Consider the following 288,358-nt stretch of genomic DNA (forward strand, 5'->3'; position numbering starts at 1 on the left):
ATGAGCCCGGCAGCAATAACCTCAAACAAGCGCTTCCGGTAGCTGCAGATCAGACCTTCAGGAGGAATTTTGAACCTTTCATCCTTACAGAACTGCTTACAGAAAGCCCAGTGGTATTCCTAGGATGTCTGGTGTAAACGGCTCTCATGAGGTCATTCCCTGCATCTCTAATGGTCTCTTTACTTTGATGTTTAGGGTCATTGTCCTGCTGCATTACACAGCTTCTACTGAGCTTCAGCCACCCTGACATCCTATATGATACCTTGATAAAATTGGGAATTCATTGCCCCCTCGATGATGCAACCTGTCCAGACCCGGAGACCACAAAGCAGCCCCAAATCAGGACGCTCTCTCCACCATACTTCACCATTAGAATGAGGTTTTCATGTTGGCACGCGGTGCCCTTTTTACACCGCACGTATAGCTGAGTTTTCTTCCTGAACAATTCAAGCTTAGTTTCATCAGCCCACAAAACATTTTCCTGGTAACATTGTGAAGCATCAAGGTGTTCTCTGGCAAAACAGAGGAACCCAGCAATGGTTTTTTTTGGAGAGCTGCCAAGAGAGGAGGTTCTATAAAATAAAAGATACCTTCACAAAGGATTTTTTTTTTTTTTAGAATAACAGAACAAACAGCGCTATAAATGATAGATTACAAGATTCATATTTTAGAACACCTTAATCTATGAAGAAATCTGAATGCTCTTTGGAGTCTAGAGTGATTGTTCTCCCCTAAGTGGTAACATTTAAAAAAAAAATGGTTTTTGCCTTCTTTTGGATCATCTTTGTACTTTACTATGAGTGTGTTTTGTCTAATGGGCTTAGATATAGGTGTTGATTAAACAGGGCCCAGGCACTTTAAAAACATCTCACCTCAAGCCCAGACAAGGGAAACAATTGCTTTAGTAGCATTGCCGCAGTGAACCGGCTCAGTGTGTGTTAGACGGTCAGTACTGAAGTCTGATGCATCATCCCTCATGGAACTGATAACCTCTAACTCGGTAGTCCCTAAAAATACGAGTGTTGGAGGGAGTAAAGTACCAGAAACACCTCCCTAATGCTTCTTGCTACTAACGCCTCTAGCACCCTGCTTGCCTTTCTATTCCGAAGTCCTTTTCTTCTGTTATTGCTGAAATAACGGTAACCTCAATGCTATATATTCTGCCTTTTGGATTTTTACATCCCAAGTGCATTATTTTGCATTTGCCAACATTAAACTGCAGCTGTCCTATTCACAGCTATCCTATTGATTTACTTTATATCATTAGGTTTGTTTCACAGGGAATGTGAATTATCTTTGTATTATCTGCAAAAAGACATACCCTACTTTTGAGATCTTTTGTAAAGATATTAAAAAGTATAGGTCCAAGTACTGATCCCTGAGGTACCCTACTATTAACAAGTCCTTTCCTTTGAATATACGCCATTACAAACCTCTGTCTCCTGTCACTCAACCATTACCTTATCCATTTCTGTAAAAGTTCTCATTACCTTGAAAAGTCATTAAAGAAAAACTCAAAAAAAAAAAAAAACTTTTAAATGTTCGTAAACTCGCATAATATAGTATTTTGGATTTGCCAAACAAAGCAATATAGAAACAACCTGAATTTAATAAGTTAAAAGCCACACAAAAGGTCGTAGTTTATACTTTTATTAAAAATACTTCCACAAAACAACTTTGATAAGAACCAACCTTATTGCGAGGTGACAAGGTTTAAAATAAATCGAAACTCGGAAAAGGTCTATGAGTTTATTATATACAAAAAGGGAAATATAAACCAAGATGAACGCCAAGATCAGCCTCTCACTCGTTTCCTCTTCTGCTTTTTTTATGGCTTTTCTTTGACCTAAAAAAAATTATGAAAATACATTTGAGCCAAGTTGATTAGTTATAGTTAGCTTTGACAAGCAGTAGTGAAATGATCACCTTAACCGATTATTTTACTTAATACTACACGAGTAAAAGGGCTGGTTATCAAAATAACATTTCTCAATTGTTTCATACGGGTTACAGGAAATTACATATTCCTATGCTGTTACAACCAAGTACGAAACATGAATCCATTCCTTTTCAGACTTGAAATTCTGCAAATATAGATGTCACGCTTTGGCAATAACTGACATGCGTTGGTGCATACCCAACCACCAGCCCCTGATAAATTCGAGAACATCCCCTTATGGAATGCAGGCATTGAGCCAGCTCAGATAAAACATGCAGCATCCAGGGAAACTTCTTTAAGAATGTAAACTGCATTCAGTATGAATACCTTTGCATTCCAAGGTATTGACTAGAAACCACAAAATAACTTGTTAGTTTTTATTTCAATCTTAACTAACATTTGTCAATTACAGCTGCTTCTAGATAATTCCAGAATAACACCCTGCACACAAACATACTAAATGCTACGCTGTCACTTATGAAGAAAAAAAAAAAAGTTAAAAGAAATACGTAGCAGAAAAAACAGAAGAACTCAAAACGCACACATCAGCTTTTATACTCTTACCGTTCAGGTGACTTAGAGTGGCTTCTATGTCTGTGACTGCGATGGTGTCCTGTTTGGAAGGTGGAAGATAAAGACATGCAGTTTAGGGTCCTTGCACTTAGTTGCAGTGGAAAGACATGCATATCACTGATTTACAAACACCATGTTACTAAGCATCCATCCATGTAAAGTGGAAAATGGAACGTATGAGCAGTACCTGGAGACTTGGATTTGGATCTGTGCCTCCTCTCCCTGGATCGGCTGCGGTGCCTTCTTGGACTTTTGCTTCTGTGTCTTTCACGACGAGGCGGAGAAGGACTGCATGCAGAGAGATAAATTAGAGGGGGAAAAAATGCCAACTGCAGAAAATTCTACGTTAAAATAGTTTAAAGGAAAATGGATATAGCCATGTTCATGCAAGAGATGATGTCCTTAGGTGATACCTTTTCATCAGGCCAACACAGAAAAATATGCCACATAAGCTTTTAGAAACTCAGAGGTCCTTGCTCCAGATGGACTACTCCCCTGAGGAAGTGACTTCTGAGGACCCAGCAGGTTGTGTGACTTTACAAGTTTTTTGCTTATCCAATGAAAGGTATCACCTTTGAATAGACAAGTTTAATTGTGCAATGCTTGCGTAAGGGGCTTCACCCAGAAAAAAAAAAAAATTAACTTTACCAACATTTGTTTACAATGTGTAGAAGCAATATTTAAAAAAAATAAAATAAAAGTTAAAAGCATTGTAGTGCTAAAAGAATACCCTACCTCCTCCTCTTTGGAGATCGGCTGCGCCTGAAATAAAACATATTGCACCAGGATTAACACTGTTCTTTATTTAGCATATATATAGTTTTGATATTGAATCCCAGATTTTATATAAAATATTTATCACCAAATTAGTATAATGTCCTGCACTAGGCTGGTGTTACCTTCTGGGTGAGCGGCTGCGGCTTCTCCGGTAACGTGGAGAGGGTGACCTACGTGGCCTGTCCAGGTCTCTGTAGCTTCTTCGGTGATGCTCTGGGGAAGGTTCTCTACCCTATGGAAAGAAACAAAAAATTACACAAAGTGTTCCTGACACACACATCGAAGGAGAATTAGAGCCACATTGTATTACATATGAGCACCCTCTGCCATGCCAGTGGATAACACAGGAGTGGGGGCAAACAAAGGGTCTTTATAGCAATCACATATACCTTATCATCATCTTCTTCTTCCTCCTCACTAGACTCCACATCATCCATATCTTCCTCCAGTGCACTTACACGTGGATCAAGCTGCTCTGTCTCTTCCAGAACATATCTTTTCTAACATTGAGACAAAACCAAGTGATACATCGTTAGTAATAAAATGTATCGAGATCAAATCAAACTGAGATGCTCCAACTTTATAAGGCTGCTGGCTATTATTTATTTGTCCCTTCTTGAGATATATGGATAAATAATGGCAACGCTTGTCACTTATGAGACAAAAAGTTAAAGAAAAAAAAGGAACTAGTGAATGTCTTCTTCACAAGTAACGGAAACAGTGAAGGTGGGTAGGGTCTTTAATGGGCTTCACTGAAATTCATTAAAAGCCTGCAACACTAGAACACTGCGGTACACACGCATAAACAATACACTTTATTCAGTATGCACAAGTCTTCTTGGCTTTATCATAAGATGTCGATGCTAAGTTTATATGACAAGTCCACATAGCTATAAACATTATAGCACGACAGAAAGCTTCAAAACGGACGAGCGATAGCTTTAACTTGAAAGACTTTTTATCATCAATTAAAGCCATGAAATACTGTTTACACCAACATATGCAAAAAGGTTAGGATGAATAAAAAAAGTGAAAGTATACCTGTAACCGTGGCAATATGATATCACAGACACGTTCACTGTGAAGAAGCTGATCAATAAATTCATCTACATGCATAAGTTCAAAGTCTGTTAAAAAAATAAAATATATACGAGTTATACGTTTTAAAACGTACAGACACAGTAACCCACACAGATCCACATAAACTTTGTGTCACAGATGACTTTACCTCCATCCCTGTTTTGGACTTTGACTTTCCGGTAATCGTTATATAATGGCTCCAAATACTTGTAGCAATCACTGGCGGTCCCTGTAAGTCGCATGTACAGAGCTCCCAACGCACGCACGTACCTAATGAGAAGAGAGGTCCTGTTTAAAACCGTATTTCTCCATGGAGACCCTTCAACATCTTATTATATTACAAAACACAGAGAATTGAGAAAGAGAAAATTCTCACTTGAAATCTTCATTCTTTATGAACTCCACAATGATGTCCTTTTCTGGTTGAATCTGCAGCATCTTCAGAGACAGACAGAGGAATGGAGTGGGTTTTATGTTACCGCCAAAAACACCACCAATGAACTTCAACTCCATGGCTTTATCCACCACAAGTTCAGCTGGCAAATAAAGAAATCATTTTAACCTTCACGCTGACAGTGCTGAGGAACTCAAAACGAATAAAGGGTTAATGGTGAACTTAATAAAGCCTGGAGCTTTCTTACTGGATGCATTACACCGTATACTAAGAAAATGAATGCCCAAAAGATGTGTAATAGCTTCAAGAACAAACAAACAAAAAAAAAGCAGTGCCGGGAAACGTGCCACGTATTTGAAATTTTCTAATACAATCAATAAGATGGTTAAGATTAATAACCAACTGCCTAAATTCAGTATAATATAGCACAGAGCATATATATATATATATATATATATATATATATATATATATATATATATACATACATACATAGGTCACACAGTTATCAATAGTTCTAACTGTACTCTATGAACACTTAAGATTGCTTCATTGATTTATTGCGTGTCTATATTGAGTATGAGGCCTAGTACGTGTCCACAGAGCCCTGCATTGAGAAACACTAGTCTATGCCACCTCACCCGTCAGCCCGAAGCATTCTTCCTTCCAGTATTTGGACTCATAGATCCTTGTGCGAATGATTTTTTCCACCAGGTACTGTGGGTTTGTTCCATGCACACTATGGGCATCTTTCACCGTCCGGTTGGCCATTTTCCCTGAATTCGGTCTCCGAGCGACTTCCGGCGCGTTGTTCCTACGTAGGGAAAAGCGCAAGTGTGGTCTTTGAAGCCACTTCCGGGTCGGGCGGCTGACGTTTGGGTTGGTGACGCTGCTGGCGGGAAACTAGGATCAGCCTTGCTGGGGCATTGAGAGGGGGGCTGGTGGTAACTTCTTGGAGGGATACGGTGGCAGTGGGGCGCAAGAGGCACGGCTGGCTGAGGAGTTATTACATTCTGTGTGGGTAATGAATGTTTTGTAGTGAACTCTGAGGGCACATATAGGATATATCACCTCCCCTGTAAATGCTTGCAGCGTGGCGAGTGTCATGTGTGTGTTTACTTCAACTCCCACATGTCTCAGCCAGGAACTTGCTGTGTGTGATGTGAGTGGCACTCCACAATAGTTAGGCAGAGGTTGCCTGTCGCTGCTTTCTGGTAGCATGTGTGGCTGGATGTTTGGGGTTAGGTAATTAAGTATAATGCATACATTGGTGGAAGTTCTCTCCTGGTATTATAGTAAAACATTAACCTAACAAAGCTCTTGCATACACTTTGTTTAATAGCAAATACCTTCTTTAGATGCATATACTCTGGATCTACGGTCTTGGTGACTACTTTAATATCACATAGGTTGGGTAGCGCACCGACACGGATTTGGGTTTTCTAGCCACATATTGGAAATTGTTTGTCATTGTGAGAAATGTTCTTTCGAGTCTTATAGTGTTTGGTTCTTTTGTTATTTGTGTGCACAGAGGTCATGACAAGGTACTTCACACGAGTTAAACGTCGCCGACAGTACATCTGGAATGGAAAACCCTTAAGCAAGGACAGAAGAGTGCAGAATCTTCATTATGGGTAACCTGCTTCTTCTTTATACGAGGTTAACTTTGATATTCTGTGTCAGATCAGAAGATTCCAGCTTAGTGATTCCAGCGGCGGAACAAAAGCGGTTTGAAGCCCTTAACATGTTAAATCCTTTTCGGAACGCATCAAGTGCTCGTGTTATGAAGCAGATAACCGTGATGTCATTTGACTTGCACATGTCTGATAATAGCAGTTGGCAATCCTGTGCATTGCAAGAATCTACATTATAATTGATTGCTTGCTCCATAACCTGCATATTGTGTATATTGTTTGCTTACCAAAAGATAACCTGTTCTTATATGATCCGAGGAATATTTGTTTATTGTAATAAGTATCTCTGAAAGTTGAATGCATTTTCCTTTAATTCAAAATAATGTCCTTTTTTTTATTTATATAAAAATGCTCCAGCAAATACATTGTACCAAGGAGCACTATCGTTATGTTTGTGTTTTACTGATTTATTTTGTATTTAGAGGGCTCCTTATCAAATCGGAAAGTAATGAAATCACTGTATGCCCAGGAAACTATGTTCTGATAGAAGGAGAGGATGAAGAGAGGCCTTTTGTTGCAAGGCTTAAAGAGCTGTATGATGATGGTGAGAAGGAATTTCCTAATTTTAACACGATCGATGATAAATACTTAAAAAGGGAAATGTATAAGTGTTCTGACATGTTGGATATAAAATGTATGCAAAACAACAGGTAGTTCTGAGGCAATCGTGATACAAAGTTGTGTGAGTGTGTATAACGCATACACAGCGCATACATAAAAAACATCCTGTTGTGTGATATCTAGATCTTTGGTAATTGTTATATTTCCTAATTTTTGTTTTTTAGGCACCGATAAGGGTGCCAACAAGCATGCCACTGTTCAGTGGTTTTTACGCTATGAAGAGGTTCCTTACAAGAAGAGAAAGCTGCTGGGAAGAGATCCCGACCCTCAGGAGATTTTCCTTTATGATGTTGCTGCGTGTGAGAATGATATTGATGCAGAGACCATTATTGGAGCTGTTCAGGTTACACCAATTTGCTTCCGTTTGTTACTACTTAAGGGTTTGGGCTCTGTACCATTATTGTATCCAGACACTTATCAATGACAGAATGGGAGAAAAAGTGCGAATCCAGAATGACCATATCTGTTTTATAGATCTTTAAGGGGCTGTGTTTGTAGTAACATTCCCTAAAATACACCACTTACTTACCACTATACGCAAGTGAATAAATTAAATAAACTGGCTACAGTTAAAATTTCAATAGGAGATCAGGGTAGAAAACTACCACTTTGGAAAATTCCATTCTAGCATTATATAAGCTTTTTGAAAACCAGATTTATTCCTCGTTTACCTGGTATCCGTTCATCACAGCTGAATTACTTTTTTAGGTTTTACAGTTAAATCTGGAAGACCCTTTTCCTACGCAAAACAACCTTGGAGCTATACTCTATGTGAAGTTGTCGTGGGATGGCAAAAATTTCAAACCCTTAACATCTTCCATCTGTCAGGATGATGAAAACACAGACGAGACTAATGGTCCCGTGGTTGTCAAATCTCCCCCAAAACCTCTCTTCCCTCTGGAAGGGGACACTGCTGAAATACAACAGATGCCCCGCAGTGCTTCCAGGTCAAAGAAGAATGAGACAGAAATTGAATCCAGACATTCAGCCTCTAAGAGCTCCCATTCAAAGGAGAGGAGAGCTCAGAGGGTGCCTAGTGTGTCCAGCACCCCCGGGGCAAGGAAGAAGCTGCAGCTCAATAGTATGTTTTATTTGCCTTTTAAAAAAAGTACTTCACTAATATCGCTGTCAAAATAGCGATATTAGTGACTTATTTACATATTCTGGTTCCTATGGGTAAACCCATGATAAGAATAAGAATATATTACTGTCTGTTACATCTTTCACTCTCATAATATAGCACACTTTATTTTAGTCCAAGCAACTGCAATCCGCAGATAAGTAGAAGGCAACAGTTTTTGGCCCTTCACTGCTAAATAAAGGGTGAGCCCTATTCTGGTAATTTTTTTGTGTTTTCCATGACGTGTTGTAGTAGTGTATACTGTTTTCTAGAGTAGGCTAGATAAACAAAAAATTGCGAACGTGCATTTAGATAATTATATTCCATGATTTCAAATAATAAAACTTCCTATACATTTACATAGCTACTGTATATTTTTAATTGTATCCTTGCTTATTTCGGATTGCATGCTTTAACATGGCTTAAGAATTGTTCTTGTTTTTTTTCCTTAGGCCCATCAAAGTCTTCAATCAAAAAGGACATCCAGCACGATATTTTGGCAGATGATGATTTCAAGGCTCTCGAGTCTGTTGCCACCAAGCGAAAGGTTGCATTTAGTGGACTGCGCGACTCCCCTCCCAAAAAAGCTATGGAAGAAGAAGAGTTGGCCTGGAGTATCACGCCACTGAAATCTGCCAAGGATAGCCAAAGATTAAAACTCAACTTGAAACTTACCCCTTTAAGGCCTGTGCCGCAGTCTGCTAATTTGACAAGTGAACAAGGGTCTAAGAAGTAAGTATAGATTTTAGAATTGATCCGAAAGGGACACTCTAGCCCTCATATGCACTTTAATGCATATGGTAGCTCGGTAGTCACAGAGGAATGGGGCTTGTACAGAGTACTGGCAAAGTACTTTAATGTGCAATCTTCTTTAGTAGGGGCTCCGCCATTTGCATGTGGACCTAGAAATATTAACTTAGTTCTGATTCTCAATTCTCATTGCTTAGTTCTGTGTATAAAAACAAAAGCTTCATAGCCTTTTTTGCTCTGTGGTTATTCTGGAGCATATACAGACATGCCTTCTACTTGGCCTTCTTACTCTTTAATGTCTTTAGATGTGCAGATGAGAGTGAAAATAGCAGGATTACCAGGTCTAAAACACCACAAAAGGAATCTGCAAAGAAAAACTTGTCTCGGCCTTCCAAGAGGTAATGCATAAGTCTTTATGGGGACCTTGGTCAAGCTTCATTGCACATCCCACACTGGGCAGTGCACGGTAAAAATGACATAGAAATAGTTTTCCGGTGTTTGGCTTCAAAGTGCTCTTTTTTTTCCCACAAAGAGGGAGACCCCAGAATTTCTCTAGCATATTCAGGAACTCTGGGTTTGCTGACAAGTAATGCGGTGTCCGCATCACTATACAAATCCGAATAGAGATGCATACGTACAGACTAATTCAGGGTTGTATTCTTATTGTGTGTGTGTGTGTATTTACATATTTGTCTTGTATTAAAGGTTAGAAGAAGAGCAGGAGAAAACGGCGCCGCAGACTCCTCGCTCTCGCAGAAAATCTGCTCGGGAAAGTGCCAGTAGAGTCCGAAAGCAGCTAAAGTAAGAGACGCACTATGAAAAAATAATGCAGATAAAGTGCCATAACTTATAGAAATCTGCTTGTCTGCATAAACTAAAACTTTCCAAACTTCATTTTTGAACAGCCTTCTATAGCTCAATAGTTTGTGCTGTTTTATTTACGTTTAAATGGTGTTATATTTTGAATAGTGTTTACAGACTTTACTACACAATGAGTACATGCATATAAACTTTGTGAAATGGATTCTTTATTGTATCTCCTGCAGAATATTAAATGAACTATAAGCACAGACCTGTCATACAGTGGGTAGATCTGAGACTTTTTTTAATTACTGTATTCAGACGTTATCGTTTCTGCATGATTGTTTGCCGACAAATGCACATTAAGAGTGTTTTGGTAAACTGGATTAAAGTGACAGAACACATGGAAATCACTGACACCTTATCATACAGACTTGTGAATAACAATAAAACAGCTCCCAGACATCTGCCTAATGAAAGTCAATGGAGGAACCACAGAAAATCAGTACGGTGTTTCAGCAGGGAAAGGGTTTTTGTTAATGCCAACCCACATTATTGTATACAGCACTGTGTTTTATGTTCAGTGAGGTTCTTTTTCCTATTTTTTTGTGACAGAAATGTCCGTCCATAGTTTTAATAACCCATTTTTTAGATGACGTGGCAAACCTGCCAGACTATTAATGTTTCTATCGGTGTATCATTTTGAAATTGGTTGACGTTTTACAATAATGTGTTTAGGAGTTTAGCAGAGAGTGATGAAGATGTTGATGATGACGATAAGGACTTTGTCCCTGCCAAGGAGAACCATGTGTTTGTTAGCAGTGATGAGGAGAAAGAGGAAGAGGTGACTTCTCCAAAGAGATCCAGGAAGAAAAGTACAACGCCCAGAACTCCAACTTCATCCAGAAAATCTTCATCAAGAACTCCAAGCAAAACTGTGAGTTTTAAGTAGAAGCTGATGCATCTTATTGAGCCAACCTGGAAAAAGAAGTAATGTTACAGCTTTCAGTTCTTTCTTCCAACTTTACTGCTTTCTCTATGTTGGCCCAATAAAAAGTATCAGCTAAAGACTCAGTATATTCACCCAAGAATAAAATTATCTCACTTCATGAGCATTTCTGCAACACACACCTGTGCTCTAGGCATGGTCATGATTGGCCGCTGTTGCTGCATCAGTTGCACGAGGATGTAAATGCGTTATTTTAAATGAATGCTCTGTAATTACCATATTACAGTCTGGTATGGTCTTGTAAAAGATATCCCAAGATATACACCACCCTCACTATGAAGTATTTTGTGTTTGTTCTTGTATTTTATTTTAAAATTAATTTTGTGCTTTCACAATCAGCCAGTGTCAAGGACACCCCGTGCTGCAACCCCAAGAATTCCAGAGAGGAACCAGCCTGTCCGAACACCTGCCAATGTATTGGAGGAGGCCAGGATTAGGTGAGAAAATGAGGACGGTGTCTATAATTAATTATTATAGTCTTTACTGGTTCTGATAGACCCAACGTACTGTGTGTCTATGGTATTTAATGTTGGGGAGTTTGAGGACATCATCATGGCTCCTTCATCAAAAAGCGATTTTCCGTCATACAGAAAGTGCTTCTTTCCACCGGTTTTCCCATATAAGTGTAAATTGACTGGAAATGATGACAGACCTTTTGGTCTGTGTCTCTAGTGGTTTAATCATTAAATAATGGTTTAATGAGGTCAGGAGAGTGGAAACATTTCCGTCAAACCTTAGTAAGTACTCTATATGGTAAAATGAACCAAGTAGACCTTGCATAATTAATCTTGTGAGATTTGTTTAAAACTGCAAACGGTAATGAAGAATAGAAACACAGTGAAAAAGAAAAGCGGGCTAAAAGTGCACACAAACTTGAAAAGGGCATTGTAAATGTGCGGCAGAGTACCAGTGGTAAATAATCTTTACTTCGGTATAAAGGGGCTATTGTTATGTTGACCAATGTCTGGTAATCCCTTATCTCTGTACAGGCTGCATGTCTCTGCTGTGCCTGAGTCGTTGCCCTGCAGGGAGCAGGAGTACCAGGATGTGTATAACTTTGTGGAAAGCAAGCTTCTGGATGGCACTGGAGGGTGAGTGTACGGTTAACTCTTCTTCTTCAAGGTCCTTATGTTGTATTACAAAAAAATGATACAGAGTAACTTTTGGGATTTGAGATTCTTTTCCTTTGACTGTAGTGCCTGGCAATCTGATAAAGTGGTTCTGCAACCACAATGTTAAATACGCCTTGTAAGAAAGTAGTAACCCGGCCTGTTTTGCACCCACTACCAAGGATTGATTGTAAGGATCACAGTTACTAAAATAGTTTAACTAAGTTATTGGACATCTCACTGCTGCAGTGATGAATGGAGTGCATAGTGCTAAGAAAATAATGCCAATACATCCTCCTGCTTCTGATATCATTTTGGAAGGAATTGGAACTGCCCCTTTAGCTGATTTTACCCCCTGGTGTTCTATACACGCTGGGTCTCTCACTAATCAGGATATATGTACCTCTCCATGTAGGTGCATGTATATATCTGGTGTTCCAGGTACAGGGAAGACTGCGACCGTGCACGAGGTAATCCGCTGTCTGCAGCAAGCTGTAGAGGAGGAGGACGTGCTGCCACCTTTCCAATATATCGAAATTAACGGCATGAAACTAACGGATCCTCACCAGGCATACGTGCAGATCCTGAAGGTGAAGATTATCAAAAAAGCTGAAGCCAAGTGATACTAAATTACTCAAAACCGTACACGTGAAAGCTTCTCTTATAGTGAGGAGAAAGTGGAAAGGTGTAAAGCAGACTTTTCACGTTTAACAAGCTCAAATCGTCGGGCTGTGTCCCACTTTCTTATGGTTTTCTTTTTAGAGCACCTACCAACCTGGGTGAGTGACTTATGTCGCAGCTCATTTAATGTTATCGCGTCTGTGATTCCTTTCAGCTCCTCACAGGAGAGAAGGCCACAGCAGACCACGCTGCCGCTCTGCTCGAGAAACGGTTCAGCACTCCAGCCTCCAAAAGAGAGACAACGGTACTTCTGGTAGATGAGGTGAGAGGAGTTTTGGGATAGTGATGCTTTATGTTGTTTGAGAATTGTCGTTGCTCACATTCCCGGGACATCAGGACATCGGTATGAGAGTGAATTTGTCACAAACAGTGACTATACTTTAAAGCTTTGTCGACTGGTTGAGCTTGGGAACAGTGGTAGGCCATAAACTATTACAAGAGGTTTATTTAACTCATTTGAATTTCTACACATAACACACTATTAACATTATATTTTTGGTGCTCTTTGTCATTGCAGCAGACAGCTTGCTGTACACTTTCTCTCCAACCACCCTTTCTATTAGATTTATTTAGGGACCTTAAGTGTACTTGCTGTCGTGTCTGATCTACAGTTGTGTTCTCTTAGTTGGACCTGTTATGGACCAGAAAGCAGAATGTCATGTACAGTTTATTTGACTGGCCAACACGGAAACACGCCAAGTTGATTGTTCTTGCAATCGCCAACACCATGGATCTTCCAGAGAGAATAATGATGAACCGTGTGGCCAGCAGGCTGGTAAGAGCTATTGGCAAGCATGGGGTGATGCATAAAAAGCGACCCTGGTACAACATTTGAGAATAGTGGTTTTTATCACCAAAGGTTTCGTTGTATTGGTCCAGCCATCAAGGAACATTTAGTTGTTTTTACAGGTGGTGGTCTCTATATACATAACTCTAATCTCGTTGTTTGCAGTTCAATGTACTTTTAGACTGTTATCTAATACTCCCAGTACAAAATGTCAAGTTTTTAATTTCTCTGTTTAGGGCTTGACAAGAATGTCCTTCCAGCCATACACACACAAACAGCTGCAGCAGATTATCACATCTCGGCTGAATCACGTCAAGGCGTTCGATGATGATGCTATCCAACTCGTCTCCAGAAAGGTGGGTGCCAGTTACCCCGGTGAAAACCACACAGCGCCACGTTTTCTTTACCTTCCTACCGTCTTCTGTTTAGGTGGCTGCCTTATCTGGTGATGCACGCCGCTGCCTGGACATTTGCCGCAGAGCCACAGAAATCTGTGAATTTTCTTCCAAAAAGGATGAATCCTCCTTGGTGAAGATGCCCCATGTGATAGAGGCCCTGGAGGAGATGTTTTCCTCACCCTATGTTATAGCAATCAAGTAGGTAGTGACTGAGCTGTCTCTCAAATACTAAAACGTGCCGCTGACAAATGTATGTGTCCGTACAGACATGCGGTGCGGGGAAAGGCGCTCCCTGAACAGATAATCCCTGCCCTGACTTTGGCTGTAACGGCTCACGTGTTTTATTTACCTGTCTTGAGAAGGAGATAGACTTGTCGTGTATACAATAATTGCAGCCCTTTTGTGCACAATATTTAAACTGTAAATGTCATAAAATTGGAGATCCCTTTCATATTTCTCAATATACTTGTGCAGGAATGCATCTGTGATGGAGCAGACGTTTCTAAGAGCTGTGATTGCAGAGTTCCGGAGGTCTGGACTTGAGGAGGCCACTCTTCAAAAGGTACACCTTTATTGTTGGTCTTATTTTAGATGGTGTTTGTTAATAAATGAATGAGCCTATACAGAGGCGACTTCTTGTCTGGCATCATGATTCCCTCTTTATCGGTTTTCACGAGTAGGCTTTGTTTACACTCACAACAGTCCTGTTCTTGTGGGATAGTCTCATCTTTCATAGAAACATAGAATTTGAAGAATCCTTCAGCCACTCTTCCACGCAGCTGCCTTGCCGCCCCATTTTATACCATGGAGGGTTGGAGCATGGCCCTGTTAGGAAGTCCTCTTAGCTCCCATTTTCTCCTGGAGTCGCAAAGTGGCTATTTAATTAAGGCAGACGGACCTGCCTCCTATCCAACCCACTTATAGGGTTGGCCGCCTCCAAAAAATGTCAAGGTTTGGACATCTAAAATGTTGGTGAGATTTCTTTACGCACAGGGATGTGTCATGTATGATGAAATCATGTGATTGAAGTATGTTGGTTGTGCGTTCAGGTGTTCCAGCAGCATGTGGCATTGTGCAGGATCGAGGGTATGCAGCCTCCTTCCATGTCTGAGACCATGGCGGTGTGCCTGAGGCTCGGAGCCTCCCGTCTTCTCCTGGTGGAGTCCAGCAGGAACGACTTGCACATGAGAGTGCGGATAAACGTTAGTCAGGACGACATCATGTATGCTTTGAAGGATGAATAATGTGCAGAAATCATGTTCAAGGACCTTTGCATCAACAACTTGCTGCAGATCGTGTATATAATGGTTCTGTTCATATGGACTTTTAATTAATTTATAATAAAGTTGTTCTGTATATTTTAATGTATCAGGTTTATTTGGGGGGAAGAAACCCAAAATGTATTTTAATGTTTACATAAAGACTTCCAACAATTTCAGCTTTTTGTGTAGACTCCTATTTTTACTAAAATAAAATACCTTGCAGGATTTCTGTAGTGGAGTGCACACTCAGCACACTAACATGATCCATCCTCCCTGGCTGGGTTAAGCACGGACGGTTTTCTGTTGGTAATAAACATCAGTAACTGGCCTGTGACATTGTTACTCTTCCCTGTTTCTTTTCAGAATATCATCCTAGTCCTCCCCAGTATGGCCCTGAAAGACGTACCAGATCTCCTTGTTTCTTGGGGACATTTTCCCAGCTGAGACTTACCTCTCGTGGTCCCCGGAACCACAAAATGAACAAAATATTTTGTTTTAATCGCAATGCCGGATCAATAGCATAAAATCCAACATAGCGTATTAAACGGCACACAACTGCTAAAAGTAATCAAAATTGAAAGAAAAAAAAATTTCTTATTAATGATTTCTTACTAATCGGAGCATTTAGACCAAGAAGACTTTCATTTACGCAGTTTACTTTCTTGCTGTTACTATACACAATATTGCGGCTTCTATGGCAGCAGAACACTCTGAGCGCCTTGGAAAAGTGGGTCAGAGGGACTGTCCTTACTTATGAGGGGCACTTGGGAGGTATGTTCCATCCAGGGGTACAACCGAAATAAATATGACGCCAACAGAACTGCATCGCCGCGCATCATATAACGCGCCCGGGAACACGTTACACGGTCTCTGCCACCGACAGGCTTTACCCGAGACCGCCTGTCACCCCCACCCCACTGCCACGTGCTAACGTGTCCTATTTATGGAGCAGCTGCAGATCCCATCACCCTCAGCCAGTCCGGAGAGGTTTGAGATGATGGGGATTGTAGTCTGAGGCGCAACACGCATTCCAACCTCTCTATGGTGACAGGGACACCGGAGCCAACTGGTCACATGACTCATGACTCACGCATGTGCATGACGTACCATCACGTGCTTTCTGTCAGCCGTTCTACGCTTCCGGGAGCTCTCCGCAAGCACCCACTGACAAGGCAGGTACCCCGCCCCTCACCGGGCCCCCTCCCCTGGCACCCTCCGGTACTGAGCCTCTCCCCGACCCCCACCTGACCCCCTCTGGTCTTTCCATTCCAGTACCTGAGGGGTCTGTGACAGGTGCTGACATCTGCCCCTTCTTGGCACGACCCCCAGACACATTCTGGTACAGACACCCATACCTCCCGGTCCTCTCCCAGCCCCTTTCCAGTATAGAAGATCCCCCACAATAACACCTCCCAGTATAGAAGATCCCCTCACAGTAACACCTCCCAGTATAGAAGATCCCCTCACAGTAACACCTCCCAGTATACAGATCCCCCCACAGTAACACCTCCCAGTATACAGATCCAGCCCCCCGGGGAAACACCTCCCAGTATACAGATCCCCCCCACAGTAACACCTCCCAGTATAGAAGATCCCCTCACAATAACACTTCCCAGTATACAGATCCCCCACAATAACACCTCCCAGTATAGTAGATCTCCTCACAGTAACACCTCCTAGTATACGGATCCCCTTACAATAACACTTCCCAGTATACAGATCCCCCACAATAACACCTCCCAGTATAGAAGGTCTTGTGACAAAATACGTTTCCAGCATAGGGCGCCCTCACAAACACCCTCCAGTAGAGTCACCCGTGTTACCGGAGATCTCTTGGTGCTGCTCTCCCTCCGGTATCCCGGTACAGAACAACTCGCCAGCTCGAGCTGAGACGCGGAATCCCAGACCGGTAAGTTACGCCGGATGCCGATTTCATGACTTTTTTGGGGTGATTTACTAATATTTTGTAAATATTCAGATACATCAGGCAGATAACTATTTTCCGCGTGATACCACAGCAAACCAAAAGCGGATTGCACCATATTGTGAGCGACTGTATATTCCTTATATTGCCAGAAACGTGTAAAAATTTCCTGGTATTGGTGCTTGGGGGCTATCTGATGTATGATTCTTAACAGGAAATATTATTTTATGAAAAAATGCACACTGTTAGAATATAAATGACATCGTTACCTGCGCTTAGATATACTCTACATATATACTGGTAATCGGTTGTATCCCGGGTGTAAACAAGTAACACGGATCCTATGATCTGTTTTTATACACGTTACTATCTATTTACAAACATATTTGTAAAGTAATAGATACACGCGATGTAGTTAGTTGGAGGCAGAGAATGTTGCTGGAGAATTCATGGATAAATTGCAGGTTTTACACATATTAAATATTAAACTATTGGGTAACTCTTAGAACCCCAGTGGCAGCTTCCCCTTTTGCTGTGTAGCCCCCCGGCTCCCCCACGCTGTCCCAAGTATAAACCGATCTGATTATATTGAGAAAGACGTCCTAAGTTGTCCAAGGCAAATGAACTCTTGGAAGCCACTGGTTTCTAGTCTGTGGGAGACTCTAGTTGGTTACCCTGCACCTCGGGTAAACCTTTTTGGTCTGGTGGTAAAAATAGTTGTTTTTTTTCTGTTTATAGGAAATATTCTGTAGAGAAGCCGGTTTGGGCAGATTGAGATCTCGCACCCCTTTAGACATATTCCGGGGCAGATCCAAGTATACCGCTACTTACAAATAACCGCACTAAGTCTTATAGACGACTGTAGCCTGTAGGATTTCAGTATTCCGGGACAAAGCAGCTAATCGGGCAACACACCTTTCAGAAATTCAAGGTTTTTATGCTGACGCGATATCTTACGCATATATCTTATTTCCGACCTGCATTTCTCCTTTCGTTTTAGGAGTATAGAGATATTCAAAAGTCTCGGTTGGCGTCCATGATCCGCAATGTTGGGGAGAAGAGCCGGGAAAAAAAATGCCCAAGCCAAGGGCAGAGGAGCTGCAGCAGCAAAGGAGGTAAAATATATAGCTTTCTTACCTTTGTTAACCCAAAACTCCATGATTGTCAGGCAGCGTATACATGGATGGCAGGAGATGCCGCTCAGCATTTATGGGATACCCCTGATATATAGAAAAAAACCCCCAGTAATTTAAGGGCATCAATGGCTTCTTCCTTTGTTGTATTTCTGGTAGCATCAAATTTTAGATCATAATAAAATATAACGCAAATATTAAGTATTATACTGAAATTAACCTGTTTGATTGCAATTACTGGTGGTCACATATGATGCGTCACAATATGGGAAGAAACTCCAGGAGCTATGAAGACTTAAGTTGACAGTCTAAGCCGTGAATGTCCCCAGTAGCCTGCTCTATGCCACATTGTTACATCTCTAACTAAATGCTGTTTACACATTTTTTTTATTGCAGTTGTGTCCTTATTTGTGTTGCCGTTATCTGCATATGACAGGTGATGGCCACGTGAATAAAACTAATGTGTGCATTCCAACTTACGAGCAGTTCTCTTCAATAATACAATATGTTATTTGCGCATAGTCAGGCTTTGGGACAGATTGCCACAAGCTGTGGAATCCTGGTCAGGTTATTCACTTACATTTTACCTTTTTAGCAACGACAGAATGTGCTTCTTTTGGTTCCAGATGGGACTGTTTATGGAGTTCAACCCTGAAGAGATGATGCTAGGAATTCCAGATGACCCAGATGATGGGGATCTGGAAGCTGAACTTGCAGCCCTGACTGGGGCAAAGCCAACGCCAAAGGCAAAACCCAAAGGGAGAGGTGAGTGATTGTCAAGGAGGAGAACCTTTAAAGGGCAACTGGGCATAGCTAATTCATCTGCATCCAACAGCTCCTCTCCCGATGGATCACATAGAGAAGATGGCTCAAGAATGCATGAGGGACTCGGATGGTGAAGATGATGAAGATGAGGACTTGGAAAAAGATGAGGATTTACTGGTAAATAGAGTTGGCTTCATTAACCTTTTAGAGTTATGCAGGGTAAAGACAGATTGGGAAATGTTAATTGGCACTTGAAGAATCTTGTAACACTTCATTTTCCTAGCAGATAGCTGTTGTCTGTATGATGACGATATGCTTGCTTAAGGCTAGAAAGTGTCGGTCAGGTCTATCAAAGCATTGAACTGTGTCCTCAGTAGTGCTGCTGCCTACTACTACTCCTCGCTTTCTCTCTCACACTTGTGGTCTGTCCAGGTCTCAGTAAAGCTGAGTGTTCAGATATGATGTCATGTCCAGCGCTCACTTTTCTCAGACCTGCAGAAACCACGAGTATCAGGGAGTGCAGGAACCCTACCTGCCAATTCCCGAAGGTAAAGGATCCACATCGATCCTTCTTGACCCAGGACCCCACAAGCCCCGAGGGCAGCGCTGCATGTAGCACAGCTTAATATGTGTATATAATAATATAACTGAAATGTTCGTGACGTGTTTGAGTTGTTGTTGTGAGTTTTCTGTATCTCGCGGCTCTCCCCGCAGGCTGAGCTACAGGAAGTGGTGGGAGAAGAAGAAATGGAGGTGGAGCGGCCACATCCTGACTCTCTGGCTTCAGGGCTATCTTCACCTGATCTGGAGGAACCTGCTGAGCTAGCGAAGGAGACTTCATCCCCAGAAGTGGACAAAAAGCAATTTTCACAGGTAAGGTTTGAATGGCTGGTGCTGCCTGCTGTGGTATTAACCCTTTAAATGCCAGATTGGGCATAGAAGCAAAATGCTGTCTGTCAAATATGTTGTATAAACGTTAAATGTCTCATCGTCAATTTTCCTGGACTGTGTAAGGGAAATCAAAACATTTGATGCAGCCCAGAAAACGTATTCTGTCCGTACGCCTTATCAGAAACACACAGCGGGAGAAAGCGTGACAGGCCGGCGCATGTTCATTTGCCAGATATGTTTATTGTGTTTTTGATTTAGATACCGGAACTTGGAACAGACTTTAGCCGGCCGTTATCTTTTCAGTCAACAATTCTCGTGGTGCTTGGCAACCCATAGGCACAGTCTTTTTTTTTCCTCTTGCTCCAGGCACAGCGTAATTGGAGTTGTTTGCACGATACCTCTATGGCTACTTGCTAGAGATCCCTACAGCTTTCATTAAATAGCTAGAAGAAATAAGTGAAATGTGGTTTAATGATGCGTACAGTGTGTATATTTTGCAAACCCTCTTTAAAAGTTGGCAAAAGTTTTTACATTCCCAGACTGCTGAGTGTCTGCTCAGCGGGAATCTTTCCTAATCATGCTACATGTATGGAGTTTTGGCTCTGACTGTGGGTTGAATTAGCTCCACACCACCTTCCTGACTTTAGAGCGAATACACTCAGTTTATTCCAGTATTTAGTGTCGCTGTTTGTTCTTAATCCGATCTGACACATTACTTTGTCATGTTGAAAGTCTTGCTTTTATGTCTCTGTTTTTTGTGATTAAGTTTGGAACTCGTATCTCCTGCCTCTCCCACTGGGCATTTTACCTGTTTGCCCAACAGGTGGTGGAACTTGCCTGGCTACATAATAGCATTTCTTACATTATTAGAACCACAAAACTTTAATGTCTGATACGCAGAGGGCATAGATCAACTAATGTGGCGTATCCCAGCATTTATATTCTCCTTTTCACTGGACTCCATGACGCTTTCACACAGATTTTACACATTTTTTGTAATTGTGTATAAAAGGTAGGTTTTAAAATGCAAAACACTGTTTCTATATGAAGTATCTTAATATGACGAGTCTTGTAACTTCCTGAGATCACTGTCGTGGGGGTCTGGTTAAAACTCGTAACAAACGAAAAGCAGATCACTCTGGCCCTGAAGTTCTTAACGATGAGAAGCATCATGCTGGAGAATCCTTTAGAAGTCAGTGGTTTAAGGCTGTGTGTATATTTAAAACGTCAGATTTACTTTCAAATATGTGAAGGGAAACATCGCTGCAAGATCCACAGGTCCAGTAGATGTAATACTAACTCGGGAACACACCCTTGAGCCGAACACAGGGCGCTCTGTTCTCCCGCCGGCCCCCCTCCCAGGTTCAGCTTTTACAGCGGTTTCTTTCCATTAAAGTCATCTTTTTTTCTGAAAGTTTTCTCCAGTCTCAGTGAAGACGAAACAGCTATGAAAACTTAACTGAACTCGGAATAAGATATATATATATATAATATATAGATGTATCCGCTGTCATTGCTGGATATTGCCCTTGAGATTTGCAAATGATCCAACCATTGTGGTATTTTTCTTGAAGTTTAGCTGAAGATAGGATCTGCCGGACTGTGTGGCCGTTGTTGGAGCGATAGATCATGTATGAGATTGACAAGGTACCTTCATCGCTATCTTCATACATCAGCAGCTGCCTTGAGCCGCGTATTACCGCGTGTGACTGGGTTTATCGCAGAGAGAAGGGGTGTATTTATCTGAGTCCATTAAGTAGGAAATGTTCCTGTTTCTGATTCATGGTTTAATTAGTGGATTATGTGTTGTTTTTGCATTGCGAGGCTTGCTGTATACATGCAGAGGTGCGTAGCGTTGACAAGTCTCTAGGTCAGGACTGGACGCATATAATGTCTGCTTTTTCTGATAGTACCAAATGTTTTCTGCCGCTTTATATTACTCTTAATGGATTCGTGCCTTCCAGGACTCTTTAAAAAATGAAGTTTGGTTCTCAAATTCTACACAGAGTCCTCCAGCCGTGTTCTGGGTTGAGGACTTGTCTCGTAAACAGCTTTGTGGCTGCCTGTATTACTCGTGTTATTAGAGTCGTTTGGTAAAGTCGCCCGGGGTGAAGGTATGCCCAGCATTTACATGACACACCGGATGTGGTCTGCCAGTATACTCTCGTTGTCCTTTGTTGTTGTTATGCATTGTAATTTATGGTAAAGGGGAAATTCCATCTAAGTTAAAAAAAAAAAAAAAAAAAAGAAAAAACTTGGTTTTGTGTACATCAAAATATAGTCTTTGATATTTCCTGGACAGAATACATATGGGTTTGATATGACAAATGCCAAATACTGTTTAAAGCTGCTAGAGTATGTTTGGCACATTATATAGAAGCCTTGGTCAGAGATTACTGAGACAAAGTACGCTTCAGATGCGGCCAGGTATTTGAAAAGACAAAAAGGTCAGGATCGGTTATGATTAAGATTTACTCTGGTGATGCTTTGCTTATAACTGTGAACTTTGAATATATTTACAAACTTAGAGAAAATACTCTTAACTTTCTAGCAGATCTTCTAAGGGTTTGTGATTACTTTTTACAGGCTGCAGGAATCGGTTTGGAGCACGGAAATTAAATACAAGTCCAGTTCAGATAAATTGCAAGGTTTTACTTCATAAAAAAAAAATCTACTCATTTCCAATGTATTTTGGAACAAATATTTATCCGCTTCCGTTTCCAGACCAGTGGTGAGGGGCTGCTGCAAACCTTAGAGGAGAGGATCAATAACTACAAAACGGCAATAAGCAATGCCAAGCAAGCCAAGGAGAACACCAAAGCCAGACGTTATGAACGGGGCCTGAAGGTCAGTCTGACATCCCGGTATTTATTGTTACATGTCGTCACATGACATTCAGATTTCATTTCAAAGCCCATGTATATTTTTTTTGTTTAACAACTTTTTCCTCATTCTTCATACTTAGAAAGTTTATAGTCAACATTTCCTCCTCTTGCAGACACTGGAGTCAATGCTAAATTCTGCCAGACAAGGAAGGGCTGTGAATGAAGCAGAGATGCCTCCCCCGGTAGCTACTGGAAAACCTGAAGCAAGTCCTGTGCCTTCGGTCACTAGAACAGAGGAAAAGCAGTCAGAGGACACAAGCCCCTCTCCCGCAGATGGCACAGAAGCTATGGCGCATCTGGGATCCTCAGAGGACACTGGAGGTACACGGACAGGCAGTGTTACATCTGTGGTTCAATCTGACACCGATGTACATAAAGTGTACTAAGTTTTTCACACATGGCTTCTCCATTTTGACTTTATTTTCGCTGAATAAATCATAACATGGTTTATGTAGCGTATGTTTGTGATAGGATTCATTCATTTTGTAGACTCAAAGACTCTGTTGCTCACGAGGCAGAGAGAGTACAAGCTGGCAGCACTGAGAGCCAAACAGAGTGGAAATGTGGAGAAGGCAAAGGAGTACATGAAAATTAGCAAGGTAAGAGGGGAAATCACGGGAGGAGTTTGTGCAATTTCATGGTGATCATGTTTACTCCTTTGTGACAGTTGATATGCCAGGCATGTCACGGAAAAACATAACGTTAATGACAGTTGAGTTGTGTGGCACGTCATGCGATGAAATGAGCTTAGGAAGTGATCAACAATCTCTACCTTCTCTCAGAGAATCCCGCTGAAGGTCCTTGATATCAAGGCATTCAGTAACACCAAGAAAAAGTATTCCAAGGCACAGTATGCTCGCTCTCCAGAGCGATCACATTCACCACTCATACTTCCTTGATTTGTGGAGGTAAATGGGATGTCTTCTAAAATTAGTGTAACTCATTCAGGTCTATTAAGTGGTCCCCATTACTCTCAGGTGCTATCAGTCCAAGTCATTACATCACAGATGGACAGTTTAATTGTACAAATGAATACCATTAAATTGCAGAAATAATTGGCATCTCCAAGTGGCATCTATCTAATAGAAAACAGAATTATTCCTTTTCAATTAGTTCACTTACATTTTAAGTAAATTTACCAATATAGCCTGTACTTGATTCAGATTTCAAACTCGGATCCAATTGTATGCTTTTATATTGCATATTATAGTAGTGTATAGTGAGTGTTGAGTTGTATATATTTTATTATATATATTCTTACTGTGTTAAAGCTTCCTATATGTGTGTCTGCATTTAAACAGGGTCATTAAGTTAACCAAGCAGTTTACAGTTCACATATTTGAATATTATTAATTTCCCTTTTTTGTGTATGGCAGAAATTTAGCAATGTGGTGGAAGCTTTGGAGAGTGGTCAGCCTGTGGATCTTAGCAACATGCCGCCATCTCCTGAGGGTTAGTGTTACAACTGAAAGCATTGTTTGTTCTTTAAGGAACACCATAAGTTTAATTCCAATTTACTCCCCCCCCCCCAGAATATGATATAAAGGTGACGGAAGTGAAGCCCCCAGTGCAGACAGAACCCGTGCCAAATGATCAAAGCCCTACCAGCACTCAAGGTGAGAAGCATCTACGAATACTATTTAAAAATGACCCTTCTTTTATCGGAACTAGCACTCCTGAGCACATATAACGCTGTTTCTAATTTTAAATTCAGGCGAGTAGGTGGGACAGCCTCTTTAAATTCAAGGCAGCGCAGAGCATTCACCCCGCAAGTATTAAAAAATGTATGTTAAGTAGGTTGTTTTGTGCTCTGCAGGAACTTCGGCTATGTCCCTGTCACAAGCGCTGCAGCAGAGGATGGAGAAGTACAAATCTGCAGCACAACAGGCCAAGGCTAACGGCGATGAGCGGAAGGCCCGGATGCACGAGAGAATCGCCAAGGTGTGTAGAGGAAACACCGACAGGTTAAACGCAAACGTGCGGGCAATAGTGGGGGGGCAGGAGGGGGAAGAGGGTTAATTGTGGAGTCTATCCATAAAGCCTCAACCTTTCTTCTGTGAAGTAAACGGCTTAAGGGAGCGAACGTAACGTTTACGTAACGTAAAGAATTGTTTGGGGGAAGTGGGTGCTGCTGCTTTATGAAAAAAAAAATTACTTTATGAACCCGAGGTGAACTTTAAAGATTGTGTATAAATCTCATTTAGATCTCGGTTTGACTGTGGTTCTATCATCTTAGTAAAACAATTAATGGTTCAATTAGTATGTTGGTGAGCAAAGTAGCCAAAAAGAGCAATTGGTTTCCATGTTGTTTCTATGGTTTGTCTGTTTCCTGTGTTTATGGATATTATCTTTCTGTTTAGCAATATCAAGATACGATCCGTGCTCACAAGGCAGGGAGACAGGTGAATCTGGCTGAGCTTCCAGTTCCTCCTGGTACGTTTGTTCCTCTGAAACCTTAAACTTCTCAGGATCTTCTCTTTAGTAGACTGATGCAGGTAATCATTACTTTGCTGGTGTGCTTACTGCTGTGCCGCTTACAGGTTTCCCACCGCTTCCCGGCATGGAGAACACGGAGGGGGAAGGGAGCATGGAGAAAGTACTAGAAGCAGCCCAAAAACTGGCAAATACCGAAGAAGCAGAGGTGGAGGACGAGGTTAGTAAATATTTTTGTCTGGCTTCACCCAAAGTCGATTCGCATACATTTTTGGTCTTCAAGTAAATAAAGTGTGTGGTTATTTTGATAATAATAACACATATATAGGTAATCTGAGATGGTTTTATGTAACACAAAAATGAAATTGATTTTATGGAAGTGATGTTTGTATTTTGCATATAAGATGTGCCTTAAGGGTTTAATGTAGAGTCTCCAGTGATAAATCTTGTTTCCTCTAGGACCAGCATACAGAAAAGCCGCCCGTTCACCATAAACCCACCCAGCTTGTAAAACCACTACTGGTGCCAAGCATACCATACAATGACGAGACCTCCCTTCATGCCAAATCACCCACAAGTACAGAAGGAGTGGAGGCCACGGAATTGCTGTCTTCTGAAGGTATTGGAAAATCCAAACATCGGTGCAACCTCTTTCCCCGAGGTAAATCCCCGCTAATAGAGATTTTCTCCCAGCACGGGATCAGCTGGAGTTCCTGGAGAACCGGAAGATGCTGTACAGGAAAGCGGCTCTGCAGGCCAAGCAGCAGAATGACCTGGAGAAGGCCAAGCAGCACATGAGAGTCTCCCATACCCTGCAGGCCTACATTGACCAAGTGAAAAGTGGGAAACTAGTAGACATTTCTAAGGTCAGGATGAAACCTTGTTAACAAAGTAACAGTACACACCCCTGTCGGATCAACTAATGTTAATCCATATAGTCATATATGTTCCTCTTATGAAATGTCACATTACCAATCTGTGATTTGACATTCCAGATACCCTCTCTTCCAATGGATGAGGACAATGATTTTGTTGTAATTGAAGCTGAAGACACCCGACCGCCTCAGAATACAGATGAAGCCTACGCTCATCTACTGAAAATGCTTCAGGAGCAAACCGAGGTGTGGAGCAAGTAGCATCATCACCCTACAGCTTGTTGACCGGCCTCCATGTACCATGATTTTTTTGGACAAAAATACTAAATTTTAAGTCCAAATTATGTAAATATGAATGTTTCATTTGCTGTTTAGTGACTGTGCTTGCAATCTTTTCTTTATTATTTTGTAGAAATGCATGCGCTACTCCAAACAGTTTACACAAATGGGCAATGTTGCTGAAACCACGCGGTAAGTCCTCTCCTTTTACTCTTTTTATTCTCGGATAATGTGGACCAGCCCCCCCCAAAACGTACCCTTTTTAGTAGAAAGGCAAACTCTTAGATCCCGTTGTAGTTGATGCTTAAAAGATCGATCCTTCTCTGCCATAGGCATCTCTACACCCAAGAACTATTTTTTCTGCAGGTTTGAGAAGATGGCCGAGGACTGCAAAAAGAATAGTGAAATTCTGCAGCTGTCCCAAGCTCAGGGCCTTGAGCCTCCTCCCTACCACTTTGAGGACAAAACCCTGAAGATTGTCAGGTAGCAGACCTTCTGTTTTGGTTCTTGGAAACCTAGATAAGGCATTGGTATGGTACGCGTGGCTTAGCTGAACACATTTTTATTGGTATTTAATGCAAGAGCCTTTTTGTACCCCAGTTTGTCCTGACTTAAACTTTTTTGGGGGATGAGAATGCATGTGTTGCACATATGGGAAGGGTTACATTACAGAAGTAAAATAAACCCTATAGAGCTGACCGTGTTACAACAAATTAACTTTGTATGTAAGGGATTGGTTGCTTGGAATGGTACATCGGACATTAAAGTCCAGTAATAGTAAATGATTTTATATATAGGTAATGTATAGGCAATATCTAGGCCAGGAGAAGAGAACCTGGCTTTCCAGCTGTATATTAATAGCAGCTTTTTGCCATCTGTCTCCTATTGAATCATGGGAGGTGTAGTTCAGTGACCGCTGGTGAGCACAATTAGCTTGAGACGATCTGTGCCTCGTTACCATTTCTATTTTTTTTTATTCCAGAATTTTCCCGGAGCTCAGCAGTACAGAAATGTTACTCATGATTGTCCGAGGCATTAACCTGCCAGCGCCGTCAGGTGAGTCTCCCTGCGATGTTTAGTCTGTATTCTGGAATATGCCGGCATGTCTCCTCTCTCTGCACTTTAACCCTCGTGTTTTTTGTTTTCCGTCCCCCCGCAGGGGTAGCACCGAATGATTTAGATGCATTTGTGAAGTTTGAATTCCCATATCCAAGTACGGTAAGATTCTTTTTAGATTAGGGCCTTGATGTTGATCTGTTGGTGTTTTGGAGTGTCCTGTTTTGTGGTGCATTATAGATTATTTTTCTCATTGAGCCCGTCTCCCCGAGTCGGCCACTTTTGTCCAGTTTTTGGCAATAAAACGTCCTTCTGTTTGGTTTTCAGGAGCAGCCTCAGAAAAATAAAACCTCGGTTATTAAGAACACCAATTCCCCAGGTATGTGCAGCAGCCCATGCATTGGTTAAAGTCCAAATTAGTTTATACGACTGGGCCACACAAACCCACTATTAATAGGACGCATTTCTGGCCTTTTTAACTGTATTCATGTATTTTTTTGCATGTAGACTTTCTGTGATAACATCATTTTCCATTTTGTCAGAATACGAGCAATCGTTTAAACTAAACATTAACCGAAACCATCGAGGTTTTAAACGAGTCGTACAGGCAAAAGGCATCAAGCTGGAAATATTCCACAAAGGGTAAGCATTGTGTGTGGGGAATAAATACAGAAAAAGAGGAGCGCAACCTAAAAAGACTCACCGTAACTGGTACTTTGACATAGTGGCCGGCCAAATAGTGTGACGGAATCCCCAATATTTATGCCTCAGGTGCTTTTTAAATAGTATTCGATTGGATTGCGCTGTTTTTTGTACATATGGGTCATTATTTAAGCAGTAACCTGGGAATCTGAATGTTTGTCTTTTATGTACTTTAGGTTGCGTTCCCTTTTCTGTATATTTTCTTTTGTTGTCCTTTTTATGCCTTTTTCTATTTCTTTTGTATGCACAAGGTGTTCTCAAATAAATGTGAATTGTTTATCATTTTTTTTTTAAAATAAAAAAATAAGAAATTTAAGTGTCAAAATTTAAACACTCTTGTTAGGAACTATATTAAAGTTCCAGGCGACGTTTTCCATGTTCACAAAACATGTGTCAATCATATTATTAAATGTTTCTTAGCGTTCTGTTCTGTTCTGTTCTTTTCCCATTCACTCGCTTCACGGTGGATGGACCATTGAAGTAATCTTTCTGTCTCCATCACAGGGTGTTTTTACTGAGGAGCGATAAGCAGATCGGCACAGCAAATCTGAAACTAGACAAGCTGGAAACACAGTGTGAGATCCGAGAGATTGTAGAGGTAATCATTTATTCCAGCTCCCCGTGAGATTATATATATTTCATTATTATATATAAACATAGCATTTATGCTATTTTTGTGACAAGGGATATTAATAGTATGTAAAGTCCGAACCATTAGAAAACCAAAACGTTTTATTTCAGGTGTTTGATGGCCGGAAGCCTACAGGGGGTAAGTTGGAGGTTAAAGTCCGACTGAGGGAGCCCCTCAATGGTCAGGATCATCAGACAGTAACAGAAAAGTGGCTGGTAATGGACCAGGTTCCTCGCAAGGTAATCAATATACAATTTATTTATTCTGTAATCTATGAATATCTTTGGCTACTTGCGTCAGATTAGAGCCTGTCAGCCAAGCTGTTCTCTAACCGATAGAATAGAAATCCTATGACCTGGAGCCAATAATTTCACGGACTCTGAAAGCTGAGATATGAGAGCGCATACTTTTGCCAGTTTTCCCATGTTATGGTTACATGTATAAAACATTTAAATAGTTCATAACACTACCAATGTATTTAATAATGTCTGCCCCTGCTTTGTCGTCGTATCACAGAGAATCATTCATTAGGATTTTTGTTCCCAACACAGTCCTTGATGCAGGAGAAGCTCACCCACCATTTAATATGCGTTGGGCAGCCAGGAAGATGAAACTTCTAGTTTAGTAAATACGGCTGTAAACATCTGGCCTTGTTTCCAGCAGCCTTAGACCCTTCCCCATTCTGAAACGTGCTGCATTTAATAAGTGGGTGCAAGGCTACGTACAGTCACTACCACTTGATCTTCTGCTAAGAGTTCATCTGAAATGCTGAAGTAGCCACTAATCAAGGTTTGAGAATGAGAGCTTTCTCTCGCAGCTCATTCATACGCACTTTTTCTTTTCCTTCCAGTAAGACACAGAAAAAGGGGCAAAGCGAGAGGGTGTCCTACGTATGAAGACATTGCCTTTTTACTCTTTAAACCCTGAAGAGCCAGCTGAGTGTTATATGACGCTTTGATCTGCGGGCCAGTATATGGGTTTATATACCAAAGACTGAAGAATATCTGTCTAATCTTTAGGATATCCTACAGCAACAAAGCACGTGGAAAAAAAGGCAGTTAAGCAACTCAATTAATAGTAAACTTTCCATAGCAATGCAGACCACAACCCTGCACTGATCATGAAAACCTTACTAACCCATACAGCCGCAGAGCTTTTTTGCACAGGATGGCGATGTGCACACAATGGCTTATGTCGTCTTGAATGTACATGAAGATCCATTGGATCCTTAGTGACTGATGCACAACATGAGGATTCAGAATGTCTGTTTGCTGCTACTTATTTGTCGGAGGGGCAGGTTACTGGGCTTTCAGACCCTTGGCAAGTAAGGAAGGTAACGAGTGGCAAACGCAGGCAGCAACCCTCTCGGGGAAATCCGATGATTGTGAAATCACTGCTGCTGTTCTGGTGCTGAAATCTGCGCTGCAGTTTATGTCCTTTTTCTGCTCAACAATCAGGGTCCCTTCCATCAACACGATAACAAACATCTCCTATTCATAGTAATTGCTGTTTCTAGAAGCTCCATTAAAAAGGTCTCTTACATGAATGTCAAATAACTTGAAATAAACCTCTGCTTAGTTGGCACCTGCTGTGTCATCACACGGCTCATAAACCATTAAATGTGCAGTTCTACTTTTAACCGCACAGAAACCCTAAAATTGGCCAGTTTGGGTGTTTATTTCTTCAGAGGGTTTAATGCGTAGCAACGCAAATCAACGTTCAAACAACAGTTAAGCGTTCCCTGCAACATCATGAATGGGGAGAATTTTACCTGGTTAAACAGATTCTGCCCGGGCGTGTGTCTCGTGCTGGTATGAGTAGAGTGTTTCATGGCGCCTTTCAATAATCTAACATCAAACCGAGCTCGCAGCCTCCACGAAGAGCTAACAACTTGATCCAACCCTGTGCGATGCCCTCTTCATTCTCAATGCCCTCGTTCTTTTAACCAGTTCCTGGCTGCATCGCTCACCTTGAAGTCAACATTACAGAACAACCAGGGGGGGCTGCATCTTATCACCGCCCGGCAGGGAATGTTTTAATTCTCCCGCTGTTATATGGCTGCCCCCCATGACACTCAATTAATATTTTTTTCTTTTTTTTGGCCAAGCAGAGCTCCACCGGAGCCCACAAAGTTTCACTGTAAGTGCCTTTAATCACATTAGTCTGGTTTTGTCCAGTAAGTCATCCGCTAGAGCTTCGTCCATTCGGTGTGCCTTTTCTTTTAAGCAGGCTGTAATCGTAGTAGTAAAGTAAGTCTTACGCAAAGGAACCCCTTCAGCGGCAGGAATACCTGCATTTCAATGTGTGCAGGCCTCTCGCTGCAAGGGGCGGGGGGTTAATACCTTTAATTTATTCATAGTTGAGGGTAAAGATGTTTGTGCCATGCGTGAATCATTGTTCAGACTGTTAGAGAAAGCCATCTTTATTTATTGTCGGTACATGCAAATGTTTTATGTATATGGTATTAAATCTAAATGGTGCACCTTTTCATGTGTTGCTTTTTTCCTTCCCCGGGGGGTTCTCAATTCAAGGGGGAAAATAACAGCAAATTTACATTGAGAAACGCTGCTTGGGTTCGGCGTATGAAGTCAACAAGGGACCCTCGACATACCTTACAGCATCTGAAATAGCCAAAGAGGGGCACTTTTTTAGGGGGAGCAGTTTTAATGAGGACTGAAACATGCTGAGCGCCTTGAAAAGAGGGACGTTGGGGGAAGCTACGGCCATTGGGATTTTATTCGGAACACGGGCCACTTGGGATGCATGCTTTAGACATAATGCTCATAATGCTTAAGAATCACGTTTGTGTTTATGGACCCGTCTTCTGTGCCAAGGTCGGAGAGGGGACGTGATGTTTCCATACAAAGAAAATGAGGTTTATTCACTAAAGGGAGGGTTTCAGGAGAGTTGTGGTTTCCTGCTTCACTATTCATTATGGGCCAACAATGGCAATTTTCTCTGTTCTGTATCATGCATGACGCTGCGTGTAAGAAATATCACTAATATAACTATACATTGTACAGGGCCAGCCACGCTCTTCCTTCAGGATAAGTTCACTATGTGAACTTATGGACCCTTATGTATAGTGACGTCAATGAGATGAAACAACTCTCTCTGCTAAATAAAGTAACAATGTAACTAAATAGGGCTGTTCCATTAGCAGAACCAGGATAACCTTATTAGAATGTGATAGAAAATACAACGTTACTTATTACATTACAAAATAAAATAGATTTTTATTAAAGGAAAATACATTTTATAGTGAAAACAAAAATTCACGTAACAGTGATTGCATCATTCCACCGATGCAAGCAAATGGTTAGCAAATGAATTCTGCTTTGCATTATAAGAAGTGAGGTATAAGGATTCGCAGGGATGTTTTCCCCAGATACTGGGCAGCCGTGCCATGTATTAACTCACATGCCGGTTTCCTCTCACACTGAACTACAGCTGAGGCAAACTTCAAATCGGACGGGAGAAGAAACGATGATATGTATACCAATGACCTTATGTAAGTCTGTCTTCAAAATGTGTTTGTATTATCGCACCACAAGCCGGTCCTTTTTCCTTTAAATGTTATTCCAGCCATACAAAAACATTGATTAGGTGAATTTGCTCAGCGGGTTATTGCATGCACCAAGCAAGATACCTTAACCCCTGCCAAGCCATGCACTAAGACCCATCAGGTGACCCATCACACCCAATAGGCTGCTAGACTCATTTGCCACCTTGTAGAAAGTGCAGTTTCACCAACATATACCCAGGAGCAGAGTATACAAAAATCGCAAAGGAAAGTATGGCCAAGAGTTAGACAATTTCTGCTTCTCTTGTTGCTCTTGGCTGCAGTTTCCTCAACACACAGCTGGAGCATCTTGACACCTGGAGAGGTCAGTGGTTACCCGCTGTAACCAAAACGTAGTCAGGACGCACACACATGCATACATATACATATATATATATATATATATATATATATATATATATATATATATATATATATATATACACACAAGCTGTAAATTGTTCTATATGAAGAGAACCCTTTAAATACTCCCCAGCAGAGGAGAAAGCTTTCTGCGGGGATTACAGTCGCATTTGACTAGCAACACGTCAGGAACATGGGAATTACAGATATAGTTTAACACACAACACAGGGGGAGACACGTACCTTCAAATGTTGCAAATGAATGAAGGGGTTAATGTGACAATTTGGATAAATCCCTACACACAGGATGCACAAGAGGGGATATTACGAAGAATATAAAAACAGGACAAATGGTGAACAATAGAACAGCTTAGAACCTTTTCACTTCCCGTTCGTTGTTGGACCAGCAGAACGTCTGGTCAGATTTCTCCACTCACGCAGTAAGATGTGAAACGGTCTAAGAACTTAAAAGAATATTTTATTCCCAAGTTCTTACGACAGGGCACGTACTGAAAAACACCACACACAGAAGTAACAGTATTCAGGACACACAAGACAGATGGGTATGTTTAATCGTCCAAGTGACATCATAGTTACAAAGGCATGTAGGAAATAACAGCGGAGGCGCGTACGGTCCCGACCTCCGAGGCGCATGGAACCGCATTGATACAAATTGCGATTGTATTTAAACATTGCTTTCGTCATTCTAACATCAGATAATCTGTGGCCGAGAACATGGGAAGCAAATACTTGTCTCTGCTAGTGGGGCAACTTGACCTGCCCATGGAAACAGAGATTTACAATTTCTAGAACATATTTCAGACTATTAAATAATTACAGTTTATGGTCAGACTACATGCCAGAATCCCACATATCCCAAAATCAGGCAACATGTAAATACATTTCTCAACAGACATGACGTATGCCTGTTTTCACGCACACCCCCCTAACAGGATTGGATGGATCCATTATGGTGCAGCCCATACCGGACCATGGCGTTATAATACAGTAACGTCATTGTATATAGGATGGGTAACAATGTTAGTCTGAAGTCATGGCTTTATCTTACTAAACATGCTGGCTTATGACATCTGATTATTTTTTTTACATTATTATAAAGAGTGTCTAGATAAAAACAAAAAATAGAAACTTTAATGGACGTAGATCACATGTAGCTTAATATGTGGTCTGCAACTTCAGCCTCTACAAGAGCTGCCGGGGGCTAAAAACGATTTAATACTGAATCCAACAGAACATCCTCATATCTGTAATGCTTGTGGGGCATATGAGTAACAACACAGTGTCTGTGCGTCGAGGGGGGGGGGGCACAAGGAATCATTTGTATAGAAGGAATCTTATATTGACTGAACATAGAAAAATATTTAAAATCCGTTGACGTGCTAGTACAGAGTACAGGTGTCTTCTCATAAGAACAGATCAGTCGGCCGATATTTCATTTATGGACTTTTCATTAAACTCAAGGTCCCTTTAAATTAACAAATAGCACAATGTAGACTACAAATGAGAAACCGCGGCAGTCCTGGGAACATATGGGAAGTAAGTGTATTTTTTTTTGTCAGATGATAGAAATATACGTACAAACTTGTCTACAAAATGGGATTGTGGTATAAAGTTCAAAATGCGGCCTGATCACCATAGCTGGGAGCTTTCTAACCGAGCCGACTGAGACTCTTGAAATATTATACCTATAATAACCCATTGGGAAGATTCTCACCAAACGTGTTGCCCAAATGGCTCTAATACCGGCCTCATGGAAGGCTTAAGTTGTCATTATTTAAAGATGCACTTAATTGAATCATCTGCATTCAAACAGAGATCTCGACCGTAACATACAGGTAGCAACACCACCAGTCGGGAGTCTTAGATGTGATTACAGGAGTCAGCGCCTTCACCCTGAGGTTGGGGCAAAAATCCTGAGATTCTGGGTCAAATCGTGTAGTCCCTACGCATGCTTATCACTCTAGCAACCAATGGAACAGCCCAGGCAACAAGGTTTATCGCTCTGGTGATAAGAACTCTTTTTATTGTAAACTTTGCACCAGAATCCCTTTTTGTAGATACTCTGCTCATACTTCTTCATGTGCATCTTCTAGATCAGTAATGCAGAAAAACACTTTCCGGGCAGCTTTTAAATCTTTAAAACTTGTGTCCGGGGGTAAAACGTGAATTCGCAAGAAATCAGAGCGGATCTACCTCTCCGTAAGGACACTGAAAATCCCATAGCGCTATATGTACTAACGTAACCATTTATTAACAGCTTCCCAAATAATAACTGCAAAAGTGATCTTGCATTATAAATAACTCAGAAAGTCAAACTAGGAGATGAAGACACTCTGCCTGACATAAGAACCAAGATAAAAACATCTAAGTTTAACCTTCTTCAGCTGTAAACTTGGATTTGGTTAACAATACAAGCCCAACACTTCTATAAATGGCATATGGCAGCTGAATTGTGCCAACATAATAAATAAAATTAAATTAAAACTGTTGAAGAGTGTTAAATATTCAATAGAAATAGCAAAGAAAAGTAACAGTAGAATTATGGGTGATGGTACTGGGTGTAGTGTTATATTCCTCCCCATGTAAACATCTTTGGCAGAGCACATGATAAATCTCTTAAGAAAGTGTAAGCTGGTTTTGATTTATGTCACAACTATTAACAACAACACAAGAGATGCAGTTGTATTCATCAGACTTCCATGCCTCGGCAAACACGTACTATGATCATTTCTCTCCCGGGAAACGCTCCGTTATTCCATGTGATGACGACGTGGACAAAAGTTTTGTGCGCTTCAGAAGACATACTGGTCGCCGGCTGGATTCGTGTACATGGGGCTGGGAGCCGAGCAGGTTTATTTCATTCTCAGGGTGGTCTCGCTGTCATGCAGATGACACAAATAAAACAGGACAGGAGGCTCGGGCGGCTCTAGAGAATGTAAACTCCGGTAAAACAGAACATAAGAAGGCAAGCAGGAAAAGTTTGCAGCAATGGTTTAAATGAGGTCAGAGTGAGATTCCTGATTGTATATGGGGTCTTCTTTGTTTCGTGCTGACATTGTGGGTCAGTCTCCCCATTTTTGCTTCAACCCTGCACCAGGGCCAACGGTTCTCACCACTTAGGGCTCTCCATTCAATTACTAAGCGCAGTTAGCTGGCGCCAGAGCGACACTCTGCCCTGACTATGCATAGAAGATTTAAAAGGTTTCTGGTGTCCACCCCTTGCACACCCTAACCCAATTCTGGTGCAGCAAAAGAAAATAAAGATGAATCTTCCATGATTAAAGTGCAAATGACCAGGTCAGTGGCAGTTCATGAAAAGACGCCCAATGTCTTCCCTATGAGATGTTCTCTAGGATATAAAAGATGAGCTCCATGGAGACGGGCCCCTCGCTGAGCTGACACAGGCCCCCGTGTATCACCGGTACCAAGGCACTGTCCAAGTCATTGGTGTATCGAGCGGGTAGCGGCTGCCCGTTGCTTCCTGCTTGGTATCCCACCTGTGACAGACACAAAATAGCCAATAATTTATCAAATTAATCACATCGTCTGTAGGGATCCGAAAACATACAACAGCTGCATTTTAAGCACAGATGGGACTTTTGTTGATAATTATTGTCAAGCGTTTTCATAGATATTCTTGCTTGGATACCCTGGGGGCATTATGACCTAGCCTTTAACAGAAACCGAAGGATCCACTGCTGGAACACAAGGCTTAAAACCAGTATTTGTGATTAACGCATCTGTACAGTACGTGAAACCCCTCACCTGGTCTGCATCAAGACTGACCCGCAGACCCAGCTTGGTCATTCCGTCTTCCTTCAGCAACTTGAGGTGCGGGCACAGAGCCAGACAGAACGCTTTGGCCACATTTTCGGTCAGTCTGCTGTGGTCCGCAGGGTCGCTCAGGACGCTTTGCTGCTCCTCGCTGTCCAGGAAGAACACCTGTAACAAGCGTTATAACAATCACAATAAGAAACAATCAAAAATAACAGAATTAGGGGCAAGGGAGGTGTTATAAACAATACATTTTTCAAAAGAAAGATCTCAAGATCTGATCCAAGAGGCAACACATACATAGCAGGACACTGTCCGTGTGAACGGCACAAAAACTGAAATCCTGACAGTAAGGATATTGCACAATTATGGTATAAAATCTGATCATTTAGTCACACAAACTTCACATACATTTTTGGCTAATCTAAGGGATAAATGCATTCTTAGCATCCAGCATCTGCCAAAACGGCCTTACCTCTGCCCAGCGGATGATCTTTCCGTTAGCTTTGTACTCGGAGCCATGGAAAATTTTGACACTGGTCACAGACTCCAACGATTTTCCATCAATAGGACTAGAAACGCTGCAGCAGAATGAACGAAAGTAAAGAGTATATCTCATGGCGACATCACATGGAAAACAGACACGGCTGTACATTTAAATGCAAAGTACAAAGCAAGACATTAGAACAGTTAGATTTCAGTTGTTGCTGGCCAGCGGCGTCAGATGTTAAAATAAATATTTTTTATTTAATTCTGGATTCATCTACAAAGTATTAGTGAAGAAAAAGAATAGCGGCGGTGAAACATTCTCATTCTCACCAAAACATTTTAAATAACTGTTTGCCTTCGGAGGTATTTTGACCAAGAAATACGGAGCCCAGGCATTCAGCTCACCCCTTGTTAAAGTTCTTGTCGTCCTCCACCCACTGTATGTAGACGTGTTCCTGCATCTCTTCCGCGTCTGCTTTACCACAGGTGATGGTGAAATCCTTCATCTCTCGCAGAGCTTGCCTTAGTGCATCCATGCTCTCGGCTGTGATCTGTACCATCACCCCATCTGCTCAATAAACGGAGAACATTCCAGAAGCGCAAATATTTAAAGTCAGGATCCAGCAAAGAACAGAATATTCGAAGGAACACAGCATTGGTTGCTATGGTGAAAAGATCTTAAAAGTGAAAGTTTCAGTTACTATGCCCTATTCCCGCGGTTCTTAACAGCCTTCATATTTTCTTTTATTTCCCTAAACAGAAACAAACCTTCCTTTTTTTTTAAACACTTCAATGCACAAACTGTCCATACGCCGGGATTCAGTAGCGGGGTTACAGAGAATTTCATAAACGCTTGTTAAGAAAACATTCTCCAGGGTTTGTTGGCTGTTGATAATACCTTCCACAATGCTGGACTTGGCCAAGTATCCCGAAGAGGTCTTCAGCGCTCCACTGAAGACGAAGAAACTGGCACCAGTCACTGAAACGAAAGCACAGCAGAGTCGCGCGATCACTTTCCGGGGTTCAAGGTCTTGGGGGTTAAAATATAACATTTCTATTAAGCTGCTCTACTCTGAAGTATTTCCAGGGCTTACCTTTGGCTTGGGAATCAAAGTGAAAACTTCATATTAGCATAGAAAAAAATAGCTAACTAGGTGTTACGTTTAAAAAGTAGACAAAAAGGCAATCATGTATTTATTTGAATCACTGAAACAGCATATGTTATAAAGGATGTTATGCCAAACGCCATTATTGTGCATCCACAATTAAAATAAGGAACTGGTTAACTTAATGCAGAAAACTAACATAGGCACTGTTCCGAAAATGGAGTACGCACTGGAGTACGGAGTGAGATAAGTGTCTGAGCGGCTTGATTATTACATTTTATTTTGTGAATGCGGTTTATAAGATATGGTCCTTTTAGAACAATTAGTGAAATGTTAAGCATATGAATGAACAGATAAGCAAGTTGCTGTCTCTTAAGATCACCTTTTTTATTTATACACATTTGTTTAATGTGATCTCTGGTTCTGGAATAATTCTTATCCATAAACAAGCGGTTTGTACAATAGGAATAGCATATAGGGGATATTATGACATGATATTCCAGCACAAAAACCATGTGAATCTACGTGTTTTAGTCTGCTGGCCCAATAAAAGGTTTTTCCTGCTAAAGAATCGATCTGTTTATAAAAGGAAAGTTGAGTTTCTGCTTCTGATATTCTTAAACAATGTACAATTTCAGAAGATATTCAGTGCACCTACACATGCTTTCTGACAGCCTACTGACATCATTTAAGGTGTTATATCTGAACATCCCACAACGAATGAATGAAGCAGCAGTCTGGCCGAATGAATGTGCCGGACGGGGCTCACCTTTGCGTGGTTGCTTGTGAATGCTGATGGCCTGAGTCTGGTAATTCCCATCGTCGTTCTGAACACATACTAGGTGAGAGTCAGCCTTCTGATTGAAACACGCACCCCCAGCCAAAACATGTTCATTAGATTTGTTCATGGCTTTCATCATCTGTCAGAAATCCAGAGGAAGGAATTAGTTACAGGTAAACACAGAAATAACCAGTGCTGCTATTACCAGTTGTGTATAACCAACTATTATGGGGCATAAAAGCAAATTCAATTTTAATTCTCCTGTTCATGACTGGTCTGTGGATTAATATAGTCCGGTGGCAAATAAACCGGGGTACGCGTGGCGGCGTGTATTCAGCCAGTAGCTGCACACTACAAGATGTCATCTGCCAGGTGAGTGGCAATAAAGGTGGACAATGGGGCACATGCTTCCCAGGCATTTGTCTAGTTTTTCCAACGACCAGTCTGGGACTGATTTAATTAAAAAATCTGCATTCTTTTGTTGAATAAAATATAACACAGCTTGTGTTCTTGCTTTGTTTGCAGTGACTATTCTAAAAAGATCACCAAGTCCATGTTGCTGTTTAAGTACAGTAAGCATACCTCGTTGTATCGGTTGCTGGGAATTTTAATGCTGGTTTTGCGAACTTCCATATCTACCACCAACCCTGGCACCACTGGCAGCGTATACTGGTAGTTTCGGAAATCCTAGTAAAACAAAAAGTTACAAAGATGAGTCTTTCCAGCTTAGAAAGGTTAATATGACACTGAGGTTTATCGACTAAACCAATGTTTGTAGGACAGCTGCATAACTAAACCAGTAAGAAGTTATACAAAGTTTTATAGTACCACATGCCGCTTGCCATTGTTTCCTGCTGTAAAGACCTCAAGCCTTATTTGGCCCTTGGGTCTGTCTCATATTCAGGACAAACATGCATGGAATAGACATATGGCTAAGTTCCCTCCCTGTATTAACTTCCGCTGGAAGGCTGTTCCATTTATCTACCACTATTAAAACTTCCTTACATCTAAGCCCTTGACCATCTTAATTTAAGAATCTACAATCTACAACTCTCTGAATATTTTCCCTTGTTGTTCTTTGTTGAGCCCTTTCATGCATTTTAATATTTCGTACTCTCTTTCTTACTCCAATCTATACATATTAAGATCATTTAATAATATTAAAAAAAAAACCACTATTAAGCAGGGTCAGCTCAGCAAGTCTGCTATAACGCAGTGAGACTGGTGAACTAAACCATTTAAAATATGGGGATTTATATATAAAATCTAGTAATATCAACACTTACTGCAAGGACGTTGATGATTGTGTGGCCTGTTTCCCCAAAAAGAGGTTTCCTGAACCTGACGCTGAAGAGCGGGCACGGGTACACTAAAGGATTTAAAAAAAATAATTTTAGACAGCAGATGAAAATATACAGCTAGCTTAACATTTAGCCATTAGACTTCATAGGTGCGCTCTCTCAATAACCTCTTTATTTTGCTTGCCAAAGGACGGCACAGAAATGTAATAATAACGTATATTAACAGCAAACTTTTCATTGGAGTTTAATTAGAAGACTCTAGGAATCCAAAGACTGCCTGCAACAAAAGCAATCTGACCAGGAAGACTAAACAAGTATTACATTATTGTGTTCATATTATTCATTGTTATCATATATCATACTCTCTCACCTAATAGGCTAAAAACATTTCTTGATGTCTTATCTTTTAGGTGAGACCCAGTAAAAGGTACATTTTATTTTACTCCAACAGCGAGGCTTTTATTTATCATGCGTGTTTAGGGGCTCTACTTACACCTGTATTCTGCCCCTAATCGCAGCATAAGCCGTATCGGGAAGACTTTGGCCCAAGGGGTCTCCCACTTCTGAATGAGAATCCCAAACAGGTACGGCTGCGCAGGCAGAACCAAGTCCTGCAGGGACTGGTAGGTCGGGGAGACGTACAGAAAGCCTCCATGTTCTTTACTTCCCAGGAAATTCTTGCTGAGGAAAGAGTGGCCGAGGTTCCCCACCACATTCCCTGCGGTATACAAAAATAACTTGTCACGCATAATGTAATGTCATCATCGTATGACAACCGGTACCATAAAGCAGGACATTTTAAAACGCTTACAGAAAACAAATGGCATAATTTTATAAATGTCTAAGTAATTAAAACGCTATTTTCATGTGCATCTGTTAAAGCTACGTTTTCTTTTTCTCAATAGTGGCGAGTCTGCAATGAGCCGTACCCATCAAACTCCAGGCCTCTGCTAAGCTACTTCACAACCTAGTTTCCATGATGCTCTTCTAGTGAAGCAAACATCTAGTTTCTGTTGTCCAGATCCCTGTTCCCTTTATTTCTTTCACCCACCTGCTAAAGCTTCCCGATAAAGTTCCACAAAGTGGCTGAATAAATCCCGCGGCACGCACTTCTCATCCGGTTGACACTGCAGCAAGATGACGATTTCAGCCTGGCCCACGGCGTGCATTCCCTTTGTAGTAAAACACCAACACCTCCTGTTAACATCTACAAGAGAAAGGGGTACAAACCATTTAATATATATATATATATATATATATATATACACAATGAGTTGTTATCACTACTTATTTTCCAGGTTGCAGACTCAAAAAAACATTGATTCAGACATATTTGATTACCTAAGCCTTTACATAATGTAACTAAGCTAAATGTTTAGCTAGATAAAAATCATCAGCTCGGTGTTCTCATCATTGCTTATTATAACCAAATGTAAAACGATTAGCACAGCTGCTTGCAAGGTCAGAGAAGACAGATTCTCTTTCAGTTGCTCATTTTGGTAATCTGACCCATACAGCGGGATTAAACCTCTGTACTGTTTTATTTAATAGACATTTCCTGGAAAAAAAAATATTCTTTGGATCTGTATTTAAAAAGAAAGAAGGTTAGAAAGGACGACTAGTCACAATAACGGACTCTGCAATAAACATCCAGCTGCAGGAATCTCCCAAAACACGGACTGCGATGTATTCCACAAGCAAAGAGGTGGAAAGGGGGTCTAAGCGGGACTTTAGCATGGATATGCAGCCTTAGCAATAACTAGGAAAACAGCAAAGTGAGCCAGGAATTGTGTTTGTTGTTGCAGAATTATTTGTTAGCAGAATAATTAACCAAAACTGGTTTCTCAAGTCCTTTAAAAGAGAGATTGACTGATTAACGCGGCCTTCTGCATTCTTCAAGCAAAGGCCTGGCTCACGCGGCACAATCTGACACGTACAGTTCACAATCTTCACCATTGCCAATAGGTTTGCGTTGAGAACGAAGACCAGTGGGTCAGGCCCACCGTCCTCCAGCTGCTGCATGACCGACATCTGGGATGGACGTTCCTCCACAGCATAGTCTGCGGAAAGAGAAAGAGGAGTTGGTGTCTTATCTTTCTTCATCGGTATATGTTGGGGCTTTCATCAAGTGGTAAGAAACAACAAAGAACATACATGTTAAAGAAGGCATAGGGGCTTGTGGGCACGGGTGATTGTAGCTCCCCGGTGGTTGTTCGACTGCAAATACCATAACTATCCTCAATCTAAAGAGCCTGGATAACGATATCCCTAACCAGATACCACAAAAAATAAAAAAAAAGACCCAACCGTCCGCATATTAATCACATTTTACTTACCTCCTTTGACCCCGGTAGAGATCAGGATAGGAGGAAGCCCGTCTTCGGGGATGAGATTCATCGCACTGCCAACCTGAGTCAAACTGCCACAGAATCCAGATGTGTTTTCAGTCTGGAAAGAGGACAGATACACGCTCAGACCTTCCTTCCCCAGATCATAAGAGGATACATCCAACAGACAATTAGATATTCCATTCCAAATGTCAGCTACGCACAGAAACACACAACGAAAAAGGTTTTCTGCAAAAACATGCAATGTAATGTAATAGACTGATTAAAAGTCTTCATTGGCAAGGAAAAAAACGAGATCGGTAATTAATTAAATTATATCCGGAGTACACAGATCCGGCTTCGCTGCCTCAAATGGCCTTTTCTGCCAACATCACTTTCCCTGCTAGAAGAACCATCTGTCGTAACATATAATCACTTAAGAGTTTGCCACAGAGTATCGCTAGTCATGCTTATAACAAGGGATATTATTCCGGAATGGGAATAATGGAGAAAGCGATGGGACGGCACACTTTTCTTTTTACCTCTGAGGTTGGCGAGTTGCTTGGCGTGGGCTTGTTGGCATCGTGCGCCACCGTTAGAGCCCCCACCGCCGGGGTCGCGTTCCCTGTCTCGGGATCAGCAGCTTCCCCGTTGGGCAAGATCCCATCTGCAAACCATACCCTACGCTGCTCCTTGGCCTGAGACGCTGTTATACACAGAAAAGGAAGCAAAGGGGAAACACAACGCTGCATCACTCCGTACGTCACGGACACAGAGTACATAAAGTCAGTCTCTTCCACACAAAACAAAGAAGAAAAAACACTGTTCCCTTATTGTAAGTGTTGTGTAGCGTTTGTGTGCATCTTGTCACACTGTAGCATCGTACATTATAATGGATCTGTAACGGTGCGTCGTTCGGTCGAAAGGCTTATTATCTAGACATATATTAAATAGACAACTTGATTCTGATCCCCGACAAACTACGCTCCTGAACTGCATCAACCAAACCCAACGGAGAATGACTAGTTTGACAGACTAAGCATCTGTTTGTTTTATTAGAGTTTTAATTCATTAAGATCTGGAGGGCAGCAGACCTTGGGGAAAAAGAAGAAATATTTTCTAACCACGAAACTACTTCTTTCCTGATATGCTCGATACATTGCTTTTCCCGGTTATCCCATGTGTTTTTGTTGGTGCTGCGTTTTCATGCGCGGTGCATCCTACGACGCGGGGTATAATTATTGAAAGGCATCCCGTTTAAGGGCTGTTAATCCGCAGTGGAAATGGCTAAAATGAGAATGTATGCAAACCAGGAGTCCACGGGGAGAATGGAATTAACAGGAAGGAAAAGCGACACACCTAGGGGTGAAGCCGGAATCAATGGAATGGTAGGAATTTTAACCTGTTCCCAACCAGAACACAACTAATAACCGGTCAGATGTTACCATCAGGTGACAGATCCACAGTCATTGTATACTATATACTATTTAAGAAGTATAAGGAAATAACACATGCCATAAGCAGATTGCGTCTTATTATTCAGCAGTCCCTGTAAGCTTCAGCAAAATAACTCTGCAGATATCTATTATATACATTTAAAACTTTTTGGTGCTTTTAAGTTATATGAAATGAACAACGTCTGCTTAACTGCTGAAGAGCTCAAGAAAGTCCGGACGGCCTGATATGATGTAATCAGCCAATTAAGAGGAGGAGCTAGTAAAAATTGGTTCTTAAAAATACAGAATTTTGGCCCTTTTTTTTTTGTTTTTTTTTTACTGCCGTAAAGACTCAGACCTTAAATCAGTCATTGGTCTTGTCTTAGATACAGGATAGCGTTATGTCCATCTAATGCATTTTTAAACTGGCCTACTGTATTAACCTCTACCACTTCTGCTGGGAGGCTGTAAAATGCCCCTACTTCTAAATATCTTCTATTCTATGCTCTTTGGTTCAGTGTAACTTTTCAGATGGAACTGACTCTCTTCAATTAACCTCCCTACTGAATGAGACGGGAATGGAATTGGATTTAATGTTGTAGGCGTTCCTGGAAGAACGCAGGTAACGATGCACCAGTCCCGGTATAATGTTTGAATTGCTGTGTTCACTTTACATGGTAAACAGTCATAGCCTCTGCTGGGTTATTAAGGTAACTTATTATATGCCTTACCTTCAGTTCCTGGGTGCTTTAAGACTCCAACAGGCACCATGACAGTAGGAGGGGGCGAGCTGAGCGCCCCCGAGGCCTGTGCTTGCTGCATTGGGGGGATCGTGGAGCAGTATTCAGCGGGATTGTTGGGGTTTGGGCTTTGGACCGACGCACTCAGCATGTTTTCCCAAGCTTGAGCTAAAATATGGACAATGGGAATAAACCAATGGGACCCGTGTATGGCGTATCACAGTCCGCATTCACAGCTTCGCCAGCTCAGATGATAAACCAAATCGGTTTTCACAAGTATTAGACACGCTTTAATACTTTGCACGATATTAGTGATATTAGTGTAGAGCTCTGCTAGAATTCAGACTGTTGTGTATGACGCCAACACCCCTCCGTGTTTTACCTTGCCAAACAGGTAAGTCTACAAATATAATTTAATAATAATACAGAAAGAGCTCAGGGTTGTGTTTCAGCAGGGAATGCCCCCCAAATATCACACGACTGCCCATGACGGCGGCCTCCAGGTGCAGATTAACCACGTTTTATTCCATGCTAAACCTACAGTACTCTATACAGCCCTCTAACGCTCAAAGAAAAACATTTTATCATGAAATGCACAAAATAAGGAACGCGGGTTTATACTGAAGCTTTATGCATAAAGTATCTGTACATACATTGTGGTTAGTTACACTAGGAAACATTTTAAAAGAACCCTAGCAGTGAGGCAAGAGGAAAAATTAAAGCCTACTTAATTACAAAAAAACATTATATTTAGCCGTCTGCTGCTAGACTTGTGAGATTAGAGACACGTGGCGTTGCCGGCGCTAAGCATAGGCACAGTTATAAAGCGGAGTCCCGCACTCACCATTGATGAGAACCGAGTGACAGATGACACACACTCGCGCCTCCTTCTTGTCCATGTAGAGGAGTTTGCATTTGAGGCTACAGCAGGCGGCACAGAAAACCTACGGGAAGATTATATTTATGTATTTTCAATGCCTACATTTGTATTAGAAATGAAGGGACAGCAAACGTTTCACTGATCCCTGAAAAAGCGCTACAATTGTCCCTCGGAGATGTGATACAGTACCGCGCTACGGAATATGATGGCACTATATAAAACAATTCCCAGACACACGGAAATATTTAGCGAGGTACGCAAAGACCCTTTTAAGCAAGAAAAAAATTGATATAAATGTAAAGATAAACGGACAAATAGTTTTTAACCTACCTTCCCGCATGCTCTGCAGTGGTGCCTCCTTTTGGTAAACGTAAACCTGGCCTCACACTTCATGCAGTTTGGTGCTTGGGAGTCTGGGACCCAGACTGGTGCCACCTCCCCAAGGGTGGTAAATGGCTTGGCAACAGGTACCCCAAATTGCCCAGCAAGGAGATCATTATCCGGGCTCTCTGGGGACACGGCAAGGCATGGGCTGCAAGAGCCCCTGTAATCTCCTGGAAGATCGCCATTTGCATCGCTCGTGGGGCTACGCAGCGCTGCGTCCTCGTGTGGGGCTCCTGAAGCCACGTTATCAGCTTGGTTTGATTTGTTTAACACATCATTTTTGTTTTTGTGGCTGCAGCCCGCGTTAGGAGGAACAAGGTCGCTCTGTAGCATTTCAGACAATGGCTTTGGGATCTGTAACTTCAAGTGGGTTGGCTGCTTGGGGCGAGCTCCGCCATAGGGGACACTGAGGGGTTGCAAGCTGCTGGCCTTTGGTGAGGTTGGCCCATGCATTGTTGGAGCCGGTCCGCAGAGGTTGTGCAAGTGATTTTTTGTTTGGTCACCTTTGAGGTTTAACACCAGTCCAGTCCCCTCCGTGATCTCGTCATCTCTCTGCTGTTCGTAAACATTGGAATAATATTCCGATTTGCATTCCTCGATTTCCTTCTCTTCTGTCACAGAATCTTCTTTCGACGGTAAACTCTTTGGGTTGTGAGCTACGCTGGGGTTCTGTATTCCATAGGAATCACACCCATTGTACAGAGACATGAAAAGATCAGCTCCATCACCTTTAGAGATGATCGCTCCCTCCGTTTCTTCCATGAAGACATTTGCCTTTATGATTTCTTCGTGAACGCCATGGGAGAGACCGCCGCCATTCTTTTCATGGATCTCTTTATAATTGGTATTGTGGTAGTTACCATTAACGGTGCAGGAGTCAGATAAACCCTCCAGGGCACAGAGTGAGGAACTACCCTGATGGAGATCCTGGTTTCTGGTGACCCCTTCATCAGTGTCAGCAAGAAAAAGTTCTCTTGTAAAGTCCTTTACAGACTTTTTGTCTGCACTTAAAGGAGGAGAAAACCTCAATTGCTGCCCAACACACATTTCGTCTATTATCTGCTCACAGATTTGATTTATATTGTCTAAATACGGCTCCTCAGTGTCCTTCTCTGTACTCGGGGAAGAGGTCTTGCCTGACGAGCTCTCCGGTGCCTCGGACGTCATGGTTTCAGAATTCGGTGACGTGACAATAAGCTCTTTAATACTGGAATCTTTAGGCATAGGGTTTATATTTGTGTTAATACTATTCTCGCTCTTGCTAGCTGGACAAGCAATGGTGTTTGTGTCAGCCGATAAATTAATATAAGCAGTGCACTTTGATGGGTTCGCCTGTGTTACAGGCGGCTGACAGTTGTCCTTCACACTTGATTGATTGGGAGTAGTGTTTACATGGTCCAGCGGAAAGGCAGGGGAGTCGGCGAAAGGCTGGCAAGTAGAAAATCCCAGTTGTGAACTCTTGCTACATTCAACATTATGTTTAACATCAGCCTGACCAGACTCCAATTGGCCATATACAGCATGGGTGCTCGATACAACTTTGGGCATTCCACTTTGGTTATCCAGCTGCTCGTCGGCCATACTGGTGTTCTCAGTTATCATGGTCGGCATTTCTGATACTACACATACAAACTTCCCATTGGCACATGGGGACCTTGGAGGAGTTATCACACCGGGTGACTGGACACTGAGGTGGGCCTCGATGGTAATGATTGATTTACTAACATTGTCTAGCACTGGGTTCTCCGTTTGTCTGGGAGAAGGTGGATTAAGGATCTGATTCCATTTCGACTCCAACAATCTTGGAGCAATACTCTCATCTGAAAAGCACAAAACGTCATTATTGAATTTCGCAATTATCAGTAACAATTAACAATAGACAAAATGATTTTACGTACGTTTCCCAAATCTACCAACCAAAAGATTGCAAAACACTTAAGGATGCCGTTTCTTGGTTGTACATTAAAAGTTGTTTTATTGGCACCAATTTTACCACAAATAAAAAATGCACATTTCCCAATACCTGCTAAACAGAACATCCATTGTTTGTAAAGAGCACTAAATATTTTAGGCAACGGCATAGCTTGGCTTGGTTAGGAGACAAAATAAGCACCTCGAGGTTAGGAATGGTTTTCATTTCCATTTGAGCACCGCAGCCAAACCAAGAGAAGTATCAGGGTCAGTCAAGAGGAATATAAAGGTTGTTATATATCTATGCAGCTACACAGATAAAGGATAACATATTATGTAGCCCAGTATCGAGGTTACTTATCTCAAAAGACCTGAAATTCAGCAATAAAACCAGTTCTGCAAAACAAACTTTATGTCCAACACAAGTCTGTCACGAGAAAAGAATATAAAAAAGCGGATTCTCACTGACCGCATTCATCTCATGTTTGTTTAGTAACATTATTTAGGCGGTGGGGTTTTTTTTTTTTTTTATTAAGTCACACGGCTCTCACAAATTCTACATGACTACCTAATGCAAATAAAAGATATTTCTAAGGACCCACTGCAGTGCCTGCTAGATAAAAGTCTAGAGGACATTGCGTCAAGTGAAGGAGAACATAGAGGTGATCAGTGATTTTAGTAGACGGCAGAACTCCGTCAACAAAGTTAGAGGCAATAGCAAACCACAGTAATTATTGGCAGTAGCGTGCATTGTGGGTTTCTACGAAGAGACTCGTTGTGTGCTTGGAAAGAACGGACATAGAGCTGCAGGGCATTATGTTTCATAATTAACAGAGCAGTTTGGTAAACATCTTGTAGACCCCAGAAGATGGAGGAGACTCGATGGCTGGTGAGAAGAGAAGGGTAAGAAGGATGAGGCTTGTTTTGGTAGCAGACTGCGGTTTAAAAGACGGACACCGGAAAATTCTAGCAAATATCAATACAAAACAGGGGAAAATAAAGAAAGACCTTGAAGAAATGACCATTGTTGGCTTGAGGAATAAGTAATTATTTTTAAGATAACGGGAAGTTTGGGAAAGGTCAGTTGCAGTGTTAGAGCGCAATGTTTTCATATAGATTAATACACATTCTGCATATCATACCTTGGTTCTTCTCAAACTCATCTAATACTTTATCCAGGTTGCATGACTCTTCCTCAAAATAGTTCTCCATTTGTTAGGAACCCTTCAGGCTTCCTTCTTGGCCTAAAAAAATAAGAACATGACTGATGCGTAACATCATTTTTATGATTTGCCATTGAATATAAATACCCCCCCCCTATATCTGGACTCAGGCAGTAGACTTGTCTATTTAGGAGCCCATAAATAACGATGCAGAGAGGTGGCTTTGAGGTGTAACAGCTAGGTATACAGTCCAGGTACATGCTTTGTAACTAAGGACACTCAAAACTGCCAAGATCTTCAATAATCAACAGAAACTTTGAAAATCAGAAGTTTTTTTTAAACCTTGCAGCGCCGCTCACTCCTCGTTAAAGGGAAAAACTCATTAAAAATACTCCAAATTCCCAACAATGTCAAATAAATTAAAACTGGTCTATTAAAGCGGAAGTTAAGCCATAACTTATTCATAGAAATCCAAAAGCTTTTTAGTGTAAGTTTCTGATTTTATAGCATTCATTTTTATAGGCTTTTCCTTCATATAACGTCGTCTGCCAACAAGCATTATATGGATTTCGGCTGACGTCAGCGGGAAGCCAAACAGAACTCAACCTTGATTTCCTTCAAGTGTTTTTCTGCCACAAGAGCCTCTTCATCTTATATAAAAGAGTATTCTTAAGGCAAGAAAAGACTTAACAGTCCCGCTTTTCGCACACGTCGCTCAGAGCGTTATCTGTGAAATCTGCGTATTAAGATATTACTAAACCTTAAAGCATTCTTCGCCGTGGCAGGAGCTTCCATGTTCAAGAACTTCCCTTATCCATTCACGCTCCCTTTACAAAGCCACCGGCTGCCGGCGAGAACAAACACTCGCACAGAGCTTCCTCAGAGAGGTTTAAAAAGAAATCAATTAAAAAAAAACCGACGTATTATTAAAGGCTTTAGTCCTACACTTCACAACTATTTGGGGAAAAAAAAGACAAACTACACTTTGCAAAGGAAAAACCTTTTTCCATGATGGAGAATTAGGATTTGTACCATTTCAGTAAGGAAAGCGTAAGAAATAGGTTTCTGGGACATAGATATTGATATGTCTCGCCATTTCTTTCTTTCTTCCACGGATGGGATGTCATTATTCGGTTCTTTGTGCGATTCCATGACCTCTCTCTAAAGTTATCAGCTAAAAAATAAAACGAATTGGTTTTTAAGGACACTGGCTAAAATTAAACTATAGCCCCATTTCCAATTCACTAAGGAAATTACATATAGCATGGAAAATTCAATCAACCCGGCGGGAAACGCAGAAAACGGATGCAATTTTATGCTGGCTGAGCACAAACACGGCAGCAGGCGAGCAGTTCTCGGATCTGGGTGCCGCAGAGTAACAGCCGCGGCATTGCCTGGTAATAACCGATTAACCATTTAGTGCGTATCGCGGGAACTCGTTCATAAACGTGCCCTTCCAGACGGACAGCACAAACGTGCGCGCATGTCCGAGGTAAAGCTCAAAGTAGAGAGGAGTATGAGCCCGTGTGCGTCCCATGGAGGATTCCTCAAGCATACATAACCTTCAAAGCATCCGAGCACAAATACCGGTAGTGTTTATAAGCCGACACGTATTTTTGGCAGCGAGACAAGAGATACACCCACGGAGCTCTACCCAGAACACTTAAACAAGTTAAAACACCAGGGGCAACATTCGGAGGAGCCTCGGGTCCAGGGCTGTGGGGTCCGTCATGTCCTGATTACTACAGTAAGAAACCAAAGAAGAGCAACAAGCGAGAGCTACACAAACACAGAAGGTGCTGCGCACAGCATATCGCAGGCGAAGGCCGACTCCGCCGTCACATTCTCTGGGGGAAGCAGTCTAGGAATCCACCGAGGGTTTCCCTGGGTATTCCACAAACACACAAAGCAATCATACTACAGTATTTGGGCCTGCAAATTACCACTAAACCATTAATACATACAGAGATGATAAATAATCCCCTCCCCCAAACTTCCTCACAAGTCATTAGTATGTTTTGGTTGTTTTAGGTAATTTTTATGAATAGATTCATAACAGCAGCAGATCTTACAGTTTTTCCATGAAAATACTACATTTTAAAGTTCAAAAAACGCAAACAAAAAAATAGGCATCCATCTTTCAGTTCCCAGGATACCAAAGTTTTTTCCTTCTCATTAAGTTTTCTGCCCCATTTTGTTAAATAACACTGCAGCCATCATACGTACCTGAGTGCATACAACAGGTGAGGGGTCTCTTTAATTTTTCTTGGCAACCCCCTTGCAAATGCATGGGGAAACTTTGAAGACCCCCCCATTAATTTGCCCCTTCTCCCCGCCCCAGCTATTTTCGTGCAGGAGATCTGTTCGGGTGATGTCTTTGCTTCAAGCAGCCAATCAGTGGCAAGAAACAGACCACAGAGAAGGGGGCAGCTTCCACTTCAAGTCAATGCCATTTTTTTCTCCCCCTCCATTCTTCTTCACTGTCAAGGACATTAAACTGCCCCTTTTAGTTGCTGAATAAATTTGATAAAGAAGTTAAATTGTGTTAAGCGCTAAGAAGGTGACAGCGCATCATATGTACTCAGTAAAAATCTTCTAAAAACATGCAAAATCAGATATACCAAGTCATTAGGAAGAAGGGCACAAAGCGCTACACAAAGACGACATTCGGAACGCAGACGAATACCGACACATCAGCAAAACCCTCCAGCATCTGGAGAGGACTCCAACCTCCATTAATGAAATATCGGATTACCCCCCATAGACATCTCCCTTTCGATTGTGGTTAGAAACGTCTAATGCTTGTCACTGTAACTGCTCTATTCTCGTGGCATTTATGTCTCTGCCTTTTACATGAAAATCTAATTATAACAAAAATGACAAAGATAAAAACACAAAGAAGAACACAAAGCTAAAGATATCACTCGCCTGAACAGCGTGGCTAGCTACACTCGTTAGTTATTGGAGCTACTTTGAAACATACTGCGGGTTCTTTTATTTTCTCTCCATTTTAATAGAAATCTTTGGCTTCAGAGTGAAAATGTTATAGCCAATTACCGCTGCACATACTGTGCCATTTATATATATATGCGACATACAACACTTCAGAGCGTTCCCAGCGACCTCCGGGTGACGCCATCCCCAACATCTCAAAGTCATCGCTTTCTTCTCGTTGCCATGCACCGGCTTCCAACGATTAGAAAGTCAAAGGACGCCCGGCCGTAACACCCTCTCGGGTCCCACAATGCCAGGGGAAGACCCGGAAAAAACCCTGTTAATAGACTGAATCCCAGCTAAATGACTTGTAGAGTAAGGATTGGGATTCACGTACATTTTCATAACTCCCGTCCATTTATTTAGCTCGCAGTGCTGCAGTCCAAAGATAACTGATATATTGTTTTATCTGAGGACCTTCTATTCCCACAAGAGAAATAAAATAACCCGGAATATACACACCAAGGTAACCATTCATTTAAGATAATGGTTAATATTTTGGAGCGCTGGCTTCAGTTCCAAAACAGGTCCGACGGGCTTACGTTATATCGGTGAGAAAAGTTTATCCCTAACCCAGCAGCCGCAGGGCAAAGGAGTGATGTCTGTGGGTCACCGTCGCCCACTTCTACCAAACGACACTTTATGGAATACAAAAGAACGAAAAGCGGAGAAGACAAGGGCTTTCTTTGCTAATCCGTGAAAAACTGCGGTTTTAATTCTTAATCCGGTTATCCCGCTTCCCAGGAAAGCTTTCTCTCGTTACTGTGTTGGTGTCAGATGGCATCGGGAAGCACAGAATTAAACCCTGCTACATTTACAACGCGTCGTTGCAGCACCCGAACACGAGACGATATTGCTGAATGTTTTTGGCTCGGTATTCTATGTTCCGAGGGCTAGTCAGAGCCTGCCCCACACGCTAACAACAAAGAGGGAGCGTGAATGAGAGAATAACTGGGAATATGTCAGGTTATTGTGTGGGTTCACAGCAGCACAACAGCCTCGCAACACACGGTGTAGTGTCAACAGAGAGCGGCGCAGACTTTACACCCCAATTAATGCCAGGGTCATCTTCTTTGGCTAATGCCATGGATGTGATGCCTTGATCTGCACCCCAGCAGAATGCAACATGCCAAACACAAACGGTTAAAGAACACAAAGGGAGATAAAATACGGGAAACAGACGCCATGTTTTTATTCTCACGAAACAAATTCATGGGTCCACATGTTGACGTGTTTCACGAATCTTTGCTTTCTCCATGACTTCACCTCTGAGGACAAAGACATTGTTTTTCTACTGCCCTGGAAAAAAAATGCTTCGCACTACCCAAAAATATACACCCTTTAACTCGTACAAAGCCTAGTATTGTGTACGTCCTGATTTTGAAGGTTGTCCTGGGCCGCTCACTCGTGTATTTCTGTCCAGAGTAGGCTTTAAATTGCTTGAGAGTCTCTGTGGGTTAATGGACTCAATTGACTAGACATAGGGGGCATATATATATTATATTATATATATATATATACACACACACACACACACACACACACACACACATTCTGTCGGGGTGCTTTGATGTAGAGGCGCAATAGATATATACTGTATTTGCTCGATTATAAGACGACCCCCCAAAATCTGAATATTAATTTATGAAAAAAAAAAAGAAAAAGCCTGAATATAAGACGACCCTATAGGAAAAAAGGTTTTACCAGTAAATGTTAATTCATGTAAACTATGTGAACAATTGTTTGTTAATAAAAGCTATGATTGAGAAAAATATTTTGTTTTTATTTCCTTTTTTTTTTTCAACCTGCCCCCCAGTTATGCACATCTGCCCGAGAAATTCCTTATACCCCTTATATGCCACTGTGCCCCATGATATGCTTTTTAACCCTCTAAATGCCACTGTGCCCCATGATATGCCTTTTGGCCCCCTTCTACACGCTGCCCGGACTAACCAGTTGGGGGGGGGAGACAGGAGGATCCAGGTCCCCTGCATCGCTGCGGGGGATCTGGATCTTAGTCTCATAGTCAGACCTATTTGAGCTCTAATTATAAGACGAGGGGTATTTTTCAGATCATTTGCTCTGGAAAAAACCTTGTCTTATAATCGAGCAAATACGGTATATATATAGCTGGGTATGCACTGAATTCTTACTTTGTTTTGTGTATTTTTTAGGGTGTGCTCCCCATTGGATAAGGGAAGAAAATGCAATATTTTGTTGAAATACATAATAGACAGCACACACCGACTTGTAAAGAAAGCAGAGACGTTTTCTGCAGAGCTTGAGTAACAGATCTGCCATCACAACAACATAATAAACAGCACAGCAGCTGCTCACGAGAAGAGTCACATGTGCCAAAGTGTTTACTAATAAATGTAAATGAAACTTTCATACATATTCCGTATACAGCCAGTTCTGACCTGCGTTAACCCCCTACATCCCAGACATATTGTAAAGTGTAGGGTTCTTTTTAATGTATTTCTAGGCATATTTCCCAGCATAGTAAACAAACACGATTATTAATGATAAGCCGCATTTAAAGCCATGCCATAAATATGTATATTGCTTGTTCTTATGTGTAAAGGAACGGACTCTGATCATATAGATCGGTACTAAAACAGGCAAAGGGCAGAAATATATCCATTAAGTTATAGGACGATCGTGGTGAAACTGTCCTCCCGCACCAGTGATCACCATGGGATCCAAGGAAGTGATCTGACGGGATAAAGCGGAAGCATGTATACCACCTCATTCAAGCAGGTCACTGCGGAATCATTCATAAAAGCAGGTTATTACTTGGGGTTGTTGGGGCCGATCAACACAAGAAATAAAAACCAGCAACACAATGGTTAAAACCAAGCGAATCGGGGCATCCTGCACACAGGAGCTTACATTTTTCTGGCGTGCGGAAGATGTGTATCTGTATCCGTGCGCTCATCACAATACAATGACGTGTTGTTTCCCACCAAGTCATGCAGACACACAGGCAGCTCTGAAAGGACCACCCATGTAATGACACACGCCGAGGAGAGATGATCTCATGCTTAACAATGACCTACAAAAGGTTGTCATCCGTGTGTGATTGAGCCCGGCGTGCCAGCGCAGCAGCCGTGTGACCTTGAGACAAACTATTTAACATCCACGCCTGAAATCTGTATAATATATGTACAAATACTAGTGATTGGCAGCAAACATTCTACGTATTCATATGGAAATCACCTACGTAGCAACACTTTGCTTCTCATATTCTAGAATAATTTAAGCAGTAATAAGCCCAAGAAAATGTATATAAATCCAGCAGCGGCGGGTCAAATGAATTGTAAGCTCTTCGGGGCCCTCTTCTCCTTCGGTACCAGTGTTTTTAATGTATGTTAATGATATTTAAATTCTTATTTGTTTTCACTCTAGCGTAAAGGCGCTACGGAATCTGCTGGCGCTATACAACTGGAACGGAGTGCAAAATTATCATTCGCATGCTGTACGTCCAACACAAACATGGGAGTCTTCAAAGACGATAGCTTTTATCAGGTCAACAGAGAAAAAGATGTAACGTTACGTGAGCTTTGGGGACCTCGGAGGTCTTTTCTTCACAAATACAAAGTCAAAGTACACAATTCGTTTTAACAGAGCAGTGCAATCAATTAAAGCTTACAGAACTACGTATGTGATCAGTATGGGGGTTATTCATTGTGTGTATCAATATATACCTGTTCAGTTTTGTATATTCTCTGTAACTAAAATCTCAATAAATTGATTATATCAAAATTATACGGGGGATGGGGGCCTCAGCAGTAAATGTATCATACATACAGCAATAATAGGTAATCCTATAGTATAGGATATATTGCTCTGTGAGAAAGGATCTAAACATAAAATATTTGTACTTTTTATTTAATAAATATTTTTCAGACGAGTATAAATAAATGATTTAAGCGTTACATTTCCTGCCATAAAGAGTTCTCTGATTTTGTAGATTTTTGCTGACAATAAGAGATTTGATATTATATAAAGGTAGCTTATTTTTTAAATGGTAGATCAATATGTTCTTCCAAAAGTTTTGGGACCTATGGTCAATTTCATAGCAAATTTATAGCAATTTTATTTTTCTTTTTAATGGCTAAATTGGTAATTTTTGGATTTGCAGGTTAACTAAATAATACCAATAGGACCTCAATAGAATACATTAATATTAGTAGCAGAGCGGTTTTCTGTGTCATTTCTCCAAATGGAGGATTAGCACCACTGAGCCCAGACAATACATTGCACTAAAATAGAATTTTACTGCAGAAATGGTTAAAAAAAAATTATTTAATCCCTCTCAATTACAGCACCATTTTATGCAGATTTATACAGGTTTTGATAAAAATCCTCGAGAGGAAAGGGGGGAAATTTAAATATTGCTGTAATTTGGGATAGCAGAAAATGAATTCGAAAATTCCAGACTGCAAGAATATACGATCACCTAGCAATGTATGTATATAATATATACATATAAGATATATTTTTATATAATTATGTGTATGTATATATATATATATACACACATATTTTTTTTTACATAGTTATGTGTTTATATATATACACACATATATAATATATATATATATATATATACACATACAAAATATATTTTTATATAATTATGTGTATGTGCATATATATATATATATATATATATATATATATATATATATATATACTGTAAGTTTGAGCAGGGCCCTACTCACCTTGTTACTGTAAGTCAAATTGTTATGTTCTGTCTACCCATTGTACAGCAATACGAATACAATGCCACTACATAAAACAATAATAATAGATATTGATATAAAATAATCCAAACTGTGATTATTCTTCATCAAAATTGGTACATCTATAAAAAAGCTGAATTTGATTAAATTAAAGAAATCACAGCTACTTTTGGCCTTAAATATATACTATAGTAGGGCAGATTGGCATACATACATTAATGCATATTATACAATATGTGTATTATAAAATTAAAACAAATGTCATTACTCCATATATTAAATAGTTAAAAGCAAGGTTATTACGGACACAGCACTGGGCTGATACAATGGGTGCTAACCCTATGAGCTTGCACTTACCCATGGGCTCCTCATGCCAGGCGGGCGGCACAGTCTCCGCTTCTGAGCAGCACGGTTGCCCTGGGATACCTGTATCTGGATAGACCGTTGTCTGTGGTGTAGAGCTAGGCCTCAATCCGCCTCCTCAAGCCTCTGCTGGGACAGGATAGTATCCCCCGTCGTCCGGTTCCTGAGCGCTGCGAGGCCCGGCTCGGTAACCCTCCAGCTCCGCTGTCACTGCCATGTCCGGCCCGACGAGAGGAGAGGAGGAGATAGAGAAGAGGCCTAAGCCGAGCCGAGGTACGACAGCGCCCCCTGCCTGCTAGGAGAGCGCACTGCTGCGGCCTTGCACAGGAAGGTGACTGCCTCACAAAATGAATGTGTGGCCATAATAATAATAATAATAATAATAATAATGAGCACAATTCGAATTATACATATAGTGAATTCTAGAGAATATCTTTAAATGTGAAGCATATGCTGTGGAAATTAATGAACAGTTTCTACTTTTCATTTTTACCATTTTATACTTTTTTTTTTTTTTCAAAAAATACTGGCAGGGGCATCATTTTGCTTCGGTTATTATTGTTGAAGGCCTGCTAGCAAAACCTAGGTGTAAAAAAACCAAAACCTTAACGAATCCTCATGATTGAAGGACACCGACCCCGATAAACATCAATCTTATTATCTTATTATTCATCCAGTTAGCAATGTATAATATATATTTCATTTATATAGCACCAACAATCTCCACAGCGCTTCTTACAGTCCATACATTCAAAGGATCTGTCCAAACGAGAATTGACAGAACAAACCGGTATATTATATATATATATATACGATATATATATATATATACCGTATACATATATATATATATATATTAATGGAGATATCGCATTAGTTCTGATTATTTTAACTGTGATTAAATATTGCAGAATATCCCTAAAATGTAGCTTAGAGGGAAGGTGTTAAATTGATCACTACTAGAAACGCATCACTCAGATGATGTCAGAGAATGAATCCCGCAGTCAGCATGTTGGAGCTCTGCAGGAGCGGAGGTGGGAGATACAGCAGCCTCTGCCGTCAGTACCCGGATGAAACCGAAGCCTTCAGCTCCGAGCTGTGTTTGTGCTGTTTCTTAATATCCTGGTTACGGGGAGAGTAATGGGGTTCGGGGAAATAGCTGCTTTACCGACCCCGTATTTAATGGGTAATAGGTGTATATAGCAGACTTTTAGCAAGTCTACCTTAAAAAGGATGCGTGAAAGGCAGACCTTATAAGCCCCCAGCCTTGTCAATGCATTTCTCATATACTGTGTATGAATATAAATCCAAACCAGGCTCGCTTAAACTTGGGGTCGGGACCCAGTAATGGGCTATGCGCATACCGGGGAACTTTTAGGCTCCGGCTACCCAGACCCCTTCCAGACTCCTTTAATTTGTGTGTGAGTGAAATAAGGAGGAGAGCGAGTGTGCATAAACGCCAGTCCTTCAACCCGGAGGTTTAGCGTCACGACCCAGAAGAATGAAGAAGCAGAGCTTTAACCGAAGGAGATGAATGTGTGTGAGAAAGGATAAAGGAGTGAAGGAGATGATAAGGGAGTTAGAGTATGTAACCATGCATGTATGTTACAGTGGATGTGTTAGCATGAGTGTATATGTGTGTGTGAGCATTAGCGTGTGTTTGCATGAGTGGGTAAATGTGTGTCACAGTGTGTCTTGCGGGGGGGGGGGGCAGTTGGCCAATAGGGCCATTTGGCTTCTCCTGCCCCCTGGGCCAAAAGGTGCCAGCCCTTCCCTGGTAGGTGCTGTGTAGATGTGCTCTTGTGCTGTAATAACAGTACTGAAAACAAACTGCAGACATTCATTCACATAGACCCCAGCTGTAGTGGAGGACTGGAGGTACGAAACAAATCATTCCTGGGCTATCAGATTCCCCAGATTGGCTACTAACTTCCAAATGTGTGTTTGCATCACTCTATTACTGCACCACTTGGCTGGGCCTGTCCTGTGGGCCAAAAGTAAATTGCCCTCCCCTTAAAGCACACAAATAGGGTAGTAAGCGTATGTAACATTACTGCACCGGGACACGGGGCCAAGGTTTGAAGAGCACTGAGCTAAGCAATGTTGAGCTTTATGGGGAATCTGAACGCTGGGAGGTCATATTTTCTTTTTTAATAAAGTCCATTTCTAAAACCTGGGTCTCTTTGCTACGGATACGGAAACATTTTCTAAATAAAAACCCTCCTGGTCAGTCTTTCGATATGTAAGAAGACTGCATGCAGATGGGATGAGGGTGCTTAAACCAAAAAAAGCCACAAATAATAATAATTACATCATAATATGAAAGCTTTGAGGTTACTTGAATATCTGGCAAAAAGATTTAAAACACACCAAAAAAATACAAAACTAGTTTACTGCATAGTTACTAAATCACGATGACAATGCAAGTTTCAATTATTTAAAGCGTTAAACAATTAGACAATATTAATAAAATTACATGCATTTTTTATATATGGAAATTGTAAACAATGAAGTTGGCTGCAAACGAATTTGAATTTTTTTTAGAACGTTGAATGTCTCTGAAATTTCGATTTTTCTCAATTCTGAATATTGTTTTGATACCTATCTGTATTTCCTTTTTTTAAGTGCACTTAAGTATTTTTTTTAAATTTTTTTTAGATATTATATTCCTACTTGGTTCTCCCATTGCTGCTGCAGCTCCTTGCCAAGTCAACTCTATACATTTGGTCTTTCCTCTCACACCCTACCTCGGTCCATGAACACATCTCTTCATTGGCAGCGCACGCACGGAGATACCCACCTTCCAGGGGGTCCAGACCCCCCGAGCACAAGAGCTTTTCATGCGCCCGTTAATTGCAATGGGGGTTGTGTTCCGGCCGAATGGGGGTTACACTGCAGCAAGTACTGCAATAAGCATTCACAGTTGGTGGTGCCGTTCGTGGCAGCGGACGGTGCATTTAATATTATTAGCAGCCGAGCCATGATTGTACGTTTTATCCAGCCTTTATACATCGGCAGCTACTGGGAGAGCTGTCATGCGCATAGATACATTGACAGAGTGACAGCCACACATTTGATTTTAAATTAGAAAATACAAAATTTAATTTAGTCAACAACAAACGTTTCTTTGTGCGTTTAGGCATCCTGTTAGCCATGACAAGCAGAATGCCGTCAGCCCGCTGCCGGAGAATGTTAAATCTCTGCTTTTACATCTGTACCATATGTTCGGAGTTTGTTAGAACACAATCTGATGCGCTCGAGTACGACATCTTATTAGCAGGCGTAGGAAATCACACACCCTGACAGGCGAGGATGACATATCAAACAAGATTAATTGCAAAAAACTCAAAAGGGGGAAGCTTCACGGAACTGCATCTCGACAGCGTCACAGAAGCTACGCGAAGCTACTGTCCGAAACGCTGACAGCGCGAAACACACGGCGCAAACAGAGAAGCCAGTTTTTTTTTTTTTTTTTATAGGCATCGGTGACGTCAAAGATTTTGCATGTTGCTGATCTATACATGTGAAGAGATCCCGCCGCATATTGCGAGATATGTAAATGCACAGAATTGAAGTATAGGCGTCCGGTCTGGGCCAGGATATTTTTACTGCTCCTTACATTATTTTGAATTGAGTATGCCATTTAAATTCTTGCAATCGTTACACTTGTGGTTTTCATTTTATTTGGGAGTAAACGGGATGAACAGAATCCACGATAACATCCAGCTCCCAGGTGCATTGCCAGATTTCCTCAAATCCTGAGGTCTATGTCATTCAAAAGAAAAGTATTGTAACACCATGGTAACATGTTCATTTACACTTCTCGGGATCTGCATAATTAACCCTTTACACTAACTCTACCCTTCAACAGCAAATGGTTCTGATAGACTTGGGAGAGGTAATTGCTGCCTGTGGTGGATTTAGTCAAACATTGTCCAAACGACTGAAGGGCCCACCTCTGCCCTGTAGCCTATAAAACATGGGGTAAGAGTACTGGACAGAAACATGCAAGTGCTACGTGGCCCTTTTGGTGCAAATCTATCTCCATAAAAAATAAACTTTATGTTTATGTAAATTAAACCTTAAGGATGTGCAACACTAACTTCAGGGACTTGTTTCAGAAGTGAATTCAATTGATCCAGCTGATGAAGAGAAAAAAAAACGAATATTCAAACAAAAGCCGTGTAAAGATATCAGACAGTATCCAAATCTCTTTCCACGCACACAAAGAAATTCAAATCGGGGGAAAGTAATTGATTTCATTTGCCTTTTTGGGCAGCTATGTAGTTAAATGATGTTAAGAATTGTGAACAATGCTATAAAATAAATAGAACAAACTGTAAAGAAGTGTTTTATTTCTACATACGGGGCAAGAAATAAAGTGTTATCCGAAACTTCTGCTCTGAAGGCGGCTCTTCAGAGCAGACACAAAAATGTTACCAGTAATAATTTTTTATTTTTTTTTTACCATTTCCAAAAAGGCCAGTCCCAGGGAAGTGCAAAACGCAAAATAAACAGCAAAGAAAAAAAATGCTGCAAGAGCATCATTAAAATACAAAATATTTATATTATGGAACTATTAACACATGATGTTTGCTTGTAAAACTTTGGAACCGCACAGCTGATTTTTCTCATTTTGCTAAAATCAAGTCCATGTCATCTTCCAAGTATCTCCAATATTTTCAATTTGCTTCATCCTTAGAGGCTTCATCAAAGTTCTCTACAAGTTCTGTTGAGAAACAAAGAAAAAGATTAATTTTAAGGTTTTACGTTGGTTGTGTCATAGATGACAAGGCAGGATTGAGTATGGCAATCCACGGAGTCTACAATGTATTATAAAAGGGACAATACCAGAAAGCTTCTCAGGTTCTGCATAACATGAATTTAAAGGGGCATTCTACCGTCGCAATCAGCCTACAAAGGAATTCACATTAGGAAGCGCGGGGATCTTATTGCAACCCCGGGAAATCTTCCAATAGTAAGCTCAGAGCTGGCTGGCGGGGAGTCATTCATGCCGCACAGCATAAGGTGCAAATCGCTCTCATATGGAGACAAAAAAAGCACCAACATCCATTTTTACAGATGAATGCAAATGAATCACGCCCTCGAGAACTCTTGTCCAAACAGTGTTGCCGTTTTAAACAGGGTTCACTACTTTGTCGCTAAAGGAACTTTGATTTCAATTGCAAAAAGTAAACAATATTAACTTTCTACAAGTCGAACTATAAGCTCCTTAAGGCCTTTTAAGGAAAGCATTCAGAGCAGAATGAATACTCACCAGGAACATCGTCTTCCTCCTCCTCTATGTCCTCTGGTTTGGAAGTTTTACTATCCAACACTGAAAAGAGAAACGCCAATGATAGTCAGGAAGATAAGCACACTAACAACCAGATTTGTGATTAAGTGATATATTTCACAAGGTTTAAGACATTTCAAGATCCCATTCAAGCCACAAAGATGGAACATTTGCTTCGATAACCTTATATGAATGCAGATCTGCTTTTTTGTTACAGGTCAATGCTATTTATTCTAAATTGTACTGCAGTTATGTCAAACCATGGCATAAATACATGAATGCCAGACTAACGTAAGACTTTGAGCAGTACCAACATGTCCAAGAACTCAAATGAGCAATTAAACGTGCAATAAAATCTCAGGTTACGACTGTGTTTACCTCCCGTCCCTAATAGTGCGTCTGAGAGACAAACAAAAATGTTCTTGGGTTACGTAAAGCCGAAATAATTAACTTGCAAAATTTTACACACTGGAATTCAGTCTGGAGTAAAGCATCTCTCCCGACAAAGATTAAAATACCCATAAAAATAACAATGAGCTCAGACTGCGCTTTTATTACAGTTACATAAAACCTGAACGGCATGTTAGGCTAGCCCATCTGGTCTCGAGTTTTCTGGGTGTGTAAACGGCGAGCGTGTAACGTGCTGACTCAGCAGCGCCCATGTACTCACCCTGCCTTGGGAACTGTTCAGCTAACTTGCGGAGACTTGTGAGACTGTCAGCCCCCAGTTGGCTTAAGATCCCTGGGAGCATTTCTGTGATCTGTTTAACTTCTGCGTGACCGGTGATCGCAAACGTGTTGGCAGAGAGAGATGCCTGGACCTTGGGATTGTTGAAGTGGATAACCGTGCCGTCATCTTTAATCATATTCACCTACAGAGAAAAACATTTTAAACAGGGATTTGACACCTAGAACTGTATACAAGCAAACTTCAGACTGCTCAACCTCTTCATGACACATTGCATTGTTTTGAATGGGTTTAAGGACAACCCATTGTACATAAGGGGTTAATGCTGTTAGAGCATGAGATGAAACACGTCCACATGTATCCCTTCTGGTTCATGTATGTCCAGGAGATGCTCCAAAAGTATTATATACATGACACAAGAAACTCATGTACGTTAGATGAATGCGAACCACTCATCATTGTGTATGGAAACTACATGATCCGTGTGAATTTTCTGACCATGGTAACAAATTGCGATAATATCTCCAAACTCAGGACTTTAACCGCAGGAAACACCACTACTAAAATGACATCTAACTACCTTAAATATTTATATACTGTTATTTGAGGTTAGCAGGTCTTTTTATTTCTATATGGTCTGTTTTTGACCCACAAGGCACAAGGATGAGAAAAAAAAACGTAAAGATGCAGACCAGTGAACCTTTTTAATGCAGCAACTGCGGTGGAATAGGATAGAAAAAGCAATAAATAGTAACTTATTCTGCAAGACTAACTGCTCATTTCTCCAAAACGCAAATGTCTTCTTTTAGCTGACGGGGAGAATGTTTTCAGGGTTTATTACATGGTCATTTTCCAAGGGAACAAAACCGTACCTCCTCGATGCCAGCAATATTATTTACTGCCAGTTTTTTGAGAGAGCTCTGAAGTTTTTTGTCATCAGCGGTAGCAGTTCTGTGTACAACCTTCTTCTTTCTGCGGGCTGTACCCTAATGGAAGAAGAAAACAAAAATAAAAACATGTTCCGACCCTATAAAACCCACCTGCACCCTGCTTGGCTTCACACAGTACGGTAACACTAAAGTAAAGCTCTAAATGATGAGCACTAGAAATACAAAGTTACATACAATAAAAAAAAGCACATGTAGTAACCGTCAAACAGGCAACAAAAGGACATAAAAAGGACATAAAAGCCAAGAAAAACACTTGAGGACTGACCTTGCCTCCTATCCGCACTTGTGCCTGAAGCTTTGCAAGTTTTTCTTGATTCATATTGAAACTGAAAGAGTTAAAGAGCAGCATTAAATAACTAAAACCACATTCAGTGAGAAGCAGAACGCAAAGGGAATATATTACATATATTAAAGAGAAGATATGATAAGAACAATATATAAATATAGTGAGCATTTTGGGATCATCAGCAACATATACACACATCGTAGAGGTTATTTTAAACGAGGCAAATCTGATTCACATTGTTAAATATAGCACAATCAGCAGAAACCTTGTATTGAGTGAGCAACACTTGTTTTTCTTTTTGTCTCCAGGGGTGAACATCTATATTCCCCCGGGGCAAACAGATTAAAGCTACTAAGAAATGCACATCGACGAAACAGGATAATTAATTTCCATAACGAAATTTGGCAAAGCAAAAAATAGGATTGCTACTTTTCCTTAGTTTCTTCATTCCCAGGTTGCTAAGGACCACGTATCAAACTTTTATCACTTCCGAGCACAGCAAAATGTATTGCGGCTCATTATTAGCCCAAAACTTGGGGAATTAGACATTTAGACAATCCCGAGGCAAAGCCCAAAACAGGGTCTTATCGCTATAACACCCAAAGGAACCCACTGACTGCACCAGGCACCTGACGCCATAGCGACAAGAACGGCTCTTTATTCCATTATTTTCCTAATCACATGACCACCTTAAGTAAACAGGGCGAGGAGTCGCACAAAGGCAGAAAAGTCTAAGCTATGGGCAAATCTCCCAACTATATAAGAAAAGGCAGCTGCATATCTACCCCCGGATCTGTGACTAGATTGTAAACTCACAAGAGCAGGGACCCTCTTATTTTGTACCAGTTTGCGATTTTAATTTATTTTACCTACTCTGTTGTAGCAGCGCTACAGAATCTGCTGTCGCTATATAAATGTAACATACACAATGATTCTGAGACGTTATACAGAATTAATCAAATGGATTAAGGGTGTCATAAATGTTCTTCCTGTTTGCGCAAGATGTCATTTATATGTAAGACTATAAGGCCTAACTGTAGCCTTTGCAAATGTGCACAGAGTATGCTGTATACGAGACCCAGCACAGCCATACAAGGTCACGAACGTGAGGTGCCATGTTGGGGGCTCTAAATAGATCTCCCCCCGAGAAAGGCGCACACAGTGGATATAACCCCGTGCAAGCAGCCGCTGAAGCCTAAGGCTTCGCTAAGGATTCATATATCTTGTCTCCAGTACGCGCAGAATCCAACACGCTGGGCGTATAAACACTAGTGGAGAAATGACAGCCATACTAACCTAACCCACACTAAATACGGGCCTCTGTCTAGAGATGCGGCTGCTCTTGTGCTTGGAGCTCGGGATCCCTTCCGGTTTGTGTGCAGACACCAGAGAAAATCTCACTTCCTACACTTGGCCTCCTCAAATCTAACGGGAAAAGCTTAGGCGAGCTCCTGAACGCAGCCACCGGGAGGAACTCACCTTACCGTAGAGCTCCGCAGCAGCACGAGGTAATCAAGATGGCGCCGACGGTAGAAGGGAGGGACGCAGCGTCTCGACGTACCAAGTAGGCGGGGCCCACAAGGGTCGCGATGACGTAACTGGCGCTGCGCTAATAGGGTAATGCGCGCAGGCCAAGGTGGTGTTAGACGAATTAGGCCTTCTCGGCGGCTGTATATTTGACAATGTGCTGCGTCTGCTATAAATAAACCCCTTGGCCTGTCACATAGTGATTTACAGGCTTATGTTAAAGGGCCGCTTTCATGCATATGATAGCCAAGAGGTCCCATTAAATTGACATGGTGTCCCTATTGGAAATGCATGGAAACGCGTGTAAAGGGGGATACGGGGTGGGGAGCTGCAGATTTGCAACCGGAGTTTCTCTGTGGGGCAGTGCATTTGGAAGTATTTAAAATTCCTCCCAGCGTTTTATGGAGAATGCTGGTTTCATTGTTTCTTCAGCAGGGACTGAAAATAGAATTTCTTCAGTAATACGCAATAAGTTACACGACATTGCAACACAATCCTCTACTTCCAAAGTGTGCATATAAGCACTGAATATTAATTTTTACTGTATATTGTATCACAACAATAAATCCTATTGCCTTCCATTGGTCTAGAATTTCTTACGCTGTTTTTACAAGAGATTACAGAAAAAAGGTTCCAGGCGAGGTAAAGGGGTGGGTAAGGGAGGCAGTGTGTGTTAAAACGAGTGTGTGTTAGCATGAATGTGTGTGTATAATAATGCATGTTAGTTAGCAGGTGTGGGACCGATAGGGCCACTTGGCTTTAGCTATCCCTCTCAGGCCAGAGGGTGCCAGCCCTCCCCTGACTATGAAGCTGGTATTTCTTTTAGATGATAGTACTTATGAGGTTAACACAAGGAATTCCGTTAATACCTGAATTCTATCCCTGTATGCCGTATAACACATACACCGTTCTGATTAGCTTCTGTTTCTTTAACCATGTAAATAGCAAATGAAAATAAAATGCTAAATGAAATAAAAGCAGGTTTTTGTTTACCTGCATTACTGTTACCACTTAATGTTATACTCAAGGAGAAAAATTATGACATTTCTCTGGGATCCTCCCTACATCCAAAGCGCAAAGCCCTCTGGCCTACAATTGCTCTGCCTGAGATTGATGAGCGTTGCAATCCACCAGGACAGACACATCTGCTTCCTGCAGGGATCCTGCTGTGATCTCTCCTTGACCTCTATGGCTTTTCTCACACGTTCGGTGAGCAGAGCGCCCCCTGTCTGCAGAATGATACACAAGCAGTCAGGCCGGGGCCCTCCTCAGGCTCCGCCCCCTGTCTGCAGAATGAAACACAAGCAGTCAGGCCGGGGTCCTCCTCCGGCTCCGCCCCCTGCATCCGCTCACATCACTTCCCCGAGTGCTGCACGTCTCTATATCCCGCTCCCTGCTCTGGATATGCGGCCCTCCGGTACCCGGGACTCGGCAGCGCTGTGCGCAGGCCTCCTACTACTGCTCGGGGCCCTCCTGGTGTCTGCAGAGGAAGGCCTGGGCCGGGGTAATTATCCTTCTATCAGGAGGGGGTTTTAGGGGCTGACAGAGGGGTATAATGTGGGTGACACACCCTGGGGGGCCGTGGGTAATTGGGGTGCCCCTTGGTTAGTCTACCTTTGGGCCCCCAGTTGTGCTGCAGAGGGTTTGGGGCAGTAAATAGGGGAATTCCCACTATACTATTCAATGGCTTCGCTATCATTCTATGGTTTCAATGAGTATGTGTGTGATATTTGTGTAAGTAGTTTGTTGTGAAAATAAATTGCATCATTTGTAACCTTATCACTTATTCCCCTGTCACCTGTGAGTTCTCTCCCACCTGTGGTCCTCGGCCATCTGCTGCTGACCTGGAAGCCGCTTCAGAACACGGCAGGGATTGTGTCGCAGGGCGCAGTTTGATCGCCTCAATATTTATTAAAAGCCCTCTTAGGTGCTCTTTGATTGCGTCTGTCAATCCGTTATTATAATGTCAGTGGCTTTGGGGGTTCTCTTTCTTCCGGGTATTTAATGTGTTAATTTTTTGCCAGCTCTTTTTATTTAATATGTAGTGAGTTTGTATCAAAATATGTTATCTGAATTTAGGATTTGGAGATCATATCAACTGGAGGACTCTAGAAGATGCAAAAAAGGAGGCGGCTGCCAGGTAACGTCTGTCCAGGACCCAGCATTTTGCGGGTTCTTGAGACAAGTCTGGCTGGTGTATTATAAAATACTGGTTCCTGGGTGGTGAAAGAAAGTATATTATAAGATACTGGTTCCTTTGCATTTTCGTGGTGAGCCCTATGTAGATACAGGGTGTCATTCTGCTGAATGCACCCATATGCATTTGCCCCTTTGCCTGCCCTGGCTCCTTTCTGTGTGTTAATATACATTCTTCTTTAGTGGGGCTGTCATGGTAAATGGTCTCTTTAATGGGAAAAACACCCTTTTAAGAACTGTTTAAATGATAAAGTAACAAGGTGTTGTCTAATAGAGGGATTTAAAGCCCTGCTGAGTTGTGCAGGATATGGTCTAATAAGTTTGCATACATTTGGGCTGCTAAACTTGTGTTTGTGTTTGCAGCGGGCTACCGATAATGCTTGTGATCCATAAAACCTGGTGCGGAGCCTGCAAAGGTAATTTAAATGACATCATCTACTTAGCTATAGGTCCTTATGTATTGGTTCTTCAGCAAATCTACATCTCTCTCTCTCTCTCTCTCTCTCTCTCTCTCTCTCTCTCTCTCTCTCTCTCTCTCTCTCTCTCTCTCTCTCTCTCTCTCTCTCTCTCTCTCTCTCTCTCTCTCTCTCTCTCTCTCTCTCTCTCTCTCTCTCTCTCTCTCTCTCTCTCTCTCTCTCTCTCTCTCTCTCTCTATGTATGTGTAGATGTGAAAACTGGACCTTTAAATGTATACTATGGGGGAGGAATAATTATGTAGATTCTATCACCACCCTGCCTGAACCTTGGCTTATGTCCCCATATATAATAGTGATATTCTATTTGTTTTGTAGCATTGAAGCCAAAATTTGCAGAGTCCAAGGAACTTTCAGAATTGTCGCATAACTTTGTGATGGTCAATGTCGAGGTGAGGGAATAAAGCCTACTTCTCAACGGCAGACTTTGTGTCTGAAAGTATTTTGTTACAAACTGGTTTAAGCGTGGCCTTGTCACATTGTCTTGCTGTCTCTAGGATGAAGAGGAGCCAAAAGATGAAGCTTTTAGCCCTGATGGTGGATACATTCCTCGAATTCTTTTCCTGGGTCAGTGTGATTTATAGGACTGGTTTTGGCTCGTACTATGAACAAGCGACTATGATGGCTCTATAGCCGCATTTATTTATTCTTTGCTTCGTTCTTTGTTTCCCTGACCGTACGTTCAAGTTTAGTTAGCAAATGGTACGTTAATTTTGTTTTTGGTCCTAACTTAGAATATTAATGTTGCAGATCCCAGCGGTAAAGTTCGTCCTGAGATTATAAATTCCAGAGGGAACCCAAGTTACAAGTATTTCTACAACACAGCTGAACAAGGTATGTAATGTGACATACGCTGCCCGCATACTTAAGGATTTGTCTGTCCCAACAGGCAAGGTGTTTTAAACAATTCACAGGTAAAACCGGCTAGTTTCTGTTAATTTGATGGGTCAATATAAATGCATAGAATGTCAGCTTGTGCCTTTATTCCGTTGAGGAATAACCGGCACTGCATCCATTTGGGTTGTAAGCAGGTTACTTGGCAGTGCCGTAAGGATACGTCCGGTACCTGGATTGGATTTCGCCTTCTACCCATTTTTAGTTACCAAGTCCTTGGCAAAACCTTGTATCTGTAACTTCCTACTTATTCTTTATTTCCAGTCATTGAAGGAATGAAGGAAGCCCAGGAGATATTAACAGGGGATGTCTTCAGAAAGCAGATGGATGAGTTGTAACCCCGCATCAGGAGCTGTGCACCAACTGTGGAGTGTAAATGGTCATCTTCCTAACAAAAACTAAAAATATATATATATATATTTTTTTTTTTTGGAAACCTTCATAAAACTAGTAAATCTTTTTTTTTTTCTTTCACAATTTCTTAAATTGAGCTTGTGTTTTCATGGTTCCTTTTAGTCCATAGCACATGTATTTTAATTATTAAATGTATTGTTCTATTTAGGGATAGATGGTTACAGATTTCATGGTCGTTCCTCTGGAATTCAGACTTTAGCGTGAGCACAGAGAGACCACCGATCCAGGAGACGAAATGGCTCTAGGTAGATTTAATTGAAATTTGTACCTGGAAAATATGCCCGTGTAATCTTGGTCCCCAGAGAGATCAACCTCGGTTTATACCAACGATGTATGGAAATAACACACCGGATACTCCCGGCCTGTGACATTGTTAATATCTCTATATTGTATAGTGATGTCACTCTGGCAGCTATGACCTCATTAAAGTTTCATAAAGTATAGAACGACAGGCTGCTTCAGTGGTTCCAGGATTTGTGCATTAAACAAGCTCTACATTTGTACACAGAACACTAGATATAGGATATATTTGTTTTTGTTTTTTGATGTTTCAACCATGTCGGCATTTAACAAAAACAAAAAAAAAAAAACCCAGCAGAATGAACAGCCCATTGATAGGCGAGTGCATGCCGTCCTTAATATGAAACTATTACCAGCATCTTAATTACTTTATTTAAAAAAATGTTATCCATAATACATGTATTTATATTCCTTACATATATGCCCACCACCACCACCTTAGCCGACAGCCCAGGCTTTACAACATCTTCCTTTTCGGCTTTGATCGTTTGTTTAAATGCAAATATGTGATATGTAGGTGGCATCTTCTTTTTTTTTTTTTTTTTTTTTTTTTTTCTTTTTTCATTTGGCTGTAATTTGTTAAAAAAAACTGTTTAAATATCTGTCCTTACTGCTGCAAAGAGCAAACATTAATTTAAGTGGTTCTTGGTACATTTAAAACTGTTTCTTTTAAAGGAAAGGCTTTTTATTGTTATTAGAAATGCTTTTTGTTGGGGTCTTGCTCTTTTGTTAACAGATTACGGGTAACATCTATTGATGTTATGTTTGTTTAAAACATAGTTTTACAAAAAAAAAAAAAATCCCCCCCCCCGGCTGCTTCATAGTCAAATATCAGTAGCTTTCATGCATTTCACAACTATGAAAGTGTAACTAAATCTCACATCCAGCAATGGGGGGCATCACCATCCCATATTACAACTTTGAAGATAGGGCAATCCCTACACAAGTTTATCTCGGTCAAACTGAGATTAACAATAGACTTGTGCCCAGTGGCATATCCTGGCCTAGGGCTGCAAAACTGGGTGGCAGATTGCCCTCTTGGGTGATCAGCGGGCCGCGTACAAGAGATATATCTGACCGCCCCCCCGTACCCACTTATGCTATAGAGGGCTGTGCCAAGCTGGCAAAGCCTCCATCATATGCAGCAAAATAAATGCCCGGCTCATACTATCTAAAGGGCGAAAGGGAACGTTAGCGTATCACTGCCGCTAGCAATCGACTCGTCCCTAAACTACGGTACGGCTGCATGAAGAAGGCCCTGATATCCTCGCTCCGCATGGTTCTCCTGCCCAGAACACAGTTCTGTGAGATATTTGATGGTGAACGCTGCATTGCTGTGCCAAGCGTTTATAAATGTTTTAACGTGTAAACATTTTAGTAGTATTTTGTACATTTTTGACACAAAAACAGCTATATATTCTTGTATACACATTAATGCCAAGGGTTAATAGGTTAAGGCCATAATCCCGAAGATGTTTTAGCTCTGATTTTCAGTACCAAGATGTCTCTCGCCTTTAAAACTACTTTTAAGTCCAAAAAATACCAATAAGGGATATAATGGGAAACCAGTAAAAAAAATTTTTTATGGAATGGTACAGCTGCTCATGCTAATAGTGGAAAACTAACATATATATATAACTTCTACACGTATATATATCTCTACACACATTGTTTAGGTGAGATTTCTGGCATTATATATAATGAGCTATATACTTTTAATTTCTTTTGCTATATGTAATATGTTTAAGGTATTGATTTTTGCTACACATTTATACGGCCGAGTGCGATCGTGCATTTTAAAATATGTTTTAAGTAAATAAAAACTTAATGTAGAACTTGAAAACATATTTTAGTAACTTGACCGTCTCTAATTCAGGAATGTTTATCTGTCCACAAGGGCCACTATCCTGCCAGAGCTTTATGATGTGTTAATTAATGTAGTACATCGCTGTACAAGGTGCTATGTGTTGTCTTGAAGTCCCTTTGTGGTTGAAGCTGTGATCCTCTTGTGCTAATCTTTGCATCCATCCTTCCCCACCAAGCATGCAAATAATACTATTTTTGCATCTGTTCAATTCCTGAAGAAATAAGTTGGAATTTTGTAAACCTCAAGGAAATAAAGTTTTGTTAAAAAAATTGGTTGATACATTTTTTTTTTCTCTGACGTTAGCGAAAACTTTTTGAAAAAGCCTTTGCAATTCCCTCATTAGACATTTAATGAATTGCAGGGCCAGACTGGAGAGGTGGTTTTTTTTTTAATATGAGAGAAAGAAGAGGTTATGGTGGTAGAAGAGAGACACGAGTTGTAAGAGGAACAAAGAGGGTGGTTAGGGGTGTACTTGGGTAAGAGTGTAGGGATGTGGGGGGGGTGCAGCATTTATTAGGGCTCTGTAGGTCTGGGTCAGAAGTTTGAATTTGGTTCTGAAGGGTTAAAGAGCCATTGGCACAATGGAGCAGTGGATGAGGAACGGTGGGAAGGGAAGATTGGCTTTGCTGCCATATTGAAGATGCTTGGTGGAAGAGGGGGAGACCAATTAGTAGGGAGTTGTTATAATCCAGACGGGAAAGAACGAGGGAGTGGATTAATATTTTAGTCGTTTCTTATGTGAGGAAAAGGTGAATTCAGGTTTTTCAGGTGAAGGGAGCAGGATTTGGTGAGTGGCTGATGTGAGGTATGAAGTAGAGAGCAGAGTCGAGCGTGACACCAAGGCAGCAAACTTGGTCTCTTGGTTGGCCAGTGGATTTCAACAGTAATACAGCTGAGTGGGGTACGCCACAACACCGCTCCCACAAACCGGACTTTCCCCGCGACGACACACAGAGAGTTCCCCGGTGTACACAAAACAGCAAAAACTATAACGTTTCCAGGGGTGCCATAAAGTGCTATTACCGCATGGGGATGGGGGGTGGTAGATGGAATATGGGGTGGGGGCAGGTCAGTTAGATCTGGGGTTAGTCTTCCTTCTCAAGACCGTCCGGTGGAGCAGTCTTTGAACAAGTTGAAGGTCCCGCCTTCAGACTCCCACCTTAGTGACTTACTCCCAATACTCTATTTTATATACTTCAAAAGTTTATTTAAAAAAAAAAAATCCCCATTCCTAATAAAATTACATCCAATAAACTCATCACCTGTTTTTCCCCATCAGATCCTCTTCCGACACAAGAATATATGAATTAATCAATGTCTGCAGGGAGCAGTTGCTTAGAAACCTGTTTTAAATGTGTGCAGCTTTTGTACAAAAGGTCACAGGTAAGAGGCTTTTCTTGGTAAATCTTTTTATAGTTTTGTTTGCCAGTCACTGTCACCATTTCTTGGGTCACAACCGCTTACAAGATGATACATTGAAAGGACCGTGGTTTAACCCCTTGGCTTCCAATAGGCTTCGTTTCATCAATTCAAATTAAAAATTAAGATCTATCCATCATACATCTATACATCGTTGTACCCAAAATTAACCCACTTCTTACGCCACAGATTTTGCTTGGATTTGCTTGGTTGCTTTTAATAACAGAACACCTAAAATTCTGGTTGGGAAATTAAGTTGTGTCTCTCCATCCTAAAATCGGCTACCGATCTCCTCTGGTCCACCTTGTACTCCGTGTTCTCCTAGGCGCATGGGTCTTTTTTTATTACACAAATATTTAAAGCTTCATTTTAGTGCCGACCTAAACATTTTTTAAGATTTACAGAAATCATTCTGAGCACAAGAGGGCACTGTCAGGCCATATAGGTTTAACTGAGTGCTACGTCTGAGAGCTTGGCATTTTTTGTGAAAAAATATATATTTTTATGTGTACAATAACGTAATGTAACAAAAAGCATTGGTGGTAAAACTATTAAAAAAAAAAAGCAACAGTAACACTTAAAAGAATATCGAAATTCTCAATTTGCCTTAATTCATTATGTAGAATAAAGGTCCATGCCTGGCAGAGATTTCTACAGGAAGGGCTGAACTGGCCCTGCCATTTGCATAGCTCAATCTGTGAGCTCGCTGGGGTTCGTTCTTCATGATGTTAAAGTTATGTCAGTGAGATGAAACTACAGCTCTCCTGTAAAGTCTCCTGCCAACTACCTCTTTAGTATTAAACCGCCATAGAAGGAACAGAAAGCCGAAGGGAACACTGGTGAGTGTGGTGTTGAAGAAATGGGAAGTCCTGTTGAAGAAATGGGCGCTCTTACTACAGGGGCCAACACATTTAGTTTGGATCTAGAAGTCAAAAAAGTTAGGAGCCAGCTTTTTTTCCCCTTCATGTTTTTATTTTCATATATTAGGTGATCTGGGGTTTGTCGAGCCTTGCCATGCACTAACATACATTTACACACTAACACCATACAGTAACAGACACACAAACTTCTTATGCACACAGACTTGCTTGAGCACTATATACATATACACACTGACTCGAGCTATATACACACTGATTCTGATACTACAATATACATATACTGACTCGAGCACGATACATATACACACGGACTCTGACACTACAATATACATACACTGGCAGTACAGTATACACACACACACTGACTACAGCACAATACATATACACACAAACACACTGACTCCAGCACTATGCATATACACACAAATACACTGACTCCAGCACTATGCATATTAACACACACACACACACACACTGACTCCAACACTATGCATATACACACAAACACACTGACTCCAGCACTATGCATATACACACACTCACATACACTACTTCCCATTTCACCTTGTCGAGACCCGCCACGCCACCACCATAGTGAATCCGGCACCCTATGATTTCCCGTGGGGCATGGTGAAACGCATGCCGCGAGGCTCCCGGCGGGGTCACTACACAGATTCATGATGGCAGCCCTGCAAAACCCTGGGAGCCGGGAAGTCGTCTCTAGTTGCCATGGCGACCTGGTACCAGGGGTTTGTCAAGCCCTGTCATAATATTTGTTAGACGTGGGACAGTTGGAGGGAAGTTGGGAGGGAGATTAGTTATTATTATGCGATATTGCAGTCATTGGTCCGCGTCTATACCATCTGTGTCTTCTATGAACTCATACTATCTTAATATGACATCACATCTGAGTAAAGGGTCTCGGGAGCAACCTTTAATCTGCATGTGGTAGAGGAGTAAGGAACAATATCTCAGATGCTTTCCAAATTATTATTTTTTTTTATTTACTGAGGCCTCTCATTTTCAAATAAATCTGCCTTTTGCTTTTAATAGCAAACTTTTCAAACATGTCATTTGGCACCAGAAAGAAAAAGAGTTGGGGTTAATTGTAATCCGTAAAATGGCGTAGACTCTCAACTCTTGGCATGACTGGCCTTTCTTAGAGACCGGAGTAAATTATCCAGAGCGCAATCCATCGGATAATTTCTATGTGCATTGCTACATAAATTGATTTTATGATCTCAATGCAGAACTCTTGGTTGCCACGATTTCTTTTTTACGGGGTGTAGTTACAGGTGTGGCCAGGGCAGTGGTATATTTTGGTTTGGTAAAGCCCTTGGTATGGCCCAGGAACACATCTTAAGCCATCCCCATGGCTTGCTGGCCATCTGACAAACCGGGCCTGGTGGGCTGCTGGCCAAGAGATCTCCATACACGCTGGGTACATGTAGCTCTGGATAAGGATACTTTGACCAACATAGTTTAATTACAAGGAAGATTTCTGATCCCCAAAACTTGCCCTTTGTCCAGCAGCCCACTGAGGAGCCCGATCACCCAAATCTCCCTGGTTTTGTGACAGGGGGCCACTGCCCCCATACCTACTGCCCTAAGCCTAGGCCACACTATGCTACTTGGTGACAGGTAGGGCTTTATCCAGAATATTAATGCGACTTTGTGAACCGCGATACCTGTTTGTGTAGCCGGGGTCATCAGAAGACCAAGACCGTATTTAACACATTTGCTTATGTCGACATACACATATATTTCGCTTTTAGGAGCTGAATATTCAGAGCTCAATGAAAAGAGGGGCTTCATACAAGGAAAAGGGGGTCTCAAAAGGACACTGTCCTTCCTAAAATGGGAGACTAAAAAGGGAGACTTATAAAAAAAAAAAAAAAACATACTTCCTAATAGGAAGCAAAAATGAACATGCATGAAAGTTTCTTCCTAGAGAAAAAAGCACTTGGATGATGAAGGCACAGAGCTGTGGGTTCTTTATGTAACTTTAGTTTCCCAATTGGCTGCCGTCACTCCATTAAATCTGCCTGGAACCTGCAGCAGCTCAAGGGTTAATAACCATCTCGCTCTCCTCGGGGATGCAGAGCTGGCGCCTTGGACACACCCATTTGACGTCACTGCCCCAAAGCCACGCCCCTCAGGAATCGGTTCCCTTAGAATCTGATTATTTGTAGGGGGATTTAAACAGAGAGAATGGAAAGTTGGGAGAAGTGACATCTGAGAGTGAAAAGAGAGAGGCAGGGGAGGGAAGAGACTACACTGCACGTTCCTTCCACCTTTGATTTAGACAGGTGAGAGGTTCAGACTGACAGTAATCTGCACTTTGGAGGAGAGGGATTAGTTTATTTTAAGTATAAAAAGGCAGAATCTGCAGCTGGTCAGGGTGCTGAAAGGGAGGGGATCTGAGAGCAAAAGAGATTAGGGATTAAGGTGCAGGGATTGAGTGATTTGAGAGTAAACAGAGACGGAGGAGTCTGGGAGCAGAACGATCCGAGTGCTGAGACATCGGTGCAGTGAGATACCTGCGATCTACAGCCAGCGGTGAGTACACTGTTGGCAGATCACCTGCCTCTTAGTCTTTGGTGTGGAATTGCTCTCCAAAAACTTCATTAACACAATAATGTGTCCAGGATTCAATTTCCCCCAAACTGTCACTTTCAGGCATTAACCCTTACAGTCCCAGTACAGTCATTGGTGATTTTTTTACAACGTGCAATATAATTTATATATACAAATGCTACTTTGTTTTGTTTAAAAATAACATCTCCTTAGTACTATTCATTCATTGTCTTAACCAGGACCATCTGTTTAATAAAATCTTGGTAAAATCTGTGGTTGGTACAGATAACAATATCTAGTCCCCCCCTCCACCTCTACTGTCTTTTATTCTAAAAGCCATGTCTGATAACTAAGTACAGTTAAAGTAGCTTGCATAAAGGGTTAAATACATTGTAGGTCTACCATACCCACCGGTGATTTATAAAATGCTTCTTTCGGTTGAAAATGAATTTAAATCAGTTTATTACTTGGATAACTTATCACTGTTGTAATATTAGGGCTAGCGGATGACCCATACTTATTTAGTGAACATGGGAATATTTATAGAACAAAAGAATGTATACAGTGAATACAAGGCAGACATACCAGGTGTTAGCTGGAAAAAAAACAGTCCTGTTTACCTCTTATACGGGAAGAAGGGATTAATCACCAATCCTCTTGTATCCAGTCTACAGCGTATGTGTGATGTGTATATACTTTCTGTCATGTGAGAATAATAGGGGTTAAAAACATTTATATCTTTAAAAATGCATGTACTGTATCTATTGAGAGAATTTCAATGCGCACGCAGAATACAAAACAGAAATACAGACAGAAAATAGTTTAACATTTAACTAAACGTCTCAATGCAGCACAGCCAGCATGATCTGATCAGTCTCCGGTCCCGAACAACAATCAGAAACCTAGCGATAGAGATATCTTCACGGGAAAGAATAATTATCCATGCCATGGGAACAGGATGTTAAAACTCTCCGTGCCGGATTAAGACCCTCCGAGGCCCCTAGGCACACGCACTACCGCGCACATACACGCTGCTGCACTTGCAGTCTTGGGTCATGTAACGCTAACGGACCCTGCACACTGCCGCTATGCAGCTGGTGACCCTTGCGGATTATCTATTAGAGAACAGCGGCCCCCGAAGTCAGCGTGGACTACATTTTTATGCATTCATAGCATGCAGCTGGGTGCCAATGGCCAGCGGCCCACTGGCAGGGGCAGGCTTCCTGGGGGGAATGGGAGCATGTATGTATGCTGGAGTGTATACGTGTTAGCATGAGTGTGTATGTGTAAGTTTGTGTGTAAGCATGAGTGTATGTGTTTTTAGAGTTAGTACCATGTTAGGTGTAGGAACACAGGAGACAAATGCAGTCAGGTTGATACCTTTATTGGCTACTTAAGTAGATTCGAAATGCCAAATGTGTTCGTGCACGTGTGTTAGTATCCATGTGTGTAGCATGGATGTGTGTCAGCTTGTGTTAGTGTGAGAATATGTGTAAATATGTGTGCCAGTGTGTATGTTTCTGCCCCTGGGGAATACCAAGGGGCCAATGGGGCCCCTAGGCCAGAAGGTGCCAGCCTTCCCGTTGCCACCAGACACTCGTCTGGGGTGACAGATTGCCAGCCTTGGCCTGTATGGAAGCATAACATTTACAATGTACCCAACATTCAATACCAGTGTAATGTAAAATCAACAAGGTTACTTTTTCATAGATAATCTTTGAAAGAGAACCTTCAGTACTTCCTGAATCTTTTCATCATATTTACAGACCCTTCCAACTCTAGCAGATCCCCACATTATACACCCACAGCCGCCACCTTTTCACATTTTCACCTTTTTTGCACAAACCTCATTAATTTTCATAATCCGAACCAACTTTCTGAAGCGTTGGAAGTCGTCCTTGTCCGTCTCGTATGTTCTTTGAGTGTTTTCCAAAGTCAACCTAACTTTTTTGCACCCGAGGGGAAACAAATGAACCTGTCTGAGTGCTCCTAGTTAATAAAATCCCAGCGAAGACACTGTTTCTAATTAACGGTTATCAGACACCATTTTATGTACCGCTGTAATGCCGATAAAAACGTCACGTTCCACGATTGTAGGCTAAAAATGTTTCTGGAAAACATGCCTGCAGCCTAAAATTCTTATTGTATTCAGAATCATATGTGGATATACCGTATGATAACCAGCCCTTTTCCCATAATAATTACACTTTAAAACCTTCCATCCTCACACGGATGGTTGTGGCTGATCAGGGTTGTAGTCAAAAAACATGTAGAGTTATAATTTGTCCGTAAGGTGACCATAAAGGAGTTCAGGAGAGTCTCCAGGAGTTGTGTTTCAATTCCTTGACTCCCCTATACATTATGAAGGTCCAATACCAATGAGCTTCTGCTTGATGAAGAGCTTGGCTGGCCCTGTATACTGTATAGTTAAATAAGTGTGATTTCCTATGTCTCCTCGGCCACCGAAGTGTGCTTTATGCAGGGCCAGCTAAGCCATTTGTACTGGAGAAACCTGACAGTGTTGGCCCTTCATAATGATAGTAAACGTAAGGAGTTGAAACCACAACTCTCCGGTAAACTGTCTCTTTAGTGAATAGACTCTAAACAGTGGGATCTGGCAGCAAGTCAGGGCTGTAAGCATGTGTGGGAGCTAAACAGTTAAAAGGGAGATGGGGGGCAATGGCACCAGCATGGTGACGAGGCTAAAATTCCAGTTTTTTATTCGGTAATGGGGTGTCCTCGAGGAAGCTAGTGGTGGGAATTAACCTTGTATAAAGCCAGGTAACACACCTGGGCATGCCTCTCACCACCTCATTATTAATCGTTTTATTCTATTGTCGTGGTCTTTTGTTAGGTATCGCCAGGTGGATAGGGATTTGTTGATCTAGGGGGTCCTGGCCATATGGCGATTTCTATAAAGTATATATTTTTGTGTTCCTCTGGGCTTGGGCAACAGTAAGGTTTAAAATAAAGTAAAAGTAAAAGTTTCTCAAGGTTCCGACATCATACTGTCCGCCACACACCTGACCCTCTCTGGGTTCCTGGAACAATATCAGAAATTAAAAAAATCTCATCCTGCTTTACTACATTTAGTTTTCTGGACAAAAAAGTCGCTTTTTTGATGTCATTATAAATTGTCATGCAGAATTTGTGTTTTAGTGCAGACAATCATGCAAATTCTAGAAAATTATTTGACAATAATTAATTAATTCCATTTTTGGAAATGTGGGGCAATAGGAAACACTGACATCACAGGCTGGCTCTTGTGTACTTTCTCATTACTGAATGACAGGATATTATGAAAAGTACAAATTGCAAAACTTAACATATTTAGTAACTCCCAGGCTTATTTGTCAACTTCAACCACTGTTCATTTGAATAGTGGACATGCGCTGCATCACACATTAGGTGTCCGATGGATGTTAAGAAAGGGTTAATTTATGTTTTCTCTCTCCTAGATGGATGTCTGTTTGTTCTTACTGAATGTCACTGGCAGTCACAGGGTTAAAAGAACGACTGTGAACAACAGCAGATGTGTGTGCCATTGGTATGACAACAGATACACACGATCTAATTAGGTTCAGATGAGTGACCTTTGCCGTACGGCTATGAAAAGGTTAAAGTCCAAAAATAGAAAATAATTTAGAAATACACAAAGAGCAAACAAGTATTTTTTCTCCCCATTCTTCCTTTCTTTTATTAAAATATTCTAAGAAAGGCAGAGCTGAAAAGATCAGAGTATATCACTCGTGTTACTGGTTGAGTCTTTCACCTTTATGCAACGTCTCTTCTGCTATTGGATCGAGGAAGAACGTGTAATATGTAAACAATTGTTTTTACCGCCAACAAGCGGTTTTTTTATAGCATTTTCAAGCTTTTCATAATAATATGTAACATGGTATTCAGTTCTATAAATTTTCTATGAATATTGGAGGTCCGTGGTGTCGTCAGGTGCCGTCACATGCTTTAACACATCTTCGACGATTGCTTGGCTTCTACGTGTGCACAGAATTATGGCTCGTATTGTAGAACCTTCTTCAGTCGCTTGGCACGTGGATTGGCACTGAGGTATCACAGGTGACATTTCTTGCTTCTGTGTCCTTTTAACTCAAGCGCCAACCACCCTCTTGCCCATGTAGTTGGTTATCTTTGTGTGCGCTTTTTTGCTCTCTCTGGTTCTTGATTCCGCGACTCCTTCGACATCGATGGTTAGCTGCCCGTACTGACTCTTTGGCCTGTTTTTTTGACTTTTAAGTTTTAGCCCTAGGTTCTGTTGAGAGAAGCAGCTAAGTGCTGGAGGTCATGGTTTCTGGAGGTTCAGCTGAAGAGGAATGTGACTGTTACAGGACTAAAACCTTATCTCCTAGTTTATCCTTAGGGTAAGCCACAGACGTAGTTTTATTACAATGAGTGGTTGGTACAGATAAATTGCAAAATAGAATGATCTTGACCTTTGGGGTGTTCAAGTGAAACATTTAGGAGCTTATTCTTGAACACAGCTCTGCAGAGAAGATGGAATTTTGACAAGACTGTTTCTGTAATTGAGGAAGAATTTGGTAGAACATATACACTATATGGACAAACGTATTGTGACACCTAACCATTACACCAACAGGGACTTTGATGACATCACATTGTAAATGCAGAATAATAATATGTAGTTGGTTGGCCCTTTTCTATTCCAGCATGACTGAGCCCCAGTGCACACAGCAAGGTCCATAAAGACATGGTTGGATGAGTTTGGTGTGAAAAAGTTTGACCGGTCGCACAGACCCCTGACCATGTCTTTATGGACCTTGCTTTGTGAAAGTAGTAAAGGGCCAACAATGTCTATGTATTTAGAATGTGATGTCACAAAAGTCCTTGTTGGTGTAATGATCAGGTGTCCCAATACTTTTGTCCATATAGTCTAGTTGTTGCCTTTGTACCACGGATAGTTTATAGCTTCTTTCTGACACTTGGGGATAGATAGAGATCTACCTAAAGCAAATTAGACAAACAAAATAGCAGATCATTATCCTATAAACCCAGTGCTGGCTCTGTAGCCCAAAACTTCTGATTCCATGGTCAAAACTTTGCAGTCAGCTAAGTGAATTGTAGTGGGAAGACCTCAATGGAAGTGATCGCAAACTGCTCGAAAGATGTCTTATCTAATGTAAATATTTTTGTGTAAGGTTTTGGGTTGAAAGTGTTAAAGCAGACCTATTTCCCCTTTATTAAAACCAACTGTCTGACAACTTGTTTGTTCATTGCTAGGGTTCCAAGGATATTAACTCTGTTCGTGACCCTGCAAGGCAGAGATATCATTTAGCCTTCGCTTTATAAATAGAATTGCTTTTTTTTCCACCTTGCCAGGCCTTGAGCGTTAACGTCCGGAAGAATTTTTGCTATTTCCAAACAATTTCAAAAATACCAAGCACGATAAAAGCACCGGAGAGCGGGCTAATGGAACAGATGATCTTCTCCCGTAAGCGTTAATGTCCACAGGCAGTAGAAAAACACCAGGCATTGTAGATTTAGAGCTGTCCAAAGATTTGGGTGTCTCACGTGAACAGTGACTTGGTTCCTTGTCCCCAGCAGCAGATGTCACAGAAATCGGTGGAGGTCACTGCTCCACAGAGATATGGAGTGGCACCAAGACCTGTCGCTGTCACGAAAAAGGTCTGCCTTGACACGGGAGATCTGTTAATTTAAGAGCTAACAATGTTCAACGTGCAACATGGCCATCAAAACCCCCGCCAGCCTGCTGACACTGCTCTGTGTGCATTAAGTGTGTTATGTGTGCACACGCTTGGGTTTGATGTTAGGGTTTGATGGATGTTAGGGTTTGATGGATGTTCTCAGTACATTATGGTTCACCGAGGATGTTAAAAGTTGTTTCCTTGAAAATCAAATAAATTGGATGTTGATGAGGGCAGGAAACTCGGAGGAGATCATGAATATCGTTAGCTTTATAATCACAATCTTAGGAAGCTCATTAATGGAAATGCCACTTTTATTAAATGGCAAGAAAATTGGTACTTTAAGGTGTTAACCTCTTCAGTTGATCATCAACCGGATATTCTCTTAATTGGAAAGCAATGAATGGTGGCTAATGTGTCTAGGAAAAGGGTGTAATAACGGGGATAATTTTTAATCACTGTGTATAGTGGGGGCCTCAGTGCCCTGCATTCTGTGTTATACAATATGGCAGGTGTGATGTCACTGGTGTCTCATGCATGCTCCATGCTTCATCATTGGTGTCTCATGCGTGCTCTATGCTTCGTCACTGGTGTCTCATGCATGCTCCATGCTTCGTCACTGGTGTCTCATGCGTGCTCCATGCTTCGTCACTGGTGTCTCATGCATGCTCCATGCTTCCTCACTGGTGTCTCAGGCATGCTCCATGCTTCGTCATTGGTGTCTCATGCATGCTCCATGCTTCGTCACTGGTGTCGCATGCATGCTCCATGCTTTGTCACTGGTGTCGCATGCATGTTCCATGCTTTGTCATTGGTCACTCAAACTCTATTCACGCAAACTAAAAAGTGCTGGGTCATCAACCTAATGTGACTGCTGAAAACAAGTTATTCTATAAATTATTTTTTTATTAGCATTTGTGAATCATACACATAATAATACAAATAAACATTATTAAATGTTTGCAAAAAAAAAAATATAGTGAACATGCACAACCATTCTGCGTATCAACGTGCATAAGCCTTTGTTGTGGCCGGTTAATAAAATATAATCCAGCGCAGATTGGTCACCAGACAGGATTAGCTCTGATCTGGAGGATTACAGCGTTACAGAGGCAGGAGAAAGAAACACCTGTGTATGAGGTCGTGTCTTCTGCAGATACGTTCCACGGCCACTGATTAACATGAAGCAAACCTACGTTATTCCGATAAGCAACCCAATGCATTGAGATATCAAGCAGTTAGTTCTATGCGTGATACTGCTGCTCGTGTATGTATGTGATATTTCCAAAGAAGGCAATCGCTTAATTAATACCGATTGCCTCATCGGAGATTTCCATCATAATTAATTAGTTGAGATGCTATTCATTATATTCCTAGGGCAGATTTACAATATTCTTGCCTGAAGCAAATGAAAGTAATATGTGTCAAAAAAGGTTAAGGGGGGAACCATGGAACTAATAATTATTCTTATCATTATAAATCAACAATATGGAAAAAATAAATATATATATAATATATACCACTGCGTTATTCATTTTAAATGAGTGCAAGGTTTACATTTCTGTATTGTATTTTTCAGATGGCCTCTGCTACAGATGCAAGGTATGGACACAAGGATGCCTCTGACCAGAACTTTGATTACATGTTTAAATTGCTGATCATCGGGAACAGCAGCGTTGGGAAGACGTCTTTCCTTTTCCGATATGCGGATGACACCTTCACGTCGGCTTTCGTCAGCACTGTGGGAATCGACTTCAAAGTTAAGACGGTTTATCGGAATGACAAGCGCGTGAAGCTGCAAATTTGGGTGAGTGTAAACTTGGAGAAACCAGTCTTGCTGGGTTCAAATCACCTTGCTGACCAGCAATTAAAATATTTCATTAAAATTGGTGTGTTTACTAGTCTTGATGCTTGTGGGACTTTGCAGGAGAATTTAACGTGTCGTGTGTTGTGGATGGTGCATTGGTATATATTGCTACCATACACAAATACTAGCATTAAAAATGATTTATTGGCTCTGAAGTGGGGCAATAGACGCCACGGACTGGGGGGAGTTACTACAAGCCAAAAAAATTGAGCTCTCGTGAAATGACCATTCTGCTTTAAAAAGGTATTTGGCCCTGGTAATAATTGCTTGTATGGATGACAATGATCTCTTTGAATTTTAATATTAACCCTTTGGCATAAAGACTTTTTTATAACCTAAGGACCCCAATTTTTTCGTGTGTCATTTTTACCATACGTTTGTTAAACCATGATTTAATATTCATTCTTACATAGTGTCGGCACCAAGGAGATTAAACTCTCCCTTTAACTCCCATTGCGCTGGGTTGCAGAATAGGATGGTGCTAAATAAATCGATAAATAATAATGAACTAAGTACTACAGTCAGATAAACTGATTTCACAAACCTCAATTATTTTGCCTTATGGGGGAAGCATAGACAGATTATTACCAGGGGTGGGGGTGTTGGTAAAGGAAGGGATCCGACAGAGTCACCCCCATATGCATTTAAACCTTTCTCCAGCCCACAGCTATTTGATGTGTTCAGCCAATCATATAATAGACTTTAATGTTAAGTTGTACCTATGCTAAACGTCGGGTACATTAATGAAGTGTTAATTTAAATGCAGTTTCTCCTTGATTATATTATCCCCCCACCCCACCTCCCCGCTCCATTAATGTTCATGTGCGTTTAGTACAGCAAGAACACCATGCGCATGTTTACAGAGGGAAGAACATCCCACGGAGCCTGTTTTATATCTAAAAGTGGCATGTTGTAGTTGGCTTGCAGCGGAGAACACTCCTGTCTGACCTTATATAGCGTAGAAAAGCCAAAACACAGAGTATGTTACATTATCTGTTAGAATGATGCATATGATTAATATAATGAAAATATAGCTTGGCGTGTGCATGTAATACTCGCGGCATGTACGGCATAAATTGCTGCCAAAAGCCCACTTTGTTTGCTTTTCCCCTTTGTACATAGACACTCTCCGTGTGATCCGCATCGGTTACGTTTCTTTTTAAATGTTGGCTCATTCTATGGCTTTTATCCATGACCCTTTCCTGGAGTGTACTTACATGCAGAACGTGTTTCTACTATTAATATAGTATTATAGGCACAATGTGAACAATGTTTCTTTAGTAGGTTTAAAGTGATAAAGAGAATAAATAAACAGTTAATATCACATTCTGTTTAGCAGCACATAGGGTTTTAGGGAGTCAGGAGCTGGCGCTGCTGACCCACAGAGCTTACACTTCGTTGCACACGGTGGGTCAGTTTGGATTGTTTTGTTAGTACTTTCATATGCATTGGTTAAAGTAAAAAAAGCTTAGGTAGAAGCTGCATCGTGGTTCGACGTTTTGCACCACTGACTAATCGGTGGCAAATTAATGGGATCTCTTCCTGCAGATGGGCACAGGGGGTCTCGTTAGACCCCTGCCTGGAGCATTCACTGAGCACTGGATCTGATCGGTGGTAAGTACTGTATATCACGTGTCATGATATGTGTTCAGCCGAACATATCTCATGCACAGAAAATAGCTGGGTAGCAGGCAGAGGGGCATATGCATATACAAGGGGGGCACCATGTAAATGCATATGATGGCTGGGGGGTCCTTTAATACACACCAGTCCATTGAAGTCATGTTTGCCCTATGCAGATGAAATATAGACACCAAGTCCTGCTGGGTCTTTGCTGTGTTTCCCATTTCTCACCTGATTATTTGTGAAATGAATTGAGGATGTGAAAAAAGCACACTTTTTTCATGCAAAATACTGCCTTTTTTGCACGACCCCTGTAAGAGGATGATTCATGTTAAAAAAGCAACTTGTTGTAGACAGAGTAATAATGTAAAGTACTTTGCAGCTATATCTTCATCATAATAAAATGTCAGATTTAATTAAATCCTGGTGATGGAAGCAGAGTTATAAATGGAACAAAATGCATTGTACGTGGCCCCGACAATAATCCCAAAATAACACATGGATTCCGAAATAGTCTCTGCTTTTCGTACGTATCAATTAGATTTCTTGATTGAAGCATGGATCACGGTTTAAATTGGCTTGTTGTAATTATGCACCCATTTGAGGCAGAATCTTTCTGAACAAGCCGATAGGAGTTGTGGATTTTGTGGATTTGGCCAGTGGCTCCCTTCCGATAAAAATAAAACATTCCGCTAACAACCAAGAGTCGGACGTTTTTGACTCAAGGAAGTTGCTTGAATAATAGTCTAAAAGCCAAGGTGGGCAGGAGAAGAGATGGAATAAAACCATTTAATGCTTTCGATATACTGGCCATACTTTTAATGAATTATCGGCAAAGCCAATGAGTCAGATAAAGATGGTGTTCGTTTTTCTCCTTTTCATATTGTGCGTTAAGCGAGCCCCTTTTTTTGGTAGGCGCGATCCCCTTCAAAACTTACCCCACACGTTGTCAATCATTGCATTATAGTTTAGGTTCTGTTTCATTCATTTCTTTTTACATGACGTCTGGTAAGGTACTTTTTGGTGGGTTAATGGCGCGCATGTACAGCCTGCCAGCATTTAGCACCGTGGACAGCATTGATACTTGTCCTAGGCGATCAGTCAACTAATGGTGTCCATAATGTCCTACGTCAGTGCTTCTGGTGTTCTTTTGGTACCTTGTTACCACTTTTGAAATGTACTGGACCCAAAGTAAAAAAGTAATTAGTTGTGTTTCTTATTCCCAATTTCTTTACTGTATCATGCTGGAGACCACCATGAAATGTATATTTGTTGACCAGAGACCCCTGTTTAAAGAATAACTATTCTAGTTAAACATTTTCCTTCAATGAATGGTCACTGAATACTATTTCTTATCATCAATGTTGATTTATGTAGGTTATGGTTAATATTGGATGCAGGTGACTCAGTTAAGAGTATCTTTAAAAAGTCAAGGTTTCCATGAGGACCGGTGTTAGAACCATTTGGTTAGAATATTTGGCGAGTGGCTACATAGAATCTCCACGGTGGGCTATTAAAGAGTTCATATTTCAAGATTCTCAGGGTCGGCTCATTAAGAAAGTCCTCAGGTGTGCTGATGACCTAGACGTGGCTGACAGCTGGATATGGACGCCATATTTTTTTGCTCACGTAGCATGTGGCCAGGCATATCCACCTATAACGTGAGTATGGGGCGCTGTAATGGCCAGCGGCCCATTCGGCATTTGCCCTGAGTGCCAGGTGGCCGGTCTGTGCCTAATCCGTCTCGTTCTTCTCTAGGTAGCACGGCATGTGATTTGTTGCTGCTATTTAATGCACATTATAATGAGTTGAGATAATAGGTATATAGCCAGCCAGCCAGCCAGCAAAGAATACGTTTTATTTGGCAGGACTAGTATGTTAAGCAAATAAAACCTTAGCACTTCTGTAATTTTATTAAGGTTTAATTGCATAAAAAGAACACACGCTTTTCAGTTTCCATGGCGACAACACGTAAGTACCTGCTTTTTTGCCATATGACATGTGTTCCCGGCAAAAATATGAATAAGGCAAAATTTTACTTAATGAAATAATGATTTCCGGGAAGGGTTTGTGCATTCAACGGTAACGGGAACGACGTTTCTAATGCTGCCTTTATTTATAAAGATATTTAATTCAGCAGAGCAGGTGGAACAACATCTTTAAATAAGTCAATCAATTTAAAATCTACCTTCGCATCTTTATTCCGTTTATTAGAGTTACATTATTTTGTGCTGCCCTTTTCAGTCTTTAATGAGGATATGTTCTTCTTGCGTATAATGAGCACCTTCAGCAGCTAAAATGTCAACAGGAGGCTCGACTTTGCCCCCACTAATGTTTCACATGGGGGGTAAATTAGGTGTGAGGGGGCGTCTGCCGTATCATTAAAATCTCTCAACAATTTCCTGTCTCTGGTTATTTCTGTTTCTGACGGTCTCCTTGTGCGCCACGTGAACTTTAGACAATTAACACTTTACAACAAGAAAGAACCGCTATTCTGTCAAATATCATCTATTCCTCCAAGACGCCGCGATGCCTTCTCAACACAAAGACACGTACTGCCAGAATTATCAAGGTAACGGGAAAAGTTGTGGAGGAAAGGCGAATATTTCAAAGAAACAACTATCCTTTTTTTTTCTCCATTCATCTGTACTTAGCAATTTATACAAAAGGGGTATGCGTTTTAGAAATCAGCCCTTTTTGACCAGCCTAGATCGTCTGGCTACTTAGGAGTAGGAGTTTTTAGGTTCCCGCACTGCTAGAATTTCCCCTAAGGTTAGATGTGTAATTATTATTATTATTAATATTATTATTAATAATAATATTTAGGCTGCCGGCAGGGAAGAGTGTGAAAGTTAAATACTCCATGTTACACGAGGGGACTTTAAACAGAAAGTTGCAAATTTCAGGCAAAAGGACTCCCCAGGAGCTGTCTATGGTGCTGATTGATGGGCGCTGACGGTCCTGTCCTTGGTACTGAAGAATAAAACACTTTGCCCCGTCACCTACGCCAGGGGTGATCTTTAAGGGCAACAAACCGACCAGGAAATCTGATTGAGTAAAAGTAATTTATTAAATCCCAGTTGTTGTGACTAAGCTGCCTGTTGTGGAATACCCAGACATCTTGCGTCTGGTGTCTACTCCAGCATATCCTTCTCTTTGTTCTATTAAATGATATCGTCTCCTCTGTTTCAGGTCTGCAAATCATATAATCCAGGGGTTTGTGAAAATGATCACAAGTGATTCTAACAGCGTCTCTGAATCAGTAACTTTGAGTGATTTAACTATGTGGCTCCTTGAAACTCCACCCTTGAGTCCTGGTGCTCCATGTTTAACCCGTACTGTCTCCTTGTTCATCGACGTGCCTGGGTCAGTTTACATTCTTATTGGACTCTACTCAGAATCTATTCTTTTTGCCACGAACATTTTGAAATAATTGTTACGGCATCAACATATAATACGAATTTGACTGTAATATTTTTTTACGATTACAGACAGTATTCTACCTGAGAATGGGATTTCTGGCCAGACGCCGTGATACAGATGGCTATAATGTTTATGTCTGTGATGCTGTAGGCGCATCAGAAGGAGTGCTTTGAGATTTCAAAGGCAGATCCATCACTTTAATGTTCGATATGACTCACTTCTCAACGCGACGTGTTTGCTCACCCCCATTAGACTTTCCATTAGGTTTTATAAAATACACCCAGGGACCGTGTCTTGTAGATAAGACCCTGCAGCGGTTCTAAAGATAGCTGAGGTCCTCTGCCAAATATCACAACATTACAATGGTGAATGGTTTGCAGGGTAAAAAATATCAGGAACGACCAAGGGAGCTCAACATGTACGGCTCGGAGGAAAGAAGAGATGGGGGAGATATAATAGAGACGTTTAAATACATAAACAGATTCAACAAAGTACAGGAGGGATGTTTATTTCAAAGGAGGAGAAACATTGGAAGAAGAAGTCATAGTCTAAAACCAGAGGGCCAGAGGCTTAGATGTAAGGTAACGTAAGGAAGATTGCAATGGGTGTTGCAGTGTGTGGCCAGTGGCTGGATATGACTGTATGTGAGCCCAGCGCTCGTCCGAGAGTTTACATCAGAAAAAAGACTAGACGGGATACGTTTTCTCACCGGCTGTCAAAGTCTATGTTTACATTTGCTTAGTGAACCCATTGTGCTCCGCAAGCGAAAACAGAAAGGGTTTCATGATAACATTTATCTTGGAGGAGGATTCATAATTTACAGGAATCTGGGGTGTAAAATACACAGCTTGTATACTTTTTACATGACCTAAGGTATCGTTAACTTAGCAACCAAATACTAATTTAGTACAGTTAATCGTTTAGTTAGTTCTTATGAATTTAGGGGTTAATTTTTGCCATTTCAATCCTCCTTAGTGGTTTACGTGCTGGGGAACATGCGCGTGCTTATCTCGTAAGTCATCATCTGTTCCCGGAACATTCAATTAGCCCCGGCTATAGACATTGTAGGGGATTGAAAGCAGAGCCTTTAACTCGCAAATATTAATGAACGTTTCAGTCCAGAAATTGGTTTGTGCGGAAAGTGTTGACTTTGTGTTTAAACTGCCGTACTCTGTTGAAATTAGACAAGAGCACTTGTGACCAAATTAGCAACCGTTACATACGTTGAATTTCCCCGTGGACTCTTCCAATGCTGGTTTGAAATGAGCAAAGTATTGGCCAATAAAAGTTAGAAAAAAACTCTCCTGATTTAAAACACATCTCTCCTCAGAAAAAAATATATTGCCACGTTCAATATATATATATATATATATATATATTATAAATTCTGTAACACATTATCATTTGCTTTGTTGTTTTTGTTAGGGTAGGGGAAGCCATTTGCCTTTGCACTTGTTGCAAACGTTCACTTCCTGTGACTAAGGATCCAACAAATATTAAATAGCAATTGTAATAATCACAATAGTGTATTAATCTTAATTTCAGTAGGTTGAATATATGCCATGTGATATTTTAATATTCCTACATTTTATAATAATATACAGAATATTAAGGTTATACAGTTTTAAATAACAAAGCAGGAATTAAGCGCATACCCAGTGAATACCATTCACAAAACACCTGAGGCGTAAATATTGGGGATTCGGTCACACTATATGGCCATAATTGCTTCACCCTGCGCTACCTCAAAGTACCCCAAGTTTGGCGAGTCCTATCTAATTTTGCACTGCATTTTAACCCAAAAGACACTCTCAAGCAATTTAAAGCCCTCAACCCTGTAAATATGCACAGCAGAAAAATATACAAAATGGTGGAGCGCACAACCTAGTTGCGCTCCCCTATTTTGTATATGTTTTTGTAGAATTTTCAATGCAAACCTACCTAATATACAGCAGGAAATGTATTCCTCCAAAAACACAACACCGCAAACCATGTAAGCATATGTAAGCTTTACATGTGTGTTCCAGTTTATATTATCATATATAGTTTTCATTTATAACCCATCTGTATCAGAGGCACCTGAGGACATGAATTCTCTGAGTGCGCTACATAATATGTCCCTGCGCGTCTCTTCACCTGAGATGAAGCTACGTCATCTAACAAGCCTTCTCCCAAGATACAGGTAACCAGGTGACAACATGCGTGTGTAATACGAGGTACATGTCCTGACGGTGACATTTTTCTGCCCTTTTCTGTCCTGTCTGTTTTCTTCAAAACCAAAGCTTGTTTTCCCTTCTTCAATCACCTTCTAAGTAAAATCTCTCTGGCACATTAACGAGTGAAGGGCTATGGAGGCTATATCACAGTAATAACGATGATTATTAGACAGGGCGATAACACAATAGACAACCTCTAGTGCTCCAGCTGTTGGCTAACTCCCACCATTCCCAGGCATACCCTGACGAGTATGTGTCTATCCAGAGTAGGGCAGCCAACTTACCATGAGGGCAAGTCCAGAATAGTGACCCAGTGATAAGCCTGATACTCGATGTACACTATACAGTCCGGTCCAAAATATATTAACAGAAGGGCCACAGACAGAATCCTGATACCTTCGTAAAGTCCTTGCCCTGGGGGCTCTACGTGGAATTGCAAGGACGGCTCGCACAAAGGCACGGCCCAACAGCTTACAATCAGAGCAGCATTTGGAAAAAAATGCCTTCTCTGCCCTATTTTCCAGTCCGTCCCCGTGTCCCCCAAAAACAGATGGCAGGGGAAAGGATGTTTAAACAAAGGCTTTAGTTACACAGGTGCTGGGGTTTTTACATGACGAGAGACGGGGATATTGGCGCAGAGATAACATCTCGTATGCAAGCTGCTGTGTAATAATCTGCGGTGCTAAGTAGTTAAACCAGGCCTGCTCCTTGTTTTAAATCCTGCTACCGGCCTGTAAATTAAAACCCTTCAAAGCGAGGGAACAGTGTGTTCCATAGGGCGGGCGTATAGGCAATAAACAAAGGTACATTTCCGCTGGTCCCCAAATGTTTGAACGGTTATATTTAGAGACCTTGTTGAAAGTCCTGACATGTGAATATTATAACGGCTAATATCGTGTATAATGGTGGATGAAAAGGAAATAATATTGATAACAGTTTTAGAGAACATTATGTTGTGTTTCTGCGGCACAAAATCTGGTCATAGTCTGCAAAAAACACCTGTATATATGTTTAATGGATATAAGGGTACATATATAATTACAGCTAAAAGTACTGTATTTTCTGGAACATATAATTGGATGAAATGTTTCTTACTAGCTCCTGATGTATGCAGTGCGTTGTACTTGTATGCTGTTAAAAGGCCCTAAAACCTACCCCCCCCCAGCTCCTCATTTTCTTTACCTTGTATTTACCGGCCAATCAGTGGCAGGAAAACTCTCCCATTGAAATCAGTGGGAACGCGTTCTGTGCATGTGCACGGGAGTCACCTTGCCCCTACCACCCCCAAACTCTTGAGTAAAGACCTCTTGTCCCCTAAAATGAACATATTCTGCCCTAAGCCGAGTTGGCCTAGGTTGGCAGGTCAATGGGGGCCGCAAAACTGGGGGACATAATGCCCTGTTGGTTTATCTACTCCTGTGCTGTGCCGTTACCCAAAGGACCGGTTACAAGGGCCCAACCAACCCCTCTTCACTATGGAGGCTGTACATCATACTTACCCTTATTAAGTTTTAAAATGTGTTTTAAGCCAGGGTGTTAAATGGGGTTCAGAACTGAGACCGCTGGTTCTGGACAACAGTCGACATTAAGCCCTGTGAAGATGGAGAAATCTTTGCTCTTCTGTAATGTCTATTGGTATATAATGCCAAATAATGGAGCAAAACAGTGCTTACAAAGTTAAACGCAAAGTACAAAAAAGCATATTACGGTGTACATAAAAATAAGGTTTTATATATCTATAAAATAAGTACCTTTTTTATATAGCTCTTTGCGTTGCTATAACATTTACGGCACTTGGTTAGGATGTGGAGTGCTGTCGACTGCCTTGGCTCAGAGTTTAGAGCGCTTCGGAATTATGAGAGTTAATGGAATCAGCATGTAACGTTCTTCCCTGACGTGGTTCATGGTCAATGACCTGTATCCGTTGCGTTGCTCACCTGTCTCCCGGAGCCTGCTGCTGATGTGATAACCAGCTCAGCCAAGTGGAACTTCATTTAATTTGTGGGAGCCGCTGCCTGGATACCTTAGCACAGTAATAATATACGCTCGGGTTCTGGCTGTATCTTCCCTCACCGATGATACTAATCCCACCGGAGCCACGTGTAAGATATTGGGGGCCTGTAGTTGGGAAGACAGGAATAGCTGCAGTTTAGCCTAACTTTGGCATGGAACACAAGTGTGCACTCACTTTAAATCAACTGAAATAATGCGTGGATACATACTAAACCTTATAGATTCTTAGAGTCTGATAAGAAAGGAAATCTAGAATGTTCTACTGATTGTTCTACCTTGTCAATTATGTTAGGTATGCAATAGTACGTTAATATGTAGGCACCTTGCATGTAAATCCAGCCATACTCGGTAAGTTTTAACACTTTAACTTTTAATAGGTGGTCTACCTTAAATATTTGCAAGGGGGCACCAAACAATACCAGGGATGGTTTATGGATCGGCTGACATTTGCTAAATAATAGCAGGAAACGTTGGCTTGCCACGTAGTTTGCAAGGGGTTAACCCGACAAACAAGGTGTTTGCTGGGCATGTTCTTAAACAAATAGCTTGGGGTTATTTTTATCTTTGCCAGCTGCTCCGGCCTCGCCGAGATCGGTGTGCGGGTGAGCAGGAAGATTAGCTGTGACTCAAAGCCCATACATCATATTAAACGGGCGATGAGCGCTGATAGCACATGTTGCAGTCACAATCACTGGGCTGACGTCAAAGCTCCTTATCAGTATCGTGGAATCAGCAGCTCCTGATAAAGCCATATAGACTCCAAGCGACACACGCTTCTGTTTCCATAACAACTGCACTGATGCATCAGCTAAGAATCCACGAATAACTCTAGCAACCTGACGAGTTAACCGATCACTTGGGTTTCGGTTGCTACTTCTTGTTGAGTAAGCCTCCGATCCCTGCTTGCTGTCACTGGTAATAAGATGTATGATGATGTCTCATGTACCATCAACACTTAAGGCAGATGTACTATAGTTCTCGACTTCACAACTAACACTCATTCCTGACACTTCCTGCAGAATTTTCCTAGAGCCTCTCAATAGGACAGCTAGTTGGTTGACTGCTAGGTTAGTCTTTTATTCTTTGGGGAGGCAGCATTTGGATCTGTCCACTCTCTGCCCTATACCAACCATTATTCTAATTATCGCATTTTAGACTGAGGCCATATGCCACTGTTTGCGAACCATCCCTAATCTTTCCTCAGTTGGCTTGGCCGTTCGCTGGTGGCTTTCTTATGCTGCCACCTGCCTTACTTTCCATGTGTGATGAAAAAGTGGGGCAGCAACTATGGAAAGTGACGGGTCTTACGTTGTCAACAACTGCCCTTGGGGAGTCAAAGCCAGCAGTGAATGCATCAATAGTCATTAATGGATAGGGAAACTGGGTAGAATTGTGGTGGACCTAGGTGTTGGAACTTCACGCCATTCCCTTGACAAGGAGACCAATTGCATTAGATTCCCAGCAATCACCTGATAGATCTTTGGGGCAAACGCTTTGATCTACCACAAATTTCCAGTTATGTTTATGGCCCTTGATTAAAATTGCCAATAATAGAGAAAAAGCTCAATTATGAGTCTGCTCCATCCAATCAAGAACTTTTGTTGACCCTACGTAGCCAGTAACCAGCGTCCAGCTATATGCACCTCTTTTTGTTTGTCTGGATATGTGCTAAAAGAAAAGGACTAGCAGCAAATGTTTCTAACTTTTTATTTTCCTCCCTGTGTCTTAAGTCTTTGTCTGTCTCGTTCATTAGTATTCTGTGAATTCCGTGCTCCGTGCTAAGCATCTCCCAAGGGCGCTGTCATTTTGCAGCTATTTATATGTAGAATTTTAGAAATGCAGGGAGGATCTGCATTGATTTATTTTTTGTATCTGACAAGATCAGAAGAGACGTGTATTGAGCCACCAGACACCATGGGGTCATTGTTAAACAGACCCGTGTTGAGATTGCTGAATCAGTCAAAGCCAGATATCTGGATACTAAATTAATCACATGCCAAACTCTCGGGTTCCAGAATGACTTTGGATGTGCAAAACAGGGCAGGGGAGACCACCGCGGATGTGTTTATCCCAGACTGCAATTCTAGATGGTCAGGTAATGTGGTACCTTCCGAAATAATGCACAACATCTATCAGCGTCCATTAAGTCGTTGCCATACCTCTTCCCTGCCTATAGGAGGCAATAGGTCAAGTCAGATTGACAGGGTTAATGAATTAGGGCGTGTGTGAGTGAGTGTGTGAATGTGTGTTAGTGTGGGTATGTGTAAGTACGTGTGTGTTGCTATGAGTGTGTAAGTTTGTATAGATTTGAGAGTGTGTGTGAATATGTGTGCCAGTGCAGATGTTAGTTACTGGGGAGGGGTGCAAGGGGCAAATGACGTTACCTGCCCCCCCTCCCAGGCCATAAGGTGACAGCCCTCCCCTGCGCTATAGGAACCAACAGGGAACAAATGGCAGCTTTTTGAAAAACAGAGCTGTATACCAAAGACACGGCCTGTGACCATTAGTAGATCTACAGGTTAAAAAACAAAAGAATTTGCCCCAAACTGAAGACTTTTCGTGTGTCTTCCTGCTGAACATTCTAACACTGCACTGATCTGCATCACGGCTCATAGGAATTAGCATACATAATAATGCATAAAAATGCAAGATTTGACTAGAAATATAACCAGCGGTTTTATACCTTTTTACTTGTGTGTCATTTGCAGGAATTTGGGTGATAATCAGGACCCCGATGTGTGACTCAGAGAATGAAACACCATCTATTTTTGTCCTAGAAATACTTGTGTAATAAACTTTGTATGTGATGTTATTCTGCATATGCTAAACAGCTATACAAAGGTAAAGATCCTTTTCAAATGGTCAAAGAAGGACACTTTTAGAGGAATTTTTAAACATTTTCTATTGTTCGAATTCAAAATTATTAAGGCCTTAGGGTTATAGAAAAAAGAGACATCGGGGGAGGCCACATGGATCTGTGTCTCTAAAGAGGGACTGTACCTCCAAGACAAGGACATTTGGGAGGTATGGTCTTGGATCCATTGTAACAAACAATTAGATTTATTTTAACTTATTTTTCATATTCTGCTGTCATTAGCAGCCTCCCAAAAAAGAATGCACACTTATGTAATGTAATACTTCCCATGCATGTGACTGGGGGGTCTTTTTGGACCCCTTCCCCTTTAATACTTGCGGAGCCAACGCTGGAGATGACTGGAACATCTCCAGCGTTGACCCCTCACCGGTCATATGCATTAAAGTGTATATGATGGCTGGAGTATCCCTTTAATACACTAGAGAAATATAAATATGAATAACAAAACATCAAATAAAAAATAAATATATAAAAATAATTTCCTACATTTTAAAAATATTTTTCAGTGCTGGATTTAGTTCTGGTTTTCTTTTAGATGTAGCCGCCCCCCTTTAAGGGGTTAATGTTTTAGTTGGCCGCGTTAAAAATGTCCGTGCCAGAGTTATCTTTTGTAATCGTTCTTATTTTAACTCAATTTAAACCCATAAATAGGAGTTGGTGATACGGCTCTTATCAGTGACAGCACAAGGAGGTGAATCTGCTCCAAAACCTGCGTCTAAGAGATAAGACCCCGATCGCTACGAGTTCTTCGTGGTCGGGGACAGTGTCTGGACTTTTTATTATCTAGCAGGTACACACTTTCATACGCTGTTCCTTTGGAGACGCGTGCCAAGGAATCTTAAGCAGCTACTTTTTGGGGAAGGCAACCATGTTGCTGTTTAAACTACCATTCCCAGCATCCCCCGGTGGCATGATGCAAGTGGAGCTGTATTGGAGTTGCGGTTTGACAACAGTGGGTGAGGAAAAAGGATTGACAGCCCCGCTGTAAGAATTTTAAAACCGTTTAATTTTAATCATATTTTATATTATTATTATTATACTGTCAATAATTTCGCAGTTTTTACAGTCCATACATTCAAAGGGTTAAAACAAAACTAGATCTGAGAGATTAAGACTATGAAGGCCCTGCTCACACGTTTACAATCTAGAGGAGAGGGGTTGTAGAAAGACGCAAGGAACACACCAGATTTGAAAGAGGACAAGAAGGATTTGGATCCCAATGATGTGCCTTCCAACAAGGAAGGGTCACTTGGGAGGCGTATGGCATGGGTCTGTAAATGGTCGTTTTCATGCAGATAATCCATTACTTCATTGTATGATCTGCACTTTGGTAAACTGGTCACCCCATTTTCAAAAATGTTATGTATCAAAAGCTATCTGAAATGTACACTTTGAGTCCAGTTGAATACATACTAAAATCCACAGCACACCATTATTAGTTTGACCTGCATATCGAGTGGATAAGGAGACTCCTCAATCTCCACTTTCCGAGGCAGCTCCCATCCAAGGAAGTATATGCTTACTTTAGACATAGAGACAAAACTATTTCTATCAGTCCTTTAGAATAAGCTTTCCCATAACAGCGGTCCCACCGACAGAGAGAGGTCCTGTGTGCCGGTGGAGGTTTCTTTGCATTGCAGACAAAACTCGAAATGCTCACCAAGAATGGGCAGCCGCTTCTTAGCCTGTCCTACAGTGCTTGGGAGCATCTCAAGTCTTAGCTCCCATGTCCCAATGGACAGGCTATGAAGTGGTTATTGGTGATCATTCCATATTTAGTTTTGTATGGTATTTCACCCTTCAAGTTACCGCAGACGACACATCTCCATCAACATATCAGTCTGATTCTGTACTGCAAATGCCACGGTGGAGCGTAATCTCTGAAGACTTCTTTGTGGAGGAATTGGGGGTAGTCTTTTTGGTTGATATCTTCTTTAGAAGATATGAGAGGTGTCCTTCTTTAGGAAGACCTAGAAGTTGCAGCCTTCCTGCTGGCCCTTCAGTCATGGAGGGAAGAAAATGGGCCAAACATGCTTCAGAGGTGTTAGTCCATGACCATGAACATAGGGACATAGTGTTTTACTCTGTTTCTTGTTTTAACAATAGTTTTGCACAGGACTTCTCCCTCGCACATTTTAATTTTTTTGACACTGAAACCACATAAGTGGCTGGTTGGTGGTCTCATTTAAGGTATGACGTATGTCTGAAGCAAAATCAGTAAAGGCTCACCTTGAAGATCTCATAGCTGTTTGATAAATTGTTAATTTACTTAGTGCGTCTAATCCAAAGGTTTCCAGAATTTTAGATTAGCCATAAATTATAGGCGAGTGAATGATGCTCAGACTTGTAGTTTAATCCACTTTCTTTGCACTTATAATGCATCGCTCCTTCTTCTTCATTCTGTAAGATATTTGCAGCCCACCCCGGGGGCTAATATGATGCCATGCTTAAATTTCCACAAAAAGTCTTTAACCTTCAGAAGAAGAATGCTCATTTTACGGAGACAGTTAATTGCGCCGCATAATCACCGGATCCGTCGAATCACTTCTCGCAAACCCATCAGGCCATTAGCAGAATGACTTGTCAAGAAGAAGTGCTCTGACCCGCTGAACAATTTGCAGGGACCTTTACTCCATCTGAAAAGGACAGAACTGTTTTTGTGGAGCTGTTGTGTTGGGAAATTGAAAGGCAGATCATTAAATCCTCTTTCTAGATCTCATATAGAGATAAACATTTTTTTGATTTTGACTTTGTTTCCACCAAGACCATATATATATATGTCTGAGTGACACAATCATGATACGGATGACAGTATGGCACGGACGGGGTATTACTGCGGCTGTCATCATAATGTCAGGCTTGGCAGGGTTTAATACCAGATTTTAAGGTTTTACTATATGGAGACAGCTACCGCGACAATCATTATTATTATTATCTTTTATTTATATAGCGCCAACAGTTTACGCAGCGCTTAATACAATACATAAATTCAAGGGGTCTGACAAGACAAGAATTGACAGACTAAGACAAACCGATACATTCGGTGGAGAGAGCCATCATTGACTATAGACTTGGTCTGTTAATGGGGTACGCACTGAGATTTATTTTTCTATGTACCACTGATAATGTTTTTTTCAGGTTCAACATCCATAAGACTTATTCACTAACATGTAGCCTTTTGCTATTTAGTTATATGAACCATTGTGAATGGAAGCCACCTTTTTAGCCATGACACATTCTTCGGTGACGTTTCATTGATAATCAGTAAAATGTGGCTTAGGACACCATTTTTGGGGAACCATAAGAGGGCGGATAATTAATGGTACCTCGGAGCGTCTCTGTTTCATACCACCCAGGAGTTCAAATGGCCAATGGAGGGTACTTTTACTGTTGGGGGTGTGGTTAGAGGTGTGTCTTTAACAAGACTTTTTATTAGACCTTATGCCTTATTGATAATTATTTATGTAATTTGTTAAGGCATTTAGAGCGAGGATACTGTATATTATTTACATGATTTCGTTGCTGTTCATATGCATATTATTGTGACTTTTAAGGCCGTATAACACTGCGATACACTGACCTAGGCCGACTACTACTAGGCCCAGGGCGGCAAGCCCAAGGGGGCAGCAATCAGGCTTCCTGTAATGCCGCTAGTCAATGAGCCGGTTAAAAGAGAGATCATTGAGTGGGCGCAGTTCTCCGTAGTTTGTGTCCATGCCATGCTGCCATTAAAAGCGGAGCGCAGTGATATGATGAGGGGGTGCCAGGCGGTACTGAAGGCATAGGAACAATCCACCGCTGGATACCCTCATACCCCGCAAACACTCTGTGATCCTTAAAAACAGGGACATCAGACGATAAAAGTCAGAGAGCACAAAGGGAGACTGTCCTCAAAAAGGACCTCGGAGGTCTCCATGCCTGTGGCCTGGAATGTGACTCCTACTCTGGGTGTCTACAAACTTAATAGCTGGATTTACACACGCTTCTTCCTGGCACACTACGCAGTTTATTTTCTAAAAAGTACGTTGTTCAGAGGTAAAACTCTAATATCTTCACCCAATCTTTTTTTCCAGGACACGGCTGGGCAGGAGAGGTACAGAACTATCACCACTGCCTATTACCGAGGGGCGATGGGTTTCATTCTTATGTACGATATCACCAACGAGGAATCCTATAATGCAGTCCAAGACTGGTATGTAGATTCTATTCTTCTTTCTTGCTATGGAGCCACACAAATAGTCTTAAACACTTAAAGCTATTCAATCCTTGGTTTAATTCCATGTCCGAACATAGAGTATTGATGTATCTGACACAAAGGAAGCCCATCAGCATGTTGCAAACACTTTGTTGCCATGGCATGATAAAAAGCTTCTTCATTGCTTTATTTAAGTATTTAAAAGGCAATTTAAAATGAATAACTTATTGTGCTAGAGCTGAACGCAATGGAAACCCAAGCGAGATGTTAGTGGGTTTCACTCATGATCAGTGGGACACCCCAATACTGTCCAGTATTCTCACAGCATCCTACACACCATGTATATTTTTACAGGGATTTCAAGTTATCATTTAGATGATCATTTAATGTTCCATATTTTCACTGCTTAAAATATGAAATACTTTTTTTTTAATATCAAACAGACGTTTAATTGCAGAAAATGACCCTTGAAGGTTATTTGGCAGCTCCCTACATCAGATGGAAGAGTTGCTGCAAATTATAGAACCTCGCAGGTTATTTACACAAAAAAAAAAACAACATTTTCCGGGACTCTCTGCAAAAAGGAGTCGTTTAAGATGCGATCAGAATTGCATAATTAGCGCAGTTAATCTTCGAATGAAAAGGTTCTCAGCATGCGCTGCCAAAATGATGCTTTATAATTAATTTCATGTATTAATGGAAAAGACGAGTATGTAGAGAAAGCAGAATAGTTTCCTGCTACAGTAAAGCGTCTTTGGGCTGATGAGCGGCTTTTAGCGAGTTGGTGCGGATTTGGTATAATGCTTCCATCTATGGATGAAGAAAGTGGGCTCGTTGCCTGGGACCCCAAATGCTGTGCCAGGAATAGTGTGTAATACTGTATAGAAGTAGCATTGAGATCGCTTTGATCGCTTGTTTGTTAGTTGATTAAGCCAAAAGCATTATGTGCTATTTTCGTCACTGGATTGTCACTTGATTGGCTTAGTGTACATCATACTTACCAAATGTCCCGATTCATATTTTGCGACATCATGTGACATTCGTGTATGTGTACATGTATGTAGGGTGACAGTCCTATAACCAGGTACAATGTTAATTTCCACGTTTTTACCCATGTGTGTTTCCGGGGGAAAAGGAACTCTTCATATTACATACATAACATGTAGCGAGTCCCATACCACGTACTCCATGTCTAGTTGTGTCTGACAGATATACTTTACTATGTTCTGCTCCAGTGGGAAATAAGCAATGATTGAAAGAAGGTGATTAATCTGATGTGTTAATGACTCCGAGACAATGTTTATTTCCCGTGAGCATTATTTATAAGTCTCTTTATTCTCTTTTCATCAGGGCCACCCAAATTAAGACATACTCGTGGGACAACGCACAGGTCATTCTGGTGGGAAACAAATGTGACATGGAAGATGATCGAGTGATTGCCCCAGAGAAGGGAAGGCACCTGGCAGATCAGCTTGGTATGTTTTATACAGTTGTGCCCCCTGGTGGTGGCCACAGGTCCTGCAGGCATCTCTACTTTAGTCTAAAGGTCTTGCTATGGTCAGTCCATGCATTGCTTGAGAGATTCTAATTAATGTAAGTGAATAGACCTCGTTATATATATTCCGAACCCCTGTAGGCTATATCTGCACTCGTACCTAAAGTACACAATGCCAGGGGATTGTTGTTAAAGGTGACTGCAAATAATATGGAAAATAATAATAATATGAAATAAATGACAAAAAATCATGACATGCTTGTAGGGTTGCTTGACATTACTTAACATAAAATACAACAATAAAGTTCTCCCAAAATAGTTTTCTTTTCATGCATTTTATTCGTAACATATTTACAACTATATAAACTCAGGATTAGAGTTTTGTGTTTGAACTTTAAGCGATCACTTGAAGAACAAAAATCCTCAAAAGCATCTAATTAGAGTAATTTTGAAGCTTCAGAATTAGAGTTTCATACATCTTTTCCTCCATTCCCCACGATCACATGGCAGATATTACATTGGAAGAGGTTATAACCGTGCTTGGTGTTTTAATTGCTTGTTTTAGCCGGCTGCGCATGAGCCTCTATTGCGAGGGATTCTTTTTAGCATTCTTCTGTAAGGCTAAAATAACAGATATCAAGTAGGGCATATGTTTAAAGCATGATCCAGCAGAAAGAATGTAGCTCTTACATTGAGCGCAACAAAAAATAATAGATAATTTTTATGCTAGTATTACGTAATAGAAGCAATTGCCCCCCCCCCCCCGGCACAATTCTTCAATCAGGGCTGGAGCTATTAAAAGTGCTCCGTGCGAGGTAAGGGAGTGAGGTGTGATGATACAATGAGGATGTGTGTGTATGTGAATGTGTAAGTGTGTGAGAGTGAATGTGTGTGTAGGTTAGCGTGTGTATGTGTGTGAGTCTGTCTGTGCTGGTGCATTTATTAGTTACCAAGAAGAGAGGGGCCGGTAGAGCCCTCCACAGAACAGAAACAGTAAAAAGGAAAAGATGCATGTAATATATTGTACATGTGTGTATTCTGGAGAATCTGCCATGTGCCAGTTCCCCTTTAAGTGGCTGTCTCTGTTTAGTACTGGAATCATATAGAATGAGGGGCGAGTTTTAATATCCATGATACAGGTCATTGCATTTTCTCCATCCTCCTGTAGCTCGGATCAGCAATAGATAACAATGGCAGCTGATAGATTTGTAAAGAAGACAAAAAGTTCTTTGTCAGCTGAAACATTGGCTCCTCTTTGTTCTCTTCCACGCTGATTGTATGCATTGTGCCCGAGCTCTATAGAAGATCCCGAGTCATCAGTCCTCATTGTAACTCCCCAGAGTGGAGCGTAGCCTCAGCGGGACAGCTTTACCTTTCAGATGAAGGATGTACATCAGGAATATAAACCCTGGGAAAAGTAGATTGATACATTAACGGACATTTCCTCCATTGAAAATAGAATACTAATATTTAAAACTTTGAAAGCATGGTTTGGAACAGAATGCCGCTGAGTATTCTTAATATAATTACTTACAATATATTTATTTTTTATTTATTATGGTAAAGACGACCTTTGTCCAGATGCGTTTCCTCCGAAAGTTTTTATCTGAATGTAGTTTGCTTCCCAGCTGTAAAGTGTTGTGACAGTAGGACAGACCTGCTCAACATGTGGTCCTCAGGCTGTTGTTCTACTACATTTCCCATGATGCCCGGCCACTTCACTAGTCATTAGACAAAATAGCTAAGCGAAGCTAAGAGGTCCACAAAGTGCTATGTGGCAATGAATCCGACACGGAGTCCAACCCATACACTTCCCAGGTAGATGATATGTTAATAAAGGTGAATCCCCTAAATGGGGACTTGTAGGTCAGGCAATCATTCTCACCTGAGCCGGTCTATTTGAACGTCTCTTCTCTCTTTGACAGTCTCTATGGGTTCTCCCTAAGAATACAGATGGGTCCAGATGTGGACCTTCTTCTTTACTTCCTTGTTCCCTTCTGCAGATGACATTTTCTTACATTCTGGAAAAGATGGTCCCTGAGGGTCAGCGTAGCTAGAGGTGTGATAGCACCTGAGAGCTTGAGACTCATTGTAAGGTTAAGCATTTAATGTGCGATAAGGGTGGGATCAGGTCACTAAGTGTGAAGGGCCCCTGTGGTCCGGAACCCCCCCCCCATTCCTAACTAAGTTTATAAAGTGAAATAAACACGGTGGCAGAAGTAAAATTGTCTGGATCTTCCCCATCAAGACTCGGATACTTCGCCAAGAATTAATCCACTAGAAGATTTCCCAGCCTGCCATCCAGCACCGTTTTTATGTTTTATGCTCCTTTGCACGCCATCTAGAACACTACGGGTTATTGTAAATATTCATTAACCTTTATTTGCCCTAAAGTGGTGGATGTGCGCATTGAATGGTTAATCTGAGAAACACTGAATCTATTTACGTTTATGCCTTTTGACTTTTATCTCCATTGATAGGAAGAGCCCTGCGGTATTACAGGCTTTAGATGTAAATGACATGATTTTTAATTGCCAATATAATGTGGAAGCTGTCTACGTCACAAGACTTAATTAAAGTAATATAATTTACCCTGGGTGTTTATAATTAAATTCCTTATTTAGCATATCCTATCGGCTCTACGAGAAGCCTGTAGAACATGGATTTATTATTATACCGTTAGTGTGGAACGGCTTTGTGTGCTCCGTAAATGCAGACTCTATGGCTGGGCGTTTGATTTTATACACCTGTGGTCATGGATCTGATTGAAACACCTTAATTCAGTAATTAACACGATATAACTGTTAATCATTATATGGGATCGTTTAGTGTACTGTAAAATACGGAATATTAGAAAAGTAGCGGATCCAGATAAAAGTAGACTTTTTTTTTTTGAATGAATCTTTCACAGCGATGTTGAGAAATATGACTTTATAAACTCCGCTGTGTGTTTCTCTTGTAGGTTTTGAGTTTTTTGAGGCCAGTGCCAAGGAGAATATTCAGGTGAAGCAGGTGTTTGAGCGTCTGGTGGATATAATATGTGACAAGATGTCCGAGAGCCTGGACGCTGAGAACGCCGCAGCAAGTGGCACCAAAAACATGCGCTTCACGGATACCAGCCCTCCTATGCAGCAGAAATGTTCCTGCTGATTTTCCCAGTTGGGGGGCGTCTGCTACCAGTTACTATCGAGCTACTTTATCATGTTCTTGGCTGACTTTTTCTTGTATATCTATGTCTTTTTTTAAAATGTCGTAATCTGGCAATAATTGGCTGATCATTTAATGGTTGTAGGTGATTTAGAACTGTTAATATTCTGCAGTGTATTTCGGCTGACCCAGGACAGCACCCCAGCTGCCCTCTCTTCTGAGCACCAGGATATGGCGTCCACCTCTTTGGGCTACATGGTTCTGATACCAGGCTAGGTGCAGACCACCACAGTGTAACGGGATGGCTACAAGGCAGATCTCTGATCCCCACTGGGTGACCCATTAAGATCACCAAGTGGGGTGATCATCCAACTTTTTGCCGCAGAGGGGCTGCCGCCACTTGGAGCTGCCGTCCTAATAACACCACTGCCAGTGCTCGCTGTTACAAACCTTTGTCCAGTTGTAAGGATTGTATTTTGTACACAAGTGAAGCTTGTCCATTCAGAGCCTTATCTGGTAATAAATGTTAAAGTGAGATTACTGTGACCTTCCCTCCTGTGGGTTACATTGTGTTACGTGTTTGTAATACGGGATTAGTCTTGTGAATTTGAATATTATAATCAGGTCATACACTGTGTCTTCATATTTTTCTAAATGTCATAGTAGGACTGTAAATATATAAATATTGTTGCATTAACATTAATAAAAGTGTTTGTTAGTTATTACTGTGTCTTTTAATATCTTCAAAAACACGGAATAATTTATACTGTGCCAGTCCTAATCTCTGACATCATGATATATCTTGTTCTGGAGTGTCAGCGTATGATGTCATATTCTATCAGCCTGAATCAGGCTGTGTATAAGGAAAAGAAGCTCATTGTTGAATGGAAAAAGCCTACAGATTTGGGTATATATTTACTAAATTGAGAGTTTGCAGGGAAGAGATTGCGTCTACTGTGTACACAGCATGGTTAGCCCAATATAAAACATGGGTTATATATATTGAACTATGCATTATAGAGGCCCGTTAGGGGTTCTTGCAGCCTATCTTAATAAATACTTTATCGAATGAACCCCTTTGAATTTTCACAGAAGACCACCAGGTCACTCCGATTTTCTTGTTAGAGGGGAGTCTCAGACTTATTATTATTGGGGAACAGAAGGAGAGATAGTGGAGACTAGACACTAGAAAGCTGAGGGGATAGGAAACGAGAAGAGGAAAACCATATGAAGAAATTAAGCCACCATACAAGTAAGTGGGGGCCCTGGGAAAAACTAAAACAGATAATCCATAATAAAGCATCCTGTATGAGCTAAAACCGTCCCAGAACCGTCCACAGCCTAACAGGACCGTCTTGACAGTTGGGTTGAAGGATTTGAAGTCCGTGGCGCCTGGGCTCTTGTCTAATCGTGGCTGATAAATCGCTTTGTAATCTTTGAAGAGTCGCTAATCTGCTCACCTTCAGCCTCTCAATCTGCCCCTCAGCTTCAAACACTATTTTTATCGTTACCATGGTTAAGCTTTCCGGGTTCCATAGAGATCGGCACGTTATCACCGTGATGACAATTGATTTTTTACCCTTGGAGGAAAGCCTTTAGCCGAGCCAGGCATTATCCTGACTGAGAGTAGGTAAAGCTTTATACCTCGGGCCATGGAAAGTCCCCACATGGCAGAACCTCGTGATTTTTCATACATAGGTGTATCTATAATGCCGTGCAAAAGGGGCAGCTATCCCAGATCCAATTATTTACATTCATTATATTATGTGGGAAACTCATCCCTTGCTTGTATGAGCTCTATAATATAACCCCACATAACTCATTGACGTCCTACAGTCCTGTCCAAACAGAAATAAGTGATACACTCCATCTCTATGTACAATGCTATATTAACCAATAATTAACATTCTCATGTCTGTTACTGCAATATCTGCTAAATAGAAATATACGATTTTGACGTGGTTACATTAAATAGAACCCGTGTTAGAGCTGCAGGTAAGCGCTTCCAATCTGCAGAACGTTTAACGGTATAACTAAACATACAAACGTGTTCACCGTGTATGAGATACATACCCACCAACCATTCTATTTTGCGCGGGACATTCATTATTTTCCAGAGGTCACATTTTTGTAAGGAATTTGGACACAGGATGGTTTGGGGGGAGATCAGAGGATTTCTCCGGCCCGCCGATCTGTAGAAAAAAAATCAGTGCAGACCCCAATCACAGCTTCCACCAAACCACCTCACAAGCTATTAAAGCGTAACATGAAGATATACGTATCCCAGATGTCTTCTTTAATAGGTTGCAAGGTGGAAGGAAAAACAAAGCTTCCATGCCCCACACTTCAGCTGCCACCGATGTTTCATAATCCGTCTCGTGTTCTTGCTCTGGTCTCTCTTTGCTGAAAGCGGGAAACACAGAAAAGTATCAGCCAATAGCCCTTATACGAGAAGAATTCATATTTTGGATTCAAGTTGGAAAACATCTGAATGAAGTATTTAGTCCCCACAAGAACAACATACACTAAAAGCCAATTTCCCCAGATAGTAACAAAGAGATACTGGGAGTAACAACAGAGTAACCGAATATCGGTGTTTGTCCATGTGTCCATAGTGTGTAATTTTATATATGTATAATGCTGTATATGTCACGGTATGGCATAGTGTTAGAGTGTGTGTATAAGTGTATGGTGTTAGCATGTGTATACATGTGTAGAATATGTTACTGTATGCTGTTAGTGTGTGAATGTATGTTAGTGTATGAAAAGGCTCGACAAACCCCAGGCGCTAGGTCGGGTAATATATGAAAATAAAAACATGATTGGGAAGGAAAAAAGGTGGCCCCTAACTTTTTTGGCTTGCTTCTAAATCAAAACCAAGTTTCCCGACCCCTGGGTTATACCTAAAGACATCTCGAAATGGGCAAAATCTGCAGCTGGAGTTTCACAAAAATATGAACAAATGAAATGACCGATGAGGACGTGAAGACTGCCAAGTAAACAAAGTCTATATTTTTCTTTTAAGGCAATTTAGTAAAATCTTTAAGTCTTGTTTCCAGTTTGTTAACATTCAGTGTACGCATCGCCTGTCTATATACACCGAGCTGTCACTGTCTGTCACCCCGTCATCTGACTTAACCAATCGATATTCATTTATCAGGCTCGCTCCCGAGGGTTTCCATGTCAGATCCCTGATCGATCCATCCGCGCATGTCCAGACACAAAGCGGCAAGACTTTGCATGATAAAAAGACTCAAGCTGTGACTTCATTGCATATTTAACTCATTTCGTGTAAAAGCTCCAGGAAAATATTGTCATTTTATTTTTAAACAAACAAATCAACAATTTTAACCATATATATATTAATTTTAATTAATGCTATGGACTGTGGATAGTGTTTCTTTGCAGAAGATTATTGCGCATTGTTTACTATATGAAAAAGGGAATAACCAGCCCTTTAAGAAGTATTATTGGCGAGATATTACCGTACAGCTACGTACCTGCATATTAAATACAATACCAGGGACATACTGCCATGAAGTTCCAAGGTGATGGATATACGTTGAGGCATGTCACTAGGCAGGACACACCACACGCTACATGTTTAGCGATCAGTGACTTCAAAATTCAACAGAAGAAAGAGACTTGGAAAGACTTCAGATTCTTTATTGAAATAAAATGACGAGGTGCTCGGGTGTAGCTTGGAGGAGAGAAGGCGTGATAGAAACGTTTCAATACATAAAGGGATTCAGTAAAATATAAATACATTTTCAAGGAAAAGAACTCTTAGGACAAGGCGTCACTTTCTAAAACGCGATGGTCGGAGGTTTATTTGTAACGCAAAGGAATTCTACTGCGCTGGGGATGTGGTAGATAAGTGGAACAGATTCCCAGTATAAGCGGCAGAGGGAACATGCGTGGGGTAGGCATGTGGCTATCCTGAATATAAGACAAGACCAAGGACTTAAGGTTTCTGCATGAGGAATGCATGGAGGGACATTAGAGAATCCAAAGGGTTCTTATCTACCGTCACATTCACAGCGTTAGAAGGCGTTGCAGCACGACAATGTTTGTCTCACGTACTCGTGTCGCTCCATGCGCTTCGTTGTATTCTTACACGTCCACCCGGGAACTGAGTGGGATGCAAATTAGGCCCTGAAACTTTACAGCCAGTAGCCCATAAATCACAGGGATGCGGCCGTATGTTAAACTTTTACTTCAGCAGAGATGACGATGAAATGTCAGCCAAGCGGCCTTATACTGGATTGCTACAAGACACACGCTGCCGACCAACACGCACAGTATCAATTACTCGTTTATACATCCTACAGGGTACTGGCCCATAACACGTAAATAGAAACTATACATATAAATATAAAAGGGAAGGCAGGGAAGCTACTTGTGATTGTGAATTCCCACTGTGCTTTTATGGTCAGTATTTAATTGTAAATATTATAAATGATCTCTTTTTTTACTACAAATCTATATTTTTTGTCAAAAGTCTCAAATAGTAACCATTATTGATTTTTAGGTTTCTCACAAGTGCTGACCTAGCCATGACCCAAGCACCTGAAGGTCAGAACATGACATCACACGTGACGCAACATGCAACGTAATCACGGAAACATTTAGGCCACCAGTGCCTATAACCGGCACGTCTGACATCACCTCGGGCTAGTTCACCAAACCCTGAGTGCACTGCAGGTAAATCCCGCCGGGAACCGAGGGACACCCTGCAAAACTACATGGAACTTTCCCTTCTCTCCTACTTCAATTAACCCGACTTAGTGGACAATGCCCGGTATCCTACTGACAGTATGAACAAGGCACCGACAGACCCTTCCCCCCTGATTATAATAACGGTGATTATCCTCAGTATCCGGTCACCGCTCTCTGTAAACCCCCCCTGAGCTGAGCTGAGCTGAGCTGAGCTGAGCTGAGCTGAGCCGAGCTGAGCTGAGCTGAGCCGAGCCGAGCCGAGCCGTTCCCCGCACCCCCACGTGCTGTGACTTCCTGGACACACATTTTACGACGCTGCGGTAAAACAGCTTCTGATAAGCCAGTCAGGGATGGCTCCGCCCCTCCAGCGCACGGCTGCTCACTATTGGTTCTAAATCAGCCATGGGGTCTAACCGCTTCACCCAATTGGCTGAGCCCTGGGATCCGTGGCTGTGAGAGGCCTGTAACGCCGGTGAACTGAGTTCCCTATCCCCGAGTCAGCGCTTAGACATGCCGGCCAGAAATCCACGCAAAGCCGCCTGCCCGTGTCCTCCCTCCCGGGGCGATAACAGCGGCAGCCGGGAGGAACTGGAGCCTGCAGACAGCGGCGAGGACACCGGCATCAGCAAGTCCCCAAGTGACCCCAAGAAGTACCGGTCAGTACTGACACCCAGCCCAGCCACCCGGGCATTTACTCCCGTTATTACCTCTGAGCGCCTGGGGCAAGTTGGAAGCCGGTTTCTTAAAGCCATACGCACTGTTATGTCTTGAGAAAGCTCTGTGTGTTTGGTACCCCCCATGGCCTGACGTCATATCCACACATGCAATATATTGGCCCACGTATTCCCTCTTGTGTCATCATTTTGTTTGGGAACACTTTATTCCTTAATGTGACGTCACATTTTGTGAGCACTACCCCTCCTCCCATTACATCACATATGTGCAATGTCTGTTACCCTCTTTTACCCCGTGACCTCATCACCATTCTTTTTGTATTGACACTTTTTTTAATAGTTCTCTATGACATCTATGCTTCCTCAGACCCGGTATCGATATTTATTGATTTATTGTCGCGCATTTCATAGTGAAGTAACGTATTGACTGGCATATTGTATTTTGGAACACTGGATCAGCACATTTTTAAAGTCATTTAATTAACAAAAAAGACCACCATAAGTGCTATGAGCTCTGGATAGTGTTTTACGACCCCCTCTCTGTGCAACATTTATTATTATTATTAAAATAGTTTTTTCTTCTCCCTTTAAGGCATTTTTTCTTGTGTGTATATGTATGTATGTATAATATGTGTGTTACAACCTCTGTAATGCTTTAGAACTTAGGACATTGTATCAACTCGGTGATTCACAATAAAGACATTGGAATTTATCCAAATATTTATTTAAAAATCCACATCTAATCAGAAACTTCTGTTCTGATAAACTTTCTAGAGCATTTATATAGAGGGTTGGGTGTTTTTTTTTTTTATTGTTTTTTGGTAGATTCGGGTTGTTAGGGTTGTCGCTCTCCCAGGAGGATACATGTCGTTAGATCTGATAAGATTGTGTAAAACTGGTATTTGATCAGTAAATTTAATATTCAGAATTAAAGGTTCTGTTAAAACAAATGGTGCATGATTTTTGTTGTTGTAAATTCAGCAGCTGGACTCGTTATAAAGATGGTGAGTTTTGCGATATACAAAACCCCGCGTGGTTACTCATAAAGCAGACGAAATGTATTATTGTTCATTATTATATATATTATTCAAGCGCGCTTAATGTGGATCTGCCATTTCACAAATTCAGGGAAGGCAGGTTCAGGCACAGTGTGCGACATAATGTATACTTTATACCAGCAAATGTATATCCCAAAAAAGTATTCCATGAGCGGCAACATGGAGGGCAGAGGTTTGACACCCAATATTTGTGCATTTCTCTAAACTGCTTTTCACATTCTCCCCCCCCCCCCATCGCTTATTCTAACTTTAGGTTTATCGAACTTGAGAATGGTCTGCGGGCTCTCCTTATTTCTGATCTGGCTTCTGCGGGTCAGGGCCACCCTGAGTCCTCAGATGAAGAGGCTGATGATGATGATGATGATGACGAAGATGATGATGATGAAGAAGACTGGGACTCGGAGGATGAAAGTGAAGAAGATGATGACGAGGACGATGAAGATGACGATGAAAATGCAGAGGAGGAGACAGACAGTTTACACCCCAGCAACAAGAAAAGCTGCACAGAGAAGCTGGTAAGCGAGATGTTGAGAGATGTAGAATTTAGGAGCCAGATTGACCAATTTAAGAGCCATACCTTTAGTTTTGAGAGGTCTGTCGCTGGCAGACTTGCCCGTATGCCTTTCTCCTGCGTTGTACGCACTCTCTGCATCTCTCCTCTCTGTAGTCCGCGGCTGCCCTGTGCATCGGGATAGGAAGTTTCAGCGATCCTGAGGACCTCCCGGGATTAGCGCACTTCTTGGAGCACAGTAAGATCCCATGAATCTTTAGCTGTTTGTTTACTTTCTTTAGTACTGGCCCTTCTTATGGATCAATGCGTTGTATTTTATGTTCGTTTGGTTGCATGCAACTAAGTTTCTGCCTCTCTTTATTTGAATTCATTATTTTGTTAACGGTTCTAATGGGTACCATGACACTAGTCTTCTGCGCTGACAATGAGCGCGCTCTGCATTGGTCCGTCTTGACGGGTGCTGCATGCTTTATCCCTCTCTTCTTCACAGTGGTGTTTATGGGGAGTGAGAAATACCCCGACGAGAATGGCTTTGATGCTTTCCTCAAGAAACATGGCGGCAGCGACAATGCTTCCACAGACTGTGAGCGCACCATATTCCAGTTTGATGTACAACGGAAGCATTTCAAGGAGGCTTTGGACAGGTAGCTAGACTGGTTAACGTTCATTTGCTTTGGCATAAGGTTTAAGAATGCGTTCGGTACCCACTAGTGTCCGTGTGTTTCTGTAGGTGGGCGCAGTTCTTTATCTCGCCGCTGATGGTCGGCGATGCTGTTGACAGAGAGGTGGAAGCCGTGGACAGCGGTAACAATTGCACTTATGTATTCCGGATTATAGGAATGTTCCGTTGCTTTTGAACGCCGTGTAACCGGCCCTTTCCAACATTTCAGAGTTTCAGCTTGCCAGGCCGTCTGATTCTAATCGCAAAGAGATGTTGTTTGGAAGTCTGGCTAAGCCTGGACACCCTATGAGCAAGTTTTTTTGGGGTAAGTATTTGCCAATTACTGTGTTTAATTTAAAATAGTTTATAAATGGATTATTACTTGTAGCAAAGAATTCCACCAGATAATTAGGAGTTTTCATCTAATGTGTGGGTTTGCAGGCGAGATGCAGTTAGAACTTGCTGACCTCTTTATACTTTACGGAGGGTAAACCCTGACTGTTTTCTCCTTCAAGAATGCCTGAACCGGCCCTGCGGAATGGATAGCTTAGTCAGTGGGGCAGCAGCTCCCTGCAAACTCCTGCCTTCTTGAAAAATGCCCAAAGTTTTAAGATAACGCGGGCTTTCCCTGCAGACGCTCTAAGTAGTTTGATTTATGGGTTATACCTAATGCATGTTATGGGTTTAACCCCTTAAGGACAATGGGCGGTCCCTAAACCCATTGAAAACAATGCATTTTGAGCCTGCTTTGTCATTTAAGGGTTTAATGATGTACTGTACATATTGTACTTGTAATTGCTGCCAAAGTCTTATCTGATGACACTCAATGAGATAAAAGATGCTCTACAATCCTGTTTTTGTATACAAACATCACATCGACCTTTCTCCTAAGAAGTGTTGTTGGCAAAAAGTCCCCGGGGGTCTTACCGTGTGGCAATGAAACTCAACGTCCCGTTCTGTCCAAGATTCATCATGTTCTGCCCCTTACAGGGAATGCCCAAACTCTGAAGCATGATCCCAAGGACAAGAATATAGACACCCATGTCCGACTGCGAGAGTTCTACAGAATGTACTACTCTGCCCATTACATGACCCTCGCGGTCCAGTCTAGAGGTAAGCGGGGAGGCTGGAGTGGATTCTTACAAGTAATTCAAAGTCTTGAACGTAGATAAATAACATTTTTGTTTGCTCTCTACAGAAACTCTGGATACGTTGGAGGAGTGGGTGAGGGAGATTTTCTCCAAGGTCCCAAATAAGTAAGTTTGCCCCCAAAATGATTATCTAATTGCTTTGAATCTGCACCGGATTCCTTTTTAAAAGCAAAGCTCAAATCACTTTAAGATAAATGTATCATGCAGCCCAGTAATGTGTATTACTAATTTCCACCCCATTGCTTCATTTTTATTTCCCCTTCCTCCTAGTGATTTGCAAAAACCTGATTTTAGCCACCTTCGTGAACCCTTCGATACTCCCGGATTTAATGCTCTGTACAGAGGTATGAACTTTCCTCATTTAATATAAAATAACTGATTTATCAAAATGAATGGCAAAGTGAAAAATAAGTGAATTTAAGTTAATTTAATTGTTTTCTGCTGTTAGACTTTTTCTTATTGTTATAGTTTTTAACACAATGAAGTGCTTCACGCAGTATGTTATATCACAAATTTAAATAGACAAAATAGTTTGCATTTGTTGTAACGCAGCAACTGCATCTAAATTGTGAAAAGCTAACCACTTATATTCATTCATATAAACATCATCACTTTTTCTCTTTAATAAATCTTTTTTTCTTTTTACTTTTTGTTTCTTTATTTTAGTGATACCTATTAAGAAGGTCCATGCTTTGACTATAACCTGGGCTCTCCCACCTCAAGAGAAGTTTTACAAGTAAGGGTTTTTTTTTTTTTTTAAAACAAATTTTGTACCTGCTTGTGATATTTCCTAATTAGTTCTGCCAAAGGGAGTCAACTTACATTAAAAAAAATGCTAATAAATCCTTTCCTGTTTTTAGGGTGAAGCCACTTCATTACATCTCGTGGTTAATAGGACACGAGGGTAAAGGCAGCATCCTCTCCCTTCTGCGTAAGAAGTAAGTGATGTTAGATGCTGGTTTTCCGACCCACCAATAGTTCTAGGCGTTGGAAGGTGGATTGGATGAATGGTGAAAAGCGTGATTTTATTTTTTTAGTTTCTTTTTTTTCATAGATATCTGAACATGCTCTGTCTGTTGTTGTGAAAGTTTTACCTTTCCGCAGGTGTTGGGCTCTGGCACTGTTTGGGGGTAACAGCGAGACCGGTTTTGAACAGAACACAACATACTCAGTTTTCAGCATTTCCATCACTTTAACCGATGCGGGATATGAGCATTTCTATGAGGTATGCGCAGCGACTTTTGGGATGATGTATCCGCCGATTAGAGATCACTTTTACTGTCCCCTATTCCACAACCCACATCCTCTTTATCTACATGTGTTTATCAGAGCATCCTGGGAATGTATAGTGCTTTGTATCGATGCACGGACTCTTTATTTTCAAGGCATGCCCCTTACTTTTGTACTGTGTTGCTCTGTCATCGTGTAATTATCTCCAACCTGATGTCTAATGCCCTGCGCTGATTCAATCTTTATATATCCCTGTAGGTCACGCACATTGTCTTCCAGTATTTAAAAATGTTACAGCAGCAGGGACCGCAAGAAAGGTATGATTTTACCCTAAAATTACATTGGTTTCTTTGTAATCACAGCTAAGGTTAAGTATAACTTTTTTTTTTTTTTTTTTTTTTTTTTTTAAGGATCTTCCGTGAAATTCAGAAAATTGAAGCTAATGAGTTTCAATATCAGGAGCAGGTATAACTTTTAAATGTGTTTTTGAAGGAATAATTAATTTTCGAAATAAATATAATTATGAATAGAATCTCCCACTCGCATCTTTCGATGTTGATGTTCTGTTTTCGAACCTTGCGCAGCCAATGGGAGTCAAGCAGGTTACAATGTCTTCTCCCATTGGCCAGTAACTGTAACAAGCATACTGTGCACATCAGAAGGTGTTACAGACAGAGATACCTTTTTGTTTTCCAAATATTATTTCAATCCATCCGCCAAGGCGTCGGATCTAGTGATTTGGCCACTTTATAGTTGTAAAGCTAAATATTTACAGTCCCACAACTTTCTATTACTGAGATGTATGCACTGATCTGCTTTAAACAGCTTGTATAAATAAAACCCCATTCCTTGTTTCTTCTTCTCTTAGACGGACCCTATTGAGAACGTGGAGAATATCTGTGAAAATATGCAACTGTTTCCAAAGGAAGACTTTCTGACTGGAGATCAGCTGCTCTTCGAATACGTCCCTGACGTGAGTGCCACTTTTTCTAGACTCTATCAGAAATTCTATGAGTAATATCATAATGGATACAAAAATGTATCATCCTCTGAATATTTGTTTAAAGCATGTTTTATATTCTGATGTGCAGGGACGTTGATAGTTGGAAATAATTAAATGGAGATAAGAAATTGTGTAACTTTTCTGCATCTGTAGGTCATCTCGGAGGCCTTGAATGATCTTACTCCTCAGAAGGCAAATCTTCTTTTGCTCTCTCCTGCCAATGAAGGAAAGTGTGACCAGAAGGAGAAATGGTTCGGTACCCAGTACAGCGCAGACGGTAAGATAGAACCTTGGGTGAGAGGCGACGGTGAAGGATCTCTGGATAAATCCTGCATGTGACATGCAGCTCCCTTCTCTGTCCACGGTACAGTCTTGTCTTATCCGCAGATATCGAGCCAAAGTGGAAAGAGCTCTGGGCCACCGACTTTGCTTTGAACTCAGACCTGCATCTCCCGGCAGAAAACAAGTTCATTGGTAAGCGATGTACAGACATTGACCCCAGAGATAAAAGGTATCTTTAGATCTGGCGGGGGGGGATACAAAGTATCTCTTGGTTTTATGGAATCCAGGAATTATCACCACCTGATAGTTTTCTTAACTTCAAAACAAGTGTAATTGGTCTGGGATTACCATGCTGTATCTGAAGCTACGTTCCAAAGACTCATTTCAGCTTTGCGATCTCTCACGCAGCCACTGACTTTACGCTGAAGACCTCGGACTGTCCAGACACAGAATATCCAGAAAAAATAGTGGACACCAAGCAGGGCTGCCTATGGTATAGGAAAGACGATAAATTCAAGATTCCAAAGGGTAAGAGGCTGTCGGAAATGTGTTCTAATTACTTGGTAAAGTGAATAGCGTGGTACCATTCTACTGCGTAACGTGGAAGGCTGCTTGTAATATATCATGAAACAATCTCTCCTCTTGCAGCTTACATTCGATTCCACCTGATCTCCCCCATCATCCAGCAGTCGCCTGAAAAGTGAGTATAATGTGTAATTCCACAAATCACGTACACATTGGGGAAAAGGTTACTGTATGTTCTTACAGAGAAGTGTGGATCACATAAGCGACCACCATTCACTGCAGGTGCTTCTACAATTAACGGAGGAAACAATAACATCATGTCTATCCCTTCTAATTATGTGTTTTATACTTGTGTATCAATAACATAGCACTATACTTGATTATAAATCAGGAATGACCGTGGAGCTCCGATTCCCCACACTTCACATTCAGCTCTGATTCATTCAATTTTTTTATTTTTTTATTATTTTTTTTAGCCTGGTTCTGTTTGACATCTTTGTCAATATCCTGGCTCACACGTTGGCTGAGCCGGCTTACGAGGCAGACGTGGCTCAGCTGGAATACAAGCTGGTTGCAGGAGAACACGGACTAGTCATTAAAGTGAAAGGGTTCAACCATAAACTACCTGTGAGTATGACGACACAAAGCCTTTGTGTTTGGGAAGTAATAATAATAATAATAGAAATGTGCAGTATACCCACGATATTCGTGTCCACGCTCCGTGTAGCTTCTCTTCGAGCTCATCATTGACCACCTGGCCGAGTTCACTGCCTCTCCTGATGTGTTTGGGATGATCACAGAACAGCTGAAGAAAACCTACTTCAACATTCTCATCAGACCAGAAAAACTGGGGAAGTGAGTTCTGCAATTTTCTATCTTTTAAGTCTTGGTTTATTGAAGCATTAACGGGAAATTATATATGTGAGAACTTCCGGACCGTCTACTGCAAGCTGCCAGGTCTCCAGACTCCCTCGAGGCTCCAGTATATTGTACAGAGGATACAGCTTTTGGATCCCATTACTCATATTCTTCGATCATTCCTCTTATTTTATGCTATGCAGTTAGATGGAAATACTTTGTGAATGGTAGGAAGCCGCAGACTTTGGAACTTATTTTACCTCCTTCTTCCAGGGACGTGCGTCTTCTGATCCTAGAACATAAACGTTGGTCCATGATTGAAAAGTACCAGTCTCTGCTCCAGGGAGTGAGCTTGGACAGTCTGCTGTCCTTCGTCAGTCAGTTCAAGTCTCGCCTCTACGTGGAGGGATTGGTACAGGGAAACTTCACCAGCAAGGTGGGTGTGCGGCTTCTCGTGCAAACTGAGGAACGCCAGGGTGACTGTTACTTTTGTGCGACTGTGAAGATGATTGTTACTTTAGTGCGACTGTGAAGCTGATTGTTACTTTTGTGTGACTGTGAAGCTGATTGTTACTTTTGTGTGACTGGATCAAGCCAAAGATACTGAGGTCTCTTCTAAGTTCAGATTTCAATAGGGCTGCAGGAACACACTTTTGATATACATATAGAAGTTGTATGGAGGAATGTATATTGTATACCACAATTCTTTCAGATTTAGAAATCTTACATCTGTTTTTTTTTTTTTTTTTGTTTTTTTGTTTTTTCCCTGTTTTTAGGAGTCTGCCAACTTCCTCCACTATGTCACCAGGTGAGTGACTTTTCTTTCTGCCTCTGTGATTATTCTTTCGCGATATGATGCGCTCTCCAAAATAGGGTCACTCCGCACGTTCTCTGGATAGTCAGGTTACTCTTCGCAGCTGATGGTTAGCTGAGCGTGTCAGTTTATTGATAAGCCTGATTTGAATGCAGACTATATGTTCCTGATCTTAATAATAATAAATGGCGGGTTTTGAAGTTTTGTATAATCTAATCTTTTGAGTTAATGCACTTTGCTTTCTAAGAGTAGAGGCATAGACCCGTGCCTTGTCTTCTATTCAGTATAGCCTTATGGCTATTGCTTAAATAACCTGATTTAGGGGTTTTTGGGTAACTTCTATCACTGTTACAGTAATTCCGCTTTGCACCACCCTCTAATAATATCCTTACTTTTAACGTTTACCTCTAGTTATTAACTATAAAATGTTAAATCTGCAACTTTTGGCTTAGTTTTAAACTTGTCTTGCAATATCAATTGTGATTCCAGGGGTGTTATCCTCTACGTATGTAGAATGCATTATAACTTATTGCGTACTGGTGTGATAGGTTCACACCTTTCCTCCCATGTAATGTCTTAAAAAGAGGTTATTCTCCACCCTAAGTGATAAGTTACCAAATTTCAATTTTATACATGTGGATAGGTCTCACATTCAATAGATGAAATCGTGAGCACAATTATAAGAAAGGACTGAGAATTCAAAATAGTAATTATTTATTTAAAAATAATAAAAATTACAGAAATCCAAAATTAAAACAGAGTATAACATAGAATGCCTGTTAAAACTTATATGCATAAAAAATAAAAATAAACATACCAGTCAGTCTCGATATGAAGTCTCGCTTCAGTCTCTCGGTCTGCCCCAGAGTATAAACAAAGGTCTACATATATATAAGATTTTGTAACTAGACCTGCGTATCGCTACCTCAAAAAGAGTACTAACGGTCATAAAAAACTCAGGAGAGAATCAGGAGAGGAAAATCACCAAGGCCGAGCTGTTGATCATTTTTACAGAATAGCCAAAACATTCTAATCTTAAAACATTAAAAAAATCTTATGTAACAGAAACTACTAGTACTGCGTAGTTAAATCCTTAACCTTAACTTCTACTGAGACCTGTAACAGTCATTAACCTTAACTTCTACTGAGGCCTGTAACAGTCCCTCTCCATTAGCTGGGCAGAAGAATCGTGATTACTCGGTCCAGCTAATAACATTAACTTAAATTAATCAACAAGATTAGAATCACCACATTCTAAATCTATTGGTGAAAAAGAAAAAGAAAGGTGTTTCTGCGATTTCGTGAAAAACAAAACATTTACAATGTGAACACCATACATGATCACAAGTTATATTTTCATGAGAACTCTGCAATTGATAAAAATCACCCAACTGAAATGCATAAGACTCTGTATACAGATGCAACAAAGTATTTCTCCATATCCCACCAAAACAAGTCTCATGAGGAGGTCCATTGCAAGCAAGCAAGACTGTGCAACCAAAAGTTCCATGGCTTACAATATTAAGAAGTCCTTCTTGTTTAGTTTGTAATATCAATTGGAAAATTTGTTTGTCTTTATTGACACATTCAAAGAACGATGGATTAGAAAAATTCCTCGAACCCATGAGCTGCCAAAAAATGTAATTGGTCTTGAGATTCCCTTCGGTGTCAGAATCAACAACGGACTCACTGATTGTAATGGGAGGTGATATAGAAAATCTTTCATATTCACTGGAGTCTGTATCTTGTTCACCGCTGGAGACAGCTGGAGATATGAGTACTGTGCTGTCTCCTGAACCTTGAGATTCCGTCTCCGTGGGACTCTGTGGGAGGCTTTGCAATTCCGTTTGTTGTGAGGATGTATCATTGCAATGGCTATAATGATTCCAAAGAATGTCCCAATATCTCTGTGATATCATGGGAAGTACGACTAATCCTACAAGATCATCAAACACATAAGGATTATTAACGTCACTTATTTTGGTGTTACATATCTCGCAACGGTAAGACAGGTCATACGTTACTACATCTTGATTCTTTCTAACTTCCACACCCAACAGGAAGTGTGTCCACAAATCCACTAGTATCCTGGAAGTTAAAACAGGTGTATTAAAAATGTTTCTTATGAGCCTGTCAAAAGCTGCAGCATTCATCTTCTTCGAACTTGTTTACCTTTAGGCAAAAGAGAAAATAATCGCCATATAACACCAAATAGAAATAATCCAAATATTAGCAGTAACAGTGGTTTTAAGTACCCAAAAATACTCAATATGTTACCAATGCTACCAAAAATACCATTTCCCAATTTTCCTAATCCTTCTCCTACAGAAGAAATAGCTTTTCCCATTCCAGGCCATAATGATTTTAAAGCTTTACCAAGGTTCTGCATCCATTGAGGAAAATCTCCTTCATGAATATCTATACGTAATAACTCAGAATGTATCTTTTGCGTTAATACATCTATAGCATCATGGGTGGTACCTATGATTATTTTCATAGATTTCAAATGAGCCAAAAATGCAGTCATATATGGCAGCTGCAAAACAAAATGTGGAACATCAAATCGCAGTATTTGTAAAACTGTCTGGGTCTGCAATGGCGGGGTGAAGATTATATTAAAACACTCAATAGAGGTATTTACTGTAATAATTGATGGTTGCATAGAAGGAATATTACATTCACTTGTACTGCTTAAAACCAGATAAGAACCATTAGATAATGACTCAATTCGAGTATAGGGAGCAATTACCGGATGCACAGTAATTTCACAATCAGATCCCTTACCATCAGCTCCACAAGGCAAAACACTATAAATTTCACCACATACAAGATATCCTATCTCTGTACATTTCTCAACTTTAAGATAAAAATGTTCTCCACATTTATAGGAAATGTAATCATATGGCTGTTTAATTTGCATTAAAGCTAAATCATCAGCAGTTTCAATCAAATGTCCAAAATTATCAAGTTCCCAGTTAGTAGTATAAACATCACCAGGGATAATCAATTCATAGTACAAAAACAATTCCCACTGACTATCATCAGGATTTCTCATTTGTCTATGCTTAAGTTCGTTAATATCATAAACCCTGAGTTTCGATACATGAGTTAAAACTTCAGTTTGTCTTTCACTCAAGCCTAATTGTTTTTGAATCCATGTCACATTTAATAATGTGGTATCAATTTGTTCCCCTTGAAGGGTTAATCTCATAGCTGTTAACTTATTAAGTACCATTAAAGCTCTTAATTCTTCTGCTAAAACAGTAAAATCTGACATCGCAGCAGATATAAAAATTATTAAATGATCTTTTAACAACAAAACTTTCTTTTTTAACTCTTCATCATTAGCATCGGAGACGTAGCTAATAATAGAAACAGCATCACTTAGCAAATGACCAGTTGTTATTGAAACTTCTGCATTATTTAGCAACCGTCGTCTCGTTAACAAAACATTTTCACATTCATCACTTTCTTGTGTAATGTTGTTTTGATAATGTATATTTTCAAATGTGTTATTTGTTCCCCACGTTGGGCGCCAATTGTGATAGGTTCACACCTTTCCTCCCATGTAATGTCTTAAAAAGAGGTTATTCTCCACCCTAAGTGATAAGTTACCAAATTTCAATTTTATACATGTGGATAGGTCTCACATTCAATAGATGAAATCGTGAGCACAATTATAAGAAAGGACTGAGAATTCAAAATAGTAATTATTTATTTAAAAATAATAAAAATTACAGAAATCCAAAATTAAAACAGAGTATAACATAGAATGCCTGTTAAAACTTATATGCATAAAAAATAAAAATAAACATACCAGTCAGTCTCGATATGAAGTCTCGCTTCAGTCTCTCGGTCTGCCCCAGAGTATAAACAAAGGTCTACATATATATAAGATTTTGTAACTAGACCTGCGTATCGCTACCTCAAAAAGAGTACTAACGGTCATAAAAAACTCAGGAGAGAATCAGGAGAGGAAAATCACCAAGGCCGAGCTGTTGATCATTTTTACAGAATAGCCAAAACATTCTAATCTTAAAACATTAAAAAAATCTTATGTAACAGAAACTACTAGTACTGCGTAGTTAAATCCTTAACCTTAACTTCTACTGAGACCTGTAACAGTCATTAACCTTAACTTCTACTGAGGCCTGTAACACTGGTAACGAAAAAAAACTGGAGAAGCCTCTGTTTACTTCTCACTGTTGATTAAATGCTTGTAGAACACTGTTTTTGGTTTTATGCCCACCGTTCACACGGTGATCACAATGCTAGTGACTGCAGCAGTTTAATGTAATCTAACTTACCGTCCCTGCAGAAAGCTTCAGTTCCAGCCGCTGGAGGTGCCTGTCCCGGTGCAGTTCCAGGTGGTTGAATTACCGAGCGCTCATCACCTCTGCAAAGTAAAGGCTCTCAACAAAGAAGATGCCAATTCTGAAGTTACTGTTTATTACCAGGTAAGATCACAGCTGTAACTGGGACACAAAAAAACACTTTCAACTGCTTCTCTAATGAAGTCAGTAAATAAAGTCAACTTAAGACTCTGTTTCCTCTGCTACAGCTACAACCATTATTCCTATTTCTCTTGCCTTCTAAAAAATAAAAATCTTTACTACTAATACCGCTTACACGGCAATACCAAATAAACAAACACATTTGCGATGCGCATCAGCCTTTTGCAACATGATGATATGAAGATAAATGTTACCATATAACCAATCCCCCACGTATAAATAAGACAAACAATTCTAAACAAACCGTTTGAGCTCAGGTTAGTCCATCCAGTGTCTGGTAAGATCCCCAAATGTCATTCCTGCAACTTGGTTTCGAAATCGCTCTATATCTGATGGCAGCTGCAAAGATTGGTCCTGGGGGTACTGCTCTGGGTCAGGCCTGGTGCAGCTTGCAGCGTAAATACCCCCCCTTCATTTAAAAGGCAATGTTATAAATTGTGAAAATTGAAGTGCATTGCGTGTGCTTTTAATGCGTGTGCTTTAATGTTGGCCCATCTTGGAAGCAAATAGTTAAATGTGGATGTCTTATAAACTCAGTTTTATAAATTATGAGAACTGTTTTAGAGAGTACCTTGCAGACATTGTGATCCTCTTTCTCAATTAATAAACACCAACACTTCTTATAGTTAAGCTCTTCTTCTTAATTTGTTTATCTTTGTTTTGCAGTCCGGAGCAAAGAATTTACGCGACTACACATTAATGGAGCTGCTGGTTGTAAGTATTTGGGTCCAACATCCCTTAGATGTGTGGATGAAGGATTACCGCCTGTAAAAAGCTCCGTATGTGATGGCTACAGAAAGGTCATCTGGTTCTTAACTTTGCAGTTACAAAACATTATTACTTATTGTTTTATATAGCGCCATCATATTCCGTAGCGCATGCATCTCTCTCTGGCTATAACAGTGTTGCTCTAGAATCAAAGAAGCGGTTCACAGGATGATCACCATACGCTTTCCATAGAATAACCTTGATGTCTTTTGCAGATGCACATGGAAGAGCCGTGCTTCGATTTCCTGAGGACCAAGCAAACTCTGGGGTAAGCGAGCGCAGAAATATCTTGCCTTGTGTAATTTTTTTCTTATTTCCCTAGACTACTAAATAATCGTCAGCCTCTGTTATGCTTGATTGTGCTAATACCAGAAAGCTTTGCCTCTACGTGTAAATATTATACACCTTTAAACCATCACATGCTTCCGTTGCGTATAGATGACCCAGCTAGTAATCGGGAAGGCTGTTCCTGTCTGAATGTATTACGAGTTCCCGTCATCTCTGAGAGGTTATATAGTGTCTTGGCTGGCTGAGCTTTAAGTGATGGATACGATTCAAATCATGTTAAACTCGCTGTATGAGCTGAACTAGAAACATTACTGCCTTGTTTAATGCCAGCAAATGAGTCTATTGTTTATATGTAATATAATCGTACACCTTTAAACGTTACTGGGGGGGGGGGTTAACGGGGAACATGTAAACATTGTCTTTTTTCCCTTCTATGCTGCAGGTATCATGTGTACCCAGTCTGTAGAAACACATCTGGGATTTTGGGGTTTTCTGTCACTGTCGAAACCCAAGCAACTAAATTCAAGTGAGTGATCCAAGTACTGAGATAAATATTACATTAAAAGTGAAGGATGGCCAGAATATATGTAACGCTACGGTGCGGTTACAATGCACGAGATTACAGGACATCTCCCAGTCTATTAACGAAAGTTATAGCTCCGTGTAATGCGAGCTGGTCAGGTTTACAGAGGTAAAAAAACATCTAAAATAATGCATTGTGTAAAAAAAAAAAATACAATCTAACAGAGAAATGGGGGGCGCTGCAATGTTGAACAGCATTACCTGCTTGTATTATTATTTTTGTACGTAAGGTTTCTGTCTGGATGCTAAGTCCAGCTTCCACTAACTGTATTGATCTGACGATCTGTTTTAATGGCTTGCAAAGGCGTTTGGGGTCAGCAGATGGATATGATAAAGATATGGGAAGGCAAACACGTCCAGTGCAGGAAGAATCCAATTTATTCTGAAACAGAATTGGTCATATTTATAAAAAAAAAAAAAAAAAATCTATTCTGGGTACATTGTGGAGCGATCGTTTATTGCTCAACAATTACAACTTTGCCAAAATAATTGCTTTTGTGATCTATTGAGCTCAACGTCTTAATATTTTAATTTTAATTACCAGCTCGGATGTAGTAGACCAGAAGATAGAGGAATTTCTTACCTGTTTTGGTGAAAAAATTGCCAGTTTGACAGACGAAGCCTTTAAAACACAGGTACGGGTCATGTTGTTTTAATCTTAAATTGCCTGACACTGGGGAAAACACGATTTGAATAAACAATAGCGTTTAACCATTTGTTTTCTGCTTGGAAATGGTTAGAAATACAAAGTGAAGCTGAGAATTATCTTATCGTGTAAAAGGGGCTGAAGAGGAATAAGGGTGTGAGTTTGATTAAATGTGCTATTCAACCTACTCTGCTGAATGGTATTTTATAACTGAACGGAGTGGTAGAAATATCATTCCTAGTACAGAAATCACTCTTTAATCCTATGAAATGAGGCATTATTTTTGTGGGTAGCACTTGTGACACAAATGATAGAACGGTAAGGTTGTTGCAATATGAATTGGGGGGGAGTGATTAAATCTTGAAAGGAAGGAATAAAGTGACAGATCTGTTAAAGTTTATTTACTTGGCATACTGTAAACCTGAGTTTAAAGTAGTGAGGAGAGATGGTGGAAACCCAGCTTGCGATATGATCCAAGGAGGTAATTTAAACGTACGAGACACACATTTGGGTATGACCATCTTAGAAACCGTGACTTAAAAGACAGAATGAATAAAGTAACCCACGAAGGAGCTACACAGAACATTGGAGACCTGCGAAGTGGTCCTTGGAGAATAACAAGAGTGGAGATGATGTCTGTCAGCATTTTAAACAATATTTTTTTCATGGCAGGTCAAAGCTTTAATAAAACTGAAGGAATGTGAAGATACTCACCTGGGAGAAGAAGTGGACAGAAACTGGAATGAGGTCCTCACCCAGCAGTATCTCTTCGACCGTTTGGAACATGAGGTAGAGTATAAAACTAGGCAATTACAGGCTGCTTCTGGGCATAGAAATTGGGGTGGAGAGATCTGCGTTCCTGTCCCTCTCTCGAATTCATCCGTCTCCCTTGGGCCAAAGCCTAATAGTGCTCGGGTATCATTTAAACTTATGTAGCTCGATTTAACGTCTCCATGGAGTGGGGTTTTTTTTCTTTTTTCCCCCCTCTTCAAACTCATTGCAAGTAATCCTCTCATGTAATTCAATAGATTGACGCCCTGAAGACCTTCAGTAAAACAGACATGGTTACCTGGTTCCAGGATCACCGAGGCTGTGACAGGAGGGTTCTCAGCGTCCATGTATGTATTTCTCTGTAGCACAGATCTACTTGTTTAGGTTGCAGAACATACCTGTTCTCTTCTATGACTGCAGCATCTGTAGAGTTACGTTTTACTATTTATTATAGTAACACGTTTAGACTTGAATCTGTGATTTCTTATAGGTGGTTGGATTTGGGCAGAAAGAGCCGGATAATGTGACGCCACCACCTTTGCCAGGAGCTCCAGACTCTAACAGCGGTATCGGTGGTCTGACTTTCCTGCCCCCATCACCCCTCATGGAAAACTGTGTTCAGGTTAAAGACATCCGAGGCTTCACCTCCACCTTGAAACTTCTCCCATACCACAAAATAATTGAATGAATTAGCTGCACACGGGCCGCTAGGGGGACAGGCACTGCAGTTAATACATACTTACGGTCCTGTGCCCTGTCTAAGGACTTTTAGTTTGTTTGGGTGGGTGCTTTTTAAACAGACTGTTTTTGCCTTCGTAAAGTCATTACTTCCATTAAAAAAACAACCAAAAAAGTGGAAAACTTTCTAAAAGCAAACAGGACTTTTACCATATGGTTTGCTGGTGGAGCAGTAAAAGGCTCTTCATGAGCGGATTACAATTTTAAAGGGCTTCACACCTAAATATCAAATATTATGGTTGGCACTGTTTTTATGTCTTGCATTTTATTTAATAGGATCTTGTTAACCTATACAGACTTTTTAAAATATAGTTACATAAATATTGCTGCAAATGAAGGCTGATATTCTATTTGGGATGCCGTGGACTGCCGACGCTGCTTCTTTTTGGGTTACGGTAGAAAAACTACATCCCAAATCTATTTGATTGTGTGCGTCGGCTGCTATTTATTTCTATAATAATGGCTAAGAGTATATCTGAACCTAACTCTAAAGACGGATACATTGTGACATTTGGATTCTCTTAACACGCATGCTGTGCCACCGGTAATGATAAAATCCTGATTATGTGAAGTGTTAAGAGCTCTTTTATGTATCGATACAATCCCCTACTTTTATTTGAAACGATACATACTGTGTAGTCTGTGTTTTTCCACTGATTTCAGTTCGCCGGGAGAGCCCATGTTGAGTAATTGGGAAGTGTGTATTGAGGTCTGATATCGTAAAGGACTCTGGCAAGTTTCATTCCCGCAATTGCCCTGATGAACTCATTCAACGAATTGGTGGTGAGATTAGAACATTACTTGTATTTCAATTTTAGAGCAGCATCCCGCAAGCTTTTCTTTCAACTGGAAAAGTATATTTTTCTATGCAAAATAATTAATTTCCCCTGAAATACAAAGTTGGTGGTACATGGAACATAAGTGATCTGGAACACAAAAGTTTAACAGCTACACAAAGAACCATGAATATATATAGTATGACATGCAATAAAGAATTTTCTTTCACTCGTTTGCTTTTTTTTTTTTTCTTCTTCTCTGAGGAATATGCGGATACAGAGCAAAATATTACATTTTAATGCTACGCGGTTTGCTTTTAAGTAGCAGCAGGTTCTGCTATGAAAACTCTGCTGCTGCCATGAAAGCCAAATCTGCTACCTTGGTTTACTTCTGATGGCCAGCTGTTTCAGCTTCAGTTACACCTAGAATTGGCTTAATCTATACATCCAACCACAATCAATGTAAAAGTTCTGAATGCATTGTTTACCTCTTTCTAGTAATCAAAAGGTTAATACCCTTTAGGTTGATGTGATTACAGGTTTTAGAGTAATGGTAAAGGCCACATTTGGCCATGCTCATTCAGAATCAATTTACTAAAGAGCAAGTTCCCTGACTCAGTTCCTGGCTCAGAGAAACGCATTTCTCAGACACTGCAGTGATTTTCGGGCACCCTCCCTGCATTATATGAGCAATAGGCCAAGCTCGAGCGGGAGCTTCTTGGCGGGGGGTGACCCTTCATAATGCATAACATTAGCAAGAAGCTAAAATGTTCCACTTCCCTGCAGACACTAACAGAGAATAAATGTTCCCTATGGAAATGAAGGTATATGGCAACTCTTAAACAGTCCACTGAGCCCAGTAGGATCTAAAGAGACCCATACCCCATCCCCCCCCGAGCAATGATTGTCAGACTGTGACCCGCCCACATCAGCTATGTTTCCAGGACACACAGTTTTTACATATTGCCAACAAGCCCAGATAAAGATAAATGTATATCTGACTAATTGGTTCCTTTCCATCAGTTATACATCCCACATACTGCAGGGCCGTACTTGTGCTGGTCAGCGATATGAAAAACATATACAGGTCCTGCTAAACATGGCTGCTGTAGTCACCCTAGGTGGCGCCAAGGGTGCTACAACAACGTTAAATAGATACAGTAGTAAAAGTTGGCTCTGCACGAAAATAGGAATCTTAGGAAATTGTTTGAACCATCATCAGCCTCCTATTAACTTTTCTTAATTTCCCCACCTCGATTTAAATGTTTAGTACATCTGTATGTGAACTGATTGACTAAGGTGGCAAAGCATATAGCACCTAACATTTCTATGACGGTCTGTACCAAATACTATCATGGATCCAGGTCAGAGTGGGGTGCTTTGCCTCACTGATAGCACATCTTAAATAGGAGAAGAAAACACCCCGACAAGCCAAGCGGACTGTAAAGCATACAGGGTGGGTAGAGAGATGGGAGGACTCCATCACCGCTCATTAATAACAGATAAAATAACACACGATTTTTCTGAAGATATAATTTAATGCAAATCATAAATGCAAATCTAGTAAAATAATTTGCTCTAACTTTATTAGGAAATAAATACAAATGCAAGAGTGGTTTAGGAAAAAAATATGGATGAATATATATATATCGTGGGGGTAAGATTTATTGGATAGTTGGGGGATCTAAAGCCTATTGAAGGGGCAGAGAACTCAAAAAAAAGTGTTTTACATTTTACAGAATTACATTGTCCTGTATGCTTTATTACAATTCCAGATTGATATCGTACATACAGGGACTTGACATTGTTTTGATACAGAATTGTGATTATAAGTCCTTTAACTGTTAAAGGCTACAATGTGGAAAGAGAGGCTCCGTGTTCTCAGTTCTTGTTAAAGGGAACCAATAACCATTGTACATACCCAAGAATTTCATCATGGTTTAGGGGATGGATAGGGCTATTAAAGCATATGGTGTGATACAGGAACAGAGCCCTGTTTGAATTGTCCATCTGTAGAAGTCCAGTATCCCTGAGTTAGGAACCGCTGCAGTGTAAAGGGGGCTCTCAGCACCACAGGGAGGATCTGTTCATCCGGTGCCTCGCCGATACCTTCATTTCTTGGCATTGGACAAGAACTATTCACTTACAATGCTCCTTAATATTTGAGGGAAGGTTGTCGTTTCAGCAAAGGCTCGTCGTACACCCAGCACTCGCCATCTTCATGGAACAGCTACAGACGAAACAGATGGGGCAGAGTAAGACAGGTACAAGAAATCGAGGCAAAAACAGCGCACTTTTCAGTAGATTGCTCAGTAAAATATTTATAGGCTTCTACTACATTGAAATCTAGAACTCTGACTGCATGGACATCACAGTATAAAAACATAAAACAGATTTAGTAGAACAAGTGATTTTAGAGCTGATTCTTTATCATTTTTATATTATGATATTTAGGACATATAATTAAGACACTGTACCATTAAGGTTTATCAATTTATTTTTGCCTTTAAAGTAGAACTATATGGAAACACGTAGATGAAGTACCATATTATATCAGCGTTTGCATAGAGTCGATGTGCTCTGCTCACAAGATAACCAATTTTAATGCAGTGACCCGTTATCGTCTCATACAAAGGACATCATCCCACTTTATATGGAGTTTTTTTCATGGTTTGAGAATCTGCATTTAGTAGTTAAAAACCTTCTGGGTTCCCTGTTATGAGATATCTAGATGATCAGAAAATGCTCATATTTAACATGCCTTTGCCAATTCCTAACATTGAATTGTCTGCATGGATTTCTCAGCAATGCTTTGGGAACTTTAACCCCTTCATGATAAAGCCCGTACAAAATGCATTGTCAATAATGGGTTTAAGGGCAACCCGTTGTCCTTAAGGAGTAAATATCAGAACGCTTGGGCAGATGTGTGGATGATGAGATTGTATGGCGTCCCGGCCCTCCCCTTACCCTCGTTTCCCACTGAATCTCCTTCTCTTTGCGCTCCCGCGCCTCGGCCCGCTGTCTTTCTTCCAAGCGATGCTTTGCTTCTGTTGCTGCATCAATATCTCGGATTTTCAAATTGCACGTGACATCTTTCCACAACCTAGTGAATGCAATAAAATATCATGATTTCTATACAAAAATATCAAAGTGGAAGAATCAGTATAAAACTGCAACAAATGTGTTTATATGTGGCATGATAACGTAGCATTCATCAAAGTATTTCAGTGCCTTTAGGATTAGTTTCTACTTTCTGCTGTGCTGTGCAAACTCAAGCCCCATGATGCTATACATATCTAAAGAACTGTGTGATACCCAGGCCTCAACTCATTAAAGCAGACAGTATTGACCCTGTGGAGATCCGGGTTCTGTTATAACAAATAGAAACAGCAACCTTACCTTCGAGATTCATAATCCACCTGATCTTCCAACTTCCTGACCTTTTTCTTCACTATAGGCATCTTCTTGGTATCTATAAAAACTGCATTCTCCTGTGTGAATCATATATGAAAATTCAATAAAGAATAAAAGAATAAAGCATGCCAAGTAAGGAACAAGAACTTAAATTCATTTTGCTGTTAAGATCAGATTAGTGATCTTCCTGACACTAATATGTTCATCAAAATGTTGTCATTCATATATTGTGCTTTCTGGGAAATAAAACACTAAAGTATAGATCATGTGGCTGGGAAGATTTTCTTGGCCCCTGGGCAAGTAGAGGTTAACATCAATATATAAATGAGGCAGTGCAATGCAGCCTTTCCGCTGCCACTATGCCTGCACTTAGTATTGTTATATTAAGTAATTAATGATCCATTACCCCGTTTAAATACTTTGCATACATGACGCCATTCCACTCTCCTTCTACCGAGCAGAAAGATTTCTTGTCATTTGGAGAACTGCATGAAACAGAAGAAAATGATTTACCAATTTATACTTAGCAGCCCAATCTTTACATAAAACTGCCTGCGGAATGAACATCAAGAAATTCCCCCCCAAAACAGGAAAACTAAGAAAATCCAACACATCTCCCCTCTCCCCATTATACTATAGAAGTGTGCATTATCTTTGATGGCAGCCAACACCTCGTTTAAGGAGTCCCAAGTATATTTGTGATTATATGTGAAACTCACTAGATTTCTGCTGTTACTCTGTGCTTCTTCCCGCCGTAGAAAGGCTTGGTGTGGAACGTGATGGTGGCGCTGTAGCCTGTTTTGGAACAGTTAATGGTGCATTCGCCGCCAAGTTCCACCCAAGGCACAGTCAGGATGGATCTGAATTACAAAAAGAAAAAAAAATATTTGGGGGTCTGATCAGTAAGGCAGATCTTATATAAACAACGCAGAGCAGAACGGTATCAATGTTTTCTGATTAATTATCATAATTATGGGTTTTCAGACACATTTTGCATTTATTGCTTCCTTGCTCAGTTTTCCGTGTTGGTGAACAGCAAACAAGATAGCTTCCGATAATCCCAAATAGATATGGGAAGAAAACACAAATACTGGAACGTAATATGTTCAGAAATGTACAAAGAACAAAAGGTCATCCACTGAGACCGGAAGAGCGAAGACTTCCTACACAACAAAGGATTCTTTACAATAAGGGCAATAAAGGCCAGATCTTTCTTCAACCTGAACTGCTATGTTACTATGCTGAGCCTCTAGTTTGTTAGCACAATAAAAATGTGTAACTCACCTCCCATATCCGTTGGGGAAGGTTAAAATGTAGTGTTCATCATAGTCCAAACATGACACGCAACCTGTAACAAGATGCAGATGAGGTGCACGATAAGAAAAAAAAAGCCACCTCTTATTACTAGATGTAATGCAGACAATACACATGGCTTTATTTCCAGTGATCATTGATTTGCTGACCAAGCAGGAGAAAATTATGTTAAATAAGCATGTGGGTGAAGACTGCAGTATTTCTCATATATACAGACTTCTACTGCATTGTTTGCCAATTACACAGTGGTTACTAGCTGAAAACCGGCCTGGTTAAATACATCGATTTCACTAGATGTGTATATCCACAAATCTAAAGGGAAAATATACTTAAAAATTACTGTACACCCATCAATGCGTCAGACTTTATTGCAGGAGCCGCCTCTAAAACCTATTGCAGCGTCACCTTACTGCACCCACACGGGTAAAGCCTTTACCTTGCCCAATATTATGGACGCCGATTGACATCCCCAAAAATTTTGACTTTGTCCAGATATGAGCATTGAACTGGATCCTCTTATTGTAGCATTCTGCATAAAAGGCTGAAACTATAACAAAAAAAAAGAAAAACAAATGTAAGTAGAAGACTGGTTATAAAGCAAGAGCTCTAGAATACCGTTCTGTAAGCAAATATTAGCATTTAATTATAAAAAAAACCTGTCTTTGCCAGATAACAAAAAGTAGGTTATACTGTTTATATAAAATTAAAGAAACTCGGTAATTACTGACACCAAATTAACCGTATCACTGCTTTGCTATGAGTAATGCTGAAACAAAAGGACCCCAAGCCTACAACTATGTCCATTTGGAGAAAAAAAATTCAAACGGACTCTGCAACGCAATTTTTTTAAACTAGTTTTTCAAAGACTGGTCAGCAAAAAAAATAATGCATCCAGTCATAAAGAATGCACTTTAAGGAGAAAGGCCGCTGCAATAATACTTCTAGCTGACAAGGAGAAGGCATGTTAAGCCAGTAGAGACAATTATCATGATGCAAAATAAAGTAGTGTATGAATTCATCAGCACAACCAGCCCTGGTGTTCTGTTAATAACCCATAAGCAGTTGTGGAATACAACAGCATCACACAAGGACTATAAGGAACCTGTCCCCCTTGGCACAGCACAGACATGGCTGTACGGCATTCACTCCAACAATACAACAATGTGACAAGCTTTCCAATCTAGAGTTCCTCAAACACCCGAACATTTTTCTACGGCGTGAAAGAATCATATGAAACCATCAGAGCCCTTCGGCTCAACCATTCCATCCATTAAAGTGGGAGCATCTTTTTTCAGCATCTATTGTTGGCACAGTATGTTATTCTTGGAACCCAAACATGTGTAACACATTTCTATTTTTCTAATAATAAAAGAAAAAATAACTCCAAAACAAAACTCCAAACACTTACTTGGTGGGTGATGAGACACCTGCTCAGACACAAAGGTAACGTTGTTTTTGGAAGCCCAAGGTACAGGTCCTTCAGATACGGGCTCCTGAAAAGCAAGTGAAATATTTTTCATATGCACAAAACGTGATGTTAAGATAATCTGGCCAGGGAACACTTGGAACGTGGCACACTAAGGATACTCACAGGAGTTTCATCATTTTCATGTCCTGGCAAATCCCAGTGACACTGAAACACTTCTCCCAGGATGGGGTTGTACGGCTTTTTGGCAACAGATCCTTTTCTGCCCGCGTGAAAGGCAGACAGGTACCATTTAACCACGTGGACCATGCGGTCTTTGGGATCCTTCTGTTCACCAATGCTATAGAAATTAAAATGTATTCCCAATATAAATATATGAGCAGAATATAGGCTTATGTGCATCTCAGTGCCAACACAAAACATGGTGACTTATTTGAAAGAACACAGCCATTACGAACGATTTATATTCCTTTTGGAAACAGCAATTTTAAGAATACATCGTTAACCCTTTTCACCCCATCCAGCTTCCTGTAACCCAAGAAGCTGATGTTCTAGACAATCACATGTATATGGTCACATATGAGAAGTATGTACTGTAGGTTTGTTTGCTTTTAGCTCCCCATTGATATGAATCACACAGTTCATACCTTACAAATAAGTCTGGATGTGCAAAGAAGTCGGCATACATTTCCAGAAGAGATCTTCTTTCAAGAATAAAGGTGGGAAGCACAACCTAAATGCAGATGTAAAAACAGAAGCCAATACATATGTATGTATAAAAAAAATATACACCCCATATATAAAAATTACACACACAAATCTTTAAAATCACCAAAAAAAAAACCACAATAAAATGGTTTGCAGATCCAAATGTTCTGGCGTTTTATATCTGTTGTCCTGCATGCACTGAGCAGGGAAATCCAAATAAATTCAAAGGTGCTGTTCAATGCAGACAGCAGTGGAAGCTTTTAAGAACACAATCTACAGTAACAAAGACTTTTAGTCTATCATTGCCGTTTTTGCACAACTAATGGCTACAGTTAAGCATTTCCTGGTAAGTACATAATTAATGGTCAGAGATGGACAATAAAAGGAATGCTGCCTCCATTGTTTATATTTAGTCATAAAAGTGTTATTCAGCAGAACATGTGCAATAGTACCTTATAGCAGCAAGGAAACAGGAAGAAAATAAAACTGTGGGATCTCCTTGCTTACAATATGTATATCCCCACCTGCTGGATTAAGGGACGGTACCATTCCATATACTTAAGAAACAGGACAAAATATAATGTGAAAGAGATAATAAAGACAAATATATTTTTGCTTTCCTTACCTTTGTGAGATCCATTCCCAGCCGAACCTGAGAGAGGAGATGCATGATGACGCTTTTATGCTCCTCCACAGACTCCCCATCTCCATCATCATGGTCTTCATGAGTATCAAACTGATCTACCGGAGAAAGGAAAACAAGCACATTTCATTATTGTGATGTCTCTAAAAGGAGTTGATCTTAAGACTTAAGACTTCTAACTCAAACATAATACAAAAAACAAATGCATATTGTTAAGGATATTGATGGCCACCAGACATTACTGATAATGTTCCAATATCAGAGCAAAACTTTCACAGGCCATAAACTATAAGCTACTAAGCTACTGGCACAGCGTGCAAACGCCTGCAAGCTTAACAGATCAAGTGAAGAAAAGAATAAGCAAAACAAAGGGCATACTGTGTTTAACGTAGTGCTAAGGAATAAATAGCCACATCACATGATGAAATCCCCAATAGTTATGCTTAAGATAACCATTTTTTAAATAGCAACTGGAGCGTGTATTTGCAGCAACAGAAGAAACTCAAACATGAATATGGAAGTACCAATGCAACAAACACCATAAAAACAAAACACAACTTAAATATGCTTCTGATCTTGTATAGCAGTTCACCAAAAGCTGTTTAAAATATTCTATTTGAGCCGTAGGCGGTGGGTTCTCCAGGACCTACCTGCATCGTTAGTTCCATTGGACATTGAGGAGTTCAGCGATTCCGTAGTGTCTGGTCTCTTTAAACTGGTGCCTGTGCTGCTACGGGTCATGGCTGCTGCAGACTCCGACGAGCTATGCAATATACAAAAAGCAAATCAAGTAACTCCATGTGGGACTCACGCAGGCAAGAGCTCCACGTTGTTCAATACGGAAAGAAAATCTATCCTGAAGGACAATGTTGTGTGCATAAAGATTTCATCATTAACAAGACAAGTAAAGACTAAACGGCACAATAACCAAAGAAGCTTCAGAAAATGCTTGGAGTCAGGCACATTCTGCAAATCGGTCTATGGATGTTCAGGAAACAGGAAGATTACTCAGACCCGTCTGCTCCGCTGATAACACCGATACCAACCACAACACACCCATTCCCACATCTTAAAATGGAATTTTCGATTCACTGAATAGGAAGAAAGGTCTTCCCGTTTGTTAATTGAACGTATGTTTTTGCTGAATTACTGTAAAGACTGTCCTCTTTTCCTTAACCAACAAAACTATTGTGACTCCAGATGCTCTCATACAAACTAACGAAGGATACAAGATACAAAATAGTGGTTTCAACTCCTTGAATTCACGGTGCTGGCAAATGTCTCCACAAGATGGGCTGAGCTGCCCCAGCATACGGCACGACTTTCAAGGAATCTCGCCTAGTTAAATACCCAGGGTCACCATAGCTATGGTTGGAGAAGAATGTAATCGGGGCTAACCCTTCTTAACATAAAATTAAGTCCGTAAGATGAAGCTTTCCTGCCAACCTCACTGTCTGACATGGATGGACATATTGATTAAGACATGTGATATTTAAAGCCTCAAAAGTAGGTTCGTTTATAAATGTCATTCCTCTAGGTCCTTACATCAAAGCTGTCTGAGATGATATAGATTTAGTTTGATGCTACTACTGAATTTTTTACATCTAAGTAGAGGTCACGCAGTGAAAATTATGCATGTTTACAAAGAGCCAACCCCATCAGCTGTCATGATTCAACTAAACATTATACAGGGCCATGTGGGTCCTTTCTGCAGGAGAAATTTACTCTGGCTCTTCATTATATGTATTTAGATACATGAATTTCACATGGTTAACCTGCAACGGGTAGAAGCTCACTCATCCTGGCGTGGGTAGGAGCGGCGGTATGTCTAAACGCATCAGACCGTCTAATCTTTGCAATTTGCTTTATTAAAGTGTCGGTAAACCCCACTGTGGTTTTTGTAACTATAATGACCCCAAGATATCTGGCTCACATTTGAATAACTAGTGAAAAACATTACAAAAGTCAACCATGTCTGGCAGAGCTGCATCGGAACCCCACTGTGCTGCGGCTGAGTGAGTTTTTACACCTTAAAACGCCACTTCTGACTTCTACATAAATAATGCAGCATTGCTGAGCCTTCTACCCACATCGCAGAGGGGTAATTGGGTTTAAAGATCATGCAACATTCATTCTCATTTCACATTCAATATGCAATATTTAGTTCGCTCCTGTGCACTACCTGCTAAATGCAAGCAACATTTTTGTTTACGCTGCTTTATTAGTTGTAAACTCATGGCACGGCCTATGTGCGTGATCTAGAGTACTGAAAACATGAACTCATTTGTGTGTCTTTGGTCACAGAACAGGTACAAGACCGGCACTTACTCCATGCAGCGTTTTGGAGAGGAGCTGCTCTGATAGAATTCATCTGCATCGTAGAATTCGTCTTCACTGCTGGAGTAGGAGAAATCTGGGACTGTGTTCGGCGACAGGTTAATGTGACTGGGGGAGGTCAGGCTGCTGCTGGGGACCGACTGACCGCTTCCTGTAACGACACAAAGCACTTTGGTCAGATAATGTCTGGGCAAACAGCCAGAAAGAAATACAACCGCACATGGCCTACTGAAATCCTGAACAGGGTAAAAATGCAGTCCATTCCAGGAGTACCTGCACTGTAAGCACAACGCTGGAATGGCCCAATGGAAGTCTTTGTAAAGAGCTTTACCTTTTTGGCACGCATATGTAGAGAACTAGGTAAATCTAGAGAGGCTACACATTTTACATAACAAAGGACAAGGACACAATGTTTTTAATTCACACAAAACTAAAAGAAAAAAATATGGCACCAGAAGCCTTTCGGTAAAATCTTTTTCCTCCAAACTTATGGATAGGCCTGAAAGGGCTACTAATTCATACTGGTGCAGTGACATTGCTTGTGGAACTATTCTTCTTTACCACCTTCAGAGGGCACTATTCCTAAACTATTCGTATAGTAAGGAGCAAAGCTGTGATAATGCCGACTCTGGCCAGCAAGCGGCTCTGCAGAGCTCTTCCCTTTACTGTAATAAAGCTTTCCGTATAGAGAAGAGCACATTAAAAAATATGGACTGAAGACCAGAAACAGATGTTTAGTAACAATTAAACTGAACTTTTAATAGTTCATACTAGGTGAATTTAAAAAGATCAAGAAGCTCAGGTTACATTCTAAAAACAATTCAAATAAATTTCAACAGAAATCGTTCTCATTGTCTCCTTCGTTAGATATCATGTACTGAAAACCGAACTGTGCATGAAAACTTTATATTGTTAACTTGGAGCTGGAGCCTCTTTACATGATGTATTTTATTCATAATTCCCTTTGAATATATGTACTTTAGAAAGCGCTGCGTAATTTGTTAGCGCTACATAAATAATAACGAACAAGAAGGTTCTTGTGCCATTTTATTTATGAGCCTGACAAGAGCTACAAGCTCAGTTTTCTATAGCTGGTGGCTCAGTCTAGTAGCGGCTGCCATTATAACTGAGCAAACCCCTCAATCAATGGGCGAGAATAGGCTTTAACATCTACTAAATGCTGCTTCCACAGAGATGGGAGAGCCAGCATCTGGTTAAACAAATGGAATGATCTCCGATATATTGGGATCCATTTTATTTGTTCACACAAAGTCAATGGCTGCACCTGTACTGTTGGGAGTTGGGGTCTGGTGAGTTCCTAGGGTGGTCACTACAGGTCCAACAGCTAGGGAGGAAGGACGCTGCTCACCTTTACCTGATTCTGAAAACAAAATATGTCATTAGCAGAAGCAACTCAAAACTGAACAATATAAAACACATTATTATTATCGGCTCCAGGACACATCTCAAACGTTATTTTTACAGCTAAGCATTTTAAAATTGCATTTTATTTACCTGGCATTGGAACAGTTTGTGTTGGCATTGCAGATATCAAGGTGGGCTCCAAAGGTCTGGGCTGGAAGATGGAGTCAACTGGATTTATGGTGCTCTGAATAAGGGACAAAAACAAATTGTAAGTTGTTGGAGGTGAGCACTAAACTTCATTAGGATCTGCTTCATCAAACTCCATGGGGTCTTCCACCTATACAACAAGAAGATTCACCACGGGCAAAAGTCAATCACCACAGAGCACATCTAACACGTGGCCCACTGGGTGTTCTACGAGCTTGCTGTTGATATTAAATACAAGCACAAGAAGGATCACCAATACATACATCATATAGAGACCAATATAACTTTTTAATTGTGTAAAAAACAGATTGGCATAACTTTCTATATTTCATTTAAAATGGACACTCTTAACTGTTTAGTAGTAAAAGTCACCCAATGACCCAGGCAAAGAGAAATTCAGGACCAGTCGGGATTATGATCATAGGGAGAAGTCTGCCAAGTTCTTGCTCTGGCTCCAGTGATTAGAAACAAGTTTAATCTCCCTAATGCCCGAACAGTTCATTTAATACAATGAAGGTACAATTAAGCGAACCTCCTTCACCCTGCTGCCTCGGTTTAGTGAGTAGATACCCAATGTGTTTTCAGGGCTGCTGCATGATATCAAGTATTGGATGTATCATGAAAGCCTGTAAAACCGGAGACAGAGCGTATCTACGCTCCATGCAACCCATTTCAGAGAAAGACCGGACAGAATACTGTCAGATGGTCTTCAGAAGTTTGATATAGAAAAAGGCTTAATTTTTCCTAAAATAAAGAATTGGGTGGACTGTCCAAAGTAATAACACTTAATAAAAACAAACACAGGAATTTTTCTCCCCTGCTCTCTTTTCACATTAATATACAACTTACACCCACTATAATATACAGCATCATGCCCTGTGACTATGCACTAGAGCACTGTATTCACATATAACCCAGGCACTGATCATAACGCCATTTGATAGAGATGGTACAGGAAGAAGGAAGAGAAAGTCGTAAGGATGTATTAAATATAAAAGTTTCACAGAACAGGATTTCAAATGAGAAAAGCTGAAAATCTATAACTGAATACTGGTCCGCTGCAGCAATGCCGTCTGTCATTAAGGGATCAACGGTCAGCACTCAGCAGAGTAGAAACTGGGCTGCTTCTGTATGCTTTCCGGTCAGTGGAGCTCCCCCTGCTTGGTAAATGAGCCATCAGGCACCATACGCATATTGCTTATATATGCACTTATTCCCGTTACTTGTGTGTCATTCCCGTTACTTGTGTGTCATAGGACGTTCCGATAAACCCTTAGAAATGTTAGCGGGTGCTCTTACTCCATTGTTTTGTTTCCTAATGCAAATACAAATCGCTGTCCCGATCCCGGGCAATGCGTAGCACATTATCCGGATACACAGTTCGAATATAAGTGAATTAGGTAAATACTACAAATCTGGCAGAATGTTGATTTTTTTTGTGGACAGTAATCACACGTGCCCTTACTAGCCATGAACAATGTGCGGCTCCCCCTGTGTGAATTTGGAGAGATAGGAGGTCTGGAGAGATAGAAAAGGTGAAGGGGTCTAAATCAGCAGGAGGGGGAAGAAGATCAGTATGATTCGGAGTTCAGGTGGGTTCACGCTAACGTTCTGCAGGAACAAAGGAGGAGTAAAACATTAGGAGGAAACTTACTATCAGTCCATCTGCGTGCTTGTCCTCGTTAGTCTGATCCTTAAGAAAACAAACGTTAAGAAGGTGAACATGCAGCAAGAACCTGGGGAGCCAGGAAGAAAAGTCGGCAGCCGCAGCCGATACAGATACGGTAAAGGCTAAAAAACGAACACAGCAATCGAGAGAGAAGCACTCCACCCAGGACTCTGTCTACTAAATGGTGCTCTACGCCTTAACAACACCTCTCTGACGAACAGTACAATAATCTGAAAATGCATGGTTTATACATTTATTGATATTATAATTTCATATAAGATTATAAAAAAGCACTGGTCTCCCTATTAAGCAGAGAATTAAGTATTTAAAGTTTACTCAGTACGGTGATAAACCAGACATAACATGAGAGGAAGAAAGGTCATGTTAAAAAGATTTCAAAACCCCCCCAAAAGACCCTACCATCATTGTACAATATCCAAAACAATCATTATCTGACAACCTTCCCAATCAGAACGATCAATAATTATATTATAATATATAATTCCTGTGAATGTAGATTCCCGAATTCATGTACAATTCGCATTGGATAAAGGTTTCTCTTCGAATAAGCATTGAGGGAGAAGAAATTATGGAACCCGTGTGGTTTATGCACCTTGTCTGCTGCGGGTAACATGTCACTGCGTCCGGGGCTGGCAGATTAGCACAAGCTCCCCGAGACGGAAAGCGTAGCCCCTCTCAGTCACACCAATAATATAAATAAGTGAACCTCGTTTCATGCGTGTAGAGTGCATGAGGGCCTCACACGCGACTCCTAGCATGGAATCGGCTGGCGCTCTATGAATAAAACGCAATGAGAACAATGAAGCCTGGTCTTAAATATTATTTCAGAGCGACATCTCTTCCCCTTCCTTCTCTGCTATGGATGCCCCTAGAAGCACCTGCAGGTCCGACAGAGTGGAGCGTAAGCGGACGTTACTCTGGGTCTGCTTCTATATCGTTTTATACCAGTTGGAGTCATTATACTACACAGTATCCACAGTACATGGTGTCTTAAAGCCAGTGCTTCGGGTTCTATACCCGGTTCTGTCTTGTGATTGATTGATAGGTTGATATAATATATATATATATATATATATATATATATATATATATATATATATATATATATATATATATATATATATATATATATATCAATCTGTTTTCCCTCTTCTAGCTGCATAAAGTTAGTCCAGCTCTGCATGTTTATTTCACAGATTCTAGATAAAATCTTGTCAGTAAATCAGTGAAATGTAAGCTGTGGATCATTTGATGCACTTTTAATGGCTTCTGTGATGAGGAAAGAAAAGACAGCCGTCTCAATAACGGACAGAGAACAGATGTCCCAGCACTGAAGAGCTGGCAGACACAGAGGTAACACGTTACTTAGTATTTTACCGGGTGATGGGGGGGGGGGGGTTGCGTGGTTCTAAATACTAAGTGGAAATTGTGACATTTCCACAGAAAACCATCTTACGCAATTCTGAAAGCAAAAAAGGAACACACATAAGTGTTTGCATATGGCTCAACAATCATAAATTGTAAAAATATGACTGATGAAGTGTTACACTGTGTTGGTTTCCTTTTGTTGCAATAAACTTCCTTTGTCGATTCTTTATGGCAATGCTAATAAACCAGCACAGACTTCGTTAGTCAGAGGTTCCCACTCAGTGAGGAAGACTGAGAACACAATATGTGATGAGGACACAATATTAAAAAACAATGGTAGAAATAATTCTCAATGTTACCCGGAGGTTTCAAGCAGCATAAAAATCTCTAACGGTACTGAAGCAAAACACTTTCACTGAGCGTCAGGAATGAAATATCTTAGAATCCTAATTATGTCGAGAAAGCAAAGTTAATTAGTGGAGGATTTTTTTCCTTCAGAGACAGGTGCCAGCTTACATCAGCATCTGTGTTCTTGATAAATGAGTTCTTGGCATGGAGTTCTTGGTTTAATAACACGGCTATTTCCATTGCTTGCAAATTGCAGCGATATATAGAGATATAACAGAGTCACCGCTGTAAACAGCAGGGAGGAAAGACATCGCAAGGAGATCTAATCGGTGAATGAAAGCGCCGTGTAGCTGCGACATAAAAGCGGTCTTAGAAACAAGAGCCTCTGAATGATGTGTTTCCAAACACTGGAAAATATTTCATCCTCACCATTCCGGGTCATGGGTTTCTACAATGTTTCTGTGTGTTTTTGGACACTATGTTTATCATTACAGGGACCAGAAAGATCAGCCAACATATTGAACCCTTTAAAACCTAATAATCAACGAATGCTTACCTATAATGCATCCCAATTAGAACAGCATTATATATAAAGCATATATACCAGTGAACTGCATACAGCCAATTGGAGCACACACACGATATTAATATATATCAAATATCAATATGACCAATACCAGTGATCATTGTTAACAGACTTATCAACAAATTGGCCAACATGTGAAACATGAGCTGGCTTTACCCTTTATAACGGTAGGTACCAGTAACTCGTTCCAACGCAATTCTAATCAATGTTCTAAATCTACATGTGTCATACATGACATACAGACATTTTAAAGAGATCATGCCCCATTCCCAATTATTTCTAAACCTAACTTTTACAAGAGGTTTTTTTTTTTTTAAGTATCTGTAAAAATAATAAATAAAAAAGATTCTAAAGTGTCCTCTTCCACATCTCTAAATTGAGGATCTGCTGTCAGATTCATCCAATAAACTTTACCGATCAGCATCCTTTAAAACTGGAGGTGCATGTGAAGCAACTCACACGGAGCTAATGAATCCTCTTAACATCTCCTGCTGGGGCTTTTCACCTTTTCTAACAATTACTGAGATTGCAATGGAAGAGGAAGCATTTTGCCACAAAAAAGGGACTGCTGTGCGTCACCAACATATCACAAAACAGAGAACACGTTTACAGGTGACTTACCTTTGCGATTTGCAGCAACACTATGCAGTGTTTGATTGATTCTACCATGCTCTAGAAAACAGACAGTAACGTTACAAAGCAAAATATAGCAATGATTCCTTAACTCATATCGCTAGTGTGCCCATTGTCTGTAACTACCAAGGGCCAAGGGTTTATTCACTAAACTAGGAGTTTGCAGGTAGAAGCATTTTAGCTCAAAACTTTCACTATGAAGAGTGGACATTTATATTAAGTGTCAGGGCTGGCCCGGGTCGCAGCCAGACTTCTCTTTTTAAGGCAGAATATGTCACATAGAACAGATACTTCTATGCCACAGGGGCACAAACTGCAGCAATCGCTATAAATAGAGAAATTACTTTGGCCTTGAAACAAAATGATTGACAGATGATGATCCCCAACATTTAACGGGCTATTCCCTGGAACAGGAGATTAACCGCCTGGGGAGCGAGGTGTTCTTGGTGCATAAAAAAACATTTTACAGGCAAAACTCAGACGCTGTTCTGCTTCTGAATAAAAGTGTGCCCTAAACAAATGCCTGAATACAGCTTCTACAATATTTCTCAAACACTGAACTCGCTACTCGGTCAACAAAAGGAGATCTTTGAAGACCCTAAATATGCAAATGTTTGTCTTTTTCCATGCTGAGCCATTAAAAAGGTATTAACCTTGACCAAAGACTCCGCAGTCTATATCCATTTTCCTGATTAACCCAGGGACATTCCCTGCTTGGATATAAAATACTTCTCTTCTGAACGCTTATTTCAATGACCTCAGAACAAGTTCTCCCAGAGATTTAACATCCAAAACGCCTTTACACGCCAATATAAACAATTGCCACATTTTACACCCTCAAGGGCTGGATATAGACGGCATTATGTTAAAAGCTCAGTGCAAACTAAGGTCATGGGAACAAAAATTACAACACACAGTTTAGCTCATTTTATCAATAAAGAAGCAAAGATAAACTTACACACGTGGTATCCTTAAGATTTTCAATTTTCTATGGGGCAGAAAAAAATGCAATAATTATACACAGACACTCTTTAAATAGAACACAAATGATATGTCCCTCCTATTTCTGTTACATTTACACCCAGATATCTGCATCATATATACCGACTATTACTTGTGCCCCTTTGGCAGTGTGGCTGGCATTGGTAAGATGCCATTAAAGGCACCAGAAGAACATATGGGCTACAGTCAGATACTAAACCCCATTCCCATTTTTTGTTTTTTCAAATTTGGATTTTCCTCTATTCTGTCTCTGTGCATGCGCATCTACTGTTTGGGATACGAAACAAAATATGGGCATCATATCAATCATTGCAAGGTACTTGAAGCAACAGTAATTGGAATTGTGATTAAAATGCAATAACGGGATATTTTAGTGAAGCTCGTGTACACAACAAACCAAACCACCAGAGTCTCCGGCTGGCCCTTTCAGATGCGCAGAATTCATTTAATTGTGACTGAACTCATAAGGGAATCACGGCATGTAAAGCACATCTGCCGATCTTTCACAAGGAGATCTCAAGGCAAAGAGCGCTCTGTCTCATTTCAAGACTGGAGAAGAATTATCTTAAATTTTAACACCTATATAAAATGCTCGTATTGAATAATAATAAAAAAACAAAAACACAGCCCAGAAGCAAGACCTGGGAATTAAAGGAAACGAGGGGACGGCAGGTACTTACCTTCCTCTGTTCATCATCTTTGCAGTTTTTGATTTTGTCATCAAACAACTAAAAAAAGGGAGAAAAAAAAATATGCATAAAATGACATGTCAGCAGCGATGTCAGAGACGTCTCGTTCATTCCACCTACAGCGTATCGGGATTTGAAAAGCAGACGGCTAAAAGAACCCAGTCGCTTCGCGGCGCGTTGGACGTACCTTTATTTGATCTATCAGAATCTGCAGGTAAGCATCCGACTCGGCAAGCTTCTTATCAAAATCCTGAACGCTCGGAACAAATCCAGAATCCACACCCTGTCAAACAGAAGCCACACGATGGGGTTATGGTCCGCGTGTACACAAATTATCACGCAGTGTAAACGGCAAGTTATTTTATATATTTTATACAGTCATTACATTATTATATTTCTAACCAGCTTGTGTTCTCCTGAATTCTTTAGCAGAAACCGCTTGGAGCTCTGTTTTTTTTCGCCTTTATAAAGAGTGCCTAACTTTCCAATAATTTGGTATATTAGGTAAGCGATACGGTAAAGCAATGTCCAAAAAATATTATACATCATAAAAATATTAGATCTCAAAAGGAATAGCGAGAAACAGTCAAGTAATACAACTCCTAGAAACTAATAAACTTTACATATATGATGTATATTACAGATACCAACATTCTAATTTAATAAATATATACACATTATCAAGAGAAATCGTCACTTGCCACTTACGTACAAAGCTAGAAGAGAGTTGGGATTCTAGCATGTGGCCTACAGAAGGATTCTTAAATATTTGTACATAAAACGCATCACCAGCTGCGTTACTTTCTGTCGCTATTGTGAGGGGTGAAGTATAAGAAGTGATTTTTGTACAAATTTCTCAAAAGTGGTCTTTGCCACAGCAGCCACTGGGATGCCGCAGCCGGAGCGATCCATCGGATGCAGTGATATCGTGACCAAGTATGGGTTACGTCTCGACGCGTAACACGAGAGCCAAAACTAAGAAGAGCCAGTGGAGCACAAATGAGCATCCAGATTTAGCATTTCATAATCCCTATGACATATTCCACCATAAAGCCAAAATGGAGAAGCCGTGTGTGAGAAATGAAGTACACGATTACTGCTGCCATAGGGATTAGATGCTATGTAGCAGAGATTCATTGATCATCAGTGTGACCACTTTGATGAAAGCCAATGTTTTATCAGTTTGCTGGTCTGGAGCAGTCAGGTTTGTGTTAACACAATGCCAAGGAGGAAAGACATCAGCAACGATCTTAAAGAGGCAATTGTTGCTGCCCATCAATCTGGGAAGGGTTATAAGGCCGTTTCCAAACAGTTTAAAGTCCATCATTTTACAACGGGAAAGATTATTAAAAAGTGGAAAACATTCAAGAAAGTTGCCAATCTTCCCAGGAGGGGACGTCGCAGCAAATCCACCCCAACGTCAGACCGTGCAATGCTCAGAGAAACTGCAAAAAAGCCAAGAGTTACATCTCAGACTCTACAGGTCTCAGTTAGTAGATTTAAGCATGGTGGAGGGGGGTGATGATTTGGGCTTGTTAGCAGCCACAGGACCTGATTGAGTCGACCATGAACTCCTCTGTATAAAGTACAAAGTATTCTAAAGTCACATGTGAGGCCATCTGTACGGCAACTAAAGCTCGGCTGAAACCGGGTCATGTAACAGGACGATGATCCTGAGCACGCCGGCAAATATACAACGTAATGGTGAAAAACAAAAGAATCAGGTGTTGCAACGGCCCAGTCACACTCCAGACCTCAACCCGATTGAAATGCTGCGGCGGGACCTTAAGAGAACGGCATATAAACAAATGGCCGCAAACCTCAATGAACGGAAGCAACGCTGTGAAGCAGAGCGAGCCAGTATTCCTCCACAACGATGCCAGAGACGGATCATACGGAAAACGATTACTTCCAATTATTGCTGCTAAGGGTGTAGTACCCATTATTATGTCCAGATATGTATATACACACACATACACCGATCAGCCATAACATTATAACCACTGACAGGTGAATCAAAAGTGGTCCAAGGAAGGAAAATCAGTAAACCGGCGACAGGGTCATGGGCGGTCATTGATGCATGTGGGGGGGCAATGTTGGAAAAGGCAACAACACTATATCCAGAGTCAGTTCTGATCCAGTTATATCATGGTTCTGAAAAGCCTGTGGTAAGCAGAGAGGAATACAGTCTCTGCTGGGCGAGAGGTCTGATCCCCGCAGTAATGACTCCATGCGTCTGCAGCAGCTGCCAAGTACTTGGTTTTAAAAGCTTTACAATTCCACATCTGCAGTAAGTGGAATGAGAAATGATGGGTCACATGAACAAGCATATCCATCACAAAAGTAATTATTTCCAAGCAAATGCCAAGATTTGCCTCCCAGTAACCATGTTGTTGACGATGCGCTTTCGGCATCTACTTTCCCTACAAGGCTTTAATCTTCATAGCAGCTCAAAAACAAAAAGGCGCACTACAGCCAGCACCGTATTGCATATAATAGAGTACCCTCTCGGAAATAACACACAAAGAAGGGGTTAATCAGAAAGGTCGGCGATACATTTTATACCAGCCACCAGCCTGCTCCAGGGGGTCCAATGAGGCACCAAAAGGAGCTCCCAATGATTTCAAAGGGGCTGCTTTCCTGCTTCTACCGGTTTAACAAGGTAAGCAACTTTTATTTTCTTACAGGTAAAGAATGCGTAATAAAGTGCAACAGTAACAAAGTCTTTAAACAAGAAAAAAACAACAACCTTGTTCCAGAAAAAAAAAAAAAAAACATTGATGTGGTTTTCTGATTTGTCTCTCAAAAATCAGAAAAAGATCCTTCTTGAGCACTGTATTAGGCGCGTTCTCAGCAAGCGGGGCAGTAGTGTATTTGGTGAGTCTGATCGGGACTAAATCTACTGGAAGGTGGGAAGCTTTCCACAAAAATATATATTATTCACAATGCGTTCAGACATTTTTGGGTGATAATGTAACTCACACGGCCACTGGTGAACAAATATCTCTCGGGCTTCAGCGTGTAAACGTGTACAGCAAAAACGGTAAGCGTCCCGCCCATTAAACAAACATGACGTCACAGAGTAAATAAACAGGAAAAACAAATCCGCAGTCTGAAGGAGCTCGTGTCTCTTTTACCTTTTCCACATACATATTATGAGCATCGCTGGCGCAATCTGTTTACACACAAGTCTATCAGAAGCTGCTGAAGAATAGTCCTGTGGCCCCTGATCCAAAGGGCCCAGCACACGAATGCACGCTAACAGAGGACCTGTCGCTTGGAGCCTAAATCTGACACGTGCGCAAACAGTACATCTTACCACCCAAAGCGCTCCATTAAGAAAAGGTAGATTCTATGCATAGGGTAGATAAACACAATTAATATTTGCTAGCAATTTAAAACTTTAAAGGAGCGCTTCAGCCATCATTTGAACTTTATTGCACCACAGCTACGTGGTCCTGGTTACATTTTTTGTGGTGTGCCTCCACCCCAGCCTTTTTTCTGTGCCGGAGATCTATTTGGCCGAACCCACCTCTATGAACGGAATATACTTACTGCCAGGAAAGAGCTCCACTGATTTTAATATGAGAACTTTCCGGCCGCTGATTGGTTCCTCAAAGCAGCCAACCAGTGGCAAGAATCATCGCCCAAGGAAGGGAGGAGGTCAGTTGCAGATTCAACTCCAAGCAAGTACGCCGTCGGGGATAACAAACTGCCCCTTTAATGAACTGCTTTCCAGGAGGACTGCACACAAGTAACAGTACTATACGAAATAAGCCTTCCTTACAACGTTACGCAATAACCAAATGTTATATAGGGACAAAAGTCCAACAAAACAAGTTAAATATAGATACATTGTGTATAAAACACTGCGTGCCTCACAAGTCTGATCATCAATAATAAATGATGCAATCAGCTGTATGTACAACACATTCACAGATGAGAAGTGGCATTAGTTATCCCCATCTTCTCATACCCTAAACTGCTAGAAGTAATACCAAATCTGCAGTAATCAGAAGTAACCACAGCCCCCTAACTACTTCACCAAATAAAGGGACAGAGGGGCATCCCGGCCTAAGCTGAATACACCTGACTACAGGGCAACGAATCCCGGGGGGTGATGGCCCTTGTTCTGCATTAGCAGGGGCAGATTGTCCAGGTCTCACCTGTAACTGCTCCATTTACACTACGGGGTGCGTGCCGCTGGCATGACTGCTGTAGTGTTTACCTGTGGCAGGTGAGGGCCAGGATGGGCTATACAGTATGGAGGATGCAAAGCGCCAAGAAGTGGAGCCCCCGCTGCATGTAGGTTGTGGGGCACCACATCTATTGGCTGTCAAAATGCGCGCGGCGCTGTGGGATACACCGAGCTACCATCCAGCGAGGGATTATACAGCCGGCAAGCTTGTGCAGCCAGTCTTTACTCTCACTACAGCCCGTTTACCGACCCGTCATCCTTTAAATGGCCAAAACCTCCATGCTGCCTTAACATTTCCATACACGCCGCTCAGGTCTAAGAGCACATTATACGCTAACCATCACCACCTTACGAGCAAACCGGTGACCGGCCGCTTGCGTAAACAGCCATGAGCAGCAGCATATATGTCAACATATATATCTTTCCACGTAAAAGTCACTGATCAACGTCACCTATGTCTGACACTGAAATGTTTGCTGGATGCCCCCCTCCTCGCTCTACAGAGCGCTGCATACGTAAAGACCGAAAACAATACAATATATATCATATGACTTCTACTGGCTGCATGAAGTTATTAATCATTGCTCACTTCCCATTTCTCAGCGGTGTGGTAACGGGACGCTCCCGGCAGGCAGATTACTCAGCCGACAAGCTTCTGGTGCAATAAAAAAAACATATAGCCACCACAAAGCCCGAAAGCTCCGGCATCGATGGTACCTCATTTCTAGGCTGTCTGAATGACATACAAACATACATGTGTTTCCCATAGAGAAAATATTACTATATGCATGGCTTTGGGACATGAAAGTTTTATGGTTATCCCATGCATGTTTAAAATCCCTGCCACTTCTGCTGGGAGGCTGTTCTACTTATTTACCACCCTATCAGTAAAGTAAAGCTTCCAGTTCCTTACATTCACAAGTAAATAAGCAGATTGCAACAGCATTCATAGAATATTACAGCAAAAGCGACATGGTGCCTCCTACACACTTCCGTCTTTCTTTAAACCCTTTCCCTGCCAGAGTGCTGACCAACGTGCCCTTTCCCTATGGTATGGAAAGTGTTAAGGTCCACATGCATCAGCTCACGTGCATTACTGTGATGATCAACTTGTACAGATTCCTAAAACCATGAACTATATTCCCACTCGTGTGAAAGAAAGGGTTAATCCATACACCACTTCCGTTGGGTTATCGGTGCCGCAGTTACCTTATTGTGGCCGTCAGAAGACTTCCAGACCTCCGACAGACACAGTCTGCTCGTCAATGACCTGACAAAGCACTGGGAGCGCCGCTCACCTGGCCGCTTCCAAGAAGGTGAACCCGTCAGCGAAATGTGTAAACAGCACTACGTACCAGGAAATCACATCCTGTGTTTACTAAATGCCAGAGGCGATAAATCACATCTCATTAACATACTACCTGCAGCAAACCGAAGAATGCGTCCGTCTCCCAGCCTATCATTTATAGTCCATAGAAGAAAGGACGTTATTGCGCAAGCAGGACTCCATCAGCATTGCCATAAAGAATCCGCTCCGTGCGGTGTTTGAAAAGGTAACACCGCGCAGAACATAACATTCATTTTCATGACTGAAAACCAACGCCAGCCGCCACACCAGAAGCTCTCTCTTTAAATCAGAAAAACACAAACTCTGCTAGGGTGCAATAGGACACCTTTAAGTTACAGACTTCGCACACAACCGGTTTCGCCAGGAACATCTGACATCGCAGGCGTTTCCACCCAGATTACTGCAAAATATTTCCACAACCCCAGGAGCATAAATGCGAGACTTTACAGCAAGTGTGCGGCGCGGCCTCGGCTAATCCCCACACAGCTTCCCAACATACTGTATATACTATACACATTTACACACACAGATTAGCAGAACGCTTCTTTTATGCTTTGAATTACAAAACAGTGCTTTGCACACATCTCTAGCACCAAAAAGCAGTAAAAAAATATACATACATTATATATATATAAAAAGCAGGGTCACATTTGAATTAACCTGTTAAACACGGCTTTCTCTGGCGTAAGTCTCTTATCTCTCAATACCCCAGACACAGTCTAATCGGATCATCCTGGATCATTTTACCCCAAATCCTGGGCACACGATCTTCTGACAGCACATAAAACCCTTCAGCCCGTCTCGTCAGCTAATAGCCCGGATGTAGAGACTCAAAACCTTAATCAGTCCTCTGTCTCATCTTACATTCAGGATCGCTTTCTGTCTATTCCACGCATGTTTAAATTCCCTCGCTGTATTAGCCTCTACTTGTTTCTCTTTGGTAAACAAACAGAACCTCTACGTGGGTACCGGTGTCCTCCATTTCACCCCCTCCAATGTCATAACACCTACCCGCTAAAGCGCTTGCAGGCAGTTGGACCTTGTTACTTACTTCCACGGCCATCCTGGTTACAGAGCCCTGCCCTTGGAAATGAAAAAAGCCTTTGTATACCCCATGCTTGGCTTTAACTTACAGACTGCAAACCTCCAGCTACTTCCTCTGCTCTCGGCTGATCGGCAGCTGCCGCTTCCTCCTGCCGGGGGATTGGCCGGCGAGAGCGAGCGTCTCTAAGAGCCCTGCGCACATTAGTCTGCTGAAAGTCACGTGATGCCACGCACTGTTTAGCAATGCCCCGGGGAACATGCCAGATCTGATTCACGCCACGCTACGTTTGTAACTAATCTGGTGCTGCCATCTGATACAAAAGCCAACAAGTTAACCTCTTGTGTGCTACGCAGCTTTGTAACACGGCTCACCATGCTGTTCCCATTAACTGTGACAGTATCAGTAGAACAAAGAGAAAAGAAAACATGCGCACAATGTATAAAGAAACGCAAGAGTAGGTCATACATTCTTAAAGCGACGGGAGGAACATTTAAACATCTCATAAGTCATAAAGAGAGAGTCCTGGGAACTACAAATATGTATTACCAGGAAAGCGAAGAAGTTCTTTTACGTTCCAAACCAAGAAGAAGCTGCGGCTTTTAATTGATTTTGCTAATGATAGCTGCTGTTTTTAAGAGCCATGTAACGTCACAAAACCAGCGGTAAAGAGGCAACGCTACACAGAGGTCTCTCGTCTTCACCGCCAGCCTCTCATATATCATATAATCAAAATCTGGGAAGGTGCTGGTTTACAATAGGCTTCTGCCCCAGACACAAAACCACCACGACACAGCCTTCTACACAATAACTGGCCCATCAAGGGGGGGGGGCTGAATTAAATCAAAGGAGACTGTCTGGGGGATTCCAATACAGCAAAGCAGAATTCAAAACACGCTGGAACGGACTGAAAGTTATGCTTTACCTGGATTACAAATGGTTAAATATTTACTGGCAGATTATGACCTTAAACCACATTAATACATATAGGATTGACACACATATGGCGTACAACATACAAGCAGATTACCAAAAGGCAAGGGCTGAATTAACAGTGGAGCACTTGCCCCCTACGTACATACAGCGCGCAGCCCACATACAACGCTTCTTGTGCGTGTGTGTAGATATCTGTGTGTGTATATATATAATACATACATACATACATACATACATACACACGGGGTTGTGTTTACTGTACAGTTTGTTTCTGAAAGTCATATTGTTCTGTTAGACACTACTTATGTCTTATTTATCTATTGTATAGCATTGCAGAATATAATGGGAAAATAGATAATATGTCTGTGTTTATGCATACGTGTGTGTGTGTGTGTGTGTGTGTGTATGTGTGCGTGTTGCCTAGCATGATACTGTCTGGAGCTTTCCAGTTCCAGGCTGAATTGTGCTGTGACTGTCAAACTGATCAAAATGCGTGTGTTCGGACTCTAGCCGGGAAACTGGTTTTATCACAGGCGTATGCCGAAACTAGTGCTATTCAGCCCAGGGGGCCAGTCCAGCTTAATGGCTTACAATCAGCCAGCCCAAGACACATCTGCCAGACAACAGCCTCAATGTGCAAGATCCTTCTACTAGGAGAAAGCCCCTCTGAGACACAAGGTTTTGTTTCTGAATGAGAGGCCATAGTCTAAAACTAGCGGGTCTTAGGTTTAGATATAATGTAGGATGTTTGACTTTACTTATAGTGTGGTAGATAAATGGAGCAGCCTCCCAGCTGAAGTGGTAGAGGTGAATACAGTGAGGAAATGTGGTGGCATTATCATGAATCTAAAGCAAGACTGATTGAGGCATCTTTACATCAGGAGAAATGGGTAGATTAAATGGGCTGAATTGGCTAATTTTATGGAAAACAGTTTAAAAAAGCATTACTAAACTACTACAAAATCTAGGGGCTTGAACCAGAGCTCAACACACCCCTCTCAAAGTTTGCATGCCTCCGGCACACATACACAACGCCTACCATACATAAAAGTAAGACATTCCCCGCTCTACCTTCTGTATCCAATTACCTTACATGTATATGAAATACTTTAATAATAAATCCCAGGCTTTAGCTCCATTAACCCCCTCCCCCAACTAACACAAACTGAAAGAGAAAGGAAAAAATAACTAACTTTTAGGAGCTGAAGCGTTACCTACAAAAGGATGCGTCTGGCCTCATCCAGATACATCATGCACCACAATACAAAGGACCATAAAAATAATATCTGATAAAGGAGTCACATCAGTCTCCTAGCCAGCACTGAACACGCACACAGAGTGCTTATTAACCAACACACAATTTACAAAAAAATTATTTGCAGATCAGGATAATTCAATGGAAACAGATTGGCAAATTCTGAGCCTAAAGCGAAGCGAGCGGTTTAAATATGAAGGAAAGAGCGGGAGAGATGACGTTGTCTGTACCTGGAGCTGCAGAGTGTGCCGTAAGATTGTCTCTTCTAGGGCATGAATCCACTTCTCCCTTTCATCCGCATCACGAGCTGTCGGCAAAAATACAGAAAATAAACAGCGATTTGCGGAAATCAGAGTTTACCATACAATACGATATATTGGCCCGAATATAGGCCGCACTTTATTCCCCCGCTTTAGGTCTTTAAAGTGGGGGTGCGGCCTATATTCGGGGTTTAGCGCAGGGATGTGCGGTTTGTATCGTCCGACGCCCGGGACATGCGCGTTTTTTCCTTTTTCATTTAGCCCTGCTGCGGGAAAACAGCGGGGTTAGGATCCAGATCCCCCGCAGAGCTGCCAGTGGACGTCTGCGCGACGCGTGTAGACAACCTACGCTGCCAGAACTTCCGCCGGAGCTTCTATGGTGGAGCACCGGCGTCACATAACCTTCCGGTGCCCCACCATAGAAGCCCCGGCAGCAGAGCTTGTGTGCGCGCATCACACAGATGTCCACTGGCCGGCCCTGCTAGACACCAGGGAGACTGGGGGTGTATGAAGCAGAGTGGGATATCAGGGGGGCAGAGTGGCACTTCTAGGGGGCATAAAGCATATCTGGGGGCAGAGGGGAATATCTATAAGTAAGGTGCATTATGAATTAAGGGTGGGGACCTTAATATGGGTATTGGTTTTCTGTCTGTATATAACATGCTGACAAACTGTATAATGATACCAAAAATGTTAAAATACATGTATTCCTGTTCATTAGATAAAATACTGTTTTACCATTCCACTAATGTGTATTTTTTCTTTAAAATAGCACCAAACTTTAAGGGCGCGGCCTATAATCGAGCCAATACGGTAATCGTAAGGATAAGATAACCAAGTCCGCAAAGCCCTCGCTTTTCTTTTTTTTTTTAACAATAGTTCTCCAAATAGTTGACAAGGTTGTTTTTTGCAATACAATTATCACAATGTATTCTCTTCAACTGCTTTATGAAGGTCACCTATTCTTATTCTGTTACAATTATATATTTACTTGTAACACCCACAGGCACGCACAGAGAGAGCCGCAGGGCACCACCAGAAAATACGGTTCCCTGGGACTGAATTTCCAGGAGGGAAGTCAGGCAACTTCACTGGTAATGATGTCTCTTGCGGGATCGTAGCTTCCCAGTGGACACCCGACATCAGAACCAAGCGTTCTCTGGAAAAGCAATAAACCTGCAGCCCTCTGGAAAACGCCTCTCAGGTAAAAGGAACTCGACTGCCACTATCTGCATGCAATACGAAGTTATAGCCCAAACGCAACAGGTTACCAAATACAATACAACCGCTTCAGTTATATCAAAATACTACGATCGCTCGTACTCCTACTCTAATGCTTTAACACATTATTCTATATTTATAATGACCGAACGAAATCTGTAATCCCAATAACACAACCCTTACGCTCGCCTAGCACATCTCTCATTATGTTGGCTTTATACTTTGTGATCGGTGGCAATTCTTGTTCCGTATCCCTCGACCTACCTACCAGGATACCGCACATTACACCGTTATTCTGATTCTTTCATTGTCAAGAAATCCCAACATTTAATCTGGATATTCTTATTGCCCTACTTTGAGCTTTGTTGGTTTTGTTTACAACAATTTATTCCAGTCTCCAAAAAAGTTATGGATCGGACCACGAAAACCTAGATCCAAACCTGCTGTAATTAGTATGTGAATGGGGGGTCAATGGTACTATTAAGGTTCTGGTCACCAGTGCTAATGGAGAAGGGGCTGTTAATCATTTATCATAGGGGCTGTGGAATTTGGCCAGTGAGCAGGACTCTACCCTTAAACATGGATATTAAAATCTGATTTACAGCAACAGTAAATACAGGGGGGGGTTCTATTTAGGCCAAGTTGATAATATAACAGAGGCTATTGGGTTTTAACGCAGAGAAGTGATATGAGTTACTGGAGCACGGGGCAGCATAAGGCTGTTCTCAGCAAGACAAGGCCAAGTTTGAAGCTTCGATGTTGGAAGGAAAATGGCTAATGGACCAAATAGTGCTGATCTCTGCTAATTCAATGTTTATAGGATAGCTATACATAAACCTCCACGCGTCGATAACACCGCTTGCACCTTCTGGGCAGTGTTCTCTGGAAGACAATAAGAAACTAAAGCATTTCTGTGTTAAAAGTTCCATACTTTACATCAACGCAAATCTACCTGGGGCTGGAATTCACTCAGAAACAGAGCCGCGCCACAGCTAATTTTAATTAAATCTCTGTGCAAAGTGTAAACTCTTGGCGCTGTATGAATACAGGATAATAACAAAGTCTTTCATTTTGTGTCAGCACAAGCTTTTGGGGTTTATTCACTAAGTGCCGCTCCGTAACTTAAAGGCGCACAGGCTGACCGGAAACCATTGTGAGCCACCTTTCAGCTTGCATGTGGAGCTGCTCCCTGACGATCAGGTGGACTGACAGGGGACACGTCTGCCACTTCCCACAAACATCTCCATCGCTCTCTACTTAGTGGGCACTAAAATATCATCCGTCACTCCTACGCTGTGTAGCCATTCACTTGTGCCGAAAAGAACAGATCCATATTTCCATAATGAGGAGTCTATACCACTGTCTGTGTGTTTGCCATACCCTATGCAAATACAACAATATTAACGGTTTCTCACTATACAGACATGTCTAATTAACACACACACACATATACGGTATATATTCTAAAGCATTGAACTAATGCTTTAGTTCAAATTCATCACATAAAATTAGATTAATCTTTCCACAGTATCAAAAACATGCAGTCATTACACGTACCAATGTGTTAACAGACAAAACAAATAAAAGCAAATCCACATGTCCAAGTGGAACGTGGCTGGTTCTGTATGAGTATTTCAGCACAAGCCGCTATACCTTACCCTTTCTACGGTTGAGCCATAGCATGCAATGCCAAAACATAGCAGTGATAGGTGGCATTGGTTTGTGATGCTATCTAATGGGATGAAATGGTTAAAAATAGCAGGAAATGGAATCAAGGGGACGCAGATGAGAAAAAAGGAAAACTTGCAGTCCCGAAGTGAAAACTCCACCTTTATAAAAAGGCAATTGGGGGAGAAACTGCTATTTGTTGCTTTAAAGGGATACAAAGCTTCACCAAGCATTCTGTGCCGAGGCTCCCGGTCTTGAGACGGCACGTAGCTTGCTGCGATCAGCCGACATGCAGCGAACGCACACAATGCAGACTTTGCTTCAGTGAGTCAGCTTTTGAGATGGAAAATGCCCCGAATCTTCTGATCATACTCATGTCTATCGCACATCTATCCGCAGCACAGCAAACTATCCCAAATCAGCACAGATATTCACCGGGTTCTCTATACACTTAGCAAGCTTTGGTGGCATTCTGCCTCAGCGGTACAGACAGCGACAGAAAAGGAGAAGACGTGGTGTTCGCTCACCCTGGAAATGAAAGGTTTTCTGATCGACGGTTATAGTGAAGGTGCTGTCGTCCTCATCGTCGATACCAATCACAGCCCCCTGTGGAACAAAGAGCAGAATGCTGAGCAGGGCAGCAGTGACGACAGCAGCGCACACACTATATCTACAGCACTGCAGTGTAGCAATCAGGAGGGGGAAGCAGCTCGTAGGAACGGATCTGCATTTACCCAGCACACTTCCTCACATCTTCTAAACGGTGGAGTAAGAAGGGAAGAGCTCCTTCAGGCTGCACACAGAGTAAGCATGTGCTCTAGGCATGATCAGAAACAGAGCTAGCACGGGGCAGGGATTCTACAAAAACATACATAGAAAAAGCACATGCATAGAGGGGTCGGCTCCTAAATACATTTTGTTAATTCTGTGAACGATAATATGTAATCATTCACGAGCAGCCATGGTGGCAGAGGCTTCTTATTTTCTGTTCACGGCTATACTTAAAGACCTAAGAGGATTATGATTATTATTAAGTTGCATCAGGCATGAATGAAATGGAAAATACATTGAATGCCTTCTTTGTATCAAAAACTGAATTCCAATACACATACACACATATATATATATATATATATATATTTATTATTTTTTTTTTTTTTTTTTAACAGCAATAAAGAAGACAGTACAATAATAATAATCTGCATCCAAAAATGATTCTCTAACTTGTATTCCACTAAGTTTCCCTTTTGGTTAATGTGTGCTGGACAGAACTGAATGCATTGTGTTGTCTGGGGCATGTTTTGGGTCACATTATTGCTTTCTGGACTAGTCAACGCCACCCCTCTGCCAACTACCAAAAGGGGAGAACATAACGCTAAAATAATCTTACTGATCTACAGAGGTACAGATCCAGGCTTATTTGCAGGAAATATAATTTTTTTTTTTTTTTTTAAACAGGTAATAGAGACAAGGGCCGGTGTCACCACCGGAAAGGAGGTGGCATTGTTTAAAGCATTTCAATTGCTCTTGTGATTTGCGCTGAAGATCTACTTTTTTTTTTTAAATTACAATAAAACCAGGATTAATGATAGGTAATCAGGACCAATGTGAAACAGAACACGATGCGTCACATTAGAAAGGGAACGTATGCTTATGAATGGAGCATTTCCTCAGGCTTGTTTTTGTAGCTTTGCTGCCACCTACACATGGGGATGTGAACAAGCACCCCACGTAATCCTAATGCTCTGCAGGCACATGCAACCGGGTACATCATATAGTTTTAATTCAAACATGACACATCCAACAAGTGTTGTGAAGATTAACAGCAGCAAGGCATCTGTGTGATTATATATATATATTATAATATACACACACGTATATAGGGAAACTACTGATCTAATTGGGGGTTCAAAAATAGAGTGTGATTCATAACTCAGCCGTGTGTGTGAGATGCATACAATATATTGACAATATCAGGGACATCTGGCCATTACACCAACAGGGACTTTGATGGCAATGCTTTCTAAATCCAGACATTAATATGAAGTTGGTCCCCTCTTTGAAGCTATAGCAGCTTCCACTCTTCCGAGAAGGCTTTCCACAAGATTTCTGAGTGTTACTGTACGAATTTCTCGCACATTCATCCAGTAGAGTATTTGTGAGGCCAGGCACTCATGTTTGTAAATGCAGACCGCATGGCTAGGTGCTTGATTTTATACACCTGACCTGTCCCATTATTTGTGTTGATATAGTGTATAATATAGATATACACACACACACACACACACACACACACACTACCATTCAAAAGTTGAAATGTTTTTGATAGAAAAGCTAATTTTGTCCATTTAAATAAAATGCATTAGAAATACAGCGCAGACGGGGTTAATGTTATAAATGATTATCGTAGCTAGAAGCGGCTGATTTTTAATGAAATCTCTTCATAGGCGTACAGAGACCCTTTATCACTCCCATCACTTCCATGTTCCAACGACACGTTGTGTTCGCAGATCCAAGTTTAAGTTTAAAAGGTAGAAGGTCCCTTGTTTTCCCATGAAAACAGCTAAATGACCCCAAACTTTTAAATGGTAGTATGTATATAGCGTATTTGTTCGATTATAAGACAAGGTTTTTTAAGACCAAATGCTCTGAAAAATAACCATCATCTTATATTTCAGGTCGTCTTATAATCAGACCTCAAATAGAGGTCTGACTACAAGACTAAGACCCAGATTGCCCGCAGGGGACCCGGATCCTCCTCTCCAGCAGCTGGCGGAGGACTGCGCGATGCGCACAGACAACCTCCACTTCTGCCGGGGCTTCTATGACGGAGCGCCGGCGTCACATGACCTTCCGGTGCTCATTTATAGAAGCCCGGCAGAAGTTCCGGCAGCAGCAGCAGAGGTTGTCTGTGCGCATCACACAGACCTCCACCGGCTGCCCCCACTACACACCAAGGAATCTGAAGCACTAGGGAAGTCTGGGGAGGGTAAGAGTGGCATATGGGGGGGTATAAGGGCTTTCTGGAGGCAGAGCGGTATATAGGGGTCAAGAGGCATATCTGGGAGGCAGAGTGGCATTTAGGTGGTATAAGGGATATCTGGAGGCAAAGTTGCATATAGGGGTATAAGGCATATCTGGCGGTAAAGTGGCATATAAGGGGGTATAAGGCATTTCTGGGGGGCAGAGTGGCATATAAGGGGGTATAAGGCATAACTGGGGACAGGTAGACAAATAAAAAGGAAATAAAAACAAGAAATGCATTTTTCAATCATAGTTTTTATTAAATATGAAAAAATAGTTTACAAGTAAAACTTTTTTCTTATAGGGTAGTCTTATATTCAGGCTTTTTTCTTTTTTTCCCCTCAATTAATATTCAAATTGGGGGGGGTCTTATAATCGAGCAAATACAGTAACATTTGTAAAATTGCTAAGAAATACTAGATCCCCTTCATATGGACAGAATAATACAATGAGGTAAAATAGCCATACAAATCTAGACTCTGTGGATTTAGCACATACCGCATATAGCTTTCTATCTCAGTTATTTCAATCTGTACATATTACATCATGTTACTTGGGGGGGGGGGCTAAGAGAATAACAGAAGGCAAACTTACCCTAAGCCTCACACAGCCTCTCCTTGAGCCTCTCATCATTTTGTCCTTTGACTGAAAAGAAAAGAAAAAATAGTTACAGGTTGCATTTGTTAATTACCCAGTCTTTAATTTAAATTCCATTGTCATATTCTATTAGTCTGTATCCTTTTTTAAAGAGGTTATAAGGATACATAATCACCCTTTGACGTGCTCCTTTTCCTCTGGAGGCTGCCGCTAAACTGACCTTAGTTAATAATATCCATAAAACGGCATCACTTAAAGAGGCTCTTTTGGCAGAAATGATTAATTTAAAAATAAACCAATATTAAATTAGGCCAGCTGAACCTAGGGTAGGGACTCACCATCGCACCAGCTGGGATTTAGCAGGTACAGTGATATTGATGCAATCTGCTGATTTAGTTGCTCTCCTAGGATTACGACTGCAGCTGCTACCAGATGTACCTTAAACTACAATAGCAAATCCCTCACTTTTTCATTAATAACTCCCAGATGAGGATACTCTAATTAATTATAATTCTCATTCACAAATACAAATCTGCTCGCAACAATAACGCGAAGCGTAGGATTCAAGCCTTTGCACAGTTTTCAGTGTGTCTGATGAAATGTCATTCGATTCAGCAACAGCCTGTACAGAATTACATCATGTAACGCAAACCACGGCCTTCTGTTTGTGTGTTACAGCAGGGCCGTGGAATTGCAATTTCCCCGCTGCTGCTGGATTTAAAGAGGTAATATTTCCAGAAAACAAAGCCGCGGGGAGTTACGGGCACACCGATCACACATCGTGATCCTTCGTCTGAATCAATGCAATTATCTTGTAAGCCTGAACGTGATTGATGTAGTCTTTTTTCCACCTTATTATAGAAGTAAAAATGTAAATAATTTAACATAAAAAAAATACAATTGGCTGATGTAATTCACTGTATCTGAGAGATAAGGACCGGCTTAATCATATTTCTTGATTGGGTTGGGCCCCTGAACTGGATGAGCAAACGCAAACCTCAAAGTTGGGACCGAATTGAACCTCAAATCAAATTAAACCATGAACTGAATTAAAAATAGCAGAAAAACAATGACATCACAAGAAAATGTAAAGGTCATTAAAATGGAGACATATGCGTTCTTTAGCGTACACCCCGAAGGACCACTTTACAAACATTGCACTAAGATCACTTAGAATTCATCAATGCCGTCACAGCACCCCCTATCTGCAGAATAGGAAACCTTAAATCGGGGCATACAAGGGGAACCTCTACTTAAAATTCTAAGCTTGACAAGGACCTACTCTCCAGATGATGTTTCTGTAATGAAAACTTAAGGTCCAAATAAATGCAGTCACTTTTCTGCCCTTTTATATCCATAGATATGTTTTTCCTTGGATGTTTTTAAGGACCGCATGTTTGCACCCCCAGATGTTGTTCTAAAACATCCATGAAACTCTGCAGATTTTTAGGCTACCTGAGCACCACGTGAGATGCAGTCTCGGAAACCCCCGCCTATTTCGCTTTAAAACGTCTTGAGGCGTGGAATCCTGATTGTCGAGTCACTCTAGGAAACGCCAGGGGGAAATGTGCAATCAGCATTATTATTATTAGTTTAAGGACACCGCTGCAGATTTGTACATACGCATGAACCGCGGATATTTTTCTTTCCTGTCAGCAACTTATTTTCTTATTGCTTTTAGAAACTGCCAAAGAGTTATTTTCATGTAGAGCAGGCATTAAGCTTAACCTAAAAATCTTAATTTATGCAGTTTTGCACACTATTTAAAAGGGAGCACCAAACAAATTTGTATTAGTAGTATCACATTAAAGCGACGCTCCAGAAATCATATGTACTTCCAGCTTAACACATCTCCTTCGTGTACTCGCCTCCAGCACCGGCTCGGAGAACGCTGCAGTCGGGGGTCTCTTTAGACCCCCTTTGTACATGTGTGGAAAGGCCTCCAATTGGAGCACTGTCCGGTCACTGATTGGTTGCTTGAAGCAGCCAATCAGTGGCAAAAATAATTGGGACGTTCCGTATGAGTTTAGTGTCCCCCCCCCCCCATTTTAGAACAATATATATTAAGGCGCTGACAGAGCTTTTATATGCATTCTTCTACAGTGGGGATATTAGACTGTCCCGTTAAAAATGCCCTGGGTGCTGTGTCACATATTATATACTAGCACTTTGTATGCGCTCTCGTTCTGCTACCTCAGCCTAACCTTCTGCACAAACACCCTGACTCCTTATCATACCGTCTGTGGTAAACAGTAGAATACCTCGGGCTCAATGACCCACCCTGACTAACGAAAGCTCTATGGAGTCAATAGTTTCATTGTACAACAGGACTTCATTTAGCATTGTCATCAAGAATCCCCTCACTGTGGTGTTTGAGCAGAAAATGGCAATGGCAGCCTCTAGCCCTGGGAATAGTTATTTTTAAATCGAATCTACGGTACATTTCTGTCGACACCAATCTTATACACAAATTACATTAATACATCTACTATAATTTTTATTTGGTTTTCCTTCATTCAGTTGCCCCTTTAAGCTTTTTTTCAGAGCCAAAGCAAGGCAGAAGTAATACACTGCAATGGAAACGAATCACAATGTATGATTATCCAATGTATAGTATATTCTCCACAGAACATCTTCCAGAATAAAAAGGTGAATCTAAAACGAGAGGTTAGGTAATGTGTCTTAAAGCAACACAGACAAATGGCTGCGTTACCGGGTCCTTAGAATACCTCATGATTATAGGGTGTGACGTAACCCTCCTGCCATCATCCACATACACTGTAACCCTGACGACTGCCCCACATACAGGTGGCGCCAAGGACCATTTGCATAATGATGGTTCCGATAGAAAAGTGCGCGCGCAGATTGTGAGCCTAGTCCGCGATGTTGATAGATCCGCGCCCTGATTGGCTGCAATCGGGCGGTTCCGCGTATTTACCCAGGGGCTTCTAATTAGCACCAGACAGATGCGCATAACTTTGCAAGGACTGCAATGAAGAGCGGGCGCTTCTCACCGTATAGTAGGAGAGCAGACCGGCATTGTAATCCAACACAAACCAGCGATACTGCCAGCCTTTCATGACGTTCGTCCATTTACTCAGCGGACCCTCCATAATAGACGCCATTTTGGGACGGTGAAATAACAAGCTGACGCCGGGACGTGCGTAGCGAGTCATCGAGCAAAAAGGCGGGCTTTCGGGCATAGAGAACGAAGGCCTATGGAGAGTGTGGGAGTGGTGTCTGACGTCACGATTGGTACAGGGCCGTTGCTAGGAGAGATAATGGTCGCTAAGATGCCTGCAGATTCCCTCCATCATCAGAAGGAATGTCACAAATTAAATGCGTTCCGCTATCAATAAAGACATTTAATTATCACAAGTTACCGGGAGTGAATTCTTCGTATGAATAACCGGATGCTAGTTTTGTCTGCAACGTTACATATATAATCATTTCACATACAACATCTCATTTACATCTCCTATATCACATGTAACATTTCATGTACCATCCCACACCCGTTGGTATTTAAGAGATAAATACCATAATATCACACACTTTGACCAGTCACGGTTATATATATACGGTATATATATATATATATATATATATATATATATATATATATATATATATATTTAGAGCAGAGTGACTGGAAGGGGTTACAGTGATGTGCCACTGCCTCTGGGCTGCTCCTCCAGTCTCTAGTGATCTCCATTATCAGTCCCTCTCCCCAGCCACCCCATCTCTCCTAGCGCGTGGTCCTCATTGATTGGTTGTTTAATGCTTTACCCTACCAATCAGACTGAGCCATCTGTGTGAGGAGCAGTTTGAGGAGTACAGTTCCCTCGCAGCTGGCACCGCACTGGCACCGGGCACCCTGTCTGCAGCTTTAAGGAGGAATTCTCTCTACAGGTAACTCAGTGACTGCGTGCTGTGCATTGTGTGCTTCCTCTCATTACATTAATGTATTGCATGTATTGCATGTTCACTTTCTGTGCTTTTTCTTGTCCAAGGACCCATTACACCCCATGCACGGTATTTACATCGTGGTCTCATAGACACACCATCTGTGTATTTTGTGAATTGGTCCCTGTACTGTTTTCTTGGACCCCTGAACATGTATCCTTTACTTACAGACTTACTCCTGTGACTACATCCCCTCAATACAAATATCATCAGCTTGTATAATATGACTCCTGCCAGTGCATCTTAATTCTACGCCGTGCATTCTTATCATGTCTATATTCCATCAATATCTTCAGTGAATGAACTCTATGAGTACCCTCAAACTATGCATCTTCAGGGCTGTACACCCCCATTAAGCACCAAAAACTCCTAGTTGATTGTTTTGCGATGTAACGTGTACACTGTTGCACCATGCGCCCACATCTTATGTATACGGATCAGAACTGTGTGTGTAAATTCATCATCCTATCTGTGATATGAAACTCAACTCATTCTCATTCATGTCTAAAAATATTCTGAATGGAAAGGTGGTCTCACTAACAATCAATAGGAACATCACATTTACATATTTACATATGTTGATATAACCATATTCCAAAGTTTGTTCCAGAACCACTTGTAATTAGCTCCCTATGTGTCGTCTGACACCATGCACGAGTATAAGTACCTACTATAGGCATCCTGCAAATTCTATATGTGACCGCAGCGTTATGTCCATAATGTCCCATAATGTCCCTTATCATGCCTTATGTCATCTAGGTGACCTGCAGCTCACTGGCTGGGATGAGGTGGTTCCTGCTCTTGGCACCTATGCTGCTGACCGTGTATGCAGAGACCATCGTTTATTTTCAGGATTATTTTGATGATGGAGGTAAGGCAATCTTGAGCTTTCGCCTTGATTTGATTCGATTAAGTTCTCCATCAATTTAACCGCTAAGTCTACCTGTCAGTGTTCATCAATGGTGCTAATGAGCTTCTCACCCAATCCCACTATAAATCCTGCCTGTGTACCTCAACATATCCAATACCCTTTATTTACCCCACTATTTTGCTGTTCCCTTTTGCAGCACAGATGTGTCGTCTCAATTTCACTCTAGAATGCCTGCAATCTGCGTTGCCTTTTCCATGTATAGGTTGCCATAGCCTGATTAATCTCGCTACATGTCTTCCATTTCTTAAACCCTAAATAAATGTCATCACTGCAAACATTGTTGGACTCTTGTCTTGATAACGTAGCATGTGTCTTCCATGTTGCTTGCATGCACTCTAATTGTATGTTAATGTCCAGATGATGAATGGGAGAAACGATGGACAATGTCAAAAAATAAATCTGATTATGGTAAATTCCAGCTGTCTGCAGGGAAATTCTATGGCGATCCAGAGAAAGATAAAGGTAAGACGTTGTTATTTATAAGAATTTCAAATATTAAAATACAAATATATTATAAAATATTTAAAAATATATAAGTATTTTAAAAATATATTATAAATATTTTAAATATATTATAAAATATATAGAAAAAATAAGATTAATATCTATAAGTAAATTAAAGGATGTTTGGATACAAATAATAAATAAAATACTAATAAAAAAACAAATATTAACATTTACTTTGAGACTATCCCTTCATTGATCAGAATGATGTGTTGTGTAAGATTCCTAGGAGCAGAGTAAACTGACAGAGGTCATTCAGCGGGAACTCAGCCTGCAAGTTTATCTCTCTCTTAGTTTGAAGAGGCAAGGCCAAATTTATACATGTGTCATCTTTATTCTCTTGCTGCCCTGGTTCTGATGAGATGCAGCAAATAACAAAACAGTGCTTGCCGAGGGGGCTGAAGTCTCTTGTGTCCCGTCTCTGCTAATTACTCTTATCTGCTCTATCGTTGAACTGTTAAATATAATTAATGTTACTTGAAAGCCGAACAAAGGGTTAAATATAATTAATGTTACTTGAAAGCCGAACAAAGGATAGCATGATAATGTATTGAAAAGGTTTAAGCCCCTCTGTCCCAGTGGGCCACTTACAGGAAGATTATGGTGTATAAAATGATAAATGTTCCCACATAGTCCTAGAACCAAGTAAACCTGAGCCAAGCATTTAGTACCAAAATTGTTTGTATTGTTATGGCGTTATATATGTTAGGTTCTTTGAAATGTCTTCGTTATTGAGGTGCCAAAGCAGCCGGTTTCAAGGTCACCGCCATTCCTTGATGAAGTAGGCAGCCACCTATGAAACGCGTCTGATCCGTTTACTTGCGAGGACTCCATAGCAGTACTGTCTTATGACATCGGGCCACTCCCGGCTACCATGCTCCAAGCTAGCTGACACTTCCTACCCACAGCATATCTACAGTGGCAGTTTAACCTTGCGGACCTCTTTTTATCTTAAAAAACAAAAACTTATCATTTTGTACACCTAAGGCTTCCTGTAAGTGGGACACGGGGGCTTTAACATTTTCAATAAATTACTATACTATGTCAGTCCTTTGTTGCGCTTTTGTGTTCTATTTCCAAGTTCTATTATTCTCGGTTTTAGGGGTTTTTCCCTCATACAGAGGCTTCCTAAGACTTTTTTCTGTATTTATTGGACTATTCATTTTTATTTTCATTTTTAGAATACTGTCACTGTTGTGTGACATATTGGTCTGCCCCAGGTCTCCATGTATTTTTGTCTTATTAATGTTACCCCAGGTATACAAACGATTCAAGACTGGAAGTTTTATGCACTGTCTGCTCGATTTGAACCGTTCAGCAATGAAGGCCAGACATTAGTGATTCAGTACACTGTGAAGCATGAACAAGGGATTGACTGCGGCGGAGGGTACGTGAAATTATTTCCTGCTGACCTGAACCAGACACAGATGAATCGGGAATCTCAGTACTATATCATGTTTGGTGAGTCATTTTACAGAGTCGCAATAATCCAGATGGGATATCCCAAAGGAATGGATAAGTAGAATTTAAACTGTGTCTTATGTGGGGAATGGAGAAATGAGAGGTATATTTTGCGGGTGAATGTGGCAGTATTTGACCAAATTACTGGATGTGAGGTGTGAAGGAGAGAGCACACCAAGGCATCGGGCTCGGGCTGCTAGGTGGATTGTGGAATTCTCAGCTGTGATGGCATATCAAGAATTTTGGATAAGATGGGGCATTACTCAATAGCCTCTGTTTTAGAAATGTGGAGCTTCAGGTAGCGGGATGCCATCCAGGACGTACATTTCAGAAAGACGGTTGGTGACACTTAGTAGACACTAAAGGCAATGTCAGAGATGTAGGATTTGAGCCAAGAGGTATCCCATAGCTATTAAACAATGTATTGTTTATGTTGATTGTTTTACAGGTCCTGACATATGTGGAACAATCCATGAAAAGCTCCATGTTATCTTTAATTACAAGGGAAAAAATCATTTGATTAAAAAGGATATAAAATGCAAGGTACAAGATGAACAATATATTGCCTAAAGCTTATCACTTATCAATAAATGCTTATTATAGTCTACACTTTTATCACAACACTTGGGGGGGGTGACTCACATTCTGGATTCAAAATCCAAAATCTCTTCTCGCACAGACTGTTATTTTGGCCCAGCGGCCAGACAGGGACTAAGGACCCAGACATCCTATTGTATGCCAAATGCAACAATGAAGACTGGTAGGTTTAAATATTAGGAAAGGAGAAGCTAAGGAGCAACAGAACAAATTAATTAAGCAGGTTGAATAAGCTTCAATAAGTTTGTATACTGACATTCTGGGTATGACTGTGGCTAGACACTTGAATGGAGGGGTTCTGGGAAACATTATCCCGGTCATCCAGTATGTAGATGGGAAACCAGGCATCTCCCATTGCACACACATATTACAGTAGTATTACACACACACACACACACACACACACATATATATATATGTTCCCAAATAAATATTTAGTGCACAACCAGTTAGGAAGAGATGTATGTCTTCCATTGTTCCCTCCTATATATCTAATGATATCAGGCTATATCCTGATATGTCTAATAATAAAAGCGCAGGGTATGGTAACCTAGGGTTCCTAAAAAAAGTGTTACTTTTAGATATGAAATATAAACGGGACAGTGCAGGTGTTCCTAATATATTCCCCTTGTCTGTTTGCAGCATGATGAATTAACCCACTTGTACACTTTGATTTTACGTCCCAACAATACGTACATAGTTAAGATTGACAATGAAAATGTGGAAAATGGAACCTTGGAAGACGACTGGGATTTTCTACAGCCAAAGAAAATTATAGACCTAAATGCTACCAAACCGCTAGACTGGGATGAAAGGGAGAAGATTGAGGATCCTGATGACAAGAGACCAGATGTAAGGAAAAACTGAAACTTCACTGCTTCAAAAACCCCTTCAAAAACTGCAGTATAGAATATAGGGGTACCTATCAAACTTTGTTTAAACTGATTGCTGATGAAAATGTTTTCATGGTTAGTATGACCGTAGTGCTTTGGGTACTCCTTTACACTATGGTGGATTATCATTTAAATGATATGCAGCCGATGGTTACTGGTCAGCTAAAATGGGTTTAATGCTCATTGAGTTAATATGTAGCGGTCATTCTTGCTTGTACGGGTAAACCATATAGATTAAAAGAGGTTTAAATATGCTTTGTTCTCCTATATTTTACTCTAGGACTGGGAAGAAACGGAGCTCATTCCAGATCCAGAGGCGAGAAAGCCAAACGACTGGGATTCCAGTATGGACGGAGAATGGGAAGCTCCAGTGATTCCAAACCCAAAATACAAGGTGTGTTTATATGACTGACCAATTCGCACTCGCTGCACACACAGCTTTTGCTACATACAGTAAAGCCCACATGTTCTGTGAGTTCATATTTAACACATTTAATAGCTACATCTCACCTCCTTGACATTTAGACAATAAATTAATTAGTCGTCTCTGCTGTATTCTTATTTCTAATGTCAATGAGAGATACAAATAATTTCTAATAGAAAAGATTTCTATCTACGTATAAAAACAACTCTTCTTAGTAGTGTTCAAATGTCATGTTTGTATTGTCTAGGGAATATGGAAACCACGGATAATAGACAATCCAAACTACAAGGGAGAGTGGGTTCGACCAGATACTGATAACCCCGACTACGTTCCAGATCCTACCATTTATAAGTATGACAACATTGGGGTAATTGGCTTGGACCTGTGGCAGGTTAGTACAGGGGGTAGCAGGGTAGCAGAATATGATATATTAAATGTAGAGCTGAAGCCATGATTATATTATGTTTATCTGATGGTGTAATGGTCTTGGATCATGTCTGTGTTCTATATTAAAGCTAAAATGAATCTTTGGATACAAAAGTTCTCCTGGACTGTGTAACCTTATAGGAGATCATTAGATATGCTCTAATATAACAGTTTTGGACCATTACCTGAATGGCAATTCAACATACAGCCAATAGGATGTCTAAAGGGGATTTTGGAAGAATGTACTCATGGTTGAAACCTGTATTCCATCTGTGTTTCATTTACTTCCATGTGTTTTGGACAAGACTGGCCAGTGTGCGTTTAGGATGCTAACCGAGCCCCAAAGCTGGAATTGCCCCCTCCCAGACTGAATGTCACAAGCCCCCCCCTGATTGTGCCCTAAACCAGCTCCATAAGCCCCAGTACATAAGCCCCAACTGTTAGTCCTTTAAGAGAAATGGAACAGTAGAAACTGTTAAATTGATCTTTACCAATTGGGATCTTTCATAACCCAGTTTTAATTTTCTGTACCTCTTGATTCCTGCAGGTGAAATCAGGCACCATATTTGACAATTTTCTTATCACAAATAATGAAACTTATGCTGAGATTATTGGGAATTTGACATGGGGACTGACAAAGGTGAGAAACTGTGAATGGTATCAAAGGTACTCTAGGTTTACTAAATAATTGTAGCTCGTGGGGAGTCCATATTGTATGTATGTATGTATGTATGTATAAGTAGATAATGTATCAGGAACCTAGAGGTCCTGGGTATGACAGATGATTACTAGACCTCTAGGACAGTCCTCATATCTCTTGGTGGGAAAAAGCAGTATGGCTCACTTCCCTCATCTCTCTTACCTCAACTTTGGCTTACCTCTCCCGTTATAGAAAGGTGGGCTGGGACCCCCAGCCCTGAATACCCGTGTCCCTTGTTTCCTAGGACATATATCAAAGGGAATGCAAATGATAGGGAAGCAGGTTATGAGATAACAGGATTGGCAGGAGTTGGAAGTAAGTGAGGATGTAAAAGGCTCTCTCACCTTCCCACTTTCCAGTTGCTTCCGGGTAGTGGTGAACTGATCCTTGGAATAGAAGCCAGGCTTGAGGCCTGAGGCGTGCACAGCTAATGTGTTGGTACAACAGTCCATCATTTGAGCTGTGTGTATTATCCATGTGAGCTAGACTGCTATGACTCCTGAAAATGTAGAGGCCTTTCCACAGTCCAACCTGTGCCTTCTAAATGGAAATTTAAGATGGTACAAAGCCTTATACCAGACGACATCTTAATCAGAGATTACCAAAGTTGTCGAAAGTCCTATTTTGGAGATACAGTCCTTACAGTGGGTATCCTGTCACCAACTATTGTTCTGATTGCTCACATCTAGGAATTTCATTATCTAGGAATTTCGCCAATGTCGTTCATATGACCATTTTTACATGGGATCTGGGAAGGGACTGTGCAGGACTGAGACAGGCGAGGGCACAGGATTAAGCGGAATAAGCATGACAAATGGAACATGATATAATACACCTTGGTGTGTATTACTAGTATAAGGATAGTCCTCATTATAATTTACTGCTTTTATATTATACAGGAACCAGAAATGACAATGAAACAAATACAAGATGAAGAAAGCGATGCAAAAGATGAGCGAAAGCAGAGATGGAAAAGATTAGAAAAAGAGTTTGAAAGATTGGAACAAATGGAAAAAGACGGGACATTGGAACAAGGAGGAAGACATAAAATTCAGGAAATGATAGACAGGGTAACGGGAAAAGTCAAAGACGAAGAAAAACCCAAAGGCATAGAGGAAATAAAAGGTATGAAAGAAAAATCAAAGGAAAGAGGAGGAGAACAGAAAGAGGAAGGAAAACGAGAAGTAATCCAAGAAAAGAAAGACGGACAAAAACAGGAAGAGGAAGCAAAACAATACAAGGGTGTAAAAGAAGAAGAAACGGAAGAGGAACAGGAACGGGAGAGTGGAGCGGAAGAGGAAGTAAAACAAACAGGCGTAAAAGAAATGGAACAAGAACAGGAAGTGGAAGGAAAACCAGAAGAGGAAGTAAAACAAGAAACTGTACAAGAGAAGGAAGATGAAGGAAGACGGGAGGAAGCACACGAAAAGGTAGAGGAACAAACACAGAAAGATAAAAGTCAGCAAACTCAGTTGGAAGAACAAGAGAACACAAAATCTGTTTCTAAAGATGAACTATAATGACTTTTTTAAGCTTGGTCACCAAATTCCTAGCGGCTGCCTGGTGATTTTTCATTTTCAGAGCTTCTGATTTATAAAGCAATATCTTATCAACGCTGTTGCTGTCCATTCGGAAGGCAAGCGGCTGTCATGTTTACAGGAGTAGTGAGACAGATTCATCCAGAAAAGTGAAACGGGCAGCGCCTATAGAATGTCTCGCATGACCCTAGTGCCTTATTTAGTCTACGGTGCCTTTTTGAATTCTAGAAACCCTGATCCCAAACTATTCGATGTGATTTAGACAGAGGAGTTTATTCACTAAAGCAAGAGTTCACGGGAGAGTTGTCTTTCAGCTCCCTGACTATTCATCATGAAGGTCAAACCCTAGCGAGCTACTGCTGCAATAAAAGCTTGGCCTGCCGTGATATATAGTCTCCTTACACATTGAATTATGCATTATACGGGGCCAACTTGGCCCTTCTTGCTGGCAAAACTTGACGGTGGTGGCCCTTCATGATGAATACTAAAGTGAGAGAGTTAAAAACACAACTCTCCTGATCGCTCTCCCTTTAGTAAATACATCCCAGAGATATATTGCCTGTGCTGACAGGTTTGCGATGTTATAATATGCCATGATAGTTCTCGCTGCTATATTATAGAGACAGGCAGATGCCAGGTATGTTTTTATTTTTCCCCACGTATTTAATAATAAAAGTGACTTATAGAATTTAACCATTTGTTGCCCAGGGGTATGCAAGGTATTGTTGAACCCTATGTAATAATTTATGCAATCCTATATAACAAGTGGATTATTTGAGGATTTTTGGTGTGTTGCAGTAAACAATCAAAGAAATGTTGCACTACAATTTAAATAGATATTTATAGATTTAGACTATTTTATTTTATGTATATACATTTTGTACACTACTTTTTCATCACAAAGAATAAAATGACACACTGTAATCTAAAAGAAAAATCAAGATTCCGTGGCAATCGTTATTTTACTACAAACAATTGTGTAAAAATAAAGACAATTCATTCACGTCAAGAAAAAGAAATAAAATAACACGAGAAATGATGTGTCTAAAAGATACAGAACTTTTTATACATATATCAGTAAATACATACACATATATACTGTATATACATATATATATACATACACATATATACTGTGTGTGTATATATACGGTATATATATATATATATATATATATATATTATTAGAAGGAAAACTCCTTGTTACTAAGAATTAACACGTTGTGTCCTGGGTGTAGCCCCCATGCACAGGATTTTGCCAAGACGCTAGTTTTCCGGGTACCTTTTATTAGATAAACACAGACAAACAGAGAGTAAGCAGCAGTAATACAGTTTTGGTTTCCATGGTGACTGCGCCCCGATGAATGTGTGAAGGGATTAAACGCGGTACCTGTGTCAGCTCAGAAGCCCCGCCCAAGCCACCGTCTCCCACCCCCTCACTCACATTCCTGTCCCCTCCTCCCGCCATACTCTGCCCTCCCTCTTTACTCTCTCCCCACCCTCTTTCAGGGCATGATGGGCGGATTGGGCCGGAAGCAGCATGGCGGCTTCACTGCCCCGGACTCAGGTAAGTGCCGTGTGTCGAGTTTAGTGTGTCAGACAGAGGTTAGGAGTGTTGGCGTGCACCGGGGAGTGAGCGTGAAGCCGCGCGGGGTCCCCGGTGTGTGAGTGGCGGTGTGTGGGGTTCGGAGTTGTCACACTCGGTGGGTGACACTGAGGGGTTGGGGCAGGAGGGCTCTGGGAGTGCCCTGCCAGTGAGGACACCGAGTCGGGCTGTTGGGAAAGTTCTGTGGCGTTTAATCAGACGCGAGGGAAGGGGCAGCGCCAGAAGCAGCTGTACTACAACTCCCATTACTCCCCAGCAAGCCGCCAGCCCTAGCTGTATGAAGTGTAAACAATACATGTATATACAGATTTATTCATACATCTTACAGGGCATGGAGTCGGGGGCTCTACATTATTATGTTTCCATGGAGCCTCAGAGATTGTTTGCAGCAGGCAGTGTGTAAAGATATGTAGTAATACATCCTCGTTAATATCTGAATAATTAATGAGTCAATTAATGCAAAACTAATCAACGGGTTTAACGGCGCACAGAAACCGTCATGCAGCGTTTATTCTTTAGTTTTTACACTCTGTGGTTTATAACCAAATTTTTCTTTTAATGAATTCCTGTTTTTTGGCAGTTAAGTTAAATATGATTTTCTTAATGCATCCACCAGGCAGCCGAATACTGCTAGTGGGATCTAGTTCTATAAAAAGAAAAAAATATTTGTGCAAGTTGCCTTATGTCCATAGCAACTACACTCAGTAGAAAAAGTTCCATCGGTTGCCATGGTGATACTCAATTCAAACCTTGTAACACAATCACTTTTTCAACTTTATTAATAAACTCCCTCGCCATCGTGTTTTACTGTGCTTTTGTTTTGCGATTTTGTTCTTATATACAACCGCCAAGAAGTGTGCTTCCAGTTCTGAGGTCACTGATATCTTTTAATGTGATGTCATAGTGCAACAAAGCATTGTACACACACAATTCTCCAGGTATACACCCAAGACGTACTAAACAGTACCATTCGCTTATTATCAAACTTTACGTAATCATTATTTTGATAAAGATAGCAATAAATAACATAAAAACAAAATTTAATGTTAAATGTGTTTTGTATTTTTTTCCCCTGGATATTTTAAGTAAGCTGTTGTACTTCTGCGTTGGATACATATAATTATTCTGTGTACCTTCTAAATATTTAGAAAATGTATATTTTTTTTAAACATTTATTTACGTAGCGCCAACAGTTTTCACAGCACTTTTTACAGTCCATAGAGAGGGCCCGGCTCACAGGTTTATCGTCTGGATTATATATAATATAAATATTTTGGGTGGAGCGGCACCTACGTTTCTGAAAGGCGTGGGGTTTAAATGAACTGGAAGTTGTCGTCGTCGTCGCTGGTGCTCAGTCTGTAACATGGGGTCTCACGCCACCGGTCAGCGTGTAGGGCTGGAAACGGGAACCGGTTTTGTTAGTGGCTGTTTTAATTGGGTAGGTTCTCTACGGACCTTTATGATTCACCGCACCTATTTACATTACCTAACAAGCATATGAACCGTATGGAGTGAGTAAAAAAGGCCATTCCAACGTGTTCTTCTAGTTAGCCCAGAAAGACATGCGCCGGTTGATTTACCCCCCTTTCTCTAGGGCATCCTTCCAATCCGCTCTGTTAGGGGTATTTGGAGACTGATGTTGTGGTATTAAGGGTGTTATACAGTACTCGGTACAATGCTAAATATTTGTGTGTAATTAAACCATGTTACACAATAATTATGGCTCTGTGTTGTTTAGGTGACTCGGTGGATCTGGCGGCCGTGCCCTTTGATGTCTGTGTGTTCCGGCGTCATGCGGGTTTTGTTGGGGACCTTTTCTAATGTTACCGATACATATGACATGATCTGCTGAAATGTTTTGAAACCGGCGTTTCTGTCCACGGCAGCTGAACGTTCTGCGTTCTGCGGCTAAGAAATATCCCATCCTTCCCTTATCAGGCTAAATTCATAGCCCGTGCCACGAGATCATTCGTTTTTATATCTGTGTGGATATAAAACAGATATTCTCCCAAATCGATGCCTGTGATGTGTTATCACGTAGTGGGCTTCTTTCATACCATGTGCTGGCTGTATAGACCCTGCTAGATCAGTAATGAAGCGTATGGTGTGTTAAGGACACTTGAAGACGTCCGTCCTGTAGGTGACCTGCAGACAGCTCTGGGTGAACTATATACACTTTTTTTCTCTCAATCTTCAGACTTAGGCTCGCTTTGTTTCATTTTCAAGGTAGCATTTTGTTTTATTAAGGAAAATGCATAAGCCGGTGATTAGTGTGAGCGCTGGAGTCCTGTAAGTGGATGGGAGTGCTTGGTGTTTCCCTCTTGCATTCTTTAAATACCACCAAAGGCCATTCTCTTCCAGCCTAAAGGGAATCTGTCATGTCTGAGATTTATGTCTCGTCTATGTTGCCCCGGTAACATCCCATACTATTTTTATTTTTGTAACTGTGTTCGTTTACAACGGCTTTGCTTTAAATCATCTTGAATACGTATCCATTTGTATCCTGAGCTCACCCTCTTATTCTAGCTCCTCGTTGTAAATCCTTACCAGAGTGTGTCCGCTTTCATCTCCTGGGAGAAAGTCAGGCGAATCAGCATAAGGAGAGCATTTGGCAGAAGGTTAGGGCCACTTAAACTCAAGGGAACCAGTTTATTATTTATTGATGTGTATAGCACCATCATATTCCATAGCGTTGTACAACGCCATTTGCTTATTGTTGTTTTAGTCCTTATTTTAAAGTATAAACCAGTATACATCACTTGGCCGTGGCCTTTACTGCACAACTTACCTTTGCTTATTTTGTCAACTCTTAGAGGTTGTTTATATAATATATGTGTGTATGTGTTTGTGTGTGTGTAGAAAGTAACGTAAGGCTGGATGTAAAGTTTTTCTATGCCTTTTGCACAGCTTGCTGTTGGTTCGAAAGGAATGATATTGAGCAGAACCTTTTATAAAGTGTTTTGTCAGGACAAAATGTAACAGCTCTGTCCTAGGAAATAGGTCAGTCCTTATACACAACCTGTTTCACAAAATCACCACACCCCGTGGCAAGGAAAGGGTTTCTTTAGTGGTTCATTGGACGTGTTCTCACTGGCTGCTCGGGGAAAGCTGTAATCCGGCATTTCTAGGGTTACATATTGGATGGGACGTTATTGCGGGTTCAGCATATGATGTTTCCAAAGATAACCTTCATTGCAGCGGCTGGAAGGACAAGTATTTCCAGGCATCGTATCCAAGCCTTTCAGTTAGCGGGGAAACTATTCGCTGGCGTGCCGCGCTAAGCCCACATTTTGGAATTTTGTTATGTTCACCAAATAAACGGGTTCATGCAGTTTCCAGCTGCTTACCCCGTGATAGCCAGAAAGGCACGTCTCTGATCCATGGAAGAGACTCGCAAGGCTTTTTGTAGTACGGGATACTCCCTCGCTTTGTTGTCATGGGATCAAGCACCGTAAAGTTTGTTAGCCGTTGGAACCTGTTTAACTTCTACGTGCGACTGTTGTAATTTCTACATAAAAATCAGAATCGGCGGGAGCAGCGAGACCGAATAGAGACTGCTCGTCCTTATCTGACCGTTACATGCCTGATTCCTCCTGTCCCCTCCCAGCAGCCCAAACTATCACACACCGGAGCCTGTTCCTTTTGGCTTCACGTGCTGAAACCATGAAAATATCCAACTGTGTGTGTGTGTACCATGTATGTATATGTGTGTATATATATAATTACACACACACACCATTTCCTCTTTAAGGTTCTCCTGTGGACCTGCGTCCAACTGGACCACGCAGGAGCCCGGTGCACAGAACTGGCCACGTTCAGTCAATGAGCCGGCGAGGTCAGGCGAAACGAAGCAGTTTATTATTACAGGGATTTGGGGACATAGTTTGCATCGCTGATCCCGCGTGTGACTGACAATCCGTAACATGGTTAGACACAGAGACACTTTGTAGGAAGCGTGGGGAAGTCAGGGAATTTCCATAATGTGTATTGTTTTATATTCTCCTGTCACCGTGTATCACCAGTGTCCGTGCTCGGTTTCCATTTAGAAGGGTTGGTTTTGTTTGCCTCTTTTGGGAAAATTATCAATACGTTCTCAGAATGGAAACAATAGAAACTTTGTGACTCATTTCAGAAACGAATTAGGAAGAACAGACCCACCGTGTAAGCCCTACGCGTTTTACCATGACCGCAGCTATCTGCCGTTAAAGCCTCGCTAAAGAAGCATGTACATTAAAGTAATTATTGTTTTATATAGCGCCTTTATATTTTGCAGCGCTGTACTATGAGTCTTTCATAGGCCCTCCAGCTGCTGCAGGACTACATCTCCCATAATGCTCTTTCAGCTAAGGGGCTGGCTGAAGAGTATGGGAGATGTTGGACGCCCCGAGCAAAGAAATACTTGCTACACTACGACTTTTTATTTTAACTGGCTGCATGATTTTGTTCCCTGGTTCTCTTTGATGATTCTGACGTTCAAGATATGTCGGTTTCAGCAGAGTTCTGTATCTGATCGTTCAGGAAAGCGGTGGCGGCCCAATGTCGCCCTTTTGCCAGTTTACCACATTTTTCACATGATATTTTCTGAAGTCCTTGGCGGCAGCTTAGCCCGTGTAGGCAAATGCCAGAACCTAATAACTGGAAACGAGCCATTGCTTTTCTTGGCTGGCCATTTAAAGCTCCCATGAACAGAACCATAAATTGAAACATTTCTGCATGAAATGGTGGGGACATTATAAAGACCTTGCAGAAATATAGCTATTAATATATAATATAGCTGTTATAGCTGTTAATCCATAATATAGAGAAGATTAAATGACCATTGTTCCCATTCATTTTTTGTTCTGTTTTTTGAGTGGATACACGGGGGTTAAGGAGAAACTAGCTAATTATGGAAAATGTGGCTTTACTACTTTATAGAATAACTGGTAATAAATTACAAATTATAGATTAATCATGTATTATTTAACAGAAACCACGAATCAGTGTGACACTTTATTGTGGCCAAAAGACTCTAAAAGAAATTTCAATGACAAATGATACGTATGATATACAGAATATCCATATATATCACGTACATATTTGTTCTTGACCATTAAATTATATATCATTTAACCCCTTAAGGACAATGGGCTGTCCCTAAACCCATTGAAAATAATGCATTTTGAGTCATTAAGGGGTTAAACACATATAAACATTTTTGTTTTATTTTTTATGTATGTTTTAATATAGTGTAAGCTCTTCATTCCTGAAAATCTTTGAATCTTGCACTTTCTCCCAAGTAAGACAATGTTACTTCGGTCTCTGTAGAGTCAGATGGTCCTGCTTGATATAATAATTTCATGTAATAATAAGCTTTATAAATGGCCCAGAAAATAAGAGCAGATAAATTTCCTTTTTTATTGCAGTGAGAAATAAAATCAGTGTTGGGTTCAGCAGATCGGAGGAATGCTGTATAAAGTACTTATTTTTAGCGCCGTATACGTTATTACGCTACGCAGCTTATTAGAAAATGACTTCTGTGTGCAAAACGCGAATGGGATAATGACTTGGGGAAGTCGATAACGTGCTAGAAAATACGGGGAAATGTCTGGAAGCGATAAGCGCGAGGGAATGCCGAGTCAGCAGTGTGCTGCGTGTTATGTTTGCTGGATCTTTCTTCGCCGGTTTCCTGGTGGATGAACAGATTGGGTCTGTTTTTTATTTATTTTTTTGTAGTACATTCCTTTCTCGGCCGTGTAAAGGAAATCTGCTGTGCGAGCGCTCGATGGCTCGCTGCGGCCCGTGGCTGGACTTTGTGTTTCAGCTCCAGTATGGAGGTCCTTTCCTACGAGCTTCTGCTGCAGGAAGCACTTGGCCCTGTATAATGTATAGTTAAATCAGTGAGGTTTCTTTAACGCCCCCTCGCCCCCAATTATACATTACATGAGGCAAGCTTGGTTGGTGGAACCTTCAAGCATTGGCCCTTCATAATGAGTAGTGAAGTGGTTGAAATCGCAACTCTCCCCTTAGTGAATAAAGCCTTGTGTGCTTGTTCAACCGGTGATATTTTAGTCTCTAAATGAAAACTACCTGCGGCAGATAACTCAACATTATAAGATACGGTGTCGGTGTAGCATAAAGCCATTGGTTCGCTGTGCGTCTGGAGAAATATTGAATGTGCCTGATGTTTCATAAAATCTAATCCGACCGCTATCAGAAATGTGTCCAAATTATACTGGTGAAGCAGAAATGACCTTTTTTTTTTGTATCTTTTTTTGCCTCCCCAGATCCCGAGTAACAATGCAGTATACGAAAAATACTTCCATCAGGTTAGTTTACGTGTGTTGGGGTAAAGTAAAAATCAAATATGCGTTTATAACTTAACGTCCGGAATAGAGAGCCAAAAAATGTGAGTGTGAGCGGGGTATATTCAGCGACGTGCTTGTAAACACTCAAATAAAAAGCAAGAACACGCATACATCTTCCTGGGAAATGTGTACTTTTAAGATTAAGTGCTTCTTTTAAGACTAGATGGCAAAGCATATGCAATTTCACCTGTTTTCAAGGATTACCTGTATATTTCATATAAGATATACCATATTGGTCTGAAAGTAGGCAAAACACCCTTAAATGCGAAGGAATTTGCGAATACAAATGTGATTTCCTATAGGTGAGTGTGTGTATGAGTGTAGGTCGTATATGTTATGTTTGTTGTGCGGGGAGATGATTGCTCTTTATAAATATGGCTGACGCTCATTTGTTTTCCCCTTTTAGGTGGAGTCTGGTAACTCTGGACGAGTATTGGCTTCAGATGCTGCACTTTTCTTGAAGAAATCCGGTCTCCCGGACCTGGTGTTGGGAAAAGTAAGTTGTTTATCTTCTGCTCTCTGGACCAAAATACTGAAACGATACATTTAGCCTCAAATCTTGAGGTGAGACATCTGTGGGGCCCATGGTTGCTCTCCCAGCAATAAAATAAAATAATTTTTTGGTGTGGGTGAGAGATACTTCATCCCCGTGTTTGTATAAGTTACCAGATCCTTGTGTAGTGATGTCTGATGTTTTCTATTCTTGGATAGCGGGTTATCTGTGTGCGCGGATGTCTGCTATCTACTCGCACAGATTCTTGGTTTTGTTTCCTGTTTCCAGAAACTGACACCGATATTTTTCCTTCTGTGTACAGATTTGGGATTTAGCAGATAAAGACAGCAAAGGATATTTGAACAAACAGGTAACGTGATTTAGTGTTTGTGTTAAATCATTCTAGTGTCATAAGGTGGGCTTCGTTACATACAAAACTATTTTCAAACAATGAAATAAATGTTTCATCGCCTCCTAAAAACATGTTCTTCTGTTTATTATAAATGTCCCAAAGTCAGTACCATCATTTTATAGTTTATAGTGCTGTGAAATATTTGTGTGTCTGTGTGTGTATGTATGTATGTATATATATGTTTTTTAATTTTTTTTGTGGTTGCAAAAAAGAGATTGGTTTTAGCCAAGAAGAAGCCGAAGACAAAATTATTTAACATTATTTAACTCCACTTAAGGGGAGTGAAAACTAAATAAAAGCTCCCAACTCACTGGACGCATCGTGAATAATAACACGCATTGCCTCTGAGGTATCTCTCTGTGCGCTCGTTGCTTGCACGGGAGGAAGTTTTAGGAATCACCTCTTCTTGTTTGTTGCAGGAGTTTTTTGCAGCCCTGCAGCTGGTGGCCTGTGCGCAGAATGGGATGGACGTTTCTCTCGGTAGTCTTAAAATGGTGGTTCCGCCACCCAGATTTGTAAGAAAACATATTTATATTCGTTTTGTTTCAAAATGTATTCCAGCCATTTGTTAAATAAAGCATCCTGTTTGCCCCAAATTATTTTTTTTCAGATGGGTTGGGGGGGGGGATTATAACTTGTATATATTGATATAGATCTGTATAGCAGTATCATATTCCACAGCGCTGTACAAAGCTAGAAGCTTGCTCTTAAATCTAGTTACCAAATATGTAGTTTGTAAAAATAGTTCATATAATCATAGGTACGGTAGTAAATAAGGTCCCATATTCCTAAAAACATGCGTGTGGTGGGGACTGGGGAGTACACACAGCGGCATCCCGGGTTAAAGGCAGAAGGTGGGATTCCCTTAAGGCAAAGTGATGCGATTAAATGTAGCGAGGATGATGTAATAGATTGCACATATTTCCTTCCCTTTTCAGCATGATAACGCAAGTCCAGCCTTGGTAGGACCGGCAGTTTCTGCAGACATTCCATGGGCTGTCAAGGTGAGTCTCAGGAGCCAGCTTCAGGAGCCCCCGCCGGTTGGTGAATTCTTGTAGATATTTAAATCAATCCTGTACAATTTACCCGCACCACTCAAGGTTTAGACGAAAGTGCCAAGTGGTCCTTAAAGGGCCGTATGTATATATTGTAGTCAAAGATGGGCGGGCCCCAGTAATTATATCATCGAGGGTTCTAGAATGATCCCGCTTCCCACTAAATATCATCTCGGCTCATAAAACAGGTAGAAGAAAAGACCAAGTACGATGCCATCTTCGACAGTTTGAACCCAGTGAATGGTTTCTTGTCCGGAGAGAAGGTGAAACCGGTGCTGCTCAATTCAAAGCTCTCTGTGGATGTTCTCGGCAGGGTGAGTGCTTGCGATGCTCTTCCGCTTCTCATCTGTCCTTTTAGGGTTCTTTTTATGAGAAAACATGCCTTTTTTGTTCCATCCAGGTCTGGGAGTTAAGCGACATCGATCGCGATGGGCTGCTGGACAGAGATGAATTTGCCGTTGTAAGTAAATCTGCTGTTTTGAGTGTGGACTGGTGCCGTATAAATGCTACGTTTAGCTGAGCTGTCCTTATAGCAGAGCAGCATGCCAGACTATCGAACTTAAGAACACAAAGAATTTAAAGAAATGTATGATGATGTCATACCTATGAAAAACGTTATTCCTCATGTCTCTCTTCAAAACCATATCGCCTCCCATTGATAGATATAATTATAAAGTCTACTTCTTAAGGAGCTCTGAGCTGCTCATTCCTCTGTATCGCATCTAAACCAGTGTGCATTCATTAAAGATATGCTTTAAAGAAGGCCCTTTTTTCCTAGGCCATGTTTTTGGTTTATTCCGCCCTCGAGAAGGAGCCAGTACCCATGTCATTACCGTCTGCTCTGGTGCCACCGTCGAAAAGGAAAGCAAGCAGCTCTGCTACATCGCTGCCAATCATTCCTCCTCTCCCGATGCCGCCTTCCAAAGAGCCGCGCCATCCATTGTCACCAGTAGGGATCCTGCCAACAAAAGCCCCCGTGGCTCAGGTGAGAAGTGTGTGTGTGTATGTATATGTTTATGTTTATATATACACGCGTATGTATGCCTTTTTTAATGTGATCTATAATACAATGTGCACATATATTTTTGTTCTGCTTTTTAGTGGGTCGTGTCACAAGTAGAAAAAAACAAATATGATGAGATCTTCCAGAAACTAGACAAAGATATGGACGGCCTTGTTTCTGGGATAGAAGTGCGGGAAATATTCTTGAAAACTGGATTACCCTCTGCATTACTTGCCCACATCTGGTAAATATGTCGAGCTCTAAAGAGTGTTTGCTGTTATTATTATTATTATTATTATTATTATTATTATTTAAACTTTAAAAACTGAAGTCCGTCCAGTATTCCTGCCCACACGAGTGGTCCACCATGGCTCACACACGCACGCACATCTGGTAATGTAATACATGGAACAATAGTGCAACTATCTACTTTTTTGGAATCCAATTAGTATGAATGCCATTCGAAAGATGAAATGTTACCTCAAAAAATAATAATTTAAGAAAACACAGATGTAATGCTGCCTCAGTATCGTGTCTGTAGATTAAATGTCTTTCCGTTGACCCGGCGCAGGTCTCTGTGCGACACAAAGGACTGTGGGAAGCTTTCCAAGGAGCAGTTTGCCCTGTCTTTCCACTTCATCAATCAAAAGCTGTTAAAGGGTGTTGACCCTCCTCATGTTCTTACACCTGAAATGATCCCTCCATCAGAGAGAGCTGCAGCAGCCAAGGTGAGGACGGATTAACACATTGGCCCTATATATAAATACATGTTTAGAGTCTGTCTAAATATCAAACGTACAAAAATATCAGCGCTAACAGTACAATATTTTGAAATATAACTTCCGTTTGCTGCACAGACGCTCGTGTGTGTTATGTAGGTTTCTATTGCGACAATTCCATGGATTAGATGCTTTTATAGGGTTGGCCTGAGTCTAGGGATGGCCTCTAAACCCTGTACTATAGGTAGATAAAAGTATGTGACCTTAAATTGCTTGCTGTAGCCCCATCATTTCTTATTTTTATAGCTGCAGCAGATCCTGTTCTGGAGAACGTGGTTATATTCGATGCAAGTACAGTTGAGGGGATATGTTTGTTGGCTGAATTATAGCGCAAGACAACTTGGATCTCTTTAGGCGTGTTATATTTTAAACCGCGATATAACTAACCATAACCAAGCAACATTTTTATCATTTAGCTAACCATGACAAAGTATTGTGAGAATGGTGAACGCTTTGTAGGGTAAAAATGACTCCGCGGATTGAGCAATCTCTCGACGTGAAGCTTGGAGGACAGAAGCATTAAGATGCACAAATGGATCCAACAAAGCAGAAGAAGGAAGTCTGTCTAAAAGTAGATGACATGTTAGGAGAGTCATAGTCTACATGTGTTGGTGGAAACTTGCGCGGTATAGCCATAATGCTATCCTGAATATAAGATCAGACCAAGAACCAACTAAGGTGCAGACTAGGTGGGCCTAATGGTGATCTGCTATTTTTCTGAATGTGACTGTTCATCTGCAACAAAATCTCTAAAATACAAAATAACTGTCTCTTGCTGCTGAGACATACCTGTCTGCATGATCTGTGCCAAATAAAAGGGCAGGTAATCGTTGTGGTTCTACCGCAGGCAGAAAATAACAGACTATGTTCCAAGGTCTAGCGTTAAATGTCATCGAAGCAAAGAATGGCTTTATAAGAATTTTTGGGGGGAATCAAACTTTCTCATTCTGGATATCGCCATTTAAATATTTTTAGCCAAGTACCCCAAACACCTGCATCTCACCTAAAATGTACGGAACATATGTTTTCTATGAAGCACCGATAGGAACATGTGAAACCGGAAAAAATTCTAAAGTCTACCCTTAATTGTCCCAAAGGTTATTTAACTTTATTTCTTTTCGAAACTACAGATTTTACAAACTCCAATGATGTTACTTGGAGGAACGTTATTTATGGCTTATTGTGTTGCTGCACTAACAGACTGTCCCGGTTTGTTTGCTTTCTTTGCTCCGTCGTTTAGCTTTCTGGATTATTTATTTCCATCTGCCTCAATCTGCTTTCCGCCTCGCTCTTATTCCTAACTTTCACCTCTCCGGTGCTGCCTTTGCAAGGTTAGAAATTTTGCTGTTTGATATGTTTTTGGCTTGTTTTACGCAATCCTTTATTAAACCCTGTCTATTGGATAAGGGGGGTATAATTTGGGATCCATACAACAGACTTTCATATCGCAAAAGGAAAGAAAGGTAATTTACACACAAGAGCCGAGCAGAGGTACACAGCCAGGCAATGAGTTAGGACCGGAGGTATACCATGCATGATCAGCTGTACCGCTAAGCTACTGCTCTGGGGCTGTGCTAATTACTTGGTAAAGTTATTCATTGTGAGAGAAGCTTTATTTTCATACACGTTCAAACTTTACTCACCAGTCTTAACAGCGTTAATTTGTATGAAATTATTGTATCTGGGCAGATGAAGTAGACTGGTGTCAGACGACACTATGCATATTTCACATAATCTGAAATGTAGCTAACTCGGCACCTAGAACATTGAGTGGTTACCCTAGAACATTGAGAGGTTAACCTAGAACATTGAGAGGTTACGGTGTTTCTGCTGTGACTTACTCCATCTGTCCAACGGTAGATCCCTGGAGCTTCATCTGTCTGGTGGTACTTAAGCGAATTCCCCACGATTATGAGACTAGCGCTAGGCCAGGTCTAGCAAGTATTACTGGCGGTTTAAATACCCGGTTGGCGGTGGGACAAAAGACTGAGCTGGCATCGCAATCACGCAGGGGTCGGGGAGGCGACTAGAAATTGATGTAGGATGCAGATTCTTGGTAAAGAGGAAACTGTAACTGGAGGAAATGTTAAATATCTTCATGAAAACCCTAATGATTTGACTTATTTGTGTTATACTGTGACGTGCTCTTCCCATACACAACCCCGACACATCCCTGTTCAGAGTTATACCAATGTCTGTCTTCTATATATCAGTTTTGGTGTATTTCACAAAAATCACCCTTGGTCTAGATCTCCATGTTGCAATACCTGTGTTAAATGGGAACCTTTTTTATTAAAAAAAAAAACAAAAACAAACATTGGGCGATATTATAAGGAGGGACTGAAAAACATCCTGGGAGCGCTGAAGCCGTGCAGGCGGTTACTCGCTGGATTTGACATAGAGAAATGCAGCCGTTGGCAATCCATAAGCAGTGGGCAACCTCTGTCACGCTCTGCTAGCCAAGGAGTATATTGGGAATTATAGTCTTAAACCACAAGTTAGATGTCTTCCTTGTGACTATAGTGTTCTTTGGAACTAAGCAGCGCTCAGACAACTATTCGAAAGGAAGACATTGTAATTAAATTCTCTTAATTTTATTGAAACCTTCCTGCTTCCTTCTGCAGGGTCTGTTGCCCCGCCGTGTTGTCGTATTACGCCGTGTTGTCGTATTGTCTGTGTCTTCTACCTGTCTCTCACGACTCGTCTCTTCCATGCTCACATCTCTCGATTCCAACAGCTGCTCAAAGGACAAACCGTTAGGCCATGGTGGGTTTGGGTTCCACAAGGCCGGGCTAGCCCAGTGTCTGCCTTGATTTGAAGTCTGACCCAGCGCTTGCGTTGCTGGATTTATTCCCCATTCACGTCAGTAGGGCTCTCATTGACAGAGCTCCATAGCTGTATTCGGTATTAGACTACAAGTGTTCGTTTTGTCTTGTCCGTAATGCATTGCATTTTCACTGTGACCGTGAGGCCCTGATAGGCTAAACGTATTCTCCTGATCAACATGTAACTAATCGTGCCCTAACGCTACCTCGTCTTACAGATCCCCTCCGCACCCAGCCCCGTAGCAGATTTCTCCGCTATTAAAGAACTAGATCACCTAAATAACGAGATTGTGGATTTACAGAGGTGAGTAAAAAATATTCTTTCGAACCAAAAAATATTTTATACAGCACGTTTTTATAAAATTGTTGTACGTGTCCCCTGGTTAACGACTCATTTGTTAATTACTATAAGATCTTGGCTATAATACGAGCTTTTGAGTTATTAAAAGTACATTTTTAAAGAAAGTGTTGGGTAGAGGTAATGTACTTTTCATATACAGCCCCTCCCTGACTGTAAAAGGGTAATGTGCATGAAATGTATGTTAGTGAATAATATTTAATTAACATATTATTGATCTCTATAGTGCCCTCATATTCCAAAGAGCTGTAATTATATATATATATATGTATATATGTGTGTGTATGTGTATATATATATATATATATATAATATATAATATACATTTCTTAGGAATAGATGGTGTTGGCCATGTTGCGATTTTGTAGTCGGAGGAACAGTATCCTGTCAGAAAGGTTAAAAGTAACACGCAAAATCCCCAAAAGTATATTTTCTGTTTTGATAAATTCCTATAAATTTCCTTATTTAAGGATTATGGATTTTTGGTCAGATCTCACTCCCAGTAGTATAAAAAGGTTTGAACTTTCTGTCGTTATGAGAATAGTAACCTAAAGATACGGTGCATTTAGCGCGGTTTGCTTTTTGTTTATAAAGACGTAGTAATTAGGGGATATAGCTATAATATTTTAGGAGGTAAAAGGAACAATATAACCCTAATCTTCTGGCTGTATTCTCCAGCGTCGCCCGTTTCCATGACGTTTGCCCGTCAAGGGACTTTGCTTTTGGTTGCTGGGGGATCTCCGCAGAGGATTTAGTGCTTGCTTTAGCACGCTTAGGACTGCGCTTCGTGTACTTGTGTCATGTTAGGAGACCGGTGTCCTTACCGGTGCCGCATCTTCCGGTAACATAACGGTCACACAGCCAGATACTTCAACGGTTTCCACTTCCCTGGCTGTGAAAATACTGGAAAGCGAGTTGTCTGCATTGTGTAAATCATGAGCTTCTGGCAAACAAAGGGTTAGTAGGCAGATTCTGTTTGTGTCCCATGGGTGTAAAGTAGCCATTAGACACAGCAGCTGATCTCTAGCAATGATTTAACTCTTTTTCTGCCAGTGTGATTCATACGATCGGCGATCCTTCTTCACAGTGAAAAGCGAAAGTCTGTATGATTCTCCTTTGAGACGTAGTTCTAATGCCCTTTAGGATTCTGAGCTTTCGAAGGAGCGAGAATCGCGTGGTTACCTCTCCGTAGATCTGCACTCTGCTTTTATTGACGTTCCGTTTAATTACAAGCGGAGTCCATCTGTTATAGTTTTGGGCCAACGATGGTTGTCTGCAATGTTGCGTGTATTGCGGGAGTGCTTAAAGTCTCCACAGCGTCGCTCGGCATCTGACTTTCGGTAAGTGAGCGGAGTCAGGCTGCTGTGCCGTGGTTTGGGGGTTAATCAGAGCGTGGTTATTGGAGGGGAAATGTACTGGGTGGGTCTGGGCTTATTGGGGCGGAATAAATAAAGGCCCTCTGGCCAGAAGTTAAACTGAGCTGGCTGTCAGGCGCGTTATCTGACCTGCTAACAAGGCATTTGTGTGGATGAGAAACATTGCTCAGGCTGTAGCGTTTAAAGGGGCTGTTCCACTTCTAATATAATCGCAACCTCTCTGTCTGCTTTTGTGCCGCGTAATACTTGTTAATGTTTAGAAAATGTTTAATAAGACTACATTTTACACAATTATTATTTTTGGGAATAATAATCATTGTAGAATGATGTTCCTAATGGATATTTCTACTGGCGGCATCTTTGTGGTTTGAGTGTAAAGGAGTGCAGGCTTTCTGGAGCTTGGCTTTAGTTTATTCTTACATTGAGTATATTGAGTGAGTTCCTTTCATTCTTTCACCTGGTAACATGTGGATTGTTGTGTTTCATATGTATCGTATGAAGGTGACCTTGCTTTCCGCGTTTCTATAGCTCACTTCATAATGCAAAGTGAAGTCAAGGAATTGAACCCACAACTCTCCTGTTATAGCACCCTTTAGTGAATAAACCCAATGTTGTGCGTCTTTGTGCTGCATCGTAAGGAGCTATATTATAGATTTTTTTTTTTAATGAATCATTAGTGAATACTATGAATAAGCTGATTTGTATGCAAATCCAAGTGCAGCAGAAAACTAGTAACCGTAACCGAGCTTATCTTATCAAACAAGTTATGTTTCCATAAGGGAAATGTCGCGGGTATAGATCCCTCTACACGGAGATCCTATTTCGTTGCCATACGATTGTGTAATTTATATCGGCTGCCATACATTGGTTACCACTGTGGCAGTGAAAGGGTTAAAGATACAGAAAAGGCTCAATAGCAGGATTTTAAAATGCAGTTAAACGTGCAGAATTGTGTTCCTTTGTAGGCTCCTTTCCACAAAAAAACATAGGCGATTGTAATTATTAGTGTGCTTGTGAAGCACCAACATATCCTGTAGTGCTGTACAGCAGGGAATGCACAGGGGGCATTTTAATTCCATTTCTATGAGTTTAAGTCTGCCGAATCACCAAACTAAACAGATCCCAGAATCAAATATCGTTTAAATATCAAATCTGGTATCATTGCACAGCGCTGTGGAATATGATGGCGCTATATATTAGGAAATCGATATGGTTCCCTCCCGGGAGCTGAGGGTTTGTCTGTACGTGTTATGGTGTTTATTTATAGCTTTAGATGTTTATGATGGTCGTGGCCTCTGGTCAGTTAAATGTTCTGCCTGAGCTTCTCCTCCCAGCCGAATCCTCGGCGTTTAGCATTTTCGGATTTCTCCTTAGCAACAGTGAGCTGAACACAGGCGCACACTTTCATCGATTTCCCTGTCCCCTCCCCCGCTTCTCCCATTCTGCCACAATGAGGCATCGCGCTTAGAACATACCCCAGCGTCGTATCTCGCTGACACTACTGCCTGTTGGCTTGGGGGGTCTCCACCATGTATTTGAAGTGGGATTCGGGTTTAGGCGGCTGGATCAGCATGCCGGCCGTGTCTGATGTTCTGCGATATTCCTGTATGGTTTGCTGGTCTTCTAGGGAGAAGACGAGCGTGGAGCAGGAGCTGAACGAGAAGGAAGAGGCTGTGAAGCAGAGGACAAGCGAGGTCCAGGTAAGAGAAGGCAGTCGAGAACCCGGGAGCTGTCGGCTACCCTCTATAATTATCCTGTTCTAGACTGTGACGGCGCGGTATAGCCCGGGATGCAGAACTAACATTATATATGAAACATATTTTATTGAGGATTCTCCCGTATTCCGCCCACAGCATCTTCTGAAGTCTATATGCGGCACCCGCCTCCCATACGGAAGATGTTTGTTGCCTAAAGTGCTTGGTTTGCATACGTCATGAAACCATAGGCTGTATTACGCATGTAATATGCACCGGCTGCTCCTCGATCTGCTATTAAAAACCTTGTTTTGTGTTTTAATCTTTTTTTTTTACCCCTGGCCACAATGCATTTTTATGACAGATTGTTTATGTACCTAGTTGTGAGCGAAGAGGGATATTTAATATTTATTTAGACCGCAGTTTTACAACAAAGCAATAGCGTTGATGGTTGGAAGAACTCTGAGTGTATATTCTATAGCGGGGTATTATGTGAAATACATTATTATAAATACATCTTGCTTGGGACACGCAGAGCCGTTGTCGGCTTCCTCCCATGAACACCGATACGAGCCGTCACATCGATAACCTTTACTCTGCAAGAATAGAGATTGTCTCTGAAGCCGGATCTATTGATTGAGTATACATTTCTTGACACAATTAGGAGGAAAGAGCTGCAAAGTTATGCTTAAAATTGAGCTGCGGTGTATTCACTAAGGATGTCCTAAACAAAGCTACGATAATGGAGGAAAGGAGGGCTATGAAAATATTGTGGCAGGTTGCCTTTGAGTGTCCTGCTTTGCTAGCGCGAGCCTTTACTGATTTTCCACTCTGTTGCGGTTGTATGCGTCCGGCCCCCGGCATACGTATATTAATGTATCGGAATGCTGTGTTAAGTGGAACAGGCCCACGCTATTGCTTTAATTCTTTGGCAGCTATAACCTGATCTGTTTATTTTTTGGCTTACAGAAGGCCCATAATGCAGCTCTGCAAAGTCACTTTAGGCCTTGATTTAAGTTGCTGCTATTGGGACATATGCCATTTTTTTTAAGGGGCCTATGCTTAGAATTAGTCCGTGCGTCCCCTCCTTTGCCTTGGTAAGCCTGTAGGCTTTTATGGCTGTCACTAAGGTAGAAATGGTATGGCTTAACTTAAATACTTTTTCAGCCAGGGATACCTGCAGACCACCGAGCTGCGTCGTAACCAGGGCCATCCGCTACAGAAAAAGCTAAATAAGGGAGCATGAAAAAGTGGAGTTTATCAGAGATTTCCAGAATACCGTGACACGTTCAGCTTATTCCCACCATGGTCTTCACCTTATGGCATTAACAATGACATCATTCTTCCCGCTTACCGGCTCATATCATTAACCCTTCACACAGCCATTCTATATTACCCTATTTCGAAAAACAAACATGCAAACGGTTTCTTTCCCCTCCTGTGATCAGACTTATCTACTGTTTCATTCACACCCATATTTCTGTATCCTCCTTTCCCATACTGATAAGTCTGCTCTTTCACCCCCGTAACTTTAACCCCTTGTGTCCCCGCCCATGTCATAGCCTTATAATTAACCATCGCTTTTCTATTATCCCGTTCCTCCCAGATACAGTATTCTACACTGTTAGGAAGAGTAATTTAAGTACACTCCATTTATACACACTTTCTTAACAGGTTCTGTAAGAATCACCGTGCCGGTTAATGGGTTCCAGTAGAAGCTGGCTCCTGCAGGCTTCTCTCTGGGTGGGGGGGTGAGAGTTCATCTTCCTGGAAAGCTAAATTTTGCTCGCAAGAATAAATGCCAGCGGCGACGTGGATTGGAAACTAAAATGATGAGCGTGTGTGACATGTGACGGGAGAATGCCATGTTTTGTAGGACCTTCAGGATGAAGTGGAGCGAGAGAGCGTCAATCTGCAGAGGCTTCAAGCACAGAAGAAAGAGGTGCTGGACGTATTGCAGGGATTGGACGAGCAGAAAGAAAAACTCGAGAGCGAACTTCACGAGCTAAGACAGAAATGTGAAGAGGAGACTCGTCTGGTAAGTACACATTTTAGACTGTGGGCTACTCATCAACTAAGCTCCAGGGGCAGAATGCCTCCTTTAAACTTCCATAACATTCCTTTTCTCAGGCTTAGAATATTAGGGGTATTTAGTCAAAATCAATAGGTTTTTATATTGACCCAACACCGAATAAGATTCTTGGAGTGACATAAACTTTCTTATCCATAGAGGTCTTACCTTCAGATCTTTAACATCTGAATATGAGACCTCTGACAGTTAATGTTTTGGCTCAACATGGCTATGTCCGTTCTCCTTATTCAAGTCTAGAAAGGAGAATGATCATCGTGGCTCATGTATACCACCATGTTTTTCTTACCCATACGCAGATCTCTTCCCTGAAGACAGAGGTAGCTAGTCAAGAGACACAGATTTGTTCTTATGAGGACGAGCTAACCAAGGCCAAGGAGGAGCTGAGCCGACTTCAGGACGAGACCGTGCAGCTGGAGGAGAGTCTGAAGTCTGGGAAGGCACGGCTGGCACCGCTCGAGCAGGAGCTACAGGAATCCCAGCTGGAGATCCGTTCAGTAAGTCATTTACTAACAAGCCCCCTGATATCTGAAGACCGCCTCTCTGTTGGAGTTACTGTTATTATCTTTACTTTATATACAATACATATATTCAAGCGGAATGTCGAGACAAAAGAATAGACAAAGATGATCCTTTACATTAGGTGACAAGGGTCCTGCTTACCATCTTGAGATTTTTATTCCTGTGATCTATCCACTCGTAGTGTTAAAAACCTTTATTTTGTGGTATATTGTGGGGGTTTATAATTGCATATTATATCACTTAAAGGGACATACTTTTCACATACTGTTTTTGTATGAACCCTGCTCCGTGGTGGTAGCTTAAAGTCCCATCTACGTCTGCTATAATTATTTCAGGTTCAGATGAAACTACAAGAACTGAAGGTTACTGAAAACCACATCGGAGATGATCTGCGGTGGCAAAGTCATGCGGAACTGCCGATGGTGAACGGAACGGCGGATCACTCGAGCCTTAGCAATAGCAGCAGTGAACCTACTAATCTCCACGAGAGTACCGGGTACGACAGCCCGGCCCAGCCTGAGCATCAGAGCCGCAACTCGCCGGTGAGTGTCTACATCAGATCGTCATAGTAACGGTGTGACAAATCACAATATTTCAGACAGGGCTTGGCAGGTTACTTGCATGTGTTGGGACCAGTCGCAAAATGGCGGCGCTGTCATGTCGCATGATGCCGCTGAGCGACTGCCTACTGGCAATGCATAGATAGAAAAGAGACGGCTGCCGGGAACACGGATTGTCTTTATATAGAGCCGGTTATTGTCCAGCAGGTAAAACTGTAAGCCTCACAAAGCTGAATAGGAATGTAAATGAGTACAGTCTTTTCCAGTTAAGGCTATGGTTTTGTGGTTTGCATATTGGTAGTATTGTCCTGAGCATGAACCAGTATATACAATGCCTGTAAATGCCCCATGAGCACCTTTTATATCTTATATAGTCTTGAATTTCCCATTTAATGTTTTAGGTGAGGAGCAGCCCAGAAATAACCCCGAACTCTGGAAGTGACGAGGAAAGAAAAGATGAGAGTCCACAGCCACAAGTTATTGAAAAAGTACGTTTATCTTCGCATGCTTTATGACTTTCTGCACGTTTTGTGTGGTAAAGGTTACTATTTATGATAATTGATTTAAGTTCCAAATGCTTGCACTCATTGCTGAGCAGAGCTCTGGTGTCTCCTGTAACGGTGGAGATGGTTTACATTTAAGCTGTAGTTCCCTGTGTTGTGGCTCACAGGTCCCACTTTTTGTCTTGCTATGTCCTAATTTCTGTTCATATACATTCAGATTTATGTTTTGGGAGCCGCTAATCACCTGGGAACTTACTGTTCTGCCATGGACAGCTTTCCCTTCTATGTAGTTGTTAGAGGGGACAGAGCCCTGTCGCAGGAGGTGGGGACCAGCTTCTATGGTTGGCAAACCTTAACTGCTTTATTACAATTCCCACAAGATGGATATTTCAATGAGATACGGAATGCCATGGCAACTCTATATTACCATCTACAGCTGGGGTCTCTGACCTTAACTATATGCAAAATAACAGTTTTCAGCTGCTCTCTTAAAAAATAATTTTGGAGATCAGGTATATATATTTTTTTACTTTTTATTCAGTGTATTTGGGGGGCATAATTGTGCTATATTTATACATATAGCACTCCTCCCCATGTGCAGGAGCTGTCAATCAATATTATTAAAACAAATGTATCATCATAGATGGGACTGCTGTTTTTCTTAAATACATTTGCCTGTGGATTGTCCCATGTTGTTCTCTCCTTTTTTTAGGCTACTTTCCAAATGGATCCTTTTGAGTCAAAGCAAAGTGCTCCCCCGCCATCTTCCATTCAGGAGTCCGGTCTGGATTTCTTCCAGAGCGACCCTTTTGTAGGCAGTAAGTCCAGATTTGCAGCAAGGATATTACAAACAGAATGTGAGATATTTCACTTCATCACTTTCACTCATTTGTTGTCGTTCCACAGGTGACCCATTCAATGACGACCCATTTGGAAAAATAGGTGAATGGATATTTGTGTTTCTTTGGGTTTTTTCCTCCTCATTACGTTTCTGTTCATATCCGTTAGAACACTTGTCTTGTTTCTTAATCTTTATTTCCTTTCAGATCCGTTTGGCGGGGATCCTTTCAAAGACTCTGATCCTTTTGCATCCGATGACTTTTTCAAGCAGCCTTCAGCGGATCTTTTCATGTCCTCTAAAGCCGACCCGTTCTCCTCCACGATATCGGAAAGCAGCTTTACCGCTGTATGTATGCCTTTTCTGTATACCAGCTCTTTGTTTATTATCTGTGTATCTATGAACCCAATATTCAGGTAAATCAGTCTAATGCCAACACCACCTTCCACCCACTTCTAGTGTATCACCCCACGCCTGTGATTTATTGTGTGTATGTGTATATACGAAACTGCAATGTATATAAACCTGAATTATATACACGATGTAGAGTTTGACTTGGTTTATCTTTTCATAGACTTTAGCACAAGCCGTGGAACGACAGCTACAATTGAGTGTTGTAGTTATACTTTCATGGTTTAAATGAAATGTGTTCTTTAATCTAAAATGTTATTTTTTTATGTTTATTGAAAGAAAGGAAATTGCATAAATCTAGAGCAAAGAAACTTTGCCAGCAATTTTGTCATTTGACATCAACACCAGTCATTGAAGCAAAACGTCAAATGACGTGTGTGTTGTTGGGTGTGTGTGTGTGTATATATATTTATATATATATATATATTTATATATATATATATATTATCCATATTCTATATAAAGAACACAGCGCTCCAGGGATGTTGCAAGTGAATCCACTCTTTTAAGTGCGATAACTGATGAGGTGGAAGCACAAACGTTTCGGGGTACACAAACTCCTTTGTCAATAACGGGGGAGATTACTATCAAAGCACAACTTATTATGATTATATTATAACCCTGCCACGGACAAAGAATTAACACTTCAGTCTTGGAGAGACTTGCTTTTTGTGAACGTTGGTTAACGTACGTCTTGATTTCAGGGAGAAGCAGTAAAAAGCAACGATCCCTTCGCTCCTGGTGGGATAGTCGTATCGGCCGCCAGTGAATCCGGTGAGTTGGTATCTTGGCAGCTCCCCTCTCTTCTGTTTCTAGGTTCTTTGTCACGCTCTGGATGTCTGAGTAATTAGGCAGGTTAGCAGCACAAGTGAAAGAATGGACTACACCTCCCATGAAGCTTTGAGGCATTTGTACACTGAGCATCATGGGAATTATAGTCCAAGAGCAGCTGTGGAACATATCTGCCCTGTTCTGCACTACAGTATCTCCTCCGCATGCAGTAACGCAGATACTTGTCCTTTTGTTATATGTCAAGTGGCTTTAGCTCTATCCACAATGTATATTTCTTTATTTCAGCGAATGAGGATCCGTTTGCATCTGTGTTTGGTAATGAGTCGTTTGGAAGTGGATTTGCTGACTTTAGCACATTGACAAAGGTAAATGCACATTAGACGACCTTTATTGTTATTCTAAAAGGCTTGGGATTACTAAATTAGGCATATCATATATTTTGAAAGAGTTACTCAGGCGTTTCTTAAAATCAGGGAGAATATTGTTAGACTGAAAAAATAAATGGGCAGACATGTAACATGTGACGGACATCTCCATTCTTCTTCTTTAGTTGTATATTAATATTTTTTTATTTGTGCTCACAGACGACCAGTGAGACAGACCCTTTCAGCGCCACTTTGCCCTTCAAAGAAAAGATGGCTTTCAGCAGCAAGAACGTTTTTGAAGATGAAGCCTCACAACCAGAAGACGTTCCTCCTGCACTACCCCCAAAAACTGGAACCCCTACACGGCCCGGCCCTCCCCCACTAGGTAAGGAAACCAGCAAGAGACGGTTCTTCCATCCGGTGTGAAGCTGCGATGGTCCTTACGAAGGTGGGCTTTCACCCCGTGCCAAGCATGGCTTAGTAAACATGACATGACATATTTAAGAATGCCCACTGTGAAAATGAATGTAAGTGGTAAATGTGCCATTTAAATGATTTTTAGGTAAGAGGCCTTCTTCCCGGGCTGCAGATTCTTCAGACCCGTTCAAGAACAGCGATCCTTTCCAGCAGTTTAGTGTCAGTTTCCCCAGCGAGGCAGAATCTGACCTGTTCTCTTCCAGAAAAGGGACAGACAAGGCTGCGGGCCTCAATAATTTTAACACTGTAAGTATTAACTGATCCTAGAGGCAATCAAGACTTTAGCATCTCCCTGCTTTTTCTGTGATATATATATATGTGTATATATGTATATATGTGTGTGTGTGTGTGTATATATATATATGTGTATTATATGATTTGCAGAATTTTACCTCTGTTGTATTATTTTTCTTTTCTTTCCTATTTATCCTGCAAAAACAAGTAACATGTAGAAGACTAACTTACATCTCAAACACCCCATGACACAAACACATCTACCCCCGTACCTTCCAAACAAGTAGCTGGGGCAAAAGCATCACATGTGAGTGGAGTGTGAGCGGTTACTGAAAAGGTTGCCTGTATCCCAGTATTACGGAGTTGCTTTAACAAGCCTACGATGCAGTGATACAGTAAAGACTGCGCTTATTGTATCTCCTAGGATCAGGTTTCCTCCTTATATTATGCCCTATTTTTACATAACCCGCAGAGATTGCTGTCCAAAGCCCTAATTTTACTCTAACTACCCGTCTGATGTTTACTTTGCCTTAATGTAAATCTTCTGAAGGGAGAACGAAATTGTTTAGAAATATTTCTATTGGTTTTGCGTGTCACAAAGTATCAGTCTGTGTTTTAGTTGCACGTATTTGGTCTGCCTAAAGACATATGCTCGGTGCTTTTTTGGGTTACCAGTGATTGAATGTCTGGTGGCCTGTGGCTTTCACGTTCTGTGTGCAGGGTGATACATTGTGACACAAAAGGGAACTAGGACTTTTCAATTGTTTGGTTATGATTTCTTTTCTTATGGGTTTTTTCACTCGTTCCACAGTTTAAAACCAGCTTTTTAAACGTACCACAAAGATGAAAGAAAAGTTGACACATTTTGAGAGTTTGGAACTGGTCATGAAAATATAATTGACAAATAATTCATAGTGAACAGGCAAAATAAGATGCATAGACCGTGTGTGTACATATAATATAAATATTACACACCGGTCTGTAATATACATTTATGCTACTATGTTTTTTTTTCTTTTATAATTTTATACAACTAAAGATTTTTTTTTGCCTGTGCATGTCTTAAAATCTACAGTATGAATCCGAGGATGATATGATTGAGTGGGCGAAACGGGAGAGCGAGCGAGAAGAGGAGGAGAGGCTCACGAGGCTAAAGCAGCAGGAACAGGAGGACCTGGAGCTTGCTATAGCACTCAGCAAATCCGAGATATCCGATGCGTGAGCGACAGCCTGGCTGCGGGGGGTCTGCTGTCAACACCGAACTTATTCTTTCTGAACATATCGAAGATAGTTTGCAAAGTCTACCTACGCTTAGAAGTATTTAAATATCCTATTGACCCTTGGTTTGCTAGATGGGGGGCAAATGTAGCTTTCTGACCTTGTAATATATAAACTGGCGATGAATCCCTTCATGTCGTGAATGTGGCTGAGGAGTGATACTTTGTATTTTAGTGATCTGACAGTGTTTTCCAAATCAGCCCTGCATATTACACGGTGTCATTGACAAAAGTGAGGAAGTCATGCCTTTTAAAGACAAGTTTTCTTGTAATATAAGTTTGCTTTACCGAGATTCTATTTCTTTTTAATCTTCTAGCAGTAAGCACTGATAGATGAGGCTGTGATGGGGAAGGATTGCTTCCACCAGCCGTGCAGTAAGGGTTAAGGGGATTTAATTCTGAGCAGGGCACGCCAGATGTGATGTTTCTCTAACCCTATGGCTGTCCCGCCGGACACGTTCACCGTATTCGCACTCATGTGCTTCCCAATATGCAGCTTAGTTTTCTCATTGCTTCATTTCCAATCATGTGTTATCCTTTCAACAATTCTCTCAGACCTTGTGCCTTTTTGTACACATTACCTTCATATCTGGAGGCTGATGGCGCTTCGGCTCTAGCAGTGGTTGGGTGCGAACGTTCGTCTACAAACCCACAATCACTGATGCACTTTTACCTCTTTACAAATGCCTTTTGTTGGTGCCAAAACTCTTCTAGGAGTCTTTGAAACCGCATGACCCAAACTCGATGATGTGAACCAGAACTATATTAAGTTAAGGCTCTAATGTGTTTTATTTTCTCAAGAGCATGGAGCGCTCGCAGTAGACGACCTGTTGGTTTATTAACCCTGCTCGCCCCGCTTCTCATCAGAGTGCATCCTACATCTAATCAAGTCTCTTAATGAGCGTATCTGATTGTCAAGGTTGCCAGAGAGCAGAGATATATCCATGTTAGAAATGTATGCAGCAATATACCCAAATGTTCTATATGTATATACAATGCTATTACGCCTTGATGTATCCTGATGTGTGTATATGTATATCTAATCTTATATGGTCCATATCTGTATTTATACCGGGGCGGTGACCACTTGGTTATGAGGCTACACCATTTTAGAAACATTTATGGACGCTGCTTAATGTACCCCAGGGGTTTTAGTTACTAAAGTAAGTGGAGACTCAGTGGAGTAAGGTCCAGTTTGTGCAGATACAATGTAGTTAATAATTCGCAACAATTTCCATCACAACCAACGTGTAATAACCCACTTGCTTACATCATAGTTGACAGACGACTATGTAAAACCCAAATAGCACAACTTTGCACCTTAGCCCCTTCGTTGTGGCGAAGAACTGAGAGCATTGCCGGGTATCTAGTAATATTTTATTTTTATTGTGTATCAAGAATAGGTGATATTTCAGGTCCATGCTTCTCTAAGCCATTATTAGTTTTCCCCCTATCTTTCTGCTCAAGACGTATACAGTATACGTATTTAAATTATAGAAATGCTTAATAACATGTAACTTTTAAATTGGTTTCTTGCCCCCTACATCATCTTTGAATTGTTTCCCGTGTCTAGAAATTCTGAACAAGCCGGCTCTGCGTCAGTAGGGAGAACATATGGGTTTTTTCTTCATATTACAGGACGTTTCTGAACATACTCTGTACCATTATACAACTAAGCATCTGAAGGGATGGGGGTTTGTCTTTCCTCTCTAATGCAAAATGCTTGTTGCGTATACTCGGTGGACCAATATTATTAAATATGTATATATCCTTATACAGGAATTAATAGGCTTTTATGATATGTTTATCCTACTGACGTACAGCGTTCTGTGCTGGAATTTTACCTGTAACCACTAATCTGACGCCTTCCCTCCTGTCCTGCTGGTTTCAGTGATCACGCTGGTTTCTGCAGAAATGGTGGGGAACGGTGGAGGTTTTTTATTTAATGAAAGCTATTTTTTACGTGTCATTGCAGCTAGACATTGTAATTATGGAAATAAAATGTAAGTACTTAATAAAGTCTAAACTGATTGAGATCGCTTGGTTGAATTTCATTTATATACAGCATCTCGGTATTTTCTCCACAATTTCCTAAAATCTATTGAAAGAATTTATTTTAAATAGACCCACAAAACATGAGCGTGAAAAATGTCTGTATGCTGCCTTAATCTTTCTAACGCTACAAGTTTAACTGTTTGGAAAATTACAGACTAAAAAAAAACAACCTCTGCCAAGTATTTATTTGCTAAAAAACAAACCAACCTGTGTTTTATAAAAAATAACGCAGGAAATCATAATGTTAAACTAGATCGTTAAGGCCTTAGTCTCTCCCCTGTGATCTGGTGGTAAGTTTGACCACTGGGGGGCAGTGTAATTGCACACAAGTCCACGGTACCATGGTAACAAACAGCTGTTGCATACGTTTTCCATGTTTATTATCTTCTTTGGAGGTTTCTTTTATTAAATATGTTAAAACTTCTATAAGTGCGAATATCCTCTTGAAGACCTATTGTGGGGGGGCGTAGCCACCAAACCAAGGATAAATGGTTTTCATCTTTCTAGCAAGGTTTTGGCAACGGTCTTTCTATATGGTTACTTTATTTTACACATTTTATATGTTAAACACACACACACACAATTCTTTAGAATTAGAGGAACTAGGAAATTGTATTTCTCATTAAAGAGGAACAGCCGCCAATTTTCTATATTTTTATAATGCATTATATATTAGTATAGTTTTTTTTTTTTTTTTAAACCCTTAATATTCACTTTATCTCTTATGTTTCACATAAGGACATGGCGACAGCTCTTCTTTTTCAAGCTACTCCTCATGACCTAGAAGCCTTCTGAAATTTGGAACACTTGCATATGGTGGGAGTTCCCCGCTACTTTGTTAATCTGACGAAGCCCTCAGCTGCTACTGTTTGCAGTAAACTAAATGTTTATAAGAATGCGTATCCTAAAATAAAATGTTTTTCCTGGCCTGAATTTAGTTTCTCGCTGTTTCGTGATACCCAAAGACTCAATTATAATCTAATTACACAGAAGCCCTGACTGAGGCACAGGGTGCGATAAAATGACATCAATGAAGTCTGTGTTTCTGGCTGGCTCTGCTTCATCCCCTTTCAGTCTCAAGCCGTCCGCGTTTGCAGGATACGTGGATCATACGTAATCGTTAAGGCTGATTCACTTTGCAAAACTGATAGATTGTGTTTCGGTTGTACTTTGCCTCCACGACACACCTTAACTGTACACACTGTGTTTGTACACCCTACACTATTCACACACCTTGTGGCCAACAGTAATCTGCGACCCGGCAGGAGTGATAGTGTGTGGGGTGAGGAACCCAATGCAAACGATACACCGCTGCAAGGTGCGATCACATTGTTGGTCCAAACAGCCCTCACTAGTGTATGGTTTGCAGAAACTTAAGGAAAAATTAAAGAATCGCCGTATAAATACCTCGGAGGAAAAAAAAACGAGTAGCTGTGATAGAAACGTCTTAATAAATACAATAGGTCCCAGGTTAAAATTGTTTTTATTTAAAACTAAGTTTTTGTTTATTTGGTGATGGAAGAGACAGATATAAAGCTATTGTTAGCGTTGGAGACAAGGGCCAAGCAGGGTTTTGAGATCCTATAGGGGCAGGAAAAAGAGACTACATAGGCTGATGGTTATTTTTTGTCTTATTATTAGGATCGTTGATCCACATGTGAAACACAACGGAAATCTGTATCCACATTAAAAGCCAATGCGGTTAATTAGTTCAGTAAAATATGTAATTATATTGGTCCAAGGGGCGATGGAGTCTTTATTTGAAGGTTATACCTTTTTTGGTCCCCTGGCACCTCGGTGAAAAGAAGAAGAGAACTCTCGGGTCTAAAAACCTTTTACGACGGTCTTGTTACTGGTAAAGGTGGTGCAATCGTCTTGGCAACCAATAAGATGTTCCTGCTGGTTTGTTCCTCGTTACCGCATTTTATGAGACCACACAGCCCAGTTAGATATCCATTGATAACTATAAAGCCACTACTTCTCCAACAATAGTTACATGTATATAGTTTACATTTCTTTTCTTTTACATCACAGAAGAATGTGTTTTTTCTGATAAAAGCTTCTTCCGGGCTTCTTCTCCACTTGCCAGGGTCTCAAGCTCTAAAAACAAAATATTCCATGGAAACGTATAAATTAGTTTCACTTTGGGGATGCCCGTAAGTCAAGTTGTATGTAAATGGATCTATCCGTCATACCTGTAATCAACTCCCCTCACTTATCTATATATAAAAAAAAAAATATTAAAAACTGCCATATATTTTTTGTTTTGTTTATGGATAAATCCGCCTTAAATTTCACTACAGAGTTATTTTTCTCTCTAGTCCTATTGTGAAACTGTTTGATCACATGTTCAACTTTCCATGATGAGAGTAAATATTGTGCCTGATCGGTGGAAATAACATGTATGTTTGTTAAATAGACACTAAAGTGACAGCAACCTCCTAAAGCGACGGGCCAGCCTCCGCTCTGAAACGGCCTCACTAATGATGGATGTATATTAGAGTATTAAGCAAATAGATTAATATCACTCGATTTTAGGAAAGTGCCTCAGTTGAAATTGATGGGAGATTCTGTGCATGCGTATGGCAGGTCTCAGTAGATCCCCTGGAAATCTCATGTGAGCCTGTGCCGGCTGGCTGTGAGTACGTACTCATGAGATATCAGGCTAATCGGAAGTGCCCCTAAGTTTTTTTTACCCAGTAATGACAACCCTACCCCCGGAGTGTGAGAAAGTATCTGTGATGGATGCACCCCCGTTACCGAGTCACTCTGATCATGTAACACAACATTACAAGCGAGCAAGAATGTGTTTCAGCCTATGGTGTTAGAGTGAGTTTGTGTGTTAGACTCTGTTACCATAGTAACGCATAATAAGTCGAGGAGTTGCAGCACTTCTGCATACTCATCGGCTAATTCCTGCTTTCATGAGCAGACCCGTTAAAGCATCGCTGTGGGTAGTATACTCAGTGTTTGACTTCATGTCAAGGTTTTTATAGCAATCTCAGGGTCTGAGGCCGATCAGCTTTTCAGGGTCATACAGCCCGGGACAGATTCACTTCTGTTCTATAATGGTTTGATAAATAGCTAGGAGAAAGAGTTTTTTTTCCAGAAATGTGTTTCTCCAACTCTTCTGCTAAGAAGCCACAATGTTCAACTCACCGCCTATATAGAAAAAACCATTCTTATGGGCAATCGATTCATAGAATGTTATAGAATTATAGGGCTTTTATTATCATCATTTTTTTATGCTTTGAGTTCCTTTTCAACAATAATGCAGAAATGTGCCGCAGTAGCTGGCGGTATTAATTGGACATACAATGGATTGTAGCAATTAACAGGATGAGTAAGACTAGTTTCTATTACGTATACCCTCATCAGAGAAATCGTGACCCCTGCCTGCTCTAAAAAGGGATTGTTTCTCTTCTCGGAACAAACAGGAAATTGGTGTCACACTTTTCTGTCATCTTCTAAATCCGGGCTCTTTAAAGGGGTAAGTAAAGTCACATGACAGAGACACATTCCTATGACATTATCCTTCCCCATCCAACAAGGCCGACAATATCTCGGTGAAAGCTGAAGGCACGTCACCGGCTCTAACTACATCCAACGACAATATTCACGTAGAAATTAAACCTTTTCTCTGAATAAAATATTTCTGGCTTATGAAAGTTTGATGCAAATTGGTAAATGCATTGCAATCTCTCTTAGCAACTAATGTCGTGTTTTAAATCTTTCTTTACCTTTACCTATTTATTAGTGACGCCTATTATATTTTTTAAATGAGGCACCTAGCTGAGTTTGTCAAAGAGCAACAATGTACCTCCTTAGTAGCCATTTGCGGTGATGTATTCTAGACTAGGAGAACTAGCCCAGGCTTAGGGTATCAGTACTAGGGGGGCAGCAGCCCCTATGATACTAGTCAATGGGGTGGCTAAAAAGGAGATCACTGATCTCCCCAACCAACCCATTAAGACTATGGAGTTCTGGTTTCGAGACAGCACAGTCCTCTATATGACATCATATCCCAACACCCGCTACAAAGGACAGCATCACAGTGAGGTCAGCAGCACCAAAGGTCCCTATAAACCAGCTAAGGCATATATTGAGTTCTATAATCTTCTACTTGCTTCAAGAGTCAAGTCTTACCAAGTGCTGAGTGCACTAGAAGTGTCAATGGAACATTCTTTGCACCTTTTTGTTTATCTCACCAGCCATGCCTTTGGGCTGTCAAGCTGGTCGATATATTTTTATAATGCCATCCATGGGCTGGGGCCATAATGGTACTTTTCCATTTCTCTTTTTCATCTCACGTCTGTTTTTCTATTTGAGCATGTGTGCCAATTTATTTTTTACACCTTTTTATTGATACTTTTTTTTGCAGTGACTTTAAACGCCACATTGGGACTGGGTTGGGCTGACTTTTTGGCCACCACCTCTCTTAACGAGTTTGGTGGTTCCTTTCTTCTGTGGGAGGTTGGATGAAGAAGATCATTCTAAGGGTGCAGCATCAGAAGTTGAAGACCTGATGGTCCACCGTGGCATTCAATGGACCCCCACAATTTTAATCTTTAACCATTTAGACTGCCAGGGTTTAATAGAAGAAAACAAAGAAGCTCCGCTAACAATTAATGCCTTTTCACTTCATAAGAACTTTAATATGCATTTTACATGCAAAAAAGCCACTTATCTGGCGAAGATGATCCAGTGTGACGGACGATGAAATGGGAAATTAAGATTTAAAATTAAGCCGCTATTATAGCATATCCACACGTAAACAGATTGATATCACTTGAGTTTTTAAATTGTATTACTAAATATGCTACTGTATGGCCTTTGTCTTTGTCTTTGCCTTTTTTGAAAACCCTATTTGTTTTAAATATATTTGTTCATCCACTTCAAATGAGATTATTTTTAATATTGTGTTGCAAAATAATCGAAAAGGGATAAATTGAAAAAAGAGAAATGCTTCCGGTTTACAATCAATTAAGAGAAAACACATTTTTTTTGTAATTTATTTTAGTTTAAAATTATATGCATGGTTTATAGGAAATAGAAGCCGTTTGTATGCCGATCATAGTTTCTAGGAACAAAACATCGAAAAAAGTGTTTTTTTATACAGTTTTTCACTTTTACTGAGCGTGTGATAACTGGACTGCTATGTGAGGCGACTCAGGCTATAATAAAACTGTCTTAGCAGTTCTTGACAGACGCACCTATGTTCCACTCTCACTAGTGGCTGAACAAATATTTCTACAATAAGAAAAAGAGGAAAAATCAATCCCCAGGTGTGCAAATGGAACCTGGGAATCTGACTTGTCACCGATGAACAAACAGAAGGGAAACAAATATTCTGGGGACACATTAGCCCATGATTAACAAACCAGACTTGGACCACTTTGGTTAGCTTGTGCCGTCTGCAAAGACCTTTGCTCCTTTGGGAAAGATTTGTATGATGTGCTCCCTCTCAAAGTTGGACTGATGAGAGGGTTGGGATGTCAGATGAGGGTGGTGGAGCCTCTCGCAAGTCATAGAAGTCGGAGGAGCAAAGAACTCTATCTTTGACCACCACCACAGAGACATACAGAGGGCAGGACGTACTTTTGTGCGAATTGCTGTAAATTCATAGGATAAGGGGACAGCGGTAATGGTGGGTAGGTGAGATGAAAGCTGTCAGAAGTTCCTTAACTTAATTGTTCCATATGAAGACCTGAGTTCATCTTGAGACATGGTGGCAACACAAAATAATCACAATCATGTAATTATTCCAGCAACGAGACGGGGTCTGGTTAACAACTTCTTCAGCAACTTCCTTTTGATTCTCCTTAATGGTGGTGCATTACCCCCCCCCCCAAAACAAAAAAACACTAAACCAAGTTATATGAACATGCAGGTCCGGGGAACATATCAGGGACAGATGATGCCTGAAAATATATCCGTCTGATACATGTTATCCATGGCTGGAAGAGTCCCTTTCTTTCTGAGGGAAGAATGTCATTGATAGTCCGCTTCTGACAGTAGAGTATCTTTATAAATCATGGAAGAAATAAGACGCTTATTAAGGAAACAGAAGCCTTTCATCTTAGCCAGAAGCCTTCCCATACAAACATCATATGGATTTAAGGCTAGTGGACCAGTCACCGGTACATTCTTTCTACCGTGGGGTTACCCACAAAGAACAAAGACGTTTTCTGCCAAAATTACTCACTAATAGACTCTGAAGAACCATACATCCCCACCACTTTGATATTCTTCTTGAAATGGTAATGTAATCAAAGTCTCTGGAGCCCCCGTCCATCTCGTTTTATTTTACACAGCCACTTGCAAAGATTTATTCTAGTTGTTCTCTCAAGGGTTCTTCTACTTCCACGTTTTGTCCGTTGCCTGCGGGGAATGACTCACCTCATTCTGAAAATTGTTATAGAGCGCTGATTTGAATCTACTGTGATTAATCTATCACAAGTAATATAACACTTACCATATGAAAGTGCACCATTATGATTTATAAATGACATAATATTGGACTATGCAGCGGTTTATGGAAGGCTGACGAAAGGGTTGTTTTAAGGAATTTTAGTAATTATTGATAACCATTTAAAGGGTATGCTTTTCTGACAAATCACTGGGAAAACATAGTAAGAACATATTAGCCCTTGCGTTTTGGTAAAAGTAAGAAACGCAATTGAAGCCTTGACTTCACCATAAATATAGAATAAGTTTGATTTTACTAATGATATAAATGATATTTTACTTAAGCGATCATTTTGAGACAATTCTTCATTAAGTTGTAATCACCTGCCTTTGGTTTATAATATCACAGGTATCTAGAGTATGGAAGATCATCAATGGGTTATTATCACTGGCTTTAGATACTATGTGATACATATGTGATATATATATATATATATATATATATATATATTTTTTTTTTTTTTTTTTGATGGTCTTGAAAATGTGACTCAAATACATTTTTGAATGACATCTACTTCATACAAGAAACGGCATATTGTTTATAACTGTATTGAGCCCAATATAAATACACGTATTCTATACACTCATAGGCAGGGTTGGACCGGGAAAGAAAAGCCACCTTGGCACTTTAAGGCCAGTAGTGGCTAAATGGCATATGTATGACTGCCAAATACCTGCGGTAAATGTCAATAGTTCCATAACAAGGTATATTTATTGAATAAACCACGTGTGCTCGCAAGAAAAGGTAACGATCCAGCTCCTAAAACAACATACCCTCCGGCCACAAAAGAACCACCTCCTTCATCCCGTATTTTCCTTTTTGAACAGTGAACCTAACAATCCTTGACCGTAGAGTAGGGGATATACATCTATTTTGGCAGGGCAAATTCAGCTAGTTGCCAGCTGTCCTGATTGGATCAGAACAGTCCCAACAGTGGGACACTGGCAGGACTGAAGGGGGCGCCCGCTTTGCTGTGAAATGGGCTTCATATAGTATGTGTTGGTACAGCGTTACAACGATGCCATGGGGTGAGGATCAAAATGATTATTATTTATTGTTTTATATAGCGCCATCACATTCCGCAGCGCTGTACAACGGGTATATAACAAGTAGTATATAACATAACATTTCGCCTTACAGAAACAAGGGGCAAAGGAGGGCCCTGCTCAAACGATCTCACAATCTAGAGTTAATTAGAGATCTAATATACTGTTTATCACATATAATATTATGAATCCCTTAGTCGTAAGGCTGTATTCCGTGTACAAGCAGAGGACGCGTCGGAGGCCTCCAATGTCCATTTAATAGATTCCCATCAGAAGATGTCCTCAGGCCAGTAATTATCTGTTCACCACAAGCCTCTGTGTCATGTGTCGCTAATTAAGCAGGGCTCTTACACCGTATGATTCATGGACACGTATCAGATCTTTTATTCCTATTTGTGGACAGAGAAAAAAAAACTAATATGTAATGATACCTTTTAGGGGCAAATATGTTTAACGTTCGCTTTCTTTACATCTGTGTAAATAAATGGGAAGTGGGTAGTAAAATCTGCATTAAGCAAAAATACTGCGTGAATCGGAGGGGCGCGTAATATGGTTCTTCCCTTTCTGGTATAGATTGGGTTAAATTGAATTAGTAAAGGGTCTGCTCCTGTATTGTACTCAAAGGCAATAACAATGTATGGTTTCCATTCATGACTTTTTGGAGGAAATCGGAGGCCTTGGGGTTTAATTAAAAAGCACCCAATTTGGATATCACCAATCAGAGCTTGGGCTGGATTGGATTGGGGAGATCCATATGGTCCCCAACAGTGATCTACGGGCTCCTCATCATCACGGGGACCATGGGCTGGGAACTTTATTATTGATCTGATCCTGAGATGCATTAAAAAGTTACCTTTTGATAAACAATCCCAAAGATTACATATACTGACTGTTTCTAAGGAAACCATTACTTATGAGACGGTAAAGCTATACTGAATTAAGGCACCCGCATCCCCGGCTGAGGATGATGAGGCAGCCCTGGCACATTGAGGCTGCTGACGGCTGGATATGAGAGGGCGCACGTTACGGCCGGGCACATCCAGCCGGTGGCTGCACACTGTGCCGCAGCAGCAGATCGGATGCGCATGGAGCCCTAGGGGTTAGTGGCCCACTGGCCATTTGCCTGGTGTGCCAGATGACCCGTCCTGAAAATCTACTCATTGAACCCTACAAATTCTGAGGTTCAAGACCTGAGCCTGAATTGGAATAAGGCAAGTGATTTAAACATTTGTAACATTATTTCTACAGGGAGGCATCACTTTTATTTTACCCCATGGGTGACCAAGGATTTAAAGCCCACCCTGCCTCTGGGACAGGTCTTGCTAATACAGAATGCTGAGAGTAATAATGTGATGAGAGTCTCTGCAGCAGTCTCACCAGCAGTCTCACCAGCAGTCTCACCAGCAGTCTCACCAGCAGTCTCCCAGCAGTCTCACCAGCAGTCTCCCAGCAGTCTCACCAGCAGTCTCCAGCTCTTTGCATGAGATTAGGATGTTGAATGTTCTATCTGTAATCTTAATCTGTAACGCCCCTGATTAAAAAATAATAATCTGGCAGCCTGACCTATGCTATTGCCCCAAAGAGCTTACAATCGAGTGTGGGTGGAAAGAATGTTACAGGTTGACGTTAGCAGACACGTCCAAAGGCTGTCTAGTAGGTAACTCCCAATGAGAGAGTTCTGGGAGGGCAGAGAGAGCCCAGCCCAGCCCGAGACTGTCACACATTATCTGCACATTATCTGCACTGTGTGTCTGGGCTCTCCCTGCCCACTGCACAGCTCCCAGCGACAGCTCAACATGTCCAGAGACACAGGGGAAGGGTGAGTCCCCCAAAAGCATCATCACCTCTCACAGGGGCTCTGGGGTGGGTGACACATCGGGGACCCTAGGGTTAAGCCCTGAACTGAGCAGTTCAGTCCCCCCCCTGGGCATTTTTGGGTTTGTTTTGTGTGTTTCCTGAATTATGATACTTTACACCATGAAAGATCAGACAGAAGAGAGCATGCCCCAACCCCTAAACTCTCAAAGGGTTAATGGGGCAGCAGGGCAGAGCTGTCACCTTTTCTGCCTATTCAGAGCATGTGATCGGATCAGATGAAATTGTTATTTTACATTTGAAATAATGTTTTATTGAAGAGGTGCGTTCTTTCCTACAGATTGTAAGCTCTTCTGGTCAGTATTCTCCAATCAGCTGATAGACTATAGCACTGACCCCCCTCCATGATTTAACCATTTTTCAATGGTTTTGCTCTCTCTGTAAGGGTTAAAGAACAGGTTTTTTGTTCTGTTTCCCATTCTCTCTGGTATATATATATATATATGATTCATCTTGCTGCAGGTAGCTGTGAAATGATTTCTTTTTTTAGTAGTGCACAGGATCACTAGTGTTTGTTTAACCCTCTGACGCTTGTGTTTGTATCTCCTTTACACAATGCAAAGGAACAAAGGAAAGTAGCATTTGTCTGTGAACGATCAGTAACATATGTTTAGTGGCTGTCTCTGTAACACAGCAATTACCTGGGTGTCACATTTAGGGAACATGCAGCTGTCACCCTGGAGTAAATACTGATACCAGGGGCATCCTGGGCACAGCTAAGAATTAACCCCTTCTTCTGTTATCATACCTGCTTGTGTTACGTCATCTACACTAAGTAATTGGTATTCTAGGTTGGTTGGCTTACAACTCCCATCATGTTCCAGCTCTAAAGGACTGCAAACACCATTAGGATAAGCCAGAATTTAAGCAGTTGGCCATGATCTGGGGTGCCATCTGCAGTGGACTGTTTGTAGTTTGCTGGCTGAGCATTATGAGAGTTGTATCCAAGATCCAAAAAATCAGAAGGTGGCTCATCAACAAGTTACAAAAAGAATCTCAATGGGGATGGTTGCCCTGTACATTATATGGTAGGGGTAGCTTTTGTTAGTCCATCCTCCAGTACCTGGCAGGTTAAAGAAGTCTCTGTACTTTAATGATTTGATCGCATTATAACATTAACAATGAGTCTTCAAAAATGTTAAGTTACGCCATTTACAAAACAGTTTAATAATTCTTTTAAGGCTACAGTATATGAGCCATATGTAATTTTACTCAGAACAACACCATGACTCCTTATCATACCGCCTGTGCTAAATGACAGAATGGCTCAGTCTTAACCACCTAGCCTCATCTTCTGAGCAATGAAAGTCTATGGAGGTACAGACTTCATTAGCATTGCCATAAAGAATCAGCCCGGTGTGGTGCTTGATCGGGAAAAGTCAACCAAAATGTCACATGACTGACAACAATGGCCGCCTCCAGGGCTGTGGATACGTTTTCTTCAATGCTAAAACTTCCCGTTAACACTTGATGGGTACCTGCAGAAAAACCCCTGGGCACACGTCCGTACGGAAGAATAAAAAACTAAAGCAATCTCTAATCATCCCAATTCTTGCTAAATTAGTGCTAGATGTGGCATTATGATGTTGAGACAATGTAACAATACAGCAAAAGTTTAACAATATTTTATATGATACATTGTAAGACTTTTGCTTTAACAGTTGTAGTCAGTTATTGAAATTCAAGAAAGTGGGAGCTGAATCATTTAGTTTGAGCAGCTCCAGAACTTTTGTGGAATTGGGTCATGGGGAGGAATAACAGTACTTGGTATTCTTTTTTGCTGACAGAATCATTAATGTCTCATAGGATTACGATGACTCTGATTCACCAGCAGGCATCAGATGGAAATTAGTATAGAATGGGTTCACTCTGTATATTAGAAACATGAAACTGTTAATGTATTCTAGTAAAGATTACAAAATCTGTAATGGACTAAATTCATCTTTTGGAAATTTCAATTTTTATTGTGTGATAAATATTAAAATGTAAATATTGCTGAAAATATGTATTACTTTCTGAATTTTCTGCATGAGCCATTGAGATTATCCTCATCTCTGAGCGGGATGAAAGTTATAGATTTTGAATGTGTTTGATTGATCTAGAAGTAAAAGCTATATTTCCCGGGCACATAAATAACGCCTTTCGAAAGGTTGGAGTCTCTGTTAATATTTATGCCTATAATTCACTGGCTCATAATTCTGGTATTGGGCTTATTCTTTTGAGGATTACATTGCCTTGCTTGGGAGAACTCTGAAGTTGTGAATGAATGAATTGCTTAATATGCATCGTGATATTTGTGACCATGCTCTACAATATTAAATGTCCGCACTATGCACTGTACTATATGAGCTCCGCAACATGAATTGCTACATAAGCCCTGCTCTATAGGTTATAATGTCTGGGTGATGACGTAAAACAAAATCCGCCCTAATTATACCAAACCAGTCTTGGTGACATATTATAGGCTATTCCTTGATGCCTTGGTATTCTTTTATATCATGGAATGGGAGGACCATGTCCAAGATTTGCTCTCTAGGCATGGATAAGAAATCTGAGTTCTTCCAGCTATTGCTGGACATTCAATAGGATCTCGATAATTAAGCATAATTGAATGGTATGTTGCTTGTTTCAGTTTTACAAGGCAACGTATACATTTTAATTTATAATGTCTTATACGTGTGTTGGCCATCTTTTCATTGCCACCTATTGTGCAACCATAAATGATCATGCTTGGCCAAAATTATACTGTCTCCCTGGAAAGGTGGAAAGAACAGATCTTGATTGCATCAGCGTAACACATCCCCTTTGTGACATTTCCACGAAGGAGCCGCTCCAGAGATCAGTAAACTGGATTTTTTTATATATATATATATCTATACTGCATTGTGTTTACCAAGGGCAGGAATAAAATAATTGCCACATGACAGTAGCCCAGTAACATTATCCTATTTCTCTCTGGTGTTAAAATCCACCACACAGCGCAGATAGAATTTATTGTCAAACTGGCTAAACTGGTTTTGGAGAACTTTATGTGGGTAATAGAGGAGAACAGGTATGAGAGTTTGAACACGCTGGACTTATTGCGTCCTAGGTTACTGGTAATACTCGATCTGTTCCTCTAAAGTGGAGACTGCCTGCCGAGTAATAAACCAAAGACACCGTGTAACACCCGGGGCAGGCAGTCTGATGACTGCTTGTTTATTGGAGGTAAATAAGACACGGAGCAGTCGTCGTAGGAGCGACAATGTACCTGGCAGAGATGTGTTTTCCCGGCTGGTATGATACGGGGCACACCTGCTTAGTTCCCACACTTACACCTGCCACAGCTGTTTGCAGTCATCCATGTGGTGTGCCACCAAACGCCATTTTTAAAGGTCCATGGGCGTGTGTCAAGTCAGGACAATCGGAGGTGCTTCCTGTTTACCCTAACGCTTAAAGGAACAATTATGTTTTTATGAAATATCCATCTAACCATGGATGCCTATGGGCCTATGCATTTTCTGGTCAATGATTGTGATTCTAGATGTCTGCTGATTGGATGAAAACACCAAGAAGTCAATCAGAATTTAATATAAATTGTGGGATTTATCAGCTGCTCTTCTTGGCTATTTTAGTTAATGTTCAGAGCTATAAGAGACAGTGCTGTGTCCTGGCAGAGCCTCCATAGTGTAAATGGCCCTGTCGGCGAGGTCTCCCCTGTAACCAGCCCATAGAGCGCACACTGGGGGTCCTGATCGCTCAAGAGAGTAACTGAAAAGAGGGCAATCTGCCCCCCATGGACCTGCCTAGTCGGTCTACACCAGGATACGTCACAGATAAGAGAAAGGTGATGTTACTCTTGGACAAAGCATTGACTGAGCTCTCCAATATGTTAACCAAATAACACGTTAGCAGATCTGTGATTTTATTATTGCCTGCTTCTCAGAAGCTTGTCCAGTTACGATGGCAATCAGTGTCTGACGTTGTGTCATCTGATAATTAAGTTTTCCTCTCAAAAATTACGAATGAGATTAAAGGGTTTTCCCTTCCAGGAAATAATTGGCCATTCAGCAATATTAGGGATGATGCTTCTATTGCTGCATTTAGTTGACAAAGTGTCCAATTCAGAAGAGTAGGTGGAACAGCACCTTTAAGTCTCATAATTTATGACTCCTACCTTTTTGAAATTTTATATCAAATCTAATTGTACTACATTCCTAAAAGAAGTCTAGTCACCAAAATTTTATTTTTTAAAGCATGTTGGAGTTGGCATTCAGGTTTCTCACACGGGGCAATAATGTACATTTTTTTCAGGCTTCAGAGAGGCAAAAATGGTTTGCCAGCCGAGGTTGTTTAGTTTACTTCCTTTAGTTACCTCCTTCCACACGTCAAGTATTTGACCAAAACTTCCCCACCACTTACCTCCGGGGCCACAATACTCTATGCTGAGTGGTATGATATGACATCATATTCTGATGCTCCATTATGTCACACTGGGTTTAATATACAATAAACGCTGTGCTGTCTAGTCTTCGACCTCCATGGTATTAATGGTCTGGTAATACGCCCATAGACGTGTTCTGAGGTGGCCTAGGCCTAGAGCGGCAGCCTCTCTGCCGTGTTACAGAGAACCCCAGGTTACCTACAACGTCACTACTCAATGGGCACGGTTCTCCATGGTTTTCTTCTGGACCACATTTCCTTTAAAAGTGTGAGGCCGTAAAATGTCATAAGACGCCCAGAAGTAAGGACAGCGGGGCAGAGAGAGTGGCAGGTGGCGCTGCCCTGTGACAGGCTTAGGACAGTGCCGACTGTAAATATATCACTTTACAAAAGGAGATATCCGATCGCCGTAATGGTTCATTGCATAATTATCACAATAGGGTAACCAATCCCCCATTACGGGGCAAATAAGCCGTTGCCTCTCTAGACCTGCTGCTCTAGTCCTAGTCATGTTACGCCAGAATATACTTCGGACAAGTAGTGCTTTCTCCGCTATCAACCTCATTCAGGCCTACCGGTATACATCAGGCAGGAGTCGCACTACCTGAGGGTTTGGTGCAAACAATAACTGCCCTAACTGCCCTGGAGACAAAAAGTGCTTCCAGCACAGCAGACATCGCACACCCCCGAGCGGCCCGTGCGGAATGTGTAAGGGAGCGGAGAACTTATTGTGTCTGTGGACCACTGTAAAAGGTGTGTGATGTGTCAGTGGCGTGTGACTGCGTGTCTCTGACTGCGTGTCTTCCCGCGATGCCGGTTAGCTTGTACTTCTAACAAGAAAAAAAAATAAAGATAACGGGAGTCCAAAAATAGCTGTTTCTGCTATTACATTATGGAATCTGCGCTAAATACAAAAATAAATGTAATGTCAATTCGGCCAATGTATTGCTTATAGATTCTGACACGTTGGACCTTTCCTTATGTCTTTTAGGTCATCTTTAGTTTTCTGTTTTGAAAATAAGGTGTTCAGTTCTGGCTAAATTTTATGACTAAGGTCGGGAGCGTTACAAATGTTGTACAAATGATTTCATTCCATAAATACCATCTGTGTTTATATCATTAGTTGCAATGAGATTTCTGAAGGACTTCTGTTTTTCTCCAGGGAGCTGAAATTGGACTTGAAGAGCTCTCTCTCTGAGTGTATGAGCGCTCTGGACATGTTCCTCAACAACAACTTCGAGGAGGCCCTCTGTCACCTTCAGGCAAAGTAAGAATCCAATTTACTACCGAGTGGGGTATTTTTTGGGGGGTGTTTTGCTGGTTGGCATGGCTACGGGCAGGGCTTTACCAAGAGTTTTTCAGAACTTTCCAAGAACATTCATTCATTTCATATACACAAGCCAATGTAATATTGACTTTTAGGGCCAGGATTCACTTAAACCCAAGAAACATTCTGAGCTCCTTGAAACGAGGGACATCAGGGAAGGAAAAGGGGGCAGTTGGATTTGGGTGTCGAAGGGTGACTGACAGGCCTGGACTGGCCATTTGGCTCATGGGGCAAATATCTAATAGGCTGGTGGTTGATAGATACTTACCAATACTGCCTCTCCAGCAGCAGATTGGTGTAGTGGTGCGTGTCCACTGACTAGATATGCACAGCCTTGCACGTATGTTCTTTGGCGGTTACTGGCCAAGTGCCAGGGACGCTTAACCATCTCCAGCCTGACCCTACATAGGTATGGATTCCTGCTCCTGGTACTCTGATACTCTGATACTATATCACTCCAAACCTGTCCATCTAATTCATTGTTCCCTTTGTGTTCTAGTGTACTTTCTTTGCTGTCTCTTCCCAGTTTACCTTAAGTTATTATTATCCAGGGACTGTCTAATTCAGAGACATTTTCTGGGGTTTTTTGGGCTGTTGAGGAGGGAATTTAAGCATAAAATGGCTGTTTTACCTCATCATTTATTGGGGCTTCAGAGCCTGGTTGAGATCCATTTCCATTTCCATTAGAGCTGATGTTTGGAGAATGACAAGCTGTACATCAGTTATCAATTATCTTTGTTGTGTTGTTTTGAATTCTAACAAAATAAATTCCAAAAGAACATTAATAACTCCTTATTATGGATCTGATCAAATCAAGAAGTGGGAGGCTTACTTAACGTGATACATCATGCAATCTAGTGGCTGTGGGCTTGGAACATAGACGATGATCGTTAAATAACTATAAGTCACTCTTACCTTTGGGGGTCTAAGGAATAGTGACCCCCACTTCGCTCGATATACTAATCATTACTTTTCTAGGCATTCTACGGGCATTTTGATCGATTCATAACTTCTTGTGTGTGATTAATGATTACCCTAACTGTATAAGAGCAATGATCTTTACGTGGGGTGTCGTGATTCTTACCCCTTTGGCTGATCACTGGTTATCTGGATATATTCACCCGTGTTTTAAACCTCTGCTATAACTGGAGCCTCAGATAATGAATTTACGATGACCCTGACTGAGCATCTGCCTGAAGGTTACGGCAGGAATATCCCACATGGATCCATTTATCAGCCTGCTGGGCTTGACAGCTGTTTGCTAGTCCTTTGGTACCGAAGGCCATTTTTCCAAATATCAAGGACTAAAGTATACGATGTCACACATATAGGACTGTTTCATGATGTTTACGTGAACTTGAAATAACTTATTTGGAGATGGGACTTCTTTACTTTGTAGGCAGTCTTATTAATGCTCATTAAGTATTAATATGTGTGGCATGTAATAAGTTCATCTATGCAATGATTGCAGTAAACAGGCAAGCGGGAGATAAGGGTTTCGGTCAAAAGGAAATTACATGGTTATCATATCGGAATAATTATTTGCTTCAGATGATGACTAACCAACAAGGTTCAATAAACACCATTCAAAGACACATGGCTACCATTTATTTAACGTACGGTATAGCAATAACAGTCACGTTAAAATGGAAAGAACAGAAATAGCACATTAGAATATTTCACGCGCTGTCACATGTCACAGTGATGGCGTAATATTATCTATAGGGCAGTACAAAGCCAAATATTGATGGAGGTTTGATTGTTCCATTATTTTCAACCTTTGTTTAGCCCAAAGATTTGTTTTTTTCTGACTCATGGGTCACACTCCCAGTTGCGTTTTGTAGTTAATTTACCCAAATCTATGCCTGAAATGTACAGCCGTGTCTCCTACCTCCTCCCTACACTGGTTTAATCCCCACTGAATGTAGAGAACGTGGGATATACGATGAACACACTTGGCACCCGGTGCACGGATCACATGCACTCACCAAATAATGACAATGTTTTCAAACCACACTCGCTAAGGAAAGTATGTTAAAGAAGGAAGCAGAGTGTGCGTGGCTGCCGATTCCACATAGCTGGATAACAATGGCTCGCAGAACAAAAACTGCTAAAATACTTTAATACGGTTGCATAATTATTAGCTTGTCTTGGTTATCCAGGGTGCAACCCGAGCCAGTCCAACTATCTAGAACATATCTAGATCATATAAAGATTGCCCCATATCGTATAGTACAATGCACATTACCGCTACCACTATCATACTGTATACTTATTGTATAATCTCTCGTTCTAAACACAGGTGTAAGGACAGCATGTACCACGCTCTCACGTATGCCACCATGTTGGAGATGCAGGCGATGATGACATTTGACCCTCAGGACATTTTAAATGCAGGAAATACCATGAAAGAGGCTCAGGCTGTCTGCCAGCGGTAAATGCAGGGAAGAGTCCCCTTATCACGGCTCGAAAGACTTGTCCCTTATTCAGTTCTCCAGTTTTATTAGCTAGCATGTTTATAGACATGAAGACCCTTCCTCAACTGTATTCAATCAGCAATGGGATCCAAGGACGGGACTGCTGAGGTCTTGAAGGTTATATGACACTTCAGCCCGTTCTGTAAATATGTCCGCCACAAAAAGTGATCACCTACATCTAAGATACTACAGGCTATCTATATATATCATATCTATATATACATAACTTGTCATGCTCTTCAATACCTTTTGTCCCAGTGTCTACCTATAGAATAGCTCATTTTCTCTTGGGCTAATGCAGCTTCTTTTGTTTCATTATAGTATCGATTTTAAAAACAACATTTGGGAGGGGGGGACAAATCCGTAGCTCCTGGAACTTCGGCCCTCCCTCTGTCTCCTGGTCCTGTTTGCGATCCTGTTTATTTTTCCCCCCTTTGTATGTTTTGTGTTCAGTGTTTAAACATTCATTCTGACACGTTTGTTTTACGCCGTTTCATCAGATATAGGAAGAAATCCACCGTCGCAGATTCTTTCAACAATTTAGTTCACGGACAAAGTCTTGATCAGTTCACTGAAGGTACCTGTCTATTTACTATTTAAATAGAAACTATTTTTTGGTAAATATAAATGTCTGATGTTTTGTTTTACTTTTTTTGTAGCCAATTTTATCTTCTGTAATCAAATAATATTTAGCAGCCACAAAAAAAAAAAAAAAAACGTCTATAGCTTAACATAAAAGATATTGGAAAATACTTGTGATCATTACGATCAGATCTGGGGGAAGCAATTTCCAGCAGTACTTACTGTTATGAGCACTCTGTGAGAAAGTATTAGAAATAGACACTACTGGCCAGGGTAACAGGATATTGCTTCCCCGTGTGAAAAACAGCACTTCGGTTCCACATATCTCATGTTAAGACACACAAACTCTCATTTATGTATACAAACAATAACATAACGTAGAATTACGTAGGTTATAACTATTTTTTTGTCTATAGGAAGAGACCAGTGCTCTGTTCTTTGCTATTTTTATCTTACAAAGCAGTATTTTTATTTACTTAAACTCAAAACATATACATATATATATTAATACAGTGTATATATTTATGTTAGAAAACCCTTTTTCAGGGATTTGTGCTAGATTTGTTTTCTATATATTAGGCCTTTGATTGTGTGAAGACAGCTGCCGGGAAGTGCATTATATCTTCCTAGGTAATAAAATAGAGTGAATGGGATTACTGGGTATTTTAAAAACGGCAGCAGTGATAACCTGGGCAGTAGGGTAACCCCATCTGCTATATTTCCAGGACACGTATCATTTATACATCTTGCTGACCAGTACAGGTAAAAAGCTGCCCCCTGGAGTATGTGGGATGTATAACTGGGTAATTGGTTCCCTTCCGTGAATGAATACATCCCGCATACTGCAGGGGGCAGCACTGTGCTGGTCAGTCATATGTGAGAAGTATTAGTGTCTTTTAAATCAGCACCGAGGTGGTCATCCTGTCTTGGGTGGGAATGTTGGGGTCTTTTCTGTAAGCCCATTCATGTTAAATACCGTTAATTGTTAATTAAGGGGAATTGGGGAAAGGTGCCAACGTCATAGTTTGTCTACGGCACCAACAGCCTGTGGCATGGCCATGAGATTTATGATTTGTTGTAATTTTATATATTTATATAAACCGTATGTTTTTAAGACAAAAACACACAAACGTATCCTTACTGCCAGCGCTGTTATTAATGTATTAAACTGGAAAATATATTCATATCATATGAAAAAAACCTCTAATAACATTATGTGTAAACGCCATTAATCACTGATATTCCTGTGTGTTCTATCCCCAGAGGAAATTCACGCTGAGGTTTGCTATGCTGAGTGTCTACTCCAGAGGGCTGCCCTCACTTTCCTGCAGGTCTGATATATATATATATATATAGAGAGAGATATATGTTAATATTTGAGAGATATTTGTGAGATAAAGGAAGGTTTTAGTAAAACTAGAACTAGTAAAATAATAATAATAAACGAATTACCTAAATTATCTTTAGTTATTCCAGTATAGATTTGTTACAGGTGGCTCAGTTTGAAGATTGCTATAGATTTTTTAAAAGAGTCTGATTTAAAAAAGATAATTCGATTTGATTTTGGGCACCGTTTAAGGAAAAGATACATGATAGTGATTCAAGTGATATTGCCGTCTCGCTGCTTCCTCGTTCTCCAAGCGGGCCCCTGGATCAATGAGGGCCCTAAGCAGGCTCTTAATATACAGTATATAATATTGTAGCGTCTGCTTTGACTGGAAAGCTAACATTTCTGGGGTCACTGATAACCGAGTTAGTAAAAAAAAATATCTACTGAGGCAGAACATTTTTAATAAAAAAAAAAAAAAAAAATAATAGAATGATTTCAACAGAGCTAATGCCACAGCGTGCAGCCGTTACATGTCAATAAAAGTACTTATATATATATATATATATTCTCCGTGTGCCTTTTTGGTTAATTCATTGGTTTCCAAAGGTATCTGCTAAGGCTTCTTTCTGTATCTATCAAGTCAAGGTGTAAAAATAGAGAAATGAGAAATAGTTAAATATTTTAAAAAAAATTACATTTTCATTGTATGTTTTTTATATCTTGCATCCTTACAAATAATTAAGTATTTTATGTAAAAAAATTTACATTTCCATCGAATAATTTTGTATATCCTGTGTTATTTTGTAATGTTTGGGGTATCTATATTACTGTGTCCCAAAAAAATGGTTATTTTACTGGTTGTTGCCTGTCATCAATAAATACAGTTTTAAATGTACTCATAGGTACAAAAAGGTCAGTGGCCGTAATACTCCGAAGGTTTCTGCCGCCAAATGCTCATTTTTCGTTAATGATAAACTTGCTATGAAAATATAACAAAAAACCATATTTATTCTCGAGTAAATAAGGGTAACACTGTTTTTCATATTACTGCAGGACGAAAACATGGTCAGTTTTATCAAGGGTGGGATCAAGGTCAGAAACAGCTATCAGACATACAAGTGAGTGGATTCTGGAACGCCCCGGTCTCCAGACTGACACGTAGCCTTGGAAGAGTTTATACAATTGTAGAACATACAGATAAAATCACATTTTTTGGAATATATATGTTTGTAATTATCGTCTGGGAATTTCAGTAACCCGGGGGAAGTGATTTTTATTCCATTCATTCCCTTGAGCATTTTCTCGATGGAAGCTCGAAATGACACTTAAAGTTTTAAAAAGTATTTTTTGGATTGGGTAACTTTGTATTTTTAACAGTTACTGGATTGCATACCTGTTTCAGTATTTGTTAGAAATATCATTTTAAAGGGAAAAAAAACTAAAATAAAGCTTTTGTGTGTATGTTTTCTATTTGAAGTGCCCTATAAATGCATTCTATGCAGCTGTTACAGACTCTTTGTGTAATGAACCTTTTTTGGATAGAAACCAAGATGGCAACATTAAAAAATGTGTTCCTCGCAAAATTCTTCAATCTCAGTGGTCAGGTTTTTTTCCCTTTAGTTTTCAAAAATATCCTTTTTGAAAGAAAAAAAAGTTTATTATGTGCTAAAAAACCATCCATTTATATGTGTTCTAGCTCTGTTATCCTAGCCTAATGCAGAAGACAAGCATCCTGACTCCTTATAATACTGTCTTGTGGTAAATTATAGAATAGCTGAGTCTTAATCACCCAGTCGGACACTCTGACTAATGGAAGTTTATGGAGAAACAGACTTCATAAACACTGCCAAGAGGAATCAGGTCAGTGTGGTGTTTAAGCAGGAAAAGTCGCCCCAAATATCATATGACTGACAACATGGCGGCCTCCAGGTCTACAGATACAGGAAGATTATTGGAACAAAATGGGATTAAGCCAGGTTTTCCTAATGCTAGGTTAATACCCATAAGTATATGGCTAGTATTATTATTATTTATTTATATGGCCACGTGAGATGTATGACAGAGATTTAGATACATGTAATGGTGTAAATTAGAACACATATATGCAGATATCATCATTGAGTTTATTATCTCTAAGAAGAATCATCCTGTTATATCACTTCAGGCGGAAATGAATCAATAAACAATGGCTGATCCCTGTTCTTGTGTACTTTCCTAGAGAACTTGACACCCTGCAGAAGTGTGCCAGCTATGTGAAGGGAGAGAGTCACTGTCACTTTGAGGGTGGAGTGAAGTTGGGCGTTGGGGCGTTTAACCTGGTAAGTGGCGACATCCAACATACATGATCCCTGGAATTTTTGCTTCATGAGCTCTCAAAGCCCATTGGAAGTGTATGCATGGGTCAGCGAAGTTCATTCATTCGCAGAAGAGATTTAGCAAGATCAAGACAACAGTGTGCATGTATGTGCGTGTGTGTGCGTGTATGTGCGTGTGTGTGCGTGCGTGTGTGTGCGTGTGTGCATGTGTGTGCTTATGTTCTAATTGCCTCCCTCTGTATGTGTCTCACACTTGTGCCCCCATTATTCAGACATTATCGATGCTGCCCACCAGGATACTGCGGCTCTTGGAGTTTGTCGGCTTCTCTGGAAACAAGGTAAGAAAAGAAATTATGGAGCTGACCTTTCCGGAGGACAGGCTGAGAATGCGGGGGCTTACTACACCGTTACTACGGATGTAATTTAAACTACAAGGTTAAAATCCTGTTAAAATCACACTTCACAAGCAATGGCGATGATCTGATTGATTTGTAAATTTAAATCTTATTAAAAGTCAACATATTGGGGACCACCAACTTACAATTCTGGTGCTGTTTTGGCTTAAGGGTGTTGTTCCTCTGAATAAATGTTTAATGACATAAATGCAATACATAAACTTTTTTGTCTCTATGGCAACAAGGTATTGGTGCCAGCTTTTGTGTCACATGACAAGTGTTCCCAGAAAAAAATTTGAGAGAGATTGATGCTGATTGACAGCCCGGACTGAAACATAGATGACAGATAAGAAGCGTTTGGCCCACCTAGTCTGCCATTATGTCTGTTGGGTGGCTGTTCCACTCATCTACCACCCCCTCAGTAAAGTGTACCCCATAAAAAATGGCTCTATTCTTACGGTGGGTTTCTTTTCCCCAGGAGTACGGGCTGACGCAGCTGCAGGAAGGGGCCACGGCTCTCAGTTTCCGAGCCCTGCTCTGCACTCTGCTTCTTCTGTGTTATCACACGTTCCTGAGCTTTGTGTTGGGTGAGTGACACTCGTGCGATCACTTGCAGTCATAATCAAGGGAACTTCAAGATTGTAAGCTTGCGAGCCGGGCTCTCTCCACCTAATGTATCGGTCATTAGGGTCTGTCAATTCTCGTCTTGTCATACCCCTTGAATATATGTATTGTAAGAAGCGCTGCGTATATAAAAAAATAATAATAATAATTTGTGACTCCTGCATCTATTATTTTGTTTTTTTACTTCTAGGGACCGGTAAAGGAAACATTGAAGAAGCTGAAAAGTTGCTTCAACCGTATCTGAACCGTTACCCCAAGGTATCTCATGTTATGGTTACCCTTTAGCTGACTATCCTATGACTTTTGAGATAGATAATCCGCTGAGACAACGTTATCATCCAGAATTAATCTTTATCTTTAAAAAAAAAAAATGACTTCCCCGTCCCTGCCTTGGCACCATACATTGTCTACCACCATGGGGTTATCACTCATAACTTGTACATGTTGGCGCATGGAGTCACATGATGCAGCCGCACCAATTAAAAGAGGCATGTGATATCACATGACCCGTTTCTCCAGCTGGGAGTATTGATGTTGAGGATGAATTAACATGATATTGTACGTGTGCCAAGCTCTTGGTGAATGCACTCTTCTGTCTGAGCCAGTATCAATATTTGGGAAAATAAATACAAGTGATTTATTAATCATTTTAAACGGGCATCAGAGGAGATAAGCATGGGAACCTGGGAACTTTCTAAATAAGACGGGCCTAAGGGTTAATATTAACCCTTAATCATGCAGATTGTACATAGCAACTCATCAAATGAATGAAATGACTCATGGAAAGCTTGGCAATATTAAAAGATGTACTTAATTGAGTAAGATGCATCCAGACAGGCATATCAACCATGACATATTAGTAGCAGAAGCAGTAATGATGAGTATTCAGTATCATCAGACTAATGTAGGGTATGAAAGAGTCAGTTCCACTCCCGAAGTGTTAGCTCTTCACCCTGAGATCGGAGCAGAAGCGCTGAGAGCTCCCGGGTATGGAGAGAAGCAGAAGGGAAATAATAGCAGACGATCTACATGAATAAACTGTTCATTAAAGGCACAATACCAACACCATATATATGCTTTTTTCTCTCTAGGGAGCCATATTTTTATTTTTTGCGGGAAGAATTGAAGAAATTAAAGGCAATATTGACGCGGTAAGAAAATCAACCTGCCAATGTGTCACGGGGCTGTGTATTAGGAGAGGGTTGTAAAGGCACGGAGACTTCGGAGAGATTCTTTGGTTTTCTATTCGTATATACACGGTGAAGCCGTTTGTGTTCTGCATGCCTTGTATATGAAATGTATGTCTAGTCTGGGAGTAGAGCCTATGTGTCCCTCTTCTCATGCGAATGCAGTTATGATGAAGTCTGTATGAGAATTGGTCATGTCGCATAACAAAAAGGATGGGGATCATTGTTACGGATTGTCCGGCTAATAATAACCTTTTCCCCATTCCAGGCCATTAGTCGTTTTGAGGAGTGCTGCGAGGCTCAGCAGAGCTGGAAGCAGTTCCACCACATGTGTTACTGGCAGCTGATGTGGTGCTTCACATACAAGCAGCAGTGGAAGATGGCTTACTTCTACGCCGACCTCCTCAGCAAGGAGAACTCGTGGTCAAAGGTATGCAGATTTATATACGCCGGTCAGCCATAACATTATGACCAATGGCAGGTGAATAACACCGATAATCTTATTATTATGGCTCCTGTCGGTGGGATATATAAGGCAGCGAGTGAATGTTTCGTCCTCACATTTGATGTGTTAGAAGCAGGAAAAATGAGCAAGAGTAAGGATTTGAGCCGCTCTAACGAGGTACAAATAGTGATGAGGCATCAGAGAACACCCAAGTGCTGCACCCCCATCTCAGCCCATCCTAGGATAACCTTAATGCGGCTCATTCATTCTGAATTTTCATGGCTTCAATAAGTGGAATTCTAAGTTTCCTCCTTATTTGTATATTTGTACATTGGTACGTTTTGTTAGATCACTCCCGCCCCTAATTTATATCTCAGATTAAGCAACATCCCAGATGATCCAAGTATGAATTCCTACACCCAAATATAGAATATTATTTGTATTTCCCTCTGTTTTGACCCCAAAAGAGTGTCAAATTCAACTAAATGTGGCAATTGTTTCCAATCAAGAGATTCATACTTTTTTTTGTTTGAAGATTTAGAGCAGGCGGCTACCCCCGTATATACCGGCAGTTCTAATAACTTGTGATGTTTGTATTACAGGCTACATATACTTACATGAAAGCTGCCTATCTCAGTATGTTTGAGGGACAGGACTGTAAACCCTTTGGAGATGACGAAGTGAAGCTCTTTAGGTATGTGAGTCCATAGAAGCTCATCTTTGTAATAGACCTTTGTCCTTCTGGCCCTGACCTGTGTGTTATTGCTGGGGCACAAGGGAATGTTACAGTTCCCAAAAACTGGCAGTAATCACCGCTCCTTTTGTCTCATTTGCCATGCACTATAATGTAAACTCACAAGTGGTCCCTTAGAAGCCCACCATTCTTGCCAGGAACTTTGTGTGATAGAGTCATAAGGCTAGCTTGAAAGCTTCCAGGCATTGTCCTCAACTCCAGTTGTGTCTGCAAGTGTAATGGATCTTTCTTATGTATATGTTATATATTTAACTTGTTCAGTTTTGCACAATAATAACGGCAATGAATAATAATAATAATACAATTTTTTTGTTATTTTTACTGTTTTTTTACATTTGAGTTTAAACAATAATGAATCTAATTATTTGTACTAAATATAATATTAAATTTAATGTTCAATATTTAAATTATTCAGGTTTATATGTTTTCAGATGTGAATTGCACAAAAGGCATTGTCAGGACCTTTAATTTCCTACAATAATCATACTTGATAAACACTACCTGCATTTTATTTAGTATACAATGCACAGTTATAGATATTTAAACAAAGCAGCCCCTGTAACAGTAGGTAAGAAAAGTTTTAATGTGTTGCTTTTCTTTAGATTGCTTTTGTACAAATTAAGTGAATACATCTAAAATATATGTAAGAAATGGTTTCTAAAGTAGCTTTCAATTCGTCAAACGTCCACAAGAGGTCGCTGTTGGTCAACAATTTTATTATCCGTCTCTAATGCAATTTTGCAGAAAAAAAACAGAATTGGGAGGTAAAACAGGAAAAAAAATAGGCTTCTACTTAAGACATGAGGTTTTTTTTAGTTTGAACAAACCCAAATATTTTTTTTTGTTTTATAAATATAAACCACATAAGTTTTGTGAAATGATGGTACAGTTATTTATTGTGCACCAGCAGGTTTCTACTACAACTGAGTAAAAATTAACAATAATTTTGAAACTAACAATAACATTAACACGCATTAAGACATAGTGGAACAGAAGGAGAAAAGGGCCCTCCTCTTCTGAGCTTACAATCTAAAGTGGTTCTAAAAGTATCAGAAACATAGAAATCATTCATCTGTTTTCCATTTCCAGGCAGGTTCCAAGTTTGAAACTCAAGATCGCTGGGAAATCGCTCCCCACTGAGAAATTTGCAATCAGAAAGTCTCGAAGATACCTGCCCCAGAATCATGTCCCTCTACCGGTCCCTCCCCTGGTACGAACATACACGGCCCGTCATTAAAATGACAAGTTATTTCCTTAAATTGTAGTGGTGATGACTTAGAAACTAAAGGTGGATTTTACTCTTTTCTGTTTGCGCAGCAGAAAATGATGAATGGGCTGATTGACTGGTACAATACATGGTTAATGACATGGAATTCATGTGTTTTAATGTTTGAAACGCACAGGAGATGATGTATATCTGGAATGGATATGCTGTGATTGGAAAGCAGAGGGATCTGACTGAGGCCATGCTGGAGACTCTGGTCCGGGCAGAAGAAGCTCTGGAAGGAGCCGCAGGTAGCAAGTGATGTAGTTTAAGGCAAGCACTCATTTTTGGGATGTACTGGAATAATAATAATAATAATAATAATAATAATAATAATGTGGGCATTGTACGGTTACCAGGGCTGGTTCTACACGGTCCCCTTTTTTTCCCATTTTAGATAGAATTCGGTTTTTACATGATGTGTTTACATGAGTAACTCGTGAGATTTTAATGTAGAATTGGGTCAGGATTGGGGACACAAAGAGATCGTATACCTATATGAAAGCGCTTCGATAAATCTAAAGTAACGATGGTCCCGATAGTGAGAATTCTTCTTCCAGCCCGCAGCGTTTAGGAAGCCAACGTTCTGTGTGCTTTTTTTTCTGCAGCCAGTGATTTCAGGATGGACGATCACTGTGTGGTGAAGCTGCTTAAAGGCCTTTGCTTGAAGTATCTCGGTCGAGAAGACGAAGCAAAAGAATGTTTCAAATACATACACACAAAGTGAGTGCTCACAACCACAAACTCAGGATAACCGCTCTAAGAACCGCGAGTCCAAGTCAGGGCTGCCCAACGCGGTGACCATTTCATGAGACGTTGAAAGAGTGTTAAGATTCCATAGTAGCAAACTATCTAAATCACACTTATTTTGTATATGGTTTTTTTCTTTAATGAGGGCATTTTTGTGTTGCCAATTAGTCATATGGGTAAAGGATTTAATTCAACAAAGTGTTAGCAATATAATCGAAAAGTGAGAAAAGCTCTCTCTCACCATGCGGAGTAGAGCAATAAATAAAATGATATATGTACCACTATGGGTATGTCTCAAAACAGTCCTGCTCCAATTTAACAACATGCAGTTTCCAAACCCAATGGGTTCTAGGTGCAGACATGCAGATAAGATGCATCACTTTTTGATTCCATGCGCGCAGTTATGTGCGCTCCCACATTTCTGCCAATTTTGGAAACTTAAGCGGCCTCTCATAATCAAAGTGTATACTTGTAGAAATAATGCGGCAATTGGCCTCCAATGCTTGGCTTTGGGCTAGGAAGCCTAAAAGGCTCAAGCACTGGCTTGTAAGGCCAGCGCAAGCTCACATTCCAGTCTGGTCCAGTATAATGCCAGATGTTAGCTATGATTGTGTGATATAAAGGCGGCCATCGGAAAAACCCACATCAAATCAGTCAAATACATTTTGGGAATTGTGGAAACTGCCAAAAAATCATAATGTGACTTACTTATATCATGTCCCAGACACTGCACCCCTTCCAATGTAGAAACATGTTATGCAATTGTTTTACAGTGAAAAGAAGATTAAATATGATCATTATTTGGCCCCAAACGCCCTCCTGGAGCTTGCTCTGCTTTACCTACAACAGGACAAGAGGGAAGAGGCGACCAAGCTGCTGGAAACCGCAAAGTGAGTGCGGGCTTAGGGGAGAAGCGTGACAGATACAAATGTTATTATTTTATTTTAACCTTCATTTTAAAATACGGCTTACTCAGCACTGTGTAATAGAGGGTTTTGACATTAGCGGTATTCCGAAAAAAGCAGATATAAGGAGGGGTCCTGCTTGCAGAATCATATCAGAATGAAGCAGTTATTGTATATTATTTTTGAATGTTTACTTGCAATTCCACTTTTCACCACTGGGTGTCTAGAGTAACATTGTGATAAGATAGCATTACACCTTCACTGGGTCAGTTCTGTGCTCATTTTGTGGGGTTTCAAAGCAGTTCTATGCAGGCCAAAGTGTCCTCAACAGAGCAAGCTGTGAGCCGAATGTGTTTCGGGATCCTGTCTTATTGGGCTTTTTGGCTGGGCTTCCCCCAGGCTAACGTGTAAATTCTTCTTGTAGATGAGCTGTAGATGAAGTCCTGGGTGGTTAGAGGTGGCAGGTTTGGCTCCGGCTTGCGCTCCTCACAAGCAAGGCAGAGCCAGACACTGGTACTGAGCCCATCTCGAGCCTCTTCTGGCCCACCCACCCCTGAACATGAATAACCCATCAGGGTGGGCCCTTCATGTTGTTGGCGAGAGGGGATTATGCATCTGCATTATTTTTGCTTTTAAGTTAAGGGTTTCTTTGTTAACACTTTAAAGTTTCACACCAACATGTACTGTCCCTTGCAGTAGATGCATTTGGCCAAACGTATCATTTGCTCAAATACTCACCTCCAGCTGGCTCCAACTTCCAAAGAACCCCAATATGAATGCCCAGTTGACTTCAATGTGATTGGCTGCTTTAAGCAACATTTTCAGCTAATTGTTTGATACGCCAAACAGTCCCTTTTAAAAAAAAAAAAACATTCTCTTTTCTAGACACAACTACAAGAATTACTCCATGGAATCCCGCACACATTTCAGGATACAGGACGCTCTTCTACAAGCAAAATCTGTTCCACTCAATGGATGCAGTTGACTTTCCTCTAGGAATTCCATTTTTTCTTAATTTATTTAAATAAAGGGGCCAGGAGGCAATTATGGAGACTGTCTGAAATACGTTGAAAACAATATTAAGGCTGCAGATGGCAGGGTACATGAAACAGGTACCATAATATTGTTTTTTAATTTAAGACCAGCCGGTCTGCAGTCTGCAGTTTGGGATTTCAGTAAATCCCGTCTCTTTTTACAGGTTATTTAATTTTGAAATTTGTCAGCATCTTTTTCCTACAGAGAAAATATTGAAAGAAGGAAAAAAAATAGATTCCAAAAAGGTAGAGGCTTTAGATTGCGTGAACTCCAACTGCACTTTAGTTAAATTAGAAAAATGGTTAAATGTACACAAAAAAAAAAGGTTTTCGCCAATTTAAAAATTGTCCAAATTCAAAACATTTCAAATACAAATGTAATATAACAAAGTGCCCACACTGCAGTAACAAGTAAGTAACAATAATTATTATTATTATATTACCAGGAATTATGCCTAAAGAGCCACTAACCTTTAAAAATACTATTTGCTTACTTTACTCATGAAAGATGCCCATTTTAAGAACAGGACGTTTTATAAAATAAAGGCATATAACTAAGTGCAGATCCTAGATGTGGTGGGTGAAATCAGGAGCCAGATGTACATGCCATGTGCTTTGAGGCTTAAGTAATACAGGTGTTCTGGCACAGTATAAAATGCTTTGCAGGCAGGGTATACATGAAGGGCAAGAAAAAGATGGGCTTGGTGTTTTCCGAGACTGGCTGAAGGATGGGTGGAATGGGGCCGAATTAACGGTACGCCCTTTGGAAGTTTTCTGGAGTGCTCCTAACCTGGGCTCCCAGGAACTGTCTCTTATATAGGCACAAGGTGACTGGGACTCAAACCAAACACCTGCCACATTCAGGGAAATGCATGCCAGAGGAGAACACCTTCCCTGTGCTATTCGGGTCAAGTGTTACAGCCTTCTTGTGCCATCTCTGGACCTGCTTGCCCATCTCAAGTGTCTGTTCCTCTTATAGATACTTGTCCTTCATGCCAACAGTATTCTCTCAATGATTCAATGAGATAAGCACAGCGTTGGTCATATATGTACATCCATGGTTCTCCTAGAAGAATTTCAGGATCACAAATCTTACATAGCAGGAGGCACCTGATGCTTTAAGAGTACAAAAAAATACCAAAAAAGGGTTTTCCTAGTTCTGTTCAGTGTGATAACTAGATTGCCATTGCTTTCCTGGTGTAGCCACGTTGCCTGTCTTCTATGCACTTGACATTTAGTATCTCAAGTTGAGCTGCGCATGTGGGCTGTTTTCTGATTGCCAGGCTTCGTTAGACTGGGGCATTATGAAGAGTATTCACTGCTTTGTGTTATTTCATCCCCTGTATTTAACGTAAGAAAGTGAAAAACCTTTTACTCTTGTACCTTATTGTGAGTGGCGTGGGAAGATTGTTGACTTGGGCATCTAAAGCATGGACGAAACCTCAACTGGTGAGGATCCTATACAAATAAGAGTGAGAGAGAAGAGCTGAGGTTGATGGGGTTGTAGTTCAACAACAGCTGGAGGCTTACAAGGGACCATTACTGGGAACTTAGAGTGATGGAAAGACAAGCGTTTGTCCTCCACCATGATGTGAAGATGGTTTGCTACCGCTTACCGATTCCTGGGACAGCTGAAGTGTCAACAGAACGAGTCCTCTGTGTCTCCGACTCAAGGCCCTGAGCGTTCATCACCAGAAGAGCCTAAAAAGTCACATTTTCCAGCAGATCCACGGAAGCTGCTTTTCTTCATTATGTTGTGAAATCTGTTGCCAAAATAAGGTCAGGGCATCTTAAGAGGGTTTTTTTTTTTAAAAAAAAATCATTTATATGACTCTTGATCCTTCTTAATGAGAAATTTGTATTTTTGTATTGTTGACAGTAGAAAGTCCCTTTGAATAAAACATAAAGTGCATATTTCTCAGTTTCTTTTTTTGTTTGTGGGTTGTGGGTAACCCCACTTATCTGACCTGACCCCCCCAGCTCTTTACCCCTAGTGCTCCTGTAAATCACATCAGAGGTGCAGCCATCATTGAACCCAGGAATGAAAACCAAACATCACAACCTCTGATGGATTTCACGCAAATGTTCGCTCTCGTCCCATGATCCCAAAGCGAAGACCGCATCGGAACCCTAGTGTCGACCGACACAGCATGTTGTCATGACTCTATATGTCTTGATTTAGCAAACAGTACATCATAATCCACACCTAGAAACTATTTTCTACTGTAAAGCTATTTTCACAAAGAAAAAAAGGTAAAACTGCAATTTAAATTGCCTAAATATAGTAAGCAGTTGTTTAGGGCCCTATGGTGCCTGATCAAAAAAGAACAATTTATACTGCTTAATATATTTTTCGATAAAATGTTACTATAAACTGCTTAGTTTATACATAATTATTTTTATTCCTTGTATTAAAAGGAATAAATCTTTTTACTTTGGACTTTGGATACAGCACCACAGAAAATAACAGGGGGAGCTTTTAAATAACTACGGGATCAATAAATACAACAATAATATAATATTAAAATATTAGGATCAGGGATTATGTGGAACCGAACAGTTTTTAAGTTTAATTGTATGTTCACAATACACGGCTGCGACGCACAGCGTCATCAACTGTAATTATTGGAGTAGCCGAGGATTTGCTCTCACATCTTAGATGCTCAAAGACTGGATGGCAATCGTGAATCCATTGGGCTACCATTGTGGCTACCATTGTTTTACCTCATGTTTTATCACCTTTCTTATTAATAACACCTCTGATCCACGGCAGATTAAGGTATAAACTTCCTATTTTCAGAACCGAAAAACAACTTAGAGACCTTTCACGATGAGCGTCTCGCTCTACAAAGGAGCTCCTTGTTTGTTGCAGTAGATTATTTTCCGTGTTAATCGCATTAGCTCAGGATGGCGACAAACAATTAGATGCTGGGTTACAGCCATTGAGCCCAGCATTTGGCTAAAGCCTTGTTGTTGGCCCAAAGGTATGCAAACCGTATCGGCTATAGGTTATTCACTTAACCAGGGGTGTCCAACCTGTGGCCCTCCAGCTGCTGCAGGACTACATCTCCCATACTCCTCAGCCAGTCCCTTAGCTGAAAGAGCATTATGTAGTCCTGCAGCAGCTGGAGGGCCGCAGGTTGGACACCCCTGCATGAGGTGCCAGTCATGCCACGTTACTGCGATGGGCATTTCAGAAATGTAGTGAATGCGGTGACAACGCGCTGTTACTTACCCCTCGTGTCACCCAGAACAGGTTTTCTGATGTAAGTAAATATTACAGTTGGTTCTTAACACGCGTGATATTTACATGTACCGGATACTCATTACCGCTGTTTGTTAACATCTGTCGTTAAGATTACATCATTATCCACTCCAGATGTTCTTAAGTCATTCCTTATCAGCTGCCCAGTGATTATCCAGTTACCCAATCATAAAATCTACACGCTGTTTGAACTCAAGATATGGAAAGCAGTAGTTTTGGTTTAAAGGGGGTGTTATGGATGAAATGTTTGCTCGTTAATGTCAGGAAGCACTGAGGGTATTTTCCATCATCAAACCGATGCGCCGTTTATATCGTGAATCCTCTGAGAAAAGGGTCACTGGAGTAACTGGGATCTCAAAGCTTTCGTGTGTGCCGTCACAGTCCGCTCATCTCTGTCCGATAAGCAGGAAAAGTTTAATCTTCCAAACGCCAATTGCTTTGATCACTTATCACTCGGTAATGTAGGTAGCAGCAGCTGTCTCACGGGGACTGTGTGCGCGCATGAACATTCCCCCCCATCCAGCTGCACCCAGTAAGGATACCAGCAGACTCCATCCGCGCCACTGGCATAGACACCGTCTACGGCACCAGCAAAGCTCACGAGTCCTAACGACTAAGACCAGCGCTTTAAGGAGAAACCGTCTGGCTTTCAAAGGGTGGATAATTCAATATTTTACATTAAAAACATTTTTGGGCCTTAAAAACATTTTCTATTTAACATTTTTAACTCAAAAGTATAGAACAGGACGGGACTAAGAACACAAAATATTTTAATACCCATGTGCCATCTAAAACGAAACAGCTGGTTGAGCAGGGTCCTCCTCACCTGATTCTGGAAGTCAAATAGTTGTTTATTACAACTTATGTCCTTTTTACCCATTGTACAACGCTGCAGAATATGATGGTGCTATATAAACCAATAATAATAATAATAATAACGCCATCATACTGTATTCTGATGTCATGTTTTATAGATAAAAACACACAGTTTAGGCTTATAATATTTCTTGCTCCGTTGAGAGGGATGATGCTTATCTGGCAACGGACACAATGGAGATGTTCTTCAAGCAAGAAGGACCAAGCCAACCCTGCATAAGTCAATCTGTAAGGCGACCTTATGGAAATGTTATCATCCATGCATTATACAGGGCTAACCCCTTCCCCTTATGAAGCAGACGTTCAATGGGATCACTTAATTCATCATGAAGCTGGCAATGAGGGACCACAAGTGTCTGCCACAGTTGCGAGGGTCATCCATGCATTTTATTTGCTCACACAGGGAATTACCCCCCTCGCAGGTAGCTATTTTATGACGGTATCAGCTCACGTTACTCGTAGGTCTCTCTACGTCTGCTGGAAGGGTGCGGGGCAATCCGGAAGCAGCTGGCGTTTTTAAGAACAACGCAACCAAACGTCGTAAACCTCAGGAATACACAGCTTTAATCTGGTGCCGAACTAGCAGAACCAACTTAAAGGGCTGATGGAAATACAGATTGCGTTTAGACAACAAAAAAAATAAAAACAAACCATAAAAATAACATACTGTAGTGATTATATTGACATAAAATAAATGGTAACCCCTCCGCCCGGAGCCCGACGTGCCTTCATCTCGTTGCACGGGCGTAGAAGGGCTGTGCACACACAAATACGCATCGTTTCAGGTTTTCTTGCGCGGCACACACATTTATACAAAGCAGTTCGTGGTTGCTTGACGGTTCAAGCTGAAACATCGATTTTTATCAGCATGGACAACAAAGCCCTCTGACTTCACTTCATACGCAAACGGTGCTCGGGTGAGGAGCCTGTCCTGCAAAAACAATGTTCGGTTTACAGAGACCTAAGGCCATGGATTCCATTTACAATGGAAAGAAGAAGAAGATCAATAATTAGAATAATAATAAAAGGTGCAAAGATTTCCTCCTCTGTGAAGAGTGGTCCAGGAGCCCTGGTAGAGGCATCGCTGGCAGTAAAGGGGTTAAAACTACTCGTGTGCCAGTTTCTAAAAGGGGAATAGTAAAACCCCCGGAGAGGATACAATTTGTCACGCACTTCGTTGGCACAGCGGTGCCTTGACCCACGTGTCTGGGATAGTCTTCTCCGAGTGGGTTTCTTTTAGAAAGGAAACGTAGACCCTTCACAGACATCACAATAGGTTTAACACACGTCCACAGAGCGGAGACGGCAGACGCCACGACTGCCATTCTGTGCTTATAGCAGCATTCCCGTTCACACGTAAAGCAACATGCTGCAATATACCGCTGCACGGCACGGCCATCAAATTATTCCAGAACGCGTGTCTTTGGAGAGAAGATCTAACGCAAGCTTTATAGTGCCCACCCAAACATAGACACAGACTCCCACAAATCCACTAGGAACGACAAAACGGACCACTACGTGACGGAGGGCAGCGACGGGAAGGTCATGTCTGAGCAAGTAAGGTGGTTCTTGGGAATCATCACTGAAGAACTGCAAACCCGACCTGGTTTTCCGTTGACAGTGAGACACAGATGAACAAGGGTTAATACCATTCGGGGGCTGCGGCTTTAAACCTTGGGGGGTCCAGTTTGCAGTTACATTCTTCCTAGACATGCTTCACTTGTTAAATATATGTTGTGTTTTCTACATTCCCAGCTGATAAGGTTCTAGGATTTGTGTGCACTCTCCTAATCCCTATGCTGGGGTTCTTTGGGCTCAGAACGAAAAGGAATGGAACCCTAAAAACAAAATCCATGGGCCGTGTGTTGTGACATAGGGTCCAGAGGGTCTCAGTTGGTCTCGTACGATGAGAGAAGAGCTGCGTCCACTGGTTCCATGCAGGAAGGGCAAGTGAAGGATCGCATGAGCCAGTCATCTATACAGTCCATATGGTAAATGTGCATGCAGGGCAGGAATCGTAAGGGGTCCCCATACACAAAGTCCATCATACAGATCACGCACCTGAAGAGAGCAGAAGTTACTACAGATTGCAAGGTACAGACATTCACGTTAATGAGTGCAAACTGAAATAACTGAATCTACGTAGGTGTTAGATTTCTGATGACATTTAATCACTTTGCAGCCTATTGGGTGGGTCCTATGGGGGCTGTGTATTAAAGAGGGGCCAGGCTGCTGAAGACCCCTCTTCTCTGCACCAGAAGTGCTTTTTATTCTTCCATGGGAAGAAAGAAAAAGCAGCATTCAGTTACTGGAGCTAAAACGTATAGGTCTGGATTCATTAACCGTGACCACTGTTGGTGTATGCAACCTTCTAGAAAAAATGACTACCCAAATATATTACCCATATTCCTTTTTCTCATGCATTTCTCTGCTTTACAGCCAACAAGACCCTTATAGATAATAATCTGGAGACCGTATCAGCCATGAGCAGCACAGGGTGCAGCTATTGTATATATATAGGGATCTAACAACGCTGTCATTCTGTAAACAGAAGAGATTGGGTATTTATAGCTTTTCTACAGTGAATACGTTTACATCTGGTCACGTAACGCGCGCATTTCCATAAGAAGCTTTAAGCAACGGTACGGTTTGCCGTTTTAGCTACATATTTGCTGTGGAGTTTAACACCCGCGTGGGTGAGAATTCGCCTTCCATTGAGCAGCCTACAGGGAAATTAGTCCATAGACGTTTCTTGCGGGCTACAAGCCCTGATGACGCGGGAATGTTTTAACGTGAAAAGAACGCACCATCAGAGCTTGCCCTCCATAATACCCCCTCCGCATGCCGCCCCGTGAGAGCCGCCTGTAGGATCCATGCCCTGGGAATCACCTTCCCAGGAGACGGCAAGCACCAGGGAGACGCAGAACTCGCCCTTTACAAGAAAACACAGAGTTTCCAATCCTGAGAAAAGCCAGGCAGGGACCCAGATAACCATTTACCCGGATATTATTCCGAAAATGTATGATTTTCCCTAAACTGCGTTCTCCGGCAACTCTAGCGATCAGAGAATTTCAGACCTAATAACCGGCGGCTGCCAGCGACTTACTCTCTGATCTTCTTTTCCGAGCCGTCTCTGCCAGGGTCATACACGCCTTTAGGCAGATGCTGTATGAGTCCTATCCTTTGAGCTATTCTGATCTGCTCTTCTTCGGTCAGCTGCGTTGCGAGGCGGCTCTGGCTTGGAGTGGGGTGGTACACCGGGACCGGAGCCTGCTCCTGAAAGATACACAGAACTGGTTATGAAAGGAACACAGTATCCATAAATCACAGGAGAGAGATGAAATTACCGCTGGCTGCACACACAATGTCCGCTCTGTCTCCACCGCACCGCCCCAGCAATATGATATGAAACAATATATAACGCCGCCGCTTTTCTGCCGCTTTCGACAAACAGCAAATACAGTCTTCTTATTCTCCGAAGAACTTTTAAAAAGGATCTGAGATTGTATTACAAAAACAGGATTCCCTCTGAAACGCTCGTTACAAAATTAAGATTACAAGTTAAACGCTATGTTTGTTAGCGCGATGGGTCTAGAAGTCTTCGAAATGCTTCAAGGTCATGTAAAGGACACGAACATAAAGAGCCATCTATTCTGCCCATTCCTACGTAACCAAATTTAACTATAATTCTCATTCGACAACAAAAGGTAAATTTTATCCTTGGGGGAATTCCCGTGAAAAGGAACGGTTTTCAGCTTTGAATAATAAGGTACAGATATCTAGTAGAGCCGGACGCCAGTTACAGGGAAATGGAACGAGACCCGTGGACACAATCCTCCTGAATGAGCTTATAAGAGTATTTGACCGCATCATGCGTTGGTTCATGACATCATCGTTGCACGGCCACAGGAAATCTTTTGTGGTCTTGTAGGACATGCTGCGTGGCAAAAACAAACCCCAAACCACTTCCAAGAAAGCGGAGAGGCGAGCGATTCACTGAACAGATCGATTCTGCATCTTACAGCGGCAGCTCATTTAAATCAAAGAGAATGTATTGGGCAGAGCAGAGGATTTTAATGCTGGTGATAATTAGTTTATTTAACTGAAATCAATTGTTATTTTGGTTCTTGGTGTCAGACCTTCAGCCGGAAAACGGACTTGAGGGCTCTGACACATTCAATTACCCCAAGAGGCCTTCTGGCCCTACTGATCAGGCTTAAGATGTTAAGATGCCAGACGGCGCGGTCTCCTCCCCGACCAGCTGTCTCCCCGAGGCTATGCCAGTTGCTGCCGTCTTACACCATTAAATCACCAGACTGCTGACACTCACGCTACGAAGAGTCTCCTGCTTCTAGATCCCTCCCAGCAACCATACATCCTCAAAACACGCGTCCTTTCACCAGGAGAAATAAAACAGTTCTGTGATAGCGATACTGCGCAAAAGGAACCCTCGGGGATACCTTAAAGTTCACGAATGGGTCTCCGGTTTCATCCTGATACATTCATATTGATTGAAGTTCACATAACAGAAACGGCAAATACAAGACGAGTCATGAAATAAACGCGGACACGAAACGTCCAGCCTACCGGGAACGTGAAGACGGACGGGTTCTTTACATATGACCGTTTTTGAGGAGCTATTCTCTTTTGGATGCTGGGGTGTCAGAATTCCAATTGAATCATTATATTGAGACGTAGGATTTGGCGGCAGATAAGAACTCTTTGGCCCATCTAGTAGAACCGGTTTTTCCTGATTTAGAGACACAGATCTTGTCTCGTCCTCAGGATATTTGTAAAATATTAATAAAAAGATAACTGTCTCACGGACGGACTGCAAGTTGATTTCTTATCAGTAGTCTTGATTTATGACTAATTGTTTTTCCTGTAAGCCGTGGCCTTTATCCAAGTTAATGACGTGTAGACTAAAACAGTGATCCCGTTAACACGCCATGTGTAATCTCTGTGTCACACGGCTGTTTGGGTCATACATAAAGCCTTGTCCCCTGTAAGTGTCCTTTTCATAGAAAAGAATCACACATTTTTTTCATTTTATACAATTTTAATGTGGAACGTGCAATAAGTCCAAGGTGTAAGATTACTCTCTACCTGGTCGCATTATCTGCCCGTCATTACAGATCTCGAACCAGAAATTATCCAAGGAGACATTATTTACCAGTAACATATTAATATCATTGGCTTTAGTAGGCGTCACTGAGTGTACTCCGTGGTCTTTACTGGCAGCTATCAAAAGATCACACAAGTGCCCCCTCCAAACGATGCCCCGGTGGTAGGCAAGCAGGGTATTCACTAACCTGGAGCTTGCAGGACAGTCCAGACTTTCAGATCTCCGATATCACCGTGCATTACGGAGGTGTCAATCACAGTAAGCAAGAAGGGCTACGTTGACCCCACATACGAGGGGATTTATGCGACTATGCATTATGCAGGGCCAGCTGAGCCCTTATTGACTGTTGAGCTCGCTGGAGTTGGCGCTTCACATCGATATCACCTATGATTTCAAACGTGATTGCATCGTTGTCACATCATCAAGATGCGCTCATTACGGAGATTTGGATATAATAGAGCTAAAGGTATCGCTCAACACAGGGAAAAAAATATTTTAGATAAAGAAAGAAGTCACTTAAAGCTCACTTTGTTTTTACAAATTGGAACGCGTGATTACGAAGTTTACCATCTAAGTAATTGGTGTTTATAGTATACGGAATTGCTGTTAAAACTCTCATTTTCGTATCTCTTTAATATTTTGCTTTCAACCGCAAACAGGCGGAATATTTGGTACGCTGAAAAAGAGGTCAATCAATGTTCCATCCAGGCTTTTGTGGTAATCTCTGGGATAAAGATTAGTGAAAGATTACAGAGCTCCGCGCCGCAGCACACAGAAAAAAAATGGATTCTGTTCAATGAAGAAGTAGATTTCTGGACAGCAGCACTGAAGCCTGAACACGGACTGTTCCAAAGCACCCGCCGACATCAGATGGATTATCACGTGTGTGGAAACAATGACAGGCCTACCCTATAACTTTCTCCTTCACCATTTACTGTCCCTGCCAGGCCTGCTAGAGAAGAATGAACATTAAAGTATTCTGCGTATTTCAACATCCCTTCTACAAAGAAAAAAAGAAAAAAGTTAACCGAGATAGAAGCTGCAGCCCTACAGTAGCCCACCAGCTGCATGGTCACTAATTGGCTGCTCTGAATCAAACTCATCCCGTAGCTGAGCCAGTGCTGGAGCTGACTGGTGGGGTACACCTGCGCTGAGATGACATCACCTGCGCTGAGATGACATCACCTGCGCTGAGATGACATCACCTGCGCTGAGATGACATCACCTGCGCTGAGATGACATCACCTGCGCTGAGATGACATCACCTGCGCTGAGATGACATCACCTGCGCTGAGATGACATCACCTGACCCCTAGATCAGCACTGGAGACCATCAAGCGACGGTCAGCAGCCAAATCCTGGTTGTTTGAGAGCAGTAAGATGAAAGTACTTCCCGCGCACCTTTACAAATGAGACAGCCGCCCCGGACACTGAAACTTACCATAACGAACAGAGATTTGGGCGTGTGAGGTTCAAGTTCAAATTATATGCTATGCAGAAATGTAAAGAATTTCCTCCTAAACTGTATAAGTATTTAAAGAATACCAGTGCTGGTTTTATACTGAAAGTTATGTTACACCATTACAGGAAAAGGGACAATAAATAAAATTAAAAAAAGCGTGGGGCTTTCCCTTTAAATAAAGAAGACAGGGACGTTGCCAATAAGACATCACAAGGTGCGCTGCGTATATAACGCGAGTCACGAGAGTATACCGGCCAGGAATTATCAACAAGTACCAAGGTGAGACTCTAATCTCTTAAACTCTATCACAACCTCTGACAAAGCAGAATTCTGAGCATAATACTTAACCTCAGAGCGGCTACAGAGTGACCTCAGAGAATGACATCACCAGGAGCCCATTCCTTATCGTTAAACTACACATACTCTTTGTATAGTAAATATTTGCGCTGCTCTAAACATGCCTACCGTGCATTAGAGAACCTTTCTTTGTCCCATGGCTGGCTGCTTTTACAATATTCAGAACTCGAAACTTAAGGGGATGTCCAATAAACGAATGGCCACATCATACTATTTCCAGGACACGTATGCATTTCACATGTTACTGGGCATGACGGGTAATGTGCTGACCTGCAGTACATGGGGAGGCATAACCGAGTAACTGATCATCTTTTCGGTATATTTTCGGAAACTCAGGCACTACAGTATCCTACCATGCGTGGGGCTGGGTACAAGAGTGAAATATAACAACTATATACTTCGCGCATGAAAAGGGAACCATCGGGGGGGGGGATCAGAGATGAGCAAAGTGTCCGTACAGAGACACCCAGCGCCCACGATGTATGGGGAATTGAGTCAAATGCCCATGCTTTCTACCCACAGAAACAAAATATATAAACAACAAGCGTCCTCCGTATTGACGCGCAGGAGACTTGCAGGGACGGGATAAGTCGTCCTGCGGGGCCGACTGCATTCCTCGATCATGTGTTGCCTCCTTAGATGAGCTCATGGAACTAAAGAACTCTTTATTAAGCGCAGAGTCAGCCAGCCTTCTACCTGACCCGGGAACAGACGCGGTTTGTTACATTACCTTAGCCAATCACACAAGCACATATTTGCCGAAAGAGAAGCAAACTCGCTCACGCAAGTATCTGCCGAGGAGACGTTAACATGAACGCTTGCAGAGACCGGAGCAGCTTGTCACCCGCGGACAGCCCTCGCACGCTCGAATTACCAAACTAAAAGCCTATGTGGCAGTCATTTACACGCCATGCCACGCACACCGGCGGTAAAACCGCACATACGGATGTGCTTAATGTTACAACCAACACCACGGCCCGTGCACTCACCCTGCAGATACCGCTCGGGTACGTTTGGTAAATATGACATCATTTTTTTCTTTCCAGTAAACATATAGCTGACTGCAGGATCTTAACGCACTTAGCACTACAGCGCCTGGGAGCCGCGGCCTTGTCTGTGTTGGCAATTCAGGAGGAAAGAGCGAAGGTCCGGTGCGTGTAAAAAAGGACAATATCATTACAAAGGTATGCACATGCATGTGTCACGTAAACCCCAAATTAACATGATTACAGCTCATTAACAATAAAATACGTTTCTACGTCCAGAATGGGGATTAGTCACTTGCAAATCATACTTTCTCAACACCACTTCATAATCATACCGGCAGAGCCCGACTACAGGATATGATGAAAGCCGACATCACCAACGCGATCTGCTGTGTCATCATACGTACACTAAAATGTATCCCTAGAGGTTCTCGAGGCTTGAATGTAGGTGCCAGCAACTCTCAGTCTAGAACGCCCTACTCTACACTAGTTTCATAACATACGTTTAAAGAAATTAAAGTGGAAGTGAAAGTTTTTTAGTTCATTTAACGGCCCCAGCGTGCATGAAACTCAGAGCTGCGATAGAAAGTCCTCCAGCAGGTCAACATCCCAACAGCAAAGGATGGAGCTCCGCTGGACCAGAATATGCCCGACAGCCGGCACTGCTGACGGACGCCAGGAGGGACTTCCAACAAGCAGAGCTGCACAAGGAGAAGTATTCACTATGCTAGACATTCATTTAAATGCAGAAACTCTACTCAGCAGAGTGAACAGCTGCACGGACACTCGTGTCTGCATACGGTGAGCACCAGTTCCACCACATAATGGGATGGACATGTGTGTGTGTGTGTGTGTGTGGGGGGGGGGATCTGGGAAGGCATGTGTGCACGAGGATTATGTCCTTTTAACCTAATCCTTGGGATTTAGGATGGGAATAAAAAAGTTTTATAGCCAGAAAAGCTGGTGACACAGGCTGGGCTTGAAAAACATCATCACTTTAGTTCTGTGGGTGATGAACAGAAGAATGCATTAAGTGGAACTTCCTGTTTTTAATCTAGGTTGGGTGCAGGGGTTCCAATTCTAAATCTAAAGTAATGTAGACATGGACCCCAACATGAACACAGAAACGTACACGTGGGATTCTTAATATATGTAATAGCTGAGACAAACCATTACGCAGCACCCTCCTTGTAAATGCACGGGGGGGGATTGGGTATGGGGAACGCTCCCATATGGATTTACCCCTTTGCCCGCTGTTAAGTTTTCTTTTGAGGGAACTAGGGAATTGTGTTATTAAAATATCAATCAGATGGATTAATGCTTTATCTACAGCATACCATCTAAGTGCAGAAGAGGTGTTTGGTGCAAACGATGGCTGCCGGCACGTGATAAACCTACCGCGAGTTAGCGCCATCTCAACAAAAACTCCAGGTGGGGGTCTAATGAGACCTTGGTGCGCATGTGCAGAAAGTTATCCCATTTGTTTCAATGGCAGTACTTCCAGAAGCCAATGAGGGAAGCAAAACATTGGAGCAGCTGCAGCTTCTTCCTAACGTAAGCAACAACAATCCCAGCACGTGAAAGTATGTTGTAAGTATTAAGGGGCTTCCAGGGGCACGCGAGTATCGCCATAATCAAATCTACAGAGGGAATCTAGCATCTTGTATATACTTTTCAGTAGCCACAGTCAAAACGCACAATACCGTGCCCGCAAACAAAACACAAAGTCTGAAGCCCGGCGTCCTAAAACTCACCAGAGCCGGCGTGGTTACAGCTCTTGCCTGCGTTCATCCATCAGCCACGGAGCTTTAACCAACATTCTGGGCTTTATTACCTCGCGTCCCTTCACATCAAACCGAATGTTAACAGCAAAGATATTCAGGGGCCAGGAAAACTAAAAATCTATTAAAAACGGGGACGAATAATGAAAAACACACTAAATATCAGTCTGTATACGGAGTAACGAGCATCTAGACACAGACGGCCACGGATTACAGCAAGTCTGACAGCACAAGTAGGTGAACGTCCGTTCTTCCTTCATTCCAAGACAGCCCAGAAGAAGAAAAAAAAATGCATACATATACATATATATATATATATATATATATATATATATATATATATATTTAAATAAAAAAAAAAAAAGGCTCTCCTCCCACCTCCGAGTCCTGGCGTAACGCGAATAAGCCTCCAAAAAATGAGAAAAATCATTAATATTAACAATTTTTAATATTAACACCTCCATCCAGCAAAGAACACAGACACATTGTAACAATCAAAGGTTGGCGTTTTAGTAATTAACCCCCTTGGTTTACTAACTTCCACAGCTGAGAGGGTTTAGTGTTGCGCAGCCTGCCTCCGGTAACGGATGTCGTGATGAGAAACCAATCGGTATAATCTGCGCTCCACACAAAGGTCAGTAAGTTAGGCGGCTGCTGAAAGGGAAGTGATGTCTGTTCCTAACAGAAACAAGAAAAGAACTGCAGCAGACAGTGAGGTCACCATCCTGCTCATAACAAAGGAGGCTTCGGAGCGCCGCTAGGCCCCAGCCTGCCGTCCAAACCCAGGAGACTCGCTGACCTTACTGTCAACTCCCCGCTGACTGATGTATTACACTCTAATCACCCGGCGGCCAGACGTCTGAATCAGCGCCGAGTCCCAAAAATTACACGCCCCCCCCTACCCAAAAAAAAAAATAAGAAAAAAATTCCTTTGTCACTACAGGGCCTGAAAAACAAAGGAAAATATACTGAGGGTCTCTATGAACGCGGAACTGCCGCAGAAATTCTACCCGGGAGCCGGCAAACAAAGGAGTTTCTTTTTCACTTGGACCATTTTTTATTTTTTTTTAGTTTCAACATAACTTTTACATTTTTTTTAAATTGAGCACAGATTTAATATGCCAATAATTAATAAAAATATATATTTAAAAAACATATATTAAAAGAGACCTTAATGGCATTGTTTGAAGTAAGACGACTGCGAAATTCTCCATGTTTTGGCCAAAACACCGGCCGAGTTGTGTTTACCAACAGAGCGCATTCTGTTTGCTTTGTTAACATACAGTTTGTTTAGATCACCCAGTCCTTCGGCTCTCTATGGCGAAGCAGCGCATGCACAGACGTATAAAGATGCATTAAGATAGGTGAATGGCTACCGGTTCCCGGGAGGAGCGGGAAACGCGTGCCACCTGCTAGTTTGGGTGGGAATAGTTGGCATCGGTGGGACGGATGAGCCTCTTGGCTAATGGTTCATGATCAGGACGTCTGCAACGAGCCCAATAACCCCAGCGAGGTGCCATCAGAAAGTGTATTCTGTATCGCAATGCGGGGACGGCCCAATATACCCCAGCCACAGAGGAACTGCCCCGAAGCTGTCCTCATCCCAATACTAGCCGAGCGTGCGGCTCATACACCCCACTGGCACACAGCAGGGGCACTGGGGTATTAGAATTACGTGCGTGGCTGGCAGAGACGCGTCGGGTTATGGATAAGAAGCAGCACCCTTTACATGCCAAAGAAATTCTGCCTGCACGTGAAGCTACGAATAGCAATAATTGCGCCCCACCTGGCTGGGCGATCGGAACAGAAGCCCGGAGGAGGTGGCTGACCGGACGAGAACCCTTTTCCGCAAACCGCACAAAAACATGAAATACATCCAAAAAAACACCGTTTAACCCTTTCTAAGCCAAAGGTCTAGAACGGTAACACTCTGCCCACCTCCTGGAAGTCATCTGTAAGTAAATGCCCCCGCTATCTGCATATAATGCTTTCTTACCAGTCCGGCCCTCGGCAGGGATACACAGTGACCACACAGTGAATAAGTGGCTGGGGATGAACTACAACTCCCAGGACCTTTGGCCACCATTCACGGCACATACCTTTTGCCCAACCCCCCCCAGTGATAAGGAAATACACCCAAAAGCAGTCTGCTTTAGGGGCATATGAGGGCCTCCAGGTGTGACTTCCGCTCCAATCATTCACAGCCATGTGTCTGTGAGTGATGCGAGTGGCAGTGCAGGGGCTGGATACAGCACGGGGGGGGGTTATTGAGGCTTACCTGGTATGGGGGCGGCGGCTCCTGGTCTCCGTCGGTCCCGTCCCCGTAGCTGGCACGGTCGGACTGGGATTCGTGCAGGAGGGATATATCATCAGAGGTCGGAGACTTGAGGCAGTTCCCCATCTTGTCCCTGGGGCTTCTCACTATGACACCGAGGGGCCTCCCCTGCGGCTAAAATATACACCCAGACTCTGAGCGAAGCTTCTCGCCTGGACAGCCGAGGCCTGCCTGCGGCCCCAAAACAACCAGCACTACCCCGGCAGCGAAGAGTCCCCGGGGCTAATCACCCTCTCGCTCCCCGTCGCTCTCAGTTGAGGTCCCAGTCGCCATTACTGACCACAGAGCCCACAGACACTGAGTGACGTCACGCCAGCCGGGAAACCACGCCCCTGTGTTTGTGTCTGGGAAGGCGGGGCTGAGCATAGCGGTTATCACGTGATCTAGACACCATTTCGGTGCTGGGATAGATGGTTTGTTATAGGAAAGCAGTAATGGTTTGGGCCAAATACATAAAGGGCTTAATACGTCCTGATAAAAGTGCTGGGCGGGTCAAGGGGGCGGCGATTGATCCTAATGTAAGACTTTGCTCCAGAGTAGCTGTTTAAAAGTTTAGCCCACTGTGCCATGATGCTGCAACCCGAACCGAGGTTTAAAGAGACCTCATCTCCCTTCATGTGATATACTTACCGTCAGTCACGGGTTCAGCGAACGCACCGGCCAGGGGTCCAACAAGAGTATGCGTTCATGGAAAGCCCTGTCAGTAACTTAAATTGGAATACTTTCCTGCTGCTGATTGGATGCTCCAAGGATCCAATCAGTGACAAGAATCAGCAGATTCATCAGCATGGCCCCCATAACCATGGCCCCCGTAACCATGGCATTTGGCAGGCATAACTGGGAACTTGTGGGCTCCGGCTACCCAGAGCTTACCCTTGCAGGATGGGGCCAGGAATAACCACTGACATTGCGGGAAATGGGCAGGGAGTGGGGCATGTCAAGACCCAGAGGATTCGGTTGTTGACCCAGAGAACCTAAAAAGTGGCGCTTCTCCCAGAGTTCTCTGAGCCAAACCCAGAGAGTTCCTAGGTATGGCGGGGCCACCTAACACTCGTTATGTCACCCTGTGGTCGTAGGGGAGCAGCAGCTCCTACAGAGAGTCTGAGCCGCAGTGAAGACCTGTATGTGAGGCAGAGGGTGTTTCAGAGAGTGTGTATGTGAGGGTATGGTGTTAGAGTGAGTGTGTATGTGAGGGTATGGTGTTAGAGTGAGTGTGTATGTGAGGGTATGGTGTTAGAGTGAGTGTGTATACGTATAGGTGTACAGTGGTAGAGTAAGTGTATTATGGTAGGCTGTAAAGTGCAAGGTTAGTTGTGCAAGGGTGCGTCATGAGTGAAATAGTGTGTTTACATAAGTGTATAGTGTTGGAGTGAGTCGCTGTGTTTTAGTTATGTGGGGGGAGGGGACGCCTGGTGTGATGAGCATACCTGGGAGCGCTGCTCCTCCGGTTCTCTGGGTCAAGACCCGAATCCTCCAGGTCGCGGGAGAAGGGTCTTGACACGCCCCGCTCCCCGCCCATTTTTTCCTTTAAATGGGGGTGTTTCCCGCTGCCGTCAGCAACGACATCAGAGTGCAGTCCTCTGGGTAGCGGGAGCCGAGAAGTTGCCAGGTAAGGTGATGAGGGCAGCTCCGTAGCTGAAGTTTCTCCCTAGGGTAATTACTTTATTTTATTATTATATTTGAATAATGGATATTAAAGTACTCATTATGCTGTCCTTTTCATTCACTATGTATTACTTACATACTGAAGATGTAACTTTGGGTAGTGTGGTTGGAAAATTACTTATCAGACCCGCTATATTTAAAGGTACAGTTCCTACAACAATACAATTTACTTCCACCTCCTTATCTGCAGAATGCTACCTTCCAGCATTCTAATGGCCCGGAGGGACCTTTTGTTTCAGAGGGTGCGGTTAGAGGTTTTATTTAGGGCATGGGGTTTTACCAAGATATTTTAGGTGATTATTACATCCTGCACAATTTCCGAGTGTTTCTGTGCGCATTATTGTGAACTGTGACTGTAGCGCTTGATACACTCACATCAACAAAACGTCAGGGAGACTTTGCAATATTAACCTTTTAAAGGGAAATTGATAATTTTAAGGTGACACTCGGCTATCACCTGCATTAAAGTGCATTTGGGGGCTGGGGTATCCGTTTGGATACACATGAAGGTGAGTTTTGTTACGTGTGCATGTGTGAGGATGTGTTAGCATGGATGTGTAAGCGTGTGATATAATGGATGTGAATGTGTACGTGTGTGTTAGAATGGATGTGTAAGTGTTTGTGTGTTAGCGTGGAAGTGTATGTGTAAGTGTTTGTGTGTTAACGTACACCTATTTGGGAAAATGGATCCAATTTATAAGAATAGAGTCATGTGACTATCCCAGTTCATTGTCCCTCCAGCTGATTAGTAAAAGCACTGCCTCTCCTTTATGCATTAACCAGGAAGAAATTTTAAATATTCCATTTGAAACCAGTTGAACAACATTACCTCATCTTTTCGGTGGCAGTTCATTCAGACTTGTGAGGTCCAAAGATCAAAAAGCAGAATGTTTCTGTAGCCATAATATAAAGACTCAGAGTCTATTTCCAGATGATGTGGCAGCTATCGGTATTGTTTTATCTACTTGTGGCATATTAAAAGAAGCTTTATCTCCTGCGGTGATGGATTCTGAAGCATTATACCCTAAGATGGCACTGCGATAAGCAAATGTGTCCATGGGTAGGCTTGTAAGCCTTACCTGCTAGTCAGGGCCTGAATTATATTCTAGGTGGCCCTGGACCCTCAAGCCACCACATGTTAAAATAAACCACAACAAAATTAGGATTGCTGGTAGGTTTCCAAATCGAAGAGGGAGAAGAGACGGAGTGTTTTGTGGGAGTAACATCGTGAGGCATCGCAGCAGTGTTGCCTAAGAGCCCCACGATGCACAGGTGCTTGCAGGCTCTAATGAGACTAACGACTAAGCACCTCTGGCATGAAAAGCATTGGGTGGTTTTTGCCCGTTTCCCCTGTATCTCACCTGTACAAGAAAAGTGCCGGCTGCCTCTCTAGAAAATGTTCCCAATGTGTTCAAGTAGATCTGGTACATACATGGAAAGCCTTTGCAACACATAGCGGACATACAAGCGGTCTATGCCTATACTGATATTCTAAATGTAAAAAGTGACATGTCGTGTGTTGGGGGCATGCAGTCAGGCTTCTGCTATTTGGATGAGAATCTGCCCTGCGGCACCACACTTGCTACACCTGGCTGCTTCGCTGATCTCTACTGAACCAGAGCTCCTAGTGCAGAGCTAATTATTCTCCTTTGTATGTATTTATTGTTTTATATAGCGCCATCAGATTCTGCCTGGCCGTATAATACTTTTGCATAATGCATTGCATGTTCATGGTTATAAAATGATTGTGATGCTGAAGCTCTTGATCTACACAATAACTTATACGTCTCATATATCAAGAACCAGACTTCACATGGAGATTCCATATCAGCCACTTGGTTAGTTTTGGTTGTATCATTGCTGCAAATATCGCCGCATAGTAAATCATGGGTAATTCTATACTGCCATCTAGTGGCATAAACAAAATAGTACAAGCTGTTGGTGAGTTCTAGTTTCTCTTTGACAAATATTAAACCCATTCTGTAAATGACTTGCTGCAGGCTGTGAAATTACTCAGCTGGGGAACCACAACTCTAAAGAAAATTGAATTTTATATGATCTGTATCCAATAAATTAGTATTTAAATATTTGCATGAACCATTTATCAAGTACGACAGTAAGGTACATCAACATTGTACAATATCAGACATGCAAAACAAGAGCCATGCACTTGGTGATAGAAATGTAAAACATAAGCTGTTTCTTCTGGTCAACGAGGGATCCTTCTCTGTTCTGTAGGGTCGGGGCTTGCATTAGTGGCCATTGCTGTTTGAGACAAGAAAGTACTTTCGAAGGTTCAGAGGTCTGCCTCGCCTTCCTCTACAGCGTTTACATTTAATCTCTGTTTCAACCAAGGCATGTAAATCTCAAAACAGCTTTATAAAGTCAACTTTCCAAGTTGTCAAAAACCATCTGTGGAACCTGACATGGCGACCACTTTGTTAAGATCTACTAATGGATTTAATAAGGTGCACAGAGTATTATCCCAGCTTCATTGGATATGATTTTTGTGTACATTTCAGACAATACATTATAGGATGCACAAGACACATCCTAAGCTAAAATAAGTATACCAGTGAATATTTTTTTTATCAGTTAATACATAATAATAGATTCAAATGCTGTAAATATTAATTTAACATAATCGTAAACAAACATCACAACAAGCATTGGAAAAACATAAGTACTCACGCTATTGGCTTTAATGAGCTTCTGTTGTGGCAACGACATGCAGTGATAATAATGAAAAAAGTTTTTCGTTGACCTTTTAAACCTGAAATCAGCACCCACTGTGCCCTGTGAGTTGAATTGTTTGTTAGTGAGTATAATATTAGTGAATTTTCCTGAAAAGCCTAGTTTTAGGACGGCTCATTGAATCAGTCTCATAATGGCTGAATTTTCATTACATACAAGGAGACTTCCTCCTCATTATTTCCATATAATTCATTATTTTTTAACGTACACACTAATAGATGCCCTGAGCTAATTTTTCTTATCCTTAAATGGTCTTTCAACCGTTCTTTTGTGGATGAAATGATGTGTTAAAGGGAAATTATCACCTTATTATTATATGTTTATATAAACTGAATGAGTCATGGCAAGAAAGTAAGAAAAACACTTAAAAAAATGGAAAATCTGATACGCTGTTTGTTTATTTGTTACATATGTAACTAATGGCGGGCATTGTGTCTGGGAATGTTGATGGAACGCAGAATCTTTCCGTGAATCCACCCTATGTTCATATGAGTAGGAGCAGTGATCTTAACTTCCTGTTTTCAGGAGTGCGGCAGGATATGTGGTTAAATAGTTCCTTACCTTTTAATGACCCTTACAGTTTTAATACATAATCCCATTGTACAGCACTTCAGAATATGGTAGCACTATATACAGCTACAAATATATATATATATATATATATATATATATAATGTTAAAAAGTCTGCAAGGATTTGCTTTAAAAATCATTTAAATTATGAGAACGCTTCATGTTGTTTATGTAGTCGGAGTAATAAAAAAAATTCTTTACAAATTTGAAACTGTGCCAAAGATGGCTGGATAAGGGTTATGTGAATGGCAGAGCCTGGAAGGGAAGTCGGAGGTTCAGAGACGATACAAAGCAAAGCAGGAAGCCATTGGGAGCCTTTGTGGTATCCTCGAGGATGTTCAAGTCAGTGAACCGCAAACTGATTTATAGGCTAATATGTCGAGTACTAGGTCGGTAATATACGTGCTGTTATTACACATCTAATAAGCCACAGGAAACAATCTCTTCGTATGCTGATAGAATTTGTGCTTCCTTTATGACCTAAGCAGCATTTTCTTCTTAGAAAGGAATCACAAAATACATGACGAGTGGCTATGATCCATGGAAGACGTTACTCAAAATAAAGAACCACATCCGAAAGTGTATATGGCCATTAAGAAGTAGGATTAATATCGTTGTTTTTCCCCAAAAGGAAACATAGTAACGTAGTAATTGAGGTTTAAAACTCGTAAATCATTTGGTGAATTGGTTTTATTAAACCAGATGAAATTATTACTTTCCAGTTCAAGAATAATATTTAGAATTGACTTTATTGTCCATATTTTAAAGTTTTAATTTTCCTTTCATTTCAGAGCGTTAAACATTGATCGGATGTGGCAGGAGCATGCGCAGAAATGAATGGCGGAGAACTTGTGTAGGGGAGGCCAGGAGTGAGCAGGGCTACCATTGCCCATGCCTACCATGCCGATCATCTACGGGGAATCCAGCCGTGGAGCTCTCTCGCCACGAGCCATGGAAACTTGGAACGAGGGATGATGTTACTGTTTTAGCATAATAGAATTTTGCCAAGAGTAGAGATCAATATCCATCAGCCGACAGACAGCGCTCCATACTCACCCGCTCCAGCTGCAAATTAGGTGCTGCAGTGTGCAGTAGCTGCCTGGACATGCGCGGTCGCATGCTGCATTAGAATGATAACATAATGTGCAGCTGGCTAATATGCCATTTTCAGGCTGCTGGCCTTAAAGTGCCAGGACTTCCTCGTCATCCCCAGTCCGGCCCTGATACCCCTGATAAAGACATATTAGGCCCAAACCTTGTGGGCACCATCAGACTTGATATGATTGGGGGCGCACCTTAGGACGAGCTCTTAAGCAACTGTCCATTCTCAGTGGAGTTGATCTCACACCTTTTTTTGTATGTTATATTAAGCCAGAACTTTTGATGCATTAATCCCTATACATCTCATTTGTTCTTCTGCATACTTATCTTATTTTTGCTTATTATTTAAATAAAAAATATTTTTTTAGATGCAGTTTTTGTTGATCTTGCTTATTCTTTAGGATGTGCTACTTATATATTTATATTGACTTCATTCATTTGAACAGCTACTCTTTGTTTAATTCGCCTCTAAATACTTGCCCCCCCCCCGCACCTGCATTATGCGACTCCTTTACTTGTAATAAAATGATTCTCCTTGAAGTGGATTATACCATAGAAAGTATTCCTTCAGTCAATAAAACTGTAGACAGAGAACACCCAGAAACCCATGTCTAAGGAGGACTGCTCATGGGATGAAACGGCTTCGATTACCATACCCCCCCCATTGAATCCGTATTATACTCTGTAGCCTCCAGGCCACCAACTTGTCTGCTTTATGTTATTTCCCAGTCTTCGCAAATTCACAACTAAACCGATGCTCTGGTGTCATCTGCGGCAGAAAATCATAAATGACATTACAGCCTTTCAATGTCTGAGCTTCAAAAGAAGGGGGATAAAATGGACTCTTTATTGAAAGAACCCAAGCAACTGTGGCTGAGTATGGGGCTTTGATGTGGTCTCCATGGCCGCTGTTTCTGGATCTCATGTAAGGCGCTCATTGTGCTGGAATAACACAGCTGTTCTGCAGCCAGCGCACACCTGCACCATTCTCTGCCCGGCCGCCCGCTTTATCTGGGACTCTGTAAACTGTTGGAAAGGAACTTTAGAGGATTTGCCGCAAATAGGAGCCGAGGCTAAAATATGAACAAGAGATCAAATCGTAACAGTATCGCCTCGCAATGGAAATAAATAAGGCTATGAATAATGCCGTTTGAGACAAACGCGAACGCTGCCATTTATTGAGTCTTTTGATCAGATTCTGCTTGTTTTTGTGTATTTTTATTGGATGTTTTTGGGAATACGCATGCGTGTTTTTCACGTCCCAGTTAACAGCATGTTAAGTTTATAGGAACAGAGATAATTCATTTACCCCTACCCTTTATTTTGCCCGGAAGAGTACAAGTGAATCAGGGGCAACAAAGTATAAATGGGAGCGGTGAGTGAGATTGAGTCAGCGAGAAAAGAAAGAAACATGGAATGAAATGACGATAGCGAGGAATGAAAGGAGGGATGAAAAGAATGTGGGATAAAGCAAAAATCTGCCCATGGTCACAATCCATACACAGAAAGTAGACATAAACAATTTCCAAGTGCTAACAAAATTTTCAACAGAGCTCGGTACATAAAATCGCCTTTGCCCATTTGGCATTCGAGAGGTTAACGAGCTGTAACGAGCTGTAGCTGTCACTTTGTGTGGGGCGGGTTTGCTGGTGGGCCGGGACTTGGTGGTAAACCTCTATTCTCATGACTAATCTCTAAACAGAGTGCCAGCCAAGACCAGAGACTGCCTGGCCAGAACGTCACCGTCGATGCCACAGAGCTTTCTAAGGCATAAGAGGACTCATATGGAAACTTTATAATTTATTACTATGTTTCATGCGGATACTCGCCTACATGTGATCCTCTGCTAATCGAGCAGCTAGTCCTCGCAACTTGGAAGCTTCGTGGAGATTGGGACACCGCACTGATTGTGTGACTTGTAATCACGGATATACTGATGTCACAAATGATGGAGTCAAACGTCCAAACACAAGCCAAATAACCAAATGTATCTTTATTTGTGGCAATACCCTGAATTAACACACAATGTACTTTAGAAATCAGGCTAGAACGGCCCCTTATCATCCAACGTCCAGGTAGGAGAGGTGACTCAAGCGCGTCAATCAATGGATTTCCTTCATGTGAATCACACTGGGAAGAAACATCACAAAAGCCTACTTAGCACACATTGCTAGGACCCTCCTGACACTACAGAAATGTCTACAGACATGCCTACCCTTTAAAAGTTCCCCAGGAATACCCCTGGTAACAGTCTGACCATTTGATTCCATGAAGCGATGATGTCATGTACTTTGTTTCAGTATGATATCATTTTCTATGGGGTGATGAGATTGTCCCTTGTGTCACGCTGCTAGCCATATTCAATGCTCTATAACTTGCAATAATATATATGTTGTATATGTTGTATATATTGTGCCGAGTTCTTATTCCATGATAGAAAGCTCTATTTTGTGATAATAAAATGTATCTAGTGATAGTTTGTGTTTTGACAGCAGTTTTCTATACATTGATGTTATCCTGTCTTCTATATGATGTTAATGTCATGTTCTATGCAATGATTATCTCCTTCTTCCTTATTGTGACAGCATAGTGTTTCGTGGTTCTGGATTGTGATATTATAGAGTTCTCACTGTTTTGTACATCTTATTATACAATCAATGCCAATCTAACTACGCTGTCATCATATGATGCTCAATGCAGTAATGGTTTCTTGCTATATAAAGTGATCAATTGTGTTTTATGCAATAATTGTAATCTATTCTAGGTAATCATAACATTATGTTGTATGTAATAAAGATCCCCCTACCCTTATCTTGACCCTATGCTCTATGTAGCAACTGTTATGTCATGATGATGTCATTTTTACAGTGACTGCAGTAACTCACTCTAGATAACTAGAATTGTGCCAATTCTTTATATACCATCCTTGGCGTTTCCTTTACTTCTCTAAGTTATAAAGCTCCAGTCTTCTCCACGTTAGTGGACGAAGGAATACATTCCTCTAGCTGGATTTCCTGGAGTACAGATGTTTATGTAGCTCTCAAACACCTGTATTTAAGAAGCTCAGAGGTGCTCCTAATTTTCGCTATGTTTTCAGTAATTCGACACAGCATTTCCATTGCCGCAGGACTTTTAAAAGCTCGGGTTTATTATGATACTTCGGTCCTGTGGTGCCAACTAAAATTCTACGTTAGCCTTTCCGAAGGTTGCAATCAAAGTTTGGATCCATTCCCAAAGTGCTTGAGTGATGACTGAGGTTTTTTTTTTCTGGGTTAAACTGAAACTGGCATGGAAATGGCAGAACTATTCCAAGAAGACAAGCAATAATCAAGGCAAAGCGGAGGCATTATAGAAGTAAACGTGACGGAGATATGTAACTGTCTAGACTATTATCTAATCTCGTGAACACTAGCCAACCTCTTATCTCTGCTGCACTGTTTATATACTATTTTAAACAAGCTCGGCCCTTTATATAGAACAAACATGTTACAAACATGCCAAATCTTACCTTGTACCATATCACATTTACCACGGTTTCCAACCAATTTAAGGTAAATTAATAGCTAAGCGTAAGTTTTGTTCAAAAAATGATTTTTTTCTCTCAAAATAATCTCAGGATTCTAAGTCTCCGTACTTTTACTGAACATATAAGATTGGAAACTGAATCGCCTGCTGGGGAAATCAAAACATCCTTCAGACCCTATTTTTTTTAGGAATTACTCTCAACATGGAAATTACAGGTTTTAACATCAAAAAAACGGGTTTATTGGAAGTGCATATAGTTTGTGTTTTTCTGTTTGTCGTTCAAAGTTGCTTTGGAGATATTTTTTTTTTGTTTTTTTTTTTTTGCAAGATGATTTATTATCCCAATCGAAAGAAAATGCAGTTAGTGTTTTGCATTCCATGAGTTTTTTTTTTTTTTTGAATAATCTTTATTTCTTTTTTTTAAAACAATAAGACAGAAGTATACGAGATATTTTATTTAAAAGTCCATCTCTTGGAAGGCAATTAGCATAAAATATTAGCCATTTAGGTAAAGTGGATGGGCGATCTTGCCCCGACCCCACTTCCAGATCTGTTCCTCCTTTTTCTGCCCCTCCCAGCAGAATACATTATAAAAGACCACTTTATAGCCCATCGTATTAGCAAGCTTCAGACCATCCCTGGATTGACCTTCCAAGGTAAGGTCAACATGCCCATGGGACAAACCAAGCAAACAGAACTAGTAAAGTGATGGTTCAAATACAAATTTGGCACGTGGCCTTTATAAAAGGATCACTACATACTGATCAGGCCCTCCCGGAAAAAAAAAAATAAAAAAAAGTGAAGGAGCACAAAAAGGATCACAGCCTGATGGAGACACAGTATTTAAAGATAACTCAGACTTCCAACGATCATTTGTAGTGGAAAAAATAACATTATAATAAAAGTCCCTCTTCGTTAATGGTTGACGTGTTTGAAACTGATAATTTCACACTTTAAATGACAAGCGTTACTGCTGTGCCAAAGCACTCCAGGGACTGACTTCTTGGCAAACAGAGATTGTTTTAATCTTACACACTGACTTGTGTTGCAATCTTTGTATCCCACAGGCAAGAATTTACCAAAAATGGTCCAAAGGTTTCCTGTTTATCCTTAGGGCGCAAACTAGAAAAGGTTAAAAGGTAAATTACACCCCGAGCTAACTGAGAAGGCTTAGATTTCCCTTTAAGGAGCACCAAATAATTTCATGTATAGGGATTACACAATCTTTGTACCTGGAGCACCATGGGATTTAAACCAGGCAGTAATACATTTATTAAACGTATAGTGTGACCAGATGTTTCAAAGTGTTTTTCTGTAATTTTCTGGTACAAATGTGAATATTATATATATAATATATATAATATTATATATATAATATAGAAATATTTCCTATGTAAATAAAATAACTATTTCATGATATAAGCAGCTGCCTTGATTTTTAGCTCAGAGCGATCTTAGAATTTCCAGTGTTGTTAAAAACCCAATTTTTTTTCTTTTAGCAGTCCAGAGGCGTTACATGAATATGTGAATGATGAGTCTCATCGGAGACCCCCCGGTGCCCCTGTTAGGACCTACCTGGTCGGAAGTATTGGGAAGTGGAACCCGTTGCAGACAGTCTATGGCCCTGTGGTGCTCACTATGGGAAGTATGATTGATGGATCTGCTCACATTAGGCAAAAACAGTAAACGGAGAAACAAGAACCAGAAAACCCAGGACAGTAGCGAGGGGGGCGAGGTGACCAAGGTCAGCGGGACTTGAGAGACTGGAGCATAGTCAGAACTGGCTTAGGTCATTAGAAGAAGCCGGGAGGTCAAGGTAGACGACGTCATGAGCCAAGGAGGCTGGATGGACTGGAGTGTAATCAGGACTAGCCAAGGTCAGTTCCTAGGAGGCCAAAGTAGCAAAGGACAGGAACAGGGACTGGGAGGAAAGATTCAGGAGATATAGGACGTTAAGGTGCAGTGTGAGCGCCAGGTAACAAACCAGTTTTGATAAGGGTGCCAGTGGTTTAAATGCCAATACCTACCAACTACGCCCGCTCCACTAAGTTAGCCTTTAAGAAAGGCACATACCGGCCATCACATACATAACGAAGAAATCACTGGAGACGCACGGAAAACATCTACCTGCCACCGAATCAAGATTCCGATCAATCAATCATCAATTCAAAGGGGACACTCGGCTATCACACGCATCAAAGTGCCTACGATGGCTGAAGTGTCCCCTTAACTTTTAATACTTCCAGATATCATGGATGAAAACGATGTCACGGAACGTCTGCCGCGTGAGTAATAAGGTTGCTCCCTCTAAGCCATGTTTTGGTAACAACGCTCAAAAGAAACGTGTGCGGATTCTTACATCAAAAAGAATCTTGGCGTTTTAATATTTTAAGGTAATTATAAGCCACTTATTTTTTGGAGTAATTTTACTTTTAATCAAATAACACTCAGAAGAACTTTTCTAATCCATTCACACTATTTTTTTTCTCAGTTGACCGAACGCTTTATGCTCATTCCAAAACACACGAGGCGTTAGCGCGAATTTCTGTGAGCAGTTGATCCAGGCTTTTCCGAATCAAAGTAAATAATTTGTAGGTTTTTAGTAGTGTCTAATTTATGTTTTTTTTTCCTATACTCGGTGGAATGCAGTCTTCATATCTGTGCGCATTCTGAATGGAGTCCAGAATACACAAAACCTGCGTGAAAAAACTCCCCGACAACTGTGTTTGTTGTAGATGTTGTTACCAAATAAGAGACGGTCTGGGAAATATCGGGTGGCTTTGCCCGGCTATTGAGGTTTTCTGGCTTACGTTTTGTGAATAAATAGATGGTGCAGTTGCAGAGATTTCTGAATGGATCCTTCATTTTACATAATCACGGTTTCATAACTCACAGTTTCTTTTTCGGTCTGTTGTGTCTGCCATAAATTACATTTTGAACTTCAATAGGCCGCATAAACCCATGTCATAGTGTCAGATGTTCTAAACTCAACTTTATGCGCACACCATCGGAGCAGCCATCCAAACAAAATTAGGATGTTTCTCGTTGTTATGTACATTCTTTTGGTAAGTTACTGACCTATTTTGGTTGACTAGGGATGAAAAGTGTCCCTGACAACTTAAAGCCAGTAGCCGCTAAATGACGTATGTATGACCACTGGCTAGATACACGCAGCTACATGCTACGCTCTTATACTTTTGTGTAGCCAGCTGGTGGCCGCAGACCAGATCTGCCACTCCGATGAAGGTAACCATCAGCCACCGGCCAACGAGAATACTCTCTAGGCCTCACATTTTGTATTTTCCTCACGTTAAAGAAGGGAAAGATCATCTCAGACAGCTCAGAATGTTCATGTTTTAAAAGCTTGACTTGTGGTAAGACCCCCACGTAGGAAGGCCTGCAACAAATATGTGAATGAAAATTAGGAGCGAGTATGACCAAGCCAAGACCACCTGCCTTCGGTGGCAGCCGTAAAATCTAGCGAACATACAGGCTCTGGGGTTTTCATGGCACGCTATGTAACACGCACTATATGACTCATGAAATGTTTGAGAGAAACCAAGAATCGCTAATCGGTTAAGATGAGAGTGAGAAAATGAGAGTGTAAATATTCAATAAAAAGCAATTTTGACGGTGTGGTTTCAAAGGGAAAATAGTTACCTTTTGGTAATGACGGAATCAGGTGCTGAGTACAGTTGGTGGACAGCAGTGTACTCGTGCTATACGATATATGTCCCTATCCTATGTAGACCACTGTTAGTCCCAAGCAGGGGATGCATGTGTCTAGTTTGCTTGAAAGATAAATATTGGTAGCCAGCAGTGGCGGAACTACCGGGGTCGCAGGGGTCGCGACTGCGACCGGGCCCTGGAGTTCTGCCAGTCAGGGGGGCCCAAGGGGTGCCGAGCGGTTGCTGAAAATGACCGCTTGGTAACTCTTGGGCCCCCCTGACTGACAGAAATCCAGGATGCCTCCGCTCCCCGCCGCTGCTGCTGCCGCCGCTGCTGCCGCCGTCGCCGCTGCTGCCGCCGTCGCCGCTGCCGCCGCTGCCGCTGTTGCCGCCGTCGCCGCTGTCGCACCGGGGCCCTGAGGTTTCTAGTTACGCCCCTGGTAGCCAGATCTAAGAAATTGCCTGGAAACCATTTTTATGCATAAACCAACAAATCTTATATGAGTTTATGCTGGACTCCAGAACAAACAGAGCAATCCGTGGCTCTTCTTCGTTGGGCTATACCTCCCTTTTCATTTGTTACAACTTTACAGCTACACGTATGTAAAGCCATTTCCAACGATGTAATAATATTCATTATTCCAAAACAAAACAAATAAAGCATTACCTGTCAAATGGTTTCTCTCGCCCTCCGCTTTGCTTATGTTGTTTTTCTGTTACCTCATTCAACTGTAATACTTTTCTCATAATGCTGGATAGGACTTTTCCTCATTTTTTTAATACATCATTCTTTGGAGATCTTGACCCCAGTAAAAAGATTAGTATGTAAAAAAAAAAACCCACAGCACTAGGATCTGCTGTTCTACATCGGACCAGAACTAACATTACAGGAAGATGCCTGCTTACAAGTTTAGCTTTAAGTTTAAGATTTAGCGTTAGGTAGACAACATGCAAGGGACGGGTTGCACCCAAGACCCGATGTTTTAGGAAACATGATTAGTAAATCAGAACTTTGTTCCGTTCCCTGTCCATGGTACTAACTAACCAGTGGGCCAACCACTTAAATGTAATGAAAGGGTCTGCCATAGTTCATTCGATTTGTAGAACGCAGACGCAGGGATGCAGACAACAGAAGGCAATGGGAGTAGTCAGAGACAGGCCAAGGTCAAACCAGAAAATTAGATGGCAGACATACAGGGTCTGGATCCAAATATCTAAATCAGAAGCAGGCCAAGGTCAGATCAGGTGATCAGATGGCAATCAACCCGAATCAGAATCCAGAAGTAAAGTCAGGAATCGGCCAAAGTCAGAGCCAAACATAAAGGATACACCAGGGCAGCTATCCAAGGCAAATATCAGAAACAAGCCCAGAGGCAGGGGATCGAGATGGGGTCAGCAACTGGTCACAGACTACCTAATGAATGCAAGTGGAGAGGTTTTATACCTGAGCCCAGCATAGCCCATGGGAGTCCTCCATCCACCAAAGCCCAAACAGGGGTGATGCCAGCCATAGCATCCAGCCTATTTCTCATTAAAAGTTGACCTCTCTATCCTCCCTGAATATGCATCGTATTTGCAGAATTTGCATGCAATGTGGCGAACGAGCATACATGCAACGGATCGTGTATGCCCACCATCAAACCTTGCCACAAATTTATCAGTGAATGAAGAGAAGAGATGCCGGCCAGGTCTGACATAACGAATGTCACGAATCCGCGTCTACTACCTGGAATCCCTGGGGCTTGAGTTAAGGTAGAATTACAAGGCATAAAATAAAGACCTTCAAAATACATATTGACTTTTTCTAGAAAACCAATGAAACAACAAAACTAGAAAGGTAAATAATGTTCATTTGAGTTAAATCCTTTGAATGTAGAAAAATTTGTCTACGCACGGTTTATTGCTCTCCGCTCCTGTGCCATCGGGGAAAATTATACACAACGGTAGGTATTAATCATCGTTTTCTGGCTTGTGAAGTAACTGTCAACCAAAATAATTAAATGATGAAGATTAATCATATTTCACCTCCACCTACAACTTCTTACAGTGACCTTTTATTTACATTCTTGTACACATAAGTGTTCAAGAATGAAGGCTGTTTTGTTAAGTTAATATAGGGGTAATGGCGTGCTTGCGTCTCATGAGATCTGATTTATGGATACAAGCCTTATTTGTAAAAGAATTGCTTATTTTCGGCTTATAACTTCGTCCTAGAGAGTGCAAAATCATCAGGCTTAAGCTGGAGATTGACCCAGCAGTCCAAGTTGCTCTCTGTACAGGATTCTATTACGTGTTGTGATTCAAAAATAACTTTTCTTACACAGTTGTCTTAGATTTGTGCTCTATATTTATTGCTGGTTTTCATAAATAAAAAGTGTTTTGACTGTTGTTTTCTTCTTATACACATATGTATAAAATATCTTATCGCAAAATCATTATATTACTGTCCTGTAGTAAACTTTAGAATGCCTTCGCTTTCATAACGTCGTAACTAATGATTGCCCAAGGAGAAAAGGCTTCTCATCAGACTAAATTTGGGTTACCCACCAAGAAACATACATTCTTCAAACTTTCTGTACACCAAAACATAATGTATTTTATTAAATATAATGTACTTGTGTACAAATTGAGGTAGAGCTATGGTTCAAGATGAGCTTTCTATTCTTCCTTTTAATGTAGGTGCCACATATATTTAAGAACTGGCCAGTACAGAGGAACCCTGGATATTACTCGGAATGGCTGGATAGCCTGGGGACTCAACAAGTCAGGAGTAAGTCATTTATGCTTCCACTTCTTCAACTTTTCTGTATGTTCTTCAGCTGATCCATATCTATAAGTTAGGGTAGATATGGGCTAATGTCATCTCTAACAATATTACAAATACCAACTTCAGTCTAGTTTCAGGAAAGAAGAAAATGGTGCATCACCTAATTCTCCGGATCCACCTTCAGTGGCTTCCAGGCGACACTCAGTGAGGACCACCACCTCTTTTTCCAGATTACATCCTTATGTAAGGACAATGGTTCTCCGTCTCTCACACACAATTGGATACTTTCTTCTATTGTTGTCTTAAATGTACTTTTCTCAATCAATTCATTTATAGGGTATCACTTATAGAGTATCAAACCTCTCACCCCCATTGAGTGTATGTTAAAGACACATCAGTGCTCATGCAGGACATTAAAGAGAGAACAGAGTAAGAGGAAGAGCTGATACATTGTTGACAAATACCTGCGTAATAGGGGATCTAGGAGTAAAATGGCAGAACCTGAAAATAGATACTTATATTCTGTTCTTATGAATCTACAAAGTCATATCATGTTACATTACGTTACATTTATTGATATAGCGTCAGCAGATGCCGTAGCACTGTTAAAATACAAAGAAGTATAATAATATAATAACACACATTAACATACTGGTAGAAAGGGAAAAGAGGGCTCTTGCAAGCTTACAGTCTAGTCAGACAGAAAAAATGTAACCCGGACAGAGTAAGTAATAAAAGACAATATAAAATAACCAGTTATTAGTACTCCAAAAGTTATTGTTATTGTATTATATTATTTGCGTTCTGCTGTTTCCTTGATTGTTTTATTATGTTTGATCTGGACAGGGGTGTAGTCAGGAAGGAGCTGTAGATAAAAACAGACTCCGGTTTAAGGAGGTAGGAGACCCATTTTTTTGTGGACTCTAGTCTATTTTTTCACTACACTACATTATTAGCCACCAGAAAATGTGATGTTATTTGTGCAATTTGGTTTTTTTTTTCCCAGTAGGGTGAAAGAATATTGTATGGAAGTGTGAGCAGACCACTTCATCTCTACCACAAATGTATGATTTGGCATTGCCATGTCTGGAGCAAAAGATACAAGACCTCTGCACACACTTTATTACACACAATTTTTATAACTATTGCAAAAATGCCCCCAAGGGGAAATGCGAAACTCCGTTGTGAGGTCACTTGTTATATCGCAGTTGGCATGATCCATCTTGAGATGGGTGGGCTTTGTACAATTTAAACCTAGCACTCAAATGTAAAATGATAATGTCCTCTTTTGACATGTTTTTGTTGTATATAACTCATTGTTACGATAAATGTTTCATTTATTCTCTTGGAATGTTCATCTGGAATGATTGCTTCTACCAACATACCAAAAGACTTCCAAAGATTCAATCAGTGCCACGACCTACCGGTAGTTGTTCCTACAGACGAGGTGGGTTTCTAATAAATACATATTATGCATTATAATTTGTAAAAACTAATATATACATATATTTATTATATATAATGAGCTGTACATTATAGGAATCATGCAAGTGGCTAATTTACTTTAAAGTTGACCTGTATCACATTCAATATTTCAGATATTCTTCAACAATTCGTTGATATTTCTTGCCTTGTATACTTAGAACATACTTACCAATGTTCAACCTGCCAGTATTTGACATTGGGTTGTTCCCTGACCTCCAATTTAGGTTTTTGCTCCAAGAGAAGATGCTAAGTCCTGGCAGCCATGTGACTCCCAAAAGTATCTTACATGATATAAAATGTTTGAGAAAACGTATGATAGACAGGAGCACACCGACATGGAAAAGATTGGAAAGACGCCTGGTTCTGCAGCAGGTTGAAGTTTAGCTGACCACCTACCTTGGTCAAGTGAAGATTTGCGATGTATAGTGACATTGAGACATCAGCATTTACAAATTGTGACTTCTGAATATATTGTTTCACAGGCAAGGACTGAGGGGCTGCAAAGACTGCATGACGCCTGGAGAGTAGTGGATCGACTGTCCTTAGAATCACAATGTATCTGGGAGTTTTGTCTCCGGTAAATTGGTCACCAACAAAAGCACAAGCAATTTTGCAAGTGGCCCATTTAAAATTGTACTTTATGAAAGAATTGATTTCATTTTATGTTTGTTGCAAGTTAATTTTGAAACTCTTTGGGAATCGCATTACTGTGTGTTATTTCCCAGATATATTATGGTCTTGTCATATTTCCATACACAGACTCTCCAGTAGATAAAGGACTAAGCCATAGTATCGTGTTTACGAGTTCCCAAGAGCCATGCGGATGGCCACAGTGCTTGTAACAAGGAAACACCCCGAAAATAGTTTACACTTACAGTAAATTCCAAAAATAAATGACATGACCTGGAAAAGCCTATTTAAGACTTTCTCTTTATACCGTTGTGAAATGTCAAAGGTGCAGGGGAGTTACCTGATTTTTAGCAAGTTCAGCTTCCATTAAATATTTATATAGGACCGAAGGAATGCATTTTTAACTCTCTGGATACCTGTGAGGGTAAAATAACTCAGCTGTCTGATAATTGCCAAAGACAACCAAAAATAGTGATTTCTATTCACTGCTTCTCCATACGTTGTTGCAGCTGCCCATATCCCGGGAAGCATCCACACATACTTACTGCTAAATCAGAAACTTGCTTTTAATTGTGAATGCGAAACAAGTAACAAACACGAATACAAAAAAAAATAGTCTGTAACTTCTTTCCTTTATAACGGTTAAAAGATCAGAGGGTGAGTCAGATCCTCGCATCTACGTGGGTTGGAACAGCTGGTTGAGGTTTCTCCGGAGTCAACAAAACAACTCTATGCAAAGATACAAGGGACATGATATGTATTCTGATATCACAGAACATGTATGTCTTCTGAGCTCTCTCATAGGAACGTGGAATCTGACCACAGATTCGGCCCATTCTTCTTGATGTTAAAACCCAGATCTAAATCAGTCTTTAATGTTGTCTTAGATGAACAATAGTCATATGCCAATCCCATGCTTGTTTGAGTTTCCTGCTGGGAGGCTGTTCCATCAATCTACCACCTTCTCAGTGAAGTAAATCTTTCTTACATTGCATCTAAACCTCTGACCCTGTAATGTTGGATTTATGGCTTCTTGTTCTAACATTTCTCCAAATTTAAAGTAAACTTCCTTCCTGCACTTTGTTAAATTGCTTCATGAATTTAAATGTTTCTATCGCATCTCCTCTCTACTTTCTTTTCTCCAAACTATATATCTTCCTCTTGCTCTTTATATAAATTTCCAGATCAATTCATCAAACTTTTCAACATTTCAAACAGACAAAGAGGGACATCAAGGAAGAAAAAAGCGACAGAGGGATTTGGGTCCCAAGTTGCAACTGTCCCACTTTGTGGTCCCTCACATTCTGTCTCATTCCCCCACAACCTCCTAATAGATTGTAAGCTCACAAGACCAGGGCCTTCTCCTTCTGCACCAGTATGTCTTAATGGGCCTTAATTGTCAATTTTGTCAGTTTTGCTGTTATTTTAAACAGAATGGGCTGCAGCTCTGTAAAACCTGCAGAATTACCTGTCCAGGTATCCGGCTATCCTAATGTGCTTTGCCTATACTGAGTGCCTATCATACCTGCCTATACCGGAGCTTCCACACTGCTTGGATCATCCAAGTCCCTGTCCACTTAACTTGGGGCTCAACCCCGTACTGGGTGATTCAGGGTAAAAGAACTTCTGCTGATACTTTCCGCTGATGTCCCAGCTATAAGCGCCTGCGCTTTTCTATTTTTACCTTATATTTTAGGATGTAGTGGTTGGGAGGGCCAACAGTATATATATATATATAGTATAAGATAATAAAGAATGTTAGGATATTCCAAAACATCATGATCTAGGTGGGAGTCAGATCAATTTCCTATAGAAGAATTAAGTTCTTCATCTTCTTTCCCTTCCAATCTCCGCTGGCTGTGAAGGGTTACTCTTTCGCTGCAGGCTTGGAGAGAATGGACAATATGACTAGCGTACAATATGCATCTCTGTCTGACCATGTCTTGACATTTCATTACACTTGCAGCCGGGGTAGTTAGACAGACAATGTGGCACCAAGCTGCCTGCAGTCATCCGAGCAGTGACATGGTGTGCTTAAGGAATTCTGCTTTATTGGATACCTGACAAAACATCTCTTGGAAGCCAACCAAAATGCCCCATGTCCTCTCCTGACTGCGTATGGGTCATGGAATTTCAGGCAGGATTAGAGGATGGAGTCTCTGTGCTACAGCGGGTTCAGGAGCCCGTGTGTGACCCCGGGTGTATGCCAGATATCATCACAAGAAGATTACAGTATTATTCCTTCAAGTCTGTTATCTGCAACAACTAGTCCAGGTTGATCTCGTTGGTTTGACGAAGTGTCAGAGGTTTAATATTATTCGTGATGAGGATAACTATAACCACCACTGAAACTAGGATCCTGAGGCCCCCTGCAAGCTGTGTTGAGGGGCCCATCCCTATGTATGAAACATTCTGCTCACTTATCTGCACAGTGGTAGATCAGGGGCCGCTTCTGGACCTAGAAGTGTTAGGGGCCCTAATAACTCCCCTAAACACAAACTCATTGTAGGGGTTGCAGGAGCTTGTTCCATGCCTCTGTCTATAAAAGTCATTACAGGGACAGTTTATTAGCGGTATTCTCAGAGCAAGATTTGAATCTAGACTATTTCTGCTATCCACTAAGTTGCAGGGGAGATCAAACATCCCTTAATTACTCATCTATGAAAGACCACAAATACATGCATTTAAAAAAAAAAATTCTTTAGGGAAGGGGGCTGTCGGCTATAAGAGGTCTGAATGTATACATGAGAATTCTATTACAAACTGTAGGCTCGCGTGTACAAACAGTGCAAGGCCTCTGATGGAGGACAGAAGAATTAGCACAGGGCTGGCACCTTCTGGCCCATGGGGCACTTAAAGACAAGTGGCCCCACTGATTCACTGTAATTAACATACACACATTTACACACACACTCATACACTTTCACTAATATACACATGAACACTCACACTAATACACACTTACACATACACAGACAATCATGCTAACACATACAAGCTAACCCACACTACCTCTCATACACTAACACACACTTACACATCGCTGCATGCTTTTAAGATGCAGAACACAAGAAGGACGCGTGCAGAGAGGGCTTAATCACTAATTCTGGTTCACAGAACTATGTTTTTTAAGCTTTTTAATTTCTACCAGTTTTGCTTAAAATGTATCAAATGCATTTATCTCCACCCTTTTGTAAAATAGTGTCTCCTGTGTCATGTCAGCTTGACAATTTTCACTTCTTCTTTTTACAATGTATACAAAAAAAATCAACAGACTTCCACCTCCCCCCCAAAAAATCTTTGAGAGGTCATTATCAGTAATTCAGATCAAAAATGTTTTACCGCAGAATTACTGTGATATTTATTAAATTGATATAATTTATATAAATCCACCTTGATAATAGGAAAGGAATGTGATAGAAAGATCCAGATGCACAACAGTTAAACAAAGCGCAGGAAAGGCGTAGAAATGCTATCTCCTGGGTTAAAATTCGGACCAGAGGTGGAATGAGAGGTCATTGTGAGGTCATTGTGATCACGCAGATTTCTGTTACACTATTATCACAAAAATGATTTATGCACATCTTGCAATAATATACATATTCATGTACAGAATGTGGGGGACCTTATGGTTATTTCTTCCTTGATGGCTGGAAATCCCAACTGCTTACTATTAGAAACAGCAGTGCGATTATGCTTTGTGGGTCCAACAGGTGCTCGTACACATACTTGGGAATTTTTTAAGACTAATCCAAATGCAACGCTTTAAAAGCCCATCACAAAGATTATATTGTAGTGTCTAGCACTAAAGATGTTCTGGATTATGTCACTTCTATTTAAGCATGATTATGATATCCAAAATGACAAAGGGATCATTTGGAACTCTCAAGTATAGGTAAGTCAAAGCAGAATATGAAAGAGTTATCTCCAGATGGTGTGATCTGGAGAAGCTGGTGGGAATCTGCCCATTAACTATGAGCTGCTTCTAAAAGTTGCCTGCTACGAGCTGAGGGTCATATAATAAAACCATCACATAATATTTTGTATTGTCCCATCAGTATCTTATCCTGAACAATGTGAGCAAAATACCGGACAAAGGGGAGATATGGATAAGTTTTGTTGTGGCCGACTCTATGCATGTGCAAAGCAATCATCTTCCATGCATGGAGCGCATCCACGCTACGTTTAGCATTTTGGTTATTCTTCCCGGGCTGGATTCAGGACCCAAAGCAGGATACCCAGCAGCCGTGGCTTTCTCTTCTGCTATTCTGGTATCTGTGTAAAGATAGAATTATTGTTCTGTGACCCTTTAATGTTAGTGGGGAAAAAGCTGTAGTGCGGCCTCTGAAAAGCTGTTAAAAAAATTATAAATTACTCTCTCCCCGATAAAACTCAACATATGTCTACATTCACCCATATGAACCATCGCCACATACAGAGGCAGGTCTGATAACTGAAGGGAAAGACTTTTCAGCAGAAGGAAACCTTTCTGCACTCAACGAACGTATGAAACTCAATCAGTCTGTTCTCTAAAAATTCGAGATGCTGTCCAGCTGAGACAAGTGCTTTTGAGTTCAAAATGTTGGTTCTCACTCTGTGTTTAGTTCAACTCAGGAGATGCTGAGTTGCTGTTGTGTTTGAGTTGAATTATAGACAGATTGGCAGTCGAGTCATTTATTTAGAGTTTAACCTGTTCTGGATCAACCTCTCAATTTCACTAGTTTACTAAAGAGTCATGATGACATTAATTCTGATTACTTTTTTGTCTGAACAATTTATTTGAGTTCCAGTTTGGTTCACCTCAACATTTAGTGAACAGAACTCAAGCAAATGGTCTTTAACAAACGTTTTTCCCTGTGCGAGCGACCGGCTGTCCCATCAGCACAAGTAAATGTATCACATATCCAATGCACTGACTGTCTTCCTGAGTTTGTATGGACAACTAATGTTCATTGGAGCTGATGCTTTGTGTGCAGAGCCTTACATCGCCCCCTTGTGGTCATAACTGACATAACAAATACCGGTAGTTTTAAGAATCCAGTGAAATCTGAAATAGATTATTTTAGTCTAGTAAAGTAAGTTTGGGGATCTTAGCATCCATTCTCTGCTTTGTTTCTGCTTGTTCTATTCGAATACAATTCTAATACATTCATGTTCTATTCTATTAACCTAAATGGAAAAAGACGCAACATATAAAGCACTTCATATCAAACTAATCTGTATGTATATATGTATATTTTCATTTAGTTAGCTCTAACAGATGTTCTATGCACTATAATAAGGAAGGGCATACAATAATTGTATTTCTATAAGACGTAGAGCCTCCAGGTCAAACCGTTAGATGAAATGTTATGTTTGTCTTTAAAAGGATACGCTCTGGTGAAAAGTTAGCAAGCGCTTTTGTGTAGACCATAAAACAGCTTATGAAGAAAATATAATTAGAATCAGTGAGAGTATTTTGAAAAAAAATGTTGGCACTGACAACTTTAGAAAATTGATTATGTGGCCCCAAAGTGATATTGTTAGTAAAACCTTTTGATTTTTGGCCTAGACCACAGCCCCTGTGCCATATTACCGTGCTTTGGGCAGAGCGCCGCATAAACAAATTACTGGTCTTCTAAGTAAATACACTGCACTTAATACACTTTAAAAAACCTGCAGGCCATGGAGGGTAATCACAGAGGCTGGAGGAGACAACCCTCTCAAAATACACAAAGAATACGCTCTACGACACCAACCACCACAATTCAATAAAAGGATATGCGGTTGTGTAGGTGGAATGGGCTGAGAATGCGAATGGGTGAGTCAGGAGCAGGCCGTCCAGGGTGACGTCAGTGAAGTAGTAGGATTCGGTCTCTACAAATCTAGGCTTCTGTGTGAGAAATTGGGCCCCCAAAGTCAAATTTTTATCTAAGTACTATGCCTTTTCGTGTTATACACATGTCCCATGCATTGTTGAACTAATTATCCTTACAGCTTTCTTAACAAGCTTAATTTGTTCCTTAGTAGGTCTCATAGTTCCTACCACGAGCCAAGTGAAACCATACTAATGTAAGCTTTATCGCTTAAAAAAAATGGGGGAATTTTTTAAAGCAAATCAGGCATCATATTTCACCGTAGTTTCTTCTCCATGCTCGTATTCCTAAATGTTATGATTATCAGCTAATCCATCAGTTCTCTAAGTGTCATGAAAGTTAATTATTACACGTCGGTTTGTCCTTTAGTTGCCTTCATGATTCATACTTCGAAAAAAAAAACGAGACATACAAATATTTATGGTTTTGCTAATAATGTTCATCAAAGCGATTTTGTGTATAAAAAGTGATTCAGGTGCTAAGTTGAAAAGTGGTTTCACCATAGCAACCAGTTGAATGTCCCGATCAGCAGGAATATTGGTGCATTGGTAGCTCAGATTTTGCATCAGAACCATCTTTCGGACTAGAACACTAAAGAGAACGATACATAACCGATCCAGGGATCATGAGCCATTGGACAGAATCATTTCTGCTCACATTCCACTGACTCCTAGTGGGTTTGTCCTGGTCAGAATGTATCTACAAACTCAAAATGCATAAATTGTGGATTTTTGGGGTTTTGTGTCTTTTTTTCTCAAGGTGACTTTTGATGTTTATTTTCTATCATTTAACTTGTTTAGTTCATGTTGACCCATGGCCTAATGAAAAATCTCTCATGAGTGGACTACAGAGTTAGAATTAAAATAATGTCCAATAATCTGTTTACGTCATGTGACTTCCATCTGAAAATAATAAAAGTAATAATAATAAAATAATAATTAAAGTCTGACTCTTTACAGCAGAAGAAGACGGGTCAACTAGATGACGTGAATGGTTCTTATCTGACATCAAATTCTGTTTTATTTTTTTTTGTATTAAAAGCGATAATTTTAAGAAATCATGCATTCTATGTTTTTTTCTGTTGCATGTGTTTGTGATAAACAAAGAAAACAGAGAGAGGAAAAGACCGAATTAATCTACAGACATCTTTGCATTTTTAGTCCTGAATTTAAGTTTGAAATTATCTATATTATTTATTCTTTTGAGCAAGCCCCAAATTGTTGTTGTTAATCCCTCCAACTTTTTACTCTATGTAACGTTTACCTCTTTAAGTGGCAAATTTCATACTTAATGAGTTATTGACTTAATTGCATGTTTATTTATTATTTATGATAAATAAATCATTAAAAAAATTATTATATTTATTATTTATGATTAATGCCTGAGGAAGGGACCTAACAACTTGGTCTTGAAAGCTTGCAGTTAAACTCTCAGTTAGCCAAAAAATTATATCATCTTAACTATACTTTTTTCCTGTTTTTCCACCGCTAACATGGTACAAACCTTTTAATTAATTGCATGTTTGAAAGAGTTTATTTTTAAATTTTTGTGTATACTCTGGCTTCTGTATATTAATTTATTTAGTTTAATTGCTGGTTCCTATATATTAATTTACTAAGTTGAATTGCTAGTTATTTCATTATTGATTACTTTTTATTATTTATTATACTGTTTCAAAACTGTGAGCATATCATATAAAACATTAAAAAAAATGTTTTGGGATTAATATGAGGGTCGTTTTGAGGGACGCTCTGCTTTAAAGAGCCCAGTGGATCCTTTTTCTATGAACTTTGACCTGCTGCTGCAAAAAAGGTGAGATTCAACTAAAATACGTGAACGTCAGAATACATTAACCCCTACTTATGAGTGATATCAAAGAAAGCACGTAACCATGAAACATATAATTTTAACATCTTTAGCGCCTTTCAGTCGAGACGTATAATTAAAGTGCACAGACATGACATGGGCGCATTTTAAAGAGTAGTGAGTTTGATGTATAATTTGTTCTAGCCAAGCTTTTAGAAAATATATAGGTTAACACTTCCTTTAGGCATCTATACCAACCATATATATACCTTCCTATATATATTGCAGAGCAGGGCTCCGAGAAAAGTGGAACATTATGGGGACCCATTACTCATCCTACGAGACCATGACACTAGCGCACAATGCAAAGTGTTATTATTATTATCTTTTATTTATATAGCGCCAACAATTTACGCAGCTCTTAATACAATACATACATTCAAGGGGTATGACAAGACGAGAATTGACAGACTAAGACAAACTGATACATTAGGTGGAGTGTCACCACTTGATGACCAGTTCTGTCCATTGGGAGCATGGACTGAAGTATCCTTACTCATTGGGTGTTCGACGGACAAGCAGGACAAGTCCACACTTGCATTTTGTTGCTTGTTAGTGGGGTAAACTTCCACATGAGTTTGTTGGGGGTTTTGTGTAAGGCACATGGCGATATCATTAAGGATAGGTCTACATTGCCCCTCATATGCTTTGAATGAGGTGCCAACTGAGTTATGGCTCCACTGTGGCCAACAAGGTCATAGCACTGGACACATAGACACTGTTATGAGCTTCTTGGTTGTTAATGTATTCTGTGAGTGCGCACAGTCATGTTCAAGTGTGTCCAAGCGGCTTTAACATGTATGTTAGTAAATAGGGCCCATATTTAATAGACTTCCAATTGTACGACCATGTGTAAGTATTGACGCATTGACTTTGATTGAAATGGTGTTGTCTGCTACTTTAAACTGTGGACCGTGTTCTCGAGGTCTCCATATATTGTTTATGGAGACGCCTTGGCCAAAGATTTAGAGTCCATAGGCAGTACATAAAACAATTTAAACGCTGATTAGAATGTAACTAATAGCTTTACTGTGATCAGGAAACACATTGTCGGCTTGTATTTATTATTTATGTTTAATAATGCCACTTGAGTACAGTCAGTCTGAAATTTCAAAAGGCATAGATCACAAAAATAATGTGACCACAAAGAACACTGACAGTCATTTCCCAACCTCCCTCAGCCTTCGCAGAAACAGCACCAAGTTTCAAAAGCTGGTCGATAACATTGAGAATCCTCTTTTGTGAAACCGTCTCACTTTTTCAGCCAGAAGTCTCTGGTAAACAAAACACGGGGCGGAAAGGGCTCGACTGTTTGGTGAGCTCACTGCACTCTTCGAAAAATGCTTCCTTATTAACCCCTGTGCATCCACGAGGCTATCGCTCCTGGCACCCGAGAGGTTAATGTGGCTTTTTACATCTGAGCTCAACTCAGATTAAGAAAAACTGGCTTCTTAATGAGCCAGTCCTAGTATGTTTACCCCAAATAGAGCAGCCTGCATGCTGATCCCTCACATAACCTCTCACGCTCGCCTCACTGCACTTCTCATTGGATCTCGAGTAACCACCAGTTCTTTTTGGCTGTCACCCCTTCAAATCAGGTCCGGCCAAACCCCGGCTTCCCCCAGGCACCCTGCATGTAATTAAAGTGCAATGGAAGGCTCTGTGCCCACACATTGGGCAGACTTAGAATATATCCAGGGCAAAGTGGTTAGTGGTGCACAGAGGTCTGAGTATATAAATAGAACTGAATGAAGCTGTAACCAGATTAACCCTTTATGCGCCAGGTTGACATGCAGCGCCTGGCATACTTGTGAACTAAGACTTATACCCACACTGGCCCTTTTATATATATATATATATATATATATATATATATATATATATATATAGAGGCATGTGCATAGCTTTTTTCATACAGTAGCATGAGCAATGTATGTATATGATCTGAATTTTATGGCATTGTAAAAAGTGCCTTCACCTGACATTAACGTGTCTGTGTGTCTGTTTTTATTTCCTACTGGAGCTATCTTTACCGTCACCTTAATTACTTATAGACGTGAATGTGTATGGAAAAGAAAATACGTGTATGTTTATATGCATGGCAATCATAATGTTTACTAGGTGTAAGTGTATCGCAGTGGTTTACAGGCCTAAGCCTCACGATAACGCGTGTAAAAGCAGCTGAAATATACAGCCCACCCCGCCGCTTCTTGACATGGCTGTGGTCCGGTTGCATTGCATTTTCCGTTTTAGATCGGCTGGACGCCGCCATGCACAGGGAAGTGAAGGCAAAATCCTTCTTCCAAAAGTGGTCTTCCTTTATTGCTGTTATGGATGACTCCACTGCGCTGTCTCTATACAACGTGTTAAGATCCACTGGTTGATTTTGCCTTCAGACGCTGACGGGGTCCTCTCCGATACCAGGGTTCCGGCCTGCTCTAGCCATTGACGGCCATTGACGGCTTTTAAGATCATATGTTCAGATTGGGATTCCCTCTCACTGGTGCCTTACGCAGCTCGTGTGTTGCTGCAGTTTATATCACGATTTTCTTATACATGTGCCTTCCGTGCCTTGTATGCTGCTGATACCTAAATACTGTACTTCCCTACCGCCATCTGGGTTCTCTATTCTATGTACTTTATGTGGCAGATCCCTTTGGGCTTTTCTTGAAACTGTATCGACTGTACCTTGCTTGCTACCAACCTGTACCTTATATGCCTTATATGATGCTGATACATATATACTGTATTTGTGTACTGTATTTTTGTTTGCCTTTTTCTTTTTTTTGTACTCCATATGTACTATATCCTCTTTGAATAAATTGTTTAAAAAATATAAAAAAAAAAAATAGCTGAAATGTGTTCAGAAATTACATTGTGCAAAATAAAAAATACATTGTTCTTCTAAATGCCCTAACTACAACATTTGAAATATTAAAATGTGGTGAGGTTTAAATTATCGACATTCATTTATTATTATTAATATTTTTATTATGATTTATTAAGAAAAAAAGTCTAAAACGGAGTAAGTGATAGATAAACATTTTTGTAAAAGCTGAATTCGGAACTCTTGCAGCCGGCTGTTGTGGGTATCAGGAAATAAGAACACAAAGCTGGTCTTAGACTGACTGTTCTATTGTAGAGTTGTAGGCAAAGATAAGATTGAAAGAGTCAGAATAGCGTAATATTTATAATATATATATATATTTATTTAAGCGGCATATTTTTATTTTTAGTATTCATTTATGCTAAATAGTTTTTGTTGTTACTAGAAGAAAAACCTAAAGTTTTGCGAGGGGGTTCCCCTAGTTCCAAGTTGTCTACTGCTTAGTGTCACCTTTCCTAGCTGGACTTCGGACACTAGTAACCCGAGACCGAAGTCAGAAGAGTCGTCCACGAAGCCTGAATATTGTTACAAATAAATATGCATTTTGTGACGATGCATGGCTTACGTAAAGACATTGGACGCCCTTTGCGGCAATAATATTTATGAGATTACATAGCGCCATATGTCATTTGTGACACATTTGGTGCCGTGTTGCGACTTCTGTGTTGCGAGAACTAGCGTTACAAATTACAGAGGCACATAGGCTGGTGAGTACCCATGTGAAGCGCAGAAATACATTATATCACAAATATTATACACATATTAACCATAGGACAGTAACAAGAAGATACAAGGGCATGGTGCAGGCTCCCGTTTTAAAATGTAGAATGTAGTGGTGTCATTTTCTGTTACCAGTTTTGGTTTAGAGATCCAGCTCCAATAATGGAGGGCAGCACCAATACCCGAGGGCACCAAATCAAGGCCAAGTGTGCACAGTGTGTTAATCTGTTATGAAATAAACATTACACAAAAATGTTTCTAAATAATGGACCTCTGAGGCCTTCAAAGATTGTATTACTTTCCATCTTGCTCTAGTATGAATACTAAAGTTTGTCACTAGCCTCTGCAGATACTCATGCTGCTGTCGTGGTCCTTCACTTTGTCTGTTGTCTCCTAATTATTGTAAAATTAATTTTATTGATTAGTTTACATTAACCTGTTTTATCCTGATCTTATTATACAAAAGAACATTGAAAAAGCTAACGGAGTAATGAGAAAGTCGTTGCACGGACCAGGCCTTAAACCTTTTTATCATGTACTGTTTCCTGGTGGATGACCGATAACCTGAGCATTATCTGAAATAAACAAAAAAACACATTTTTAAGCCTGGATGCAAAAGTTGTGAGTTACCATGTGTCTAAAACATGTCTTAGAAACTTCTATGCACCCTATGTTGTCAAATCTGTTTCTAAGAAAGCTGTTTTTATCTTAGGTATCACATATTTTTTTTTGTTATGATATTTAGTTTAACCCTATGCTATTATATTGCTTAAATACATTTTTGATAGTTTAGTATATATATATATATATATATATATATATATATATATCATATAACACAATATAATATCACATTATGTATATATACATATATATATGTATTATAATTATACAATGATATCTAATATAATAATATATAATATCTTTATAACTATAATCATAGCTTAAAGGGGTAAATATAAGGTCATTTAAGCTATTTTGAAGCAAAATAAACATTTATATTTTACATACAGGTTTTATTTATATATATATATATATATATATATATATATATATATATATTAAAGTTATATTGTTTTTATACTTTATAATAATATTTGAAAAAAAAAATCACAAGGCTATAAAGAATATGCAACAATTTGACATTGGATTCCTAAAAGAGTTAAAAAAAATGTTTTTTCTTTATGGAGCTCATATATAGGAAGTGAAAAGGTCGAGGCCAAGATGTGATTTTTGTTCCACGGTAATTTTTCATAGATGTTTTTCTACATATATTGTGTATTTATTTATTTTTAGAAGCTAAACTGAGTGCGGGATAAATCCAGCTGTTATTTATTTCGGCTTCCCCTACACCTGAAAAAAAAATCTGCAGTCACCCGCGGTTTTATCACTAGAGATTCTGGGAGTACTGGTTCAAAAGCTGGCTCTTGGCTGTGTTTTGGTATGGCTGCTGTGTTGCGCCATCTGTATATAATATCTAAAATGTCTGGTTTGGGATCGTGTACTTCTTCCTAATTCCCAGTAACAGGGACCATCCTATCCTTGTGTAATAGACATAAAATAGCTGTCTCTGTTTTCTTTCATAAACTCTTGCCTCTGTAAACCAGATCTTCATCCCAAAAGGGGATTTCTGCAATGTCTGTGTTTAGGGACAAAGGAAAATAACTTAAAAATCCCTAGAACCTACAGCAAGGAGAAGCAAGCTTTACCAGTATGACTTCTGAGGACTACAATTCCCATGAAACCCAGCCAGCCAGTCGCTGCTTTCAGTGACAAAACTACTGGTGGCATAAGCCAGGCTTTGGCCCTCTTCCTTCTACAACGTCATTCGGGCTAAACCATAAATTGTCAGCATATTGTAAATTTGCTGGATGAGTATGATGGGAGTTATAGTCCAGAAAGGTGTAGGTTTTGGGCTTTAAGAGTTCCAAATGAGGTCCTCGCTCTGAATCACTGGACTAATATTTTACACCGGCTCACTCATTTTGCCTTTTTAACCCATAACCATGAAAAGGATAAACCATTAGTGTGAGTGTTAGTGTGTGTGTGAGTGTTAATGTGAGTGTTAGTGTGTGTGAGTGTGTGTGTGTGTGTGGGGGGGTTCCAGCGCATAGTTCAGCAAGGGGCAGATGCATGCCATATGGAGGATGGACACGTTTAGGTCATACGCAGTATATTGAATTCCATATATACTTTCACCACCTTTAAGTCCACTGCAGGTGGGTGATCAGAGGTTGCCTGATTTGCAAAATGATATATTAATATTATAGAAGGGATGGCGAGGTACAAGCCAGTGATGATGGGAGTTGTAGTCATCAAATCAATCATCATTAGCACACTGCGGGAATACCGTCCACACTCAGGATATACCGAGGCCAACACTCCGGCTCACCTTCAATTCATATTTAAACAAGGAAGCAGCCCAATGTGACCAGATAATGTAACATTAACCTCTCGGCTACCAAATCAGAAAAGTGCTTTGGGATTTGGGATTAATGGTTGGGACTCCAAACGATGTCATTTTACAAGCATTTCTGCCCTTTTTGCCTTAATGTTTGCACCATACCTAATTTTCTTTCTGCGATGGTTTGGAAAATGTGCATATTAAACATGCGTGTCACATGCTTGAAAGGTCAGGAAACGTGGGTGTGAAAACTGAGTGCCCTCCAAATGTTGTACTTCGAATGTTTTGGCTCATATATGTAGGAACGGGCATATTTAGAGCGGGGAGCAGGGGTATCAGTAATTATTATTATTTATTCTATATAGCACCATCATATTCTGCAGCGCTGTACAACGGGCAGACAGGACATAACAAGTAGTATATAACAGAACAATCTGACTCACAGAAGCATCAGGTGAGGAGGGCCCTGCTCAATCTCCATTTTACCCGGGGTGTCAGTAATTATCAGCTCTACAGTGAAGAGACATTGGCCTAATTTCAGTGGCCGTCTCTGGTGCCGTACATGCCCACTACACACAGCCATGGCCATCACTAGACTGTAAACACGGCAGGACAGGTACGTGACACACATTTAGGAGCAGTGCTGAAGCCTGCAGCCACCTGGTACACACAGTGAGTGTCAGCTCCTCAGACTATACGCCTGACACACACAGTGAGTGTCAGCTCCTCAGACTATACGCCTGGTACACACAGTGAGTGTCAGCTCCTCAGACTATACGCCTGGTACACACAGTGAGTGTCAGCTCCTCAGACTATACGCCTGGTACACACAGTGAGTGTCAGCTCCTCAGACTATAAACCTGGTACACACAGTGAGTGCCAGCTCCTCAGACTATACGCCTGGTACACACAGTGAGTGCCAGCTCCTCAGACTATATGCCTGGTACACAAAGTGAGTGCCAGCTCCTCAGACTATACACCTGACACACACAGTGAGTGTCAACTCTTCAACCCACACACCTGACACAAAGTGAGTGTCAGCTCTTCAGCCCACACACATGGCCCGCACAGAATACACCAGAGCCTGCCTGCTGTGCTGGGTCTGGAAGCAGGAAGTGCCGAGCTGGGCAGAGCTGCTCCTGTCTCCAGATAATGTCACTTATTCGCTGCTCTAAGTGGGGTGATCAGAGCCTCAGCCAACAGGTTAGGGCAAGGAAAATGATGACATCATACCTCATCAGACGACACGTGTCTGGAGCGGCGCTACATAGAGATAATAACGTGTGATTCATGGAGGGGGAAGACAGGCCGGCTCTACAGGGGTTAATAGGCTATAAATGACTAGACTGGGGGTGGACAAAGTCTGGGCAAACATATCAATCAGCTGGGCAGGAATAGGAAGTATTGGGAAATATCTGGAGCTCGTGTTAGCTGGATGAGAGTGATGGGAGTTGGTGTGCACGGCAGAGAGAATACTGAGGGACAGAGAAGGGGGGGATCCGGTGACACGAGAGAAATATATACATTTTTATAGCATGGGGTAATAGTAAGAGGCTGCCTGAGCATGATAAGAAGGGTAGTCCACAGCTCCTGGAGGCTATTAGCCTAATATGGAGGTGGGAGGAGATGCTGGGAATCCTATTAATGTATGCATTATGTAGCATAATGGGGATGCTAACCCTTTACTCACCTGAGTTGTGCCATCTGCAGGTGTCTGGTCAGGCAGGGGTTAGCAGAGGTGGTAGAGATAACCCGAAAGAAATATATGTAATAATGGAAGAGGAGGAGAGCGGCAGCCGCAGGAGAGACGTGGAGAGACAGAAAGGATGGATGTGAGGAGAGGGGCTGGCAGGGTCAGGCTGTTCTTAGTGAATAGCGATAAGGAAACCGGGCAGCCCGTGGACTGAATGCGCAAGAAGGAACTGTTAGAGAAGGCGCGGAAATTTCAAATATATTTGGACAGGAAGAGAAAGAAAAAAGAAACAGAGAGGGGGGAGAGAGTGAGGCAAACTAACGGTGCTGGGGCCGCTGGGAGCGCTGGGTCCGGCCCGAGCCCCCCTCTGGGGAGATAACAGGGGTCTGCCGGTACCCGGATACACCGAGCGGGGGCTGTGTGTCTATGCATAGAGGGACTGAGCAGGTGGGATCGGGGGTGAGGGTTATAGTTAGAAGGTCTGAATGTTTGGGGGATGGAGGGCCTGCACGATTAATGTATAGAGCTGGGGTTAGGGGCTGCGTGAACCTGGGGGGTCTGTGCGAAAGAAATGGGACCCTCGTGTACTTGGGGGGTCTTTATTTTATGGGACTAGGGAGCAAAATAAACCCGGAGCGTTACTGGTGGGGTATCTTTATAGGGGGATTGGGGGCTATATGTCCCCTGGTGATCTGTACAGGTATAGGAGGAAAGAGGTCATGTATCTGAAAAGCTCGTTGAAGGTCTGTATATGATCCAGGTGCGTGAGGGCATGTGCCAGATGTGCATGAATGGAGAGGGGGGAGGCAGATGTGGGGTAAATTGGTGGGGTTTATCACTATTTAGAATAACAAGACTAAATGGGCCATCAGGGTGTGTAATGGTGGGAACTGGATACTGGATCTGCTCTTCAGAAGTGTATATTAAAATAGCTGCATATATATATATATATATATATATATATATACATATATATATAAAAATAAAACTTGGCTGCTGTTAGCTATAAATGTGGAGGGTTTGTAGATGGGGTGTAGATGACTATTTCGAAATAGACTATTAGGGTTTATGAAAATTGAAGGATTAGGGGCTCAGCTATATAGGTGATCATTGGCCTAGGTACTGGTTTTGCAAGGATTGCCACTGTCATTTTCTCCAAGGAGTGGACACCAGCAATGGGAGAGTTAATAATAAAATGCTACCAGCTGATGAATACTGGACCAACGGAGCCATAAAGAGAATTTGCGAACTGCAAGGGTTAAAAGCAACGCCTATCATGACTTTTAACCATGACTTAGAAGACACCCCCAGCTTGTCTCCTCTTGTTAGAGGGGTGTACGACCCTCCAAACCCAGTGAACGTGGAGTGTCTGGGATGGAAGGGGTAAGGGGTGATGTTTTTTAACCCGTTGTTTCCTGGCCCCATCCTTTTATTTTTCCTTGTTGCTGGAGGTAAGTTGTATTATTTTTTTTTTTAATCTTGTTTGTAAAAAGCTATTTTCTGCCTGTCTGCTGGGCAAGAAATTATTTCCTTACATAGTAAACATATCAAGCCCATGTGTTAGTATGTTGCAATCACTGACCGTTGTGAGGTTTGTAATGATCTAGAAATAAACAGCTATTCCAATTATGTTTATATATATGTACATATATGTTTATATATGTATGTATCTATATATATATATATATACACTTTATATACATTCATTGGATTACTAGTGTATTATATATTCTCATATGCTTCTATATAATATATAATTCTTAAGTTCTTGTCTAATTCATTTACTCTACTAAGTATAGTAGAGACAGACAGTTTTTTAAATATAGAATACTGCAATAACGGTACAAACACTGCAGGATAAGTATCAATTCGAATTATTTTGAAGATACTTGAAATAAAACGAAACAAACAGTAATTTATTGAATTATCAAAAACGTCCCAGTCTGAATCCAGATATTATGAAACAGGAGCAAGGGTCTTTAGCTTTGGTTTATTATTTCTATGTGTTAATATATATAACAAATATTATTGTATATTATATTCGCTGTATACGTGATCGTGCTGTATGTAAGTGTTTAAATTAGAATGATATAAATTATACAAACTGCAGGGCATTTGTTTGTTTATATTTATATATATATATATATATATATATTTATATATATATATGTGTATATATATATATATATATATCATGAAGGTCATATAATTATTTAATTATTGTTATTAAATCTGTTACATTAATATAGTCAGTTGTTAGCCCCTTCGGATATTAGTTCTGCTTCATACTGCAATCGTGGCACCATTTTACTATGTTCCCAAACTCCATTTTCCTTCATTCTTTTACTCACTTTTTGTTAGTAATAATGATAGCCATTACTAATAATTCTAATATTTACACTGATTACATTTAGTGAAATTGATGTCAGTTTCTTTAAAATGCAATATATATATAGAGATATATATATATCACATGACTGACTTTTATATTAATTATAAGTTAAAATAACAATAGTTTATTTATCTGTCTATATATGTGTATGTGTGTGTTTGTTAGTATTGTTTTAGCATCTGTCTATACGTATGTACATGTATGATTATAAATTACCATAATAAATTAAGTTAACAATAGTAAATTCCTATGTCTGTATATATATATATATATATATATATATATATATATTACACACACATATATATTTTTATACACACGTATATATATATATATATATTATATGCACATCATTAATCAATTGTTAACTATTAGGATTATATATTATGATTGTGTATTCGTATTGTTTAGGCATGTGTACTTACATGGATGTACATGTATAATTTACCTATTATCTAAACTCAAGCGTTGAAAAATTATATATTATATAATAATGTAATATTTTAGGGCACATACGATTCCTGATTATCAAGAGATAATGCATTTTGATACGGATTGATAAACCTGATGTATCAGTGCGATCGGGTTCGTTAACAATAAGTGAAATGTTTTCCCGAATCACACGCCGGGAGGAGGCATTGTCAGGCTGCTCTCCAAGTGACACCGATGTATGATAATGAGCTCTTATTTACTGACACCTGGGAGCTCGGTGTATGCGGGGTTATAAATACCACATTCCAGCCTCAACGAACACCATGTCAGCTCCTCTGGCCAAAAGTGACAATATCGCGATTCCTTCATGAAGACTCGTATGTTACTCGCTCTTTAATTTTAATATTGACGATTATTATTCTTACTTCCTGCTAAAGAAAAGATTATGTGTGTGTATAAATAAATAAATATATATATATATATATATATATATATATATATACACGTGGCCACACACATAATTACCTTTCATGAAGTAAATATACATAATAACATATAGATTGTCCATACACACTTATATACTCACACTTATATATACTGTATATGGATATATATATATATATATTATTAAAATACATAGCAGAAAAAAACATAAAATCACCAACTATGTCTATATATATATATATATATATATATATATATATATATATATTTAATTAAAAATGACTTTGAAATTGAGAAAGTTCTAGAAAGGAATTAAATAAACAAACAGTTAAAATGTTACCTTTCCGTTTACTTGCAAGATGCCAATACAAGGTTGGAAAGGTTCTTTGGATTTCACAAAATGTACCAATTGCTTCTTTTCGGTCAAAGTCACATAAATCAGATAATGAATGTCTGTTTGATAAGCAGAACACAACTAAACTCTGAAAATCTTGTTTGTTTTTTTTTATTCTTCAAGACCGAAGAGTTAAAAGCTCTCTCCTCTGACGATCCCGTTAATATAATGTGTGGGTTAACACATTCACTGCCAGTGGTTGAGAAGCAAGATTACTGCACACAGTATAAAAAGCTCGCCAATGATCATGACAAAAAAAGGCAATATATTGTGTCTTTTCTTGATTTTTGTTTACTAGATTTTGCACAATGAAACAAAATAGTAACCATTTACAGATTGCAGAATTTACTAGAATAAGCCCTATTTTCTTCTGTACAGTGAAAAATCTCTCAATCACTGTGTGTCCTACATGCATGCAATTTAAAAGGGAAATTACATCAAAGGAACAGCAACACACTTCACCGATAATGGATAACTGCCAAGGCATTGCTAAGTATTGATATTATTTTTACATTTTGTGGCACTGAAGGAGTTAAAGAGAATCTGAATTAAAAAAAAAAAGATAAAATTGCTTCAATAATACTGATATTGATACTAGTACCCCACGGTTCACAGCATAGAATCAGTGTTACTGAGGCTGGTGTATTACCCTGCCAGGTGACATTTTCATCCCAGCAACAAAATCTTGGTAGAATGGGGATCAGGGTTTTTTTTTTAAAGCTAATTCGACCCATACATTGAGGATCAGATGGGCTATCGGAGCGTCAGCACTCATAGGGTTAAGACTGGATAGATTACAGGAGGTAATATGCTGTTTATAAAATACAAAACACAAATAAATTCCTACATTTCACACCCCAGCCCTCCCATCATAGTGCTGCATCCAGTCAATCACCCCCCTGACTGGCTTCTTTGTAAGAAGTGCTACAATTAGCTGCCACCCACCCCACCCCTTCGAAGATCACAGTTATATCGAAATAAAAAAAAGAAAAAATAGTCTAGATGACGACACTGTGAAAGTTCAGTGAAAAGAGGGGAAAAAAAGAATTTTTTTTTAACCACTTCCCTTCCAGAGGGCCAGCATGTTCCTCCAAGCCCTCTGTGGTGGTAATGAGGATGTGTTTTGTTCATAGTCACAGGGGATAGTGGCTCTTTGTAGCGTCTCATTCCGGCTGTGCAGCCTGTCCCCTGGCATTGGCCTCCATCCACTGCAGAACCTCCTGTCTGTTGTACAGTCTGGCCATGTCACTCGGGGTGTCTCCATGCCTGTTCCTATGGTCCACCTGGGTGTCTGTGTGGAGGACCAGGAACTTGACCACTGGGAGGTGACCTTCCTTGGCTGCCAGGTGCAGGGGGAGGTTCCCTTCGTTGTCCTGGATGTTGACATTCGCCTGGAAGTCTAGGAGCGTCTGCACGGTGTCCTGGAAGCCGGCCCTGGCCGCATCATGGAGCACAGAGAAGCCGGTGCTATCCCTCAGATTGGGGTTAGCGCCTCTCCGGAGCAGGAGCCTGGCTATGGCCGGATTCCCCAGCCTCATCACCTGGGGAGACAGACAGGCTAAGCACCCACTCTCAGTCATATCCATACTGTAGGAACCCGAGGGCTTCATTGTAACAGTTACTTTGGTAAATATCTATCCATCCATCCATTTATTTATCTCTATCTATCCATCCCTCAATCTATCAATCAATCTGTCTGTCTCAATATAATTCAGCAGGTTGGTGCCCAGTGTCTTGGAGAAATCGGGAGATGCAGAGTTTGGAGTTATTTATCTCCATTGAGTCCTCGCATAATTTTATATTTACATAACAGGAAAATGATATTTTAATAAAACTACAAAACTCCTTAACGAGGATCAGAAAAAATGGAAACCTATTTACCTGCAAGAGACGGTTTATAAAGTAAAATGCCCGAATGTTTATTGAAAATATTTTAACCTTGGGCCTTTGGGGTAAATTACTTCTTCTAAATTGAAAGAATAAATCTATGCTGGATGGATGGATAGATAGATAGATAGATAGATAGATAGATAGATAGATAGATAGATAGATAGATAGATAGATAGATAGATAGATAGATAGTTGCAGATATAGAAAAATACATATAGTCAGATTGAGAAATAGATTGATACAAAAATTGATAATTAGATTTATAGTTACAATAGTTATAAAATAGATTGATAGATAAATAAATAGTTACAAATAGAGATAGATAGATAGATAGATAGATAGATAGATAGATAGATAGATAGATAGATAGATAGCTGTATGATGTATACATCTCCACCCCCTTTAGGTTTGAATGAACATAGATACACAGTAATTTGTTAAAACCCACTTTGCAGAATATATAAACTATGTTAATAAATACAGTCTGTTTGTATTCTATGTGTATCCATCAAACTCCTCCAAGCGATTCCCCAACACTTCAGGATGACGAGCTCTGGCCCTGCACCTTCGCTGGGTCGCAGCTCCAGACAAGCAGATGATCTTACTTTACCAAAGGTGTGTCTCAATGTGCTAAGGCTTACGAGGGATTTCGCTGCAGACACCCTAGAAGCTGCTTTGTATTCAGTGTTATGAGAATCACTTTTAACGTGTTATTTACTGTGGATTATTGTTTTATTTTATCAATCAGTTATCAATTAACATGGGACCCCCCCCCATATACATTGTTACAAAAATGCTTAGGGATCATAGAGATTGGATTATAAAGCCCTTCGAGTTCAAGAGGGCCAGACAAGGGTAGCTCACCCGGTACTGAAAGGGTTAACAGTCTGGTGCCAACCTGATTTTACGATCTAGAATGTATACGCAGAATATTGTGTCCTCTTATAATTCTTACATTACATTGGTTTCCATCTTAGACTTCTGTATTCATGCTAATAGTAAAATCTTTATACATATAAATGATCATTTATATAATAATTATCTTTATATAATAATAACAACTAATAATAATCATAATAATAATATAGGAATTGGCAAAATATTTCTCCACTCATATATTCACACACAAGGTTAAATGAAATCACATTAATATATGTAGCCCTTGTATTTAATCGCTAAAATCATCTTAAAGCACAATTATATGAAAAATAATAATGCTTTTTAAATAAATAAATTTAGTCCCCTTAATCATCGTCCCCTAAATCATCGAAACTGAAAATGTTAAATATATTAGGCTAATTTAGATTTTTGTGCCGTACTTATCTGTATTAAGCTGTTAGCAGCAATACATCTTATAATACATGCAGATATGGTGACATCAAACCAATTACTGAATCATTTTTAATTATTTTCTAAGTTACCCTCCATTCATTTCTGTTCAAATAAAACAGTTCATTCGTGATAAAAAAACGATCGCGATTTAATTAGAAACAAATATTCATGTCTAGGAGTAATGTCGGAAGGGTAATGTCTCGTTCCCTCTGTTGGCACACAAGGGGTTAATGCCCAGGAGCTGCTATAGTGGAGGTTGCTAAAGTGTTACTGAGAAAGTCTTAAGACATACAGCTCTCGGGGTGTCAGGGCTCTCACCTTCTGGACATTCTGAAAGTTGAGGCCTATCCTAGCTTCCTGGTTGAAGCCAGCAAGGCTGGGGTGTCTCATTTATCTTAATTCATTTTTGGGTTAGAATAAGGCTGTTTAGAACATGTTTATGTTTAACAATAATCGGTTTTATCGATGCATCATTTTGTTTTCGATGCACAATCACAATAATCAGAGAAACCCAAATGATGCAATGCGGGTGTGTGAGATCCTCTGCCCCACCTTAGGGTTTACTGGGCCAAATTAATGGACTTAGCAGTGTGTGATATTAATACCAGTAATACCAGTAAAACCATTAATATTTCTCTCTGCTCTGGGCTCCCCCATGTAATATTAGAGGGGTCTTTATATAGGATGTTATATCCACCAAATATTCACAATACACCAAATGTCTATGAAGGAGTGATAATATATTTAACCTACATATACACAAATCAAATGTAAAAGCTTATTTTTGTATTGTGCATGTATATATATATATATATATATATATATATATATATGTAGTAATCTATATTTATATATATATATATATATATATATATATATATATTTTTAAATAACATGAACAGCTATGGCATATTTAAATACATATAAATGCCTACTACATAATATATATAGAGAGAGGCAGATACACACATAGCAGTTACTATATTTTACAGATATAAATATATAGATATATTTGTGTGTGTGCATCCACGTGTATATATATATATCTATATATATATATATATATATAAAATATAGTAACCTCAATACGTGTATCTGTCTATATATAAAAACATGGAGTATATATATCTATACCATAGCAGTTCATATTATATATATATATATATACAGACACACACATATATATTACATATCTATGTATACGTATATATGGACAGAAACACACACACATACACCGTGATGATTTAAATGTATAGAACACATATATGTTTTCTCTCCGAATATTCTTTTTCCCCTCTGATCTGTGTCTGCTTTCTTAGGCTGAGATACTCTGTCCCATTATATCTGTAACAATTATCTCCCCGTTTGCTGTGATCCATAATCCTGTGGCTCTGTGCGATCCCTTTCATATCTCACCGTGTCTTATTCATAAATCGCTACCGAAAAAAGAGATTTTAACTGATTTTTTTTTTTTTTGGAACAATTCACCCGAAAAGTTACCACGTGGGCACTGCCTGCTAGAGGGGCAAATGCCAAATAAGCTGCAGGCCCCAGTGGCAACAAATGGGGGGAGGAAGTACATAATAAAAGTAATAGGAGATGGCAAAGCAGTAGCCTGCGAAGGGTTAACAGCCACCAGTGTCCGTACTACCTGCCACAAAATGGATTTTGCGCGATTTACAGAATGCGGGACTCGCTGAGTCTGAGATGCGTTACCTGCTTTGGGATTAACCCCTGACTTTCCGCACTATATCGGTTTATCATTTATTTATTAACGCAAATAAAGCGGGTGTGATCGGCGCTGATATGGGGAGGACGCGGATTTACACCCGTTGTTTGCCTTTTTTTCTTAACGCCCGCTAACCTTTTTCAAGAATCCCGGTGCTTCAATCACTTAAATAAATACGGTTTGTATCAGGGG

At 40.9% G+C, this 288,358-nt stretch overlaps 14 protein-coding genes across 24 annotated transcripts in view; 8 read left to right on the plus strand and 6 right to left on the minus strand.

The window, feature by feature from the left end:
* Window positions 1–1,636: 1,636 nt before the first annotated feature.
* On the minus strand, window positions 1,637–5,570 carry PRPF38A (pre-mRNA processing factor 38A). The gene is made up of 10 exons (XM_053468946.1): window positions 5,405–5,570; window positions 4,746–4,905; window positions 4,518–4,639; window positions 4,331–4,416; window positions 3,679–3,789; window positions 3,412–3,521; window positions 3,248–3,274; window positions 2,700–2,800; window positions 2,504–2,552; window positions 1,637–1,846 (listed from the first exon to the last, which is right to left on the minus strand). Exons 1-10 carry the CDS (start codon window positions 5,532–5,534, stop codon window positions 1,804–1,806), a joined length of 939 nt encoding a protein of 312 aa, XP_053324921.1. The 5' UTR covers window positions 5,535–5,570; the 3' UTR covers window positions 1,637–1,803.
* Window positions 5,571–5,655: 85 nt separating this feature from the next.
* Window positions 5,656–15,118, plus strand: ORC1 (origin recognition complex subunit 1). 2 transcript variants are annotated; one of them, XM_053469119.1, is made up of 18 exons: window positions 5,656–5,780; window positions 6,295–6,397; window positions 6,880–7,001; window positions 7,243–7,421; window positions 7,787–8,159; window positions 8,651–8,930; window positions 9,254–9,346; window positions 9,654–9,749; window positions 10,488–10,686; window positions 11,098–11,195; window positions 11,748–11,849; window positions 12,283–12,457; window positions 12,703–12,810; window positions 13,174–13,323; window positions 13,572–13,691; window positions 13,765–13,931; window positions 14,208–14,295; window positions 14,783–15,118. In XM_053469119.1, exons 2-18 carry the CDS (start codon window positions 6,300–6,302, stop codon window positions 14,975–14,977), a joined length of 2,643 nt encoding a protein of 880 aa, XP_053325094.1. In that variant the 5' UTR covers window positions 5,656–5,780; window positions 6,295–6,299; the 3' UTR covers window positions 14,978–15,118. The 2 variants fall into 2 exon arrangements, with proteins under 2 accessions (XP_053325094.1, XP_053325095.1); XM_053469120.1 differs by having other exon boundaries at window positions 5,660–5,784.
* Window positions 15,119–16,805: 1,687 nt separating this feature from the next.
* On the plus strand, window positions 16,806–31,057 carry CC2D1B (coiled-coil and C2 domain containing 1B). Its single transcript, XM_053469440.1, has 25 exons — window positions 16,806–16,904; window positions 17,920–18,034; window positions 18,679–18,817; window positions 18,888–18,994; window positions 19,532–19,690; window positions 22,433–22,555; window positions 22,707–22,914; window positions 23,083–23,192; window positions 23,970–24,045; window positions 24,126–24,209; window positions 24,410–24,534; window positions 24,954–25,026; window positions 25,134–25,246; window positions 25,486–25,645; window positions 25,720–25,892; window positions 26,022–26,147; window positions 26,314–26,372; window positions 26,547–26,663; window positions 27,163–27,236; window positions 27,340–27,398; window positions 27,564–27,615; window positions 27,779–27,878; window positions 28,443–28,536; window positions 28,680–28,808; window positions 29,420–31,057. Exons 2-25 carry the CDS (start codon window positions 17,966–17,968, stop codon window positions 29,420–29,422), a joined length of 2,532 nt encoding a protein of 843 aa, XP_053325415.1. The 5' UTR covers window positions 16,806–16,904; window positions 17,920–17,965; the 3' UTR covers window positions 29,423–31,057.
* A 4,079-nt stretch (window positions 31,058–35,136) lies between these two features.
* ZFYVE9 (zinc finger FYVE-type containing 9) lies at window positions 35,137–57,132 on the minus strand. The gene is made up of 18 exons (XM_053469832.1): window positions 56,907–57,132; window positions 48,787–48,888; window positions 45,680–47,553; window positions 45,314–45,413; window positions 44,461–44,637; window positions 42,836–42,999; window positions 42,303–42,414; window positions 41,904–42,026; window positions 41,018–41,173; window positions 40,460–40,684; window positions 39,952–40,034; window positions 39,248–39,352; window positions 38,654–38,804; window positions 37,677–37,757; window positions 37,184–37,346; window positions 36,765–36,870; window positions 36,281–36,457; window positions 35,137–36,012 (listed from the first exon to the last, which is right to left on the minus strand). The coding sequence occupies exons 2-18, from the start codon at window positions 48,854–48,856 to the stop codon at window positions 35,851–35,853; spliced, it is 4,029 nt and encodes a 1,342-aa protein (XP_053325807.1). The 5' UTR covers window positions 48,857–48,888; window positions 56,907–57,132; the 3' UTR covers window positions 35,137–35,850.
* Window positions 57,133–61,250: 4,118 nt separating this feature from the next.
* On the minus strand, window positions 61,251–65,708 carry BTF3L4 (basic transcription factor 3 like 4). 3 transcript variants are annotated; one of them, XM_053469829.1, is made up of 6 exons: window positions 65,612–65,708; window positions 64,112–64,172; window positions 63,769–63,882; window positions 62,879–63,080; window positions 62,191–62,250; window positions 61,251–61,641 (listed from the first exon to the last, which is right to left on the minus strand). In XM_053469829.1, the coding sequence occupies exons 2-6, from the start codon at window positions 64,163–64,165 to the stop codon at window positions 61,595–61,597; spliced, it is 477 nt and encodes a 158-aa protein (XP_053325804.1). In that variant the 5' UTR covers window positions 64,166–64,172; window positions 65,612–65,708; the 3' UTR covers window positions 61,251–61,594. The 3 variants fall into 3 exon arrangements, with proteins under 3 accessions (XP_053325804.1, XP_053325805.1, XP_053325806.1); XM_053469830.1 differs by having other exon boundaries at window positions 65,617–65,695; XM_053469831.1 differs by lacking the exon at window positions 65,612–65,708 and adding an exon at window positions 65,429–65,573.
* A 1,334-nt stretch (window positions 65,709–67,042) lies between these two features.
* Window positions 67,043–69,627, plus strand: TXNDC12 (thioredoxin domain containing 12). Its single transcript, XM_053469828.1, has 7 exons — window positions 67,043–67,163; window positions 67,739–67,799; window positions 68,219–68,271; window positions 68,647–68,720; window positions 68,826–68,895; window positions 69,079–69,162; window positions 69,487–69,627. Exons 1-7 carry the CDS (start codon window positions 67,064–67,066, stop codon window positions 69,558–69,560), a joined length of 516 nt encoding a protein of 171 aa, XP_053325803.1. The 5' UTR covers window positions 67,043–67,063; the 3' UTR covers window positions 69,561–69,627.
* A 6,930-nt stretch (window positions 69,628–76,557) lies between these two features.
* Window positions 76,558–105,937, plus strand: RAB3B (RAB3B, member RAS oncogene family). Its single transcript, XM_053469827.1, has 5 exons — window positions 76,558–76,662; window positions 83,941–84,168; window positions 100,452–100,570; window positions 101,924–102,048; window positions 105,031–105,937. The coding sequence occupies exons 2-5, from the start codon at window positions 83,941–83,943 to the stop codon at window positions 105,216–105,218; spliced, it is 660 nt and encodes a 219-aa protein (XP_053325802.1). The 5' UTR covers window positions 76,558–76,662; the 3' UTR covers window positions 105,219–105,937.
* Window positions 105,938–110,364: 4,427 nt separating this feature from the next.
* NRDC (nardilysin convertase) lies at window positions 110,365–128,013 on the plus strand. The gene is made up of 31 exons (XM_053469817.1): window positions 110,365–110,590; window positions 111,920–112,181; window positions 112,334–112,415; window positions 112,668–112,821; window positions 112,908–112,981; window positions 113,068–113,163; window positions 113,829–113,951; window positions 114,037–114,094; window positions 114,260–114,333; window positions 114,656–114,725; window positions 114,850–114,927; window positions 115,094–115,214; window positions 115,478–115,536; window positions 115,630–115,684; window positions 116,088–116,192; window positions 116,376–116,499; window positions 116,610–116,696; window positions 116,913–117,032; window positions 117,153–117,204; window positions 117,506–117,656; window positions 117,757–117,884; window positions 118,161–118,323; window positions 118,664–118,695; window positions 123,020–123,158; window positions 123,882–123,929; window positions 124,199–124,251; window positions 124,714–124,797; window positions 125,398–125,488; window positions 126,172–126,288; window positions 126,528–126,617; window positions 126,761–128,013. The coding sequence occupies exons 1-31, from the start codon at window positions 110,445–110,447 to the stop codon at window positions 126,956–126,958; spliced, it is 3,234 nt and encodes a 1,077-aa protein (XP_053325792.1). The 5' UTR covers window positions 110,365–110,444; the 3' UTR covers window positions 126,959–128,013.
* Window positions 128,014–129,302: 1,289 nt separating this feature from the next.
* OSBPL9 (oxysterol binding protein like 9) lies at window positions 129,303–164,194 on the minus strand. 8 transcript variants are annotated; one of them, XM_053469818.1, is made up of 24 exons: window positions 164,078–164,194; window positions 161,061–161,111; window positions 157,970–158,048; window positions 154,524–154,600; window positions 145,702–145,797; window positions 145,506–145,553; window positions 144,782–144,811; window positions 143,812–143,862; window positions 140,853–140,891; window positions 139,142–139,235; window positions 138,912–139,007; window positions 137,618–137,777; window positions 135,940–136,052; window positions 135,272–135,387; window positions 134,586–134,671; window positions 134,104–134,278; window positions 133,921–134,005; window positions 132,949–133,059; window positions 132,483–132,546; window positions 131,918–132,058; window positions 131,605–131,683; window positions 131,184–131,275; window positions 130,752–130,887; window positions 129,303–130,014 (listed from the first exon to the last, which is right to left on the minus strand). In XM_053469818.1, exons 1-24 carry the CDS (start codon window positions 164,186–164,188, stop codon window positions 129,940–129,942), a joined length of 2,205 nt encoding a protein of 734 aa, XP_053325793.1. In that variant the 5' UTR covers window positions 164,189–164,194; the 3' UTR covers window positions 129,303–129,939. The 8 variants fall into 8 exon arrangements, with proteins under 8 accessions (XP_053325793.1, XP_053325794.1, XP_053325795.1 ...); XM_053469819.1 differs by lacking the exon at window positions 140,853–140,891; XM_053469820.1 differs by lacking the exon at window positions 138,912–139,007.
* A 1,618-nt stretch (window positions 164,195–165,812) lies between these two features.
* LOC128500186 (calreticulin-like) lies at window positions 165,813–172,811 on the plus strand. Its single transcript, XM_053469251.1, has 9 exons — window positions 165,813–165,900; window positions 166,318–166,422; window positions 167,722–167,925; window positions 168,374–168,468; window positions 169,165–169,374; window positions 169,696–169,809; window positions 170,087–170,230; window positions 170,813–170,905; window positions 171,865–172,811. Exons 1-9 carry the CDS (start codon window positions 165,813–165,815, stop codon window positions 172,483–172,485), a joined length of 1,674 nt encoding a protein of 557 aa, XP_053325226.1. The 3' UTR covers window positions 172,486–172,811.
* Window positions 172,812–174,009: 1,198 nt separating this feature from the next.
* Window positions 174,010–198,754, plus strand: EPS15 (epidermal growth factor receptor pathway substrate 15). The gene is made up of 25 exons (XM_053469841.1): window positions 174,010–174,070; window positions 180,376–180,417; window positions 180,863–180,952; window positions 181,272–181,319; window positions 181,781–181,876; window positions 182,300–182,365; window positions 182,605–182,730; window positions 182,817–182,876; window positions 183,195–183,401; window positions 183,518–183,663; window positions 183,991–184,147; window positions 187,242–187,327; window positions 190,385–190,457; window positions 192,328–192,489; window positions 192,840–193,037; window positions 193,398–193,604; window positions 194,024–194,110; window positions 194,838–194,943; window positions 195,032–195,067; window positions 195,172–195,311; window positions 196,079–196,148; window positions 196,452–196,531; window positions 196,751–196,916; window positions 197,094–197,254; window positions 198,318–198,754. Exons 1-25 carry the CDS (start codon window positions 174,044–174,046, stop codon window positions 198,462–198,464), a joined length of 2,784 nt encoding a protein of 927 aa, XP_053325816.1. The 5' UTR covers window positions 174,010–174,043; the 3' UTR covers window positions 198,465–198,754.
* Window positions 198,755–209,858: 11,104 nt separating this feature from the next.
* Window positions 209,859–229,792, plus strand: TTC39A (tetratricopeptide repeat domain 39A). Its single transcript, XM_053469844.1, has 18 exons — window positions 209,859–209,908; window positions 215,549–215,653; window positions 218,016–218,147; window positions 218,691–218,767; window positions 220,036–220,103; window positions 221,156–221,220; window positions 222,321–222,420; window positions 222,690–222,755; window positions 223,291–223,399; window positions 223,627–223,694; window positions 224,528–224,587; window positions 224,892–225,053; window positions 225,671–225,762; window positions 226,912–227,032; window positions 227,226–227,337; window positions 227,695–227,809; window positions 228,610–228,726; window positions 229,627–229,792. The coding sequence occupies exons 1-18, from the start codon at window positions 209,886–209,888 to the stop codon at window positions 229,724–229,726; spliced, it is 1,692 nt and encodes a 563-aa protein (XP_053325819.1). The 5' UTR covers window positions 209,859–209,885; the 3' UTR covers window positions 229,727–229,792.
* A 5,780-nt stretch (window positions 229,793–235,572) lies between these two features.
* RNF11 (ring finger protein 11) lies at window positions 235,573–246,279 on the minus strand. Its single transcript, XM_053469847.1, has 3 exons — window positions 245,906–246,279; window positions 237,023–237,192; window positions 235,573–235,977 (listed from the first exon to the last, which is right to left on the minus strand). The coding sequence occupies exons 1-3, from the start codon at window positions 246,026–246,028 to the stop codon at window positions 235,806–235,808; spliced, it is 465 nt and encodes a 154-aa protein (XP_053325822.1). The 5' UTR covers window positions 246,029–246,279; the 3' UTR covers window positions 235,573–235,805.
* A 37,204-nt stretch (window positions 246,280–283,483) lies between these two features.
* The window catches only part of CDKN2C (cyclin dependent kinase inhibitor 2C), a 6,715-nt gene continuing 1,840 nt past the window's right edge, over window positions 283,484–288,358 (minus strand). The window contains exon 3 of the mRNA XM_053469846.1: window positions 283,484–284,756. Coding sequence (XP_053325821.1) covers window positions 284,379–284,756 — 378 coding nt within the window. The 3' untranslated portion in view covers window positions 283,484–284,378. The remainder of the gene's footprint in view (window positions 284,757–288,358) is intronic.

Source organism: Spea bombifrons, chromosome 6, assembly GCF_027358695.1.
Source record: "Spea bombifrons isolate aSpeBom1 chromosome 6, aSpeBom1.2.pri, whole genome shotgun sequence".
NCBI lineage: Eukaryota > Metazoa > Chordata > Amphibia > Anura > Pelobatidae > Spea > Spea bombifrons.

What these genes read in the sequence shown, in the direction of transcription:
- PRPF38A (XM_053468946.1), bottom strand. Translation starts at nt 5,534, where the DNA reads ATGGCCAACCGGACGGTGAAAGATGCCCATAGTGTGCATGGAACAAAC. An exon ending in ATAAAGAATGAAGATTTCAA is followed by an intron (nt 4,640 to 4,745) that starts GTGAGAATTTTC and finishes TCTTCTCATTAG; the next exon opens with GTACGTGCGTGCGTTGGGAG. An exon ending in ATCCAAATCCAAGTCTCCAG is followed by an intron (nt 2,553 to 2,699) that starts GTACTGCTCATA and finishes CCTTCCAAACAG; the next exon opens with GACACCATCGCAGTCACAGA.
- ORC1 (XM_053469119.1), top strand. Translation starts at nt 6,300, where the DNA reads ATGACAAGGTACTTCACACGAGTTAAACGTCGCCGACAGTACATCTGG. An exon ending in GTGCAGAATCTTCATTATGG is followed by an intron (nt 6,398 to 6,879) that starts GTAACCTGCTTC and finishes TTTTGTATTTAG; the next exon opens with AGGGCTCCTTATCAAATCGG. An exon ending in CCCTATGTTATAGCAATCAA is followed by an intron (nt 13,932 to 14,207) that starts GTAGGTAGTGAC and finishes ATACTTGTGCAG; the next exon opens with GAATGCATCTGTGATGGAGC.
- CC2D1B (XM_053469440.1), top strand. Translation starts at nt 17,966, where the DNA reads ATGTTGGGGAGAAGAGCCGGGAAAAAAAATGCCCAAGCCAAGGGCAGA. An exon ending in ATCCTCAGAGGACACTGGAG is followed by an intron (nt 22,915 to 23,082) that starts GTACACGGACAG and finishes TTCATTTTGTAG; the next exon opens with ACTCAAAGACTCTGTTGCTC. An exon ending in CTGGAAATATTCCACAAAGG is followed by an intron (nt 27,879 to 28,442) that starts GTAAGCATTGTG and finishes TCTCCATCACAG; the next exon opens with GGTGTTTTTACTGAGGAGCG.
- ZFYVE9 (XM_053469832.1), bottom strand. Translation starts at nt 48,856, where the DNA reads ATGGAGAACTATTTTGAGGAAGAGTCATGCAACCTGGATAAAGTATTA. An exon ending in AAAGCACCCAGGAACTGAAG is followed by an intron (nt 43,000 to 44,460) that starts GTAAGGCATATA and finishes TGTGTATAACAG; the next exon opens with CGTCTCAGGCCAAGGAGCAG. An exon ending in CCAGCAACCGATACAACGAG is followed by an intron (nt 38,805 to 39,247) that starts GTATGCTTACTG and finishes GATTTCTGACAG; the next exon opens with ATGATGAAAGCCATGAACAA.
- BTF3L4 (XM_053469829.1), bottom strand. Translation starts at nt 64,165, where the DNA reads ATGAATCAAGAAAAACTTGCAAAGCTTCAGGCACAAGTGCGGATAGGA. An exon ending in ATATTGCTGGCATCGAGGAG is followed by an intron (nt 63,081 to 63,768) that starts GTACGGTTTTGT and finishes TTTTCTCTGTAG; the next exon opens with GTGAATATGATTAAAGATGA. An exon ending in GGAGGAAGACGATGTTCCTG is followed by an intron (nt 61,642 to 62,190) that starts GTGAGTATTCAT and finishes GTTTCTCAACAG; the next exon opens with AACTTGTAGAGAACTTTGAT.
- TXNDC12 (XM_053469828.1), top strand. Translation starts at nt 67,064, where the DNA reads ATGCGGCCCTCCGGTACCCGGGACTCGGCAGCGCTGTGCGCAGGCCTC. An exon ending in AAAAAGGAGGCGGCTGCCAG is followed by an intron (nt 67,800 to 68,218) that starts GTAACGTCTGTC and finishes TTGTGTTTGCAG; the next exon opens with CGGGCTACCGATAATGCTTG. An exon ending in CTGGTGCGGAGCCTGCAAAG is followed by an intron (nt 68,272 to 68,646) that starts GTAATTTAAATG and finishes TTTGTTTTGTAG; the next exon opens with CATTGAAGCCAAAATTTGCA.
- RAB3B (XM_053469827.1), top strand. Translation starts at nt 83,941, where the DNA reads ATGGCCTCTGCTACAGATGCAAGGTATGGACACAAGGATGCCTCTGAC. An exon ending in TATAATGCAGTCCAAGACTG is followed by an intron (nt 100,571 to 101,923) that starts GTATGTAGATTC and finishes TCTTTTCATCAG; the next exon opens with GGCCACCCAAATTAAGACAT. An exon ending in GCACCTGGCAGATCAGCTTG is followed by an intron (nt 102,049 to 105,030) that starts GTATGTTTTATA and finishes TTTCTCTTGTAG; the next exon opens with GTTTTGAGTTTTTTGAGGCC.
- NRDC (XM_053469817.1), top strand. Translation starts at nt 110,445, where the DNA reads ATGCCGGCCAGAAATCCACGCAAAGCCGCCTGCCCGTGTCCTCCCTCC. An exon ending in AGACCAGAAAAACTGGGGAA is followed by an intron (nt 117,885 to 118,160) that starts GTGAGTTCTGCA and finishes TCCTTCTTCCAG; the next exon opens with GGACGTGCGTCTTCTGATCC. An exon ending in ACCCAAGCAACTAAATTCAA is followed by an intron (nt 124,798 to 125,397) that starts GTGAGTGATCCA and finishes TTTAATTACCAG; the next exon opens with CTCGGATGTAGTAGACCAGA.
- OSBPL9 (XM_053469818.1), bottom strand. Translation starts at nt 164,188, where the DNA reads ATGGCGTCTATTATGGAGGGTCCGCTGAGTAAATGGACGAACGTCATG. An exon ending in ATGAAAATGATGAAACTCCT is followed by an intron (nt 134,006 to 134,103) that starts GTGAGTATCCTT and finishes CTTGCTTTTCAG; the next exon opens with GAGCCCGTATCTGAAGGACC. An exon ending in GGTGTCTCATCACCCACCAA is followed by an intron (nt 133,060 to 133,920) that starts GTAAGTGTTTGG and finishes TTTTTGTTATAG; the next exon opens with TTTCAGCCTTTTATGCAGAA.
- LOC128500186 (XM_053469251.1), top strand. Translation starts at nt 165,813, where the DNA reads ATGAGGTGGTTCCTGCTCTTGGCACCTATGCTGCTGACCGTGTATGCA. An exon ending in CTGATGACAAGAGACCAGAT is followed by an intron (nt 169,375 to 169,695) that starts GTAAGGAAAAAC and finishes ATTTTACTCTAG; the next exon opens with GACTGGGAAGAAACGGAGCT. An exon ending in TTCCAAACCCAAAATACAAG is followed by an intron (nt 169,810 to 170,086) that starts GTGTGTTTATAT and finishes TGTATTGTCTAG; the next exon opens with GGAATATGGAAACCACGGAT.
- EPS15 (XM_053469841.1), top strand. Translation starts at nt 174,044, where the DNA reads ATGGCGGCTTCACTGCCCCGGACTCAG. An exon ending in CAAAAGCCCCCGTGGCTCAG is followed by an intron (nt 183,402 to 183,517) that starts GTGAGAAGTGTG and finishes TCTGCTTTTTAG; the next exon opens with TGGGTCGTGTCACAAGTAGA. An exon ending in ATCAGAGCCGCAACTCGCCG is followed by an intron (nt 193,605 to 194,023) that starts GTGAGTGTCTAC and finishes TTAATGTTTTAG; the next exon opens with GTGAGGAGCAGCCCAGAAAT.
- TTC39A (XM_053469844.1), top strand. Translation starts at nt 209,886, where the DNA reads ATGTCCAGAGACACAGGGGAAGG. An exon ending in ATCTGAACCGTTACCCCAAG is followed by an intron (nt 223,695 to 224,527) that starts GTATCTCATGTT and finishes TTTTCTCTCTAG; the next exon opens with GGAGCCATATTTTTATTTTT. An exon ending in AGGAGAACTCGTGGTCAAAG is followed by an intron (nt 225,054 to 225,670) that starts GTATGCAGATTT and finishes TTTGTATTACAG; the next exon opens with GCTACATATACTTACATGAA.
- RNF11 (XM_053469847.1), bottom strand. Translation starts at nt 246,028, where the DNA reads ATGGGGAACTGCCTCAAGTCTCCGACCTCTGATGATATATCCCTCCTG. An exon ending in AGCCGCCGCCCCCATACCAG is followed by an intron (nt 237,193 to 245,905) that starts GTAAGCCTCAAT and finishes TGTATCTTTCAG; the next exon opens with GAGCAGGCTCCGGTCCCGGT. An exon ending in TCGGAAAAGAAGATCAGAGA is followed by an intron (nt 235,978 to 237,022) that starts GTAAGTCGCTGG and finishes TGCTCTCTTCAG; the next exon opens with GTGCGTGATCTGTATGATGG.